The sequence below is a fragment of the Gavia stellata genome, chromosome 7 (genome assembly GCF_030936135.1).
Source record: "Gavia stellata isolate bGavSte3 chromosome 7, bGavSte3.hap2, whole genome shotgun sequence".
In the NCBI taxonomy this organism is placed as follows: Eukaryota; Metazoa; Chordata; class Aves; order Gaviiformes; family Gaviidae; genus Gavia; species Gavia stellata.
The window spans coordinates 7,752,642-8,030,446 of NC_082600.1; the positions used below are offsets into that span (position 1 = coordinate 7,752,642).

A 277,805-nucleotide genomic window follows, 5' to 3' on the forward strand; every position below is an offset into this window, starting at 1 on the left:
CTTACAAGTGCTGATTTTAAGAAATGCATTTGAATGTTATTTTTGGGCGTTTGTTTTTGGGTCGGTGAAATGTTTCCTTAACTTGAGTTATACAGAGATTTTTCAAAAATCAGCTATTACCTTTACTGATTAGGCTGCAATAGTCTAGTAAATTAACCCAGAAGTCTAATTTTAAGTTTATGGAAATTTGAATCCAAAGGCAGCTTTGACAAATAGTCTCCTGAATTTATAGACCGTTTATTTATTTTATTGCTAAAGTGGTACCTTTTTGATACCCTGGTTTATTCTCTTGAAGTGTCTTGTTACCCACAATGTTATCAGACCCAAAGCATGAGGCTGGCCCTAAAATCACGACATCAGCTTTGAGATAAAATGCTTATATACAGTTAGATAGATAAAAGTGATATACCCATATTTATATGTGTTCTGGTTTGGAGACCTTCAGCACCTCCAAATTTATTTATTTTTTTTAAAACCAGGAACTTAAGAATGAAGTTGAGCAGGAAGCTGTGGCCGTAACCCCCCTGCCTACTTCCCCTCTCTTGCCAGCTACTAAATATTGTGAAGCTCGTAAATTGTGAAAGGTGGTAAATCAGAACATTGCTTAAGTTTAAGACTGGGACCCGGGGCCAGCAGATTTCAATCCTGTATTACCTGGAATATATCATTACTGGCAGACTCGCCGGGATTCGATTTCTACCAGCTATAAAGTGGGATTCTCAAATTATGTCATGCCAGCCTAGTTGCCTTTGATGACATGATACGCCGTTTGGAAAGGGAAGAGCCATTAGATGTGACACAACTTGGCATCTGTCAGCCTTTTGATGCTGTTCCATGCCCTGATTAACTGAGGAAACGCGATCTGGGCAAAGCCCATGTAGGATGGGTGGGAAATTGTTCCGAAACAGTGATTATCTTGTGGTTCCAGGTCAAAATACCACGATCTCTTGAGCAAGGGTTTCTACTCAGCACGGTGCTAGTCAGTATTTTCAGGAACATCTTGGATGTTGGAGGAAGATGTGCTTATTAAACACAGAAAATACACCAAGGTGAGAAAAACTGGAAGACAAGCTGGTGATTCTGCACGAGTTACACAGGGTGGAGACCTGGGTCCTGAAATACGGGCTGTGGCGTCTGTAATGGAAGTCAGGCTTGCCAGGCGGGAGGCACTTCTGCCACTGGACTTGGCTCTGGTAAAACCTAAGCAGGAGTATTAGTTTGGCTCTCCTATTGCCTTCCAGTCTTGTAAAGCTATGTTAATAGCAGATGCTTATTTCACAGGGATATTTATTTATTATGGCTTGTAAAAAGATCCTAAGAATTGAGAATAGTTAAGAAAGGAACAGAAATACGCTCTAAACAATACTTTAATCTGAGGGGTTAATCCTCCAGTCCATCGGCAAATGACAACTATTTGTTCGTGTGAGCATCGTTCACCTGAACAAGTCTTGCTTTTGTAACCTAACCTGTAAAAATTCAGATCTTTGGGGGGGACTTTGGAAGGAATTGGAACACTTCTGAGCCATGTATATATTATCAATACTTCCTGCCATTACTGGGTAACAAACATAAACCAATAGCAACTGGTCAAGTAGTCTCATTTGCTGGGACTGACATTTCCAAAGAAACGGGGTGAAGCTCTCCTGGCTTGATACTCAGGTTAGCCCTGCCTTTGGTTTGCACAACCACCCCCCCAGTAGCTATAAGAAGCTATTTCTAGAAGCTAAGGCCAGAGGGGTTTACCAAGACCGCCAGCCCCGATGCCGTGCATGGCAGGAGGTGCCAAATGTCTGCCTAGCACCCCTCTACCAGGTCAGGAAATTGTCGTCATTGTCCCGGCCAAGCCCGGGGAGGGCTGGCTGGCACAGCCCGGTCTCTGTCCTGGGACCAGGCGTCCCGTAGTGCTGCTGGCCGGTGCAAGGCGACTGTGCCCAGTATGTGCAGCATGCCCCACGCTCCTGGGAATGCTTCCAGGCAGGCTGGGCTCTTCTTGGTAAAGTGGTACCTGGAAATAGGCTGCTATCGGCAGCCTGCTTCCAGGTACCCTTGTTTTTGGGAGTCCTGGGTCCCACCTCCCTCCTATCACAGAGGTTTTCAGGGCTGAGGGGCTATGGGGAAGATGGCAAATGAGAGCAGCCCCTAAGCACCCCCCCCGGGAATTTATCTGGGGGGTCCTGAGGGGTCCCAAGCAAAAGAAGCTGTGGAGGCTCAGCTGAAGCACCTCAGTGCTCCGCTGACCTGGAGGCTGGACCCGCTGTGGTCCTTCACCCAACACTGTCCTCAGGTGCCTTACTTCTCTGGCCTGGTGTTGGCTGCCTTCTTGCCAAATCCGGGGGAGACCAAGCCCTGCAGGGGATGTAAGAAGCAGAAATGCCGTGAACAATCCGTTTTGAAGCTCTGGGAAGAACTTGATTACATTTATAGGCAAGAGGAGGAGAAGGGCTATAGTAGCCTTCAGGAAGCTAATGTCATTCCCTACATCGGGGTGTTACGTGCGTAAATCCCTCCACATGCAGATGATATCACGCCCCTAGAGTTGCAGCTCTCTTGCTGATACTGCTCCAGCATGCTTCTCCTCCAAGCAGGCACTAACAGGGCAGTTAATCCCTGCTGCCTCTGCTGCTGTTCTGCCACAAGCTCTGAGCAAGGGGACAACATGCTGGTGTGCTGTTCAGCAGCAGACCAGGAATCTGCACCCGTCTAGGGATCTTAAGCCTCAGCCTGGTTCACTCAGAATCACAGAATCACTAAGGTTGGAAAAGACCTGTAAGATCATCAAGTCCAACCATCAACCCAACCCCACCATGCCCACTAAACCATGTCCCGCAGTGCCACGTCCACACGTTCCTTGAACACCTCCAGGGATGGTGACTCCACCACTTCCCTGGGCAGCCTCTTCCAGTGTTTCACCACTCTCTCAGTAAAGAAATTTTTCCTAATAAAGAAATTTTTCCTAATACTCGTTGAGTTTTGGGACTAAGCTTTATTATATGTTGTCTGCAAGAGGGAGCAGAGGCTGCTTCTTCTACAACTTCGTAGTCAACCTCAAAATAAAGACTTTTTTTTTTTGGAGGGTCTTAATTTCAGTGCTCACTTCCACCTGCATGCACACAAAACAACAGATAATGTTTTTTAACATGGACAACCTATATATTTGTATGTCCATTGCAAATGTGCTTGGGTTGGTATAGAAAGTGTTGCCTTCCAGAACCGCCTTCTGATTCCCCTGCCTGCCCTTGTTTGCTTGGGCAGCAGTAAATAGCAAAATCCCCAGCATCTTCCTAGGACGTGAGTAGGCTCTTAGGTGTCGTTTGTTCTCAATTTGTTATTTTAAGAAACCGTTGGCTTAGGACATGCAAGAGCCCGCACAGCTTAGGCTCTGGACTAACCCATCCTCTCAGCTCCCGTGAGCGTCTCTCTCCCTCAGCTCCTTGGACGTAGGGGGAGATGAGTCAAACCCTTCTCAAATTGCCTTGATCTGGAAGTGGGCAGCTTTGGAGTCCCTCAGGACCTGCGTGTGCATCACCCTGACGGGGTGATTCAGACAGGAGTGGTTTCCTCAGCAAGTTTGCAGATGACACCAAGTTGGGTGGGAGTGTTGATCTGCTCGAGGGTAGGAAGGCTCTGCAGAGGGACCTGGACAGGCTGGATGGATGGGCCAATTGTATGAGGTTCAACAAGGCCAAGTGCCGGGTCCTGCACTTGGGTCACAACAACCCCATGCAACACTACAGGCTTGGGGACGAGTGGCTGGAAAGCTGCCCCGCAGAAAAGGACCTGGGGGTGTTGGTCGACAGCCGGCTGAATATGAGCCAGCAGTGTGCCCAGGTGGCCAAGGTGGCCGAGGGCATCCTGGCCTGTATCAGAAATGGTGTGGCCAGCAGGAGTAGGGAGGTGATCGTGCCCCTGTACTCGGCACTGGTGAGGCCACACCTCGAATCCTGTGTTCAGTTTTGGGCCCCTCACTCCAAGAAGGACATTGAGGTGCTGGAGCGTGTCCAGAGAAGGGCGACGGAGCTGGTGAGGGGTCTGGAGCACAAGTCTGATGAGGAGCGGCTGAGGGAGCTGGGGTTGTTCAGTCTGGAGAAGAGGAGGCTGAGGGGAGACTTTATCGCTCTCTACAACTACCTGAAAGGGGGTTGCAGAGAGGTGGGTGAGGGTCTCTTCTCCCAAGTGACAAGTGACAGAACAAGAGGAAATGGCCTCAAGTTGCACCAGGGGAGGTTCAGATTGGATATTAGGAAAAATTTCTTTCCTGAGAGAGTGGTGAGACACTGGAATAAACTGCCCAGGGAGGTGGTGGAGTCACCATCCCTGGAGTTGTTCAAGGAATGTGTGGACGAGGCATTGTGGGACATGGTTTAATGGGCATAGTGGTGTTGGTTGGTTGATGGTTGGACTTGATGATCTTACAGGTCTTTTCCAACCCTAGTGATTCTGTGATTCTGTGATTCTCTGGAGCCTGAGTGTTTGCAGGGCCAGTGAGCCCAGCCCAGGACCAGTCTGGTTATCGACAGGGCTTTGCTGGAGGCTTATGCTGCTATCGGTCAGCATCAGAAGGGCGGCTGTAAACACAGTAAATAAATGAATGAAGCAAACTCAGCTTTGGCATAAGCAGCCAGTCCTCCCGCTGCTGTCAGGGGGCATTGCCTCGGAGCCGGATCGGGCTCCTGGGGAGGCGGCCGGAGCCCGTGGGCAGAGCAACAGGGGGAGTCCGAGCCCCGGCTTTGCCGCCTGCCTCTGCCACCGCCGCCAGCACCGCCCCGGGCAAACCACCTCCTCCCTGCGCGCCTCTCCCCTCCCGCCTTGGGTTGGTTTTATTTCTGTACACTGTCAGCTCCTCAGGGGAGGGGCTGCATTTTGCAGCTGCAAGCAGTGTAAGGGACACCACTAACGCCGAAATAATTGGCTGTCAGTTTGCAGAGTAGAAAAGAAAATGGTGCGGCGTAACGTTCTGGAGTCCTTTCGGGTAATAGAAAATCTATTGCAAAGCACTTTGGCTGCAACAACAAAGCTTATTGATTAGCCCAAAGCAGCATTCCAAATTGTGTCTTTCTGCCCGAGAAGTAGCAGGATGAAAAATTAAAGTACTTACACAAGAGAATATTGTACATGAGTTATTGAGTAACCATCAGCTCTACTCTCTCTGCTCTGCTCAGTTCCTCTGGACTGCATGCAACTTCTGAACATTTTATCTTTTTCCTTCGGCTTTCGCAGGCGTGTGCCAGCTTCTGCAGCATATAAACTAGGTGCTATTTTTATTGAATCTGGCTTTAATGTAGTAGATTTTTCACACGTGTGTTGGTCTTTTATTGTTGGTCTCATTCCTGAACTTTCTGGCACTTCTAAGTGTAAAGTCAGTTATGTGCACAGTGTTTGGCAGATGAATGCCTATTTCTGGGAATAATTTTCCTTCTAAAATGGATTTTTGTATTAAAAATGTGATTTGTATCCATAACTGAGATATACTGTCCTAACACTCCAGCCCAAAGATTTCTGCAGCCAGAGATCACTACAACGGGTGATGCAGCCCTGTAGGGAGACCTCCGCTTTCCCAGGCGTGAGCATTCCTATTAAGATCTTGTTTTACTGACCCAAACTCTGTCTCTTGGAGCAGGAAAAGTCCCTTCTGATCTGGCACTGGGGAAAATCCAGCCAGAAACAGAGGATAAAAAGCGCTGTCTTCCAATGTTGCCTTCCTTCCCAGTTTGACTCCCTGCTAGATCAAGAGCAACCGTCTGCCTCGCCGAGCCTCCCTACTATCCCAGCTACTGCCTCGGCAGCCCATTGTCCTCCTTCCAGCATTCCCAGGCCCCGTGTGAAAGGTGGGAGCTCAGGGAGCCAGCTGCCCACCCTTCAGAAGGTGCTGTCCCCCTTTTCTCCATCTGCACACAAGCTGCCAGGGAAGAAGTAACCATGGCTGTGTGTGGTTTTCTCGCCCAGGGTGACCTGGAACACATCTGCAAAGCCCTCCAAAGTAGCAGGAATGCGCTCCGTTAGGACATGATTCATCCTGCATACCGCATGGGTGGCTGCTCAGGGAGAATTTTGACATTTGCATACGCTGAGACTTTCCGCTTCTCGGTTGCCCTCAAATCCCTGCACTTTGTCTGGTTGAGCACACGGGGGCTGCACAGCCAGGAACCCCCTTCCCGGAGGGGATCTCCTCCAGCTGGAGCCAACCCAGCAGTGGTGGTTCTCCCCTCCGGCTGCATCACAGGGCAGAAATGAGAGGGGAAGCTGCTCACAGCCAGGTTGAAGGATGGCTTTTAGACCCTCAGCCCCTGCTCCAGGCAAAGCTGGGATGGAGCTGCCATCCAGGGACTGATCAGGAATTTGGCAGCTGCAGGGCAGGAAAATATTATGACAGTCCTACCACTCAGGCAAAACCAAAGCATGGTGAAGGGAAGCACTATGAGCAGGAGGACTGAATCACATGCGCTGCTTCTGGGAAGGAAACTGAGTTGGGCAACAAGGTGATTGTCTCTCTCCACCTTAGGGCTGCTCCTGTGTAAGTGGATTTACTCTGGCAGCTGCAGAGTGCGAGGCGGCTCACCCCCAGGCAGGGAGGCGAAAGATGCTCCCAGGGCTGGGAGGCGACTCCAGGCGCTTTGCCACCGGGGACGTCCGTCGTGGAGCAAGCGGGACGCTGCTGGGATACATGGGAAAGATGGAGGGATGGTGAATAACAGTAAGAAAAGGTAATGTCTTGGTGATTAAAAATCTAAGAGGTATACCATTTAAAAAAATTAAACAGACCTCATCTTGCTTCCTATGGCCTAACTACGACTTAAGGGGTGAAAGGGTGTTTTCCTGCTGGCATGTGCAGGCTGTTAAGTATCTATAATGTATATACACCTTCAGTGAGGGAAACAATTTCACCTGTACAGATCAGTCTGCTTGAACTTACTGTCATTCATTTTGGCATCAAAACCATAACTAGGCAATCCTGGTACTTGGAGCACAGATCTGAAGTAATATGGTAATGTTTAAATCCTTTAATATCAAGGGAACATAAATTTCAGGCTGTTCTCAGAAGTCTGCCAAAACCAGGTCTGATACCAAGTGCAACATTTTAAAGAAGAATTTCAACAAACACAGATTTAGCAAATAGGAATTTACCTACCCCAAAAAGCAACCCTGACGCAGAAAGCATCCCAGTGCCGTGAGAGCCAGGAGTAAACGCTGACTAGTCCTAACTAGCAGGTGGAAATATATTGCAATAGTATCTATCTAATTATAGTATAAATTTGGTTTGAGACACAGATTTAATAGCTAGGTTCGATATGAAATAGCAGATTTACGGTTTTTAATTTAGTATTTTAGAAGCAAAGTTAGGGTCTGACAAAACCCATTCAAGTCAACAGAAAATCTCATTCTAGTTTAAGTAGGCTTTAGATCAACTCCTTGGTGAGCGCAGGCGTTCACAGTTGCCATTACCTTCACGACGAGTCATTAAAAGCCAAGTATCTACTTTAGGTTGCTTTTCTAATGCAAAGTTCAAAGCCCTCGCATTATATCCAAATAGAAATATTTACACAAGATGTGTATAAATATAAAGTTTATTCAGTATAGTGTTTAGAAAAATAAGTTCACATCATCTCAGAATACAAATAAAACACTTAATTGTCCAGGCACAAACCCCTATTACAGTACAACAAACATACATTAGATCTCTTTGGTTGGGTAATTAAGCACAGATATGTTTGATGATACACTCTGGGGTGGCATCATCTAACAGTGCAGTAAAGACTTCTGATTATTCCCTCCTCTAATGCGTACATTCCGCTTAAGTTTCATATTTGTTGTAAGGCACAATAAACCCATATCGCAGAAATAACTGGTTAGTTCTGGACAAACAGTACATGCAGCAAAAGAACAAACATCCTCTGAATGTGAATCCTGAAAGTCAGAAGATTCACCCCCTCCTTGAGTTCAGAAATGTAAGAAGCTAGTTTTAAATTATATGAAACATATAAGTAAGGTATAAAATATCCTTCAAGATAATAACTGCTAGGAGATACAGGAAGACTTCAGGTCTCCTTGCTTGTAAAATGTCATTGTTTCCGGAGTTATAAAATTACTATTCTTTTTATGATTCGAGCCAGTTCTCGACCACAAGCACTAGGCAATTCATGCCCGCGGGAGTCCTGCACATGTATTTCATACAAAACTAAGGGATGCACTCTCTTGGTTGTTCATCTGCCCTTGCTAAGAAAGCGCACAGGCACTAGAAATCTACATATACGGGAAAAGCTCCTGTGCACACGGGGCCAAATTCTGCCCTGTTTAATTTAACTGAAAACAGCTACTGAGGTGATTTTGCAGGATTTGAAGTCAGAATCTGTCCATTATTGTCATTAATCTCAGATTGACAGTAATTAACAATAAAGATGGTTCTAGTCTTACTTCTGGGTGAAGTAGCTTTCTGAGTGTGTCTTCCTGAATCCACAGGCAAAGTAAAGCAATAAATGGGAAGAGGTATATGCTTCAATAGACTGTGACCGTTCAGTTATAACTGTCTGAGTGTCAGCCTTGTGCACTGGTTCATACTGCTACCGCACACTGGGCCAAATCCATCCCTGACCCAACTCCAGTGAAATAAACGGACCATATTCTCGGCTGGTGTGAAAGGACACTGAAGCCAATGGAACTGTGCTAGTTTAGCCCAGCCGAGGACCTGGCCGACAGATGTCCATGATTTATGTGGCTGAAATGTCCTTTTAGGTAAGACCACAGGAATAATGCTGCTAATAATCCAGAAAGAGCATTCAATTGAGTGTATTTCTGGTTCTCTGCAAAACTCTGGGTGAAACAGAGGCAGCTTTAATTAAAAGTAGTAAAGAACAAAGCAGTTTTTAACATCAAGCTTTGTAGGAATTTGCTTAAACTTTAAGCATATTTTTCAAAGCTGAGCCTGGGACCAGAGAAGTAGTAGAATTTGGCAATGTTTCCTGTAAGATTTCCAGTGGACTTACAAGTTACAAACATATGTGAAGTTGAAACGATCCTTTATTCTCATCCATAACAGAGAGGGAGGGAGGAGAAGGAACATGTATGCCAGATAGACATACCTTCCATTTAAACAACAGAATGTGATAATAAGGACTGTCTGTGGGGCTTAGACACTCACTACGATTCACGTGTGTGGGAGATGAGCATCCACATCCCCCAAACACCATGTAAAATCCTCCGCTTGGGAATCAGTGGAGCAATGCCTTATTTACAGCAGCCAAAGATCTGGCCCCAGACACTTTTCGGGGCTTTCTGTACTGTCTATTTAGAGCAGTTAGCCTGCTTGCTTGAGGGCCACATAATAAAAACTGACCCTTATTTTACAGTAGGAGTAAAACTACTATTTAAATATCTATTTTAAAAACACTGTACCGTGCAATGAGTCTTTATATTGTGCATATGTACCTGCAGAAAACATGAGGTTATAACTACGTTATCTGGAGGGAATGACACTTAGTTTCAATGGGAGAAAGAAAGAATAAAACATAGTAATAAAATAAGTTACTTGATATCTGGAAGACTAGAATAGATTAATCTTACTTTGTCCCAAACCACTGCTTTTATGTACATCCTCTGCTCCCACTGAAGAGTGGGAAGTCTCCTATTAGAAGTACCAGACACTCCAAGATACGTGCCACTGTAACAACATACACAGTTTTCACATCAACTGTGCTGCAAAGCCATGGAATTCAGAGCCTCAGTAACACAACAAATGCAAAGGAGGAAAAATTAAAAAAAAGTAACAGATACTGGCATAACACCACAGTCTTTTCAGTTATGAGACCTGATCATGTCGACAATGGAGAGAGTCCTCTGAAATACTCTTTAGCTTGCCTCCAAATACAGTCTGAGCTTCACAGACCAAATGTTAAACCCCAAACAACTCCTTCAGAGCCACGCACACGTTCTCTGTTAATATGACCATGATACAGGGTCCTTCTAATTTTCCAAACAGTTGAACAAATTCATGCAAAGCGGATACAGCTACTGTTATCGTCATCATCATCTTGGTTTTATGGGTGAAGAAGAGGTGGGAAGCAGATTGCTCATGCTGGAGCCCAGCAAACATATAAACAAGCAGAGCGGAGAGGAGAACTCTGGGCTATCCGATTCCCTGCTCACACGGAAATCCCCTGAATGTCAAGGGAAGTTGTGCCAGGGGAACATATAGCTCCATGTTCTGCTTGTGATAATCTCCACTTTAAAGCGCTTGCCTTAAACACCCCTTTTGCTTAGGAGCACGTGGGGACAGCCAACTGCTTATGGGCTGCTTCTGTTTGCAGAGCATCAGTGACTCGGTACAGCTGCAAAGTGCACACCTTGCACACTTACTCTTCCCTTTCCCTGCACTTTTCCCTGCAGTCCTAGAGACTCTGGCTCGCAGCCTGGACTCCAGTGCTTACCGACAGAGCTCAGCTTCAAGGTTCCACAGAATATGTTGCAAAACACGCTGTATTCAATATAGTGCAAAACAATAGCGAGGATGCCTATGCCATGCTCACGGCGCAGAGAAAGAACCTTCATTCCTCAACAGCTTTCCACAGAACAAGTTAACAACCAAGACAGAAACTGACTGGGATGTGCTACCTCTATTCTCTTTCCTTTCCTTTTTTTTTTTTTTTTTTTTTTTTTACAAATGATCTTGTTTTGTCCCGAGCCTGATTCAGAGCCCGCAGAAGCTTATGAAAACATTTCCCATTGCCTTCCAAAGGCTTCAGACCAGGCCCCTGACGAGGATGAATACATGCTTTAGTTACTGTATATATTCACATTAGAATAAAAAAATAACAAAACAAAACCACAAAGATTAACAGCATGTCATTTTTATACATCTGCATTCTTCTTACTATTTTAAAGCTTAAGGATGTGCTTTTTCATGCTACAAAAACTCCTCCGGAGGAAAGGTAAGATCTGTTCCACCTGCCCAGAGCCCGCCTGCTTCTGCTATCCAGGGCGCAGCACAAAGGGGCGAAGGGAGAGGAGACCCAACCGCAGCCAGGCAGAGACCATGGCTGCTCCCACGAGCCCTTCGGGCAGCTGCAGTTCCCACCATCGTCCCCCATGCTGCTTATTCTGGAAGGATATATAAATACACATTTAAGTGCACTCCTGGATCGGGGCCTGCTTGCTTGAAGAGCAGCTGAAGCCCTCCCACATGGGCTGTTTGGCCAGTGGGACTGTGTAAACATGGGGCTCCCTTCCCTGGCCTCCCCATCCAACCTTTCCTGCTCATCTGCCCGAGGCTGGAGCCAAGACCTTTCCCTCAGCACGACGGTTCTGCCCATGGTCCCTCTCTGGACTCGTCCTGCCCTGCTGACGTGGTGCAGAAGGACCTATCTTTGGCTCTCTGCACTGCTAGTAAATGTCACCCACGACAACCGAAAGACTCTTCTTACTCGTGCAAGTAGGGGCATCAAAGTGAACAGGTCTACTTGCAGAAGTAAGGCTTCAGGATTTGGCCCTGAGGACGGATATTTGCAAATCAGTGTTTTTATTCCTCCTGCCACTGTGCTTTAGTAACAAAGATAAGGCCACTAGGAAGAAAGGCACATGGAATTCCGTAAAAAATACACAAAAAGTTCAACTAATTCGCAAATTACTAACAAAACAAAAAAACCCCTGAACACAAAGACAGAGGGGGTAGAGACAGGGACCTCCTGGGTTTGTGAGACTGGGAGTTCATTTTCTAGTTTCAGTGTGATTAACATTTTACTTTTACAGTCTATTGCTTGAAAAACTACAAAAAAGTAAAACCTTGTCAGAAATAACTACGTTTACTTCCTGCTCAAACAATAAAAATAAATTAAACAGCCAGAAAACGTTTTTCTTTTCAATGCATTGTGTCTAAAGTGAAAGGGAACATAAACCATAAATAAAATCCATTGTACTAATTTAAAAAAAGTCTCCTTTATAAGAACTGAAACAATATTTACATTCATACTGGAGAGAAAGCTTCTGAGTTGCATAATTAGAGTTTCAAATTATGCTTTTTCTGATGCACTGACAAAATGCTAGCTGTAGCATTTCGAAACCTGTAAATGTTTGATGTGAGATTTTTGGTTTGAACGCAAGTCTGCTGAAAAAAAGCAAACACACCAGTAACAATATTACTTATGATTTCGTTTCATTTCTTAACCTCAAACAACATAAAAGTAGCCGGTGAGGTATCGTCTAGAGTTCCTTAGAAATTTCTCAATGCCCACGGACTAGAAGTAAACAGTAAAAATGACTGCATTTTTTCTACCTTTTCGGAGCGAGATTTTTGTTTTCTGTCTAAAGTTAGGAGTGTATACTTACTGTTGAGAGTATGTTGTACTATGGAGAGTCTAGTTAAATTATCAGGGTAGTATCTCTTAGCCAAACCTGTACCCATTTGCTCAGTACTTGCCCTGGCGTTTCCTTTCTCATTCAATCTGCTTAAAAGAGAATACTGCATGCAAACCAAGTGTGGCAACCTAATTCCATTGCCGGAGATTCCTCTGCACATCTACTCAGACCATTTAAATGTTCTTCTGTTTTCCTTAAATGAAAAAAAAACCAACCAACCAAACAAAAAAAACCACTTGGTGCTTGTTAGGGCCTCAACAGGAGACTTATCTATTAAAACATAAACCAAGAAAAAAAAAGTTACAAGTCTTGCATATCTTCATCCATCTGAACTGTCTGCAGTTTGGCAAGTTCTTTTTTGTCCGTTTCCAGTTCTTCACAAACCGTGTCAACCATGTTACTCATAACATACTTGGATTTCGAATCCAGCATCATTAAATTGCCAGTTGACTTACTCTCCGAATTAGGTAAGAAATTTTCTTTGACGTCAGGTACGGCTTGCAGAACTAACCTGTGCTCTCTGACAAAATCTTGATGTACTTGTGCAGAGGAGTGGCTGACACGTTCTCCGCTTGTAGAAACTATTTCTCCAAGCGCGGGCTGTGCTGTAGAAATGGATAACAGATCTTGACTGGTAATGAGGGAACAGTTCTGAAGGGTTGCATAGTTAGTGTTGCTGATAGATATCACGGTAGAGGTACTGGTCACAGGCGATGACAGGGACTGGCTCTCCGAGATACCAGAGTTCAGTTCTGCAGCATTTAGAAGAGTTGGTGGTGTGAGGGAAAAATTATGTGAGGGCGTTACATTCACCAACGAGGAGGCCAGGGACTGAAGTCCTCCGCTGGATATATTTTCAGAAGACATGTTTACATTTAGTTGTGTGTTCTGACTGACTGGCATCAACTGAGAAAACACAAGGCTTCTTTCCAGTCCTTCTTGCTTGACAGAGCCTACTGCCTGGCCTGAATTGGGAACCGTATAGACGACTGCACTTGGAGCGAGGGGGCTGAAGAAAACCTTTCCTTGCTGCACTGTTGAAGATTCAGTTGTAAAAGTTCCTCCATCAGATGTGCTGGGATTTACTGAAACGTTACCTAGAGAAAGGGAAGCAAAAGAAAGAAAAACACGGATTATAGTTGGCAGAGACTTGTGCGGGCATTTGGTTAAGACGTTTTGGTCTTTTTTACGTTTGCAGTACACACATAAGCTAATATTTCATGCAACACAGAACAGCGTTGTTTATAACAAGGGAGAGAAAATTTGGAATGAAGAAATAACAGCCATTAATGGAAACTGCTCCTAGAAAGGGGGAAAAAAAAAAAAAAGGTTCTGATATATTAGGTATCTTTCAGACTGTCATTAAGGAGCAAACAGTCCCCAGCCATGTGATTAAAATGAACGTGCTTTGGCCTTCACTAGTTGCCACCACTCAATTTCTATCTAATAATAGAAGCATGAAAAGCTATTAAAGATAGTTCAGTGACAGACTACAGCTTGTGTGTGGAAAACTGGAGACACATCACGTGAAATCCACTACTGCTGGGCAGAACCTACCTGAGTCAACCTGCAGAGAAAACATCAAAAAACAGTAACTTCTGCCAGGTTAACTAGGTAGTCTGTCAACTACTCGGATGTATTGCCTTTCACCTCGCTTTATCACCTATTTCTAAAAGCCTACCCCTACCACATCCACCACGCCATGTGAAGTCACTCAGTGACTGCCTACCCTTGCTGAAAGCCATGGCACTGCCTGCATGACGTTGTAGCTAGCCAGAGCAGGAAGAGGTGGCCAGAGACGACCTGAAGTTGGTAATTCCTAAAATAAGATATACTGGCTCTCCAGAGTGGGTCCCACTTCAAACACCTCTCTTTCTCAAAAGCAGTCTGATTGTAATTTTAAGAGGCTACAGTTGGAGACACCTGAATTTTTCAGAACAGCACTGAAGAATGCATTCCTCACCTGTGGAATATTTTAGCTCCCTATTCATTTCCAGTAATCAATGACGATTTTTTTGGAAGAAGTTACTCATATGTGTAAACTAGAAGAATAAAGCGAAGCAACTCAAAGTTACCTGGCAATATCATTTACTGTAGCTTACTTAAAATAGCCTGCAGCACACTTCACTTGGAATAGGCAGCCAGCTATCCATCCTTCTCATGTTAAGAAAGACAGAAACAAAAAGAAATCAAAGCAGCAAATACGGATCTTGACTTTTCTCTGCACCAGACTAGACATGGGGTGGATCACTCTCCAGTGGGAACTGGTATTTTTAACAATGGGGAAAATGTTCAGAGAGGAACTTCTTACGAATATTAGGACTTTAAAATACAATACTCCCACATGTCTTAAGGGACAGAACTTTCTCACCTTTGCTAGCTGTCAGTTTATGCCTTGGAGCACGTGGATTAAATGGATAATTACAGGCAGTATTCAGACTAAATGCCTTCTCTTTTTCATCTTGGTTAAACTTATGTACCAATAACTTGAGTGACTGCAAGTGCCACATTTTAGGATCTTACAATTTTGCACCCATTTCGAATGTGTTTGTACGGCTTCAGTGTTCCTCCCCATATTTAACAGCAATAATAATTCACTCCCTATACATGTCTAATTCAAATAAGCTAACAGGAGCACAGTTTGATTTTCGTTATAGTACTCATGGCTCCTGAAACTAGAGAGATTCATTCAAGTTTAATCATTTTCATAACCAAAGATACAGTGGCTAATGAGTAACAAAGCTGTTCAGTTGTGCTTTATAACCGACCTGCTTCAAAACAAGGACCCAGAACTAGGCTTGTGCTCCCTGGGATTCTTCCTGGCCGGCTACAAGTTTCAGTCTACGGAATGTTAAGACAAACTCTAAAGCAAACTCGGGGAGGAGCCTGCACACTTGGCATGTGAACCTGCGATGACATATTTCCCTTGGATTGAGGGCAGTTTATCCAAATACCCTCACGTTTTGTATCTACGAGCTACTGCATATTTCTATTGTTTCCCTGCAGTTTAACCTTTCTTAATTATAGAACAGAAAATGTATGAGCTTAACTGCTTGGTCTTGTTGTGTCTATAGCAATTTAAGATTTATTTTTATGAAATGCCTTGTTTAAAAAAACCAAAAAACCAAAACAACCACCACAAGAACAACAACTGTAACAATTTCCAGCTGCTGCAATTTTCATTTTTATGAACCTTCTCATTAAAAGGATTCAATGGCAAATAGGGAATATTTTGCATTACTGAAATGTGTAAAATTTACAGATATTTGTGAAGACTAATCTCACAGACTTCCGAGAACAGCATGAGATGAAAGGGGTGTAAAACACAGACCTCCTCTGCTGCTCTTAGCAGAGGAGCTCAGCCTCATGTAACAGTCTCCCCACGAGCATAACCCATTATAAAGGAAGGCAAAAGGTTATTATTTGATGTACGCCGTGTGGCTGTGGCTGAGATGCAATCCTGGTAACTTGAAGGAAAAGTACCACAGCTTCTAAAATGCTAAGTGTGCCCGATCCCAACTTTTTCTCGTACCTCTTACTGTAAGAGACAAAACTTTTACCTTGTGAAGCTGCTACTGAAACGGGAGGCAGCTGCAAAGAAGAAAAACCGATGCTTCCGTTCAACAGCTGGCCATTTGTTCCTGAATTGGGGATCTGGACAATGCCATACTGGTTTATTTGGACAGGAGCAGTAAATGTAACTACGGAGCCTCCATCTTGGGAAGCAGCAGTTTGTACGCTTTCCCTTTTCACCTCTGAGCTCGGTATCAATCCTGGGAATGAGACTGGGATGTTGGTGGGGCTGAAGGTGGCTGCCGTGGCATTGGGGACCGAAGCCTGAAGAAGTTTGAAGTCCTTAACATCTTCTGACGAAGACGACAATATGTCAGTAATGGACACACCGTTGCTCACAACGCTGGACGTGGTTTTGGGTGAATTTAAGGTAACCGTCTGCGAAGCCCCCACGCTGAGTCCATTGAGAATGACACCGTTGGGTCCCTGAAGAAAAGAGCTACCATTCAGGAAGACGGGAGAGGTATTGGCAGGCACGAGGTTTCCGTTCAACAAGACGCCAGATGAGCTCAAGGCTATTTTAGTGTTTCCGAGCTGCTGCATGTAGACGGGCTCCATGTGGCCAGGAAGGCTGAGGCTGGTAACGCTGTCGGATGAGCTGGAGAGAGGATGGGGAGATAAATCCTCCTGCCCCTTACTGGATTCATCTTCTGTGCTAGGGTTGCCATCTGACTCGCTATGGGAAAAGAGGGAGAGATGACATCGCATTACCACAGCGTGCCAACGAGCAACGCACCACGGGAGACTCCTCGCTTTGATACAGTTTGCGAGAGTTTTCCTGAATGTTTCTTTCTGTGTTTTGCCTTTACAAGGCACTTTAAATGAATTTCAAGTCAAGGGGGAGGTTTCTTAAGAAAAGACACATCGAAACGAACGCTGGCTGAGGAGAAACTTTACAGGCTGGCTTCTGTACGTGTAAATAAATCCCTCCTCCGTGGCCACCCGACCCGGGCGACCGAAGCAGCCTGCCTCGGCCCCCCTCCGCCGGCCCAGGGTGCCCACACGTGTGAGACGGGCCGCAGCCATTTGGCAAATGGCTGGGCGGCAGCTGCGGGAGGTGAGAGCAGGCCGGGAAGCGCCGCCCGACCCTCCCGGCCTCTGCCTGCCGCCCCCGGAGGCCCGGCCCCAGGCCCCCCGCCACCCCCCGGCCCGGGAGAAGGGGGGAGGCCCCGCCGGGGGCCGGGCCCGCGCTGCCCCCAGGTGCCGGCGGAGGCACCTCAGGCTGTGCCCGGCGGGGGGGGGGGGGCGGCCTTTGTGCCGCGCCCCGCGGGGCGGCCCCGGGCCGCCGCCGCCGCCCCGGCCCCGCCGAGCCCCTCCGCCCGGAGCTGCGCCGGGTTTTTTGCTGACTGGTCCGCCCTCGGCTGCATTTTTCGGTCGCTCCCTCCCCCCCTCGGCCGCTCGCCCTTTGATGTGTCCCGCGGAGAGGGGGCCGCGGCGGCACAATCGCGCCCTTGCTTGAGAAATGCCTTGGGGCCCTCCGCCGGCCGCCGCTTTTTTCCCTCGTTTCCTCCCTTCTCCCTTCCTCCCCCTCTCCCCGCTCTGGCTCCCCCCCCCCCTCCCCTCCCTTCCCCGGGAGGAAGGAGGGGGGCGGCAGCGGGGAGGTCACCTCCACCTGCCCGCCTCGCGGCGCCGAGCCCCCGCCGCGGCCCCTCCGCCCGCGGGGAGGGAGACACGACGGGGGCGGGGGGGTGAGGCAGAGCCCCGGGCCGGGCGCGGGCGGAGCGGGGCCGGGCGGGGGAGGCTCTCCCGCCCCGCGGGGAGCAAACGGCCGCGGGGCTGGAGACGGAGGCCTGCGGCGGCCCGAGCCCGGCTGTGCCGCCGCTGAGGCCCGGCGCGGCCGGCCCCGCTCCCCGCTGAAACCCGAGCCCGGCCCGCTGCCGAGTCAGGTTTCAAAACAGAGCGAGCGGCGGGACCCCACACCCCCGCGCGTCCTCCGGCCGCAGTCAATGATTAACTCTGTCAGGCGCGACAATTAAATAAAAACAAGGGGGGGGGGGGCACACAAACAGCCCCCTCTCCTCTCGCCGCCCGTCCCTTCCTCGGAGCCCGCCGCGCCGCCGGTGTCCGCGGGGCGCCCGGCGGCTCCCCCGGCCCGGGGGGAAGGGGTGGCGGCGCGGGCCGGGCGCGGCGGGAGAGGGGGGCGCGGGGAGGTGGCAGGGGGCGGCGGGGGCCGGGGCTGCGGCGGGCGCCGGGAAGTTTCCCTGCGCCGCCTCGCCGCGGCTCGCATGCCTGCGTGCCCGGGCCGGGTGGGTGTGTGCTGGGAGCGAGGGAGCGGGGAGGGGGAAGGAGGGGAGGACGAGGCGCACCGAAGGTAAGCGCCATGTTTGCAAGGGAAGAAAGAGCCGGGAGAGGGAAGGCAGGCAGGCGGGAGAGGGGGCGGGGAGGAAAGTTTGCCCTCACCTTTTGGACTGGGTCTCGGAAGGGTTGCGGTCCCGCTGCCTGCGGTTCTTGAACCAGTTGCTGACCTGGGTGAGGGACAGCCCGGTGATCTTGGCCAGGTTGCGCTTCTCGGCCGGCGAGGGGTACCGGTTCTGCTTGTAGAGCTCCTTCAGCGCGTTGCGGGACTTCTCCTTGAAGCAGTAGACCGTCTCCTCGCCGTCCCAGATCGTCCTGGGCAGAGGGTATTTCCTCCGCAGCCTGTACTTGTCCACCGCCCCCAGGGGTCTGCCCCGGGCTCGCTCCGCCTCGGTGTAGCGAGCCTTGTACCAGAGCTCCTGCAGGAGCGGGTGGTTGGAGGAGTCGAAGTTGTGGCTCTCCAGGATGCTGTAGAGCTCGGCGTAGATGCCCTGGTGGAAAGCCACCAGCGCCCGGGCTTTCATCAGGCTCTCGTTGCCACGTAGCAGATCGCTCGGGGGCAAAGACCACAGGAACCTGGCCAGGCGGTCCAGGTTCCCACCTTGCTGCAGCGCCTCGCAGACGCAGGCGACGTGGTCCGGGGAGAAAGCCAGGGGGGTCTGCGAGGAGGAGGAGGAGGAGGAAGAAGACGACGACGAGGAGGAGGGAGAGGAGGCAGCGTGGTGATTCCTGGCCAGGAGTTCCGTGTGGAGCAGTACCTGGTCCGCGGCTCCCTCCTCCCCGGCGGCGGCGGAGCCTGCGTGCTCCATGGGGAACGGGGCAGCGGCGGGAGGGGGCGGCGGCGCGGGGTTGAGGGCTCCCGCCGCGGCCCCGTCGGGGGGCACCTTGCTGGCTTCAGAGAGGATTTCCATCACATTTTCCTGCTTGATCTCCACCGCGCTCGTGATCTCGTCCGTGGGGGAGGCAGAAGACATGTTTCGGTTTGTTTTCCTTTTTTTTTTCCTTTCTTTTTTTTTTTTTTTCCCCCTTCCCCCCGTCCCCTTCTCCTCTCCCCCCTTCCTATCTCTCTGGAAAGTCCACTCCTCCTCCTCCTGCTGCTCCTGCTCTCGGCCGGCTCTAGCCGATCAGGTTTCCTCCCGGCCACGCAATAACCATTAAAGATAGCTGCTATAGCAAAGTAGTGTAAACGGGCTCCTCTCCGCGGCTCCCCCCAACGTGACTCCCAGCCCCGCTGCAATACTATATGGCACCGCAGCCTGCTGGCCCGGCCGCGCCCGCCCATTGGCTGCGCCGCGCCGGGGGGGCGGGGGCTCCCGCGTCTCCGGGGCAACCGTCAATCAAGCGGCCCCGCTCCTCTCCTCTTCCCCCCCGCCCCTCCCCACCTCCACCTGGAGCGCGGCGCCCGCCGCAGGGACGCCCCCGCGGGAGGCGGGAGGCGGGAGGTCCCCTCACCTGCGCCGCCGCGGAGCGCCTTTCCCCGGGCGGGGAGGGAAGAATAAAGCTCTCAGGGTGTGAGGCGGTGCAGGCGGCGCCGCGGTAGTTACCCGGGGTGAGGTACGGCGCCTCGGCCAGGCCGGCAAGCGGGGCGAGGGGAGCCCCGTGAGGGAGCTACCGTCCCGCAGCGGCCGCCTGTTGATTATTCGTTAGGCGGGAGTGGCCCGCTCCGTTACAGCCGGAGCTCTCGGGCCGGGACAGCCTGCCCTTTCCCCGCCCCAACGCCAGGCAGGTGCTGCCCGGGGCGGCTCGTACCTGCTCGGCTCGGCCGCCCTGGCCCTCCCCGCCGCCGGCCGGCTCTGCCTGGCGGTGGTCGGGGCCGGGAGGGGTGCGGAGCGGAGCGAGCCGGGTCGGGCCGGGCCCCCGCGGCGGGCGGAACGCGCGGGGCAGCGGGCGGCGCCGGAGGGCCCCTTTGGCGGCGGCACCGCGCGGCGGAAGGCGGAAGGCGCGGAGGGAGGGAGGGAAGAAGGGAAGGAGGGGGAGGCGGCGGCGGCCATGGATGACCAGGGCTGCCCGCGGTGCAAGACCACCAAGTACCGCAACCCCTCCCTGAAGCTGATGGTCAACGTCTGCGGGCACACGCTGTGAGTGGGGCCGCCGCCCCGCCCCGAGGGGGGCCGGGGGGGAGACGGACGCGGTGGGGGGAGAGGCGCCCCGGCCCGGAGCCGCTCCTCTGCAGGGGGACCGGGCGGCGGCGCCTGAGGGGAACGGTCGCTCCCCCGGCTGGCCCGGGGCTGGGGGCGACCCTAGCCGCCCGGCCCGGCCCGGCGGGGCTCCGCCAGGCCTGTGCGGGCATTTGCGAGGCGGCCCCGGGTCCCCTCCTCTCCCCCGTCAGCCCCTCCCGGCGGCAGCGCTGCAGCCAGCGGTTCCGTCTCGGGCCAGGGGCTGGATCGCAGTGGGTCTGAAGCTCAGCTTTCGCTGCTGCTCTGCAATTAATTACTCGGAGGGGACACGGGACTTCACGTGTTCGCTGTTCGGCACCGGCTCCTGTCCCGAAGGGGTGTGAGGCTTCGGGATATGAAACGGGGAACATAAAGAAAAATACATTTCTCATCGATTTAAACACTTACTTGTATATAATACTGTGCTTGGGTAATTAAGAAAAAAAAAAGATGTTTTGTTTTATTTTTTGGCGTATTAATTCTTCTTAATGGGGAATGCTTTGTTTGAAGGTTTGATGCTGTTTGAAATGTTGGAAAATCCTCCTCTGAACCTGTGCTGATGGTGTTGTTTACTCATTCGGTGTTCTTTTTGCAACATGAGTCATGGCTTTTCTTTTTCCTCAAAAATGAACACTTAATTCCCACCGATAGCTCTAGCTGATTTAAGTCATACGTAGTCTGAACTTACTCACCTTCAGTTCTGGAGATCATCTTTGTGTGGAAGTTTTAAAGGCTCTACTCTAATTTCTTTCTAGATACACATGATAGAAGCCTCCTACTGCAGTAGCAGCCCTTTCTGGGTTTTTGTGTTTGTTTGTTTGACTTTTGTGTCTTTTAATCTTTCCTGTGATGTAGTTTAAAAATATAAACAGCTCTATTTAGGCATGTGAATTACATTCAAAAGACACAGCCTGAAAGCTTTACTTAACTTGATACAGTGTTGTAAGTGAACAGGATGAAGGAACTGGATTGCAACAAAAGTTTGATGTTACTTTTTTAGAAAAAAGCGTTAGCTTTCCTGCGGTTCCCTGATCCTGTTCTCTACGGCCAAGCAAGCGCTTCTGTTGCCATGAGGGAAGGCGTGTGGGAGAGCAGCACATGATCTCGTGGTAGTGGTGGTGTAGGAGAAAGAGGCAGCAGGATGCCCCTTTGGTGACAGTGATGCTGGCTGTATAAAAGTGCAGCGTTAGCTGGAGTTCAAAAGGCAACAGCCACATTTAGGCAAGGCTGTGCAGCTTTAAAGTGATGTTTCTATCTTCTGTTGCAGTGAAGATCAAAGGACTAGTGGTCTTGATCATCTTCTGCTTTCAAGCTCCTCCAGAGCCACTTCCAGCAGAGGACAGCATGTTTCAGTTTGCTCTCCTGCTTTAGTTCTCGATTTTTTTTTTTTTTTTTGTAGCTGAGCTTTGCTTGAGGAAAATTAGTCATGTTTTGTGCTTTACTGGGTCCAGCTGCTGACACCTTATTTGGGGTTGATGGTCCCTGTCTTGCTTTCCTTGTTTCTTCCCAGCTGCACAAGGACTGCCTCTGCTTCTCTCAGCTCTTGTTGTTCGCACATCTGCATTTGGCAAGTGTTTAATCCGAGACCAGATCAGTAGTCTGCATCCGAGCGGCCCTGGGTTGAGTCAGCCGGGTATCTCTGCAGAGCGCTTGCCAGGAGAGGGGTACGCTGACCCACCCAGACTGACCTTATCTGGACCCAGCAAGGTCTGTTAGTCCCCCCTTTACCTTCCCAGCAAAGGGTGTCTCTGCAGCTGGGCACCACCGCTTTAAAGCGTATGTGTGTGAGGGTAAAGTTGAAGGCACTGTGTAAGTAGCACCTCTAGTTTTCTTTTTGTTTGTTGTAATTAAGGAGTCTCCATCTCGATGTGGTTTAACTGGGTCACTTTTCCTCTGTAATATCCTTCCAATAACCCCTTTAAGGTTGTGTTTTTATTATTATTTCCATATGATGTTACAAAGCCTTCATGCTGGAAGTAATTTCTTAGTAATGGTTAATAAATTCTCGTAATAACTGATCTGGAAGCTCAGATGAGGCACCTGTGAATGAAATATGAGGGGAAAAAGGGGAGGTAATTGACATTTGTTCTTTCATAAATTCACTGTGTTTCAGGCACAAGGAAGTAATGTCTAACTAGTTCTCAAAGCAAATGAGCTAACATAACTTTCTGATGGAGATTTACCCTTATTAGGCAATCTATTCCCATAGTTTGTTGCTCTTACCATTGAAAATACTCCTCCTAATTTCTAATCTAAATTTATTTGCTATAATTTAAGCATATAAGAATTCTAACACGCATTTTATACACCTTGTGAACTCTTAATTACACCTCTTCTGCAGGAATGTGTCACGTGTTTTTGGGGGGCTTTCTCTTTGGTGTTTTCCACACTTAAGAAATCCCATTCCTTCCATCTCATCTCTTCAGTGATATTTTTTTTACAGTTTTTTTTATACATCTGCGGGCTATCCTCACTGCTTTTCTTGAGGCTTTTTTCACTTGGTTTGCATTTTTATGGAACACTGGAACTGGACATGGTGCTCTGTCTGACTTCTTAGTACAACAGGCAGAGTCAAAATTATTTAATGTGCTTTTCATATTATACCTGCGTTTCCTACATCTCAGTAGGATGGTGAGTCTTTATGTATTTTTTATTTTTTGCGCTAATATGTGTGATTTATGTTCAGCATAAACCCTGGATTTTTTAGCACTTTACCACTCAACATATCTCTGGGCAGAACAGTATTTAACCTTGCCTTCCATGTTGTGTCATGCAGCTGATTATTCTTACCTTTTTGCTCTGTCAAACTGCATATTACTTCAGGTGACTTTTGCACTTGCTTCAAGTGACTTTGCATTCCGAGTCCCTCGATCCGAGTGCTTGTAACTGTCCCAGATTATCCTCTGTTAACTTAAGAGAATAACCTTTCTGTCCTGGTATTTTCCAATGTGTAATTTGTGGACAAGATGTTGTCTGGGAGATCTTCGAAGTTGTTACTTGTGACAGTAAGAAATTGAACTGAGGCAGAGCAAAATATGGAGTTGCCTGCAGTAAGTTCCTGGCTAAATAGCCTTCCCCCCACTGCTGGGTTACTTTTTGTAGCAGTGGAGAATGCTAAAAGATTAGAGCCGTGTGAATGGGCTTGCTACCTATTTTCTCTCTGACTGAAGTAGTTATAACTTACCTCTGGGAATGGGTTTCTAGTCATCTCTTGGTACTTCAGTATGAACTGTATTTGTTTAGATAATATGACTGTCAATTTAAGGGTGTCAAAAGTCCACTTAAACCAAAACTATATTGCCTCTAGTTGCTGTTGTGCTACCTACATTGTTACTGTGTCATTGGAGGAAATTGTATTAGTTTGATATGACTTATTCTTAACAAATTGTGTGTTGGATCTTACCTGCTTCGTTATCTGAAATATGCAGGAGAGGGGTTGTTTGTCCGATTACTTTTTTCAGCATCTTCCCGGGGACTGGCAGTAACCCTGACTGATCTGTGCTTCCCTGTGTATTTGGTTTCTTGCTCTTCAGAGGCAGGTGCTTTTGCCCTTCTTCAGACTGCTGGAACTTAATGCAAAGATGATCTTAGATAACTGCTTTGTCAGATTTCAAGGGGTAAATATGTCTACCAGATCTGAAAACCTTGCAGTACTCTTTTAATGCTGTAACCCCTGAATATAGTCCATAGGGTTTATGGACTACAAGTCCATAGGTTTATGGAAGCTTATTAAGTTGTCTGCAGAAGCATATTGCCTTTATCATGCTTTCTGTTTGAAGTTTGCCGATAAATATGCATGGGAAATTGAGTCTCGACTTTGTTGGCTCGGGAGGTTTGGCGCAATTGCTCTAACGCGTTTCCCAGTTCTAGCTTGTGTTCTTGCTCCTTTTACTGTGATATGAGTTGTTATATTAGCTGGTTAATCCGTCTTAGTGAATGAAGATCGATGCAGAAAATGCCCCAAGTGCTTTGGCATCATCTGTTAAGAGATTTTTCCTTCCCACTGAATAATGGGTTAACATGCTCCAACTTTAACTGCTCTTTCTTTCACTGCAGGTGTTGTGAAAGAATATTTTCACGTTACCTTCAGTGTTGACTCCCAGTAGCTTCATAATGCTTTGACCTTTCCTATTCTGTTAACTGTGCTGTTCACTTTAAATGACCTTCAGTGATTTGATTTGCACGTGTGCAAAATCTCTTGAATTTCCAATCAGATGTTTCTTCTGGGTTTCAGATAGCTTGTGGTTTTACCATTAGTTCATTTTCTTTATTTTGTGGCTCTCTGTTTTGCCCTTCTGAAGAATTGCGAGAGTTGCCTTCTTATGCCCTCTGTCAACCAAGTTGTTTCCACTTTCACGTTCTTAGCCAGTTCCTCCCCTTTGGTTAGAATGAAACTAGAAGAGCCTTCCTGTTTTGTTTTGGTTTTTTTCTTTTCTCTTTTCACCTCCTGTATAAACAAAGTTAATCTCAAAGTATTTGAGAACTTGTTGGGCAGCGTGTGTGTCCTGTTTGTTCCTTCTTTTTTGACAGATGCCTGAAGTGAAGGTTCCTCTTGGTATGAAGTCCTTGTGCTTTGGAGGTTTGGCTGTTCATTCTCCTCCTCTTCCCTGCATCATTAATTTAAATCTCTCTCATCTGGGGTAGATACTGTGTGTTAGGGTACCGGTGCTGGCTTCCCATCTCTCTCTTACTGTGACCTTGATCCTGCCAACAAATTCATTCCGGATCTTAGCACCAACATATGCAGATAGCATTTCTCCTCCCTTGTCCTTTGTGTATCTTCCTGTGTCAGTGTGCTTGACCCTACGTTAGAACAGCTCTTAGTGGCTTTCTCCTAACGCTGTATGTTTGCTGTGTTTGGTTTCCCTGTGGTCAGTGGGCCTCTGCAATGTGTTCGTATCCGCTTGTGGCAGAGCAGGGGTCAGTGTGCTGATAAGCACAGGAGCGCTGCGGTGGAGATAAGGGAGAGGCAGATGAGTGCGAGAGGATGAAATCGGACGTTGAATCTCGGCTGTAAACATCCTTCAAGTTGGGCTTCCATTGCAATTTATTCCAATGGAACCATGCCAAGCCTTACAATTATGGGAATGGTTTTGGAGGGGGGTTATTTCTTAGTATTTTGTTTTGGTTATTGGTTCTTGACCAATATCGCCAAAAGTGTAATACCATGTGTTTTTGGCATTAGAGTAACGTTAAATAAGCCTTTTCCACTATAAATCTTCCCTGCCACCGTGAGGGAGGATGATAAATTAGCGGTTGAAAGTTGTTCTAGGATGGGACTTAGTATGAAAATGCTCAATTCAGGAATAATGAATGTCTTTTTAAGTTTATTTTCTTAAGTATAACAGAGGTTCAAGGCATCAGATACTTGGCTTGAAAGATGCTTTTGTGCAGGCGAAAGTGTGTCTAAATATGGAGCAATGCTTGATTAAAGTTCTGCAATGCATTAGTTTATAAGGTGCACTTGATGGCTTTGCCTTCTTGTAAAAGTTCACTCTCAGAATTATATTCAAAAGCCTTTGCGCATGCATGGCAGTTTTTGGTTATTTAGATGATTCCTAAAGTCTTTTCTGAGTGTACAGATGCTGGGTGTGTGCTTGCCAATGGAGTTGTAATCCACCTCGCTCCATTTGAGACCATGAATTATCTTTTACTCTGCCTGCTTGGATTTCATTGCCTGTGTTGAGTTTGAGGAGGCAGGTTAAGCATATCCCACTGATTTACTTACATAAAGAGGAAAGGAAATGCATCCACCGAAAACTGCATTAAAAGAATGTTAAGGTTGTTACTGCAAACAGGACTGGGTAAAGAAATTTACTGTTGGCTGTAAACTTGGACCATATGGTCTCCAACAGTCAGACGCAAAAGTCTTAGGTAGAAAAAGGTAGTTAATTGGGGCTGCTGCTTCACCTTTGTTATCCCACTGCCTGCTATAGGGAGGAGGAGGGAAACTGCTATGTAAAGGTCTTTCCTAGGAATCAGTCCTGCTGCTCCAGCTACCTGTGACCCATCTTGAGTTGTAGAGGGAGGATGACTGCAGACAAACAAAAGCAAAGAAACGCTCTTTCCTCCCCAGTGTCATACCAGCTTGTGCTGTCTCTGCAAAGTGTCTTTCTCATGCTTGACTTCTCCGGGAGACAGGGGCACAGGTACCAGAGCAGCCTCCACAGAAAACAGATAGGCTTGATTTCAGCTGCTACCAGTGTAATGTTTTTGGGTTTGTTCGTGTACCGCTGTGATCTTAAATGGTAGCTAATGAACTTGCTCTATTATAAGTTTTTCTGGTGGCTTTTACCTGTCCGCAAGAGACATGGGAAGGTGTCTAGGGTCTTTATTTTTTTTTTTCTCCTTTTCCCAGAGGAGGATGTGTTTATTTCTCGTTTAATTTGTTAATAAGGCTTCAAAATGAAGACAGCATAACGCTTACTATCTCTAGGCCCAGCTTTGTGTTGCTCAGGGGAGACATCAATTCACCGAGTTGTGTTGTGGGGATTCTGTAATCTGCCCTGCACCCTGTTATGGCTGTTCCAGGGATTCATTAGGGGGTAAGTGCATCCTCTGAGAACTCTAATTGCGATGCTAACGGCTGCTAAAATGAAGAAACAGAGGTTTCATTATTTGGTTATTTATTTTAATGTTAGGAGCATTTTGAGTTTTGCGGCTGTCAAATTCTCCAGGAATTGGAAGTAGGAACATCCCTGGTGAATTTGGGGGAGTGGGGTCTCATGCCAGCATGTGGGGCTGCAGTCATTGGAAAAAAGTTTGGAATCTTCTTGTTTAAACTCCTTCCAAGTGAAAGGATCGCTTGGCTTCCTGCTGCATTCTTCTCTGCGGTGTGGTTGAAGAAAATGCCTTTCTTCTAAGATGGGGGGGAAGCCCTGGAGATTGTGGAAAATAACATAAAACTGTATTTCAGCCAAGTGAGTTTGAGTGAAGAAGTCTAACTAGAGGTAGGCAGTGAGTATCTGTCAGACCCGTAACTTTTAACTTGAGCATGTGGGAATTAGGTGCTCAACTGCATATTTCAATTTTATTCAGCAAGCTTTTTTCCTAAAGAAAGCATCTTAAATGCAAGATGTACAAGGGCAATGTTACTGTGTTCAGGGCTGTCATTTGTAACATAAAGGTTGGCTGTGATGTATGTGATTTTTAGGCCACCAGATTTTTATTAATACAGAAGTTGAGGTGCAGGCTCATGAGCGCAAACAGTATGAGCAATGCCGGTTGAACCATCAAAATGTCCATGTGGATGCAGGACTTGTGAATAGGCAGCAGGCACAAGGAGAAGAGCCACCAGACTCTGGTACTTACTGGACCCTTGTAGGAGTTCATCCCGTTTGCTAACCTGGCAGAGAATGAGAAGCTTTTTTATAGGTTAATGAGGTGGTGTTTGTACGGGATTAATGAGTTGACATGGCTTGTGAATGGTTAGACAGGCATCAGAGGTGGTGCAAGGCCTGTAGGAATGGGTGTCCACAAGCAAGCTAGGAATACGGTTGAAAGGTGGTCCTTTTTGGGGCAACGTTAATTTAGCTTGCGTCATTTTGTGACGCTGCATGCTTAAAAACCTGGCTTATCTGGGAAAGCAAGTGCTCTATTTTGTCTCTTAGGCTTGTTTTCTTGCTACTCTTGCCATATCACACCTCAGATTAGATTCCCGAGTGGTTGATCCTTACTTGCGTGGAAAGTGTAAATTGTCTTGGTGGACTAAAGCAGATCGGGACTATGTATAGCTAAAAGTCTCAGCCAGAACAGGAACTTTGTGTGGTCCTAAAAATGCCTGCTTTGCTTTGGGGAGATAAGTAATGAAAACTAGGTAATGTATTTAATTCCCAACAATTTGGATCTCTGAGAGAATTTTCTTGGTTTTCTTCTGGGTGAGTTGGGAGACACATCGGGGAGGTGTTTACCCACGTTTGTCAGATGCACCACGTGCAGTTAGGTTAACTGGTGCTTGTTTGAGATAGTTGCACAATCATAACCTGTCTGCATCCTCAAAGGAAGAAGCAAAATTTTTTTTAAAAGTGGAATGTATTCCCTCAGAAAGAAAGCTTTTTCCTGACTACTTAGGGAATAAAAATCTAGGTCATCTTTCTTCTTTGTCTTTTTGGAGTTATTCCTGGTTTTATTAATTGGGATTAGATGCTCTCTGGACTCTGTTCCATCCCATTACTCTTCCAGAGTCTCTCCGAGTTAGTCATGGGAGGTGATTAAATCATTGCTGAAATACCCAAGAGGTTATTTCCTTCTGCCATCCAGTTTTGACAATATTTGGCTCTGAATCATGGCCTTAGTGCTTCATTTATATTATTCTTTTGTTTTAAAACTGACATATTTAGAAAAATCTTCTGTTCTCTGTTGAGCTATCAATTGGCACATCTGCTTAGTAATACTTCTTGTCTGCTTAGCAAAGCTTGCAGAGCTCTGCTCTTCATTCCTGGTAAGTACTTTTCGGAAATTTAAGTTGTGGTTCTGCTCTGAGATGTAACCTTAGCAAAAGGAAAGCTATTGTTTATATCCTGGATTTCCAGTCGGTCAATTGAAAAGTAAATTCTTTTTCCTTGGTTCTAGAAATTGTCTGGCTAAATCTGCAGTCTGGGATCCTGAAAATGGCTAATGGGTTTGGGTGCCCAGCTAGAGGAGTCTTCAAATGTGCTTGCCCCTTTTTGTTGGGTAAATGCTTACCATGGTAAGGTTGAATGTGGTAAATGTTCAGTATGGTAATGGTCCAACACAGGTGTGGTAAATCTCTATGGTTGAAGTAAGTGCTTCTCAAAAAGAAGGCAAACACAATAACCTTTTAAACAGTTTGCTATTAGGCATTTTTTTTAATTGTTATGTACTACATTATAATTCAAGCTAATAATTCCGTAGGTTTGTGAGGAAGAAGGACATTTGACTTGCTTCTATGTGGTTGCATTAGCTCCTAAATGCTAATAAGTGATATGCATAGGTTTAATACGTAGGAAATTAAGCAAACATATTTAAAAAGCATGTCTCGGTAATTGTAAGTTCTCCACAGAGCAGATTTGAAAGTGCCCTCTTGTAGTACTCAGAAGTTGAATTCATGTGTGTGCTCTTTGTTTGGGGCTTTGATTGTTTGTTTTTTTTTTTCTAGGACAGCTGAAGGTGAAGTTTGAAGAAAAGCGAGGTCAGCATTTTGGAAATTGAATTGAGTACTCAGGTGTTCAGATCTGGTTAGGAAATTAAGAAATAAAAAAATCTTCCTTGATAGTAACAGGATACGGGACAGGCAGGGTGCTGAGCTTGCCTTGTGGACACTGAAGTTTCATGTTACTAGTTCCCTCTTTGGTTTAACGATATGCAGGAAACAGTGGATGTTTCTTCACAGAAGGGACACTCTGGCTGTAATAAAAGTCATAAGTATTAGTCCTAAGAGTGAACTGAATTTTTTAACAACACCTACTTGGTTTTTCTTTTTTGAAAAATGTTTTGCAAGAATTATATTTGACAAGACCAGATCTGAAAAAAGAACTTAGCAGAAACTGCTGCTATGTATAACAAAATTAGACTTTAATTGTTGTAGCTAAGAACATTTTTGATGCTCTGAAAATGATACTCTTAAGTTGTTCTTCCTTTGAATATAACACATATGGGGGGAGAGAATGTATTAGGGAATTCTTGCAGGTTTTTTGTGTAGAATACAGGTGAGCTCAGAGAAGTGAGAACAGGATGCCTTTGCCACAAACAAACAATGAGCAAGTAATTTGGTCTCATAAATATTTTGGCTCCCAATTGGGAAACGTGTAGATAATGATTTTTGCTGTTCCCATAGTCCTGCCTCAATAATTGGCACTCTGGTTAAAAATATGTCTAAGCATTTAGAAGAATCCTTGGCTTAATGTAAGCGTGACAACTTCTTTAACGTTATAGAGGAAGATAAGTCGTTCTGCTGAGAGTTAGGCAACAGTGGGATGGGGCAGAGTGAGGAACAGGTTTTTTTTTTTTTAAGAAGTGTTAAGGTAAAAGTTCCTAAGCCCTGAGAATGTTCTGCTCCCCAGTTTTTATTAATGCCAAGCAATGTGGCTAGGCTGTCAGTCTTTCTGCCAGAGTGGCAAAGAAGGACTGATGTTCCTAGACAGCAAAAGGCAAGGGAGTGGTTGGGTGAATGTTGACACCTTCAGACTGCTGAGCCAGAATGGGAAGCGTTAGGTCTAATTGAGCAGGAAAGTTTGGCACTGGGGTTAGATGTATTGCAAGAGCTGCTGCCAGAGCTGGGTTGAAGAAGGAAGACCTTTGGTCCCAGACAAGTACAGGCAGACAAATGTTTAATGTCTTTGTCATCCTTACTTGCAATGTGTTGTGTGTTTTCTGGAAAAAAAAAAAGAGGGAAAAATTGATATCTTCATGGGGATTAGGAGCTGAACAATCTGTAGGTGTAACTAATGACTAGATAATCTTTAGTGTGAGTATAAGAATAGCCTTGTGTAAATAGAAGAGTTCAGGTTCTCCTGGGAGTAGCTGTCTGCAGGCTTAAAAAGACCAAAAAATAGTCCTTACACACCCTGAACGGTGTCAGGAAGGACTGTTGGTGGCAGTTGTGTAGTTCGATAAGCCTGTGACTGATGTGCTGTGAACTGGAGGTGGGAGGCTACCTTTAAATCCCCAAGATCCCTTTGTTCCAGGAAAAAAAATGAAAAGTTATCTTTAGTTTTGGGATATGATTGTATTCTGTAAAGGGAGAGAGGGAGGTTAACAGGACTGAGGGCAATGCCAGGGTGATTGATGTTGCTGTGAACATTGTTGGCTGGGCAGGGTGGGAGGAATTTAGGAGCTGGAGAAATACTTGTCTGTTGAGCTTAGTATTACTGTATTTGTTTGAACCTTTTTGTTTCCAGTCTTGCAGCAGAACCCGGCCTAAAATTTTGCTGAACAAATCCTTTATTTCTATTCTATCTGCTTGGTTTTGGGGAAAGGCAATACAGGATGGAACAGCAGATGTAGTCAGAATTAGCTGTCTCCATGTGGGCAGTATCTCAGTGATGTATGAGTGGAACAGTCAGTCCCCTTGGAGATTTGTTCCTTGGGGTGAGGTTAGGGAACTCAAATTGCATGGGGTCTGTGTGGGAACCTTTGCTGCCAGTTGACAGATTTTGGAAAGGAGCCTTCTCTTTTGCAATGAACGCGTGACTGGGAAACATCTTGTGGCTCTAGGGGAAACTCTGAAATGCTGTAGTGGAGTCGAAAGGGAAGGTGGACTCCCAGTCTTACTGTGTGGCAGTAAATGAAGCAGCAAAGATCATGAGGGGGACTTGCTTGGAGAAGGGGGTATGACTGCATGGGGACTTAAGAGAAGGAGTGATGACTGGGCAAGAGAAGGATTTAGGACTGTCTGGGAAGACTGGCGAGAAACTGGAGCTCAAGAACCATAGAGGAGGGTGTGAGGTTCTAGGAGGATGAATGCATGGGGAGCCAGTGGCCAGAGGAAGATCAGAGGTAAGGATAGTAAGCATCTCTGTGTGTGTGCGCATGTGCTTGCATGTGTGGTGAAGGGGTGTAGGTGTCTAAATGGAAATTAGCTGAGCAAGGAGTCTGTGCCTGGATCCAAAAGTCTTGGTCGAGGAAGAAGGAAGGATGCAGAAGGGGTTGGCGTTCTGATATCTTCCCTCATTGGGTGGGAGCAGCACCCAGGTGTTCGAGTTACTTTACACAGTCCTGGGGTGGAGTTGGACGGGTTCCTGGAGCTCAGTGTTTCACAGGGGCTCCCGGCTGCACACATCGGACCCCTGCAGCCTGTGTGCAACTGCTCCCGTGCTCCTCAGGAACTGTGCTTTAAGCAGAGGAAATCCTATATAGCGCTAATACTAATCACTCTCAAATCAGGAATGTGAAATTTGGGCATGCTTCAGGCATTAATTATAGTGGCTTAATTTCCTTATCTGGTAATGTGGGGATAATACTACCTCATGGAGGTTTTGAGAAGGTCAGTTGTTTAATGCTGACTATGCATGCCAAAGAGAACTGGAGGGGGGAAAAAAAAGTAAACGTGTTGAAGCAGGATTTGAACAGGGCAGAATAAACAAGGTCTGAGGATAGATAAACCAGCATTGTCTGCATGCATTGTTAGTTGAGCATTGCCTATCCAGAGGGCCGAAAGAGGTGGCAGTCCTAACAAGCTGGAAAGAGCAACCCTACATCTCTGTTTGTGGCAGGCCATGCACATTAACTGTAAGGAAAACATGTAATGCCCAGGCCATGTATTCTGCAGGCTTGTTAGAGGAGTAACATGACATTGAGGCCTCTATCCCGCTGCCTGACTTGGCTGACATAAGGTAATAGATATGGAGGGGAGTGGATGGGGAGGAGCTGAGTAACAGCCTGATTGCATAAGCCTTTTTTCAAAGGAAACCAGCCTAATGTAATGTGGAGGTATAATAAATTTATATCATAGCGCATGACCACAAGAGGGATCAGACCACTTGAATTCTCACTTTTGCGTTTTTGATTCTGTGTTCTTTCATGTAGCTTGGTTATGGGTGTTTTACATATGGAGATTTTAACTGTCTGACTTGCCGATAATACTACTAGAAATCTAGTTGAATAGTGGGCTTGTGTCTAGTTTGTTTTTCTGTCACAGGTCTCTTTCTTGGTTTCAGTCTCTGCAGTAAAAATAAGGCTGTTTTACTGCATGACTTACCTGCATGACAGATAGTTTTACATTCCTACTTGCACAAGAAGTTACGTCTTACTGTTTGCTAGGTAAGACTTTATTTCCAATACTCTTGTTATGTCTTTTTAAGTGAATATTTTAAAAAATGGCTGTGCCACTAAATAAGTTCAGAACCCATTCAGAGTCTTTATTTTATGAGCTTAATCATTTGAACCTGATTTCTAGCTTTCTACCAATTCCCCTCTTCTTGAACATCAGTTGTGTAATTGGCAAACATATACAAGACAAATGCTGATATGAAAGCAATCATTAATTGAATATAATGGACCCCAGTCACTTTCTCTTACACCTAAGTAGTCTAACATTTTATTTTTAGGGATAGTAGAGAGATGCAAAATTGCCTGAAGGAGAATTGCCCCAACCTACTACTATATACTGTGTCCTTCCTTCACAAATATAGAAGCAGCTATATCATTGAAAATTTAATGAAGCTTTCATCAATATAATGCTGTGCCTCTACATTCTCTGAAACATATTCATATTTAATGAGCTTCTAATTCTAATTTCAGGTAACAGGAACAACTGAATATAACCATAAATCTGATTTGTTTGTGAACAGCGTGTCCCATGTCATTTACAATTCGTAAAGTAGTCATTGATGACCAGCGTGGTAAAGCATGGGAAGAGTTGTAAGTCTGAGTATCAAGCAGCTGCTGTTTAAATTGGCTTTTGACTGCATTTGGTAGTTTGTTAAAAATGTTTTGTCTTGGACCTTTTTTTTTTCCCCATAAAAATCAGCCTCAGGAAACAGAAGCAATGACCTTAAAGCAATGAGGTTGTTGTCTGAGTGTCATATTTGGGTATTTCTATTTTGTGGTTGTTTTTTTTTAATTTTTAGCAAACTGAAGGTTAGGTCCTTAGTTAAAAAGTACAATAGTGGGAAAATACTTTGGATGTGCGGGAGAGCTGGTAATACTGAACAAAATATAGAATTGTCTATAATTAATTACAGAAGATGGAAATAGTCTAGGAATAACTGTGAAAGTATCCTACTGCACTCTGGACAGTCTCAAACTGAAAATTTCTGTGAAGCATCAAATAATGTTGCACTGCTAGGCTTGGCTGGAAGAAGCAACAAAGCTTGTTTTGCTCTTTCTTACTGGGAGTGAATTGTAATGCTGAAAAGATGGTATTGTTCACCAAATTTTATGCAATAACAACACCTATGAGTACATAATTACATTTTCAATTAGAATAAGAAAACATTAACACTGAAACATTGTTTTGATCATGTGAAAATACTTTCTTGTTCTATCTGCATTACTTAATTTATGGTCCTTTTATTGTTTCTCATAATCATAATTGACATTTATCCATTAATATTTAATTTGTGTTTTGGAGGTTAATTGCAGAAAAAGGCCATGTATAATGTGCTGCCATTGAATATAGAAACATAAAATCTAATAACCAGAAACATTCTCTACTACACATAGTAGAGAGTAATAATAATACAAAAGGCAATGTAGAGAATGGTATTCACTCCACCCCCTTTCTTGGCAGTATGCAATTTTCTGTTTCGTCTATTAAGAAGTTTTTAAAAAAGATGTCTTAATATAGTACCAAGAGAAAGCTACACTTGCATGGCACATGTTAGTATCCTAATTGCTTTTGGCCGTTCTTATTTTCTTGTATTAATTTAATTGGAGCATTACACTAGCAGGGCTAATCAGGGTGTTTTCCCACCTATTTTTTTAATCCAACTTTTAATGCACATTTTAGCAGCCTCACAAATGGAAGAGGACACAATCTGCTGAGCGTACTATATGGATATTCTTAGTGTTCCAGGTATGTGTAGCAGCCCCAGAATTTTATTCAATATTTAGCAAGACTTAACACTTGACCTTCATGGTTTCCTCTCAGAGCAGACCAAGAGAAGTTGTCAGACTGGCATCTCTTGGGAGGTGCAGCTCTGGAGCCAGCGTTCTCGGAGCCTCCAGTGTGCAGCCCTCCGAGTGCCACCGGCACAGGCTCACAAGGAGTCTCTGAGAGCGGTTGTAGGCAGCCAGCTAGGATGGGGCAGGAGCGATCTGCTTTTTGTCTCTCCTCAGTCAGCTCTGTCCTGCTGTGATTTGAGCCTTTGCGCAGGGGAAGCTGTAGCAAATGCAGTGCAGCCCGCAGTCCCTGCGGCAGGCTGGGTTGTAATCCCTGGTCCTGGTCCTGATCCCAGTCCCTAGCACATGTCACTGCACAAACACCGCTTTTTTTACCTTCTGAATTGTGCTCTACCTGATTTTTAAGGCTTTCAGAGACTTTTTTCCTTAGTAGAAAAGATCTGGTGTGGGCAAGTAAATCTGGCATTTCCTGAAGTAGGAAAGTGAATTTATTTGCTTTACCAGTCTGTTCTAGGCATTTCATGCTGGGCAATGTCAGATATGTATCAGTGATAGACACTTCCACTGTGTACAGACTTCTATATTTACTGAATTTATGATGCCTAATCAAAAAATACAAATTTCTAATTAAATTCTTGTTTCCTAGCCATTTGGGATGCAGAGCAGTAGAACAGCGGAACAGACGAAAGAACCGTGTTAACAAGACTGTTTCAAAAGACTAGCTCAGTTCATCAGGTGCTTGAATGCCAGCGTAGCCTCACTCATGCAAGTAGCTCATAGAAACAGTAAGACTCCTCATGTGATGATTATTTTTAGGATCAAAACCGTACTATTTATTTTCACTTCTAAAAAATGTACATCATTTTTTCTGACAGTCGTTTTTCTGTCAAATGGTTTACTTAACACAGACAAACAGTTTATTTAAGATAAGTTGATAGCAGTAGATTTGGAGCTTGTCCTCATGCAGTCACTTTTCATATTTGGCTTGGACTATTTACAATAGAAGAGAAGCTGAAGGCGGTTGAGATGAGGGAGAGGTGTGAGGTTTTTTGGTTTTTGTTTTTCTTTAAATATTACCAGTTCAAAGGTCTTAAATGGCTGTCCCTTGTCTTCTCCTGAGTGACATCAGATACTTTACTTGCCAGTCTTAAGCATTGACCTCCTTTGACTAGGTCAGCTTTTGACTAGGGATTGTAATAAATATACCAGTCCAACTTCATTTCATGGTGAGAGAGCTTTTTTTGGTGCAAGTTTGGAGGGACTACTTTGATAAAACTATTTTCTTTTCCTAACTTCTGCAGATTTTTTTTTTTCAGATTCTTTAAAGATAATTTGAGTATTTTTACCTGGAGTCTCTTGAGGTATGTATAAATTGCACATAAAAGCTACATTCCAAGCTTTGTTTTAGAGTTTAGCCCCCAGAAGTTAGAAAATGCCAAAAAAAGGTTTCCTTCTTCAATCTTAGCTTGGTTCCTCTGTATATATGGTAGTGTACTATTATTGATGTAGAATGCTATTTTTCATCTTGCAGGACCTGTTTCGTACCATATTCAGAGAATATTTTCACAGTTATTTTTCTGGACGTTATCAAGCATATGTAATGAGTAAGAAGATCATTGATTTCTTCCTTTCCTGTACTGCTCAGTGTCTCTGGATATAAAATCTTTTGTGCCAGTGTAATTCTCCTGTGATATAAAAGCATTGCTACCTCTCTCTTACTGATGAGAAAAATCATCATGATATTACAGGGATCTCTAAATTTTGAAGTGTGTGACAAGGGGAATTTAGAACTTCTTTCCCATCTACTTTTCCTCTTCAAACACACAACCTGCTTCCACAGCAAACAAAAACCACCTTTTGAGAACCTTGTAATGAAAACTGTTGAACTTGGGCTGTGCCAATTCTATGAATAGCTGTTGGGCATTCCAGAAAAGTGTATTTGTGTTAGTTAAGGTAATGATATTTCAGCTTTGCTCTGCAGTATAGTTTTGGAGTGTTTTAGAGGTTTTATTTTGTGTTAGAACATTGAGCACATAGACGACTGGTGATGTGTGCAACCTAGTGTTTTGGGCGGGCAATCCACTGGATTATCTCAGTGCTACTGAGCAAGATTAAAACTGAAGTTTTGGTCCTGGGGGAAAGGAAACTGGGTATAAAAAGAAACAGAGTTTCAAAAGGAGTGGGTTTATTAGGGGCATGGGGTTTTTTTTTTTTGTTTTTTTTCCCCCACTTGATTCATTTTTCTGTTATGCTTTATTGCCCAGCCTCACACACAGTTATATTGGCACATCTGAGGGGCAGTAAGCTGTGATGCCAGTGCAGGTACGGGGAAGAGATGGGGAGATGCAGCAGTAAGGCCTGTTTTGCCACCAGAGAAAACATATTGTGTAACTGCCCCCTCTGTGTGTCTTTTCTGTGGGTCCTCTGTGTTTTCTGAGACGCTCTGGCAGCTGTGCCCCTTCATGCAGGTTTTATCTATGCATTTTTAAGCTGGATCATGAACAGAACAGTTTCACTTTGCCAAGCACCTGTGATCGTGCCCTTTCAGTGGTGATGTTATTGCTTGTGCTCGAAAATGTTATGACTCTTCCCGCACTCCGCTTCTAGTGCGTATGAGCTTTGTGACTGGCCTTGTTGGCGTAAATATTTTTATGCTTTGTACATGAAGACATCACTGGTCATGCCTTTTATGTATAAAGGTGACAGGAAGAAAAGATGAGGAGTGGTGTAGTAAAATTACCGGCTATATGTGTGTGTTTGACTTCCACTTGAGTCTCCATGATCACTCCAGCTAATTGAAGTCCAGATGTTCCCTGTGTCCCATGCCTGCCCCATCCTTGTGTTTCTACCCTTTCTTTTGGCACTGAATGGTGAGCCAGTTCGGGGAGGTGATCCATTTTAGGGTTTTAGACTAGTTGTCAGCTGAATTAGGTCCTTGTACTGCTCCTGGGCATGCATGCTGTTGTACAGGCACTAGGACTTAAATGTGGGGTGGGAAAATATGGCAGCCCAGATTTAAAAGTAGGATAAGCTACTGCGGGACTAGACTCCACCTTGCACTTGTAGTAGCTGTGTGTGATGCCAGTAAAAATAAGTAAGTAGATCTCTGTATTAGGTGCTTGTATGCTGCTTTGTTGATAGCTTCAGTGCTGTGCCAGGAGAGCATCTGTCTTGGTAGCATTCCTACAGCATAAAGTGGCCGTGTAGGTGTGTGGCAGCCATGCAGAAAAAAACTTTGATCTCAGATGATCCCATGCAATTTCCCCAATACATACTCTGGGAGTTAATATGTTTGTTTTAGTTGACAGCCTGAGCATGCAGAGGCTCCGTTTTTCTTTTGCTCAAACACTGTATAGCTTGGATGTGGATTTAGCTTAAACAAATCGCAAGGAACTGTCTCTTTATGTTATCTGAAGTTTATGTTCCAGTAATCCACAAGTGATCCTTTTATTCTCGGGAAGTGTTGCAGTTTGAAAAGAGCTATGCTGGGGAGGATACAGCTTTCTCCTTGAAGTGGGGAGAGTTTTAAGATCTCTTCTCATTCGGATCTTTTGCTAGTCCTTTCAAAGCTGGGGCAGGGGGATTTGTCTTATAGTGACCTTCTAGCATTGTCACCAATGCGAAAAAGCTGTTACGCAGATAGAGAAAAGAGATATTACGCAGGAGGACGATCACTGCACAATATGGTACTTTGTAAAGGCGATGGTTTTAATTTTGCATATTTTTCTTCTTTAAATAAATGAAAGTGAAGATAATCTAAAGCAAAATCTGTTTGGATGGTAGTGAGAATGACAATGAAGTAAGTTTGATGCATCACAACTGTCATCAAGCTGCTTTTTCTCTTCTCTTCTCTTCCCCTGTTGCCCTCCCCTCCCTCTTTGGTAGTAGCCAGAAGACTTTTCATGAGTCCCAACTCATAGTTCTGTGCAGGAAAAATCCTTGAATTAGCTGTAGTCTAAGAGCAAACAAATTTGAGCAGGGGAGGTGAGGATATAGTGGGAACAAGAAAAGCACAATTTCCTCCTGACTTAGTTGGTACAGAGTGTGTTGTGCTAAAGTGCTTGCTCAGTTTTATGCATTATTTTTCAGCGGAGCTGCAGGATGGGATGGAGAGTAACACTGATGTTAGAGCTTCATGGTACCTAGGTTTAAGCAATTGGTGACTGTATTTGTGGCTCTTAATCTCTGTGCTACCCCCTTGGAGTAGAGTAGGTGGGCTGGTGTCAGGGGGTGTTTGTGCAGTATCAGAAAGTGATAGCATGTATGCAAATCATCTTTGTCCCCTGGCTTGGGAAGCCATCCCACAACTTTTATCTGCGGTGTGTGCAGGTGGAGAGAAGGACAAGGAAAAGTCATGCTCCCGTTAGCCTCCTGAAAGTACTTTGTGTCCCTGGAGTGCTAAACTTGGGGTCTCTTCAAAGGATAATAGATGCTGTACAGGTGAGTCAGCCTTTTGTGCTGAGGGCCAGGTGCTTGACTTATTTTCAAGCTGGCATGCTAGGACACACTCTGGCATTCATCACATTTGTAAACACTCCTCAAAGTTGAGGAAGGCTTTTGTCTTGTAACCGGTTTTCCTTAATGTTCTGGGAGTGACTGGCTTGACACATTTTCCCCAGGTGGCATCAGCAGCCTATGAAATACAGAGGAAGCATTTCTGCTGTGTGACCTTTACAGCAGGGTGATCTTCAGGAAGGACAACCAAGAGTGAGTGTCTTTGGGCAAAGTACCAAAAATACAAACATGTACTCTTTTGACTAGAGAACAGGGAATGAAAGGCTCCATATCTTGAACTAGTCCTTTGGGCAATGCAATTCTTGTCCTCGTTTTTCTGCTATGTGTGAATTTGATGGTTGACAAGTCATTCCTGCAGAACAGGAAAAAGATAACTTTTTTTAGTAGTGGAAAGATCCTTGCTGGCATTGCCAGGTGGAACAGAGCAGAGTTGTGGTCTGTTGTGCTGAGTTTTATGTCAAGTTTAGGCTCTCACTGTTCTGAAAGAGCGTTCAAGTTTTCCTTTAATCTCCTTTATAGTTTTTGTTTTTGAACAAAGACTCAAGAGTATTTGTCTGGAGCAAAGAACAAGTGAAAAGTAGTTCCTGATGAGTTTTCCACAGTATTTGGTGTAAGTATGGCCTCACTGTTAGGGCTGCTTGCAGAGGGGAACTTTGGGCAGTCCTAGGTCCACACTGTGTTGCTAGGGAAAGCAAAAACTCCAGTTATATGGGAATTGTCCAGTGCATGTAATACGTATTTTCCCAGGTGTCTGGATCTCTTTCGACTTTCTTTTCTTTTCTGCGTAGTGTTTTTTTGTTTGTTTCCTTTCAGTAGAGCATTGTCTTGAGGGGCCTGATCGTGCAAACAGTGATGAACAGAGTTTTTGTTTACTGGTGATACCCACGGAACTGTTCAAATAAGTATACGGAGCTGAATCCAAGACCTCCTTAAAGCCCACCAAATAATTGAGGTTTTGTTTCCCCTCTTTCCTTGATACCTCTATTCCCAGAGGGCCACGAAGCCATCTCGCCTCTCCGGTAGTAGCTGCCTGAAGGATTAGGCCAGATTTTTTTTCATAGTAAAAAAGAGCTGAACATATTCACATTTTGACATGTTATGTCTGAGAATGGCTAAGCAACAGTTTACAGCTTGTACACGCATTTTTAACTTACCTATGATGAAGTACTGAGTTTTGACATGCCTCTTAAATGGGTATCTTGGGGATGGAAAAAGTGACTTAATTGTATATTGTCAAAACCAAACTTCTTTTTGGCATGGCCATTTAATGGACCATTTAGCTTCACTTGAATCTGCTTTTACTAAAAGCTGCTGACCAGAAATCATATGGGTTTGTCTTTCACTGTCAACTGCTTGCCATGTAGGTGGGGGTACGATGCAGGTGCTGGTGACAGTTTGAGCTGTTTGACTTGGTGCCCAGAGTGGGAATTGCTGCCTAGCTAGCAGAACCAAAACGTACTATTTTCTTATTAGTGCATTCACATGTTTACGCAATTAAGCCATGTTATATTTAAGCTGCCTCTACTGTGCACGTTCCCACAGTTTTAACACTTTATCATTTAAAGTCTATGAGAATTTGACTGAGATTTAATTCCACTTACACGGTCTGAGTAGCAGTTGAGTGTGATTGTATCTGGGTGGTTGAGGGCGGGCCGCCCTGAGAAGTGAGAGTTTGCGAATCAGCATTGTCAAGGTCTTCAGCAACCAGATCTAAGAGGGAATGACCAGCAGGAAATACCCCTTTGTGGGTGGGAGAGAGTCTTTCTTCCATGGGAGTGCTTTCAGATGAAAGGAAAATTGATCATCTTGGTATTTGGTTGCAGTAAATTTACATAAGGGCCGATCAGCAAGGAGGTTCCCTTGGGGTGTTAAATAATGCTGATTTCTGTAGTTCTTAAATAAAACCCAGTATTTCACAGGTGCCTCAGTTCCATCCTTGAAAGTTTTGCAGCCAAGTGCGTACTTGGCAGTTCTGGAAACTATAATATAAATTGCTATTAGAGGTGATATTTTTGGGGTGGAGTATTTTTTTGAGTAAGCATATACGTCTTTAAGCCATCTGAGACATGTATTCTATTTTTAATACAAAATGGTTTTCAAGACTCAGCATGTCATGGTGGTGGTGATACGGCACAAAGCATAAGGTGACATGTAAAGGCCTCCTAAAAGGAGGGAAAAGAAGGGAGAATCTCATGTACATCCCTAGGATCACTGAATTAATGTACACATTTATTTCTTTCTAATGACCCCGTCAACCCCTGTTGGTAAGCTTAAATAGGGTAGGGTGATGGTTCCAGTTTTGGGGCTGACATCCCCCTGCCCCAGTTAACTAGATTGCTGAGGCAAGACAGTAATGGTAGGGCAGCAGGTAATGGTTATGCTTCACCAGTACAAACAGGTGTGTTTCTTTCTGTGTTGGGTTCAGTCATCTTGGGAACATGGTCTGATCTTTGTGATTTTCATGACCAACCGTAGCATGCATTTTACTGGGGAATTTTGTTAGACTGGTTAACTTTGTACATTGGATTCAGGTCATGCTGCAGTGGGTGTCACCAAACTTGTTTTACAGGGTTTTCCAAGGAAAACACCCAGGGTGGTGTTTTCTGCCCTGGGTAGGCTGATAATGCAAAAGGCTGTAGTTGCTTTTCAAATACTTCTGTTGCGCAATGGCACCATCAGTCATGAACCGCAGCCTGTGCTGGTAACTGGATTCTTTTCAGGGTTTAACTGTTGAGAGCATGATAGCTGCAATAGCTAAACTGCAATTTTCAGTGGCTACAAACAACCCATCTCGTCCTTATCTTTGGATCCCTTTTTTATTTTTGACTAGTAAACTTGGCTTATGTCCTTTGTGGAAGTAGGTAAGATGATCACTCTTCTGTAGCATCGTAATGTTTCTTCGAGAAAACTCTGGTAAACAGTAGAAACCTTATACCTCTATCCAAAATGCTGCATATGGTTTTAGGGAGTGGAAGCAACTTGGATTGCCCTTTGGATAAAAGTTGCGAAGTTGAGGAAGTGGCTTAAGTTTAGAGAGCTTTAGAGGACTTACTGAAATTGTATTATAAATAGCAGTCTACCTTATTTAAATCCACACTCCTGCTAATCATAGGTATTGGAGATGAGTTGAAGGACTTTATCTTGCAAGGACAGACTGTGGTAAAAGGTCTTTCTTGCACCTGTGAGTAACAGCAGTTAAACTGAATCAGAGAAGGACGTTAATTCTTTTAGATGCTAGTTTTATCTATAAAGGGGGGAGCAAACACTTACATGGGAAAAGTTGTCTGTGTAAGCATGTTACAGAACAGTCATGGTTCTCAGCACAGAAATAACCGCCTACCCAAATTGTGCCACAGCGCTGAGCTCGTGCTTTCAAATCTGAAAAATTCAGATTTCGCACAAGTGTTCTGAAAACTGGTCCCTAAGCCCTGGTGGAAGGAGCCTTGTTTGCCCAGGTTATCCCCATTGGACATCAAGGACAGTTTGTGCATTAAGCTTGCAGGATTGAGCCCAATAATTCATAGTAATACATAATTCCATAAAATGGTGCGAATACATAATTCACAGTCTGAGATCTCCTTAGAGATTAATTTTTGAGTAGAGAGAATTTTATCTTTTGCTCATACACAGTTTTATTTAGCCAAGAAGGTTAAGGGTGGTCAGTGTTAAGTGGGCACCTCCAAAATATGGGCAATTAGAGAGGCCTCTGTTTTCTGAAAAACTAATCCTTTGCTTTTCTGGGTTTCTTTAGTGTGTCCCCTAATCTGTTGGTCATCATGGAATTTGCTAGTGGCTATTGCTTTCTTTGGAGGGTCTGCAGAATTAAAAATTCATGGGCAAAATAGATGTGTTAATATTTTTGGGGTGTTTTTTTGGGGGGTGGGTGGTGGTAGATAAATCCTTTCATTATCATGTACAAGCTTATTATTTGAATGAGGCTAGGAGCATATAAAAAGCATAAGATTCTGTGTTCAGAAGCTTTCAGTCTTTCTAGAGTTACGCGCTCAAGGGTATACTCTCCTGATTTGTTTTAATTTGACTGCTTTAGTGGCACTAGATAATATCAAGTGTTTATTGTGTGTGATTTATACGGATACGGAAAATACTATTCACTGTTTCTCAGACCAGGAACAATGTTCTTTACACATGGCTTTAATATAGCTGTTGTGAGCCTAAATAAATGCTGCTTTTGGATACGCGCACAGATCCTGTATAATTATGGAGCAGTGTGGTGTTTATGAGAGAACCTGCAGCATTGTTGAATGCTTCTCAGCTGATGTTTGGATAAAACAGATAAGCTCAAATATTGTCTGGAACTGATCATCTGAATCTTGGGCTAGATTTCCATTTCCTTACCCATTTTCAATGGCTCTTTACTTAACCAGTGGGACTAGTAGGCTATGGTGCCATGCAGCATAAGGCTGTAGCCATGGATAATGGTGGGTTTTGGTTGTCTGCAGGATATTTACAGCTGAAGTAGTGAATGGAAATTTTGAGAAGTTTTTTTTTTCATTTAACATTATGCAGAGATAGGAATGAACAAAAATATTCTGCAAAACAAGTAAGTTAGACTAGTTCTACAGAGAGTGGCAGGTGGAGTTTATGCTAAAACAGAAATTCAAAAATACTTCTTCCAGGCTATTTCCACACACAAATAACGAGACACACATAAATGCCCAACAAATCTGTGCCCCGAGTTTGGCGTTTATGTGTGGGAGGAACTGCACATAATGAAGAACAGATTTGTGGATATTTACCTGGCTTCAAATCATTTGACAACAATTTGGTTGTGATCAGCTTACCAATGTGGGAAGACAGCTGGGTGTTGTCCTCCCGGTATCCTCTGCAGTCTCTTGTCCTAGTGTCTGCATCCACTGCTGAGTAACTAAACTACACTGAGATGTTCTGTGTGGTTTGTGGCATAACAGGTACTAATATAAATATACACTAGAACATAATGCATTTTGCTAAAATATAGGTTTTTTTTTTGCTTTTGTCTTTTTGATCCTCCATTAATACATGTTGTCTTGCTGCTTGGTCCCACATTGTGCAACTGATTCTCCTCAATTGTCTCTCCTACTAACAAGTATTAAAAGAATGAATACGCATCACAGATTTTCATCATGATAAAATTGTTTGAAATATGCTGCAACTTTGGGAGAACAGTTTGTGTTACCTCTTTGGTATGGTGAGTAATGTATTTGTTTACTTAGAGTCCTGTTTGATAACCTGTGAAGCTACCTCCAACTTCACTGAAGTAGGGCTGGCTTTTTATTCCCTACAGTCTGTAGGAAATGGTTGAGATGCCAGCATAGCTAATGAAGGTCTGACACGTCCTCCTTATTTCTAATACCTTCCTCTAAAAGTAGTTGCATTAAACGTGACCTTACAATTTAACTTCAAAAAGTTTGCGTGATGTTCACCAACTGGTTTAATGTACTAAAATAGCAAATTGCCATTAATTTTTAAGCTCGAGGAAAAAGCGGTTTTTTGAACGATTAAATTTACAATGCAAAAAAATTTCCCTACCAGCCTTTAAGTAGGTCGGGATCTCTGCCACCCTTAAAAAGGAAATAGCAATCTGACCTGCTCAATGGCCAGCGTGGGATAGGGGGAGGAGGTTTTGGTGTGTTTTTTCCTTTCTTTTTTTAATGAGTCAAAACATACTTGTTTCTGAGATTGTTCCACTGGCCACGTGTTGTATATTGTAGGGTGTTTCAAGACAACCCTGAAATATTTATCATGCTGTGTCCCACCAAGAATGTAATCTTAAGGTCTCCACTGTTTATGAAGCACAGTCTATATTTTATCTCATGCTGAGAAAAGATGTGATAATGGTTGTTTAGGGATTATGTGAAAATGGAGTGAGGAATGACCCTTAAAAATTTGGTAGGAAGTAGGAGATTCCCAAATGAGACTAGGGAGGCAGGGAAGCTGTTTGAATTGCTACTGTTGGGATTTACTAATGAATATCTCCTTTGCACTTATACTGGTGAAAATGAAGATTGGTGAGAAAAAGCTTTTTCAAGAAAATGCAATAAAATCTGTTAGGTTAACAGAAACTAAAACTAAGCCTGTAACTCTAGTAACTTGTTTTTATTAGTGCTGCAGTTTCAGGGACTGCAGCCACAGAGCATGATAAGGTGCTTGTGATGCTAAAGTTCATTAGTGGATCAAAAGTGTCGGCTCTGGGAAGTGACAGGATGCAAATGAGCTTTAGGCACAAGGCTAGCATGCACTCTCCTAAATAAGTGATCCATTGCAACAAGAGATGCCTTACTTGGTTTTGGGTTCATTCTTTGATCTCCTTTTAACTCTTCTAGATAACAAAGCAAGTAGATTCGTCAAAACCTTAGTGCTGGGTTGCAGAGCTCTGTGTGGCACATTCAGGGGCAAATGTTTGGCAGATTTCTCTGGACAGCCTAATGCATAGCTCTGTAAAAATGCAGGGAATGACCCTGGGAGTCCCTTGCACCCCTGTTTCTGTGTGTGATTACATTGAAGTAAACTTGTTCAGCAAGCTCTGAACAGTTCCTTAGATTTTTTTTTTTAATTATACATATCTTGTGTCTCAAAGATAAATATTTCTTAGTATTTTTTTCTATGCTTTCAAAAATGGAAATACACAAACGTTTCACTCTTTGCAAGTGGATTTTTCTTTATTTGAAATGCCAGTCTGTCTTTTAAAAAGATACTTGTTTAGCCTTATTTCTTTAAGGATTAAGTCTGTATTTGGATGAAAGATGGCAATAAAATGTTATTGAGTTGGGTTTTTTGTTTTTCTTTCTTCTGGTGAGATTTTCTGCAACTTAACATTAAGAATAATTTAGACTCCGCTCTGTAAGGTATTTAAGGACTGCACAGAGATCATTCTTCCTTCTCTGACGTCCAGCTATTCCAATTGTAATAGTAAAGGCAACAGAGATTTAGCAAGTCATTCTAAATGGTGCTTTAGGGCAGGAAATAAATAATGCCCCAATCAATTTAAATTCTAGTAGGGAATTTGGGATATGATGTAAAACTACCTACACTAGTCTGGGGAACCGGAGTGCTCTCAACAACAAAATACTATTGAGTCCTTAGTATTCAAAGGCTACTGGTGCTTTTGGTCTGTCTCACTGAAAAAGCAGCAGTCTTGGGAAGTAGTTTGTTCCCTAAGGCCTTATCGGACTGATGAAGAGGTGGGAATGATGATTTGTTGAGTGATGACCACCACCTTTTTTGCTGCACAGAAGTTGTTCATCTAAACTTGTTTTACTTGTGAGCTAAGGCATGGCGTAATACAAGGTGTACAGCAGTGCGGCTAATATGTACTGGTTACCAGAAGATTTTTTTACGTGCTAGTAGAATACATATCCATATTAAATTACATGTACTGTCTGAAACCAGGCAAGCTGAGAATGCTTTGAGAATTCTTACTCTCTAGTCTTCTTCTGTGCTATTGTATCAGCCATTAAAGACAAACAGAATGGTATGATCTTACCTTCTTTTTCTACAAGTTGGAAAAATTGATCTAAGTGAATCAAGTTTGGATCTTTGAGACATATACATATTATGGTTTATGCCAGATAAGATCAATTAATTGGTTATTGATAAAAGAATATGAATCTAAGTAATTTATGAAAGACTGCTTTAAACTGATGGATAGGAGTTCCTTCTGTGAAGGAGCAGATGCTAGAGCATGTCTGCCATGCATGTTGTCCTTTAAAAATTTCTTTCAGTATTCAAAGATGCATGTAATATTTCAGCATCTTCACCAAAATTAGCTCTTCTCTCTCCTTTTTTATTTTTCTTCCTGAGTTGTTGTTGTTGTTGTTGTTGTCGTCATCTCAGGGTTTCAGAATTTAGAGCATGTAGCTAGGACCATAGATGGGTCTGGAGGCACCTTCTTGGTTATCAATTCTAGTTACCTGTTGAAGACAATCAGGTCATCAAATCCTCCTTGTGAGCTTGTAAAACTGCATTTTGAAACTAATTTTTGCCCTGTTACTTCTATTGGAGATGATTCCAGATGCTTACTGTTGTGGCTGGTAAAAACTACAATTTCCAGTATAAATTTTAACACTACGGTTTGGACCAGTAGTGGTTTAGTTTAAGTAGCTTTTTCTTCTGTTTCCCCTCTGATAATCCCATTTTCCCAATCTTGTGATCATCCTAGTTGCCCTTTTCTGCATTTCTAGGGTGAGCTCATCTGTTCTGAGTGTGAGTGACCAGAACTGCACATGTCATTTCAGGTGAAGTCTCCTTGCATCCTGCTGGTGATTCTGTCTGACAGCAGCAGCTCTTCTGATCCATCCTTGGGTTGCATGTACCTTTTCATGACTGCATCGTATTGCAGAGGGATGATGAGTTCCTATTTAATTGGTATAGGGGTGTCTCTTCCTCTCCTTGGTACTCTTTAAATGATGAGCTCCCAGTAACTTTGTCACTTGTTTCTAATGCATGAGTTTACCTCATTTAGTTGTGTTGCCTTCTGTTTCTATTGTGGAAGGACTTGCCTGTAAAGTAATCTTGTATGCTTTGTTTAAAATGTTCTGAAATAATGTGACATGCTTTTTGGCTCTTTTATTTTTAGCAGTTCTGAAAAATACTTCTTATCCTCTGTCTGCTGCCACACCCGTTCTTGTATTGCTTGTCTTGTAACTGTGCTTCGACTTGCCTTTCTAGAGGTGTGTTGATCAAACAGCTTTTAGGGTACCCTGAAGTAAGGATGGACACTTTTTGGGTCGTGTTTTCTCTCCTCCTACTTCTGGATCAAGCTCATATAGCTGGGTATGCCATAAAAGCTTTGTAAGAGGGAAGGACAAATTTTAAACAGCATTGGGTACTGTTGAATTCAGAGCTTGGGAAGAGAGAAACAGCTTGTTATGCTCTCCCACCCAGTGGCTATCCCTGGTAACTTAGTTCTGGGGTCTTGTTCAGACTGAAGGGACTTTTCTGGGGGTCCCTGGCCATGCTGGACATCTCCACAGGTTTGATTTACTGTGGTTACTTCCATCGACACTGGGTGAGGGTCCCTCTTCCAGGGGAAGTATTTCTCCTAGAGTTCAGTTGTCTTGCCTTAGATGTTATTACACAGTTTGTAACGAGTGTGCTGAATGCTGGGGAGGGTCTTTTATTGCCAGAGTTTTTGAGGATGTGATCCTACATCAGCCTGAGCTGTTCAGAGGTTGCCTGCTGTGGTGCTGTCCTCTTCCCTTCCTTTGCAGCCAGCTGTGCTAGTGCGCATGTCTTGGGCATGTTGGCATTTGGGGTATCTACCTTTGTCAAAGCCCTCATAGTGTCAATACATGGGTGAAAGCTGCCTGAATGGGAGCATTGTTTGTGGGATGCCCTAACCTGTCTGAAGTCTGCAGGAAGTTTGGCTGCTCAGCTTGTTGAGACCTGGAGTTCACTTGAGGGTTCTCCTACTTCCGCTTTGAGAGCAGATCTGCAAAGCTGTGTAGGTATGTAGTAGTGTTTACAAAAGTGCCTACCCATGCTGCTGGGCGCCTAACTGCATTGTCCGGTGCTAAGCACAGTCCCCATTCCCTGATCTCTTCATGCTTCAGCTTCCCTAATGAATGAGTCTTAAACATGTCTGGCTTTCAAGACTTCCATGATAGTGGTGTGATATGCCTGCTTTGCCAGGCGTTTTATATTTGACAACATCCTGCTTCAGCTTTCTCACACTGGTTGCTCATTCCTACCTTCACTTTGCCCATTGCTAAGGTGCTGGTACAAGCATTTGTGAACTATGTGGTTAGCCAAATGGGAGAGTTCATCTGTCTGAAAAATAACCCAGCAAATAACCATGTGGCTGCACAGATGTTTGTGTCTGGCCTGTGGGAGAGGACAGCAGGGGAAGGACAGTGTACATAAGTGTGAAGGTGGATTACAGCAACTTCTTTGGCATTGGTGCTGAATTAACATGTAGAAACACAATTTTCATGTTCCTAGGCTGCATATATAAACTTAAGGTTGTTAGGACTTTTGTTACTCATGAGAATGGGAGTTGGTGTCTTAACCTTTGAGTTTGGTCACTCATTTCTGACAAATTACGTAAAAGGAAACAGTTGCTTTTCTTGTATCACAAAATAAGATTTATGCAGGAGCTCCTATGTGCCATTTTGTCATGGCAGATTGTTCTTTCAGTCTTTTCAAACCAAGCAAGCTTAATGGTAGAGAGGACAGTTCTTCATTACATATTGCTTTTTGAGCACTGACAGTGTTTTCAGAGCTATCCAGGACATGGATGATGCAGTTATTGCTCCAACAGGCTGGGTTTTTTAGTTGTTTTTAAGTGTGTGTACATACACCCACACTGTCTCTCTGTATTTGAATAGCTTAAGGAAACTGGACTGTGTACTTTTTATGCTTCAAGTGAAATGCAAGCCTATGCTCTCGGCAGAAATTTGGCTTGGTGCCTTCCAAAAGCTGAGACAGATGAGCCAACATATGCAGATCATTCAACAGGTATGTTTGCAAGAGATTGGTAAAGGTTTTGATTATTGAATTAAACACTTGCATGTTTCCCATTGAGACCCCAAACCACTGTTGGTTTTCTGGAAAACCTTAGTCATATGCCTGGTTCTTTTACAAATATGTCTTATCAACTTTGTCTTCTTACTTTCTGAGATTAGACATGAAATATGGGAGTGTTTTGTGACAAGCTCTCAGTAATGTGGTCAGGATATCCCATCATGCCACAAATACCTTTTAAATTTTTTTCCCCTTTTACCGTGTAGCTGCATTTCCTTGTCTTGCTTCCACATGCCATTGTTGCACTGTAAAATGCGTTGAAAGTACAGAACAGAAGGTAGAAGCCTTGTTTCAGATCATCGGATCAAGTAAAAGATTTTTCGTGACTATTTTGGGTCCTCAAAGCGTTTATTTTCTGTTGTCTGTGTTTTTAGTTTTTTCCAGTGTGATTTCTGGCATATGCAGGTGTTTCGTAAGGCTGAGTAAGTGAATGCTCAAAATACTTGAGTTACTAAGATCTGTCAGCTCTGGGGTCAAATGGATATGGAAGGAGAAGGAAGCAATGTCTTCTATGGAGTTTGGTGTGAGATCTTAAACTTGTTAACGATAAGTATGTTTGTCTTCTGAGACAATGGGCAATGTTGAGCTGGATCATGTCTAAAGTGCAGTTTCTGCATTTTAGGCAGACATGGGAAATTTCGTAATTGTGTCTTAAGTTCAGGTGTGCTGTGGGCAGCTGCTAATCCTGATAGCTACACAATTTGATGTTTGTTGAGAACCCTGAAAACTTGCAAAGGTTCTTATTCAAGAGAATAAAGCATAATAAAAGGGTTGTTGACATAGTTGAATTATTATTTTAGTGCATGTGTTTGCCCAGTAGACTGTAATGGACTTGAAGTAGTTGTTCTGGTACACTGGGTAAATTCTCGGTTGATTTTAGTATGCCTAGTCATTGTGAAAACACTTATTTCTCAATGCCACACAGCTGCTCTTGAAGTGTTAAGAATTGGCCAGTCAAGTATTGGCCTGTTGTTTGACCAAATCGACGTAATTGTGCTGTAAGACATGTTTTTTTTATGATTGTGTGCTTAATTGACTAGGCAGCAGTATCTCATAAAGAACCACTTAAATACCTATAGAAATATTTTTTCCCTATACTATCCAGAGTTAATACCATAAAAGGTTCTTCTCTAATTTTTTTTCCTAGGGAAAAAGAAAAGGCTCATCTGTACTGCATAAATGTGAGTTAAGTTTCAGCTTGCTGCAAACTCTCTTGTCAGGTCCAAGCCACTTGAAATGGTTTTGTAATGGATGTTGAAACACAATGGGTAGTGGAAATGTTTCTGTTTGTTATTAATTGACTCGGTATGTCTTTTTTTTGCTTAAAATGCCAGTCATTCAAGGCTGTAGTTCAACCACTACCTGGTCTGCTTTCTTTCTGCTGAGTGCAGTTGAGATGAACTGGTCTGTATATCAGAGTATGTATATGGGTGTTTGGAAAATAGGGTTAACTGTGGCTGAGTGTCTCCTAATTTTTTTGAGATGTCTGGGCTCATTTAACCTTCTCTTTTCTGCAATACGGAGCAGGACTCGTCTAACAGAACAAAAATGAAACAAAAGTGTGTGCATGCATCCTTTTCCCAAAAGATACAAATAGTCTGAAAGAAGGATTGTGTGCTCAGCAGCTTGGCAGATGATGCTGCAAACTGACATAATACAGATATAGGCAGAGTACTGGAGTCTTTTTTGTTTTGATTTGTTGTTTGAAGGAGGGGTTAAGATCAGCTCTCTGGAGTCTCTATACTTTTGGAAAAAAAATGAAATGTTAGCAAAGTAATCTTTGAGATTTTTGTCTTGCAGCGCATATTACTGTGGGCTGAACAGAGGGGAGCTACAGACAGCTGAAGATAGTTTATCGAAAGTGTTTAGAAAATAAAAATTCTGATCCGTTGATTGATAGAATTGTGATTTCTGCCTGAAACCCAAGATGTGTCTTATTGCCATAATGAGGTGTAATCTTTACATGGCATGTGGGCTTCTTGTGAGACCTGTTTGTTTACTAGTTGGAGACAGACCCATTGTGGGTTTTTAAGCCAAGTAATGTTTTGAGAGCGTTCTGAAATTGTCTCCTTACAAGGTGAGAACAGCAAAATCCTCATCGGTAGGACTTCACACCATCTGAATGGAGGAAGAGGGAAAGAGTAATTGGTATCTTCTCCTGATTTCCTCTTGTATTTGGCAGACAGGGAAGAGATGGCCTAAAACACATAGGCAGCTGCTTCTGTGAGTATTTGAATAAGGATTTCTGAATTCCTGAAGCTGAGGTGTGAAAAGCAAAAGACTTATTTTTGCCCCCAACTCCCTTCTCATCTGGGAGCTACTGATCTCATAAGCTCCTTTATTCTGATGCTCTCAGAATCGTTTGGTGTCATTGCAGTCATGCTTCTTTCTCTTTCCTCTGCTTTTGATCCCTAACCTGTAAGATGGGGAAAAAAAAATTGCTTTTGCTCAGATCCTTTAGCTTTTTGGATCACAGAGATTATCATTGCTGCAGACTCTAGGAAGAACCTGCCTTCTAGGCTGTGCCTATTAGTCCACCAGCCCAGAAAATAAACCTGCAATAGCCAACTGCAAATAGTAGATGAACTCTTGGCTATGTAGCAGAAACCACTGTGGGTTATGAGGACTTGCTAAATGTACTGAAGGTTGCAAAATAAACAGGTTTGACAGCTGCATGCCCCAAATTGGGCCGTTCTTGTCTCAATTCAAAAATCTCTGTACAAAACCACAAAATTGTCTAACCCAAGCTAAGCAAAAAGCCTGTGAATGTTTCTAGAAGCATCTTTGATTTAAAAATCTTTCTGTAAGCTTTCTCATGTGTGTGTTTTCCGCTGGTTTTTAATGTTCCCTTGCCATAAATCAAGTCATTCCATTTCTGTAAGTAAATTTCCCTCTGACATCAGAATTGAGGAACAAGTGAAAACACATCTTTTTTGCTGATTCTCTCCATTCCATTTGTTTATGGTTCAGGTCTTGGCTATATGTTGAAGGCTGTATTATTATGTTTTAATCTAAACTGTTTTTTCCATAGTAGAGAGGATCATTTGTTTTGCATGTTACTTCAAATAACAGAAACATCTTGGTTATAAAAGCTGAAGAAGAGGGGCTTAGAGATTCTAAATATTTGATACTATTTAATAAGTATGTCTACTAAAAATATCTTTGTAAAGAAGGGTAGTAACTCATTCTGTAATATTCCTAGTCAACAGCAAAAGCCATGAAGATTTTTTTCTCTGAAATGATTAATGGCTGCGTATCTGAAGTCCTGCAAATTTTTGCTATGCTCAGCAGAATCTAAAATTTAAAAATAAAGAATATCTTGTACTTCTGCTTATGAAAATAGCTCTTCCTTTATTCTGTTTTGTTTGCTCTCTTGCCAGCCAAGCTAGAAAAGTAAGCAGCACCATCAAGCTATGCTGATGTTGTGAGCCATTTTCATCCGTGCAGTGTCCAAGAGGCTTGATTCCTTATCTGCCATCATCCCTCCATGAAGTGTGTGTGCGCGCGTGTGTGTGGAATGCAGGACTGGGCACAAATCTTGTACCCTTTGAAGATGCTTTGTCCAAAACAAAGACTCAGTTCCAGTAAGTGTAATTTAGTTGATAAATATCTAACAGTTTTCTGGAGAGGAACCTCTGCTTATTTTCTGCAATGTACCAGAAGCATTTTTAGTACGATCCTGAAGTCCTTCCACATTGATGTGAAGGCATGTAGTGCTGTTTGTGCATTGATGGTGCCAAACCATCTAGATGCTTTATTATTTACTTTCCTCAAAAATGTGGCATCGTTTTAGACTGCATAGAGACTGAGCCATTTGTTTAATATTTCATGGGGATGAAAGGGAAGAACAAGACAGATGAAACCAGATCCATGGAAATGAAAATGAGTGTACTGATGGTTATTAGCTTGGTGTGGAAGACCAGGAGACTATTATTACTGGAGGTGTTGTGATTGCTTTTGGTGACATTACTAATACTCTTCTCCTGTTCTCTGCACATCTGTAGCTCCCTGGGCATTTTCTATTGGTGTCTTTATCCTGAAAATAGGTAATCTGGATTCAAACTTAAATCCAAAAGGTACTGAAAGATTTTAGTGAATATATGAAATAGAGTACAGATCAGAGGCCATACAACCTCAGTGTGAAGAGAGAATCGGCAACATCACACCCTGAGTGTTTGTTTAGACCTATTTTGAAGCTGTCTTCAGACATACTCTTATTGTCACGAAGGATGAGGAAAAGGCTGAGGTACTTAATGCCTTCTTTGCCTCAGTCTTTAACAGCCACACCGGGTATCCTCAGGGTATCCGTCCCCCTGAGCTGGATGACAGGGATGGAGGGCAAAATAGGCTCCCCATGATCCAGGAGGAAGCAGTTAACGACCTGCTATGCCACCTGGACACTCATAAGTCTATGGGGCCTGATGGCATCCACCCAAGGGTGCTGAGGGAGCTGGCGGAGGAGCTTGCCAAGCCGCTCTCCATCATTTATCAACAGTCCTGGTCAACGGGGGAGGTCCCGGATGACTGGAGGCTTGCCAACGTGACGCCCATCTACAAGAAGGGTCGGAAGGAGGATCCGGGGAACTACAGGCCTGTCAGCCTGACCTCGGTGCCGGGGAAGGTTATGGAGAGGCTCATCTTGAGGGCGCTCACGGGACATGTGCAGGTTACCCAAGGGATCAGGCCCAGCCAGCACGGGTTCATGAAAGGCAGGTCCTGCTTGACCAACCTGATCTCCTTCTATGACCAGGTGACCCGCCTAGTGGATGAGGGGAAGGCTGTTGATGTTGTCTACCTGGACTTCAGCAAAGCCTTTGACACTGTTCCCCACAGTATTCTCCTAGAGAAGCTGGCGGCCCGTGGTTTAGACAGGTACACTCTTCGCTGGGTAAAAAACTGGCTGGATGGCCGAGCCCAGAGAGTTGTAGTGAATGGGGTGAAATCCAGCTGGCGGCCGGTCACAAGCGGAGTCCCCCAGGGCTCGGTTTTGGGACCGGTCTTGTTTAATGTCTTCATTGATGATCTGGATGAGGGGATAGAGTGCTCCCTCAGCAAGTTTGCAGACGACACCAAGTTGGGAGGGAGTGTTGATCTGCTTGAGGGTAGGAAGGCTCTGCAGAGGGATCTGGACAGGCTGGATCGATGGGCTGAGGCCAACCGGATGAAGTTCAATAAGGCCAAGTGCCGGGTTCTACACTTCGGCCACAACAACCCCAGGCAACGCTACAGGCTTGGGGATGAGTGGCTGGAAAGTTCCCCCGCAGAAAAGGACCTGGGGGTGTTGATCGACAGCCGGCTGAATATGAGCCAGCAGTGTGCCCAGGTGGCCAAGAAGGCCAACGGCATCCTGGCTTGCATCAGAAATGGTGTGGCCAGCAGGAGCAGGGAGGTGATCATGCCTCTGTACTCGGCTCTGGTGAGGCCGCACCTCGAATACTGTGTTCAGTTTTGGGCCCCTCACTACAAGAAGGACATTGAGGTGCTGGAGCGTGTCCAGAGAAGGGCGACGAAGCTGGTGAGGGGTCTGGAACACAAGTCTTATGAGGAGCGGCTGAGGGAGCTGGGGTTGTTTAGCCTGGAGAAGAGGAGGCTGAGGGGAGACCTTATCGCTCTCTACAACTACCTGAAAGGGGGTTGCAGAGAGGTGGGTGTTGGTCTCTTCTCCCAAGTGACTAGTGACAGGACTAGAGGAAATGGCCTCAAGTTGCGACAGGGGAGGTTCAGGCTAGACATTAGGAAAAAGTTCTTCACTGAGAGAGTGGTGAAACACTGGAATAGGCTGCCCAGGGAGGTGGTAGAGTCACCCTCCCTGGAGGTATTCAAGGAGCGTGTGGATGTGGCATTGTGGGATGTAGCTTGATGGACATGGTGCTGTGTGGTGTTGGGTGGGTTGTGGCTTGTTATTGTTGTTGTGTGGCGTGGGTTTTGTGTGGTTTTTTTTTTTTTTTTTTTTTTTTTTTCCTCCCCAGGTTGGACTCGATGATCTTACAGGTCTTTTCCAACCGTACTGATTCTGTGATTCTGTGATACTCAGTTTTGAACAAATGTATAGGCTTGATTTTTAAGCATGAACATTCATCATCATTACTTTATATATGTAGCATGTATATGTACATAATAACATATATGCATATTAAAAATTACTGATTTAGGGCTCCTAATTTAAGAAAAGATGTGGCCACCTGTTTTGGCCATGATTTGAAGGGGAGTTAAGCAGGTGTTTCAGTGCTTTGCTCATTTGGGGAAAGCCATGTATGATGTGTTGGCCAACAAAAGATGTACTGAATGGTGTCCTGCTTCTGCAATCAGACTGTCCTTACATTAAGGCAAATGGGGAAGAGTTGGAGTTGCAAAGAAATGGAAGGATCACCTGAATTGATGTTGTCTACATGCCACGGGGGAGCTCTGGAATGCCAGCTGTGGTGTTGGATGTCCCCATGTGCTGCCCAGCTGTTGCATGGGTTGGGTACCTTTGAAATCACATAAATTGCTGCATCTCAAAAAAAAAAAAAGAAAAAAGAGTAATGCTGTATTTTTTAAAAAAAATTTTCAAGTCACATTTTGAAATCTTTATTTCAAGATGTAAAATAGTTCATTAAATCCACCGTTATTGAAATCTGCCTTCCTGGTGTTTGCATATGCTCTGACCTTAGTGGTCTGCAGTGAAACCAAAAGGAACTCGTTTGAAAGGTATTTTTCCTTCTTTTTTCCTTCAAGAGTGACATAAAAATGTGTGACCAAGCATGCTTGCCGTCGCTGGGAAAGTAGCTGTGGTTTGTTGGGGCAAGAATGACAGATCTGCTAGGAAATAAACTTGGGATCTAACTGTGTGTATTAAATCCATCCAGAGATGGAGAGGAGGCAGTATTTGGACAGAGTCCAGGTCTGTCCTTGACTTGTCCCATATAACCCCTTCTGAATTCAAAAGGGGTTGTCTATGAATAAATGTAAGGGTGGACAAGAAAGAACTTGATGACCTGATGTGGGATTCCCATAGTGAGGTGTCGACTTATCTTTTTTTGGAAAGCTATTTTCCAGCTTTAGAAAGACTGGTTACAGTTTGGGAAGGCATTGAAGCACTTGTACGAAGTGCTTTTCCAAGGAAGGATTTTTTCCGTAGTCAAGTCCTCTGTAAACTTGAAATATCTTTGATTTAGAGAAGGGGTGGGAGGGGGGGAAGTAAAATAGTTTCAGGTGCTACTGTCTGTGCATAGTATCTTGCACATGGAGACCCTGTTCTGTTGGTCCTTAGGCAATACCATGATAAAAAAAACACAATACAAACACCTGCACTTGGACCCACCTGCCAAGTTCTGTAGCTTTACACTCCCTTTTCTATAACTTAAAAATAGGAAAGAGGAGGCGGGTTTTTTGCTGTGCTTTGGTTGCTGTGTTGAGAGAGACGTACAAACAGCACGAGCTGCCAAAACGAAGGAGACAGTGAAACTGTCCTTATGTACTGGGCTGTTGCATGCACAGACAGGTTGGGGGAGGAAGGAGAAAACCCTTGCCTTGCCTTGCCTTCTCTGGTGCATTTAGTGTTCCTTCTGCCATAGTAGTGAGCTAAAATATTTTCATAAAGAAGCGTACTTCTTGAGTTGATGTCCCAGTAAGTTCTGAATTTCAGGCCTAGTGTGCTAAAAGGTTTGATCTTTCCCTTTCCAGGTAAATTGTGTTTAACTGTGCTTGGTTTTCTAACTAGAGGGATTCTGGAGCAGGAAAATGTCCAAGTAAATTCAAGGTTTGCTCTTTAATGTTGGCAGCTGCTGTGCAAGATGTATTTTGAAACTGTAGTTCTACTTCTGTTAACAAAAAAAGAAATTGCTCTAATTTTTTTTAATTGTAAGATACAATTGCATTTGTTTTGCACTTTCTAATCTTGAAAACAGAAGCTGGGTAAAACTGGTTGGCTCTAGCCAGCTCTGCCTCTGAGTACTGGAACCAGTTTAGTTGGGGTAGGTCAGCAGGGTGAAAGTTTTGAGATCCCTCGCAACCATGTCAGTATTGTTTCGTTTAACTTGTTTCGCTTTTGTGCTGGGTTTGTGAAGGTACAATACAGCTTAGCCCTTAATGTACAAGTGTTTCAGCTTCAATATAGCAAAGCTATAAATAGACAGCCCCTTGACTCCCCAGAAGTAGGAAACGACTGCAGCAGGTGGTGTCCGCTGCTAGAAATTAGCACATTATTAGTACCCAAGTACTTTTTTTAAAATTGTCTTTCTTGTTGTGTGTTCTTCCTTTATTAAATGTCAACTGACTGGTCAGCAAGTGTCTTGTTAAAATATAAAATCTTCATTAAGACAAAGAAATAAAACCAGAAAGTTATTTTGGTTTATTTCTGTGTGGCCTCTGTGTGAAATGTATTTTATGTGCAATTTTAAAAGTAGTAACAGAAGGCACAGGAGAGCTGCGTAATGCTGGTCACTGGTTAAAATGGTGTTTTGATTCTTTCAGCTGTGTTGGGCTGGAGTTTAGCTCAGGTTTGTTATAGCAGTTCCTCCATGGTAGTATTGGTAGATGCTTGGAGGGCTCTGGGCAAGATTTGTATCCCTGCTTGTGCTGAATAGTACTTTGCACTGTGAATGGCATCAAGAAAATAAACAGGGCTTTTTGTGCAGCAAGGTAGTGCTCAGAGTAAATAAGGATATTGCAGTCTGGTCCATGCGAAATGAGTTTGGTGTCAATAAACAAGCTTCCACTTGACACAAAACCGATCATTGTGTTTGGATTAACTTTCAGCCTAAGCAAAGAGGCCGAGTTGTTTGGGCAGGGAGAATAAATGCATTTGCGCTGCTGAGATTGTTTCCTTTCAGCCATGGTGGAGAGCCCTTGCCTCCTTGCCGCTGTTGGGTGCTGAAGAAATAGTGAAATCAAGGGGAGATGCGCTGTGTATTTATAGTGTGTGTGCATAAACAACAAAAAAGGGGCACAATCCTATGTTTCAGTCACTGTTTAACATTTATTTGCCTTTATACCCCTTCCTTTCTCCTGCAGATGCGAGAGCTGTGTGGAACTGCTGTTTGTGAGAGGGGCTGGGAATTGCCAGGAGTGTGATACCCCCCTGCGGAAGAGTAACTTCAGGGTACAGCTCTTTGAGGATCCTGCTGTCGACAAGGAAGTGGAAATTCGGAAGAAAGTGCTGAAAATGTGAGTGTCACAAGTTAAATAACAGAAGGTGGATGTTTTTAATGGATTGCTGTTTTAAAAAATTGACTTATTCCTCCAGAAGTACAGAGGAGTTTTTAAGTGACAACCCATAAAAGTTGACTCCATCTAACATGGAGGGATTTCGGAGAATCTGTTTTTATGCAACAACTGAGGACTGAATTCTCAACTTAGCCTTGAGGGATTCCTGTTTAGCATTAGAAAATGTTGGGTGTTTCTATGTGGCCTCCTTAGGCAAAGACTTGCATCCTAAATGGAGATGATTAGATATTGAGGACTACAGCTGCTTTCTCTTTGAGGGGGTGAACATAGGAGTGGGGCAAGAAACAGGACCTTGATTGTTTTGTTCCCTGGGGACCTGTTCTGAGAGTTGAAGGCCAGTTCCCTTCAAAATGAAAATGGACAAAAGAGAATCTATGTTCACATTGTTTTCTACTTCACGCAGCAATTGTTAGTGGAAATGCTTCCTTTTACAAGCCTTGAGTTACTAGTCTGTCATGCAGACTTGAGAGCTCTTGGAATTGAGATAAATGAGGTCTAAAACTGCATCTCACTCCTTGTGGCCAAGGAACAACATTTTTATAAGGAAAATAAGTGAGCCAGTGTTGGTAGAAGAGGGTCTGATGGAAATGTAACAAACCTGGGGAGAGTTGTGTGTGCAAAAATGAACAGACAGGTAAATTGTAAGCTTGGCGGCCTTTATCTAAGATTTAGTACAATACTAAATGAATCATATGATGTTGCTGAGATGTGGGGAAATTGCATCGTTGAATACCAAGATGCTGATGTGGAAAGTAGTAATAATTTTGATGTTTCATTATAAAGTCTACTGAAGTTAATGAAAGTCAAACTGGAGTGAAGTCGCCTTAGTTAACTAAATACAGAGTGAAGTGTAATTAAAACAGAAGACATTGTAAAATGCTTGGCCCACTTCGAATTGCCAGATTAGTTTTTAGTAGGCATAAAAAATGTCCCCAAATTGGAATTTGGCCCAAGTTCTTGGGATTAGATTCTTATACTCCTGGGTGTCATCTGTCTTGGTCCACAGAGTAGGCAGAATCTCAGCTTTATATTTTCTTGGGAATAAAGCCTGCATGTCTTGACTTTGAGAGGCTGTCCATATTCTAGCCAGTTGATCCTTCATCTTTCTGCTTTTTCCAGCTATGAAGAGTTGGATAAAGGAGTTCTGGAATGGTCTATTGATAAGAAATAAGATAATTGTGTAGCATTTTCAGTTTGCTGACATGCTTCCCTTTGTTGGCACAAAGCCAAGCTCCCCTTTCTGATAACTTCTAGAAAAGCTTTTCTTGTGGTTGTTACTATTGTCTCTGCCTTTGTTAACAGGTTTCTCGTGCTGAAGGGCTGGCTTGGAATTAGTATATCCTAGCCTCTGTGCTCCTGTTTACCTGTAACCCTGGAAAAGGAAGCAGCAAACAGTAGGCAAAGATAGTAGCGATTTATGCTGGGCTGGCTCCTTTCCTTTGAAACGAGTGCTTCTGTCTCCTTCTGAAGATTCTGTGCGTTGGTCAGTTGTGGGAGCCACAAAGCACATAGTTTATAAAACTAGGTCAATACTTCATACGCTTGCAGCAAGCGCCTTGTTGAATTGAAATTGCATCTTTGTGTTTATATAAATACTTGTTTCTCTTCTCTCAAAGATACAATAAAAGAGAGGATGACTTTCCCAGTCTAAGTGAATATAATGATTTCCTGGAAGAAATAGAAGAAATTGGTAAGCCTTAATGCTTGCATTTTTTATGTGCTGTGCTCATGAGACCGTAGGCTTTTATCTTCTGACTCAGCTGCCTATGAGAATGTCTAAGTTGAGTTTCTGTAATAGGATTTACCATAGTATCAGATGTTTATCTAATTACTTTTTTCTGTATGTTTTTAATCATATTTGTTGAACTGTAGGACATCATTAAGTAAAACATTTTATCTGCCAGAGAAAAAACATGATTCAAAGAGGAGGTAGTGCTTTATAGCTGGAAAAGAAAGGCTTGCAGGGGTTTGTTGGTGCTGTACTGGGAAAGATTAAACAAAGAGAGGAGAAATCGAAATTTTCATTATATGCCTCCATTAGCTTTATCTACCATGACAGAAGCCATATGGTGTCTTTCATCATTTTTGCTTCTGCAAGTACAGTAGTTGAAGCTGCTTTGAAGCTGATGACCTTACATACCACTGTGGTAGCATTTTATGTTGCTTTGCAGAAGGAGGTGGTTTAGGAACAGACATTGATTTCTTTCTCTTTGGATTAGTTGAAGCAGAACTTTGCCCTTTGGGAAGGGACTATGTTATCAACAGAGTTTATTTTCTTCTTAGTTAGGGTGACTTGTGATTTATGGTGGAGTGATGGATTTTGCTTAGAAAAACAAGGATGTGTTCAAAGGAGTGACTCCTAAATGGTTTGTTTCTTGGGGTTTATGAGCTTCTGAGGCTTTTCTTTTTTTGTCCTGGAGGAAGAAGAGGTGGCTTAGAACATGAAGGAGAGGCAGTGAATGTGATTTGAAGGAAAACATGGAGGTGCTACTACCCTACAGTTTTTCAAAGGAGCCCTTGCTCCTCTTTGTACTGTGGTGTTTTGTAGAAATGTATCCAGCATGCTTACTGCTGTGAGTAATGTATCATGTTTTTGTTGGCATTAGAAGGCTGAAGCTGAAGAGCTAAATCGCATGGCTGGGAAACACCAGGCACACTCATATGAGTCCAAATATCTGGAGGAGACGATGTGGGTGTAGTTCTGTTTGTGTATTTTTTTGGATGGTGTGGGGGAAGGAGGGAATGAGTAGAAAGAACGGTTGCATCTTAGCCAGAGGATCCTGGAAGAATCTGTGTGCTTATGGAAAAGAAAACTGCTTTTTATTTATGTAGTGTTAAATACAGGTTTCCTACTTACTGCTGTTATGGGGGTTTTTGGCATCTGCAACAAGGGAGTCAAAGTTTTGCCTGAAGTTGCCTGAATCCCATCAATTTCTGCAGAATGTTATGATTCTCCAGCTCTTGGGATTAGGTTGTTAAATTTCAGATGGTTCCAGAGCCTGCACTGGTAACTTGGTTTAGAAGCAGCAGAGTTCACGGCTGGTCTTCATAACCTTGTGAAGAAGAGTGAATTTGTCTGTAATTGTGCTGGTCGTGCAAACGTATAATGTAGAAGCTCAATAGATAGAGTTGTTAGGAATTGGAGTTAGTTGCCCAAAAGGGACACCTAAAATACTAAAAGGAATAGAAAGTTCGACTACCTCCTAACTTCATGTAGCAGCCAGGGTGATGAGAGGAAAGAAGGGGTGCAGTCAGAAGGCTCTTAAATGACCCCTTCGATGGTGAAAATGATGCTATACTAACTTTAGGCAGATCCAGAAGCTGCAGGGCTGGTGAGATTCAAGAACAACACCTTGGGTAACAATTCAAGCCCTGTTCTCCTTTCCCTGGTGGCAAAGCTCCTTCCACAAATCTTTCTTTCAGACTTAGTAGATTGTTCCTGTCTCCCCAAGCCCTTCCCTGCCCGCGCTCCTGGGCAGAGTTCTCCACCTGACAGTTGTCTGGTACGTAATGGTGTATGTGCACAGTGTTTTTGCTGTGCATGTTGTGTGTGGCATGGTTGAACAATGCATTAAAGGTGTTTTCAACTCTGGCTACTTCACATTTTACTGCTGAGAGTAGTTATTTCATTTTTTTTGTGTGTATGTGAATTCCCTGTTCACTTGTGCATGTGGAAAAACTAGGCTGCAAGAAGGGAAAGAAAGGGTGTAGTCATGCAGAGCAAAGTTTTGCCTTGTGGGGCCAATGTACAGCAGGCTGGTAGTAGCTGGTGGTGGTTGTTCAAGCTGCCAGGTTAGGAAGCTAGGGAGCCAGAGAACTGGATTTCTTCTCTCTCCCCCTGCCCCAAATTTCCAGTTTTAATGTGGGAGTGTCAAAGTGCAGCTTTACCCTGTTTTCTTTTTGCTGCTGAGTTTTGTTTTCTAAGTTATTGTGGGGGTTTAAATGAAGTAGTTGCTTGGCAGAGACAAAATGTAAACATCCTGTATAAGTATACTTAAAGTGACCCTGGCACAATTCAACTCTTACAGTTTTTCCAAATGTTTCAGGTAGGTCAGCTCCAACGTTTGCAGCAATTGCACTGTCTTATTCTATTGATATGATATATAACCTCACTTGAAACACATTTTCCCCCTTCATATCAGGATTGTTATACCTACAGACTTTTTCTATTTGAAGAAAAGAGTTGGGCGGTACAGCAAAAGTGTGAGAGGGGAAGGTCAAACAAACATTAGGGTAGTCACCTCTTAAGATTTCTTTTATAAAAAACACATTTTTGAAGTGGTTTAGAATGTAGCCACTAAAAAATGCTTTGGGCTAAAATGTGTTATACAAGGCTTTAAATAGAAACCACATTTAAAGCAAGTTTTCCCCAGAAGAAAAATCAGTTGAACAATTTGAGAACATTGTAAACGCAGTTTGTTGTCATTAACACTAGGAAGAAAAATAAAGTGAAAGGGTTAAAACCTGCCTTTGGGAAAAGTGTGGACAACATCTACTGGAATAAGTCAGGTCTATGCCCATAAGATGAAAGGAGCAAGGTTGAAGTTTAGAGTTGCTGCAAGTCACAATCTCTGGACATCATGCAAATCTTGCTCACTCTTTCTACAAGATTTTCTTCTTCCCCCTAGATTTTCTTCTTCCCCAGAGTATCTCCGTAGCTAGTTTTTCAAAACCCGGTGTGTAAGCTGTCTAGAGCAGGGCCCGCCTCCTGGCATGTGTATACACACTGCCTGGCACCATTCTCCCGATACCTGAATGAGGCCTCTAGGCATTACCGCAACGCAATTGTTAATAGTAATTATTGCTTTTTAAAAACATCCAGTACATTCAACTTGGAAGGAGACTACTGTATTTCTGCCCTTCGGATTCCTGTATCTCATTATTCCTCTAAGACTTTATGCAATACCAGCTGCCTAGTGACTTGTCTTGCTCAGGATGTTTGTCTCACAAGTGATCTTTGGATAGAAGGGATTTTGTTATCTATGATCACTTGTGGGTTGTGTTGTTTATTGTTTTGTGGGTTTTTTTTCCCCTCTGTGTGTGTGTGCACGAGGGTGGTATTGCTGGTCCTGACAATGGAAATAACTCAACTGGAAATTGGGCGGCTTTATCAAAGATCCATTTCAGTCATCTTATCTGAACAAAGATTTCAGTACCGCACTGTTCCAGCCAAAATTATCTTTCATAGATCAATGGGGCTGAGTGATTTCAATCATTTATTACTATACTAAGGTATTTTTCTGGAAAACTATTGTCCCAATAAAAGACAACTGAGGATAAACAGAAATAATTATTAATACCAAACTAGATTTTTCTGGCTTAGCTGTGGGTTTTCTTTTGTTTCTGATAACTATTTTGTTACAATAACAGAAATATTGGTTGGAAGGGACCTGTTAAGATCTATTTCATCTTTTCTCCCCCTCACCCGCCTCCTACCCCTCTTAAAAGTACAGGGGCAGAGGTCGGCCCAGGCATCGACAGCACCAACAGAAGGTGCCGCAATAGCTTCGGACTCCCTGGCCAGACTGAGGCTGTGGTTGTGTCTCCTTTCATAGCGCTCTGCCCAAAGCAGTTGCTTTTCTGCCATTCCTGGTCTCTAGCTGGGGATTTATGAAGATGATGATCAAGAGGTTGTTTGTAGCAGGGTGGGAGGAATATTGTTTATAACAAACTAATAACTTACTAATTTAAAAACATTTAGTGGGCTCATACCAGCAATGCAGATCAAATGCTGTCATCAGAGTAATCATCTGCTGTCTTGCCGGAGGGGGAATGTTCCTAGTAGTTGAATAGCAAATATTTTAACATGGTAACATTACTGTCTCTTAAGGAAGTAGGAGGAGAAGTCTCAGAAAATTTGCAGTATCTCAGACTCAGACAGGGAGATTTTGATGGACTTAAAGTCCTGCAGTAGAGTGACATTCATTCATATTGCTGTGTCTCTAGACAAATTATTGTGCCATATAATTAAAATTTTTGTCTTATTTTCTTTCTTCTTTTAGAACTAGGAAAATATTTTTCCATTTGTTGTAGAATTGCATAATGAATGTTGTTTTGAAAAGCAGCGAAAATCTCCCTGTAGAGGCTGACTTTCAGAAGTAGGGAGTTTTACCTAAATAGAATGAAATGTTTCAGAAAAACACAATAGCCTTCCTGTTATACTTCAACAGATGTCTCAAGGCAAGTCATTTTATAAACCAACCAATGTGAGATGGATAAGTAGATAAATAATTGTTGCATACAAAACAGCTTCTGTTTCTTTTCCCTGAAGGGTTTCAGGCCTCTTATATCGGCTTATGCTATATTTCAACATGGACAAAAATAAGTCTGGCTTCTCTTTGAAAGTTTTTCAAACTGGCCATCTGCTTTGCCAGTCATATTCAGATCTATACCAATATTTTTTCAGGGTAGGTGCAGCATATGAGTTAGGTTTTTTAACTCTTTCTGTTTTTTCTAGTTTTATAACTTGTTTTGTTGTATTTTTTAAAAAGGGAACATTTGGAAGAATTATATTTAAAATAAATTTCTGGCAAAACTCAAACCAGACCAAATAAAAGAAACTACTGCGTAGTCCTAGCTATGTAAAAGGTAAGATGTTGAGTATTAGTGACTGTATTCTTTGATTTGATACTTGTAGGTTTTTAAATGCCAAGTAACTTGTGGAGGGGACAAAGGAGAAGAGAAAGTAATAATCTCTTCATTATTTTTTGTGGTCTAGTGCCCCTTACAAAATGGAATTGTCAACTGTAATTGCGAGAATACAATGGCAAGAACTTGTATTCTCTGTATATTGATGAAAAGATGTTTGAAGCTCATGAAAAATATATTAGAAAATATGTTGGAGGATATTTCGGCTGGCAATGTCAAAGAGCATAGCTTGTTTTGCTGCCAGGGTGTTTATTGTAGGAGGGAAGATACTATTTTCATTTATTGAAGGACAACTATTGGCACTGATGTTGGTACAGAGAGATCCAGGTCTTAACACTATTGCAACAAAATGTAGCTCTTCAGTATTTTAAGTCTTGAAATGTGGACAACTTAGTGTTGAGCAGCAGATGGTTAGTACCAAGGTAATGTTCCTCTTCAAAGACTATGAATCAATATTCAGTGGGAGAAATCTGCTTTGGCCTTTGAGGGTGCTGAAAATAAGAATCTTTCTGATCGCTGGTGTCCTACCGTATCATCAAGTGGCAGAGTAGAGCAAGACTGACAGAGCAGAATCAGCATAGTATAAGCAGATCTGACCCTTGAGAGGGTTTTACCTGTGGTTTGGTTCCAGCCACATCAGGAAGACAAAAGGGGAAATAAACCATCTTTCACCTTGCTGCGAGCAGAGCAGCGGGTGTTTAAGGTGGCTATGCAGGTGGATATTGAAGATTTTTTAAACACTGATGCAGAAACATATCTCTCACATGGAACTATTACTTCATATCAAGTAGCAAAATAAACCTGCTTTTGTAAGTAGTTCTAAATGAAGGCAGGCATTTGCATATGCCTAAAATTTGCCTGCTTGCCCCAGTATGAGTTTTAAATCTTACGGTTTTTGTTCTACAAACCTAGGTTGTGACTAGTTGAGCCTATGAAAGATAACCGAGGAAGGAGGAAGAAAAAAAATAACGCTGAATGTTTCAAGCAGCAATAGTTGCAAAACCTAGATCATCAGCTTATTGCTGGATTATTTTTAGAGCAATAACAAAGATGTTCAGGAGCCTAAAGGCATTTGGCATCTCATCTTGCTCCTCCTTTTGCACCTGAAGGTGACATCTGGGCATCCTGCTAGCACAGCATGTCTCATATGCTATTTCTTTCTTGTGTTGTCATTGAAGAGTTTAGAGAGCTGGTGTGTGGATTTAAGTTGTAGGAAGTGCTGACATTCCCATGCAGCTGCTGTCATTGCAGAGCCCTGGTCTGATTGTATGCCAGCATTTTCACATGACAATTCTCCTCTACCGTAATACTCAAATATTAAGCTGCTTGTCAGCCGGGAACTGTAGGCTGGAAATTTGGAGGTCAAATCTCCATTAAAATACTAAAAATCTAGACTAAACTGATGTGTTTTACTAAGGAAATGGTGCTACAACCAGAAAGTGTATGTTTGTCACAATATGAAATAGGAAAATGTTGTTACGCAGAGAGGGAAAACCCCAGAACATTTGAAATTGGGTAACTTGCTTCCAAGAACCAAGGAGCTGAACTCGGAACGGCTTGATTAGGTTATAGCAGTGCCCAGAGGTTCCATCTGAGATGAGATCAAGACTACAGAGATAGATGCTGCATATAGCTATAGTACAGAGATACAGCAGATGATCTATAGGAGAAAGGAAGCTTTATTCCCCTACTTCTGCTTTTTACTGGTGGGAGACCTCCAGTATAGAGGCCCAGTGATCTGCCCAGGAACAGTAGCAAAGTTGGAAATTGAACTTGGGTATTGATTCCCAATCAAATGCTTAAACCACAAAACCAGCCTCCATCTCAATCACTTCTGAAGTGAGGATGATGGGGTGGGGGTGGAAGAGTTCAGCTGATTTAGGAGCCAGGCTGAATTAAAATGTCAGTCCTCTTGATATTGCTCATTATTTGGAAAAGAAGGGAAAAAAATAAAAACAGCATTTAGTTTGTTTGCTTAAAGTTAGGAATTTCTTCAGCTGTATCTTGCCTAGCCCTTTTTTTGTTGCAGTTCAAGGAAGGACCGAATGCTTCTGATTGATAGGAGTAAGATGATGTGGTGGTTCAGTAATCCTGGAAGGAGAGTATTCCTATTACCATCTGTACACTTTTATTACTTCCCTTGTACCATCTCTGGCACTTGTCCGGCCCCTTTGTTGAGCCAGTTCAGGTTACTGGAGGGTTTCTGTTGGCACTGCAAAGCATCCAGGGAGTCCTGGAGTCAGAGCAGGGGTAAGGGCTAGACCTGTGCCTGGGAGAGGGACATAAGTGCAGGACTGCCCCTTTTTGGCAGTAGTGAGCTGCTGTACAGCTGGGTTTGTAGAACTGAGCTGTATCCCACAACTCCAGCATTTTGGACCTTCCCCCTGCCCCCATTTGCTTCCTGCTTTGATTTTTTTTTTTCTGTTTCCTTTGCTGCTCTCAACTGGTTTGCCAGTCTAGGCTGTTTATGGTTTGGTTTACCCAGAATCCTCCTAAAAGCTCGTTTCTGCCATGTTACCTGTGGAGAGGATGAAAGAAAAGATATAATCTACCAAATTGAGATGTGTTCTATCCTGATGAGTAACAGCAGACTTCATGCTTCTTCCTTCTGTTTCTCTCTAGCAGCCTTACTTATATAAATGACTTGGCAGTGGTGCATGTGCTCAGGGTTCATCTGGCCCTAGTTGCTTAAGAACCTAGGAAGAGAGAACCACACCAAAATCTTCAAGTCCCATGCTGGCGTTTCCACTAGAACCTCCTTCCCTTCCTCAGGGTTTGACTTACCACAATCATTATGCTGTTTTCTTGCGAAGGATTTAGCAATGGCAGTGCAAATTTCTCTGCTGCTCTTGTAAATTTACTGTAGCCACGTGACAAAGCTCTTCCAGGCTTTGAGTGCTGTACATTATCAGTCTTCAATAGCTTTAAGGCCATGGGCATGAGCCCAGTGTCCACTCTGGATGGTGATCACCAAGCAACTTCCCAGTGATAATGGCTTTCAGTTGGAATTCACTTGACCCTCAATTGAACTAGTGACCTAGAGGTGAAAGGCTCAGGCATTGTATCGAATTACTAATCATCCAAACCATCTACATCTTTCAAGCTGTTGATTATAGAAACTTCAATTTCTTGAGGTATCTTCCATGCCATGTGTAGATAATTGGGAATGTTGTGCTAAACTATGGAGCTTGCTGGCCGATCCTGCTTGCTCATAATTATGTGAGATAGTCTTCTACTATTGAGAGACATCAAAAGAATGTCATTTAACCTATTAATCTGGATGCATCTGCAGATTCCTCAAAATAAAGGTAATTGTACATTGGTGACTTAAGTTATCAAATGATGTGAATTTTTTGTGTACCTGAGAATTCAATAGTCTCCGTAGTCTTTGTGCATTAGATAATCTTATGAAATTGAATGTCTTCATTTCTAACCTTATCTTAATATGTACGTGTTTAGTCTAATTTTATAGGAATCACTGTTCTTAACTGTAACTGCTACTTGAAAAGGTCAGTGTTTTATGAATAATATTATGATTATTCATGTGTTTCATTATCAGTATCACAAAGTAGCATGCAAAATTCAAATTTTCGTCTCCTACAGATGTGTAAACCTAAAGGAACTCTGCTGGCTTCTGTTGAAGTTTGCAGTGATTTAGCAGACTGTCTTGCTTTACAGGGCATATTTAAATAAATTCTGTTATTGTGATGTTTATATCTGATGCTAGAAGGGATAGAGAACATAAGAGTAGTATTTCTTTATCATAGTAACACATGCCAACCTAATACTTTTACTTTCTGTCTTTCTAATATTTATGCAGTATTTAACTTGACCAACAATGTGGATTTGGAGAACACCAAAAGGAAAATGGAGCTGTACCAGAAGGATAACAAAGAAGTCATTCAGAAAAATAAGATAAAACTGGTTAGTTAACTTCTCCTCTCCCTACAATTTTTATCCATTAGTTAAAGAACTAAAGTATTTTTGAAGTGGAGTACTTTGTGTAATATCTCAAAAACAACTCAAAGTTGAAGGCACTAAGCAGATTTCACTTTTATTCAAAAATGTAGTATGCTAATATTCTGCAGTACTGATATTTAGTGCTGCTTAAAGAGATTAAATTGATAGTTGAAATGCTTTATTTTGAGAAGGGCTTAAAAAGAGCAGTAAAGTCTGCATCTAATACATCACCACCGCATGTGTGCTGGCAGTGTCATTGGACAATATCCAGGAGAGACCAAGTTCATTCCTATACCAGGACAATCATTCCTTTCTCATCCAAATGAAAAAAGGAATCCAGACACAGACATTATGAAGCTCCCAGGAGAGACTTGTAAAATTGAGGGAAAGCACAGGTCTGGTTTATGCAAAATTTAAAATGAAAGACGTTGAAACAAACATTAAAACTTTTGTTCAAGAGCTGATAACAATAACATCAGGAGTATTGTATACATGATGTATATGCAAAATGTATGGTACTTTGAAGATCTATTAATTTAAAGTATGGCTCAGATATAATTTTGTTCTTTAAAAATAAACTTGCAAGCATTTCTTTCTGTAAGAGAAGGTTAATCTGGTAAATATTTTTTCAGTATAAAAATACACATTGTTATCGGTTCTTGAAGGAAAATGTCTGCCCAGAGTGTGACATAACAAGGTTTTGTGTTTGTATTCCAGTTGCACTAGGGATGTGCTTTCAAATCAGTAGGGGTGAAATCCTCACTCCCCTGAAGTCTGTGGCAAAACTCCCAGTGATTTCTTTAGCTCTAGGATTTCACAGGAGGAGATTGGAATCTGAAAAATGTTTGTTTGAACCTCTTCCTTTTAAAGGCAAGGAAATTTCCCTAGGGGTCCTTCTCTGATCTGTTATCCTGTCTCTGACACTGTGCAATATACTATGCTTCAGAGCTTGAAGAGACCTGCCAAATCTTTGGCTACATGTCTTATTTTACAATGTAGGTGCAACCTCTAGGGTCACCATAAGAATAGTGTACTTTGCCTGCAGCCCACCTTTGTTCATGTACGTGACTCGCAGACAGCCTGTGCGCTAGCTGTGTGATCATATCAAGCAGCACAGTAATACTCTGTACCCACCCAAGCCCCCCGGGCCTTCTCTTTTCTGTACTGTATGGTCTTGCTGTGCTAGAGGCTGTCTGGTGGAAGCTGGACAAGCCTGCGTGAATCCAGACTTACTGTAGATCTGGAGACATTTCTCTTTCATTTCTTTTTCAACATTTCAAACATTCAGCATTTCTTTGTCAACAATTGAAACATAATAATAGATTTGACGCAGTTGCCATTACAAAAACTGCATGATCTTGCCCATAAATTTACCCCTCTCCAGAAAGTTGAAAGGGTGCTTTCTCTCTCTAGCTTTTTTTGGCAGGTTTTGGAATGTCTTTACTCCTTAAATGGTAAAAAGTGTCCTAATTTCTCGCCTAAACTTCTTATGGCCAATCACTGTCCCTTCATTCATGGACTGACATAAATTTTTCTGACCACTGTAATAGTTTACTTCTGAGGAATATAGATATTCTCTGTCCCTCTTGGTGTTTTTGTTACTCTTTGCCTGTTCCAGTTTGAATTTGTGTTTGGCAGGCAGAAGGGACCAGAATTGAATGCAGTATTGTAGCTGAGATCTTAACAGCTCTTACAAAAGAACAGTGTTCCCATCTCTACTGGAAATATGTTGAGATGCGTGATCCTAAGATGGTGGTTCTCTTGTAGCACTGTCATACAGGATGTTCAGAATCAGTAGTGGTCAAGTAGGGGATCATGTTTTCTCCTCGTTTGTTTCTAACTGATAAATTAATGTCTCCAAATGTATGGCCTTGTAAGTTATTTTCATCTCACTTCTGCTACTTCTGTCCTCATGAGTGTGTCATTCTTTCTTACAAATCAAAATACTAAGTTACTGAACCAGTCACCTCCAGGATTTGAGTAACTGCTTGTTTTCCTGTCAATACAAGGCATATTTTTTTTATCTTTCTAGCCAGTTCCTAATGAACTTGCTACTCGTGTACTAACCCATCTGTTAGATCTCTGGGTTTGGTGTAGGATGCATGGAAAAAGTTTAAGTACACAGGCTTGGATAAAAAGATGAAGAACTCTGGCAGAGGGGGTTTATTTTTATCGTAGTTAGTTCAGTCAACACACAGCGTTGCATTCTAAGTCGACTATGGTTTTTGCAAATATGCCTTTTTCTTTAAATGTCTGCTATTCTCCAGTCATAGTGTGACTTGTTACTTCCTGCTTTGTTAGTAGATGTTTAATTTCACTTGGTGCTTTGTTCAGTCTTGAAATAGTTTTGTCTGAACTCCGTGATGTAAATGTGTTTAAGTTTTCTTGAATGTCCTTTCTTGAATATAGCAAAACATTGTTAGACTTTCTATTTACTTTCACTTGTCTCGAGTTTAGTCCAGGCTTCACAGTGATCATCTTTATTTCTTTAGATGTTGGGACTGTGTCTAGATTATCTTTAAGCTTGACCAATCCCTTGCTGCCTATTGAAAAAGAAATTTGAAAGGAATTAGAAAGAATTTGATCTGACTTGTGATAATTCTTCCTTTTTACTGTAGTCTGAGCTCTTCAGTTCTGTTGACTGAACTAACTAGATCCCTTAATTCTCAGAAATAATGTCAGTTAGCAACTTGGGGATTTGCTTGTTTGTTTGTTTGTTTCCTTTCATTAAATGCAAAGAGAATCCAGTTCCAGATGGTCACTAGTTGGTGACCAGCTCTTTACCAGTGTCACTGCTAGTTTCAAAATGAAAGCAGCTTCTGTTGGCTTGGTGGCAGGTGATGAGATCTGCCAGCTCTTGCATCCAGGAGTAACTGGGCCTCACTGGGACCCATTGGCTTAATCTGGTAAAGGGATGTTTCTCAGCATATTCTGGCATATATCAGATCGCTATGCCTTACGATATAACTTCAGGTCTTTTTGTTACAAGAGCAGATTTTACTAAGCTCTTGGCCACAATAATGTTTTGCTGAAACTGCTCTCATGGATTACTCATCCATTTAAGTTTTATAAAAATTTTAATTGTCTCCGCATTTTTACCGAATCTCCCTTTGCTTTAGTATTTTTGGTGCGGAAGGTTTGGAAAATGTTTTCTGTATGTTATTGTCCTATACCTTCTTACCACCAAACTAACGCTATTTTGATTCCTTCTTCTGTATAAAGTTGTTTAGCTGTAATCCTTCTCCCCCCCCATCTTTGAACCCTCCTCTTTTTTTCTTCCACTATGATTTTTCAAATACAGATGACTTAATAGTTTACAGGTTAAAAAAGACTTCTCAAGAAGTAAATCCTGAAACAAAAGCTACTCACTATATGTTAGTTATTTCTTTCTTTTCTTCTCTCGTGGCATATGACTTCAATCCAAGTTACAGGAAAAATTCTCCATTTTCTGAGAATGTGAAGTTTTTTACAGGTCATGCTTAAATGTGTTTTATAAGCTCCTCTGTTAATATTCACAGATTTGTAATTTCTTATTTTTCCTCTACACCACTGTTAAGAAGCACACAGTATACTTTGCACACAGGATGCAGCTGCTCAGGGGGGCGATCAGGAACAGTATTGTGGGATTATATTTTTGGTCACCCACTTACATGACTTTAGAAGTAGGATGTGTGGGAGCAGAGAGGGCTGCCTTCATTTTAGAATGAAGGTGTAAGGAAAACCCATTGTCATTCTCTAACATTTAAAGAGCCGAGATCCAAATGGTTACTTCCTATTGCGGAGAGCAGCAAGGAAAAAATCAAACTTTGCACTGGACAATAGAGGAGGTAGAATCAGCATAATCACCTCAAAATTCTACCTAAAATTCTACCTTAAAAGAATTAAAATTCTACCTTAAAAGGTAGAATTTGGCTGCGTTCCCATTGCTTGGTCTGTCCTAGGTCCTTTGGTAGGCAGTAGAGCTGTGGGCAAGCTCTGTCCACCCAAGGAAGATGATTGCTGATTTAGTATCCAATTTCCATTTCAGACGCGGGAGCAGGAAGAGCTGGAGGAAGCTTTAGAGGTAGAGCGACATGAAAACGAACAAAGGCGACTGCTTATACAGAAAGAAGAACAACTGCAACAGATGATAAAAAGGAAAAATAAGCAGGCACTCTTGGATGATCTGGTGAGTAACAAAACCAGAGGCTTTGAATGCTCAGTAGCAGAGCAGCAGCAAGTACATTGACATTCATCTCTACCATGGTTAACTGTGTGGAATTAACACATCTGCCCCTTTCTGTTTCCCTATCTTGCATGTTTTGTGTTACTGTTCTCTTGCCTATCATTCATTTCAGTGTTACAAAGAACTCTAGTTTTGGTAAGCCAAGGACTGGAGGAAGAGTGCTTATGAGATTCATAGGCTTAATTGGACTTGTCCAGAATGTCCGGTGCTAGTTAGAAATTAATTCTAGGAAAGCATTCTTTTCTGTTTTAACAGAAAATTAATCGTGGATAAGATTCTAGCAAAGAAAAATGCAGAAGGTTTTTTGGGTATTTGAAGAAGGCGGTTATTTTCCTGGTTCTGCTTGTTTTTGATTTTTTTTTTTAATTTCTTTTCCTAGTGAGCTTCCATTGAAAAGCTCTTTTCTTGTTGCTAATTGACATATAGAGATATATTTCAGAAATTGCTTTAGTGAGTCCAGCTGCTCTACCAGTTTACTCATTAGTTGACATTTGACTGCATATTTGAGGAAGAGCTAGTATAAAAGTCGAGATTTCTATTTATTTCATTGACAGTATGAAAGCCACAGGCTTTGACTGTGATCAATGATGGCTTGCATTAGCATAGCTGATATGGTGACTACTCCACCTTGAACCTGATGTGTGATAGGTGAGGGACTGTCGTGTCTGAGGCTATGTAACTGCCTGCTTGTATTGTCTTCAGCTGATGACAATTGCATCTGCTTTGGTGTGTGTCTGATCATGCAATTTGTGAGGGGGGTAGAGAGGAGCTACTAAGTTGGTTCAGTCATAATGTGAACCCTTATGGCTTGTTAAGCAGTCCTAAATAGGGGTTGATAATCCGGTGTGTTTGAAGCAAAGTGGTAATCAGGAGCTACTTCATGAGCTCAGCCACCTCTGCCACAGGGTGATGGTGGAGAACAGGGGACAGTAACCTCATGAGTTATTTGAGCATTAGTGAACCCTTTTTGAGTCACCTAAATGATAGGTGGTCCCTTTGTATTCAAAAACTACTAAAAGAAAAAGACTTCTTGCCCTGAGTGTGTCATATTCTCTTACAGCAAGCTTTTTGTGTATGAGTTGCTCCTTCTGAAGTGAACAAAGCTTGGATTCATTTGAGGGGTGTATAGACAACTGAAGAAAAACTCAGGCTACTTCTGCAAATTGTGTTAATCTTGCCTTTTGCTGAATTTACTACTGATTCTGCATCTGAAATGCAATGATGATGTGTGGGCATAGAGAAGCTCAATAAATGTGTTGTTTAAACAAGATTCACATCTCAGGTTTTTAATGTGTGAGTACAGACATGCATGCACACACATTCACATGCTCTAACACCCATAAGAACAGTCTGTGTGTAACCTTGAAGGAAACCAGAAAAAAGGAGAAGTATGTATGCATGCATACGTGTGTGCAGCTGTCAGTGTGGTTTAAAGATGCTTGGCAGATTTAAATCAGAATCTCTCTCTTATTTCAGTTTATCTCACATTAATACAGCATTAATTACGGCTTTGTATTCTCAGTTCTTAATCAAGATACAGATGGTTTTCTACCTTTCCTGGAAAAATAGAAATCCTCTATGAACCAGTGCAGAAGGCACTGACATGAAGAGAGAGCATTGATGTGCAGTTTAGGAGCTTCAGGGGCTCCCCTGAAGAGCTGCCTTTTCCTGAGCAAGGAGTCCTGGCAACCTGTCATTGGTTTTGCTGAAAGGAGCTGGTGTTTCATATTTTTGTAGACAAAAGCACAGATGAGTAGAAAGGTTCTTTGAAAATCCCTCAAGTCTATAACTTTGCATCCAGCAGTCTCTTTTCACTTTAAAGGTAAAAATGCTTAGAGTCCACACAATTAGTAACAGTTTGAGTAGTGGATCATTTAATAAAAGCTCTGCTATGAACTTGAGTTAATGGCTCAGAATAGGGATTTTTAACTGGTTTCCAACTTATTTCAATTCTGTTCTAAAATACACTCTTAATTTACTAGAGATTGGTGTGTTTTTTTGGTTTGTGTTTTTTTTTCTTTTTTACAAAGCAGTTGGTTTTACTGGAAACCTACCTCACCAGATGGCTTGAGGAAAGAATGGTTAAAAATAATCCTTAAAACATGACCAAAATAGGCAGTTTTAGCTGTGATTGCATATGTATTGCTATTAAAACATATCTTAATATTCTAAAAACAACAGAAAGGTGATTTTTAAAGGCTAAGGAAGGAAACAGGGCAATTTTAAGTTGTGTCTGTGTTTATGAAGGGGCACTGTCAACTTAATTTGAGCTAAAACTTGTTTTGTAATACTAAAGGTTTATAAAACCAGCACTGAAGTGTTTGTATAATGACTTACAAAGTCTCTGGAAAACCAGCAGTTGTTAAACAAATAAACATTTCCTATGGTCTCTGAAATCCCTCTAATGCTGTGCTGCAAATCTGAAAATGAAGCTGATCGTAAGTAAAACTTAATTAAGAAATGCAGCAAAAGCAAGAATAAGCCGTAGCAGTGTAAAGAATTACATTAAAAAAATAATCTTGTATCTCTGGTTGCTGGTACTGTGCTAAAACAACATGGATTAAGTTCTGGCTACAGTGATACCAGTGGCAAAACTACTGATTCGGAGGGATTGTGAGTGTAGAGGAAGGTGGGGAGTCAACATTTCACCCATTGGTTTTGAATAGTCTCTTGGATGCATCACCTGGCATTGGGAACCTAAAACCTGCTTGACCTGGGTCTTGGTCATTTTTTTTGCGATTCCCGCCCCCCATGCTGGGTAACAAGAGAAAATTTAAGACAGATTTATTTGTGTGGTGCAGGTAGAGATGTCAGGTGTTTCCTCTTCCAAGAAGAGAATTTTCTCTTTGGTGCTTAAATCCTAATGACTGAGGAGATTCATGTTTCTTCTGTGTATTATTTATGGTATTATCATTTTGAGTAAAGGTCTCAGTTGTTTACAAAAGTGTATGAGAATACTGTCCCATCTTCAAAGAGCATATAATTTAGATACTCCAAGAGGCAGGGGAAAAGGCACAGAAATGTTTGGTATTTAAAATGTTGTGCAGCCGGCTCTGGTTCCTGGTCAGCCTGGGGAGTGCAGTGGCTCATGCAGAAAGGACTGGCCCTGGGGCCAAGGCTCCATGACCCTGTCCTCAGTTGGGAGCAGGCAGGGGAACGCCAGTGTCACTTGTTGGAGAGGTGAGCAAGGCATCGCAGGCAGCTGAGGCTCTGTAGGCTACTTGAACAGCAATCAGGTGCTTGGCCTAGGCTGCTACCTGTTACCTGTTTTGCTTCCCAGTACTAAATTAGGCAGATTTTACATTACTTTCAGCATGAGTGAGCTTTTTTATTGTAAAACCTCTCACTATACAACAAGGTGTTGTACTTTTAATTTAGGCTTGTAGTCTCAAATGCATTTTACATATTATTGGAAGAGTTATGTGTGTGTTTTGGTGTTTTTTTTAACCTTCTAGACTTGGATAATTGAAGCTGAGTAAAATATTAAAGCACTTCCTTTATTTTACTGTATAAATTCTCTCACCTGTATACCGAGGATTATAGATCTGCTCTTAGATGTCTTCTGTGTTGTGGAACTTGCACTCTCCTCTTCAGGAGCCCATACTTCCCAGGCATGAGCAAAATGGCATTGCAGCACATGGCAAAGACGCCTGGGCCGTGGCATAGCTTGGAGTCAAGCAAAGGGCAAGGTGCTTAAAGACACCAAGTGTCCCCACTTCTACCAGAACCTCAGGGTTTTTGAGACAAATCTTTCAGAAATTTTTGCATGTAACTAGCTTTGTTCATGCTGTTAGACAGTTTGTTTTCCCATGCAGAAGATTGCTCGTATGGATAAATGCTTACAGGCTTGGACCTTTCATGTGTGTTAATAGTTAACAGAAGGGCTATGTGCATATTAGAAAGGACAAACAATCACGGATGTGGTGGCTTGCTGGCACGGTGTGGGTTTCCCACAGTTGTGTAATCTGGTTACCGGTCATTGTGCGAGTTCTTGAGAAGTTGGTACAAGAATTGGCTTCCTTTAGTTATCGTATTAGAAATGCAGTGAACGTTTAAGGAATATAAGAGGGTAAAATGAACCAGAGAACACTTTGCACTCTTCCCTTCTCCCCCAGCATATTAAAAGAATCCAGCGTCCTTAAACTGTGCTGACAGCTAGCAGCACATGCTGCTGCATGGTGGTTACAGACACATACGACACTTTTTGAAGATGCAGACTATAAACTAGTGCATTTGTGGTCCAAATTTTCTCCCAGTTATACAGAAATGAGACGTCTCTTGTTACAATTTAGTTTTTTAACCTCTTTCCTCCCTTCCTCCCAGTTAATCACAGAAACATGAGTAGGATCCTGTGCCTTAGTTGTTGTTATTTGTGACTCTGGACCAGAACTCATCATGTGAGATATTTCTGCTTTTAGCACTTGCAATCTAGTCGTAAGACAAAGTGAGCATAATAAAAATAGAGAGGAAAGAGGACTGAAGAGTGATATGAAAAATCGGTGTACAACGTAACTGTTCTTCATGATCACTTCAGAAGATTTGTCTAGAATACCGTGAACAGCAAGGCATCTCGTGGCATTAAAAACTTCAACTTCTTACCCTGAACTGTTATAAGTAAAAAAAAATCACAGTCCCATTTATTAAAGTTTGTTTGGTTTTGTGAGTAACAAATATGGTTTGTAGTTCAGTATTTGCTTGGTTCTGTGAAACAGAAGTCAATGTGATGTTTGAGGGCCTTAGGAATAAAATACTGCGCTAGAGCCATCCGGGAAGAATCTGTCTGAACTTCTGCCTTGCTCTCAACTTTACAGTCGTTCTAGCTAGGAAGTCTTGAGGATTTTGGTGTGCGTAGTCACATTAGTTTCTTAGAAAATTACTTGGCCGATTAACTTTCTGACTCTCTCAGAAATGTAGTACATATATGTATGTTAATAATCATTCTGTTCTGTTCAGAGAGTTTAAGTAGTTCATTTGCTTAACTATTCATTTTATTAGTTTTTATATATTTTTTTTTTTAAATTGGCTGGCTTCCCTAAAAATACATTGGTGAAGGAGAAAATAAATATGCTATTGGTTGCACTTACAATAGTGCCATTGTGCAAAGCAGAGCAAGGATCATTTCCAAACGGCCTCAGGTGAAATCTAATGGGAAACAATTTCAAACTGGTCTGAGTTCATTGGTAGAAAGAATGCGTCTTAGATAAACATCTGATCCAAGTTATACTACTTGGTATTATTCCTTCTCTGATTACGTTCTAATTTTTTTTATTTTAATAAATACAGTTGCATTGGCCAGTTGGAATAAGGAGCCTGTTATATTGTCTTTAATGTGGATTCTATAAAAATGGTTGTTTGCAGGTTACTCTGATTTATGGGGTTGCTGCAGCTTTTTCTTATTACTGAAAATGATCGTTTTCTGTAAACTGTTCCTCATAGAGAGGATACTTAGCATTATGCTGCTCTGCTAGTGATGGCCTTTCAAACACAGCTTGCAGTTTTGAAAAATATGCAGTATTAATTAATACTTGTTTTGGTTTAGCATTCAAATTTTTTCTGCATATGTTTACAGGAGAGCTCCAGTCTTCCTGCTTCACTGCTTTTAGCTCAGCATAAGGACAGATCTACTCAGCTAGAAATGGAACTGGAAAAACCCAAACCTGTCAAACCAGTTACGTTTTCCACTGGCATCAAAATGGTAAGACTTGCTTATTTCTTTTTTAATGCCTTTCAAAAGACTGAGGATTTCCTCATATGAAATTTAGAGGTTATTTATACCTGAGTTGCATATTATATGAAATAGACTCTTCTCTTCCAATTAAGTAAGTAATTAGGAATTAATCTAAATTTCATCATTCTGCTAGTTGGAATATATGAAATATTTTTATTGCATAGTTGTCATAAAACAAGCTATAGCCCTTTACTGGCAAAGTTGTGGTGTCCTTAATTATTTTTGTCTTATTTGTGTACCAATTCTGGAAGTTGAAATTTTGGAAGTTCAAGAATAGGCTCCACTTTCTTCAGATTTACTTTAAGCACTGGAATAATCCATAAGTATGAGGCGGACAATTTAGAAAATGATGCTGAGTGGTTAAGGATGCTATTTTCATTGTTATTGGACTCAAGGAAGCAAAAAGTATTTTTGCAAATGTGTTACTGCTACAGTGACAGCTAAAGATCAGGTCAGCATTCCTGTTCTTTATCACAACATGGTACGAGCAGGCATCAGCCTGTGTGTGGAAATGTAAAGTTTTTTGGGGGGAGGTGTAGGGGTGGGAGCATGAGTTACTAATCTTTTTTGCACCTTACTGGTTTCCTGTTTTGTTTTAAATCTATGCACTTTTTTTTTAGACTTTGTATTTTAGAATTGATAATGGTAAACAATGTCTTGAAAATAACTAACACCACCTACCCTCCTCAACAAACCAAGAAGTCAGTAAGGCAAAAACCTCTGCATTAAACTAGTCTCCCATCAATTAATCAATTTATTTGGTCAGGGATATCTGTGTTGTGTTCATTATGCCCCAAAGAGTTCACAATGTAGAAGCATTTGCAGCTTATTTTTCCAAAAGTAGTGTCAGCTTTTGAAAAGTTGTGCAGATTGTTTTCTGGTTTTCCTGTAGCATAAACTGTATCTTCTTCCTTTTTCTTTTGAAATCTAAAAGTATGGGGGAGACTAATATGCTTTGTGAAGCATTTTCTGTTTGTGTAGAAAAGCTAGTGGACAGAAAATGTTTTGCTGTTTAAAAAATTTTCTAACTGAATGCCTACTTTTTCTTGCTGTTAAAATATATTGTCAGAATTTCTTAAAGCTGTTGGCCTTTCTTCTGGGGAAAGGAAGAAGATGAAGACAATGGAAGTACTTTCCTATGCGTTTGTAAATGTGTAATAAATGCAGTATGCAGTAGTGGGCATTTCAAATCTGTAGCCCTAAGTAAACTTCATCCAGGAACAGAGAAAGACTTGGAAGAGGAGATTTCTAGCATCATGACATTTAAATCTTAACGTTTGGAGTAATAGGGGATACTCCAGATAACTGATTGTTACTTTATCAGTGTGAGTAGATGACTAATTTAATTTGTTCAGTCCCAGACAAACAAACAAAAAACCTCGCCCTGACTGACCTTAGTCCTAGATTAAAGAAAGAACTTAAAAAAATTAAGCATAAGTACAGTTATCAATAAAGTTAAGGATAAGAATATTTTAAGTTGGTGACTACTATTTGTGGAAAATGGATTACATCAAGCAAAACAGATTTTACACTGATAAAATTACAGGTTTTGCTGAGAAAGATGAATGTTTCCATATTTTCTTTATAGGGTGCTTGATTTAGTTATTACATGACATTGATTTTTAGACTTACATAGAAATTACATTACACAATAATAACAATATTGAGATTCTGCACAATAAATGAATTAACTGGCTAACTTGTAATTTCTAAAGTAGTTGTTGGTTACCACAGCATGGGAATATTTCTGTGGGTGTTCCGCGAGGACACAGTTCAGTGTTTGGAAGCAGATGTTGAATTTCTATGGATGACATGCAAGTTGGCAGTTTACAGGGCTGCTTTGACAAGCTGGCCTCATTTGAACGAAATGTGTTTTAATATGGTTAAATGCAAAATTATAAACAGAAGAGTAAATAACAGGCTCTGTGAAGAGGATTTGGAAGTTTAGCTAAAGCAAGTAAACCAATTTGACTCTTGGCCACAGCGTGTGTGTGTGTGTGTGGGCCTTGGGTATATGAATAGTACAGCAATAAATAGGAAAGGACTTTTCCTTCTGAATGCAGTACGGGGAAGACTCATGGACTGAAGAGTTCTGCTGACTGCATTTTGAAGGCAAAAATTGGAGAGAACGCAAAGAGGAGCCACAAAGGTCCATTCAAAGGCATAAACATATGCTTCGTAGTACGTTCTGCCTCTAGTTTGAGAAGGTTAAGATATGACTCAATTTACAGTAAGTACCTCCTTAACACAGAACATGCCAAATCTGAACAGTGCAACAGTAAAGCAAGAACCAGTAACCTTAGTTAAACAAATAGGATCTAAATAGGAACTGAAGGAACAAATAAGACCTAAAGTTCACAATGTTCCACTGGTTAATTGGCCTCACTGTTAAAATTGACTCTGGAATGCAATGAAATCTCTAGAATTTTTGATGTTTACAGATTAAGACTTGGATGCATTGTGGAAAGTTACTGTAGTTAAATGCAAATTGTTTGGCTCAGAACAGAGTTAGTTTTGTAAAAACCAATACTGCTCATTGAACGTGATTTGGTGTGGTTGATGATCTGTGACAGCGTATTCTAGTGACAGTGTAAGGTGAATCCCCACCTGGGCACTCACCTTATGACATGCTTATTTTCCATGTTGAGTGTTCCTCTAAAAACCTGAGGTGCTCAGTCCATTTGTTTTGCATAGCTGTACACTTGAAATAGGTAGAGCTTTTGTTGTGCTGCCCTTCAAGGGCAGCACTGTTTATAGTTGCTTTAGCTTTGTTCCTCTCTAAGCCATGGGGTTAACACTGCTTATATTGGTGCGGGCAGTTCTAGGGGGGAGTACTGAGAATTTCTGAAAAAATACAGTTCTAATTAATGCTCTGTTTGGCTTAACAGTTCTGCAAATTAAGTATAGTTTCTGTGAAAAGTCTGTTTCGTGCTCACTGTTTGAATTTCAGCAGCATGCATTTAATGAATCAATGTGTACGTTCTTCCCCTGTGTTTTTATTTTTTTCTAATAGTTTGGTCACTGACCTTTTCTGGTGGGTGTTTTCCTTAATTTTGTTTCAAAAGAAGGGAATCCAGATAGAGCTAGCCGAGATGCTGGCTAATCCGGAGTTTGTGTTTACACAAAGGCTATAAAAATATGCCAGTTATGGCAATCCACGTTTTTTTCTTTCAGCTTGAACACGAGTGTTTTTCCTGGGATGGTCTTGGTCAGAGATGTTCTTCAGCCTGACTGATAATCGGACATGTTTCTCGGTTTCTGAATTAAGAGGCATGCCCATTCTAGTCTCCTGGGCAATGCTCAAGGAAGTTGGCTCATTTAAGGTGTCATATTAGTGTTGTGGAGTTCCTATACTTGCAGGGGGAGGAGGGACTGTCTTTCACTTGTAAGCTAAGCAAGAGCATCCCCTATAGCACAAGACAGACAATTAGCTCATGGGGATAGGGTCTCCTTCACTTTTCCTTTTATTAAATTGGGTTTTTTCCTCCGTTCAAGTGGAAGCCGTTTTTTCTTTGCAGTCTGCTCATTAACTTTAAAATTTTATTTCAGCAAATTATATCTTCTGTGCACAAAGCATACCTTCCTAATCAATCAGTTTGATTTACTTCTGTAAGTGGGGGGAGAAAGTGCTTCAGAGTTTTCTGCTTATCATGCTCATCATATTAAGAAATAGGCTTTCAGCATATGTGGTTACTTGAAACAGTTACTAAATCTAATCTCAAATCAGTGTAAAGCTAGAAAAGAAACTGTAGCAATCTTAATTGTTGCAGTAGGGCTAAAAACACTATTTTCTGTCGATGCTTGTACTTCAGATTTTAGTAGCTGTCAAAAAGAGCAAAGGTTGTCAGAAAGGAATGATGTTTCTAGCATTTCTAGGGCTTATCAGGGTGTGTAAAGCAAATCTAAGGCCTGGCAATAGCCGTTCTTCTGTTTCTTTGTGAATATAGTGACCATTTCTGGTTGGGAGGTGCCTTTAATGTGAAGCTAACTTTTAACGTGTAAAAGAGGTGCTCATACGCGTTGTGCACGAATGGCAGTTTGCAAATGCAGCAGGAATTAATTTCATCACAGTAATTTAGTTTTCTTTTTATGTCTCTGGTGTTTACAGGACTGTAGGAGCCTTTTGACGCTTGTAGATCTGTGCTTTACATTACCATTGCAGTTAAAAACGCATGGAAGTGTGGATGTATTTAACTCCTCTTTAATTTGTTGCAAACTGGGAACAGGCAAACCTCTGAGTCTGTGGCCCAGCTATTTGCATGTTTGTAAAACATATGAATGCCTTAGGCTGGCTCAGCTGCGTGCTCTCTTCAGCATGTTTCAGGCTGCATGCCCTGTCCCTTTTCTGCTCATTCCAGTTTTATAATGTTTCTTTGTGTCCTTCCCGCAGGCTCCCAGGAGACTTAGCCTCTAGTGATGGTATTCTTGAAGTAATTTCATGTAGTTAAAAACTCAATTACCTCTAATTGGATTGCCCAAATACACAGGAAAAGAACATAGGTGTCCTCTGGCCTGCTACCGCTTGGGAGAGTTTGCCTTTTTACATTTTATACCCAAATACCTCAAAACTAATATAATGCATCGACTGTTCAATTTCTGTCAAGGTTTTTGTTGTATCGCTTAATAGCAGTGGGCATATTTATTAATAGAAATACTAGTGCAGAGTGTTGTACTTGCTTCGTCATTACCAAGATGGTCACTACCCCTCTGAATTTGCAGTTTAAATAGATGTGTGTGTCAGGGAGGGAGGGGAACCAGATGCCCGGAGGGGATGTACTCGCCCAGGATTAGACAGCAGAACAGGGGCGGAAGGAGGAATAGGATCCAGCCCTCCTAAATTCCTAACCTCATGTCTCTTCCGCTGAGCCGGGCTCCATCTCCTGTCAACAGCACCCCTGAATGGCAGCAAATTAAGAGTGAAATATCTGCTTCAGCTTCTGCTTCGCTGTCCAGATCACAGCAGCGATGTTACGTTTAACTTCCTGTGTGTCTAAATATTATTGGGATTTTATTCTAGTTCTTGTAGTTTCAGGCCATCAGTAGCTGAATGCAGGGGAGAGCAATGTGCAGTCTGAAGCAGCCGGAGCTTGCAGGAGGGAGCAGTCGAATCAGTATTTCAGAGGAATGGATCTGTGTCAGACACAGGATGTCTAGGACACCTCAGGAACGCACATTACTACTAAGCTGAGCGTAACAAGTGTTAGGGAATAGATTTTGTGCAGCGTTACACTTGCAGCATTATTCTAATGGGAAATAATGTTCTTATTTTACGTTATGTGGTGCTGTTTCTTTTAAAACGTTGACCTCATCAGCTCAGGTCAAATTAACTGTTCTTCATTATTGCCTTTTCCTACAATATTGCTTCCTGTGCAAACAACTGCTCAGCGGTTGCTCCTGTTTTTCAGTTTGTTTCTTTTATAGCTTGTGGAGCAATTATCCAAAATCCCGTTCCAAACGCAAAAAAAAGTCTGTCAAAATACCTTTTTCATCAGTTGTGCTCCTTCAAACTTGCTTAGGTATGTGCCAGGTACTCTGAGGTAAATGAAGCGCATGTTGCACTATGGTTTAGACTACAACTATTCTGCAGCTCCCGAGAGCGCTTTGCCACCCTGTCTATGTGACCGGGAACTGTTTCAGCCTTCCAGCCTTGCTTTGCCAATTCTTACTGCTCTGGTTCCATTGGTTTGTTTGTTGGTTTTGGTGTGATGTTGTGTGTGTTGTGCTTTTCTTTTTTTAAAGTGCTTTTAGTGTTTGCCTAAAGTTTAAAAATAAATAAATAAAATAATCAAGCCTATTTCCTTCCTTCACTGTTAGCTCAGCTGGTCTATCTTCAGGCTGAAACACTTCAGATGTAATTGGTTTCTTTGAGATGTATGCCAGTCTGCATTTAACTGGTGTTTTGTTTTTAATCTTCATTTGGCTCATACTATGCACATTTCTTTTTTTGCAGTTGGGTGGAATATTTCCCTTTTCACAACACTTTGTAGTTTAGAATCGCAACAAAATCACAGCACTTACTTTCAAGAGGAAGTAGTGTGTTTAGGTGTATAGATTCTCTTGGAATAGGTGTACTTGTTTTGGCGAGTGTGCATGTAAAGGTAAAATTTTCAGGGGCTCTGAGCATTATCTAGGCTTCCAGCAAGAGTGTGGGTGAATCTGTACCACGAGGCTGCTGCATTGTCCTTGCAGCCTTGGTGTCTGCGTGCATGGTGGCTGTATCCCAGCTCAGTGCTCAGACACACTGGGCTGGGCATCAGTCCCATGAAGCAGAGTCCCGTTGCAGAGGAAACCCAAATGTGCCGGTGAGAGGGGAGTTGCAGCACTTTCCAGCAGGTCTCTGGGTGAAGATGCTCAGAGAACCAGCATTCTGGCCAAGGAGCTTCCCTGGAGTAGAGATTCACAGGGGTTGCACATTTGTAGAGCAGGTGCATGTAGCCCTGCGACACCAACTCTGCTAGTGGGATTCTGCAGTTGCTAGCACCTTCTCATGATTCCTAGTAACACTGTATATTGCATGTTGCTTTAGCTTTGAATTTTTGTCATCAATAACAATATCTTGTTTTTCACAACGAGCACTGCGTTGACCTGCTGAGAAGGATACCTACTTCTGAAAAGCAAAAAGGGAAAAGAAATTGCGGCTGCTGGATCTCTACCATCTCTGATAATACCTGTATATGGAATTCAAATATATGAACTAAGGGACACCAAAAATGTGGAATAATACAACTCAAGTTAGGGCTAATGTGCTGGATTTTAACAGTGATCTAGAGTCCTGTGATCCATGTAATGCTCACTTAAATCTCATAGGATTATGTACACAATACGCCTGCATGATCAGGAATGATTAGCAGCAGTAAATATATTTGTTGTACTAAATCTCTAGCCCTCTATTTAAATAAAGGTATTTTGTTAAGAGTCAAGCACGTACATGCATAACTGTGCTTAAAGTTTTTGAACTCTGGTTTTGAAGTGTATGCCAGATAAACTTTATTTAAGTGATCTATCATCAGAACGCTTCCTGTGCACTCCAGCCCACAGAGTGAAGTCTAAAACATTTAATTGGGTTCTGGCTTTACTAAGTAATTGCTATTATCTCAAAGTGCATAAACATTAAGCATGTTACGTTGACTTAATGAATTTTTTTCCTAATGTAGGTAAGAAACGTATTTTTTGGGGAAAAAAGCAAAGTAAATTATAGTATTTTTCATTTCCCCTCCCCTCATTTAAGCAGTGCTGGCCTTGGGAAAGGAGACTGGATTTTGAAAATGCAGTTCCATGTCTCCCTGTATCTCTCTGCAGGATTTCTGTTTGCAGTGCCTTAGGAAAGATGCTATAGTCGAAATTAAGCTGTTTGGTGGACAGACATAATCAGAACTGCTTGACCTGAATCTGTTTTACGGTTGGGTTCTCCTATACTGCTCTGTTAGAATAAATATTTGTTCATTTGCTTTAAGGCTCCTTTACATGGCTAAAGCAGCGCATGTTTATATACACATATTAGTATAAATACAAATTAGGCCCATAAGTTTGCACAGCTGTAATGACTGGAATTTAGTAAATGAAATAGTGCCAACACTGTTAATTATACAGGAGTGAACAACAAGACAAATGGACTTGTTAGTAAAGTGGCTGTAGCCAGCAGTGGAGCACATCTACCCTTCAGCTGTTACTTCTTGGAATGGAACTGTTCTTAGGGTTTGGGTTTTTTAAGGCTTTCTTTTTTTAAATTTTTAAATTCTTTTTGTTTGGGTTTTTTAATCTTCTGTTTGATTTATGGAGTTGCCCAAGAGCTTGCTTGCCTTACTCTTTACCATCATATTTCAGAAGTACATCTGTGTGTCATGCAGCGTGTTTTTTGGTCCCATGAAAAGATGCTGCATAGGATGAGGCTCGTCAGGAGAAGGCTGCCAGAAGGGTTCAGCCAGGCTGTCGTCTGCTCCCCTGCCCATATGGCAGCAGGCAGTGGGAGAGAGCAGCAGGAACTGGGTTTTAGGACCTCATGTAGGATGCCCAAATTCCGTCCTAAGCAACAGCCAGACCTGCCACTAGCTATGATAGCACAAAGACACGTTATAAAGTGATCTAAGGAAAAGGCTGTTTAAATCAGCCGGAGATCTTCCTATTTCTGAGTCTTATAGGTCTGAATATGCTATTGCTTGAGTAGGTGTTACTGTGAGCAATAAGGAGAGATCTGACTGAAAAAAAGAAGGTGGCTGAGAGGAGAGTCCAAAAAAACAGCTGGCAGGGAAATAAAGAATAATAAAAAAATTCTCAATCATTGTTTGTTTTGGAAAGATCATGCTTTAAGCACATGGAAATACTTTACACATTTGAGAAGTGCTGACTTCCTACATGCCTTGTGAAGGAACAGCAAATCATTCATATAATGTAAACACATTTATAGATTGTTCCAATATAACTTTTTTCAGTGCTGCCGTTCTTTTTAACAAGATAAAATTTAGTGCATATATGCTCTTTTGATGCTATGCTTTGGCCAAGAGTTGCAAACATCATAAATGTTAAATATTAGAGTTTGTGCTAAGTGAGCAGTGCAAAGTTACTGAACCACATTTTTAATGCAAAAAGTTTTTAAATAGTGCTGCTTGATGCGCTGTTTAAAAGTAAACATACCAGAAAGTAGTGCTGGGGTGAAACAGAAATAAATAGCTTGTCTAAAAGTGTGTGAGTATAAGTGGTCTCATTATGTCTTGATAGAGATGATATAAAAAAAAATGAGAGCAGACAAAGTTCCTCTGTAAGGGTGGAATTTTAAGTCGAGGAAGAAAAATGAAATGAGATGCTTTAGTGCCAAAATTGCAGTAGGTATTTGTGGAATTGTATAATCGTAGTGCTGGGCGGGGGTCTTGAGAGGTCATGGGGTCCTTCCCCGCACTGTGAGGCAGAGTTGGGGGCACTTCATGACAGGTACCTGTCTAACCCGTTCTTAAAGAACTCTGGAGATGGAGACTCTGCAGTCTCCTGGGCAGCCCCTGGTAGCACATACTGCCCTTGCTTTTACATTTTAGGGGAAACTTAGTAACTGTGTGCTTCCTTGACCCAATGCAAGTTCATTTCCTGTCTAGGTAGATGCCAAAAGCAGGTTGTTGCTTGCCTCTTTGTAGGAACTTTTTATGTACTTCAAGATGACTGTGTAAAGAGGACTTCACAGAACTAAATATTTTAGAATTTAGATCTTAAAAAAATAGTTCAGATGCCTTAATTGTTACTGAACAATAAAAGCATTGATTTCTTCTGCAAATGGTTGATAGACTGTCTCCACTCTACAGACTAGATGTGAAATGACATTTGTCAGCTGAGAAGAGGACTCTTTAGAGAGGAAAATTCTTTTAAAGAGAGCAGTAAGAACATTTAAAGAATTGCAGTAAGAGCAACAAAGGATTTGAAGCCATTTAGGCAAGCTAAAGTAGTAAATTTGTATATGCGCATAGAAGAATGTGCGATCTTTCTGCCATGAGCCCTTTTTCTTAGCACTTGTCTGCATTTGTGAGAACGCTACTGTTCTCTTCTAATCCTTTCTTCTGTTGCTGCTGATCAAAGTAGTTTTGTGTCATTCCTTCATCTTCTCTATTGTTTACCTGGAGGAAGGCTTGTGAGCTGGAATGGCAGAGCTGGGCTAATGGCTTCACAGATTCCTCCGAGTTAGCGATCAATTAGGTTGTGTCTGTTTGGTTTTGAGAGACTTGCCTATTAGGCATGTGTATGCAGACTTATCTCACAGACTAGTTTTATTCTTGGCTATTCCGTTCGTCAATGAACTAGAGTCTATTTGCCAATGTTGTAGAGCATATTGACCTTGCAGTGCAGTTAAAAGATCTCCTATATGCCTATATTTTCTTCCTTGCCTGTACTCAGGGCCTTCTTCAGCCAAGTTTTGGGTAAGCACAGCCTACATGTGGCTTTTCTGAAATTCTTGCCAGACTCAAGTCATGCAAGGGGAGCCAAGAGGAGGACAAGAGGGATGGCTGTAGTGAGAGGTAGTCGCTGGAAGAAACATAGCAGGGAAGTTGGTATTGAGTGCTGGCAGCAGCTACAGTGTCAGGTGGAGCATGGGGTCAGGGCTTGTGGGGATGGGGAAGCGTAGGGCAGCAGGTGAGATGAATGGAGGAGGAGGTGGGGGCTTGGACGTGAGGTGCTTTGGAGAGAACACGGGGGGACATAGGGCTGTTGCTCTGAGAGGGGAGATTTGGGGCAGAGTTTGGTAGAAAGGTGGGAATGAGTGGGATAGGGGAGTTTCTGGGAAGAGGGGTTGAGGGGCTCCTGCATGGGATTGGGAATTGCAGGAGGGCTCTGGGACAGAAGGATTTGGAGAATTGGGTGTTCTGGTACTCGTCTGTCTGAATCAGTTCTTGTGTAAGAAGTTTGGTCTCCGAGGGCAGCAGGGGATGGTGTGTGCACAGTTGGGTGGCTTCAAACACGACCCCCCCCCACTTGTTAACAGGGGTTCTGGCTGTAGGCAGGGGTGTACATGCAGGACTTAAGTTTCCTACAGCATCTTCTGGTTTGTGTTAATCTCTGTTACAAGGTACACCAGCCTTACTAATATATTAATTCCCTACAAGGAAAAAATCTTCAGCATGTTGATTGAGGCTGTGCTGTGTGTGTGCCACCTTTCTGCACCTTAACTCCTGCCTAAGTGAATGCAGATAAATGAATATTTGCTACAGGGTCTCAGAGGAGTCAACTTTTGAGCTTTAAAATAGCACACTTGTAAATTGACAATAAATTTAAAAATAAAGATGTATTTCGAAGGAGCTGTTGGGGGCCCTAGTTTTCAATAGTCAGTACTTATCCAAGATGCACTCATATTGTGCTAGGGTACTTGCAGCAAAAGCTATTTTGGATCAAAGAGACAATGTTCTGTACCAAGGAGACTTCAAAAGTAATTTTCCTCAAGAATGTTTGTTCAGGTGCAGAGGGTGGCAGAAAGGAATATTGTTTTAGGCAATCGACATTGGACATCAAAAGGTGAATTTCCCCATATATACCTAGTTTGGACTCTGTGTGTCAGTCAAGGTGTCGCTGGAAAGGAGCATTGACAGCGTTGGCTGCTAATGAAAGAGAAGTGAAGTGCCTTAGTCTCTGGAAGTTTGGCTTATCTTTATTCCTCTTAAATGTTTTCTTTTTTTTAAGAAGAAAAGCCTGGATAATGGAGTATATCAAAGTGGAGAATTGACTATTTTATTGTTCTGCTTTGCCTGAACGTAGTTGCTACACAGGTAACTCTCTTGTATTTTGGGGAAATGCAAGGCTCGGGTGTAGTTACAGTTCATCAGAATGTGTGGCAAAGCAGTAAAATCCTCTGCCTCTTGCAAAGAGGATAATAGCATGGTAATAGGTTGTATTTTATGCAGGCTCTTTTTTAAAAAAAAAAAAAACCACAAAATACATAAGAATATTGTGACTACAAAGAAACCTGCTTTGACTCACTTAGACAAATGTGTGTAGTGGTATGGGCAGGAAATGGAGGGACAGAGAGCACATGTGGAACCATCTATCTAAATTAGCTGGATGGGGGCCAGGAAACTGGAACTTGCAACATTTGCAGTGATTAGTAGAAAATGAAATGATGGTTTTGTGTAGGAATAGTGATTCTTTTATTATTCTGGGACAGTGAGGTAGATCCTGCAGGAGACAGTTGGTATGTTTAAAGGTGGTGCATGTGGAATGGGAAGACAGGGGAGATAAGTAGGTTGGAGGGAGGAACAATTTAAAACTGAGGGCTATGCACAGGAGGAAAGCAGCATATATTTTTAGATCTGAGGTCCATTCTCCTGTTTCATCTCTTGAAAGAGAGGCATAAATAAATACAGCACTGCTGTCTTCTCCAAAGCATAGAAAGAGAATCACAGAAATGTGATCCTCTGCAAGGCTGTTAGAGGCAGTGCTCAAGTAAACAAGAGCTGCTGGTCTGTGCTGTGTAGACATGCTGACAGATCTAAAAGGGATCAATGTAGGCATCTGGTCCTTGCCATCGTTAGGCAGTCTTTGGCACCAGGGCTTAGGGCTGCCTATGTTTGTGTACCTGTGGGCATGTGTACATGGCTAGCATAAAAAAGCAAGCCTTGTACATCTAAGACTATATATAAAGATGTCCAGCTTGTAATGGTTCCCTGCGGTAGGCTGTTTGAGTTCAGAAAAGCAAAGTTTGAATAATCAATTAGCAAATACCTGAAGAATTTTCTGCCTTTCCAGAAAGGTGGCAGTTTCTGTAAGAGTGTGATGGTAATGACACTTGGAGTGGCAGCGTTTTTCTCCACTTCGATTTGGAGTGGGATTTGAGGCAGATCATGACTACAAGTTCAGAAAGAGAATAACCTGGCGAGTTTTATTGTTGGATTTTCCACCAGCCACACAAAAATGGATAGAGTTGGAGGGCTTCAGTGTTCTGTGCTTGAGAGAGGAGATCTTGGCATAGATCTTCAGCATCTCGATCCTGATGCTCAAGGTCTGTTGACACTATCTTGGCTGTGTCTGCACACCAAGGATTCCCCTTTGTAGTTGTTCCAGTAAAACATGATTAGGGGTTTTATTCGGGGGGGGTGGGGAGTGTGGTGGTGGTGGTGGAGGGAAGAGGAAGAGGGCTTGGCTTGAGAGCTGATAGGAGGATGTAGAGGGGATTGCGGTGGAAACTTCATGCTTCCTTCACCTTCACCTATTCAGTTTTCACTTGCCTTAGTCTGCCTTTTCATGGGATGATGCCTTGAGATTGAATTCCCATTTTAACTTAAATAGGATCTGAAGCCTAGACAGAATTAGGCCAAAAATTCATATTGAATCAAGCAATTCTAAAATCTATCTGGAACAGGGAGGGTGGGGAAACCCTTAATGTTGTAGTTTATACTACATCTTAATGTTGTAGTTTATACTACATCTTAATGTTGTAGTTTATACTACATCTTAATGTTGTAGTTTATACTACATCTTAATGTTGTAGTTTATACTACATCTTAATGTTGTAGTTTATACTACATCTTAATGTTGTAGTTTATACTACATCTTAATGTTGTAGTTTATACTACATCTTAATGTTGTAGTTTATACTACATCTTAATGTTGTAGTTTATACTACATCTTAATGTTGTAGTTTATACTACATCTTAATGTTGTAGTTTATACTACATCTTAATGTTGTAGTTTATACTACATCTTAATGTTGTAGTTTATACTACATCTTAATGTTGTAGTTTATACTACATCTTAATGTTGTAGTTTATACTACATCTTAATGTTGTAGTTTATACTACATCTTAATGTTGTAGTTTATACTACATCTTAATGTTGTAGTTTATACTACATCTTAATGTTGTAGTTTATACTACATCTTAATGTTGTAGTTTATACTACATCTTAATGTCGTAGTAGTTTAGTTTCACCAACAGTGTTGTGTACAGCATCTGCTTTATGCTGATTTTAACCTGGCTTGTGCCTGGTTAGTTAAATGAATTTAAGATACAAAATTAAATGAATGTCACTTTTAAAGTAACAAAAATATTCTTGAAGAGTGTTGTATCTATTTAACCGTTGATTGCTTTTAAACTCCCTGCAAGTAACTTCAGCCGTAGCTGGTGTACCAGGTACAACTTTGGCATTAATAAGTCTGTTTATCACCTAATTGAAAACATTTTGATTTTTTTTTAAAAGGGTCCCAAATAAAATATTGGTGGTATCTGGCTATTTTGTTTGTCATGAAGAACAATGTGTAAACATGGCTGCACTTTTTATTTAGTTTGTTTTTATTTATGAAGAGGCAAAGTATATGGCAACTGCAGCTTTGCAAAATGTGAAATTTCTTCAGCAGGAAGAAACCCCTCTTTAGAACTCAGGATACTTTATCTTTTTTGTTAAATACATTGCTACATGACTATGCTGGTTTATCTTCTATTATCTTCAGCCCATCTCTGCTCCATCTCATTGGTAGCATCGGGCTTAGAAAGGAAGGAGCGGGGTGTGCTGGAGGTAGCAGAGGAGGACCTACAGGTGGGAAGTGAATTTATATGGTAAAAATCACTGCTCCATATTCTGTTAGGAAACCTCTGTCTGCAGGTCTGGAGCTGTGAAAGTGCAGTATGGACCTGGGAAAGGTTGAGGGAAAGTGTATTTTCTTATATTTTTGTATGGGGAAATTTTTGCTATTGTGCATTCTGTTGCCTTTGATTTTGCTGGCAGAAAAGGAGGAGCAGAAAAGCTAAGGAATGGCCAGCTGAGACTTTTAGTAAGGGGAGAGAGAACCCATACCTGACATTGCCTGTGGGTGACGAGGAGAGACACACACAGGAGTTCTTTATTTTTGCAGTTGGAGGTATGTGTGTGTGCATTGTCAATTGTCTGTGACAGCTGATGTTGGGGGAGGGAGCTTTTTAGGGGAATTCAGAGATTTAGATCAGGAAATAATCTGCTTCAATCAAAATGCTTCATTTCCGGTTGATACCAAATAACTATCAGAAGGCCAGTTTGAACATGATTTTGGGGCTGGAGTATCAATGTGACTTCGGGTGGTTTTTGTTTTGGTTTCTCCACCTTCTCTAGCAGGGCACGTTTTGCTGAAGGATCAATTAGAAAACCTGAAGGAATGTGGATAATGTGAATGATAAGGTTACTACTCTGACCACTTTGGCAGAGTCACTGAATTTATAAAATGTGCCCTTTCACAATTCTTTTATGCTTTTATATTTTTTATTCAATTAATGTTGAATTTTTAAAATTATTTGTATAAGGGCACACAAAGTATTAAGCTAAGGCCATGGAAAATAACTTTCTTACTGTTCTGAAATCTAATTAAAAAGCTGCAAACTTTGTCATTCATCATTTTACCATAGGAGTGTATTTCTTATGGAGACAGTCTAATATCCTGCAGCAACTTCATGGCATTACAAAAATAATTAATGGACCCTTTTAGGGCAGTGTGTGTTGCTACAATGTGGAATAATACTTCAGTGTTGTAAGTGAATGGTGTGCTAGGAAACACTAATCCCTCGTGTATAGTAACAGGAAGTATGAATATTACTTATTAATAATAACATAAAGCACCTTAGCACACATGCTTTTTTCTGGGCATGTCTACCTTTTCGTAAATAACAGTGAATTTGAATTACAGAAAATTGGTGAGAAGCAAGAACAATTTGTGTAATTAAGAAGATCTGTTTATTTAAAAGTCTTCAGAAGTTGTGAAAGATGGAACTTAGCCGTATGCGAGGGATGAATGTTGTGCAATAATGCCCCTTCATTCCCCTTTCATAATAAATCTCTGCAGAGTATTCATCTAAAGGGCTGGATGCCAAAAAGAACAGGTTCGACTTGTCTGTGAGGATTTACACCACAGTAAAATGCACAACTGCTTTTGTAGAGGTCATTGTGAAGGTCACGGAGCCAGTATGCACCGCTGAATGAGAGCAGCCTGTAACAATGGTGTGAGAGGTTGGACTGGGTGAAATCAATATTTAAAACCTCATATGAAATGTAGCAATAAGCTGGAATCGTTAAAACACATGACTTCAAAGCGCGTATGCTGTTTTGCAAGAAATGAATGGCCTCTTTTCCAGAAGTTTGCATCTCATACCCTTTGCTGAATGTAGCTGCTAGGTCACAATGCAAGAGTTTGCTCGATTCCTGACAATTAATATTGAATTAACGTATGTCTAATATATACACTCTCAAACCATTAACGATTGCCTCTCTGTCCACTTTAAAAAAAACCCTCATTGATATAGGAGTAGATTTAATTACCTGAAAGTTGGAACACCTTTTTTTTTTTTTACAAATAAGATCTGAGTTTTGACCATAGGGTCACTATGTCTTTAAATAAAAGATGATGATCATTTCAAATGGCAACCAGCCATCGGTGGGGTTTAGTGCAGAGATTAATTAGTAAACTTTGGAATGTGCTACAGCAAATGCAGCTGATTGGCAATAGCATGTGGAGCAGCAACTGGTGGAAAGCCAGTGCTGCTGAGCAGCAGAGGTATTTCCAGAAAGACTTAAGAGTGCTGTGATGTGCTGCACTTTAAATGGGACTGTGCTGATTGCATCAAACCACCAGTTTTCTATTCATGCAGTTTAGTAAATGCACAGATTAAAGAAATCTGATGTGCATTTGGAAAGAAAGCAAGTTTTCTTTTATTGTTTTGATGTGATTAGGTGCACCCCATCAACACACAGTGACGCCCCTGAACATCAGTTTACAGAGGACTGTGGTTTGTCTGCGTTGCATTTTTTATTTTTTTAACTAGGAAGACAAATGTCAAGTGTACTGTCCAATGCTGAGATATGAATTATTTGAAAAAGACACTGAAGTAAATATGATTAATTCAATGGGTATTGCAGTAAGCCATTTCTTAGAATTCTAGTCTACTTTTTAAAATGATATGGATTACTGAGTATGTGTGTTTGCATGATTTAGAATTGCTTACTGTCTTCCTTTTAAGGTTTTAAATAGATGATTAGAGAAATTTGGAAACTTTTCTGTAAATGAGCTTTCTAAGGATGCCTGATCTATTTGGTATGAGTAATGGAGCCCATTACATGTTGTAGTCCCTAGTGGGACTATTTTCTCAACTTGTGTAGGCCATGCAATTGGGGCCCAGATAATAAAATTAAGATGATTTATGTAGTAACTACTCTTGAGAGAGTACTTGGAAGCCCTATACACTTCTCAAAATCTCTCTTAGTATTACTCTATTAATCTCTTGATGTCCACCTTCAATTAGAGAGGCATGGTCAAGCATCCATTTAAATCAGTAAGAAAACTCACACCAATACCAGTGGGTCTTTGCTTCAAAAATGGCCCATGCAATTTGACTAGCCTGGTAAAATTCATCTTACTATACATATCCTGAGTATCACTGAAACAGTCATATACAATTTTTGATCTAAGACTAGCAGAGGTGCTTCATATCATAAGATACGGATCATCCTGGCTTTGACCCAGAAAACCCTTAAGCGTGTGCTTTAAAATTAAGCAAGCATGTACTCCTCTTGGCTTAACTCTCAGCTCTGTTACTTTGTCCTCGTTGCATTTCAGTCCTAGGGCCCATCAATGTATCGTGGCGGATCTGTGGACCAGGCAATAGCAGACACTGGTGTCTAATACCTGGTTGTGAGCTGCTCGACTTCTGAGCTGTTGGAATGGTTTACGGAAGGCCGAGGAGCCGAGAACCGGAGTCATCAGGGTGCTGGTTGTTTCTCTGGAGGCCTGTTTCTGCAAGCCTCTGCTTCCTAGACTGTTGTGTTTATTGCTATAGGTAATTGCAGGGAAGCGGATGGGCTCAGTTTACTCAATCAGGTTTAGGCTTGCTTGGCTTTGTTGGACTGGACTTGTAGGCCACAATCCAGACAATGCAATCGGTATGCGACTGCTGCTTTGACTTTGCAAGGCTCTTTGTGTGCCTAAAGCTGAATCACTTGTAGTTTTCTAAGCTAAATCAGTATTGCTGAATCTGGATCTAAGCCCCAAATAAGTATACGGTAAAACTTCCTGATAGCAAATCGATTTGTTAGCTTGACGTGCCTTTAAATGAATCCTGTGTGTAAATCTGCACAGGATTGGGGCATTACAGGGTCTTGCAAAATGTTCAGTGATAGCATTTGTTAAAAACTGTTTAACTCATGCCCTTGATTATTTGTGTGTGTGTGTCTCTGTGTATATATACATAACAAACAGCCATGCACACAAAAAGCATCTAATTTAAAAACACAGTATTTGAGCACAGCAATCAGCTGTCTAATTACTGAGACTTGGTTATTTTTTAAAAACTAAATCTGCTGTTTGTATGTACAATATATGCATCCAAGTACATTACAAAGCATTATGAATAATTAAAAGCAAACTGTAGCCCTTGACAGAAACAAATGTAGGTACATTCAGCGATGCATTATCCTGGCAGGGCTGCTGCTTTGCTGTGACTCAACTGCTTGTATGAATTACAGAGTGCTCTTTGTAGCACGTGAGGGTTGCCTTTTAGTATTGGTCTAAATCTAAGATATGGAAGATCAAACAAAGTCTGAATTTCCTTGACTTGATAGCAGCAAACAGTCACTGCAACTCCCTACTTTTGCTAATGCCCTGGAGCGGACCAGCAGAGCTGCTGGGGTAGCTGAGACTGGGGCTTAGGTGATTCTGTAAGGCTCTGGCAGGCTTTTTTCCTTGTAGGTCTCTTGCACACGCTGGCTATCAGTGCTCAGTCCTAGCAATGAATGTTTCAGACAACACAGCAACGGCTGTGAGAAGGAGACAGGGGAGAGAAAAGTTGATGCAGTGTCATGTTTTAACTGTGATCCAAGATTAATGTGAAACCAAAGGAGAAAACATTGTTTTCTCACTATATTACCAGTTGATAAAAGTTTTTGTCCAGAGCTAGGGCAAAGTTATTTAGGCTGATGGTGATTTAAAGGGTTTGGTTGTTTGTTAAAGCTTTTAGATATGGCCTTGCCATCTTTTGCTGAAAAGACAGTTTTCCTGAGAGTTATGCATCTTACCTTCACTTTCTTTTTCTTGTCAAATCTCGGACAGTTCAAAACAGAACCCCAAAACCCCACTGTGGATTATTAAGCCGAACATGCTGTGAAGGCTTCTTGAACAGCTTGCCTTGGCACGATGAAGTTAATGTAATTATAATCCAGCAATGGGGGGGACGGGAAGGGGGGGAATATCCCTCCAAACTGTCAGCACTTGGGCAAGGAAACACAAAAACCTATTATTATTCATATGTACTCTAGAGTTTCTCATTTGCTCCCATTGACTTCAGTGATATGGTATCAGTTACCCCGATGCCTGTAGCGAAGGGTTTGTGTTTCACGTAATGAAGTGGAACGGCGATGCAGATGCACAGTAGCCCAGTGTTGCTGGATGGATGGCTTCCAGGTAGATGGAGACTTGGGCTGACCGGCTTAGGAGGCAATTCAACGTGGTCAGCCGAAAATCAGCTCTTGCTGGTGAGTCTAGAAGTGCGTGTGTGCACTTAGTCAGTCTCTTGTATACCTGTATGATTGTACCACTGATTAGACACAAAAGGCTTGGCAAATCCTATTTGTGTGGGAAGCCTGAGTGCAAAAACTTGCCTAATTTACTTTATTTAAATCAATATAATCCTGCTTAAGGCCTTTTGGAAAGCACATCTAAGTGAACGGTGTTTTAAGGTAACACAGTGTCTTTCGTGTTCACAATAAAAGCTGGTTTCATTTGAAAAGGGTGTGCTTATGGTTACCTTGCACAAACTTTTTGCCAATTTAAACGTGGAAGGACTCAATTCTCCTGCATGTACACATCGTCTTTTGTGAAATTTGTACTTGGAAGATTTAATATCTTCAAGTTTCCTTTATGATCAGCAGTTCTTTGAACTCGCAAACAAGAAAGTGTGGATAACTTCAAATATTTATTTGAAGTCTGATTCTAAGGAATGCTCATGTTGTTTTTGACCTTACAATGTGAAGTTTGATCTCTGTCTCAAAACTGCAGTATTCTAGCGGAAATGTAAATACAGTCTGAACTTTTTTTAGATGTCTTTAAAATATGCTCTGTCTCCTAAAGACAGGGACTTTATTCCAGAGATCCTGGATGTTCAAACTGTGGAAGTGTATTTCTGTTCACAAGGGCCCTGATTGAGCAGCTGGTCTCTAATCAGCTAAGCTTACTTGCATGTGCTTTCGTTTGGAAGACACTGATCTGTGGTGGTTTAGACTCGAGTATAACATTTTTGGTAATAGTGAAACTTCATAGAATAGAGAAGGGCTAAGTGTGGAAGCTGACTCAGATGATTTAGACTTTTATATAAGCACATAAAGCTGCAAGTTGTCTTCTTGTGCTTGGTTTTGAAAAGCTCTTATTATCTACTTTGACATCTCACTTTTATTCTCGAACATCTGCTTTAGATTGTTTGCCATAAAAGTGTAAGGATTAATCTTGCCCTCGTTTTTGTTATTGCTACCAGAAACCAAACTATTTTTATTACTTCTTGTATAGGGATTTGGACCCTAAACTGTTTTTAGAGTTGAGGAGAAAACGGGTTTGTACTTTATTATATTTTTTCTCCCTCACACTCCCCCCATGCTTACAGGTAAAGTTAATTAAATTATAGTTTTTAAGTGCACAAAGATGTTAGGCATGGCTTGTTAAACCGTATAGTAAGCGCTACTTCACTTTATTTGGCCCAATATTACGATTTTTTTAAGGGATTTCAAATGATCAGCTCATTTTGGTTTGGTTCTCAGAACAGCAGCTGCCCTGAGCCGGGACATTTGCATCATCTATAGAGAGCTTAGTCCATGTTTTACTGTATGGAAATAATATCTGAAAGTCAAAGAAATGAAAACCTGCTCCGTGTTTAGTCCTTTGATTAACAAATGTTCTTGTTCTTGGAGCTTCCTTTTTCTTGGGTTACAGCTTGTTTGTGTTGTTTCCCAAGAAGCAGTAAGTAGCTCTGGCATGCGATGTCAGTGTACGCCCTGATCTTCAGCACACTGCATTTGAGTGATTTCTTTCCCTGTGTTGTGTATTATTAAATTTCAGGGCATTCTGCTGATGTGGGTTCATCCAGTATTTATGTCAGAGCATATAGTAATCTTCCTTTCTACAATGGAAGTGGTGTTTTTAAGGCAAAACTGTCTTGTTACAAGCCTATAGCAGGAAATACTCAGGCAGCCTCTCTAACTTGCTCGAAATCTGATGTTTGTGTTGCAGTTGCTTTCACGGCAGTCTCCTCTTTCAGAATCTGTGGCGACACTTGCTTTTCTTTATTTGAATACAAGTGTTTTAGCAAAAGGGTTCTCAAAGGAGCCAGTGAACAAGATAAAACGGATGAGGCATCTTTTTATAAATAGATAAATAGGATTTTTCTGGGAGTAAGTGAAATTACCATGTGATTGTACCACTGTTCTGCTGCCAGCTTCTATTTTCTCTAAGTGAGATTGTACATTTTTTTTCATGGCAGGAACCATTCCTTTGTCCTTGTACTAAGGATGCCTTAGATGTTTCTGGTTATTGTGCTTCAAGGAGCTACAAAGTTGTAGCCACTGAAACCAGAGTAATGCAGTAGGCCATGGTAGTTCTTGGGTATGTGGAGGGAGACTCCTGCAACGCTATCGGGATCAGACAGTGCTTACAAATAGTGTTTCTGATCCTGTGGAGTTCTGTGAATCCTGCCCAAAGTGCCGCTAAAATTCAGGTACCATTGGAATTATACACTGCTTTGAAAGCTGTCGTGTCTATGGTTCAGATTTAAGCATCATTGTGATATAGCCACTTAAAACATAGGTGGGAACTTGCATGGAAAAAACCTAAACCTCTCTGGAAGGACAAAAGAGTATGTTTTGTGCAGATTAAAAATACAGTTGCTTCTGCCCCAGGGAGTGTTTTTGTTTAGTTTGACAACATTAATGGACATTTTCAAAGCAGTGCTGTGAACTCTGTGTTACGTTTGCAGTGTGTCTCTTCCTGTCCCCAGAATAATTGGCTGATATCTGCTTGCGTGCCGTGCGTGAAAATTAGGAAAAAAGCCTAGAAATAAACTACTTTCCACTTTGTTAAAAGCAGTAATTTCTAAATATATTGTTAACGGGTTTCAGTTTTCATTTAAAATTTGTCTACAAATATTGTGAAGGCATTTCAGCTACTGCTAATGCTTGATGACACTTGCTTCATTTTTCTGTTTTAAACTTCAGTTTTTCTAAATGCCTCCTTATCTTTTTGCCTGTTTTTAATAATTCACTCTGTTCTTTCTTCCTGTTTTGCCTATTCTGTTCATACTCTTCCTTTCATCTGCCTTTGTCCTTTTTTTATATTTTATTCCTCTTTTGTCCCTGTAGCTATAAAAACTTTCCTGCTTTCTTTTGCCAGACAGTTATCAACCTTTAGGAGTCCCTCCTTAAAATCTAGCTATTCAAGGAATCTCACTTTATTTCTTCTCTTTATCAGGCAGACATAAGCCATGCTGAATGTGGTGTTCTGCATCTTTATCAACACACACACACACAGTTTCTCATCCTCTACAGACTGAGGTCAGCTTTCTGTTCAGTTTTGTTATTTTAAGCAGTCTTTCTTTTTAAATCATCCATCAGACTCTACATTCCTTAAAAACAGTATTATATATCTGTGGCTATTTGAGTGGGGGGGGAGCTGCTTTAGAGGATCCCAGGGAAGAGCAGATAGTGAGTGGAATAGAGCGATGTATGTTTCTTTATGAGCTTCTATTCTATTAATAAAGCAGCTAATTTTTCCAGGTTCCACTTTTCCCCAGGAAATCCTAAATAATTTTCTTGCATAATGGAAGGATCATGTCAGCGTAACATTCAGCTTTACTGCAACAAAATAGGAACACCAGTAGATTCAGCTGTACCAAGACTCAAACAATTGTCTCTGGTCGGTGAACGATGCACAGCTATTGCTGTGCTCTGACCTCCGCTGGTGTGTCTGTCCCTCTCTTAATGTTATCCGTCACGATACACGAAGTGGTATTTGTCAAATCGATTTCTACTTCACATCACTTGAAAAATTAGGCTCTTAATGTGGGTATTTAAAGCAATATTATATTAAAGCCTTTAATCCTGTAATTAGACTGGCTGCTGCAGAGCTTGTGCTTTCTTGATAGCCAAATCAAAATGATCAAGGCTCCAGAAGTCTGATAGTATTGATGAAACAAAAGTTTGCTTAATTCTGCTTAATGCTGTGTTACTAGCATAGCACATTGGGAATTTGCATAACAACTGAACAGAACACTTACTTTGAGCCACCTGTAGTGAAACATTGTCTCTGAAAAATGGGAAGAACCTGCGGTTGTACCCTGGGAAGAAGGGCCATGTTGAACCCTGTGAAAGCCACAGTAGGAAAAAAACCACCTGAACTGAGTGAGGTTTGCAAATGCAGTTGGCACTCCCAGGGTGATTGAAAACCACACAACAGCCAGTTCATGGCATGGGTCTTCAGTCTGGCTGAAAGTGTCCAAATAGGTATTGTGTGCAGGGTAGAGGTCCTGGGAACCAGAGCAAAAGGTGCAGAAGCAGTTGAACTTCTGCATACAGCATGGTGGATTGCACAAAAGCAAGTAGGCGCTTAGGAGCTGAGACCGAATTGGGAGCAAGATTGAGAAATGAGTGCTGAAAACCAGGAGGGTGACCTATGGGCTTATTAATCACATGAAAATGCTGTTATGTTTTAATTCTTTGTTTCCAAAAAACGATGCTGTCTTGTGTATCGGGCTGTCCTTTGAACAGTGCTGGAGACTTTGAGGAAAGCTTGGCAGTTCCTGCCAGAACTCTGGAGTCTCCGCTGAAAACAAGCGAGTGACTCGGTGCAGCAAACATCCAGACTATCCCCTGAATCCTAACTGGGCTCCAGCAGCCAGCGCTGGAGAGGACAGTACCAAACAGGCGCTGCGATCCATTGATGTGAAGAAAGGGCACGAGGCTTTTCTGTGAAGAGAGTAGTCACTAAATCCTGGTACTGGCGCTGACCCAGAAGAATTGTATTTCGGCATATTAGATGGACGTGGGCTTTCTTCTGAGAGATTAGAGAAATGGGGCTTTTTGGCAGGAGCTTAAAGGTGATAATTACTTATGTCAGAAAGTTGTAAACGAAAATTTTGGAGGCAAGTAGAACTGATGGTGTGATTTAGCCCATGTTGCTCTGTGATTAATTTCCCAGGAACCTGTTTGTGTGTAACAAAACACATATATGTAACTGTCCTTGCTAATAGCTGCTTTGGTGCTCTTGAGCTCTTGCTGTATTTCTGCCATTCCTAAAGAAAGCACATCTTTTAAATCTGTTTTGGTATTCAAAAATCAAATTAAGTTACTTTGGAGGGAAAAAAAAGTCTAAATTTAGCCAGATTGTTACTGGGCATCTGAAATCATCTACCCCAGAGACAAGGGGGTGTGTGGCAGTCTTACATCTCTTGTCCTGCCTCTTGTGGTCAGAGTCTGGTTTTGAGATCAACAGGAAAACTTACGTTGATTTTGTTGGTTTCTGTCAGATCATTTGTTCTTTTTCTGTTTTGCTACTGGGATATCCCCATACCACTTTTCATAATTGAGTGAAGAAATTAGATTTATTGTTGGTTTTCAAGAGCAGAAGAAAGAGCAGTTGGTTTCAGATATTTCAGTCTTTGGAAAAGCCTCACTGGCATAGGAATTTTAGGCTAAGGAACGGAATTATGCATTTTAGTTTGACATTTTTTGTGTTTATTTAAAAAAGCTGTGGAAGACAGGGAGAGTAAAGGTTAAAATAATATTAACTGAGCCCTCTAAATCTATCAGTTTCATTCTCCTTTTCCTGAGTATTACTGTAGTCAAAGTAAGTAGTTAATCAGAATCAGAAAGCCATTTTAGCATTGCTGACATGGATTTGTCAATAGTGAATTGGGAGGGTGGAAACTGGAAAAAAAACCAAACTAAAACAACCCAGCTTTTGGCTCAGACCACGTTACCTAAGATATGTGCATTAATATTGTTCTATAAGAAATTCTGTTAATGTGAAATCTTTCCAAAACCTGAATTCTGTTCTGAGCTTAACAGTGAAATAGTTTCCTAAGGCTGCTTATACTGAAAAATTCAAGGAATTTATAGTTTTGTTTTAACATTCACTTGAAAGTATTTGGATAATTAAACAGTCAGATGATCGTGTATCAAAAAGGGTCTTTGTTAACCTTTCCATCGTGCCACACACAATTGAAGCGATGCTCAGGATGTGTTTTAGCAGTGTCATGCCCTGGCATCCCACAGGGCTCGGTTTCTTTTCAACTATCCATATGCTTCTTACGCCAGGCTGGGGAGGGTGACCCGATGGCGAAAAAAGTTAAATAAAAATAACATTGCTGCAAATTGACTTAATGAGATGTAGCACATAAATATTACTATTTCTGTTATCTGACCTGTGCTGTGTTCTGGTAGTCTGGTGATAGCAGACCTGAGTACGTTCCTAAGCAGAGAGAAATTAAAAAAGCCAAAAGATTGTCTACATCGTCTAGTCCAGCTGCTTCTAGTATAGAAACATACTTTGTCTGGGCAAGTTTTACTGACCCCAGTCTCTGGCTTCTGTCTCTTGCCTGGGGATGTTTTTGTGGCATAGCTGTTCCTCCTCTTTCCCCTACTAGTGCATTTTTGGTGTCAGTCTCCTTTCTCCTCCTCCTTGGCACTTGAGAGATTTCTGAGAAGACTGTCAGTTGTTATTTCTTTTTGCTGCCGAGGGAAGGAGATGAAGGAAAGCAATGTCGTTTTGGAGACAGGGAAAGGGAGAGACGACAGGATGGGAAGAAGCGTGAATGCTGCACCTTGAGCTGATATTTCTGGACTCTGTGTGCTAAAATAACCTCTTTCTGCTGGCAGGCAAATACTGACACACCTGGCATTTGCCAAAAGTCCCTCCCCAAACCCTTGTGTGAAAGGTGCACTGATATGCTATAATTTTGATGGTCTAATAGCTGTGACTTTTCCTGAAAGGACATTGTTTTTGTTTAAAATAAGCTCCTTGTAACTGCAAGGGCAGCTCTTCTCTGTATATAATCCATGGCTTTTTTTTTCTTAATGCCGTGTTGTATCACAGTCTGAAACAAAAATTGGCTACTGCTTACTGTTTCTTACTATTTAAACTGAGAGATGTCTCAAACAGTATATCTAGTCAGTAGTATTTGTAATGCAAAGACATGGTTTAAACTCCCCTTCCAATTTAATCTTGTGTTTCTCTCATCTAAAACCATACAGTACATGAATGGAAAGTCAGTTGCTCACAAATCCATTGCTGTGCAGTCTTTTACATAAACAAAGTCATAAGGATAAGCAAATGCCTGCCTTCTAATTAGCAGTGTGTTTTGTGGTTCCATACATTCCAAAATGTAATAGACAGCTACGGTGCCTAAAATAATCCTAGAGAAAAAACTTGTATGCCACGAAGATAGAGGTTGGAGGGAGAGGAGGCAGGAAAATCTGTTGTCTGTGTTCTTGGAAGCCTTTTCTATCTCCGTTCGGATACTGTCAGCTTCTTTTACACAAACATTACAACATCCAAGGGGAATTAGAAATACTTACCCATGACCACAATGTCAGATCTTAGGTTTGTCAGAAGAAAGCAATGCAAAAGCAGGATCTTGGACCCGCTGCTTTCATTTTGGTTTCAGCATGCTGATAAATGCCTCCTAATGCTGGAAAGAGGTAAGGCTGGCTGTCTAGGTGGAATAGAGGAAATTTAAAAATCTTACCTCATAGACGTGAAATGGTTTTTGGATCTGTAAAAGTGCGGTGTAAGTCCCAAGTAACAGCTATTGTCTCTTGTCATCTCTCTGAAGTTACACAACAGCTTTCCTTTTATACCAGTCTTTTATGAAGTAGCTAGGGACCACTCAGGACAGAGAGACATAACTGAGATGCTACTGGTCAAATGGCTTTTAACTGAGATAACACTTGTCAAACTGAGCCTTTTAAAAAATCTTGTTGAAGTTGTAAATGCACCTTATCCCAACATCAGTGGAAATAGGAAAGGCAACGCTTTTCACTGCTAAGTTTTCACAGGTTTCCATCCCCACCTTTTTGCAACGATCTGTGCCATACCCAGTGTTGTGACCGCAGTGTAATCTGCGCAGAGCTAAACAAGTTGGAAGCCTGTGAGCTCAGGAGCCTGTGTGACTACGCCGCTGTACTTGCATTGCAAGGAGTTGGCAGTGTAGATGCAGCCTGTTCCTATCCAAAACATCCACAGAGCTGATGTGGTTGCAGGCCTTGACCAGGCTTCAGCCCCTTTCAGGTCGATATGTATATTCTATCTAACCCTTTCCCAAATCAAGGCAGACAAAAATCCAGTTAATAGGAAAAAGCCTTTACCTAAAGGCCAGACAGCTATAGGGCAGGAACAACAGCCAGTCTTGGGTTTTTTTTTTCCCCCTCGTTGCTAAGTGGAATGCAATCCATGTGGCCAAAGCCCATCAGCTAAAGTTGTGATTTTGGGAAATGAAAACAAATGAGCTGTGTCATACAGCTGCACAATCTCCTTGAGGTGCAGATCTGCTGGCTGGGCACAAACCAGTGCAGTTGTTTTGCCATGCAAAAGTACATACTGGGTTCCTAACACTGGCACCAGGGCCCAGTACATAGGTGAGAAAGACGTAGGAGAGAGCCAGTGCTTTGAAACTGATCTTGGCAAACCAGAAATGAGCTGCCAATATTTAATGGTGATGATAATTAACTATTGGAAAAACTTACCTAGGGGATGTGCCTGGACCTTTGTGATCTGAAATCTTTATGTCTAGATTGGATGCCTTTCAAAAGAAGGTGCTTTGGCTGTACTGTCAGTCCTTGGGCTTTGTACAGGAACACAAAATGTCCTGGCCTGCGCTGGACATGAGGTCACACCAGCTCAAGGATGGACAGTTTCTATATGCTGCTCCTCTTCCGATGTTCTACGTCTGCTCTCTGGGCTACCACAGTGCATTGGTTTTGCAATACTGCACTTCACAGAAAGGTCTTGGCATGGCTTGGTGGCTTCCCCATGACACATAGACCAGTGCCCACCATGGAGCTGGTGTGCTGACCAGTCAGCCTCCCCACTGTTCATAGGCGGATCCCTTGCAGCTATCAGTTGACCATCTGAGAGTAAATGACCATCACCATCCCTTCTGACCCCCGGCACCTTGGGAACCCCACAGAGAAAGGATGACAAATGAAACATTTTCATCCTATCCTCCCAGGAGTCCCCAGACAGAGATGAGCATCTGTAGCAGCATAAATGGTGGTGGGGAAAGAGGCTTGTGATGAGCCTGATCCATTTGTCAGGAGCCTTCCTATGTCTCTTGGCCAACGTCGGCAGAAGTCACTCTCATTAAAAGTTAAAGTGTTAGGAATGTACCAGTGGCAACTCTACTAACAGTGAGCAGCTGTTCTGGTGATGTCCTCCAGAGATGTGGCTCCTGCAATCTGAGCTGCTCCTTTTTTCCACACACAAGTAATTTCCCAAAATATTTATCATGGTTTTGATCTTTGCCTGAAACTGAATTTTCTTTTCTATGGCTGGAGTAAAATTGCTCTAGATTTGGAAAGACTGACACTTTTGACTCACCAGATGAGGGTGTACACATGTAAAATGTTGACATGTCTTTCCCTTTGGTTTGGTTAGAGACGAAGATATTGTTAAAAATTTAAATCTAAAAGTCTCATTTAAACATTCATCTCTTATAATGGATGTAACACGCCCACGTGAATGTAGTTACAAAGTGTAATATTTTCATGAACTTGGATGGATTGTAAATTGACAACTTCTAGCAATATAAAAAGACCCTGCATTTGTATCTTAAAATATCGTGAAGTGGGATTAAAGCTGAATTTTTAACCTTTCTTTTCCTACTTTTTTTTTTAATGTGTGATTGCCTGGCTTTAATGTTGCCGCAATAGTTTGGGGCACAGAAATAACAGTATGCTAACTATGAAAGTTGGAGTGACTCATGGCTGATTTGAGAACTTTCTTCACCACATTTCACCTTCAGGACACTGTCACTGTAACAGTCTCAGCAGCAGTCCTGCCAGGCTCCGGGGTAGTGCAGAAAAAGGCCAGAACTATCTGTTCTCATCGCACACAGAGAGCCGTTTCAATGGAAAACTTGAGCTGCTGATATTTCCGGAGATATCGGCCTAGATCCATGATAATACTTGTCAAGGACTTGCATCTTCAATTTTCTTAGCCATTTTCTGCAACTCTCTAAACAAAACTATCCATTCTCCAAATTCAGAAAGGTCACTGTCTTCAACTGCAAATTTAATTAACAGCTTTCCCCTTCTACTGACTTTTTTTTGTGTCTCTTTAGTTAATTTTAACCCAATGTCCCACATCAGGAGCCTTTAGTTTTCACTTGAGGGTGTAGATGCTTACATGAGTGGCCCCAGGGAAGTGAAGCTCAGTGACTGATCACCAGTGGGAGCCAGGGTTATACACAGAATTACACCGTGGAAAGCTTCCGATCTCCTGTTGCAGACAAAATGTCTACAAAAAACAATACTACCACTTTCCTAAATTCCTGTGTTTTGCAGATGTGAAGCTCAGTTTCTACAGGGGAAGCCAGCCTGTTTTAGGGGAGCTCAGAGTGCTCTGTCTTTTTGCTGCTGCTGCTAATTTTTGTGAGCACCATAGAATACAGTAGAAAATTGAAACTGTGTGAAAGATCAACAAATCAGTGTAGAATGTCACGCAGCAACATCTGTTAACTTTGGCTCTATCTCATATCCTCCTGACCCTCCTTTCCAGCCACAAGTCTCCTGTTTTGTGAGAGCTCAGAGTGATAGGGACTTGGTGGGGGGGAATGTCTAGTTGTTTCTCAGTGGTCTGAAGGGCTTGCAAAAGTACCATCTGGAATGAAAATTTTAGTTTGTATGTTTCTGTAGTTTTAGTTATGAAACAAATGGGAATTTGCTGAATGAATTAATTGTATTGCACTGTAAAAGTCTATCTTGAGAGCTGTTATATATGGGAGCTCAGAAAGCCTGTAGAGAGAAATGAAAGCAGCTTCCCTTTCTAATTAGGGCTTTCAGGAAATCGTTGATTACAGAATCAAATAGCGTTGCTCAGAGACATTTGTTTGATATTACTTTTGATAAACGAAATTTTTACCTAATAATAATTTTACTAGTGACACTGGAAGCAGTTGCACTCTCTGACAGTAAGCCTGCCTTCAATAAAACTTTCCCCTTACCTTCCTACCTTGTCCAAATGGTTATAGTTAATGAAACATTACTTCCAAACTGTAGATCCCAGTAAAAAAATTAAATAATAAAGAAATGAGTGATATAGTAGATAGTATGTTCATAATGGGATGGTCTTTGTCCAGACCAGGTTAATGGTACCAGCTTGTTCTTGCATTACGTTTGAAAAAAGTCAAAACAAAACCTTGACCTGATATGTAGAAATGTTTTACCTTTTTTTTTTTTTTAAAAAAAACCAACAGGGTCAGCATATTTCACTAGCTCCCATTCAAAAGGTGGAGGAAGCTTTGTATGAGTATCAGCCTCTGCAAGTAGAGACATATGGACCACAAGTTCCAGAGCTTGAAATGCTGGGAAGGCTGGGGTAAGTAACACAGCAAACTTTAATTCCCATTTCATGGCATTATAGCTGGGACTGTTACCATCTTCAGTTTGCCAGCATGTAGGGTTTTTTTCCTTTCTTTTTTTTTTAAAGGATTTTAACGAAATATTAGACTTCCTGCCCAACCAACATTTTGTTTGGGTGGATAAGCTGAAATTTTTGGTCCTCTAGCCTTTATAGATCTATTGAGAGCTGGACTGGATTGCATTAGTGTTTTTAAGGTTGTCCTTGGCAGTCGTAGTGAAGTAGCTGTTCATTTTCAGTTGCACGGTATTAAAAAATAAATAAATAAAAATCTGGGGCTTAATTTACCCAGCTGTAAGCCAGTAAAAATATTAAAGTTGGGCTGTTTGCCATGGAAAAGGGTAGATTTACTTGTCGACTGCTGTCTACAGTCAAACTGCGTTTGTGAGAAATGAAGCACAGAGCTTAACTTTGTCAAAAAAATATAATACAGGGCTGATCCAGCAGCTTGACGGCATCGTGGTCTGCAGCCATGTTTGGAAGGGAGTTTGGGAGCCCGCTGTGCCCGGGTAATGGAGGCTGGGAAGTCCAAAAGTGACGTGCCTGCTCTCTAGAGACGTGTTCGTAGCTGAAACGCCACCTGAAAACGTGTAGCTACTGGGATAGCAAGTGTCACCCATCTCGTCGTGGTCCAACTTTCAAGGTCACCAGCACTTAGAGTGGCTGGAAAATTACGTGGCGGAATGAACGTGCAGACTGGCAAGGCAAGGAAGAGTTTAAAAAAATAACAGTTTACGTTTGACTGTGCCATATGGGAAAACTGAATCCACAAAGTACTGAACAAAGTTGAGACACTTTAGTATGCAGTTTCAGAGACCACTGAAATCCAAACAGGAATCCTATCTAGTTCACTGGCATAGGAAAAACTGTATCTTATCCAGAAAATTATAGAGGTAGAGAAACTTTTTAAAGTAAATAAGCAACCTAATGGTGCTTCAGAAAATTCAAGGCTGTCTGGAGTTTTGGAGGCTGTCTCCATTTTTATTGTTTATGTGTCCTCCTGATGCCTGTGATTTTTATTATCTGATATCAAGCTTCTGAGACCAAATATTAATTAGCAGTTTAAACTTGGGCAGAGCCAGACTCAGCCTTCACCACCTGTTTGGACGGAGCGTAGCTGTGAGGGACCTCCAACACGAGGGGAGCTTTGAAGCCCTCTCAGCCTCTCATCACAAGTGAAAAATGCTTGGGGGGAAAAAAAAAAGATCACTTGTTGCAGGGAGGACTTCCAGTCCCTGTCCCTTCCCTTGTGTCCCCGTAAGGTGAGTGCTGGTGTCCAGATCCAGCAGGAACCTTGTGCTATCCGTGTCCATCGCATCTGATTGCCTGTGATGCCAGTTCAAAGGCAACCCTACACCTTGCAAAACAAAATCCTTTAAATACTGCAGTTGCGTTGCAACGTCTGTGTGTGAGCATATTTGGGGCAGGGTTTGCAAACAACACTCACAATCTTTTCTTGAAGACACTTTGACACATGTGTCATTTTACTCCTCCGAGTGAATAGCCAGGGTTGTTCGGCTTGGCTCTGGAGGCGCTGAAAGAGTTAAGAGCGGCAGGGGTGCTGGGTGTCTGTGGTGGTAAGGGGAGGTGTGTGGGTGGGTCGGTGGTGCCCACCAGAAGAATTCTTCTGAGTCCTGAGGCTGTTTGCAATTCCAGAACAAATATAAATCGATGCTGTGGGTTCACAGCCAGCACAACTCTAACTCTATTCTGTGGGGTGTCTGAAATACCTTAAACTATGCAATGCTATTCGTTTAGATATTTGTGTTTCTGTGTTTATATGAACTCATGTGCATTTCCTGTTGGTGATGAATGCTTAACTAATGTGCCTCAGTCCCTGCTTTGGGTTTTTTCAGGCAGCTGCATACAGCTGCCTGGGTGAGGCAGAATAGCTGGGCACAATGTTATCTACTTGTGCTAAAGATTTTTAGTTTGCTCCTCATTTTGACTCAATAAGGACAGGTTACATCTAAATTTTTTTCCTTGTTTGTTTCTCCCTCTTTTCATGTTCTTGTTAATAATTTTGCTGTCTGGCTATTTATTGCTGCTAAATAGCTCCCTCAAATGTGCAGGCTGTTATCATCCGAGTTTCTGGAGCCAGAATTATTGCAAAGACACTGCCAACCTGGAGACTTTGAATTCACTTCTGGTAGCGTAATTTATTGACTTTTTTTTTAAAATGATACAATTTATTGTCTTCAAAATATTCAGTAGAACGGGCTTTTTGAATATTCATATCTTAACCTCTTACCCTCTGCAAGACTCACTTTAGGTTTCAGCATCAGTGTTGCTTTTCTTTCTTAGTAAACCGCTGTAATGAAGGTGACAGCTGACAAGAAGGTTTGCAGTAAAGAGCAAGAAAAAGGGTGAATCCTAAGGGATCATTTAGAACACTTATTAGGGATCTTCCATAATTAAAAAAAAAATTGCTTTTTAAGATTACTTGTATTATTTACTCATTAGGCTTTACAAAATGCTTTGCTTGCAGTCCAACAAACTTGATTCTGCATCCTCCCACTGCTCTTGTGTATGGATTTTGCATGTCTTGCAAAAAAGGGAATTTATGTTCAAACTGTTTTTAGAAATTTGTTTTCAGTTTCTCTTGGGGCTGTAAATTTTCTTTTTGTTCTATGTACTGCAGAAAAGCATTAATATCCTTATGGTGCATTTTTTGCTGTTGTTTTGGAAGTCTGAGAATAATGAAGAAATTTGATTTTTTTTTTTTTTTTTTTTTCAACACAAATGATTGGTGTAATGTGTAGAGGTTTGTGTCCTTCAGGGCCGGTCCCCAATTTTTTTTAATGGAGGAAAATTTTCTGGAAGTAATGAAATATAGGCAATAGTAATGAATTACATGGCTTTCTGAGAGCAATATGTATTATGCTAAGTTGTATTACAGTATTTAACCTTCTGGCAGGGGAGTGAAGCTTTCTCAGAGCCAGCCCCTAATAGAGGTTCCCTTGACTACACATCTGTGGGGTTCCTGCAAGGAAGTCTCAGTGGCTGGTAGTCCCATGAATACGCATTGAACGTGCCAGGTTGGTGATGGTTTGATCTGGGTGGCAAAGGTCACTTTGGGTGTTCAGCCTGTGAGGCCAGCTCATGTCTGTCTCAGCTGTCAGATGGAAATGTGACTTGGAAGTGAGAAGGGAAGAAGACATGCATGAGAGCATCTCCCAAACCTGTGGTGCTGTCCTTGGAGAAAAGTGGGGTCTTGGATCACTGTAACATACCCGTCCTGGAGGCAAGCTCTATAGCTGCCTGCCCCTCCATGATGACTGATAATCCTGGGACTGTGTGACTTCGTCACTACTCTAAATTACTGAACATTCAGTGACGTGCATTGGGAAATAGCTGGTTTCTGGGTGGAGTTGAAGGCAACCTGCTGAGGGGGGTCACATTTGGAGAGCCCTGTCTTATAAAAGGCCCTATTAGCACTTCTGTGGTCACCAGAAACAGTTAGGTTGGTGTAGTCTGAGTAAAGTGAGGAGTCATCTTTTGGTTCAAATCAGTCCAAATCTGTTGAACTGCCAAAGTCATTGCATGGCTGTGTGACCTTCCATGGCTTTTGAGGAGAGGAGGTGTGTGGTTGAGAGAGAAAGCATGAGCGCCTGGGTGCTCAGGCACTCACTGCCATTACTTTACTTTGAGGTTTTCTTAGAGGGGTAAAAAAGGCCTGTCTTTTTTTTTTTTTCTTTTTTTCCTTTTTTCTTCTAATGTTTTAGCTGAGCACACTAAATTTGTGTGGTTGGAGGTCTGGATTTTTCTTACTGCAAAACAAAAGAAATTAAAAATATAACAAACTCTGACATTCCAAGTAGTGAAAGACCAAAACAGGATGGGGACGGAAATGAGTTTGTTGTTTTAAAAATGTATGTTTGTGATGTAGTTTTGATTAAAAAAAAAAAAAAAACCAAAAACAAAAACCAAAACCAAAAAACCCCCAAGGATCAAAATGATGTTTGTTTGAGGTTCTGAAAAATGTAAAGACATTCTTGGCATTAATTGTAAGTACGTATGGCTAGCAGAAGTGGCCACACAGCAGTCTCACACCAAGTATTTACAGCTGTGGAAGAGCCATACACAAGCTACTTAAAAACTGACTATAAATCGAAAATCTGCTTATGTGATTAACATTTTGGGTAAAGATGTGTGAACATCATGTCTCAAAGTTTAGAAATGGTCTCTTGTAATCCAGAGTGGATCGTATTCTTAACACAGTGCCAGTCCTATTCTCGCCATTCTCACAAAATAGAGGTAATTTACAGGTAAGATTAAAAACTTCTGTTTGCACTCCACTTAAAAATTATCTGCCTTAACAGAGAACTTTTGTGCAGACCTTGTAATCAAGTCAAGCCTGGGCTGCTTACAATAAAATCGTGTTTGCCTACTTAACTTTGTCTGGAGAGATACATCCTGAATATATACATATGTATAGAAACAATCCAGTTTGCACCAAAAATCTTTTTTTTTCTTTAGGGAAAAACATGACTTCCCTTTGATCTATCAACTTGTTTTCATGTATAACCACACTGTTAAGAGCACTCCAGTTAATTAGTGTTTTGTTTAAATATGATGCAAAAATAAAGTTCAATGGTAAGCGCTAATCTAATGAGGATAGGTAATATACTTTGATAATTTAAATGTTAAATCTAAGCAAAATGTCATTTTGAGAGTTGAGGTTAAGTACTAAAGCAAAATCAGAGTGCTGTAGAAGTCAGTACATACAGCGAATGAACGTATTTTAGCCCACTATGCTTTTTATAATGAATGACTGGATTGATTCGTTCCCTTTTTTGCTAGTGTAGGACAGCTCTGTCATTTTAAATTTCAAATCAAGATGAGGAGGTTGGATTTCATATCTGTTAGAGCTTTGTTAGCGTTTAATTTTTAACCTTCATTTCAAGTGGAAAATTTCTGCATATTTCTTTGTTGTACAGTGTTGTAGTGTAATTTGAAACACATGTAGAGTTCTGGCACTTAATCTAGAAATGACTCGTGTAACTTCTTTGCTGTCAGTCATAGTGATTTTTTTTTTTTTAAGTGAGGCAATAGTAAGGATGCTCTCCAAATTATTCTTAAACCGTAGTTGATCTGGCCTTTGGCCGCATTAGTTTTTGCTAAAACGCTGTCAGTGTCTGTGTTGGGTTCAAGACAGTGAAATAACTGAGAATTGATTTTGAATGGGTGACGGGACCACTGGGCTTTAAAAGTTGTAGCAGGTGATTTTTCACATCTGCTCTCTTTGTCATTGGCCTATGCAGATATTTCTTGAATCTTGGAAGAGGAGAAAAGCCGCAAATAAAGGGCTTATTTGATCTGCTTTGGCCCATTGATTTTTGAACACTGAATTCATTCTGCTCCTTTATTGAGAAACTATATTCTATTCAAGCTCAGTAGTCAGAGTCCAAAGATTGAGTAAGAGTAAGGAAAGCTTGTCTTGCTTTGGAGTGCATGTAGAGGGTTGCACTGCTTCTTGCAGGAATTCTCTTGGCTACCAAGGCATATGGTCGGAATTTCCCAGTGTCTCCTGTTGCAGGGCCTGATCCTCAGTAGAAAGATTTCTGTCAGCTGCAATGCGTTTTGAATCAGGCACCTAATGAATGAGAATTGGCAGGTAAGAAGTGATTATTTGTTTAAAGACATGGTTACATTTGCATACAGCCTTTTAAAGTGAAGTATTTTTTCTTCATTTTATCACGAATAATTGAATAAAAACCTATGAATGACAATAGAAGTACTAGGTGGGTACACTTTTTTGGAATAGTGAATATGGCCAAGTGTGCAGTCTTTTTCAAGAGAGGATGTAACAAGGAAACAGAACCGTGTGTAAACCATCTTAATTTGGTTTCATGTAGAAACTGTCTTTTATTGCTTTAGCGTACTACAGAAATCCTACAGGTTTTGTCGTAGGATTTTGGAAGGATGCAAATTTAATATAGAGGAGGTAGATTAGCACCAATTTTTCCAGCTGAATGAAAATCGAGGAAAGGAGCGCAGTCTTTAGTAAATCTGAGATCTCACTGTTTAAGAAATCAGCTTTTTGGCAAAAATGTCTATGAATATTTCAAACGACACCCTGTAGTATATAGTGTTTTGCATGGAGCTCTTCTGTCAAGGTCATTAGCAATTGAATATATTAAAAGTGGACTGCTTATGAAATGGGGAGTTTTGCTTCCTGCCCGCCCACCTGGGGGTATAGTGTGGGTTCTGTAACTGTAAAAGGTCTCGGGAGGGTTATAAAAGCAGAGAATATGGAAAATATATAAAGAAACAAAGAAGGAAGCCTGCATACACCATGTAGTTTCTTATACGTAAAGTTGGCTGTAGTTGTATATGTACCACTAAATTAACCTCAAAAGCTGGCCATGACAGCAGAATGTCCATAGTAATTGTTTTTGTTGGCGTTTGGCTTCAAAATTAACTCATCGATCTAACATGAGTCTCTGTACTCAGAATACTGGTCTGGTAATGTTTTTTTACTTTTTCATGCAATCATGGAAAAAATATGTTTCTGCTCGAAGCAGTTGTCAAACAAGCTTCTTTCATCGACAATCAGACACAGGGCAGCTGAGTAAGGCTGTTTAGTCTAGAATAAATACTCGAGAGATTACAAGGTCGCTGTAGGAAATGTAATTATACCATTTATTCCAGAATAGTCTTTTTGTAGTGTGGGCTTGCAAAATACCAAATCATGCATTTATTAAAATACATATAATATGAAGAAAAAAAAAATCAGTGTCTTAACATAAGGAATGGAGAATTGTCTGGTTAACTGTACATGATTAACCAGTAAATATTTAAAATTGCTTCCAAAAAATCAGGATGGTAATATTGGCTTTATTATTGAAAATTGGTAGGAGGCAAACCCTGAACTGTCCCTGCAGGTGTAGAGGCAATGCTGCTAAGCAGGCAGCTGAAACAGTGTCAGGCAAAGCTGTCTGCTGATGGATTGTAATGTGGCAGGAGGCATCCAGTAATTGCGTGGGCCAAATGCCCTTATTTTCTTCACTCTTTTGTGTCTCACCAAATCAAAGCCTTGTTACTACCAGCCACTTAAAAATATCTGATTGTCTGTGATAGTTCTTATCCGTTACGGAAAGCCTTTCTCGGCTTTCATCCTTCCCTTCATCCCCTGCATAGATATAACTATTGATGTATGGTTCTCCTGTGACTTTATATGTCCACAGACTTTACTCCATAGTTGTCCTCCGTCAGCTTAGAAAAATATATTTTTGTAGAAGTTAAGTTTTAAATCTTCTGTTCCTTCTCTGAAATTATGTGGTAAGTTTGAGGTCAGTAGTTCTTGTGCTCAATGTTTTCTTTTCCTTTCCTTTTTTTCCCCCCCTTCTTTGCTTCTCCTGCACTCCATTGTATTGCCCTTTTTGAGTCTTTCTCTGACTCCTCAGCCAGATGTGTAATTGCTTTGGGAATTGTGTAGTTGCCACAAGAAAAACGATACGTTTTGCACGTGCAGGAGCGATCTTTCCTGCTTATCTCTCACTTCAGCAACAGGAGGGCCTCAGTGTCCTCAGCTTTTGTAGTTCTTCCCGGGACAAGAGCTCCAAAATGCTTTCTTTAAGACCGGTGTTAGACTAGAGGCAGGAACACCTTAGCAATGAGCAAAGTCTGTCTGATGATGGTCATGGAGAATATGGGAGCTCATTGAGGACCACTGCGGAGAGGAAGAGCTCCTCCTCTTGATGAACATCTGCGTGTCATTCATGCTTTGTACTTGGCTGTAAGGAACAGCAGAGAGGTGTGTGACGAGGAGTTGCTCGGGGCAGTCTAGGCAAACACTATCATGGTTTTTGGAAGGGTCTGTTTGGATGGGCTAATCTTTTAAATTATTTATTTAGTCTCAGATGTAGTTGAAGTAGAAAGTTGAGGAGTGTTCTGCTTTGAATTTACCCTCTAAGGCATTTCTAAAATTGTAAAAATGCAAGAAGGAAGTCTGAAAAGAAGAGAGTGGCTTCCTAGACCCTTCAACACTATTATTTCAAGAAGGGGGAGTTATGTATAATGAAAATATTTAGACTGAGTGGGATAGCCAGCAAAATAGACCCCCTAAAGAGGAAAATAAAGCCAGAAATGATGCATCTTCTTGACTCTGACACTGACAAATATAGTCATAAAGCAGTCTTCCAAATGAAAATTGTTTGTTCAGGTATAAAATAGCTGAAAAGGTGAATTACAAGTTTCCTGAAATGGCAGAGGGAAGCATGGGGGAGTCTTGCTTGAAGCTTTATGAAGCTTATCAAGCTGTTGCTCGTGATTCTTTAATCCCCTTCAGATAGGTTTTTGCAGCTTTATTCTTGATGAGTAGTATTTCTCATAGTGAGCAGGAGTCAACAACGTTTAAAGCTTCTCTGAAGAGTGCTAAGTGGGAGGAGTGAGGGATCTCTTCCCGGAGGAGCATGCCATTTGCCAAAGTCAGTAATTCCATTCATAAATTTGATCCTACATATGTGACTGATCTCAAACCTGGTATGACGGATGGCAAGATTTTTAAGGGTTGGGCTGGTAGGCTCTGTTTTCTTATTTTGATAATGACCCTGATGTCCCCCGGATTAGATCACACTGGTGGAACTTTTTGGAACAGTGGAACTGGAGAACTTTCCTTAGAGTTAATGGTGTCTGATCACATGTGTTCACTTTAGTTTTTCTAGTTTCCTTTAAAAAAAAAAATAGTCGAAGTCTTACACACCCACAAGAATTGGAGTTTATAGCTCCTTTCATTGCAGCATTTTGTGCATCTGTTCACTGATTGCAGTCATACTTCGTGGAGTGGCAGAGATTTTAGGTGTAACTAAGACCCTAGCTGCTGCAAGAAGAGTACTTGGACATGGAGGGGGACCCTAAAAGTACCTTCACTGACAAAAAAGGCTGCCTGGTAAGCTTATAACTTATTAGCCACCAGAGAAGCTGCATGGGAGTGAGACACCTCATACATGTCCTAACTGCCTGAGAAAAGCTTCAGTCAGAGCTTGCAAGCACCCGCAAGACCAAGCCGTGGGAAGCCAGGCTGCATTATAGTTCTGGTGCTTATGGCACTACTTAAAAAGAAAGGAGAGGAAAACTGAAGCTCTTTTGATGTTGGAATTGGAAGATGTCCAAGGACAGGTAAAAGGTTATTAGCTCAGGCGTGTTTTGTAGTTGGAGACTCGTGTGTGTTGGGTCAAGGGGGCAAAACAGGAACCCAAGCCTTTTAAAAACAAACAAAACCCAAAAAAGCACAGCTGCTCTTCAGTTTGTGTGTCCCAGGCACCTTTTATTCATCATGAACACTAACAACATGAGGTACTTTTCACAGAATCACTAAGGTTGGAAAAGACTTGTCAGATCATCAAGTCCAACCATCAACCAACCCCACCATGCCCACTAAACCATGTCCCACAGTGCCATGTCCACACATTCCTTGAATGCTTCCAGTGATGGTGACTCCACCACCTCCCTGGGCAGCCTCTTCCAGTGTTTCACCACTCTCTCAGTAAAGAAATTTTTCCTAATATCCAGCCTGAACCTCCCCTGGTACAACTTGAGGCCATTTCCTCTTGTCTTGTCACTTGGGAGAAGAGGCCAACACCCACCTCTCTGCAACCTCCTTTCAGGTAGTTGTAGAGAGCGATGAGGTCTCCCCTCAGCCTCCTCTTCTCCACACTGAACACCCCCAGCTCCCTCAGCTGCTCTGAAATGCCAGGATGGGAGTATAATCAATTAGTTCTGTACATACTAGTCATTTATAAGCATCTAATGTTTTCATTTCACATCAGCCTCTGTATCAAATGAGTGAGATGTTACCTGGTGGCTTGACACCCACAATAAGGTCGCTGGCAGTGCTGAAGCTGGCTTGCGGTGCCATCTGCGCAGTGCTTTGCCTCAGCCAGTACGCCCCACAGCGAGGCCAGTAAACCTGCCCATTTACAGACGCAGAGCACACAGCAGCACCTGCTTGAGCTGAGAAAGGGAGGACTGGCCGCTGAACGGACGGTGGTCCTGTGAAGATTGGTGGCACTAAAGGTACAGTTACAGAGGCAATTATTAGTTCAGCATTTTTTTAAAACACTCCCTTTTTTCCTTCCCTTGATTTAGGGACATAGTATGTGTTTTGTATCATGCTCTATGGCTTTCAGTTTGTTGTGGTTTTTTTTTTTTTTTTTGAGTGGGACTGCTTACAGGGGGTTGAGAAAAGTACCTGCAATTAAGTTGGTGGTCTGGAGATTATATTTACACATTTAGGAACTAATACTCATGGCTTTGGTTTTAAAGCCTTGCTAATAGTCAGTTGCAAACTGTTCTAGGTAAACAACTGTGTAGTGCCAGGCTTCCAGAAAGAATTGAGTTGTTCACTTTTCTCTTTTCCAAATCGGGGCATTTGAGTTAGGCCACATTTCTAATAACAAAATAGGGGTTTGAACATAATCGGACTTCACAGATGAGCTATTGCGCAGGCTTGAAGGTAACGCCACCGTATTTTTGTTTCTTTACCTAACTGGTATTAAATGTAAAAACATAAATCCTTTTCAGTGGGAGAGGAGAAGGGGAGATGGTTTTCATTTGGCATAATTTCCTGTGAGACGTAGTTCTAAACAAGGCCCATATTTACACAAGACAACACAGTTTTACATGTACTAGTATATCCAGCACATTTTAAAATTGTTTAGCCAGCCCCGGGTATTAAATACCTTCACAATAAATGTGTTTAATAAAAGTAGATGAAGTTTGAAATAATTTTTGAATAATTTTACAGTAGAAACACCAGTTAAATCAACCCCGTTGCAGTAATAAATGTCACAAAAACAATTAATTATACTTGCTTGCCACTGCAAAATCAATTGTGTAACTGTTCTTCTAAAACTGACTTTTACATTACTAGAACCTAAACACTACACTTCTGTAACTTGTCAGAATCAGGTTTTGGTTAATAGATATTTTCAGTGATGTAATGGGAACTTCTGGCATGGAGTCAGAATATAATGGACTGTGATTAATGTTTTAATAAGCACTTTTCTTCTACTTATGATGCAGCAGTGAAATGGTTTCCTGCTTAGATTGATAGAACAGCAGGTGTGCGTACATACTTTTTTCTTTAAGAGTAAGTTTTTCAGTTCTTCTGCTTGAAAATATTTAATGTTTTTCCTTGAGTCAAATGCTGCTGATTTGGGGTTTTCAGTTTGTTTGTTTTAAATCCAGCTATTGCTGATATTTGTCATTTGGAAGTGGAGGGTTCCATGGAAACCTTTTCAGTACTTAAAATAATTGCTTTGCAAAAGAGGAAACTCATTAGTTTAAAAAATAGTTTTGATACATTGATGTTTTCTTCAGTGAAAGGATTTGTTTAAAAATAGTGTTAGAGTAATTCAAAAGTGTGTGAGAACAAAGTATGGTGTTGAAAATATTAGCTGGTTAGATTTATTATTTAAGTTGATGTAATACACTTGCTACATGCTTGGTTACTTTTGTACTGGAAGTGGTTGTGTTTTTCTATATTTTAAATATTTCTACCAAAAAAAAAAAGGTCTATTTTAGTCACTCTTTTTAATGACCCATCAATCCAGATTTGTTGCAGGGATAGGTTTTTTGCTTAGGGATCCAGTCAGCTGCTGTCCTGATGGAGAGGTGGGGTTTCTTCTAAGATGCTGCTTAAGGTGAGCACATTCTCTATGCTCTTAACACCCTACTAATATCAGGTGGTGGTTGCTCACTTTCTCTCAGCTGTTCCTCTGTGCAGCTATAGAGCACGAGGACTACCTTCTGGTGAAAACAAAGTAGTGTCTTTTCTTTCCTTCTCCTCTGTCTTTGTAGGCTGGGTAGTAGCAATGCCTATATCTATGAAGAGGAGAGAAGAGAAGAGGTCAAACCCTGCAGAAAGAGGAGGTCCCATGTCTTGGCTGTTGCTGACATTAGTCCACTAGGCATATGTCCAGGCATCTCTGCTCTGTCATTACAAAAAGTTGGGTGACCCTTTCTGGAAGGGTAGAAAAGGTGCTGTGGTCCTGGCTCCAATGCAGTTACTCTTCTCTAGAGTCTGTGGACATTAATAGAGATTCAAGATAACAGGTAGTTTCTCTATCTCTCTGTTCTTTCCCCGAAACTTGGGAATCTTACTGACTCCTCTGTTCTCAGGAACATCAACCCCTGCTTTAATTTTTCCATCAACTTTGGAAAAAATGTAGATATCGGCATACTCATGTTTTCAATATTTATTGAGAATTTCCCGAACAACCTCTCTACCATGGTTTTATGCCAACTCTGTGTACCAGGGTAGCATCTGCCTTGCATAGAGAACGTTACTTGTGTATTTCCTTTATTTGCTACTGCTGCATTTGTCTAGTTCTCCCTTAAAAAGATGCGGAAGGTGAGTTCTGGCTGCTATCTTTATTTCCTGACTCTCTTCCAGAATTCATGAGGAAATACTCATGAATAAAGCCAAAAAAAATCTACACCTCTTCTCCCCTTCCTGTCGTTAGAAGGTTCCCTCTCTCCTTCTCTTTTCACGTTTAGGCCCTGATGGATTGGGCAGACTTCTTGCTCTGTGGTCATTGATTCTGTTAATCATCAAAAAGTATTCCAGAAATGAGAGAGAAGAGGAGGTTTGCACTCTGAGGCCATCTCAAAACTTGGAAGCATAAAGGCTCTGCTGTTCCAAATTCTCTTCAACACACAGTTAATTTTGGAATGAAAAGTCCCACAGATACAGAGTCTGCAAACAATCTGAAATATGGAAAGAAAATCTTGCCTCTTTTTTCTTATTCCATGATGTAGGTGCATGCTGCCTTTTTTTTCTCACCAGAAGAGAAGCAAGTATTGTTGGGAAGGTGTGAGTACAGTAGGGGAGTTCGCTTTCCAGAGCCTGCTGTGAATGAGTGATACTCTGCCTCGAGGAGTCCAGGCCATAGGATCTTCTTCCTTGATCTTCGGCTTTTGTCTAAGAGCAGTCACTGAAGTAACTATTTTTGTGAGACTGCTCTCTCATTCTTGCTCACCCAGAAGTGATTGGTAGACTAGTTAGGTCTACTGAATTAATGGAATTTATCCACCCCTTAAATCTGCTTGGAAAAGCATGGACCCACAGAAGAACATATAAAATTGGTGTCCAGTTCTACAAGCATCTGACTAATCAATAGTGTTGCAACAGCTGGTACTGACCCTGGAGATGACAGCGATGATAATTCAGTGCAACCGCCCTCCTCGCCATTTTCATGAGGTCTCGCAGCCAGTGCTCGCAGTTAACTCCACCAGACTCTTTCCCTGCCTTCTCCTAAGACCTGTAGGAAGTTCACATATTCCCTGACTTGTTTTTGGCTCTAGTGTCAAAACATTATTCTGAAAAATTCCCGTTTGAATTTGCTTGGGTGCTGAGGGCAGCAAGTTTAAATAAAATCTCAACATAGGTCCAGTTCTGCTCCTGGCCCTGGCAGAGGGGATTTGTAGTGGCTTCAGTGGGAACAGAATTAGGCCTACAGAGGTGTCTTTAATGTTCCTACCCTTGGGCAGCATGTGTGGATACTACTTTCTTTTGCAACACAGTGGATGAACTGTGTGTGCTCACAGGCACTTTCATATAATTGAGGAGTGTGTGCGACATGGCTCAGGGATGTTTGCAAATGGAGCGAAGAAATGCATCTACCTGCATGACAGAGAGCTGTGGCAGTGAAGCAGCGTGCTAGTGCTGCAGGCTGTTCGTCGGAGTAATAGCTTGGCTGAGTTAATAGGTATTTGGCTTTACTGGGAGCTACTGGCTGCTAGCTGACTTTCCTGTATTTCAAAACAGAAATGCTGAAAAACCATCTGGAGCTATCTGCTCAGATCAACTGCCCATATGTACTACAGTAGCAGGTTTTACAGGCCGTCTGCCCTGAGAATTTAAGATCAGAAAAGAAAATCAATGTCTCTTCTTTTAATGCTGCTTTTATCTTAGAAAAATACTTTGTGAATGGGGATAGCAACTACATGAGATTTCGGTACTCGTATATTGCATGCCTTCCTCATGCATGTGCGTACTGCTTGTTTCCATGGGAGTAGTGGAGTAGTAATGGAGTTTAATGTAAGTGTCAGCATCTGCCCAACAGCCCCGCTGAGGGATGACAGGTAAGTACAGAAAGGCTCTAGTCTAGACCTCTGGAGAGGGAGCTGGTTCCCCCACTACGTTGCTGTCTTTGGGTGAGCTTGGGAAGACTAGTAAGGCCAGATTTCTGAAATCTCTGGTAGTTATACTTCTAAGCTCCTCATGGGCCTGTCCTTTGATTTTGTTTGGTTTTTGTTCCTTTTTCCTTCTTCCCCCCGCCCCCCACCCCCACCCCGGTGCGTTGGTTCATTATCTGCAAAATAGCATTATCTGTTTTGAAATAGCAGTGCTAGGCACTGAGAAGTACTTGCTACTTAGAGTAGAGAGGACCACATAAGCTGGAATGGCTGGGTGGAGGTGATAATACAGGCTGCTGGTGTTTTCAGAGAGTAGTGCATCCTCTATTTTGGGCTGCTTTGAAGGATGGTTATTTGCAACAAACACCAGCGTTTCTGTTGACTCATGACTTATATTTTGGTTTTATTCAGCATTTTTTGCCCTTTCTGAGGGCTCCAACAGCTGAAACAGCATTGTCTTGCCACATGGCAGTTTCAGCTGAGTCTGGTGTTTGAAATGGCAACACTGCTAAATGTTTGTGTCTTGTTTTTAGAACAGCATTTCAGCTGCCAGTTTCCTTAAGAAAGCAAAAACAATATGAAAAGCAAGAAATACAAATAAAGGAGAGGCTTTAAAATACTTCTGATGTAAAAAAAAAAATAACAAAAAAGGTTTAGAAGACATGCTAAATTTAGCAAAATTTCTAGGAAAAAGACATCAAAATAAGTATGTGTGCTCCTTGAGCCCCTTCACCTTCTTTCCTCTCCGCTTTTCTCCAACCCACACATAAACTCATTCATTAAACTTTTTCTTAATGAGCTGTTTCCAAAAATTTTGCTTTTCCTCTGGTAAAAGGTTTGGATGCTCCCAGAAGAATAGCTGCCACATGGTAGGGGCAAATACAGCGAGGAATGAGAGCTCCCAAAAACTCTCTACCTCCTTGCAAAGTGGTGAAGACACTGCAGTGGTATCATTAATTCTTCCAAGAAGAGGGTATGACTTAGGGCATCAAGAATAACTGCTTTAAGGGCATGCTCTGTGCACCCAGAAAAGCTGTGATTTCTACTGGAATGATTTCATCGATATGTATGTTTACATATCATTTTACATTTACAATGTAATAACTCCTTTTTGTTATTGCTGTTGTATTATTAGGTGTTTCTGCAGACATGTCAATGCATTGATTGTTTTAGCAACTACAGCTGAAGATAGGTGTTTTGCCCCAGAAGAGAGAAGCTAATGCTCAGAGAACTTACTGCAGAAAACCAGGTTGAATACTGAATAGACAAAGGTAGCATTTTCTAGAGCAACTAATTGAATGAAGAGTCTGTCTTGCTAGTTTGAATGAACTGTAGGCTCTGAATTGATTAAAAACACATACTAGCTTAGGATAACCAGAATAGAGAAGGAAAGGTGTTGGAAACACCGTGTTAGTGTAAAAGGATGTATTGGCGCATGGGGCAGTGTGTGCTGTTTGGAAAGGTGCTTGCAGAGACGCAGAAGAAGAGACTTGCAGAGAGATGGATCACATCTGATCCTATCACAGATTCCTTGACAGCCTTTATTAAATCAGGTAGACTAAAATCCTCAAAGGCAGTTAAGCACCAAAATACCTTTGGAGTTTGGCTTCAGTCCATATGTAAATCCTTCTTTTTTTTTTTTTTCCTCTCCCCATTCCCCTGCTTGATACTACTTTGTGTATGTGTCCACCTCCTTAGCTACAGAATTAACCAGAGCTCAGGTTTTGTAAGTTGGTTACCATTATCTCTATGTTCTTTCCAGTATGAATTAATTTATGTAGTGCTGTGTCTTGTATGACCTGTGTTCTTTGCTCCTAGCTGCATGACCTTTGCTATTAACCTGTCTCTAGTTGGAAGAAGTCCGTATAAGTTAAGTGCTACAGATTAACCTAAATAATTTATCTATTTTCCCAGCCCCCTCAGAGTTTTTTTGACAGCTGTGCATTTTACAAGCAGTGACTTTTATATTTTCTTTTAAATCATAGATGAAAGTTGTTGAGTATCACTGGGATAAAACGAGATCCCTGCAGGGAAAATACCTCATTGGATGATGAATCCCCACTTACACTTATTTCTTGAGATCTATCAGTGTAAATCGTGCCTAAATATTTTTTGGTGTAGCTCCTATGAAACTAATTTGAATGTGGTACTTTAAGAAAAAAAAGTTACTGCCTGTTTTTGTTATAAGCCTAAAGGGAGCTAGATCTTTCCTTTTCATTGAGGTGAGTCACTGAGGGATGTGTTAGTTCTTGGGGTGAAGAAATTTGAGACCAGTATTTGTTAAACAAATCCATAGGTCAGTGTGGAATATAATTCAGCAGCAGTGCATTAAATGGACCGAGCTTATAGTGGGAGCTTTTGCACTCTAGTTAGATTAAAGGACAATAACTGATGCAAAAAGATAACTAACTCGGGAAGAAGACCCATAGCATTCCTGTGGAAATCCTACCAAATCTTTTTTCCCTTGAAAAAATGGAATGTACTTTTTGTACAAAAAGTGAGGAATTTGCATTGATACAGCTTTAACCTCCGTAAAGAGTTATAGGGAAATTGAGTAAAGCTGCACTCGTGGTAAAGTGTGTGTAGGGGCTACGTTTGAGACTGCTTCTAGGGTAGCTTGGACTTGCGTGTGCTCCAGCGTGTGTTGGACTAGCACAGAGGTGGTCTGGGAAGAGCTGGCTCTGCTTCTCCTGTGGTATTTGCTCTTCCGTGGGTCCAGCTGGTAGAACCTTTGTCGTACAAGTTCTCAGTCCTGAAGGGCATCTCATTAGCCAATAATAGATTTATATGCCAAAATATTATTTAAGTCTTTGAAAACCTCCTTAGCACTTGTGTGGCAGGTAATGCAATGCTTCTATGTAGCTACTTTAAAGTCAACTTATTAGAGTACTTGTCCCACTTATGGGAGAAATCAATACGGTCCTTTGCTCTCTTCCCTTAAATCACATCAGCAGCCTGTCAGTTGTGATGCACTGTGCTTGACCAACTCACTAGAAATTATTAGCTTTATTTTAGCTAGTAAAGAAATTTTATTTGACCAAACCCTTTTTCTCCCCAGACTGTCAGTGTGCCTTTGGTGAGTAGAATACAGCCTTTTACTTCAGAATAGTTCCATACCCGAATAAAAGTGACTGTTTTTCTTCTGTGATAGGCTCTTCCGTGCTGCTCGGGGACTTAAAAAGTGAGAAGTATAGGTCCACAGAGACCCTGACGTTGTTTCCCAATTATGCATCCAGTGAGTGCACCCAGTTCCTTGCTGCCGTCTGGGAGAGCTGGAGTACTGGTCCAGTTGCTTTTAACGGTCAATCACGAGGAAATGCATTACAATAGAGAAGTTTTTTCAACACCTGCATTACCCACCATGCTTCTATGTATTCATTCACATTTTAACTGAAGAACTGCATTAAGCACATTGTATGCGTTATCTTTCTCAGCTCTGCTGCCTTTAATTAAGAGGTTTATACATTGATGTACAATAAACACAAACATTAAATTGGGGCTAATGGGAAATGAGTTTGGACTTGAGTTATAGTGACCATAAAATGTGATGAAATCTGGCACTTGGTTTAATGATGCCAAAGAGTGGCATGACATGTAATCTAATGACATCACATTGTATGGTGTTGCATAATGCACTAATATTTTATGTAGTCTTAAAAGAAGAAAAAAGCTTGGTTATAACATTCAGTGCATGTTTGTGCACAAACATGCATATACCTGTTTATGGCTGCATGTTAAAGCAGTGGCCCACACTTTCTTCAATTTCTTGTTACAGCAAGGAGTTTTTATATCTTAATATGAGAAATTAAGCAGTTTGAGAGCACAAAGCAGGAAAATTACCTTCTTTAATTTTCTACAGATGGTTATGATGATTGAAGACTAAAGGAGTTTCATAATGAAATAGCAAATTGCATGAAAGAAGTTAAACTTCAGTACAAAGATACACTGTATTTTAATATTCTAGGGGAGTGTATCATGTACTAATATAATAATCACTCACCTCTTGTCTTGAAGCTTTTTGACTTGACATAGCCATGGAACTTCCCTTTAAAGCACAGTAATTTCTTTAAAACCCGTTTGATCTGTCAAGTAGGTGTAGAAGCTTGTGTCAGACACGAAGAAGATAGCAGATTCGGCTCTGACAGATGATACAAATACAGTGAAGTTAATTGACTTTGCCAGGGGAGAAAATTCTTCCTTCCAATTATGTCAAATGCCAGACAACTTTTCAGAGGTGGGGAGGGAAACATGCCTAAATGACAATACTGGCCGTGCTGTTCTAGTAGGTAACTTTCTGTGCTTTATTTTTATTTTTACTTTTTTAAATTTATGTAAGTTTTCAGGGATGAAATAATAAAATCAGATAGCTCAATTGCATCTTTGTTTTGGGATTCTCAGACGTCATAAATCCATTGCCCTTCTGTGGTCCTCTAGGATTTTCTGCCTATTTTTGTGAAGATAGAAACTTGCAGGAGGCTCTGTGAGACAATGAAGTCATAGACTTCTTATTTTTCTGCCAGTTTTAGCTGTTCTGCTTCTGACTTCATATTGCTATAACTTAAACCCTGTCAAAGTCAGTAGGTTTCTGTCACATTCTAAGTTTTTAGTATTTGGAAGGCAAAGGAGAGAGGACTGGGCTTTTCACTTTCTTTGTTAATCCCTGGTCAGGACTATAGCCTGTCTTATGAAGCTCTGCAGTTTTGTGTTCCAGCACCACATGATTCTTTTACAGAAATTTCCTGTCAGTGGCGGAGGAGCCAGCAAGGCTGTCATGGTAGGGGTTATTCTTTTGAGGAATAAAACTCTTATTTTCTCCATTCTGACACCTTTTCCTCCCTCAGCTCAATTTTTTAGTTCATCGGTTTTTCCACTGTAACTCATGGTAAGTATTATTGCCAAGAAATGATAAAGACAATAAAAAGGGATTGTGGTAGGCAACTTTTTATTCTATATCACCTGCTTCTGAGATTGGGATGCATGACAGAGCACAGTGATGGGCAGTGCATGCACATGCAGGTTTGGGTATGCATCCATTTATGCAATCACTTAGTGTGCCCAACAGGGTATCTGTACTACAAGTAAAAGGGTCTATGTCTCTATGATATATTAAAGTTCATCTGGAGTGAGACTGGGTAACCAGACAGCATTCCCTCTCTCCGCTAAGTACTACAGGTCACATGTTGCAGGAGAACAAAGATAAAACTGTTCCAGGAGTTAGTTTTTACAGGCTAGGAAGAACTGCCTGTCTCGCAAATGTTAAGTTTCTGTCCAGTGGATGGGTTTCTTTCTCACTGGATGAGCCCTTTAAGTCATCAAGGCTGAGGATGGTTGCTGTTAATTAAGGCTGCAAGGTGATCAGCATTTTTTAGGGAAAAAAGAACAAAAGAAACCGCAACCCTGTCTTCAGTTTTTTTTTCCCCAGGGAAGGTAGACTCTGTTTCCAGTGTCTTTTTCTTTTGTAGCACAACTCTACTATATATAGCCAGCCTTTTTGGGTCTCACTGTTCAGTAACTCTTACGGTTTTTTCAAGAGTATGTTGGTAAATCTGTCAGTGTTTATATTTTATGTGGCTGAGGGTTTTGTTATTTGTTGTTGTTTGCTTTACAAAAGTGCCAAGGAACATATAATGTAGGTCCATCATACTAGACACTGTACAGGGATTTAGAGGTGTGTGGGGTAACAGCCCATGCCCCAAACTGCCTAGAAGTAGAGGATGCCACCTTTAAAAGAAAAAAATCAAATAACACGCAACAGTAACAAACTAGCTCCCTTTTATTTCTCTTGCACTTGACTCTCTTCTTGCTAAATGTGGCAATACTATCAAAACTTTTCATTCTTTTGGCTTCTCCCTGTCAGTATGACTGTTCCAGACCTTTCAGTGGCAAAGAACTCCATTCAGTTTGCGGATTCCAACTTTTTACTCATCCTTGCATCTGGTTTTTTTGCCTTAAAACCCGGATATTTTCAGATTGACACAATAATGATCACAGTCGCATTTGGTTAAATTTGAGGTTAGTTTACATGAGTCGATGAAATTTCATGTGACACTTTTTTTGGACATCAGGCATTCATTATCTTTAAAATAATTTTTGAGAAACTTTATTCAGCTGCTAAATGTACTCTTATTAAAACAAGTCCTTAGTATGCATAATTTAGATTTGGAATCATGGTGAGTTTGTTTTTTCACATTTCTTGGAATGTGCTTTCAGTTTAGCTAAACAGCGTTCTATTTAGGGCATAATTTTAAGAATAATTTTTGTAATTCTGGCAGCAGATGCTGCAACATAATTATGCCATAAGCATTCCATGTTTTTCCATCATAAACTGGCTATAATCCCAGTTCTGGAATACAGCTTTCTTGTTGCTCTTGTCCCTTCAAGGGAAGGTGCAATTTTGTCCACAGAAATGATTTCTTAATAAAGTCCACCATTTGGGTTAGCTACATACTAAAGCAGTTCAAAAAGAAAAGTCTGTCCTTCCCTCTGAAGTCATAAACAATTTTTGAACTTTTCTTAAAGGAAATTCACTTTTAAGAATGAGTTAAGCCAGCAGATACCGGTCAGAAACAGACTCCATTCTTGCATTGTATTGCTCTCATTGCTCTCATTGTATTGCTCTCATTTAACCATAATAATTTAAAAATGGGAACTAGTTAAACCAGTACAATCTAGTGACGTTAACATACCTGTTACATGTTGTGGATTTTAAAGCAAAACAGGACCTAGTGGTATACCCCGGGGGTCAATATTGGGACCAGTACTGCTTAGTCTCTTCATTACTGTCTGGCTGATGGGGAAGAGTGCACCCTCAGCGAGTCTGCAAGCGATATAAAGTTCAGAGGAGCAGCTTGTGCACCAGATGGTTGTGCTGCCCTTCAAAAGGACCTCGACAGGCTGGAGAAATGGTCTGACAGCAATCTTGTGAAGTTCAACAAAGAGAAGTGCGAAGTCCTGCACCTGGGGAGGAATAACCCCATGCACCAGTGCAGGCTGGGGACCGACCGGCTGGAAAGCAGCTTTGCACAGAAGGCCTTGGAGCACACCAAGCTGACCATGAGCCAGCAGTGTGTCCTTGTGGGAAGGAAGGCCAACAGCCTCCTGGGCTGCATTAGGCAGAGCGTTACCAGCAGGTCGAGGGAGGTGATCCTTCCCCTCTGCTCAGTGCACTGGTGGGACTGGAGTGCAGGGTCCAGTCCTGGACTCCCCAGTGCAAGAGACATGGACACACTCGAGTGAGTAAGGACTTGGGGTGTCTGTTGTGTGAGGTGAGATTGAGGGAGCTGGAACTGTTTAATCTGGAGAAGGGAAGGCTCAGAAGGATCTTGTCATGGTGTGTAAATACCTGATGGAGGGCAAGGGGTAAAGGGGACAGAGCCAGACTCTTCTCAGTGCTGCCCGGTGAGAGGTCAAGAGGCAATGGGCACAAATTGAAATACAGGGAATGCCATTAAAATATGTTTACTGCGAGGGGGGTCAAACACTGGAACAGGTTGTCTAGAGAGTTTGTGTAGTCTTCCTCCTTGGAGATATTCAAAACTTGACTGGACACGGCCCTGAGCAACCTGCTTGAGCTGACCCTGCTTTGAGTAGGGGGGCTGGACTGAATGCTCTCCAGATGTGCCTTCCAGCCTCAACACTTCTCTGCTTTATGGCCTTTGTGTCTGTCTGCTCTGACTCGGCATGACAAGATGATAAAATTTCATGAAATAATCTCAGCATCAAGATACATAAAATAACTCTCTATATAAAAAAGAGATAATTTCTTTCAAATTGAGGACTTCTAAACCACAATCCACTAGAAAGTGTCTGTTTGTCAGGAGGCTACCTTTGTCTTAGTTTTTGCAGAGGTCTCAGAGGTGGTCCATGAGGGTAATCCACCAGTTTCTAAAGCAGTGTGTTAGATGCTGAGGCTTGAGTTGCCATCGGGTGTGGGCTTGCTGACATGAAATCAGTGGAGTTGCATTGGTGTAAGGCATGATGAGTAGTACAGCTATGAGTCAACCTGAGGTTTCAAAGAGATGATCTAGTTTTAAATTGGCTTTCTGTTCATATATCGCCCTGTCAATGATACACTTTCACTACGGAGCTTAAACTTTCCAGGAAGAAACAAGTACTGAAATAAAAAGCTACATCTGCTCATAAAATAGGAGCAAATTGTCATATTGTCCTGCTGGTCCCACTGGAGCGGTCAGGCTCCTGTGCGCTCCCTTTTCTGCTCCTGGAGAGGGACAGCTGGGGTGGAAGGAGCATTGGTCTGACTCAGTACAGCTTTCCTTATATTAAACGCCTTTCTCTAGTTCTTGTTCAGGATACGATACTGAACTTGGATAATGCCAACCAGATAATAATCCAATTGTCTGTAGTAAAGCGAATGGTATTCGCTTCTTTGTAGCAAAAAGCAATAGTGTTTGTTGTGCCTTTGATCTCTATAAAGTGCTCCAATATGGTGAGATCATCTTGAGGAAGCACTAACGGGTCTTTCCTTGAATTTTGTATTCAACTCAATGTAAAAGGAAGAAGGAAAAAATGGAATTGAATGTGTACTTACTGTGATAATTCATTTCAGTCAACAATTAGCTTGTTTTTCAAAGTTGCTGTACAAGACTTGGTATTGGAATGGGATATTGGCAAATGACTTTATTAGTTTTCACTGAAAATTAATATCATAGAATGGTTTGGGTTGGAAGGGACCTTAAAGAATGTCTGTCAGCTTTTCACTATGGGGCTAGTTTTGCTTTCCAGAGCAGTAAGACCACTGGCTTCCCTTTCAAAACTAATTTTCTTTATCGTGTATTTGCTTATGTGTCTTGATAATCCTTCCAGTTACTGCTTTAGAAGATGTGGGAAGGGGAAGAACACTTGTTTCCCTGAAGGTTGCTGTAAACCAGTCATTGCTTGTATGATGCTCGATGAATGAAATATTTCCATACACCATAAAACTTTGTCTCAAAGAAAGTCTTGAGAAGTTAAAATAATAGTAAATATTCAGTAGACTAACTCTTGCAAGGGCTAAATAGCCTGGCCTTGATCCAGGAAGGCACTTAACAATGTGCTTAACTTTAAGCGCATTGAATATTCTTACTGGCATGAGTGAAAAATCAATGAGACTACTCACATGCTTAAAATAAGACATGTGCTTAAGTGTCTTTCTGGACCTCAGCCAGAGCGTTCAGCCTGTGAGATGGGCTGAATTCTAATTGTGGGCGAAAGCCAGTAGTGTTTCATTTTGCTTGTCTTCTGTGTTTCTGAAGAATTCATTTATATTGTCTGTGTTTATTTTAATTGGCCTCCATTTCCCATCTAAGCCCTACCAACTCCAAAGCTCTGGGAGTAAAATAGATGTGCAACTTAGGGTTGTCAAACAGCTTGTCAGGGATAGTACTTAGACTGTATATATTGCTATAGAGCAGGAACTGAACTTCAGAAAAGCTGGGAAAAGATGAGGTGAAACATGATTGTTTTCTTTGGTAGCCAAGGTTTTAATATAGAGAGAAAATGAAGAGGAGAGAAGAGAAGGGCTGGTGACATATCGCACCTTTTCAGTTAACATAGTTGCTTCTTAGGAAACATTAAAGAATGCAGACAGATGCATTCATAATCTGTTGGCAGTGGCTGTAGCCTTGGCAAGTAGGCTTTTCTACCTACTATTGATTTTTCTGACTCTCAGGCAGCAATTTGCAATGGGTGGCTTGATCCCTTACGCTTAAAATGGGGAATGAGATGAGTTGTCACGGCCAAAATAATTTTTACTTTCTAACCTGTCCCTCCTGTTTCTTCAAGAGCATCTTTTACTGCTTAGATGACAATTTCCACTGCTGACAACTGTGAATGATAAAATATACTATATTTAAACACAAAGAGCCTCCATGTCTAGAGGTGCAAAATAACCCACCACAAGGCCACTGAGCTCTTCGTTGGCGTGAGCTACACTTGTAGAACCCAACCCTCAAGCACTGTAAATCTGGGACGTTACTGGTTGGCAAGTGTAACAGCAGTGGAGCCACAGTGATCTAGAAGAAATCTTTGTTGTCAACTCTAACTTATTTGTCTAAGGAAACAGCGTGTCGTTCTTCCCACCACCACCTTTTGTTTTTCAACATCTAGACATTGGTTGTCTTCCACTTTTCCCCTTTGTGTTTACAGCGTCCTCCTTACATTTGACGTTGCTGTTTGCGTTCTTTTCTATCCAGGTTGTGAGAGCCCACACAGCAAATTCTTTCTTCATATACTCTCTTTGAGTTGTGAGTGCTGATATTTCTTCACATGTCTTTTTTACTGGGAATTAAAATTTTTGTTTCCTTATATATATATGTGTATATATATTGGATTTAGACTAGATGAGAGAGAACTTAGAGTAGTTGAAAAGAGAGTGGCCAGAATAAAGGAAAATCAAGCACAAAGGGTTAAATATGTAAAACTAGAAGAAACTAGTTGACACCTTTGAATTTATGTGATTACAAAAGTACCTACTGAAAATGCATCTCCATGAGGGAGCAGCTGCCATTTTTAGGAGACCTCTTCCACAGTGAGTCTTGAGCAGTTTTGAATTAGTTTGCTTGTAGGTTGTTGGTTTTCTTTCAGCTGCGGAAGCGTGCTTGCTATAGCACTCCAAGCTTGGTTTCAAGTATCTTTCAAGGTAACTAGCAGTGTATGTTTTTATTGTGTACTTGCCCTAATGGCCATTTGTTTCTTTTACACTGTGAATTCCTTTTTACTTAAATAAAAGCTTAATAGAATCACCTGTCACATACAGAATTTCACCTGAAAGAGGTGTAAGAGGTGATTTAAGGTTCAAGTTTAGAAGATGTATTCAGATTCAGGGGTAACCAAAGATCTTTTAAACAGTGAAATGATGTGTGATAAAGATATCAGAGCCAGAATTAGAACTGGAAGAGTGGATGGAAAATGGTATTTTATAGCTATTTTGCTTTCAACTGTTTTCCCCTTAGCTTTTCTAAAATCAGCTATCAAGCTTAAGTCTAGGTCTATGAGTGTATCTGTTCGCAGGTGTCTTCAATGTGACAGAGCCTTCTGCCACCTAGTGTTAACGTGAGTTCTCTCCTCAGCAGGGTATCACCAGATAATTTATTAAATGTCATTATTAACAATAATCTCCCCCCCAATTGCTAGGCACTCTCTGTGAACATTTAAAAATGCAGTTTCTGCACCAGAGGGTTTCAGAGTGAATTCAATCAGTATGCACAACTTCTTTGGATATGTTTCTTGAGGATGCAGTTTGCAAGGTGGGTCAAGTTGTTATACAAATAAGCCATGGAGAGTTTCAGTAATTGTGCATGTCAGTCCTCTGCAACAACTCTGTTAGTATTTTTCTCCTCCAGGTGAAACTAAGGGATTCTGCCTAACTCGGCATACTTCTGCTTTGATATCTGTGCTCCTGCTGGTTCAGGAAATTGTATTAGACTGAAAGCAGCAGAGAATAAAAATTAATTCAACAGAAATTATATAAAATAAAGAGCGATTCCATTTAGACACTTAATTCATTGTCTTTTTAGAAGAGTAAAATGAAAATCTCCCATCATCGCTGCTTTTTTCCCTCTAGAAATTCCACCAGGGCACAATAGAGAAGGACAATAAAATCCAGAGAATTAGACCCAGATTTCACAATAGAAATATCAAACTGTTAAAATAGAAAAATAGGCTTAAAATGATACTTTATATTTAAGCCAAATAATAATAGCTCCTACCATATGTTGACAGATGGGAGGAAACTGCTTAGGATTGAAGGAGTGGGTTTTTTCCTTCATTCCCCTGTAAAAATATTTTCAAGAGAACAGAGCAACTCTTTCCCCTCCTCCCCTCCACCTCTGTGAACTGTCTCTGACTGCTCTGTGATACAGAGTGGGGCTAAACGGTTCCTGTGCAGGGTGGTGTTTGAGAGCTCAGCCAAAAGGCTGCACTTGACTTGGGCAGATGCTTCTAATTCTTAGTCCAGCCATGGTTTTGAGGAGAAGACCTCACTCCTAGCTCCTGCCCTCCTCTCTTTTCTCCCTCCTGCCTCTTCCAGGCCTTCCTGAGGAGCAAATGCCAGCATGGCTGAGAGCTGTAAACTTGATCCTCAACATCAGACTGAAATGCTGACCCGATCAGCAGCAACCAGAACCTGAAGAAGCGGAGGGTCTAATGCATTAGAGCATTAGTCAGCTGCGATACCAGGCAGGCTGGTTTTTTCACCTTGTTTTGACCTGAACAGTCTCATCTTCTTTAAATAGTGTCGTTCAAACTGCAATCTTCTTGCTTTCGACAATTATGCTTTTCAAATACTGCCTAAAGAAAATAACTTTGGGTTCTTATTATCTCAAATGAATAACCACGAGCACAGAGCAAGTTTTTAACTTGCTCTGTGCTCGTGGTTATTCATTTGAGATAATTATTAGGTTTGGCGGCTTACTTATCTGATCAGTATCAGAGGTTAAAAACCCTCTAGAAATTCTTGTGCATGTTGTGCTATTTTGTTTTTGAGTCATATTAAAATGGAATTACCATTCAACATGAATTCATTGCTACTCTGTCAGAACAGAGGGTGCTGTGTCACAGCGAAAACGGAATAGACCGGCTGACCTGGGGAGACACTATTTTCAAAGCTGAGGTTACGTACAGCTTTTTCTTTGTTCAGATGATGGTTTTTTCCATCAGAAGTGATTTGCAGGCAAAGCCTGTGGCTGTGGTAAATGCATTTCTGGTGTTATTTTCCTGCTTTCAGTCCTTTATGCTGGCAGGGGGAAGAAGGTGATTTTTCTTCCCTCTTAGGTCCAGCCTCATCGTTCTCACCGATGGTGCCCTGCAGTGGAATTTCAGAGCTGTGCAACAGGGCAGGCAGATGGAGGAGGCAAACTGGGGGAGGGTGTAGGGGAGAAGACGACTGTTGACCTCTGTTAGTCTGCAGCCTGGCTGAGACCATGCCTGACACCCGGGTTCCCCAGGGGCTCTGTCCTCCCCTGCTGGGACTAAAACACAGTCCTTCAATGCGAGAGAAAAACCAACCAAACCTCTAAAAGTGTGCTGGCCAGACCGTTTGCCAGCCTTAGGCCCAAAGTCATGGTCCTTACCAGAGCTTCTAGGGCGAAAATATCTCCTCTCTGCTTGTGGCAGGTCATCCTGTACTCTGCAGTCGTGGTACGGCCATGACCGTCCTTGTGGTCTGTTGCTACAGAACTGTGCATCAAGCAAAATGTACTGAAAAAGGGGGGAAAAAAGTCTCTGTGCATCTCCATCCTCTTTCTGTAGGTGTTCCTGACTGAGTGCTCTGTTTGGAAAGGGCTCCGTTTGCTTCACAGCTGCGTAATTTACATGGAAGCTGGTCCAGGAGGAATCTCTTTCATGTAGTAGCTCACTCAAAGCCCCAGTTCATCAATATGGATTGCTTGCCGTGCACTGGGGGATTTATGGTACGCAGTTTGGGGTGTGGAAGTCAGAGAAAAAGGCAGAGAGTGAGGAACTGTAGGGAATTTTTATCCTAAGAGAAGAATTTGTGTGTCCAAAAGAACTGTCTTTCACAATAAAAGTTGTGTTCGCTCTTTTTGCCTGCGGAAGAGATGCTGTATTCCCAGAGTTGAACCCAGGGAAACGTTCCACTAGCCGTGGAGAAAGACACAGTGATGTCTTTAAGACTGAACTTGCCTTATCCTTAAAAAAAGATAAGCCTGTGAAAACAATCCTGACTCAGGTAGTATGTTACAAAACAATGGTTAACTACTTCTTCATAATAATAATACTAATACTACTACTACTACTACTAATAATAATTTAAACATATCCACGTTCTTCTGGTGACCTTTGTCCTAAACGTAGCATGTGGGAGGAGGAGTGGGGTTGGAGGGCAGGGGGAAAGATGAAGAATTTGAAGATCAAGCCATGCCAAAACATTTCCACAACATGTTAAAAAGAAAGCTGCTTTGCAATTACATGGCTTAATGGTCTTTTTAGCCTTTGAAAAGAAAAAAAAAAGGCAAGATCATAGCTGAGAAAAGGCCCTTGCGTTCAATGACATTCTTCTCAGGGTCACGTACGACTGGAGCCCGATTTAGTCATAGACTAAATGTAGCTGCAGTTCTGCAGTCTTCCAAAGTGTAATCTATACTAGTCATGCCAAGCGAGTGCTTTGCTGGATTCCAGCTAGGACTGCAGTGTCCTTGTTACGCGGCGAGGCTGCTCAAGGGTGCGAAAATGCTTACTTGCAGTTGTTTGAGCAGTTTCTGCGATGGCTGATTGATTTACTGTAACTGGAAGTTCAGACCTGGAAACCTGAGCGAGGGAGAATGCCTTCGCCGTGGTGGCGAGGCTGGGTGTTGAGAGGACAGACAGCTGGCGGGTGACCTCAGGAAGATGACAAATGGGGGACCAGGTGCCCCCGCTCATCCAAGAGCGCTCCCAACCCCTCTGCTCGCAGAGGCGCGAGTTACGGAAGTCACTTGCACTGAAGGAAGGCTTCCTGTGAGCAAGGTTTCTAGAAATAAACATTAACCTTTTGTTACCAGCTACATACGCAGGGATAATGAATTCAAGCAGCTATCTGGGAAAGAGTTTAAGCAGAAATCCTTTCAGTTTGAGAGAAAAAAAAAATAATCATCCAAACGGTAGTGGTTGTGCGTATTTTGGAGACGGCGTCTGGAATGCTGTCAGGAATGTGTGGTGCCAAGATGTGTGGTGAACAACAAGAAGCAAACTGTTTGCACAGCATAATCGGTGATGGTTCTTGACTGACAGGTATGGAGCCGTTAAAACGACTAAATGTATTACTGGGAGGGAAGTGGGATGTGAGGAAGCCCCCCAACAATTGAAGAAAGAAAAGTCAGCACAGAGTTGAAACATGGCAGCAAAGAAACTGGGTAGCCTTTAGTTTTCCTTTGCTTGCAAAGGATTAATGTGTTTGCAGGTTCTGCTTTCCATTTCCCATTTTTATTTTAAAACAGGCAGTCACTTGCTAAAATGAGGAGAACTTTCAGATAATCATTGTCTTGAATGTGCCCTGTAACAGCACAGAAATCTATAAACCATGTTGACTTAGACCAGCTGAGAATATGCCTCTTTTCTCTGAAGTTTGATTATTGGGGGTTATGGCGTATTCTAGCAGCTTCAGGGTTTTCTTTTTTTTTTAACTAAAAAAACCCCTGACAAAACAATATGACCTCTGTCATTGCTTTAACTTTTGAAAGTACATTCAAGATTTCCTGCATTAGCTCAAATCACTGAATCTACTGCAAAGACAGGAGTGGCTGCTGTCTTGCACTGGTTTTCTAAGGTTGAGACTGTTACACCTCATCTGAAGAGATGCTGCCTGGTCAAATGTTAAGAGAACCTGATTAAATGTAGCATTTGATTATTATCAAAGGAAATGTGCAGACACCCATGGTGAATTCTGGGCTCATATGAAGTGCAAAATGTGTTTATCAAACATACACTGGATTTACACATGTGAATTCTTGTTGAAGGTAAATCTCTAGCTTGTGTAACTCAGTTTAAAGAGGAGGTTTATTTAACTTGTTAACTTTTTTAGCATATTGTCTACAGGTGTACTTGGATTTGCAGTTCCTTTGAAGGTGGGTTTAGGTCAGCTAGCACCATTTAAGCGGTTTATGTCCCATTTCAGAGTGCTTTAAGTCTGTAGTCTTTATGTCCCTAGTCTACAGTGCTTTAAGTCAATAGTCTTTAAGTCTATAGTCCATAGTACTTTGAGTCTATAGTCTCTCTCCACATGAAATAATTGTATCAAGGCTGATGCCTTCTTGGGTAGGACCCTGCAGTGGGACTGGAGTTGTCCAAGAATCGTCATTATGGCAGTACCTGCAGGAACCTGTATGCACAGCCTGCAAGTGGTATCCCAGGACTGTCATTCAGCCTGCGGCGTAGAAAATGCATAACTAGGTCAGAGTAATACAAAGCTTCCTTTATTCTATAAAACCTTTTTCATCATTAGTTTCCTGTCTTTACACTTTAAAACATTCACTTTTAAAATTATGTCAAGAGAGTTTCAGTGGGGCAGAAGGCATTTCTCCTTGTTCTTTGATCTTCATTTCTCTATGCTTTTTCATCTTATCTTTAGGCAGTAACATTGACTTCTCAGTTACTCCAAAGGCCAATGTTTATCTATGTGTTAAATAAATGTGGGTACCTGATTCTGGTCTCACATCTATTTAAAAACTAGAGCAGCAGTAGAATTGCAGTGGTAGGAAAATGCTGGAGAACCAGGTGATCTCTAAAACTTTTCTTCCTTTAAACTTTGTTTACCAGAGTTGTTTTTTTAATGATGCATTCACTTAGAAGCACTGAAGATATATTTTGAGATAGCTGTCATGAGAAAATTTCCCTCCATTCCATCCCCCAGTGTGCTATGGATTCAAACATTCAGTGGAAATGTTTGGTCTCTGGAATCTGGATTTCATCACAAAAAGAGGAAGTTTTCAGGGAAAGTAGTATGGGAAAATTTGATTCTGTTCTCTCCCCCCCCCCCCCCATCAAGGATGGCTTCTTTGCCTTTGTGTCTTTGCATTTAAACATTTTTCTACTGTAAGGTTCACAACTGTACTCAGCAATGTCATGGGTAATTTGTAATGAAATCTCTGATACAGATAATTAGATATATCGTACAGTTTATGTATGTGCTTCACTATTAAAAGAGGAAACAGTTTATGTGAAACATCAAATAAAAGTGCCTTAGTTTTTATCTTAAACACTCCAGAGATTCTTTTATTGGTCACTGCAGTAGCTGAATGGTAAGGAACGAACCTGCCGCTTTTGGAGCGGGAGCGTTGAGCCCCGAGATGCTGCTGCGTTGCTGTTGCAGCCGGGCACATGTGGCTTTGGGCTGCCAGGAGCTGGAATGTTTGCCCTTTGATATAAGGGAGAAGAAGAATTGGGGAAAAGAGGGAGGAATAACTCATCACTGATTTCTACCTTTGGAGTCAGAACTGGCTTTATCAGAGACAGCTGTTTCATGGCTAACACTACATTTCTAGGCTGCTTCCCCCCCCGCCCCCTCCTTCAGTGTCCGGTAGCAGACTTCTGTGCCGTTCTGTTTTAGCTGAGGTGTGCTGTGGGCAGACCTGTTTTATTTTAATTTTACAGAACTTCGTTTCATCACACGCAGTTGACATGTACTCCTGCCCAGAGACACACTGACAGCGTTTGAAACAAATTGCTGTTTAGAAAAAGCAGATAGAAGCGGCTGAAAAGAATTGCTATAGAGATCCTAGATTTCTTTTATTGATTCGGTGGGTTGAGGTTTTCTTGGCTTTTCTACTGGGAAAAGTTCATTTCTGGTAGAACAGAGTTCTTCAATTAGACCTAAAACTGAGAAATAAAAGTTCTAGGCACCATGAACTCAAACTTCCAGTTAAGAAGTTTTTTCTTAAAACTTCATTGTAATAAATAGAGACCCTTTAGAGTCAGTAGGCATCTGATTTTGAAGAATTTATTGCAAGAGGAAGACTTTAACTTTTCCTTATTGGAAAGTTGGTTGAAGTTTCCCTCTGAAGTAAAGGGGGGAAAAATACTCAAACATCATCTAAGTATAGATATGTCTATTTCCAAGCAATTCAAGCGAGCCCCTGGAAATGTCATCAAAGGTAAAGTCAGTTGGAGCCAGAGGGTTTGGTCGTAATACCAACTGAGCATTCAGCGGTCAATTCTGGCAGCTTCAGCTGCTAAATAAGAGAATCGCTACTGTGTCCCCTGCATTGGAGGCATAGGTGGTGGTTTTACAAGCACACCATAAGCTGCTATGGCTGATCACATGCTGGTTTGAATCAGAGGAACTCCGGGCACAGCTTTATGAATTGTGACGAGTAAGTGACAGTTCTGTGGCAGCGTCTTGGGGCATGGGTACGTGAAATGGGCTGAGCAAGTTTGTGGCAAGGAAAAGGCAATGTCTGTAGTCTTTTCTTTGTGCTGGGGTCTGGCACTCACCTGACACCTTGGTGAGCCATTTCTGTTCACTAAACCCTCAGAAAACTAGCATAGCTAAACAGTATTATTAATAATAAAATAGACTGGCTTGCTAAGCTGAATCTGAACTGGAGGAAATGCTGTCTGCAATTGGGATTGCAGGGGTTTCAAGGGTGGTGTTTATGGTAGGCTCTCTTGTCGTCTTTGGCAGGAGTCTTCTGTAGCCAAAACTGTATTGTGGTATTTCAATTGACTTTTCCTTGTACCCCTGCACTATGGGCTGTATTTGGTCTTGTCCTGCTGTAAGACTAACAGGTGACATCATCAGGTTAAAAATATATTCTTTTGCTGTCTGCCTTGGGATCTGTCATACTGAGACCTCATCATGTTTTTTGATATTCACACCAATAGCTGCAACTGTGTACATGGAGGCTTTAAACAAAAAAAAAAAAATCAACCAACCCCCCTCAGGTGTCGCAGTGGGTAGCTGCCTGCCCGTTTGCTGGTGCTTGCAGCAAACCCCACTCTGTGATAATTTGATGTCCATTTTATTGACTTCCTGGTCACATTCAAATTAAACTAATTAAAACTGTTCTGCTGTATTTATCAACCAAGTGATGTCTTGGTTCCTTGAGGCAGCCATGGACCTATTCCTTGCCAGGGAACAATTTCCCCCATTCAGCTCTTAAATAGATTTCTCCCATTTAGTCCTTGTTGTCCTGGAGGGCGGAGGAGAAGAGCGGCTGATGGTAGGTGTCTCGCTGCCATCAGGGCCGGATGCGTGACCTCGGGCATGCTGCAAGGCCTCCAGGAGGTATTGAGTTGGACTTAGGAGGAGCCCTTGCTGAGTTCATGGTTCTGTTATAGTTGTATTATATGTTGGAACAGGCTGTGCTGGCTGGTGTTCAGCAGGAATATCTGACACCAATAATAGCTGGTTGGTTTGTTAAGATCTGAATATGATGACAGTGCCCAAAGAGTGTCTGTTAAAATAGATGGAAGACTGCTTTTTGACTTTCGAGGACCTGGGATCAGGCTTGTAGCTAGTCTATGGAGGGATGAATTGCTATTCTGGACAACTTTGATCACCAGCTTTCTGTGTGTTGTCTTTTTCTCCTAACTTAGACGTTACAGCCTCTGAGAAGGGGAGAGCCCCACCGTATCTGAATAACACCTAGCGAAGACCTGTTCCCAAATGAATTTCCCAGGGCTATTTAAAAAAGAACAGCAATGAACTCATCTCATTTTATAAGCAAATTCTGCTTTGGCTGCATGGACCGACTGTGTGGTAGAACCGGTTCAAACAAAACCACAGTTGCTTGGAGGAGCTGTTTTTACCTGCTCAGGGGCTATAGAGTAACCCAGGCCACACATTCCTCAACGAAAAACAGGCCAGAGAAAATCCAGTTTCTTATGTGCCTCTCTCATCTGATAAGACGCAGTCTCTGCAAGGATACTCTGAATAATGCATTGATAACTCATCTTAGAGACTTGGTAAATCTAATGAAAATACTGTCTCCAGAAGGGTTCAGGAATGCAGCGTGTGCTACTGCGTTACTAACGCTTTACACAATTTTCCAGACTGGAGTATTTTGCTTGCTTTCATGCAACCACTATTTATTATTTAAATGATGGATCTGGAAAATTTCCCAGATCTAATGTCTGCCCCATTATTTTCTGTCTTGGATACTGCAGATAATCAGATGAGCAGTAAATCTGTTCTGTGGAATAGAATTACATTATCTTTTTTTTCTGTCAAACAACTTGTGAATGATTTTTCTTTTCTTCACCCCCATAAAATACCTAATAGATCAAAAAAAGTAAAATCTGTATGCCAAATACACAGTACTCCGCATATAACTCCAATGATGCATCTGCAGAAACACCAGTGGGAGTGTATTTATCTTGGGTAGATGTGGAAGATTGCATGAAAAATCCCAAGAACTGATACTTTCAGTTGGGTGGGTGGAGGGAAGTACTGTGGGGTTTTTTTGGCTTGTTGGTTGGATGTTTTGGGGTGGTTTTTTTATTAGCCTGGTTTGATTGTGCTGTTTCTCCATCCTCTGTGTTTCTGAAGTCTTTCCTGAATTTCTCTGAAATGAGACCGCCCTGTCGAGCAGTGAGGGGGCATTTGCCAGTGGTCTCGGGTGTTACCGTCTGACGAGCTGCTCTTGGGTTCCCTGGCTCTCGGAAATGTCAATGCCAAGTGGTGCTGAGGCTGCCTGGGCAGCGGGTGGAAAGGCACGGGGGATTGCGCCCGCTGCCGCGCTGAGCGCCGCTGCGTGGCTCTCCAGCGGTCCCAGTCATCCCTGATGAAGTGATGGTGACACGGCCTTTGGAAAAGAGAAAACATGAAGGAAACCCACCCCCGGGAATGACCAGCTTGATTCTGAGCCTCTGCACCAAGTGTGAATTACACCTCTTTCCTTGGAAACAGGAGGCTTTTTTTTTTTCCCACATGGTGATGAGAAACTAAAGGTCAGGAATGAGCCCCCTGAAGGCTCATGAAGAACAAAATACGATGTGTTTTAACTGACGTGAAAGGTTAATGGGGAAGATCAACATCCAATGGCTGCAGCAAAGGAAAGGGGGCCTGTTTGGGCAGAGCCTGAAGTGGGGTGTAGGCATTACAGTGAATGGGAAGTGTGAAACTGTGGGGCAGAGAACACACAGCCCTTTAGCCCTGCTCAAAAATAATAGTGCAGGCTTTTTTTAACTTCAGAGTTTAGTCTGCCCTCAGTAAAAACAAGTTACATTAAAAAACTCTGCACCAGAAAAAGCAAACCTCTTTTTCCTGGTTTCTGCTTATAAGATTTACAGGTACTTAAAATAAACCTATGAAAAACAGACCTAGTGTGCTGGAATTTGCTAACTAGTGAGAGCAATTACCTCCAGGTCCCAAGACCTAACGGAGCTTGACTTTTTGGAAATAAAACTTGGCAAGCGCTTCTTCCTGCTGCTGTTGTAAAGGTGTACATGAAAAGATGTGCTGACCTCTGCCAGAAACCCCAGGAATCCAGTTCAGAGAGATTCTCCTGTGAAGGGCAAGGCAGGATCCAGGCAGCACAGATGGGGATCGGTGTGGAAAAGCCGGCGAAACATTCGCTTCTCATTGTGTGGCTTCAGCGTGGCAGATTCTTTGCAATTGCCTGGTGTACCACAGTAATTAAATGGGTCAAGAGCAGTAAGTTTAGATACTTAACAAGAAAATAAAGACCTCACTTGACAGCCAGCAGCATGTCGTGCTTGTTTCACAGGAGCAAGGAGAATTAATGCAGGTTGCCGTAGTAAAAGTTGATCTGAGCCTTTTTTTGGCAGTGATTTTGTACTGCTTCAGAGATCACATACCAATTAACTGTAAATGCTGTAATAGCTGTAAATCAGGTTGTCTTATGAAACTGATGTCCCAATTTCAGATGACCTAAAAAAAGAGAAACAATAGACTCTGCCTCTCTAGTCTCCTTTTAGTGATATTTGAAAAGTAACAGAAGGTAAGAAAAGTAATGAAAAACGCACAACCAACCTTTGTTAATAAAGAAACATAAAATAATCCTCTGTTTTCTCCAGACTGTTCCATGCATGAGTGGAAAATGAAGTTTGTGCAATGAGATAAACGTGATAGAAGTAAAATCTGAGATGGGAATTGATTTTTATAAGACTCTCTGGTTTGGAGGCTGGAGGTAGTTTCACACCAGCGTTTTGAAGGAAATTATTTGTCGTTGTCAGTGTCCCTTCATCATTCCTGGCTGGGGGAAGGAGCTCTTGTCTCCCACAGCAGTTGTAAAAGCCCTTTGGGAGGGATGAGATTTTTTTCCTCCTAAAATATTAAGGGACAAGTAACAAAAATGTTTAAAAAAAAAAAAAAAATCTATTAAAGACATTCTCCCACAAAACAGGAGCTCTTTGCAGATCATTTTCCCTTGCAAATTAAGAGACGGGACCAGCTTTGCTGCGGTGTTTGTGGATTCTTTTTGGACTGAACACTATTAAAAGGGTTTGCGCCCGAATGTCTGTGCCTGTGCTGAGGAGAACCAGTGTCCAGCAGTGAGGACCGGACTGCATCAGGAGTTGGTACGGAGCGGCAGAGCTCACCTCAACTCGGCCACAGGAGGCAAATTCAGTCTCTTAAATTTAGCATCTCACCAACTATCACTCCGAAATGTTGCTCATGTCTGTGCATTGTGGTTATTAGGTGCAAGAAATACAGTTTTGAAACTGTAATTAATCATTTCTAAGTAACCTCTTTTTCTACACATTTATGGCATCAATAGGTATGACTGTTTATTATGTCTTACCTATAAAATCTGACCTGTTTTATATACTCTTTATGGAAACAGTGTACAGTCATAAATTAAAAGATGCAACTGTTTTGGATATTTTACTGGTGGTCCTGTAGTTTCCTGCCAAAAGTGCAGCTGTTTTAGGTTTCTCAGGATAACATTATAAAAGGCTGTATGCGTTTTGCAAGGTTATGCTTGAATTGCCAAGCCAGAGGTGGAATGACTCAACCTTCCCAGGAGCAACATGTACCAAGTGATGAATCAAAACAGCTAGCTGAAGCTCAGTGGCTTCCAGGGCAACCGTGAAAAGCAGCTCTCATTTATGGTATTTGATCTGGTGTTCAGAATTTGAGATGGTCATTGTGCAGATTGTGCTAGGCTACAGCCCGTGTCTGTCTTTGTATTTGATGGGGTTTGGGTGCAAAACTAGCTGAGAATCTGTCTTGTATCTGTCTTACGTGGGGTGCAAGAACGATAGGGTTACAGCATTGGACAAAACCGTTCAAGCCCCACTGAGCAGACACCTTTAGTGGGAGCTCTTGGCATGCACGGCTGGGTTTGAGCCCTCGGAAGGAGCTAAGGGGAGCCAAGAGCTTGTGGCAGTGCCAGCGTAGGTACCGTGTTTCAGTGTCGACTCATCGGTCTGGCTGGTTTGGCGTAAAATTAGATGGCTCTGCAAATGGGTGATGATGCCTAATTAATGGTGAAGTTTAGAGGCTTCTTTAGTCAAGATGTTGATGACAGCCTCCTACAGATCCAATTCCCTGGTGTCAGTGGACTTACTCCAGCTACAGATAGGCCCGAGAACAGAAAGTTTAGCCCTGTTGTCATCGGAGCAACTGGCACAGTTGGCTCTTGGGACCACCCAGCATTAAATGGGCAGAGCTGAAACCTCCGATTCCAGCAGGAGCATAGGAAAGCTTGTGTTGTCCTTGTCATCGTCAAAGAAGGAACTACCGAAGGGGGGGAAATGCAACCCTCCTCCCAGAGTGAGCACAGCAAATACAAACCAGTGAGTGTACTTAACCCTGTGCAACGTACTGCAAAGAGCCAAGGTTTTCCGGTGCGTTGGTTGGGCAGCTTGTCTGAAGGTGCATCAGTGTCGTTGTAACTAATGGAAGTTTTATACTGATACCGTTCATAGGTGGCTAGCAGTAGGCAGCTTGCGCCTCCTTGCTTTCTCCCAAAAAAGCAGCCTCGATCTCACTGTACTGTGAACTACGCAGGTGTTTTTGACGTGTTTATTTCTGTCCTAAAATAATGATTCTCTTTGTTTTAGGTATCTCAACCATGTACGAGCCGCCTCTCCACAGGATCTTGCTGGGGGCTACACTTCTTCTCTTGCTTGTCACCGAGCCTTACAAGATGCTTTCAGCGGTCTTTTCTGGCATCCCAGTTAGCCAGTGTGCATCAGCCTGTGACCAAGGGACAGGGAGCGGAGCAAGAAGCAAATCAAGACAGCAAAGGTTGGGTAAAATTGCTGCCATCTGCACAACGGCTAAGCTGCAGTCACTTTTCTGTGTGAAACCAGCTGTGTTTAAGTGTTAAAGGAAAAAAAAAAAACCGTCTGCATGAGAGCTTTGTAAAATGGTAGATGCATTTTTGTGGAGGGGGAAACTCGTTAGTCATGTGGCACTTTGCTGAGGGAGGCTGAAGCAATAAGCCACATCTAATGGAAGATGTGAATAACTCAGTTGTGTATGTTTGAGGTTTAAAGAAATACACTTGTAAATTTTTTTTAAATAAAGCCAGACTTTTTTATTAAAGTTTGTGGTTTTACTCTTATTGCAGGGTTTTATTTGCACAAGCATTTAAATGCCATTTTGATTATAACATTTAGTGTCAATATTCAAGCCCACATTTTCTTCCCATAAAACTAGCTTCCCCAGTTCAGACAAGTGGGTTTTTCCTCCTGCCAGCTGGATGAGATGAGAAACCCTGGAACTATGCTGACACAACTCTTATGCAGGATCCTTCCTGATGTCACTTGGTTCTTACCTTTGTCTGGAAAACAAATCTTAAGCTGAAAATCTTTCAACCAAGTTCCTCTAGAAGCAATCTAAGAAGCCTTGATACAAGGCTAGGTCGTTAAGTAATCAAAATGGATTTCATTTTTTCCTGTTTAGCTCTGTTTGCAACTTTTCTGTCACATGTTCAGGAGCTTCTTTTGGCAGGAACATCCCTTTGTCTGGCTTTTGGGATGACCCTTGCCACTTGATCTGCTGCTTTTACGTATTCCTTCCCCTCTCCTTGTAGTGGAACGTAGACTAATTGCAGCAGAGATGGGCTTCCTGCGGCAGGATTGGTCTTTGCCATGAGCGTGCATAAACTGCAGGAGACTGGAAACTGCTCAGGACAGTGAGCGCCTCTAGAGTAAAGCCTGGACCACGTTTTATGGGTCATCCGTCAATAGTTGTTGAATACTGCTCTGAGGAGTGTACTAAATGAACATATTTTTTCGATGCTGTAATAAAGAGAAGAATAAGCTCAATTCCAGACTCGGTGCTTCCTTTATTAAGGGAAGTGGAGGGAGGTGCCAAAATTTCCATTGCCCTTTCTCTGAAATCCCATTGTATGTGCCCAGAATCACTGCTGACAGGTAGTGTTACACACGAGGCAGCGGTGTAGAAAAGGTCGTAGCCTGTGGAGTACTGCTCCCTGCCAGGGGCAGGTGGCTTGGCCTTAGACAGCACGCCTGTGGCTGGGTGTTGTAGGACTCAGCCGTGCAGCGCAGGTGAAAGACCGCTTGTACGCTTGCGCTTGTGTTCCAGTCTAGCTCTGAGACGAGTGCTGCTTTCCGCCTGGGGTCCTTCCTCCTTTCCTCTCAGCTGTAAGGCCTGAAAGTTGACATGTCCTTTATTTATCCATTCCCTCGCTCATGGAAGATGGCTGCCACCACTGCTGGGCCTAGCTGGTTGTTTTCCTTGCAGCCAGAAGCTGTGGGGGTTCCTTCCCTCTGTCACAGATGCCTGATAGCCTGTCTCCTGTTCCCAGGACAAATAAGATAGCACCACTCCTCCTGGGATTCAGCATGGGACCCCGGGAGGGAGTAGCAGCAATCAGGGGGGAGTCTGTACTATTCTAGGCTCACACAGGCTGGTAAAGATAGACCTCACCGATGATCTGCTTTATATTCAGTTTGTAAAGCCTCAGGTCATTGCCCTAATGAATGCAGAACTGCATATGCATATTCATATGTATCCTTTAAATACACTCGGGCAACTTGTGTGTACATTGGCTGTCGTTTGCTATTTCATGTGGAAGGGTTATACGCAAAAGTGGCAACCGCACAGAAACATGGAAAAACCCCTGGTTATGAGTATAGCTACATATAACCCATTGACTTGCATCTAAACTAAAGTTACGCTGCTAAAATAACAATGGCATTGAATCCTTAAGTGAACAAAACTTTTAAGAACTAAAATTCTTCCCTGCCCCTGGGATACTTTAGTCCCATGCTGAGAATCAGAGTTACATAGTTGACTTGCTTAGCACAAAACTGGTGATCAAAGCCAGGTTTCTGTTAGCACAGCACTGCCAAGAAGCCCTGAATTTGGACTGCGAGGCAATGCGCACAAAGGGACCTGCAGTCTCTGGCGGTACAGACAGGCGCGTTACCGCAGATGATAGGGCGACTGCATCATTCCAGAATGGTTGAAGGCCTTATCGCTACAGTGGTGTTCATGGAGGGCTCTGAAGAACAACAGCAGCTTTCAAATATTTATGGGAAACCCACAGGGCAGCAGCGGTAGGAAAGCGTGCGGTGGTGCTAGAAAATGTAACAGACAGCGGAGATAGCATTGCAGGCTGGAGGCGAGTCCAGCACTTGCTCTTAGGGGAGCAGCGACTGGTAGGGAGAGGATACGATGTGCCCATCACTGACAGCAAGGACAAATAGGTTAAAGCTGTTGCGATACCGTTTTAAAGGCCAGTGGAGGAATGCTCGGGCTGGAGTGGCAGGCCAAGGAAGTAATCTGTACAGCAGCTTTCAAGATAGTACGAGTGAGTCATGGTTTTTTTTTTTTTCCCCCGGTTTGATAAATGCAATCTAGCGGTAACCAAGCTGTGAAGGCTTGCTCAAAAGCACTGGCTGTGTAGCCAAGGGAAAGGCTGTAACAGAGCCACGAGCAAAACAAATCCACAGGCCTTAGTGGTTGTTTGGGTGAGAACCAGGACATCAGGTTGCAGGCCCCAGCGATGGAGCCGCAGCAGCAGAGCCAGGGAGGGCGATGGACATCTGGGAACTGCACTGCTAGGCGTGAGTGCGGAGCTTGGACTGAAGGAAAGTATCTGAAACCGAGAGGGTGATCCGAGTTCTCTGTCCAAAGAAACTGTTTGTGGTTGACATTGCCCAACAATAGTTTGGATGGGTAAGAAAAGGAAATCAAAGGCAGAGGCTTTTTGAATCTCTGCAGAATACAGGCAGCTGGTCAGAGATCATGCAGGGACTGCAGCAGAGGGGCAGTCAGGGATGTAGGGGGGAGCCGGCAGAGGCACAGAAGCCACAGGAGGACACAGTTGCAAGACGGGAGGACTGTTCAGCCTGGTACTGGGTTTCAGTCTAGTGCTTTAATGCAAGCGTGTACTTAATCTGCAACTCTGCAAACGGCATTAGAGTCTTTCCTGCTTTAATGGTGGGTAAACACCAAGTTAGGAATCAACTAATCCCTAACTAAATCTCAGTGTTAAAAAGCATTTATTAGTCAAAAGCCTAGGAAGAAGTATATATGGCTGTTTGGGACTTTTTGTATCTTGGGATAAGTTTTTGAAAGGTTATCTTGCTTACACAAGAGCTGTTTGTGCATCTGCTAACAGTAATCCAATATTCTTAAAACACCAAAACCATTTGTCAAAGAGAATCCAATGCAAGGGTTATACAAGTCATCCTGCTAGACCCCACAAAATACAAAAATCTGGTTTCGCCACAAACCGCACATTATCAAAATAACACGGAAGAAAGCTATCCCAGTCTGTGTCACTGAATTATCACGGGGTGTGAAACAATAGAGAGCAGAAAAGTACCAAAACACATTTATTACAAAAAACCAAGGTTTTATTTTTTTGTAGTAACAACTTCAATCTGCTTATTGATCCTGCAATTAAAAAAAGGTAAATGCAGAAAGCAAGGCTCACAAAGGAAAGCTGCAACATGCATTATGCATCTCGGCACCTGAGATGGATAACACAGATACGCGTCAAATAATTCAAGGGGTAAACCAGAGGTAACCTATGTATACCTTATGCAAACTGCTAAGGTAGTTACCGTAACTCTAGTCTTCAGTTCTTCAACTCCAACTTTTCTTCAGAAAAATCTTTGCTGGTACACAGACGTTTAGAGGCTGGTTTTGCTGGAAGAAAAAGTAAGTTATTTAATGTACAGTAAACAGACTGAACTAAACCACAAGCCATGTCACGCGTACAGGATTTAACAGGAAGAGATGAGAGTTAAAAATCAGTATTAACATTCACAAATGAAAACTGTTACAGCAATAACGGGGGGCTCTTTACTAAATGCCAACAAGGACTTTCAAAAAGCCTGTATTGAGCTACATTTTGACCTACAACTCAGTGCTACCCAACAATAGTGTAAAAATAAGTTTCATGGCATTAAAGCTTTATCAAAACCTCCTTTCCTCCAGTTCATGGAACTACAGACTGAAAGCCTCCCCGCCTCATCACAGCAAAGCCCAAGATCACTGAAACCATCTAGCTTCTACAAGTACTTCAAGAAAATGACCAATTATAAAAAAAAATACAATCCAATTCAACATCAAAGATCTCTAAGGATATCTATTTCTCAATTAAATTGTACAGAACTGTATTCTGCTGGTGTAGTGACTCCAGACCTAAACTGAGTCCGTGCAAGCATAAGGGAGGAGGTCAGAACTGGGACCAGTCACTTGGACATACGCCATTCTACCCCGGGTGAAAATGCAGCTCCAGTTCGTAAGCATTTAGCTAAAATAAATGTGAGCTTGACGTTAGATACCCCATCCTCCCCCAGTATGCAATCTAAGGCATAAAGGTCTGGTTTATGGCCTGTGGGATGATCCTATCCAGTCCACCATTTTTTCTGTGGAGGCTCATGCTGGGATCAGAGGAGCGGACTGCTGTTACCGAGGTCGCATGAAGCCCTGCAGCTGCTGCACACATGTAGGCACTCAGTCCTGCCGGCTACCTCCGCGCTCATGCTGGAGCACGGTATCGCTGTCACGCGGCTAAAGCAGCCCACAGGGCTGACAAGGTGGCACCAGCCTGAGACAGCAAGAGGTGTAGCCTGAAATCCAAGTGCCACGTAGGAGGCTTGTTCCTTACCTTCATCAGGGCAGGGCCTCTTGTACAGCACGTCCGCTGGGATCTGGAAACTAATGCACAGCATCTCCTTGTTCGGTGCAACATTTCGAACCAGGTAAGTAGAACAGCGTCCACCTAAGGAGGTTCCCAGCGAAGCTTCAGCTCGTTCTTGAATATCTTTGGCGGGGTCGTCATGTTTGGAGAAACCGTAGCAGTGTACCGTGGGAAGGCCAGCAGTGCTGCACGGCTCCCCGACTAAAAGATGCCGGAAAACACCTAGAAATTCAACAGCCAAAGCCGGCAAATTCATGACTATATGAAAAGAGGTTTTCTGTTCTTCTTTCAGAAGTGGGAGCTCTTTACTTAGTTCTTCTCTTACTGGCCCCAGGAGGAAGTCCCTGCCATCCATGTTGAACGCTTTTATTTTGTTGTCTACTTTGTTTAGTTTGCAGTTGTGCAGGAGCCAGTTGTAGGATTCAGGATTGAGATCGTTTGCAAATACGTGGCACTTTCGCTTTGCTGCTGGAATAGCAAAAGGTCCAATCCCAGCAAAGACATCGAAAAGGACATCACCGGGCTTTAAAAGCTCAATGATACGGCCGTGTTCTGTGGAAAGACGTGGGTTCCAGTAGACTTTAGAAAAGTCCAATTCATACACAATATTATTTTCTTTGACCTGAAAGTCCAACAAAACATTTGCTTAAGCCTCTGTGTTCAAATTCCAGGCATGTTTAAGCATTATCAGTAATTAAGACAGCTAAAACCCAAGGTGCTTTATCAAAAGGTAACGCGTACATTGACATTTGTCCCATTAGTACTACACACAAATCTTGTATAGACAGATCTACTCATCAGAAATAGCCATAAGGAATGTTCCAACTGTCAATCCAGATGGCTGGCTTATGCACCTCTCAATCACCAGGTGGAAATAAAGCAGCAACTTAAAATGACCATTAAAAAAAAAAAAAACTGAGGCTTTTCAAGAGCTTTGTGGCTGGCTGACAACTCCTTTATTGAAAGCAGACCTTGGGAAGATAGAGTCCACATAGTAAATAAGTGTCTGAGAATGATACAGCACAAGAAAGGCAGCAGTCAGCCAAATTCAAAGCCATTGGGAGCCAATTCTGCAGTTTGAAAAAAAATACTGTATTTTATCTTTCAAGGTGACAGAGTTTGGAAACTGATCCAAACCCAAACTTTGGGATGACCATTATCTTAAGAACAGACCTAAAAAGGAACAGTATTTATTCAGATGACCGTGGGATGCAAGGTACTACTCACTTTGCACCACTACACTTGGATTGTGTGACTCCAAGGTAAAGCAACTTTGAATCCAAATCTCTTCATCACTTGCTTTGCCAGCAAGAAGCACTCTGAAGTGTATCTGCGCTCAGCGTGCAGCTCAGGGGTATGCTAGATGTATGCTTAATGAGCTAATACCATCTGCATAGTATTTGATTATCGCTTCTGCCTTGATGATTCAAATGCCTTCTCTGTGCACGTACAGGATGTTCTACCAAGCTATTTAACTTTTTTGTTTGGTAATCTAATGTTTTCTCTTCTAAAAGTATAAAACTGCTAACAGTTAGGAAAAATATTTTTTGGTCAAACCAGTGGCCAAGTTTCCAGCTAAAGACAAGAAACCCTACGTGAAGAATACTTGGCAGTTACATACTGCTTTGCACCTGAAAAATGTCAAAACAGAGGAGAGATGAGGTTTGTCTTGCTGCTGACAGAAGAGGAAAAAGGCATAGGAAAAATCTTGCCTAAGTTGCAAAGCCAGTGAGATTTAAAAACACAGTCTTACGTTCTGTACCAGCCACTAGACAAGGCTTGGTGAAATTAAATGGTATTTTCTTAGATCAAATCCACTAAATATTTTGGCTTTAGAGTGAGAAACACCCTTTGCTACAAGTCTGTCACTAGTATCTCTGTAAGAAACCTTTACTTCAGCTGCTTTTACATATCATTAAAGTCTAGGCTGTGAACTTCAAAGAATACTTGCCTTCATGATCCCTATGGCTGTGAGTTTGCTCTTGGCAGACCAGGACAAATGAACATAGAAGAAACTGCCAACTCCTACACTCTAAAAGGAGTGTCAGGAAAGGGCACTGTGCAAAGGAATGGTCTTAATAGCATCTCTTCATCACATCTTTCCAGTAGATGTCTTTGGGTTTTAGCACATTGAATTTAAAATAACAGGGGAAAAAACCCTATACCTTGGTTACCAGGTTGCTCTCTCCAGCGAGCACTTCCATTTGAAAATTTCTGTATGTGCTGTCAATAATATTGGTTTTATTCACTACACAGGTGATTCCCGGATTCTTGTCAATTATAACCTGGCCTGAAAGAGAGGGCAAAAGATATTCTGGTTAAGGGACTACAACCTCTTAATGTTCTACAAGAGATACAAACACTGCTGTTTATAGTTAAATTAACAAAAGTAAGCATCTATTAGAACAACCTTCCTCTAATGATTCAGGGTTGCAGATGTGACACCTTTCCAAGGCACGTACTTTACCCTGGCCCAGTGCTCAGTGAAGCAAGACCACAATTACTCTGTGGGAGCAACTGTGGAGAGGAGAACTGTGCCTTCTGTGCACAGCTACAGCATCAGCACAAGGCTATTTAAAGTCAAAATATAGAGCAATGAAAAGCGCTCGAAAGTTCTCCTTGTACAAGTAATAATTTATTGGTAGAATAATTGTTAAAAATATCTTTTTAGCAACATAGAAAATATACTAATTACTTTTTTGAGAAGAGTTGTTTTACCTACCAATCAAATGTTTGTATGGTAGCTGATGATCTCTAAGATTCAAATGAGCTATGTGACCAACACGGCTAAATCCAGAGGTGACTTCTTGACCTTCGGGAAGGACTGCTCGTAGGATCTCCTCTGACTTGAAATTCTCGTAAGTCAGCTCTAAGTTATACTTGGACACCTCAGGACGAACATTAAGCTGTTTTAACACCTCTTGCTCCGATTCTCCCAATGAGAATTCTAGTATTTTATGAGGATCCAAAATAACAAGTCTACTGTCCTCATCTTCCGGATCCTCAACCACTCGCTTTAGACCAGGACGCTGTAGTACCGTATGTTTTAGGGACTTCAGCAAAGTATTTACAATTTCTTTCTTGACTTTAAGAACTGGAACAACAACTGTCCTTTTAAAAGCTTCTCTGTTGAGTAGTGTCATCCCACGCACTTCAGGATGCGGCAAATACAGTTCTAGATTAGCTTTATCCTCCACAGTTTCAGGCATTGTAAAAAAACTATTTTTTCTAACTACTACGAAGAGCCCAGGTATTCTGCCAGAATATTGCGCCAATAGCATCCAAACTGCTGGAAATGATGTATTTGATGCAGCTGTCCTAAAATGATTAGTTTTCAGTAGTCTGGCAGAGTATCCAAATCTCCATAAAGTCCTAGAAGAGAAATTATTCATTTTATAGACATTATGTAATCATTCCACAAAAAAGGCTGCAAATCACATGGATTTGCTGTTCTCTTAAAACTAGAATTTCCGTCTGTACCAAACAATCCACAATAGTTTAGTAAAGCTCTTTATTATGAACTATATACTACAAGTTTATGTCCTTTTGCAAATGTATTTTTAGACTTAAACATTAACTAAATTTAAGCAGTGAGATAATCCCCCCCTGCCAAAATACAATGACCTGTCTTTGTTCTAATAAACTTGATATTAATCCCAGTAAGCAAAATGGAAACATTTCTACTGTCTTGATCCTACTGTTGGATCCCTTCTGTCTCTGATAAAATTCATTACCGAGCAGTGGTTGCTAGAAAACAGTTATTAGCAACAGTGGTCATAATCACTCTTCAACAATTTCTGCCTCCTACACCCCAGTGGTAAGGGGTTACACACACCGTAGTGTCTTTGCTCCATGTGCTGCATGCCAGGAAGACCATGAATTAAATGCAGAATTCCCCTAAAGGTATGGGGAAGCATTAGTAATGATTGTTCAAGCAACTGAACCCCCCTCCACAGTTCATTCATAGGATGGGGACTTCAAAAGTAGCTTTATGCTTCTTTAAATGATTTCCTCCACTAAAGACAGTCCAAAGGGGCCCAACTCTGCATCGGCTGCTCCTAGGCAGGAACCAATGATTTACGTAGTGTGCGAGGCTGACATTTCTCCTGCCTTCTTGGGAAGTTTGTTTTAAGATTGGGGGTTGATAGGAGAGATGCAAACTAGGTCTGAAAGGAAACCGGTTCTCTTGCCTGCCTCAGACATCTACACCCCAACATACAGGGCTGCTGCCCTCCTTCAGGGTAACAAGCCATGCGGTCTCTTCTTCAAAAAAGGAGCTGTGCCCAAGCCCTAGCACAGCTGGCCCCGCTCCCACCCTCCCTCCCCCACAAATCCCAGCTCCTCACTGGTTCTCCCTACATCTCCAAGCCAGCTCATTTTCCTAAGCCAAGTTTTTGGCAAAGCGCACCTCCTTTCCCTGTTGACTCAAAAATAAACATTACATTCTTCACGTCTGCTACAGAGAAGAAAGACTTCATCCAGAGACCAGAACATCCCAGTGTTTTTCTTAGGCATTCCCTTTCTCCCCAGCTGGAAACCGCTGGCCTAGTTTGCATGGGCTTCTCGGTATTAGATAAGCCCGCAAGATAACAGCCCCCACCCCGGGCCTGGCTGGAGGTCACTGCAGCCACGCTGTCGCAAGAGGACTAACACCCTCCCGACGTTGTCTCTGGGAAGACCCGCCTTTCCCCCGTAACCGAGGTCTCGCCAAGATCCCCCTTTGCCCCGTTCTTCCCTCAGAGTAACCTGAGGGGGTGGGGGGTGCTGCCGGAGGGCTGCTGCCCGCTCCGCCCGGCCCGAGCTCCGCGAGCAACACCGGCCCCCAAGCACAGAGACCCCCGGGCGGGCCGGAGAGGCGCCGGCCAGGCCTCACCCGGGGAAGGGATCCTCGCCGGGGCGGGGGCCTCTCCGGGGTCACCGCCCCTCCCTGAGCGGGGCTCCGCTGGCAGCCACCGCCTCAGGCCCACCGCGGCCTGGGCCGCCCGCCGCCGGCCACGGCGCGGAGGGGTGTAGCCCCGGCCGGGGGCTGCGGGGCCGGGGCCGCCGCGGGGACCCCCCGCCCGTAGGCCGCAGCCGGAGCCGCGCCGTTGCCACGGCTACCGCTCCCCCGCCCTCACCTCATGCCGAGCCCCGCCGCGCGCGCCGGCGCCCTCCCACGTCATCGTCATCGCCGCCGCCGTGACGCCACGCGGCCGCGCCGCTCCGTGAGGCCGCTCCGAAGGGGAGGGCGGGGCTGGAGCGGCGGCCCCGCCCCGAGCGGCCCCGCCCCCCGGCGGCGCTCCCCTCAGAGGCGAGGCGGTGGGGCGCGGGGTGGCATGGCGCCGCCGCTGCGGGGGGCCGGGCGGCTCCTGGCCGAGCGGGGCTGGTACCTGTCCGCCCGCGAGCAGCAAGAGGAGGAGGAGGAGGAGGCGGCGGACGAGGACGGGGAGTCCGCCCCGCTGCTGCCGCCGCCGTCGGGCAGCGTGCGTGTGAGGGGGCGGCTCGGCGGTGGGGAGGGGCGCCTCTGAGGGGAGCGCCCTGAGGGGGCTGCGGCCCCGGGGCTGCCCGGGCCCGCTCCGTCGGGGGGCGGCGGGCGCCGGCTTGACTGGACTTTCCGTGCTTTCCCCGGGTGCGGTGTCTGTCAGGACGGGCCCCGTCCCCGCGGCTTGGGGGCTCCCGCGGCGGGAGGCTGCGAAGGCGGCCGCCCCCGGCCGTGCTTGGTTTTGAGGAGAAGTTCGGGGAGCGCGGCCCGGGCGGGGGAGGGAGGGAGGGGGACCTCGGGCTCAAAGGTTGGGCCGATCGGTGCAGCTCGGCGGAGGGGGGAGGCGGAGGGCGGGCCGGGCTGTGCGGGGGGCTCCCGGGGGGTGACACCTGGAGAGGGCAGCGGGAAGGGCCGGGCCGGTGAAGCTGAACGTCTGGTCCTGGCGCGTCTTCTCACCGGTTTGAGGCTTTGCCCCGCTCTGGGAAGTGCTGCCCTCTGCTCTGCCCCTCGCTCCTGGTGCGGGCACGCAGGGATAGCCTGCTTTTAAACGTACGTCTTGCTGCGCTCTCCCTGCGCTCTAGAATCACTGTACTCAAAAGTTGTAGTCGTCTTGAGATCCTTACGGGACAGCATCGTGTTGTTTTATACGCAACGAGGGTTTGCATGGTCTTAGAGTGAGAAGAGAGATTTTCTGATTTAGACCAGGGAAGGAAAAGTTGACTGGCTCTCCCCCTCCCTTAAATTTCCTCCTATTGAAGGCCAAAACACCCCTTGCACTAATCGTACTTTGTTTTGCCCTTTTCACAGAATCCTCCAAATCGTGGCTCTTCCTTTGGTTTCTCAGTATTTAATCTAATGAATGCAATCATGGGAAGTGGCATACTTGGCTTATCCTATGCTATGGCCAACACAGGGATCATGGGGTTTAGGTAAGTTTTTGGGTTTTATGTACACTTATTTTTAAACTTGGCTTGTAGTTTTAAATGGAACAAAACTTGATTGCTAAGACTCCTGTGCAACAACTGAGGAAGAAATAAATAGCTTGTGCTTTTCAGCATTGTTGAGTAAGATCTTCCTTCTTTGGTTTAGTCATTCAGATCTGGCCTAGCATAAGTACTGCCCAGAAGTTGCATTAAATTGCCACATGGTGGCAATTTCTTGGCCATTACTCCTAATAGATGGATGTTTACGTTTTAAAGCTGCTGTCTCCTTTGGTTCCAGAACTGGGTCTTCTGGAGTAGGATGGCTACGTAGCTGAAAAACGTGAATCAGCTTGTGCTTTTGTTTGCCCTTCTGCTTGTTGTACATGCTAACCTATCGATAACGGGGCCAAAGTCACCAGAATTGTCACTTTTACCATTTTCTAAGCATTAGATTCACTTCATTAGAAGACACATACTTGTCTGTGTACAGACACTCTGAATTTATGTCCTCTTTGTAATTCATACATCGGGTCTTTACCCTGTATAGTATGTGATATGCTTTGGTGGACAATATAAGAAGCAGTGGGACTTCGCAAGTATTGGGAAGGTCAGAGACCATATGAACCATAGTCAGCAGATACAAGCCATAAAATGAGGAAGTCTTGTCTTGTGGTAGCTTACTTCTTGCAGAAGTAGCATTCTTAAAGATAGAAAGTGCATTGTACTTTAAAAGTGCTTTAATCATAAATGTTTTGTGTTTTTTAGTATCTTGTTGCTGATTGTTGCCAGCCTTGCTTCTTACTCTGTATTTCTTCTGCTCAGTATGTGCACTCAGACTGGTAAGTGAAAAGGATTTATCTAACAGTGATTCCGAAATACTTCCTCACCTATATCGCAAAGACATGACCCAGGATAATTATTATAAATAACAGCATGTTAACAGAAAGCTGTGTCTGATTCAGTGATGTTAAAATACTTAACATTTTTAATGATTACTATTTGCCATTTAAAAACACAATTTTGGAACTTCTTATGTAAAGTAAATGCCGAACTGACTGGTTTCTGGATTTTCAGTTTTATTTTTTTCAAAATGCCTCTCTTCTCTTTCCAAAAAGGTAGATCCTGTATTTCTGTAGCAAAATTATTTTGGTGCTGGCTGAACCGCACTGTTTCAGTGTGTACTGGTGCTTTCAGTGAAGGCTTAAGAGCAATAAAATAGCAGACTTTCATCCTTCTACTTGTAATATATATTTTGTTTACCGTTTGAAATGGATACCTTTCAGGTTTTGTAATCATACTGGATTGCCATAATTCTCATGGCACTTTATAGATGCAGGTATTTACAGCATTTTTGATACTGAATGAGAAGTCGCATTGCAGTCCTTAGAAATTACACTGCTTTGCGAATGTTCAAACAGTAGATTCTAATATTTGCAATCTATTCTGCTAATGTTTTAATTCTTGCTGCTTTTAATTGTTACTAAGACAACTGACTAGTTCCTTGAGTTCTTGTACACAAAGATCATGTTATAGCAGGACGTCTCCATCTCTTTCAGTCACCTGTTTCCCTCTCATCTGTTTTCCTCTCTTTTCAAAGGTGGTGGGAGAAAGCTTCCATTTCTTTCCTTATTGGCTTTGTTTCCTGTAGCTAGCTTTGGTCTCTCAGATGATTGCTTCCTGATTCTTCTTAGATCTGCTGCTCCTGTCTTCATCTGTTGAGTGATCTTCTTCATACATTCTTAAAAAATATTCTTCAGAGGTAGGGTTGCTTTTATGGTTGATGTTGTTGGCTGCTTGATGATTTGGGACTAAGTTTTTGGTAATTTTTTTTCTCTTCTTGGAGCTCTGCTTATTAGAAAGGAATCAGAATCTGAAATAAGTGGCTAGAAAGGTACATAAGAAGCAAAAAAGGGGGAACTTGAGATAATTTTTTATGATCTTTATTTATCTCTTATTTGAGGCTGAAAATTTCTGTATTATATAGGCAATAGGTGGTATTATGTTGTCGTCTGGTAAAATAATAATTAAAGAGATCCTTGCAAAAAGAAATACTGGGCAGAGAGGAAAACTAAGGATTTAAGCTTTTTGAAGTAAGAAAAGTTTCCATGTTATGAACTTAGAGACCTAACATACAAGAATGGTTTAACTCCTCAGTTACTGTCCAAAGGCAACATTCCACCTCAAGAAAGCATTTTTTAAATACGTACAACTGAAAGCAAGGAATACCACTGAAATGACAGGATGAAGTATTTCTCTTGTCTGAAACTAGCACTTTGCAGTTAATAATTAGTTATCACGTAATGTTGCAGACAATACTAGCACCAGAACTGTGCCTAGATAAGTTTGCTGGATTTATGGCCTTCTGTGCTTTGATTTTTTTAATTATTTTTTTTAAATAAGATTTCTCTCAGATTATATTTACTATAATTCCTGTAAACTATTGAAGTAATTTCATGTTAGATAGCATTCTGAGTTTTTCCTTGGAATGTTCTCTTTAAAAAGTGAGAAATATGACCTGTTGTGCCTTGGCAAAGTAAAAACTGTGTACATGTTTGCTTCCAAAGTAGGTAATTGAACATTTTTCTTTATAAAACCTACATGCATTTGTGAACAAAGTTATAGTATTAAGCTTAATCCATGGCAAGGAATTGGAAAGAAATTTTAGTAGTTTTATATTAAAAAATGAGCTAGAAAAATTTAAAGGGTGGAGAAGAGAAACCTTTGAAAGTGTTTGAATACCTGAATGAATAGTTTACAAACCATAAAAGTAATCTAGGAAAGAACTAACCTGTAAATACCTTCTGAAAAGGAAGCTCTAATATTAATGCCATTTTAAACAGAGACCAGGATTTATTAAGCATAGGCTTTTTAGTTGTATTTTAAAAGTAAAGTGTCTTCGATTTTTTTTTTAAATTACATTGGTCTAGGCTTTGACAAAATCAAATGATTTGTGTAGTTCAAAAGGCTTAGCAAAAAAATATTGCTAAGTGTCAAGTGTTAGATTTGGATTAGGTTAGTCAGTGTTTTCTCCCAGTGTTAATTCAGTACGACCTACGTTGTTTTGGGGTTTGGCCTGACAAAGGCTAAGCTTACTCTGTAAAGCAGAGGAATTGGGAATTTAAGTGGGATGCACTTTGAAGTTTTGTGGCTTTTTTTCTTTCCATTTTATGAGTTAGTACGAGCAATACTCATGACTATACTTGCCAATTTCGCTTTGCATTTAAATGGAGAATGTCCATTTAGTGTTAATAACATAATAGAAATCAAGCCAATCAGGCAGAACTTCTTTATATCAATTGTGCTTAATATTTTGCTCCATGTATTCTTGAAATTACAAAAGTAATGTCATTAAGTGTTAGGGCTTCCCAGTGTTCACAGGACTAAATTGATTACAGACACAGACTTACTATAGAAAATATCCTAAGGTTTCCTATTGCTGTTTTGGAACTCTGTGGAATATTTAGTTCTCTTTGTTGGTAACTCCTCATGCGTGTGTGCTGTATGTTTGTTCCCACGTGGTAAAAACAACTCTCTTCTAAATATGTTTAACATTTTACTGATTTTTTTTTGATGCCGTTGGAGATGGCCTTCTAAAGTGCTATTTTTTTTCTTGTGATCAGCGACTTTAAAAATAGAAATCTAAGAAGAATACAGGGTAAAATCTAGTAAGACAGACTTCTTGTTTAATTATATCTGCATATAACTTTTATCAGTGTAACAGCAGATGTAAGCGATTAGTCCAGGTTTATGCTGAGAGCTGACTCTGGCTCATTTAATTTTGTATTTTCATTTATTTTGTCATAGCATATCGGTGTCAGTAGTAGGGCAGAATGTGAAACATCACCCTTGAGAAAATTGTATGAGAAAATTAATGAGGTGTTGTTTTTTTTTTTTTTCTTTTCCCCCTGGAGCATTGATCTGACTGTGTAGAACTTCAGTGAAATAAAGACGCCTAGGGTTGGGCAGTTGGCAGTCTGAGGCTCCAGTCCCGTCATCTGATCCCTGTGAACCGCCTGTGTCTCCCACGTCTTGTTTCATTTACTTCGGTGGGACTTCACTCAGGTGTGAAGGTCTGCCCCCAGCAGCTCAAATTGCAGGGTTGGGCCCTAAATTAAGATGTGACAGGAGTAGAAGCAGTAGTGTGCCAAGCAGAACCAAGGAAGAGAAAGCAAGTGTTGTAACAATAAAATTACGTGGTTTTGAGAGTAATTTTACCCTTTGAGGCATTTACAACTGTGGACCATTTTATTATATACCGAGAAAGTGAGTGGTATTTCTCAGAAAACTTTCATCTTTTTGATATCGCTTGAGTTTCTAATAACAAAATACAGAGCAACAATGAAAGACTTTAATATGACTTCCCCCTTTCTGAGAAGGGATTGGTTTGAGTTACCAGCAATATTAGAAGTGAGCTTCAGCTTAAACTCAACAAAAGCATACAGGAAACCACAGGCAATTCTAATGTGATTATGTAAGTCAGGTGCAGCTAAGGGCAGGATTTTTGGTTTGTTTTTGTTTTTGCTTCGGTATGTTTCGTTTTGGTTTTTTAATAATAGATTTCAACCAAGGAAGGTGTTACCTTCAGCTGTCTTGAAACTAAATAGAGCCCAGTTTTTAAAAGCTGGCAAGATGGTGATTGATGTTTATATTTGTAGAAAGATGAAAACGAATCCTCTGTTGTTGTTGTAATTTAAAAAAAAAAGTGTACCCTTTTAACAAACAAAATATGGGAATATCTTATATCTAATTGTTGAGGCTAATTTCAGAATTCTTCACCTATGGTATCACTTGCAAAAATCTTTGGGAGAAGGCAATTTGCCATTAATGTATTATTACTATTTTAAAAATAATAATAATAATATTTTTAATATTAAATTGAGTCTCTGGAGAGTCTCTAAATGGTTGAGCGTATAGCTGTATTTTGTAGCATTTAAATACACCTGTACTGCTGCTGTTTTTTTAAATTAAAAATACTATAAAATACTCTTTTAATTCTGTCCTGAATTATGTTCATTTAAAAAGAGGAAAAAAGGCAAAGCTAGAGTTTTCAAGTGATTTTGAAGTTAGAAGTATTTTAACTTTTTTTTCCTTACTAACAGCTGTCACTTCTTACGAAGACCTTGGCCTGTTTGCCTTTGGATCAACTGGAAAGGTGAGTATTTATTTTTACCTGTGTATTTTTCTTCTTGGTCTCATGCTTCTGATATACAACTGCTCTTTGCATAGTAAAGAGCTATAAATGAAATAAGTAGTATAGTTACTGATGTCCTAGAATACTGAGAAATCCTGAAGTTTTTTGCTACATTTCAGTTAGTGTGTCTGGTTTGTGGAAGCCCAAACTTCAGTTAACTGTAAAATAGACATTCCTTAAATGCAAGATTTTGCGCTACTTTCCTGTCAGTATGTTCATTTTTTATTTGTGTGTACAAATATATGCTCACTGGCATTGTTGTCAAGTTGGATCAGCAGTCCGTGTCAGGTTTGCTACAGTCCCATCGTACCTCTGCTGTTAACTGTTAAGAGACAGGTAAGTGATTTACTGTTGGTGTTCTAGCATTTAATAGAGATGTAAGGTGTTTGCCCTTCATGTAGTTTCCACAACAGGAACAAATAAGAGTACATTTAATGAATTTTTTTTTCTTTTGTTTAATAAACACTTCAGATGAATGTTTCTGACTTGTTTTATCTCATTATTTAAAAAAAAAAAAGCAAAGAAATCACCAGCAAACTAACCACTTCTGGTATAAGAGTAACCAACATGTAAGCCACGCCTTTTTAGTAGTGTGTACTGAATCTGGTTTTTCTAACAGACAATGTTGTCCCGTAATACAGGGTGCCCAGGAAATACTGCTTGTGAATACTGCACATTGAATATTATGACTTCTGTGCTCTGTGTTTCAGTTACACAATACTAAAAGCAGATTTCACCACACAGAAGTGTGATTTTAATGGTTTACTGAAACAATGTAATTTTTTTTTTAAAATTAGGTCTGCTTAACAGACTAGAGTCTAGTTCCTTCTGTTTTAATGTAACTGAGAATTAAATCTGAGCTGTTAGGTGTTTGTAAGACTTCCATTAGCATTAATAAGCAGATATGAGTGTAGTCTGTGAGGATCAATATTTATTGATCAAAGTTAAGATGTGATCAACCTCAAGAGATAATAAACCTTGATATTAGCGAGGTATAAAATAAAATTATTTTGTATAGGAGCTGTTCTGTGCACATTAACCACAAGCCATTAGATGCAGAAGTCATAGAAATGTAGAGCTTCAGGAGATATTAAAATGTGACTTAGTCTGCCTTTGCTCTGAGGCAGGGCTAAACATACATAAACCGTTCTTGGTGGATGTTTGTCTAATCTGTTATTTGAAAGCTTAAATGAAGGAGATTTCAGAGCTTCACTATGTAGTCAACATAGATTTTTTTTTTTTCTCTCTAATATACTTTTTCATAATTTTCAGTTTAAATAATTTGTGCTAAATATCATGTAGTCTTTTATTTTCAGTATACATGGAGAGCACTGGAATATTTCTAGGTTGGGAAGCTGTTGTTTTGATTAAATAATTAACCAAAGTTCACCAAGCTTTCCTGATGAACTGGCATTGTCTGGAACGCTTATCTTTTTCTCTTGAAGTATTTTTGATACTTATACACCTTTCTTAAAACTTGCCTGCAAAATGGAACACAGTAAGCTGGCTGAGAACTGGACAGTGACAAGAAATATAATTATCACCTGTATTTTAGGTAGAACATGGCCAATACTACATCCCAAAACAAAATTTGCTGTTGCTATGGGTGGTTCATGCTACTGATTGTGTTATTTCAGACTATTTTCTCTTATTTGCAGTCTAATAACTCTAAGTCATATATTTGAGGTCTGCTTCCCGAATGCATTGCTTTTCACTGATCTTGTTGGTTTTTAGACTTTTCTAGCTTACCACAACCATTCTGAATTTTTTTCCTGAACTCTCCTCACCTTAGTCAGGCACAGGTGGCTTTGGCTTTTTTTTTTTTTTTTTTTTTTTTGCTTTCTTCTTTAATGTAGTACTTACTCTTCCCTCACCCGAGTCATTTGTTAATGATACAGACAGGCTGCTGTAGGACCTTGCTTGAACTGGCATATTAGCTTGACAGTGAACTACTTGTAACTGCTCTTGAAGTAGAGCAGTTATTCAACATCATGGTGATTTCCTGTCAAAAATATTTTTCTGAGATTTGTGAGAATGGAGATTTCCTGCTATTGGAAAATTGCTGATTCTCCCTTTCCAAAGGCATGAAGTATTTGTTTCCATCTATGGCAAATTCCAAGATACCATACATTTTTTTTTCTTTTTCTTTTCTTCCACTGGTGACTTCTGAACTGACTTTGAATTTGTTTAAAATTTGACATGATTTTCTAGCTGATAATTGAAAAAATGGCAACTCTGCTTTCAGATTTTATTCAAAAGTACAAATTTGTTTTTCTTCTCATAACTGTGCCTCAATTTTTTCCAAGTTTAATGGCAGCACTTGTATAGGAAGGTCCTGCTACATCAAGAAGAGCAGTGGGTAAATAGAAAAACTGTAGTACTCTAGATAACAGTACTATTTTAGAACTGAACTGCAAAGAAAGCACTGGGAAAACTTTAGACACTTTTAGGGTTTTTTTTTTCAGTTGGAAGTTAATTCTTTTGGATTCAGACAAATATTTAATGGCCTGTGATCATTTCTACTTCCATATCAGTCCCGTATGAATAATCACAAATGCTTAAAAAAAAAAAGTCTATTTAGTTTACAAGTTTAAAAGAATAATGACATTCATGACAGTTAAAGATATTCAGGTATTTGGAGTGAGGAAGTAGCTTGTACAAATCTCTGCTCTCTGATTGTCTTTTCAGAGGTGAGTGATCATTTTCATTTGTACTCACCTGATGTCAATTAGAATGCACTTCCATGTTTTCAGTGATTTAAAAACCTCATCTTCTGCAGAACAGGCTTCACACTATAACTTCTCTTGTTTTGTTATCTCAGAATGAAAATGTGGTATTTTCAGGGAGATTTTTTGCTTTCATGTTCACTTTAGATTGCGTTGGTTTCCATGTGTTAAACTCTTCACTAAATAGAAGATGCCCTTCCTTTCAGTACTCTTTTATCACTTCTACATCTGGTCTGTTTAAGATAATACATATGTGTGTTATGGCTGCTATAGACATACGATTTTAGTTATCTTTATGCCTTCTAAAAAAATAAATGTTTTTTTATAGGTCCTTGTTGCAACTACAATAATTATCCAGAATATTGGAGGTAAGAAACTTCATATGCGCAGTATTAACCAAGTCGAGTGTAACCTCTACAGTTCACAAAGTTCCACAAACACCAAAGGCAATGATGAAATGAAAGTGGTCTTAAGAGACTGATTAAAATTACAGAAAACTTAAAGAAAAGGCTTATGTGATCATGCTAAGCGGAAGTGCCGTAGTCATGGGGTAGATGGGGGGGACTTATGGGGTTTGGATTGTATGGCTGGTACTGCATCACAGGGTGTGGAGCACATCTATTATAGCTGGCTTTGCTAATTGGAAGGGGCTGAGGAAGCATAATCTCCTTTCCACTGTTCCATACATTTGCATCTGGTAGCTACATTTTATCATATCATGTGTTTTGGGTTTTGCTGTTGGAACTTGCTTCTGCATTTTAGTGATTTGTGTAACAACTGAATGTTTACTTAGCCATGAAGTTCATATGTTCTTTATTAATGGTAGCTTTTTTTTGTTAGTTCAATACCTTGTTTTTTGGGGGGGTAGTTTAGTTTGGCTGATGATCTGTTGTCGTATGCTGGGCTGTCCAGTTACATTATTCTTATTTTGTCTTCCTTGGTGCATGATATGATAAACTAACGCTAGCTGTCTTTGTATTAAAATAATCGCCTAAGCATTTAAACTCTTCCTCAGGTATGTTCACATACTTGACAGTTACTAAGTAGTAGTGCCCTTAGAAATTAATTTTCTGAAAGTAGACAGTGTTTAACAGAACAATTTTAAATTTTTTGGCCGTAAATGTTTTGGATACTTGAGGGAATTATGTGAAAGCTCCCTCCTGTCTGTCCCCTACCTCCAAGAAGATCCACATGTTCACATACATTGACAGAAGGAAACAGCACTCCAGCACTGTTCTTCTTCCCTTTAGGATTACCTGTCGAGTCCAGACAATTCAGTGATAGCTGGTTTTTGTCACTATGTAGAGACCTAGAACTAGACCAAGTAACTGCTTTTATGATAAAATAGGAATATTTTCTTACACTAAAAGCTCCAATAATAAAAACTGCCTAATTGGAATGGCTATAAAAACCCAAGCATTGATTTCAGGCAGGAGTGAACAACTTAATTCCAAGGTTAAGGATTATTTATTCATACAGGTTTTAGAGGATGTTCTGTAGCAATGAACAATTTTTAAAATTTCCTTTCCCATTTGAGTGGACCTCTAAATAAACAGTAGCAGAGAAGGAGGGATACACAATACAGGTTCTGGAGACTCTGGGATGCTGTACAAGACTCTGTGGTCAAAGGAAATATGACTCTCATTTTTCCCTCATAGCAGTTCATAACCTCCTCTGTGTCATTTTTAATAAAATTTGTCTCAGTAACTCTAGAGCCCCAAACTGTTGCATGCTGGATATTATCATACTACTTATTCTGTCTTCTGCAGTGGCCTTCTCTGCCAACAAGCTGGGCCTGGTTTGCCAACCAGTGGTTTTCCATTTAACTAGTTAAAAAGTAGGTTTCTGCAAGTTGAAATTCTTCTTTCAGATATTTTTAGTGACCTCATCTTGATGGAAGCTTTCAAAACTCTGTTTTGGTTCTTCTGGTTCCAAGGACAATATCTTTCATGTAAGAGAATGGTAGTAGTTCATGCATCCAGTATGTTCATTTGCAAAGATCAGTTCATTCCAAATGCGCTGAAAAGAGGAAGCTGACTTTTCTTCTCTGAATCAGTTCATGTATAGTAGTGCCCAAGCGTGCCCCGGTCTGTGAGGAAGGGTGATCTGTGGAAACGTGGGTTGCAAGTTGGGCCTCCATTGCACCTTCTTCCTTACAGAAGATGTATTGTGCTGTCTTTGCAAGGAGCTATCACAGCTTCTGTTTAGTATTTAGATTTCTGTTTGGGAACAGAGCTCCCAGCTGTCATATTTCTCTCTTTAACAACTGCCTTTGGCAGAGTCCTGTGATGCTGCAGTCCAAGCCGGCAGAGCAGCACTGCATCAGGAATCATCTTTGAAGATGACTATACTGCAGGCTAACAGGCTCTTAAAAAAAAAAAAAAAAAGGAGGGATGAAGAGTTCTCTTCACCTCTCACTGAGCGTTGACTCTTGAAGAAATGGGTAGAAAGAAAGGAAATCTTACTGTCTTTCTGGTCCATCTACAGATTTTAAATGGGAGTGGTGAAACTGTGTGGAGCACAGTTTGTCCTGAATGGGAGCCATGCTGGAATTAGGTGTAAAACTTACCCTTTCCCCTTAGTGCACTTTGGTAGGTGTTCCCCTCTTCCTGTTTTTCTGTCCGTTTGAAGGCACCAGCAGCACTGTGCCTGTTGGGCAGGCATCCAGGCTCTGTCAACATCTTTAATTTCAGAGTAAGGCTAAAAATAAAATTGTTTTCTGTTACCTCCTCCATCATCAGACCTGGGTACATTGCATCATACGGTATCTTATTTCAAAAGTGATTGGAGAGCATGAGATAATGAATGATGGTTTGTGATTAAAATAAGCAACTTTACTAGAGTTATTGTCACTGTCAGCATCTAGTCTGGGCTTTTTAAAAGTTTGGTCTGATCACTTCTAAAAATAATTTAACTGCGGAAGTGATTTACATTCATTTGTGGTGGAGAGAGCGTTTTAGTAATCATTTTAATATAGTTATTCTTTCCAATTTGTCATCTTTGCTTTTTTAAAAAGAAAACTTAAAGTGCAAATTTGAATTAGACATCCTAATTGCATACACTTACGGGTTTCTGTAGATAGCGGAGTTGATTCTTCTATTAGCAGAATACCCAAAGGAAAAAAAAAAGATTTTTGTACAGCTACAGGAAGGCACTAGTTGGTCAAATTTGGAAGTTAAAAGGTTAAAAAAAAAAAATTGATTTCAAGTACATTGCTTGGAATTTTAACATGTATCTCTAACATGAGTACTGAACTTCCCTGCAGATTTTTAATCGTCTCTTGGAACACTTTGTGTTATGATAATCCAAGTAACACAGATCAAATACCAAAATCCATTTAAGTACCAAGGATTAACTAAAGGATGCATCGGGATAATGCATTAACTTTGCAATACCCAAATGTAAATGAAGGTCATCTTAAAAACGGTGACTTAAAGACTTTATAGAACATATACAAATTCTTAGCATAGAGTGATTAAACCTTGAGAATATTTGCCTAGCTTTCCTTATATCAATATGTACTTGTTCTTGCAGTGTAGGTATTTGTTAATAAAGTGAAACCAAAAGGTTGAATGGGATGGCCTGACTTACTCATTTTTATATTGTTCTATTTGTCAGTATTTTGGCTCAATCCAGCAGCCCTTTAATCTAAGTAACTAGTGATAAGTTACACGTGAACTGCCTTGTTCTTGAAAGAGCCAGTTAGTGTGTCTGTGGAGTTGCAAAGTGGACACTAGAAAGGAAACTATGGAATTGCATGCTACCAGGCTGTTACTTTGTTCGTCCAGTCCTCCCGTCCCTTTCCTTTCACCCCAGGTCTGTAAGTGGGGTGATCTTCCAAATGTCCCTTTCTTGCCTGCCATGCAGAAGATCTCAAAGGATTTCAGACCTCATTGTCAAGTGCCCTCTAAGATGAGAGAGAGCCCTTGGGGCAGTTGTACGCCTGGAGGTGTAAAGGAGCGAGGGAGGCTGCTATGGAAAACGCTACGTTACATGACTCTGCTGGCTCTTTATGTAATCCTTCCCAGGAGCGACTGGAGTTGGACGGAGTCCCCGCTATTGTTTTAATAGTGTTGTGCTTCTAGGAAGTGATAGATGAGGCACAGTGGGCTGAAGCTGTGGCTTGGCGTCACGCAGCCCTTCCCCCTCTCCTGCCAGGGAACTTTTGTGCGCTTCCTAGATGCTTTCCGAAGGGGGGAAGGAAGATGGGAATTTCTCCTCCTGGAATTGTCCTCTCTGCGGATGTGACTGACAAGGAGGACAGTCCACAGCCATGTGTCCGAGAGAAAATCAGTAGGAATCTTAAAGCATACGTACTGAAGTTAGAGAAAGAATTATTTTAGCAAGGCTGGTGGAAAAATGGAGACAAACACAATAAAGTATTGCACAAGAGCAATGTGTTGTCTGTTGCCAACACTAACAAATCTTCAGCACTGAGGTCTAGCAGGAAGTATGCGGAGGGTTTTACAGCATACTTCTCTGGGCTGCGGGCTGGTATCAGCTGAAGGTCACGGCTGTAGGGAGATACGACCGGTCCCAGAGGGCCTGGTAGCTGTGATACACAGAAACATAAATTGAAACTGCTGAGAACATGAGTTTAATTATTTAAAATTTATTAGCAGTGGGATTAAGTGCAGCGGTAGAACCTGCAGTACAGCCGTGTAGCATAGGTGGTCTGTATGAAGATTTTTTGCAGCAGACTTTTCTTATTTTTTCAATTTCTTTCGACAGGCTGAGATACACAGGGGAATTCTCGTGCTGCGGATCAGTATGAGTAACTAGCCTGTCTTGGCTTGTACCCAAGCGATCATTGTAGTCATTCTTTGGAACTAAGCTTTCCAGACAGCTATCTTAATTTTACAAATAATTATTTGCTTTCTAATGTAAATACAGTTTAATTTCTGTAACTGGGTCTTGCGGACTTTGAGAACATGTGAATGGCAGAATATTGAAACAAAGGTATGTGTTTTTCTTCTTTGCAAGAATAATGAGGAAAAAAGATTGTTCTGTATCCCTGGAGCCCTGTTTTATCCTCGGGTCTGCCTGAATGCCATAGGGAGTAAATAGAAGTTACAGGATTAGTTCTGATGGGGGATTCAGTTCTTTAGCTGGATTTTACGGCCCGTTAACGCGGGCAACGTGACGGACAATGCACGAACCCCTGCTATGGGTGTAATACATGCTAAATATCTATTTGACATTTGGAGAGTTCGCCTTTTTCAGACTTCCCGAAGTAAATCAAGAGGCGCAACCCCAGGAAAGGGCACGTACTCCAATAACGGTGGTAGTGGCGGTGGCCAGCGGCGCGGGGCGGCGGGCGAGCGGGGCGGCGGCGCTCCCGCACCACCACCTGCTGGCCTCGCCCGGCCTCGCAGCCCCGGGCCGCCGTCCCGGGAGAGCCGCGGGGCGCCTCGGCAGCCTCCAGCCTTCTCCTGCTTTATTCCTTCCCCCCGCCCCCTTTTCTTTTTTGTGGGGTAAACAGTGAAATAGTTAACTTGGGGGGAGGTATATGTGTGCTCTCTGGGTGTCAGTACCTGTCAATGCTGTGCGTGGATTAAAGAAACCCGAAAACAAAGCTACCTTGTCTTACCAAGTTAATTGGGCATTTTTGTTTTGCAAATTATTTTTTTTTTCCCAGAGTTTATCCATTCTGACATTTCGCTTTAAAAGCATTTACAAAATTTTTCTCAAATTTAAATGGAGCAAAGATTTTTTGAGAATGGGGGGTGGGTGGGTATATCCTCCTTTTTGTAATCAGGGTACAATACTCTACAAACTTTGAAAATAAATGTATGGTGCCAATCATGGAAGAATAAAATACACCTTGTTACATGCTGAGACCTGCATCGTTAATACCTTAAGAAATTACTGAGCTTTTTTTAAGTATGGGAAATCTAATTCTGTTTTCAAACAAACTTGAATGTTTGTTTTCAGTGCAGTTTGCTTTTGACCTGAAAGCCTAATTATCCTTACTGATTCAAAGTGAGGATTTCCAGTGCAGAGCTGCCTTAATTAAGGGCAGGTTTGTCAGCTCCTGTACTAATTTAACAACTGATGACCCACGCTCTTGTGTTTTCGTATTGAAGTGAACGATTGTTGGAAGGTTTGATACTGTAAAGAATATTAAGCTTGCTTTAAATAAAAAAAACAACAAAAATCCCAACCTGCAGCTATACTTCAGGACGGAGTATATGATGAGCTATGTAGAAAACACTTCAGTTTTATTAGCATAACTGTTTAATAGCATCACTATTAGCATAATACAATTAACCTAATGAAGTTTTACCAAAATAAATCTGTTGCCTGTGTGTTCCCTGTGGAATAAGAAAGATTTTTATTTATTTAATTTTTTAATCTTGCCATAGGTAAGTTCCAGAGTAATTCAGGTAAAAGCTGAAGTTAGAAGGAGAGGGAGGCAGGGGTGCAGAAATTCACCAGGATGAGTGTCCATAATGTGAAGACTAGCAAAGAAGTTGACAACCTATTTCTGTTGTCAGAACTTTTCCATATCAACAAGCATTACATCTCCTTTCACACACTTTATTCTACCTCTGTATTTAAAAACAAACAAATGATCCCAACAAATTTACTTGGTTTTTAAGCTTCCACTAAGAGGAAATATTGAAGACAGTACATCAGCTAATTGGGAGACTTCTTAAAATCGAATATGTGGGGGATTCATTGCAAAATGAAAAGAAAAGGACATGTTCTTAAGGCCATATGATATGAGGGCTGAAACAGTTGATGGTTTTCAGTGGCATCCGTGCATCATTCCTGACGTTTCCATGACTTGAATTACTTGTAAGGAGCTCAATGCAATACTGAAGTACTTCCTATCTTGCTATTCCATTCTAATTATTTGACAGGAAAAACAGGAGCTTGCCCAAAATCCTCTCTAGTTTCACTTTCTTTCTTGAAATCCTTCCCTGCTTTCCTTTTTAACTTTGTCACATTGTTTGGATTAGGACAAATTGAATTTTAAACAGCCTCCATACCAGCAAAGGGGGACGCAAGCCCAGGGGTTTTGTCACATGCAGCTGCTATGAAAGATCCAGCTTGGTTGGGCTGGAGTGTGCAGTGACCGATAGTCTTTATTCTGCTATTTCTGTCTTTCAGCCTCTGATTTTTTCAGTATTTTGGGGAAAAACGGATCTTACTGACTGAACTCTTTAGAGGATGAGACTTGCAAGCCTTTTCATTTATCACACAGGCATGTGTGAGGAATATCTGTCTTATCTGGTATTCCCCCAGATGAGGATCAAGATTGCTCTGTCTACTTGTCCTGACTCCCAGATCGGCATCCCTCTTTTTTTAAGTAGGAGCTGAAGAGCTGGTGTGGCTGTATTGTTGCAGTCTACTTTTTCCCAGCCCCCTACCTTCTCCTCCTATGTGAAGTTTGGAGGGCAGCTTGGTTCCATTTTTGCACAGCGCTTAATAATGTAAGACATCTTTATAGCACTCTAATATGATCAGCTACAGTGGTAGATTAGGAAAAACCAACCAGAAGAGTTAGATTCAGTCCCTCCAATTAAATGATTTGAAGGGATTTATCACCAGGCATTTTCTAAGGAAGGTATAAATTATATGTTTACACATAAGTTTAATATACATATTCTCTTGCATCATTGCTGTGGACTTCAGCAATTGATCTTATTTTGGGTAGGATAATAAGGAAAAGTTACACTTCTTTTTTTGGTAACCAAAAAGCCACTCACATACTTGATTTTAAGTACCTCAGAAGAGGTGTTTTGGGGGCTATTTTAAAAACGTAACCTTGGCTTCTCTCAGGTAGGAGCACATATGCTCAGTGTTAAACAACACTGTAGCACAGTAAGGACATTCTGAATAATGTATGCATGGTATGTATATTTATAGAGAGCGATATCTCACGGTGGCACTCCAGGTTATAATAATGAAAGTGTAAAGCAATTACCCCATTTTATATTTTACAAACACCTTTTTTCTGTCAAAGAGCTAATACCAAGTTTTCAGAAGATGGTAAAGTGATATATGTATTTACAAATGTAATTTCTTGCTGCTTTCAAGACAGTGGTAAGCCTATTGAATAATAAAGTAGTAATACAATTTTGATTTCTGCTGAATACTGTTTTATAGCATTTCTGTGTCAAGGCCTATTGAGGAGTTCAAACCTGCTTAGTTAGTCAAGTAGGTCTTGGTACACACTGAAAATTATTTAAAAATAATGTAATATATGCAAATTCAGGACCTGAAAATTAGGAAACGACTACATGAAGGTTGCTCACATAGCCGTAGTTCAGCATTTGTTGCATCTGCATATTGCTAAAGCCTCAAACTACGTCGTCGTACACCAGTCGTTCTGCAGAAAAGCTGTCTCATTCAGTGCTAAAGATAGATGTCTCATGTTGCAAAGAGAAGGTGACGCAAAGAAAACATAACATTCTTTTTTAATTTAGAGGATGAGACTGGGTTGCAAGAGCCATGAGTTCTGCTCTCAGACACTGTGTGTGTGCAAGGGGGGTGAACTCTGAAGGGGATGTTGCTTCTGACATTTGCTAATTCCGTTTTGAATGCTTGACTTCTAAAGATGAATGTATGTTTATTGTAATTTTTGTATGTGATAAAAGGTGCCTTAAAAGTTACCCATTAAAACATTAAAATTGTTTTCAAAATGACAGAGGAAGCCAGTATTTCAAAGTGGAATAAATCAAAGCACAAGGTACGCTTTTTGTTGTGTTCACTTGTGTCACAGTTTAGCCTTGTGACTGTGTAATCTCTTCCTTCCGTTATACATTAAGACTGCCAAGGATAGCTGACGTTTGATTTTTACAATATAACTTGACACGGCTTCGGTTGTGGTGGGCGTCAGAGAAGTTAAGTAAAATTTCTTATTTGGAGCAAAGGATACATGACTTCTTGTCTGTCATACTGTATGCATTTTATTCCTACTTGAGATAATTTTTTCAAGTTGCTATGCCCTTTTTCAAGATGCTTCGCTGTTTGGCGTCAGCTTTAAAAAACAAACAAACAACGTTCCTTGCTCACTCTGTAGTGTGTTTCAGAGAGTTAAACAGGGGCTAGCGTCTCTTACTTCTTTCACACTGAGTAAAGCTACAAGGAGCTGTTGCTCTTGAGGAGAATTACAACTGTGTTTGTAAGTGAAGAAAAAGCAGGATTTGACTTTTAAAACTGTATTTAGCATGGGCGTCCTGCTCAGGTTTACAGATGAGATTCATGTCTTATCTCAGCATCAGGATATAAATAAAATTATTTATTATTTATTTTCTTCATCTTCTAGAACAAACAAGAGACTATAAACTGGGGAAAAAAAATCCTACTATGTGAGATTGTTTCCCATATGCCCGGAGAAAGGAAGAAAGATGCATACAAATGTTTAGCATGTGCAAGTTTCTTGGTGCATGATTGGTTCCCTACTTAGGAGTGGAATTCAGTGAAACAGGACTCCTCTTTTAAAAACAAAGAGTAAGCGCCCAACAAAGGATAAGTGGTCAAATGATTAGCCAGAGGCTAATAGGAATGCAAGGGAAGAGTGACAGATTGCATATTATGAGGAAATCTGATCTGGAAATTAATTGGAAGCTTTCTGCAGCTGAGGCTGCAAAAGAACTAATTTTGAAATCTTCCTGAAGGGTATAAATATATGTAAATTCTGACTTGCTTGTGTATAAAGTATTGTATAATACAAGAAGGAAGGCTAATGGATAAATAAAGTTGAGTTATAATTTAGAGGAATTTTCCTCCCCCCCCCTCAATTTTTTAAAAATTTGTCTTTGCTTAGGGTGAAATATGCATCTGCCTGTAGCTTAGGGTGAGAAATTGTGTTAATTTACTTATAAATTCTGGTGATTTAGAAATATGTGTGCTCTAAGTTTGTCTGGTTGAATCTACATTCTGTTGCATGCAAATAGGAAAGTAAAGTCAGGACAGCAGGTAAACACCTCACCAGACACAATCAACAGCTACATGTCAAGAGGGAAATACACTCGAATATTGGAAAAAACAGAGCTTTTAATTATGAAGAAGTGAATATTTCCTTATTTAGTGACCTACCAAATGGTTTTAATTTAACCTTGCGGTAGGTAGATGTCACTTTGTATTAACAGAATTCACTTTCTTTATAGAGACTACGTTACCTTTCTTCAAAATTTAACATTAACTGCTGTAGTACAGCAGTGTCTGAGTCCCCATGTTTTTTTAATGTTCAAAACATTCCTTTAAAAAAACCCCCACAAACTTACTCAAAAATCAGCTTATGGAAGTTTGTTGGTTTACCTTTTTAAAATTTATGTTTTAATTTTAAAGTGTTAATGAATACACCACGGTAAAATTCAAAATAATTAATAAATACAGAATAGTAAAACTTGGATACAACAGATAATTTTTTGTCCAGCTTTAAATGTAACTAAACTTTTGTTGGCATGTTATTAAAATTACTTGCTGCTGAAGGATGGAAATTAGTTTCATGTAGGCTTTGATATTCATTGAAGCTGTTTGTAAAGCTTCATTTTTTCTGAGTAATTCTCTGCTGTTTTTTCATTCATATAAATACTTGCTGTTTATGTAAAAGAAAAAATGACATGAACAGTATGTGAAGGTATCGGGTTAGTATAAGTTGTAATTTAAAAAACCTCTGCTTTATGCCTTTGATCATTTTATATAGTAAAGGAGAAAAGTGATACAGTGAAGTAGCTTTTGGATTTATGTGTATGCATCATTGCTTTCTTCTGAATAGAATTATAAACACTTAATTTCAAGTCAACACTCCTGTAAGAGTAACTAACAGTTTCTCTTCTGATTCACAGTTCTGTATGGTTTTGTACTTTATGTTGTTGTTGGAATCTTCTTAGTGGTGGGTTTAGCATGAGAAGCAGAGATCTATCACTGATAACCCTCTTACCTCCAAGGGCCAAACCATCCAGTATGTAACGAACCTTTAAAGTCCTATTCTTGTCTTCAAATTTCTGTCATAGATTTATTTAGTGCAACAGCAACTGAGCAGCAATAAAAACTGAGTCTTTAAAAAAAACTGTTGTATTGATAGAAACAGATCTTAATATTTACTCTCGTCATTAACAATGCCTTACAAAGAGTAAAGAGGAAGGTGAAGTGCTGGAGCTTTGTAGTCTGTCTCTAGCCTGTAGGTCTGTGTTCCCAGGTAAAAGGTCAGGCCTGTATTTTATATTGTTTTGCCTTTTAGTCCTTTGGATTATGTTTTCCTTGTTTCAAGACTCACATCGTAACAGTCTCTTTGGAGGCATTAGCTAATATCAGTACAATACTCTGGGATTTGCAGCTATTTTTAAAGGAAGCATATGAGAAAATAAATTCTGATTCTGGTGCCATGGTGTCTCATATATAGCTGAGATGTTCCAGTTGTAACCACTTTGGTTAAGCCATGCTAATTGTTACAACCAGAGATACTGGTATTCCTCTACTAAATCTGTTCTACTTCTGTTTGCAGCTATGTCATCTTATCTTTTAATTGTTAAGTCTGAACTTCCTGGTGCTGTTGCGGGGTTCTTAAGCGGAGATGAGAGTGGGTAAGGAAAAATGCTTCATACGTTCTGTATTTGTCTTGAAGAAGAAAGTGGTTCAGGACTGCTAAAGGAGATGGGTACTGACCCTTCCTTCTGATTTCACATGCTAAAAGAATTAGTTATGTACAGGAGTTCTTAGAACATGAAATGTATTTGGCATGTGAAGCCTTCTGCAGCACACACACACAGAGCGTGATTCTTTCCTCATAGCAATTTCCCATCAGACGACCTTAAAGTCAGTGGCAAAACTCCATCTACAGAAATCTCCATTCTGTAAAAATTTAAAAGGGGAAGCAGGAAGGGGACAGGAGGGAGAGGAGGAGAAACATTTAAACTGCTGTCATGTTATCACTTCACATATTTCAAAACCACAGTACAAAAACCGGCAGACATTTAAATTTAAATATTTTGTTGTCTTGCTCCAGTAATTGGACTTGTCTTGGGAAAAATGCCAGGTTTCCAGACTTGGTTTATAATTCCGTAACTTGGCTCCCAGTAAAGAAATTATTCTTCGCAACTGAGCTATAAAGCTATATGTAAGGAGTGTGTCCCTCAGATTTCTATCAGAACTCTCACAAGAAATCTGTGTCTGTGCTAAGACAAACATTGCAGCTTCAGCACTGAAATATCTTGTTTGAGTTGTTCCAGTGCTGCTGTCATTCATAACAGTGTATCTTAGATTGTATTACAGCTGTTTTTCCAAACTGCTATTTTCAGATGTATTGAGCTCAAAACTTTCTCTGAGATGTGGTGAAATTGTCTCAATGCTGTGTGATGCTTGTATTATTCCTGAATGTTGTGGGTGAATTTTAAGTGTGAAATTAGTTTTTTTAAAAGGTACTTTAGTTCATTTTATATTTTGTCATTTATAACTTTCCCATTTTATAACGAACATTTTGAGAAATGAAGTGTGGTGGTAATCTTGCTTTATGTCTTTCTGCCCTCCTGGCCCTTGCAATAATATGTTTTTAGTAAGGAGCTTTTGTTTTTTTTTAAAACTATTATGTTTTATAAGTATATGTCATATTTAGTCTGCTAATGTATCTCTTCCAGCTGTGGTAGTCATCAGCTTTTCATTTGGGTGTTACCACCTTCTTCTTCAAGATCATACGTTTAACTCCACTCTTCATACACAGTGGCGTTGAGCCTGCTACTGTATCTGCTGCATGTGCATTGCAGTCTGTCCCCAAATTTAGCATATAACATCACTTACTGCTGTTTTTAGTTTTATATCAGCTTTGTTTATAGAAGTGACTTTTCCCAACAAAGATAACAAACAAACAGCTTATGAGCGCTCATAATAGGTAGAATCTGGAGGTCCCGCATGCACGCATACTGCTCAAAGGATTGTTCTGTCTAAAAAAGGCAGTATAAACAACTTATTAAGCTGCCTATTTGATAACACTCCCACCAGCTTTTTTTATCAAGGTCCTAGCGCAGATCTGCATGCAAACACTGGTCAGCATGCAGACAGGTTACAGTGGTTGAACTGGTTATTACAAATCATCTGAGCTATGGTAGTTCTCAGTGTGCTGTGAGCACTGCCACCACCCGTACTTCTTCCTTAACTGAAATTACAGTTTGAGATGGGAATGAAGTTAAATTTTGCATTTAGAAAGAGCTGAAATTGTCCATAGGAATACTAACCACAGCTCAAGTGGTAAGCTGATTGTCAGCCCGAGTCTTGTCCTGTTTCTGCCCCTGTTACTGGGATTTCTTCCATTGATACATGTTTATTTGACACAATTTGACTCCTCTATTCTTTGCCTAGGCAAATGTTTCAAATGCAGTGGTCAAGCAGTATTCCAGGTGCATGCACACGGCTGACCTTCTGTGTATGCCCACATCTATATTTCATTTATTTTTGCATATTAATGGTAGATCATAATCTTTTGTTTCTGTGTATTTCTTAGCAGATGTTAAGAGTAGTTTTTTACTAGCAGAGTTTTTAAATTGTAGGAAATTGTTCAACAGAACTAGGTAATCAAATATCAAGCCTAAGTAGCAACTTATTTATGCATAGGGCATAAATATTGACTAGTTTGATTAAACTGTTTTAACTGGACCACTTGTTTCCAGACGTGGTTGCACAACTGTTCTGTTTCTGGTAAGTCATTATAGCATCTGATGCCCTTTCATTTGGATGCAGAATTTATCTTTAACTGTAGTTAGAATGTATCAAAAGTGTCAGTTAAACTATGTGTGAAAAAATATTTTATATGCATCTACCATCCCAAAGCATACTTTTGGGAAAGCCATTTAAAGAATGTTTTGTGCATTGAATTATTTTTAGGGATAAAGGTTAGCAGGTGTGCATGTGTTTGAAAGGCTCAGAGCCAGTGTGTAATACATCTTCATGTCTTTATTAAAACCCAAAAACATACAGTATGAACACTTGTTAATTGCTAGTTGAGATGTTTCAGTCTGTCTGCATAACAAGAATTCCACATAGTTTCAATGACATGAACATACTTTCAAATGAGGATTGTGTTAAAAAGTTGTAATTTGTGAGCCCTCTGTTAACATTTAATGACCCTGTCAGGAGGATATGATTGATGCAATTAAGTTGTCTTGCTTGTGTGTTATATAATTGATATGGACTGAGAGTAAGATCCTAATTTAGAACATATGAATCTCTTGTCCTGTTGCATTCAGGAATGAAATTAAAGCGATTTATAAATGTCTGCTTTTAGTTAAAATATGGGGGAGGGAGGAGGAACATCTGCATGCCAAAGCATTTGCAGTGGAGTCAAGGATTTATATTCCATATTTCATATTTGGAACGCTTTTATCATATAGGATTAAATTTGCAGATCAAACTGATTTTAAAGGCAATATCAAAACATCTATTCTGCCTTTGGAAAGTAAGTGTATTTCTACAACGGTATTTTGAGGAAAAAATGGACACATTTTTTGATAACCAGTAAGTGGTCCACTACTCATTTTTTTGAGATCTTTTTAAATAAAAGAATTGGTATTCCAAGATTAAGCAGTTTACAAAATTATTTTTTCTCCTTCCCATCACCTCACTGCAGTTTTCTTCTCTCTTTCCCTGTTCCCCCACAAATGTTTTTTCATTTACCATAAAGTAACCAAAACTTTTTCTCTGGCCTGCTGAGCTTGTGAGCTACAACGGCAACTGTGGATTTGCTGCACGCTTAGAATTGGGAGACTTAAAACAGAGGTGCCGTGTATACACATAGTGCAACATTTGTTATACTTTTGCCTACTGCTATGATACTGTTCCTCCTAATATAAACATCCACCACATTAGAAAGAAAGAAAAAGTTTAAAAATGTGTGAATGCCAAATGATAATGACATGAAGAATACTACAGCAGGGAGCTGAAGTTGGCAAAGTTGCTATTTCACTATAGCAGTAGCAGACCTAGGCTAGTAATATATTTTTTGAAGAATGATGCGTTTTGCGTAATTTTTAATATAGACATTGTTACTTAAGGGTTACTTTGATTTTGGTATGGTGAAGATGCCCTCGACCTTGAAATTTCTCTGTTCATTTATATTGTAATTTTTTTCAAAGGAGTGACGCAAGTGGTTGTCCATGATGTATGACAGTAGTTAATATATGTATATGGCAATTTTTCTTTAACACAGGTGTTATGCTACTTTCCTTATGATAACTTGAGGTGCTGCCTGTTTATTAGGTGCTAACCATATCCTGGACTAAATAAACTTGAAGGTCAAAGGCCAAGGTGTTTATAGGTAGTAAAGTCGGAGGCTGATGTGCAAGATGTTTATCAGTACAGGATATGGTTCTTACCAAGTTAGGGGGAGCCACCCTCAAGATGTTTCTGTTTCTTAACAACTTATACATCTGTGCTTTCCTCAGTTTGGAGATGAGATTTTGATACTTTGAATGGATTTTAAATGGATTAAAACTTCATATGCCTCTACAATGCTTTTTTTATATGTAGAGTTTTATGTATAAACAATTATAACAGATTTCATTATCATAATTTCCATTCCTTTTGTCATTCAGTTTTTGTGCGAATGTATGCAAAGAACGAGTGATCACTTTGTGCAGAGTTAAAGAAAAGGAAGTTCTCTTTATTGCTGTTCTTTCTTATATCACCTCTGGACAGCAAACATAATTTCAAATTAACTGAAAGTTGAGTTACCTGTTGTTTTCTTCTGTTATTTGGACGCTGTAACGATAGGTGTAATGAAACTTGGGCAGAAGAGAAAGTTGGTATGTTTAGAAAACATAACTGAATTTCCAAACAAATAGATTGGGTAGCTTAGCTTTCTGTTTCACACCTCTTGGAAATGGTAAGGAGCTAAGGTCATGTAGCAGTAATAAACTGGAAGGGAAGTTCAGCAGTAAATGGGAATTAATGTTGCTGTTTCTTGCAGTTGTGTAAATATGCAACTCAGTGTAATCCCAATTCAAGATGCATGTAGCATACTATGTAAGTATTTCTACTGGAAATCTGTAGAGTATAAAATACCCTTGCCCTCTGATCATTGCTTTGAATAAAGGCAGGGATTTGCATATTGTGCTGCTGAGAAATAACTTTACATGCATCAGACCCCTGATATATGCAGATGCTTGCCTAAGGAACATTGCCAGCAATGCTGGTTCATTACGGGATGGTGCCCTGCTTCCTCCTTATCTGGGAGCTCTATTTTATATCACAGTATAGAAACTAGGAATACAAATTCATGTAAATAGCATGTGGGACTGGAAATTATTTATTTTTCTTGTCCTGGTGGTTTTTTTGTCTACGATCACAGTTTTAAAGTAGAACATATTTTTTTGGACTCTTGAGCTTTGTATCAATCATAAATAGATTTTCCAACAGGTCTTGGTACCTTGATGGGAGACTGCTGCTACTGATTACTTCAGTCTGCGTTGTTTTTCCTCTTGCGCTTCTTCCTAAAATTGGTGAGTAATTAAAGGAGAGAAGCGAGTATTATTCTACTTTAGTAGCAATTACAATTGAAGACTTTAAAAACTTAATGGGTTATTTATTTATTTTAACTGGCAGGGGGCTGGTGATGGTGGGGATTACTGAAGTCGTTGTAGTGTGTTCTGCCTTCCAGCCCTGCCTAGTTAACCTATTACTTGGGTTGCAGTAGTATTTTGTCTGCAATACTAAAATAAAATCTTTACAGCAGAACATTAAAGAGCTGCATTTACTTACAGCATGCCATTAGTGGTAAGCCAGTTCTAATTCTGCCCTACAAAACTACATAAATGATCTGTGACAGGCAGTTGGAATGTTGTTATTCTGAGTCCTAAGCCCCAGATACCAAGCACTGTAATAGAAAACATGCCTAAAATGTAAAGCTTTAGCTGTACATTAGGATCACTTTCCTTATAAATTCTCTTTTATTTTTACTGTTATTTTACAGGCTTTCTTGGCTACACAAGTAGTTTATCATTTTTCTTTATGGTGTACTTTGCTCTTGTGGTAAGTTAAAAATCTGTGCACAGCTTATCTATTTTTTTTCTTATTGTTTGAATGTTTTCATAAGTCTGTTTTGAAATGAATTGTGTTCCCCTCCCCCCTTAACTTTTTATGTGAAATTTGGAGTTTTCCTTAAGTTCAGTATGTGCTTGCTTGGACAGATTACATTTGTTTTGCTGAGGCATGGAAATGTATATGGACTTCCAAGCATGTGAAAAGATTTAAAATAATTATATTTTGGACTGGTAAATGTAACAATATTTTTGTTTTGCTGACGGTGCAGTGAAGGGAGCTGGCACATATACTTTTGTTTCCCTACTAGTAATGGAATGGAATTCTGTTTTCTTAGCTTCTAACTATTACTTACTGCAACTAGTGCAGAAGAAAATTTAATATACTCCAAATAAATTAAATTTACATGTATAATGGAGTGACAGAGTTCAAAAAAAGGCAAAGAAAACTAGAACTTCATTAAGGCATTTTACAAGATTCATTAATATGTCAATTGCCTTATTCTTCTTTCCCGCTGAAAGGAAAAGTTCTTTTCTCTGAGCCATATGGGGGTTTTTGACCCTGATGTTCACCCTCTCAAGGCCCCTGTGAGGTAGATGTTTCCAGATATCAAAAGTGAGACCTGCTAGGCAGATCTAAGAGGGAAAATGTGCCTTTAAGTTGCACTATTTTTCTTTTTACAGGGAAAAAGTGTGTTAATGCACATGTGTAATATGTAGTACAACCAAGCAACTCACACTCTGTCATCTAGGTATAGAAACAAGAATCTTATTTGAGAGCCTGGAAAAACGTTCCCCCCTCTCCCCTGTCATTCTGGCTTGCACCGACTTGCCTTTAATACCTGTTTTACAAAGGGATAAACAGTTGAAGGCAAGTTGAACAAACATGCCATCCAGGAGACCAAGGCAATCCATTAGGAACTAAACCATGTGATAAAACCAAACTTCAAAGCTGTCAAAACATCTCCCTAGGGTATCCCTGGAGAATTGCAGTGTTTGTAGGACCTTGGGAAGTATTCTTCCTAAGCTGAGCATTGAGGAGCAGCCACAGCCTCTCCAGAGCTAATGGAAATTCATTTGTAATATTTATAAATTACCTTAACTTTTGACCTCTCTCCTAAAATTTATCTTAAAAAAAAAAAAAAAAAAAGAGAAAGCACTAACGATAATGGTGAAATAGGCCTTTGGCTGAAGCTATTTGCAAGTGTTTTAAAACAAGTTCCTCTCCTGGATTTCAAAGGGAATGTGTGTGCATCTCTGAAGAAAGCTGTTGTAATGGGTGGATGCATTTGAAAACAATTTTGAGCTCAGAAAAGGCAAGTGTGTAAGCAATACTTGAGTGCAGACATGTCAAGCTGGGATGATTTAGGCTAGGGTGTAGTTTTGATTCTCTAACAAAAATGTAGGTAGAAAGTACAAATGAAGGAGTACACAGACTACTGGATTTCTTATGAAATGGTTAAATTTGTATGCTTACTCTTTGTTGTTAAGTGATGAAGCAGCAGCCACAGTAAATCTAATTGAGGTCAAAATTTTTAAAAGACGTTACGGATATTGAAAGAAAACTAACACGCTTCACAGAATATTTTCTCTGACTTCTTTAGGCAGTGGAACTCAAAGGCATTAACTGCAGTTTAGTTTTCATATCTAATAGCTTTGAAGTGGAGGATATGTGCTGTTGAAATGGTGTTTTAGTTTGCACAATGTTCATTTCTGTATCGCAGATATGTTTTAATTTGTTCCAGAAGAAAACTCTGTTAGCCATATGGAAGTAATACAATTATATTTTGCATATACAATAATTCTGTGCATTTTCAAGTGCATACCATCTGTTCAGCTTTTTGCCAGCAAGCTACAGTTTTAATACAGCCTGCAGAAAAGATAGGTACGACAGACAGCGTATGTCTTGGTCAGTATGGTCTGGTGAGTGCACTGAGCAAACGGTCCAGAGACTACTCTTTGTTCCCTGTGCTCTGCTGTGGGGCTTTGGCAGGTCACGTATCTCCTCTCTGTGCTTCAGTATCTTTTCCTTTAAAGTTAATGTACTGGTTGTAGTCCTCATTTGGAAAAAAGTGAAAACACTGAGATGAGCTGATCTGGGAGAAGAACAAATATATGTAACTATTAATTCAAAGCCAGATTCCATGAGGTCCTGAGCACTTTTGTTTCTGATTGTTGAATACTTTCCTGACTTGAGTCCTAAGTGAAAAGAAATTAAATGTGATTGTTAAACTTTTTTTTTATTGCCTCCCCTCTTGCTATATTGAATGTTGGTGAAGAGTAAAGACAGATTTTTCTTTTTTTGTGGAGACAGCCCTATTGGTAGCTTGTTCAACAAAGGTGTTAATGATTCCTGATGGTATTTTTCTAAATCTCTTGTTTACGTCCCCAGAACAAAATGTGATGCAGATTGGGAACCTGCCATATGTAATGAATGATGCTACGCACAGAGAGTCCCTCTTTGCTGAGTGCCGTCAGTACTGCTGCAATAAAGGGATTCCTGTTTTCCCTCTGCAGGATACGAAAAAGCAACATCACCGAGACTATTAGAAAATTTTGAGCCTCTAACTTTATTTTTCAGAAATGTTTTTGGTGTGGGTTTAAAATACCCTATTTCTACTAGAACCTCTCTTCAGGTTTTAGGTTTTTTTTCACTTAAAACCGAATGTTTGTTATGCTCAAAAGACAGTGTTTATATGAAACAGGCTTAAAGTTCCAGAGGAAGGTTGTGCCGCCTGCATGACTGCTCAGCTAACTAGGCTGTGCTGCCAACTTAAAAATCTCTTCCTGTTGGGGGGACCTCATCAGAAATACTTAGACTCCAATTGGAAACTCAAACAGATTTGAATAATTAAGCAGGTGGGCAAATGTAATTACAGATTTTAAATGCACCTAGTCTGTTTTAGTTTATCTCCTTTTATTTCCATTTCAATCTGCTCTTAATCTGTATTAATTTTATTCTAGAAAAATGTTCTTCAGCTTTTTAGGTTTGGCTTGTCTTGTCCTCCCTCTGCAATGTTTATATATATATATATATATCTTTGCTCTTTAGCTTGGAGGAAACCCTGCCCCCACCAGTGCCAAGCACACTTTACTTTCCCCAGAGCTTGCCCTTTAGCTTCATGCCCCTTTTCATTACTCAGGAAGCCTATTCCAACCTTAGCCAGAGTTCCCACAAAGCCTTCTACTTTGGAGCCGTCAGAGTGTCTCCTTTATTTCCCCTATCTGGGTGTCATTAAATATGCAGCGATCTCCTTGAAAAAATATTTGCCTTCTTGCTCAGCCTTATAAATGTCTTCAGCTAGCCAACAAGCCTGGGCTTCCTGGGGAGATAGCACAGCCATGCATTCATGGTTGTGGTACTACAGCAGCAGCAGTCTGCATCTGTGTCTCAGCTCGTAGCTTCTCGCTGCTTAGTGTGCAAGAAAGAGATGAAGCAGGGGTGACCCATGTGGCAGAGTCATGCATATGTACGATACAGGCCCAAGTTACATTTTAGTGTTCAGTCCTTTCCTCCTTCTCCCTTGCTTACTCTTTGGTTGAACTACTTGATGTACTACCAGCACGTTCTTGTGCCTTCTTACGCCCTTCCTCAGATGAGGTTGCCGTTCACATTGCACAGAGGGAGGCAGTTTAGCCAATCAGTAAGCAGGTAAGAACAGATCTCCTGGTATAAAGCAGTGCCAGTTTAGTGTCAGAAACATGGTTGGAGGATTTCCATTGAGAATCCTTTTTTACAAAGTTTGTAGACTGCTGTTGAGCAAGCTACTACTTAATTCCGTACCTTGAGTTGTCAGTTGTTCTTAGTCGTGCAATTTAAGACATGTGTTATTGCCACAATGGACTCAGCGTGCCATGTACCTGCAGTTTTCTTTCCCCACATTTTGTCCAGAGGTAGCATTTGTTTGCTTCTCCTGGTGCTGGTGACAAGAGGGAGCATCTAATCCTCATCCTCTGGGAAACACCACTTGGCTGCAAGCAAAAAGTAGTTCCCTGAGCCAGGAGAAGCGCTCTCTTCCATGTTATTCTTCTCGTGAATCTGAGTCTTTAATTAAGTTTTTAGTTATTTGCTCTAGGCTTCAAAAGAACTATAACCTCTAAAGCCAGGCAACTACAATAGGAAATTAATTAGGGTGAGGAGAGCAATGCAACTATCATTTTAAACTAGGCTCCTGAAAAAGGAGGTAACATTTCTTATTTTGATTTCCCTTTGATTTTCAGCCCTGTTACTTGGCAGTCCCTAAACCAGCAGGGTGTAGCTAAAGCCCCAATGACATTCTGGGACAATAATTGCATTTATTGTTTTTCCTTTGCTTTCTAGTCCAAACCATATGTTTCTGCCTTTTAAGATTAGCCCTAGGCTCTGCTCTATCTCTGTTAAGGGCTTGTCTACTTAAGGAAAGAGCCTGGGATAGCTAACACAGCAGCTATTCTGTACGGGAGGCAGTTAGTGTGGAGCATGGAAAGAGTGAATGGGGACTGCTGGTTGTATTTCAGTTAATGTCAGAGCTCATTTCAGTCCATCACGTCCAGATAGGCACACCATAAGGCTGCCAGCTGTGCGTGGTGAGCAGCTGTATGGAATGGCACTGACAAGTTTTTCTGTCAAGTCTCCTTCTTGTGGCCTAACTATCTACCAGTCAAGCCTGTTAATTTACTATGGGCGTAGCTCCCTGCTTTGTATACCAACAGTCTGATATTTTAGCTACGTATATCTAAACTTAAACTTATTTTTAGGGTATCACTCATATATTAAATATGCTGTCTTTGCAGATTATGATAAAAAAATGGTCGATCCCTTGTCCTCTACCTCTAAATAGTGCCATAGAGACTTTTCAGGTAAAGTGCATGCTGTTTTGAAGGTCTTCTAATTTTGTTTGTAGCTGTAATGCTTTTTTTACATTAACACTTTCAGAATTACTTGTAATTTAAATTCTTTCTTTTCTTAATCATCACTAAAAAGTTTCAGGTCTGTGGTTTGGGCTTATTCTTTCATTATGCCATTTTTTTGCACGTATGTCTTACAGGTTTCAAATTCTACTGGGGATTGTAAAGCAAAGCTCTTTCATCTTTCAAAAGAGGTAATCTCTATTAACAATACGCAAACTTAAAGGGAGTGATGGTTTGTAAAGAATTGGGGTTTAAACTCTATCCAGGGTAAGCTATTCTTCTGTAAAACTAGTTATAGGCTGCTGAAATATTTCCTATACCTGCTGCCAACTGTTATCCAGTCTCACTTTTTCTTTTTTTATACAAAGGCTGGCTGTCCAAGTTAGCATTTATGAAAACATTTTGCAAATATGACCGAAGTATAAAGTATAACAGATGCAGTGGCGGTCAGCCTCATGATGCAGCCGGATCAAGCCAACTTAATATACCCTCAGGTGGAAGTCAGTGCTACTTGGCTGTATGCACCCTTTTAGTTCTTTGCAAGGTAGAACAGGTTTCCTGGGATTGCCTGGACCTAACCTTAGTTTTTTCTTACCTGAAGCTAATTCTTCAGGCCTAATGCAATCTTGTGCATTTCACTGGATGCCAGCTCTGGTATTTGTTGATTAATGTGGCGTTTAAATCATGTCACCACCCATCAGGGCTTGCCGGAGAGGAAGCATCATGTAGAACTCTAGTCTCTGTGGGGTGAAGAGGAAGGGAAAAAGGGAAGAATAAATCTGGGATAGGCCTGTAGCGTAGTGGAATTTGAGAGGGACACAGTTGGTTGCATTTGTCTGAAAGAACAAAATGCACCCCCACCCTCCTAAGAAAAAAGGGGCGGGGGGTGGGGGGGAACCTTGGGCAATGCAAACATGAGACAAATGTTATCTGTAGATCAAAGACGTTGTTTTGCTTTGACCAGAAACATCTACCGTGAGATTCTGGCCTTTTGTCTGGCCTTTTGTGCTTTGAAGAATCTTGGGACTCATCTCTACTTCTTTTTCCATTTTAATTTTATCAGTAGAAAGTGGCGTATTTTTACCAGTATGGGCCTGATTATGTCAGCATAGAAGTGTTTGTTACAGTTCAGCTTATTCCACTTGGCAATTGAAGTAGGCTATACTAGATGATTCATCTCTTCTATTACAAGTTTTTGGAATAATATAGCTCTAATTGTTTGGTTGCAACTTTAATTCTATAACTGTCTTAAAACTTTAGATGCCAAAGCATGTTATATTTTCTGGGTGCTGTATCCAAATTTTTGTGATGAAGTAATAAGACAATAGTGAAATCAGGGTGAAGGAATCAGTAATTTGACAGGTAGCTATGGACATTAGAATTTAGAAAACTTCTTAGAAAATTTCATGAACGATACACTAACTGGGGCAAATCATGCTTTTTTTTATGTAAGTACTTGGCCTCAATAGAGCTAAAAAAGACTCTTTCAGTCATTGGCTTATAGACCATATGACCTCTGCTGATCACGAAATAGTAAGCTATGACCACCATTTGAAAAGATACTAGTTGAAAAGGTCCATTTTTTGTGAGATGATTCAGAGACACCATTCTGTGTTGTGGAGATTCATCTCGAAGCGTTAATGTGGAAAGATTTCCACTGACTTCCAATGCTTGAACTGAATTCTGAATTCTTCCAGATATTTTTCCAACTATCTGTAATAACAAACAACCTACAAGATGTTTTTCTTCTCTTTTTAGAGTGCTTATGCAATACCAACTATGGCCTTTTCTTTTCTCTGCCATACCTCAGTCTTACCCATCTATTGTGAGCTCCAAAGGTAATGTATGAAAACACATGCAATATTAAAATATAATTATAATATTTCTGTAATATATTCCCTAAATTAATCTTGAATAATTTTTATTTTCAAGTCAGTGCCATCAAACAATGCGCGCTAAGTATCTTTCATGTTTTTGGGTAATGTACAGTTTTAGCCTGTACTGGCTTTTCCTCTCTTACAGGAGAGAAAAGTAGCAAATATGGTTCCATCATCAATGTCAGTACATTGTCCTGGCCTGGACAATCTGGAGAAAAAAGGTCATTTGCTAAGGTACTTACTAGTTAATTTTTATTGCTGTAACTGAATCTGCATTTGGCCACGACTGATTCAGTGGGGTTTTTTGACCCAGATTCTGTTCCTGGCTCTGGATATATATCATGCTGTATAAATCAAAATTTTGATTTAAAAATTACTCTGGTATGTCTAAATTACCTACAAGATGGGGACAATGTTATTTGTCTGCATGAAAAGTGCCCTTTAATTACCAGATTTAAAATACTTTTTAAAACCCTAAATGTTAACTGACAGCACAGACCTCAGCAAATACTCTGTGGCCATAAATTAAAAGGATGCTTTGTTATGAAAGGCAAGCGGCTATTTTATTTTTTTAAAATGTAGATTGCATTGTGTTTAATAGTCTACAATACAGATTAAGCAACACTAATTTTCTGGGTTTTTTGTGTTTTAGTCCATCCAAAAGCAGAATGCAGAATGTAACTGTCACAGGAATTGGTCTGAGTTTCCTAATTTACTTTGTGTCTGCTCTGTTTGGGTACCTGACATTTTATGGTAAGTATATTCTTCAAGTGTTCTTTAGAATGAAGGCTAATAATAAATGATAAATTCATTCTGTCTGGAGTACTTCAGGCTTGCTTGTGCATTGATACACTTGAATCCTCAGAAATCTTGTTCCTGTGAAGACTTAAGACTATGCCTAACACTGCAAAATATTACAGTCTCACGGACTTCTCAATGTGTGATGTAGCTAAACTTTGCAGGGTTTATGCCCTAAAATGCTATACAGACAAGATACTGGTCTCTAAACTGTAGCTGATGGTTTGTTGATGTTCTCTAATGCTATGTAATTAATGATTGCCACTATGTGTTGGACTGTATAATATGACAGGACCAGAGGTAACTTGATCATAGGAAATTCCACCTAAACATGAGGAGGAACATCTTTACTTTGAGGGTGGCAGAGCACTGGAACAAGCTTCCCAGAGAGGCTGTGGAGTCTCCTTCTCTGGACATACTCAAAACTCGCCTGGACGCATTCCTGTGCAGTCTGCTGTAGGTGAACCTGCTGTGGCAGGGGGATTGGACTAGAAGATCTCCAGAGGTCCCTTCCAACCCCTATCATTCTGTGATTCTGCAATATTTTCACTTAAAAGCTGGGAATGGGTTTATCATGGTCTATGAGAAGTCTTGAGATCTGATAATAGTCTGCTTGTCCAACAAGTTTGAAAGGTCTGTTCTAAGGCTGTATCTTCTAGCAACGTTTATCACTTAACCCTGTGATATCCCAGCACATTTGTAGTCTCTAAGTGGCACCGAGGCTGTTGCCTTTTATCAGGGGAATTTGACCCACAGCAAGCTAGCTCTAATGTTAGGGAAGCATGAGGGTTTGCAGCATGTTTTCCCTGTCCGATACAGCTTGGGTTCAAAGCATCTATGGCTTCTTTGTTTTGTTTTTGTATTTTTACAAATTAATTGGAACTAACACTAGCTATTTAACTAGAGATCTGCTGGAAGTGGAAAAAAATTTTTCCATGAATCATCCAATTTAGGAAAGATTTATTTTAAAGGATTGCACAAAGTGTCTTCTTCATGATGTTTTTGTTTATGTGTAGCGTAAAGACAAACTAGAGGACTTCAGAAAAAAATTGACAAGGAACATAAGAAAATTAGAAGGTCTGAATCAAAGAAAGCACCCATCTAGTTTTGTGTCTTCACTTGAGTGGAGGACAATGCAAAAGACTAGGGAGGGATTTAAAAATTTAAAAGGATAAGCTTTGAGTTGGGCTTCCTAGCACATGCTTCCGATCTTCAGTAATTTGTGTTGCATGCAGTTCCTGAGGCAGAGGTGGTATCTGTTTGATACATGAACTGAACCAAGAAATGCACATTTCTTAGAGATGTTGTCGACATAGTGCTTGATGAAGTAAATATACCTTTTTATTTACCAAACAGAAAAGTGGGGTATGACACTTGCCCTACTAAATTCTACAGACATCTTTCATTTTCATTTGCTGTAGAGTTTACATGGCTGTGTGCTTCCGTACTAATTTAATAACTCTGCATTTGGATCTGGGTACAGTTTTTTAGTTGACTTTGTCTGATATTCTTGCATTTCTCAAATGCACAGAAAGATTTCAGAACCCTTATCTACATAGTAGCTTTTTTTAAAAGTCCATTGTAACCTTGGCAGAAGTAGGTGAGTGTCTATTTCATACAGCAGTTTTAGTATCCTGTCATACAACGTCACCGTGTGATGCCTTTTCTAAGAAGTGTCATTTGGCTCTCTGTATCCTGCTGTAAATTTGTGTTATGGTGTGTTTCGCTCATGTAGCGCGCACTGTCAAATTGAGTCACCTTTACTTGGTGATCTAACTGTCTTCTGGAGTAGTTTCATACAAATGCCGTCGCATAAATGCATCACAGTCATCTATGAGGATTCTTCTAATGTATTCTGAAAACTCACCCTTTTTATGAGATGATCAGATGCTAACCTGTGTTGATGGGAATGAATAAAAATTCTTACAAGAGACAGTAAGACAAAAGATTAGGATTTCCTCTCCTTTCAGAGTGTTTTATCTTCCTTGATCGTGGGGTTGAGATAGTGTCTGACAAAGCACCAAGAACACTGGCTTTCAGCAGCTAATGATTCCAGATTTCTAGGGAATTTTGCACCTTTTTTCCCCAAGTATAAGCGTATGTCTGACCATACCTGTCTGAAAACATTCCCTTGACACTCAGAATCCTTTGAAAAATTATACGGGGGATCATGAAACCCCTAACAGCATATAGGCCATTATTACTATTTCCTAACTATCTCCATGTGGTTTATAGGAAAATATAATTTTGAGTGCCACTCTGAGAGTCTGAGAGATTCAGCAGGCAGTGTGGGATAACCATCTGTCTCCAGATGAGATCTCGACAAGAAGTAAAAAGAAAAAAAAAAAGGGGGAAAAAGAAAAACAGTAGTAGTCCTAGAAACCATCCCAGTTCCTGTTACCTTCACTGTCATGATTTCTTTGGGACAAGACCTTGTCTTGACCGTAGTCTTCTAGTCTCTTTCACTGGGAACATTTCTGGTTTTCTGCAAGCCTGACTTCTTTTAGTAACTCTTAGACTCAAGAGCCTAAAACACTGGCACCAACAGTGGATGTCTGTAAGAGATTATTTTTTTTCCCCCCTTGCAAGCTTCTCCTTTTTTTACTTTCTGGTTGCCTTGTTTAATTAACTTAATTCTTTAAATAGAGAGAATCTGTTCCCTGTTCCTAAAACACCAGTCTGAGAAAATGTAAAACATTTTATTTTAAATTGAAAACAAAAAAAGCGTTCCCTCTTTGAAATGAGACATGCTTCATCTTTCTGTGGTTCAGATGGTTTATTCTGTTTTCTGTGAATTTGAAACTTGATATGGCAACTGGACTTTGGTGGAAATTTTGGTCCATTCTGAAGTCCAAAAAAGCATAGAGTCAGGGTATGCCAAAAAAAAGAGTCAGGGTAGCAGACCACTTTCAGGGCTCTCACTTTTGCTGTTAACTTAGTGAAACTTTTCACCTTAAAAGGACAAAAGTCAAAGGTGAAGGATTCCTCACTGATGCATCACTTTTTGCCCCACTTCTGCCTTGAGTAGTACAAAAGTAACCCTTATGATGGTGTATCCATGGTGTACGGTACTAGAGTAATTCCACAATAGAGTCAGTTTTGCAAAGCTAGATATGCATGTGGTGGAGAGCACACGAGATTCTTACTGCTGAAGAAAACAGAGCTGTCGTTTGGAAGTGTTTGGCCTGGTTGGCTGCGTTGCCAGTGCAGTTCTCTGTTATCCCCTGGGTACTGTAAGAATCCAAACGGAGAGCCTTCAGGTGTCCTTGTGTTGCACTTGGCTACTCATTTGGCATAGGGAAAAATAAGTCTCAATTGTCAATAGTTTGTTGGGTTTTTTTTTAATAAGAAATATCTTTTAGAAGTATAACTGATGCTAGTTATCCTTCTTCATGTCATCCAGCAATATATTGCGAACTATAGCCAGTAAAAGCACATACACTAGCATAGTTTTGAACATTTCTTTCTTCCTTTAAATTAGAATTGCAGCTTTTCTTTCAAATCATATTTTGCCTTGCATATCACTTAATGTTTCTGGGAAAAAAAAAGGAAATGCAATTCAGCCAGTTTATCAAAATTAATTTGTTTCTGGCTTCTAGTTGAACCAAAAGAATCTAGTGTTGACTGTTTCAGCCTCATAGAACAAGTTTTACAGTACTGTATCCTTGGCTTCATGTCACATCATCTTTCTTTTTAATGCTTTCTCCTTCATGTTTGTATCTTCTCTTTAGGTAGTTTTGGCTTCAGCAGAGGCTCTACAGAGACTTGCCTCCTGAGGTTTTTTCAGTTTTCTCGAGATTATGTATCCTAGTGTATCAGTAATGCCAAAGTGATGCCTATCTGCATCCCCCCTCCACTCCGCATTAGTCACAAGCAAATTGATCAATTTGAACGTAAGCTTAATACGCGTTGCTAATTATCTTAGTTCTCAAATGATTAACACAGCAATTAATATTTCTGGTTTTCAGACAAAGTGGACTCCGAATTGTTACAAGGTTACAGCAGGTACCTGCCACATGATACTGTCATCATGACTGTTAAAGTAGCCATACTGTTTGCTGTGCTTTTGACAGTCCCTCTAATCCATTTCCCAGTAAGTACTCCTAAACGTTTTGAAGTTGGCATAAGCAATGGTAACATTAATGCTTTGCAGACTGCAATATTTGAGACACATCTAGTCTTGTGTATCTTATTCACTTGTCAAGTGATTGATCAAAGACCACATATTTGCATATGTTCCATGAGAGCTCCAAAATAACAACTAACCACTAAGCTAATTTGTGCTCGAGACACATTTCAGATTAAAACTAGCCCACAGCATTGTTTTTGATTTAGAGAATTCAGAACTTCTAAAGTTTATTTAGTTTGATTCCCCCCCCTCCTCTTAAATTGAGTTTTGCTGACTTCGTTTTTCCTTTCCACATGCACGCACCCACACACAAACACACTTATACTTGAAAACTCAATTTGGTAGTAGATTAAAAACACATATTGACCTGTTTCACCAAAATACCATGGTAGAACTGAAAATTCATTCAGTTAGGACCAAAAAAAATTCTGCATGCAAAACTATGTAAATAGGAGTAGTGTATAGATTACGTATCAGTTGGCAACATGCCGACGTTTGCTACCAAGCATGCTCGAAGAGAGAATTATCTCCCAGACCACCTTTTGTCCCTGCAAAAAAGGAGTACTTCCTTAAGACTAATGGCCACGTGATAAATACTGCTTTAATACAAAAATAAACCCTCTGCTACAGAAAGACAAAACATTTAAATATTACTAAATTTTTTGCATTTTGATTTCTAATATGTTCTTTCATGTCTGGAATGATGTCATTCTTAAGTTTATGAAATCGAGATAAGATTAAAATATATGTATATGTGTGTATTTACCCATGCAATATTTCTCTTCATATTACGTAGGCAAGGAAAGCTGTATTGATGGTATTTTTCTCGCATCTTCCTGTGTCGTGGATTTGCCATATCCTTGTCACTTTAACACTGAATACAATTGTTGTTTTGTTTGCAATGTACGTGCCAGACATTAAAAATGTATTCGGAGTAGTTGGTAAGTTGTTGTGGTTGTTGGTTTTGTTTGTTTGGGTTTTTTTTAACTTTTCTTCAAAAAATTCAGTATTATGATAAGCTAATATACTTCAATCTTTCTCTAAGTAAAATCTTACTTTCTGTTTTTTAAAGGTTCAACCACATCAACGTGTTTGCTTTTTGTATATCCTGGACTATTTTATCTTAAACTTAGCAGAGAAGACTTTTTATCACCACAGAAACTTGGGGTATGCTTTTTTTTCATATGTGCTAGTTATATTTAAACAGGCTCATTTTAGATGCATCTTAATACACTGTAGAGCATGTAATCCAAGGGGCAAAGTTCTTGTTTTTATTGCAGTTCACAAAATCTGTGAGCATTTTCTTTTATCCTTCATGATAGCTCTTTCTGAAACAACTTCTTCAAAAGAGATTTTTGACTAGCAGTATGTCCATATGCCCGACTGTCGATATGAATACATGCTTTTCCCTATAGTTTTCAGATGCTGACTTTTAATCCAATTTTTCCTCAGTTTTTACGCATTACTCTGATGTTGTCTGGGCAGCTGGGACAAAGCCAAACTGCATTTAAGTGAAAGAGTGTTTATGCTTGTTTTCTGTGTAAAAACATCTTTTTTTTTTTTCCCCTCTTCCTTTTTTTTCTCCTTTCATTATTTCTCTTTTGGTGTAGTAGGTTAAGTTCTAGTTGGAATTTGTACAGCAGCCTGCGTTTTGCACTGTAACTGTTTGTCTTCATTTTAACCAACGCTCAGCAAAGCAACTTCATGACAGTGGCTAAAATGCTGACAGACTGTTTATACATAGTCCTCCTGCCATTCTTATGATTCATAGGGCTGTTCTTATATTGACAGAATAGGGAATCTGAAACAAAATCTGATAATGATGCGTTCTGACCATTTAAAGTCTTGACTAGTTCCAAAAGATGGAAATTATAGCCTTGTTATAAATCAGCAAGCTACTGTCACTTGAACTGTAGTTTTATTATCATCTGGTTATTAAAAAATGTAAAGAATCCATTGTAACTTTAATTATATTTTGAGTAAAATACAAATTCAGTTTGTTAATTCGTTCAGAGTTGTAAAGGGCAAATGATTTTTTTTTTTTTTTTTGCAGACAGACAGTGTGAGCAAGCAAACCAGACTGCTCTGAGAGTTCTCGATGCAACTATCCCAGAGCAGGCTTAGTTTAGTTTCCCCCTAAGCAGATACCTTGTGTTTGAAGACTGAGTAATTTGAAACATTAAAGATTATTTTAGAAGACACTATTTAAACCTGTTCTTACATGTTTTTTTCATCATTAGTTATAAGCCTTAGAAATGTAAAATGCTTCCTTCAGTAAAACATTAATTTTTGCTTTTCTTTCTTCACAGGCATGTGCATTGGTTATTTTTGGCATTTGTGTTGGCCTTCTCAGTTTAGTTCTAATAATTTTCAATTGGATTGATCAATAACAGCCTATTGTCACTGCCTGAACTGAGCTTCAGAAGGACAGCAAGAACCAGAGATGTGTCATAACTACTGAAATGAATGCTGGACATCCTAAAGAAAACACTGACCAAAGCTGTCTATGGAAGAAATAATGCTCTATTTCACTGCATTTGTGATGCTCCTTCTTTGCTCTGGAGTCACTCTCTTCACTTATTGGACAATTAAGTCATTGCCATTCTAAAATATTAGTTTTTAATGATGTAATCATGACAGGTAAAAAGGTCTCTTGGAATTTCTGCAATGCAAAAATGGTTTAGTGCACATGGTGAACAAAAGCAGAACCTTGAAATAACTTCTCTTTTAAAGTCAATGGGATGGTTAGATATTACATCAATCATGATGCGCATATCGTGGTATGTGCATTTAGGATAATGCACACATTATCCTAAACCGTGAAAGACTTCTGTTGCTTGAGTAATTTCCAAAATTTCAACCAGTTCATACCAAGAACTTCCTGATTCCTAATGTTGACCCTAATTTATCCTAACATGGATCCAGAAACCAGCTGCCTCAGCCCAGTTTAATGGGCACATCATGATAATATTTGTTAATGTTTTTTTAAACACAGTTTTTATACCTCAGTATACTTGAATCATACTGAAGTAATTTTTAAACTAGAAGGCTTTGCCCATCTAGCATAATAGCTTTTAGTAGCATTAGGAAGTATTTCCATTTTGCAGTTAATAATAGACATTTTTCAATTGATATCTGCCTTTGAATATTATTCAGTGTACCTCAGTATTCCTCCCAGTGAAAGACTTTTTTCTTTTTCTCTCTTATTCCCATTTTTACAAGTGTTTCATATTTGAAATAAGAGTGTTTCTGTATTTTATGTACTGTTGTGTGTCAGAGAAGGTTTGGGCTTGAAAGGTGGAATTCTGCCTCTGTTGAAGACAAAGGATATTTTACGTTACCTAATTTTACCTTAGATCTCTAAACTTCCATGTACCCTTTTATAATTCCTTCCTTTTTTCCTAAATGAAATGTGAATGCAGTTTTCAACACCAGCTGGGCTCTGTTAAATATGACATTGAGTGCCCACCACAAAAGTTCCTCATATTAGTAGAATGAAAGCAGTGGCTGATATCCTGGTAAGGTTTTTAGAATTTGTTTCTATCAGATGAGATCTGATGTCTTTAAAATAGCCTAATCTCTTCAGAGACTTTATGCCCTAAGGAATCTAAGCCTCCACAGAAATGGCTTGTGTAAAGTTAAGAAATTAGACCTCAGCCTCAAATGGCAAGAGTTAGAGAGTGGGAAAGTTCTTCATTATTTCCAGATGCAATATTTCTTTTAATTTAGCTTAGCACTTTTACATCTGAGAAGTGGAATAAGACACAAGTGAAACGTAGCAAAGTAATACCTTTATGTGGTATGAAAGCAGCTAGCAAGTGACATTTAAATAAATTTTTCTATGCATAAAGTGCACAGTCAGCAAGTTAGTTGACTATTGCTAGAAAGTCCTGCTGAGACAGTTCTGTTAATAGGTTGACTTATATTTTATCAGTTGAGAGGGGAGAGGCCCAGAGCCTGGCATTTCTAACTTCTTAGCAGTGGGTCTGTGCTATTAACCTGTTTAATTATGTCACACTGGATTTGGAAAATGCTGATTGATGTGTCAACTTTAACATAACTCTGATTGAATGTGCTTGATCCTCACCTGTCTAATAGGGAGGAACAGCAAATAGCAGAGTTGGAATCACCACCTCTATTCCTGAGCTGGCAAACTAGGATTTCTCTGACTTCAGTGCCAACAGATGACTCTGCTCTCTCAGGATCCATAAGATACTTTTCACTTTTGATAGATGGCCTGAAGGCACCCAGGTGGTGCAGCTTGGTACTGCTTCAGGAATGCTTTTTGCCTGGGGAATATTCTTCTACCTAGGAGTTTAATACAGAAATAGACATGTGTGGTGATGCCTGGGAACTAACTCAGAAGTTTTGGTAGGATCCCCACTCTGCAGGAACTGGTACGCTATCTTCTGGAAAAGACTGCCATTATTTTTATCATGAAGTTTCCAGCAGAGGTTTCATGGCACAAAGTGGGCCATCTAATAGTTTGTCAGTACCAGAAACAGCATGTCCACTCTTGGCCAGAAGTTCACAACTACTTCTGTGGCACTGGCAGTGGCTCCTGGTCAGCATGTTTAAGTAGCAGAAAACCACCGTGATCGGGAGATGTGACACATTATCTGGCAAAAAAATTAACTAAGTGAACTCACTTAGGGGACAAGAAAAGTGTGTGTGTGGGGGGGGTGGTAGAAGTGGGACCGCCTTATTGAGCAGCAGCAGCCGTTAGATAGCACATTTTTCTCATAAAACCTCAGGCTTTGCCTAGCAGTTTTGCCTCAGCAGGTTGAAGTGTGGGTGTGCACGTATGGGATGCCTCTAACTTGAGAGGTCTCTGGCCTCCTTTGATCAAGGGGTCGATCAGACTTTCTCAGCATTGTGGGAGTGTTAATGGTGGAGGCTCTCCATCTTGCCTTTATTCTTGCAGTTCTCCCAGGTTTTTTAGCTCTTGATGTAGCCACCTTCCTGCCTGTGACTACCCTCTAATAGCTGTGTTTCATAGGCTTCGTTATACTGTAGGGGTTCAGCCACTCAGGGTATCATCTCTGGCAGTAGTGTAAAAAACCAAATACATACCTTATGAAAGTGTACCTTGAGAAAGCAGTGACAGCTGTACATCAGGAAGTGATTTTCTATCTGACTGAACCAAAACTTTTTAGGAAAACAGACCTTCCATTCATGTTAATGAACTGTAGGGTTTTTTCAGACACTAGAATTTAGGAGGAATATTAATTAGAAATTTTATGGAAATTGTTTCTCATTGTCATATGCTCTTGTAGCATACTATTGAGTAATACTCGTAATCACTGCAATCACTTTATTTTAAACTCTAATCAAGATTTAATACTGAAGACTTAGATTATCTGTGAAGGCGCAGAAAGTTGGCAAAGTTTTGCTAAGCTTTTGCTCTTTCCTCCTCCCCGTGAGAAAGCTGAGTCTTGCCCTCCACTGTAATGCTCTGTTTGTACGCATCATCTTAAAAAATGTGACTGAGAAAATACCTGAAATACAGTGTTAATTTTACAGTTGATTCCTGTAATGCTATGGAAATCACTACATTATTGTTCTTAATCCCTGAGTATTTTCCTACCTAGCCTGGCTATTCGCTAACTATCCTAATAGGTAAACTTTGAAATAATGAATACCAGCGTACGAAGTTAATACTTGGTGAGGATGAATGGGAGCAATTCACACCTCTGCTGGAGATCTATTATTACATTTTGGCTGCAGTGTGGAAAGGATAGCAGCACAGGGGGCTACAGAATGTGTGTTACCTTTCATCTGAAAAAGAAATACTGCTACTGCATAACTTAAAATATGGGGGGGGGGGGGCAGAAAGAGGAAGAACTTCTATTTCCAAATTTAGAAAAAGGTGTGAGCATTTTCCACAATGAAAAAGCAGAGTAAGGACGCTATTTTTATTCTTTGTGTCTCCCACAGACTGTTCCGTTTGTTGTGTATCTGTAAAGGTTTCACTACAACTGTGCACTAGCATGAATTTTTTGAGTGAAACAGGCTTCCAATCGCGAACTCTCTGCTCACTCACATGTTGCTAAATATATTTTTTCTTTTTTCTTGTGTACAGATTTTTTTTCCCTGAATTTCCAGATTTATAGATTTCAGTGGTTCTGCTTTATTACCTGTTGTTAGCATTTTCTTTTCTGAGGACTTGACAGGAATGGATGAAGGGACCCGCAGCATTTCTGAACTCACTTGGCAAGGTTGCCTTTCCCCAGCTGAACGAGAACAATGTAAGAAATTAAAATTAATTGGTAGCCTTTGATTTGTTTTCTCTCATTCTCGTATTTCCATTTCTTGTCCATTTGAAGGCTGCTCAAATTTCAGGTGGACTGTGGTAAGCTGGGTGTGGAGAGTGTCTCTTGGAAACAGCATTGCAGGAACGAGTGCTGCAAAACAAAAGCGCTCTAAACCTGCCTTTGTATTGTGGCAAATGCTCCTGTTTTATTCCAGTGTTTCTAAGCAATTTGTATCTTAACATACTGATTTTAATGGCAGTAAGTTTGTTTAAAATTCTCTCTTGTGTCCCTGATAGTGAAAATTGAGACACTGTGAAACTGTCCTATACTCTCTCTGTCCCTCCTTTCACCTTCCACTTCAGTCTTGCTTTAACATCGGTTACATGGCACTGAGCAGGAATGTGCCGTTAGCTGAACAGTCTGAGTGATCCTTAGGGAGAGCGCAGCCTGGGTGGGAGGGTATGGATGGGGAAAGCACCGCTTTATCCATGCCCTGCAGGCTTCATTTTCACTAGGTGTCCACCACTGCTCATCGCTCAAGGTCAATGCTAGACATGGACAGACCTTTTTGGTGTGCCCATCTTGCCTGTTCTTGTAAGAATTTGTCTTTTTGAAGCATGGAGACATCTTAACTTTGTAACATGGAAAGACTGTGCTGATTTGGAGTTCTTAAATCATTTGTATCACGTGTAATATACTCAAGGTGCCATATTCCCTACCCTTGCAATCCTCCTAAAGAGGGTGAAAACATGATGGTGCAATGGGATATGCCTGATTGAGCTGCTAGGGGAAATGTTAAATCCTTGAGCAGCTCACAAGCGCATTGTTTGCATGAGAGGGAATATGGGCTTGTGCGTTATTGCTATATTTCTCATGCTGCACAAAGTATGGTGTGGATCTGGAAGCTGGTGCTCCAGCAGCTGTAGTCCATGGAGGCTGCAAGGACACGGGGAGGTGTCAGTCCATGCTTGCCTGTTTTGAGGCTCCATAGGCATCTCCTTGGGACAGCAGTAGAGCAGGGTTATGGACCTATGTGGGTAACTTCCCTGACCCAATACAGCCAGTCGCATTCAAATAAATTCCTAAAATAAATTCTGAGCATTATTTGTGAAGAATATGAAATGCTTTCATTAGCATCAGCTAATGCGTATTCAGCATTACATGTGGTACATGAGGACCTGTTCTGGATAGAAATACCGATGATGTCCCTGTTACCTCTCTGGCACGCCTGCTCCTGAGCCCTTACTGAGCCTAAGGGAGGTTTGGAATTTGGAGTCCTGCCAGTTCAGCAGCCTGGGGTCTTCATGTGGCTTGCACTGATACTTCTACACAAGGTAGAAGGAGATGGACATGTTTACCAATGCGTCACTACAAATACTTGAAGATTATTCAAGTTGTTTCCAAATGTCCCTACTTCAGGGCATCCTAATGTGCTCTCTAATTAAAGATTGAAATTCAAATCAGTCCAGGAGCTAAAGTAACATTGATTGTTGTAGAACTCCTTTCCCAATTAGATTTAATTCAATGCTTGACCTGAAACTGTTGTTTTACAGTTGACTTTCATGTTGAAAGCATGTTGTTGCTCTGCATACTGAAAAACCTTTGGACACGTTTACTGGTACTTCCTAATGACTGCCGGTGGCAGAGAATTTTCAGTATTACAAAAGTGCTGCTTAATTTGTAGTTTGTGGTGGTGTTTTTGGTATTTGTGTTTCAGTAGAGATCACCCAAGCATGCTTCATGTGGAATTGGAATTCTTAAATTAATAATTATCTGTATGTAAAAATTGCCTAGCTCATATCAAACCTGTATGTTGTACAACAGATTCCCTATTTTGAGTTCTCCCTCCCTCAGATTCCCTGTGGAACAGCCAGAGCATGTTCCAAAAAACCCAGAAAATAAAGAATAGTACTTGTGTAACTCATGCGACTATCATCTTTGCTTTGTGCGTAACGTGCCTGCTTAGTGAACTAACCAAGCGTTGTCATCTCTGCAGTTAGCTCCTGACGTGCGGTGGTGGTGCTGCTAGCCCCAGCTCAGGCTGTAGCATCACTTTCGCCAGGGAAGGGTGTCATTCTTAAAAATCATTCCTGGTTTGGTGGTGGTAGCGTATTTGTGCACTTACATGTGTTCTCCTTCATCTGCGTAGCTGTGTGTGAGCCCCACTCTGTTTTGCAGGCGACGTCTTGCAGCGACCAGCTTGAAGTGAATGTGAGACATGGTCTGGGAAGCTGTTAGGAATTGCTCCTCCTGGACCTGTCTGCTCTCAGTGCTTGATTTTACTCTTTGAACTATCCTCTCCAAAACAGAAACGATGCAGAAAATAACTTGTCCAGCGAGAACTGCAGTTGATGTCCCCTCAGGTTTTGGTTTCATTGACAGTAAACCTGCCTCTTCTGTGCTGTTCTGCTCCCCTTTATAAAACAAGAGGCAGCAGAATTGATCCCAGAGGCTGTAGCCATGCAGCGTGCCCCCCTGTGCCAGCGCTGCCTCCAGGCCACGGACAGCGGGCGCCCGGCTGGCCTGGCAGTGCAAAACAGGGCGAAAAACTGCTCATGGAAACCCCTTTGGGGAGGGCCTTCTTGTGCAGCAAGGTGAGGGGCAGCCGGGGAAGGCAGACCATTTCGTTAGGGGGTAGTAGCGAGAGGGCTGATGGCTGCCCCGAAAGGGCTCTGGAGCAGGGACGTGCCTTCTGGCTGTGAATCATGGTGCTAATAGCTGTGACTGACAACCTGTGAGCACAGCTCGAAGCGCTTTGCAAGGTCTAAGGGAGTCCTGAATAGGAGCAAAAAATGTAAAAACCCCTCATTTTTGTGCTGCTGGCTCCATTCCAGAGCTGTACGAATGTTCACACACATGGAAATGAATATCAGCAAATTTGTGTTTACTTAATAACATTTGCCCCAACTAGAACTGGTACCAAATAGCACAAATGGCGTCTTTTTCAAGTGCGATGCAGAATTTGGTCTTGCACCACACCAGCTGCTTGTACCTGTGTTGCAGAGTGGGTCCTGTCCGTGTTTGGCATTTCTCTTGCCTCCAGCATCGCCGCTCGCATGTTAGTGGTTTGTACAGCAGCCGCACGACGCCAGGCAGCTCTCTGCACCTGGTTTAAATTTAAAGCTCGTTTGCACATGATGTCACACTTTTATTGTCAGCCCGGCGAAGGTCAAGACAGTTCGTTTTGGGAAGGTTTGCATTGTTGAGCCTTTACAGTGCTGCCATTAATGCCTTCGCCATCTGATTTACATTTCAGTTTTCTGGCATGATGTAATCGGAGGCACTAGATTTATACAATGAATGGGGAGGCTGGTGCGGTGGCTAATCAGCCCAGGTTCCAGAACTACTTTTCTGGAGACCAGGGTGGAAATTATTGCTCCACGCGTCATGTAGCAAATCCTCTGGCCAGAGGAGAGTTAACAAGCCCTGGAAGCTCGGGGTGGTTGTTACAGGCTGTTGCCTTTCAGGAGCCCAGTCTCACCGCTCCATCAGCCGGAATGGGACAGTGTTCCCGGGAGCCCAGTCTCTCCACCCTCCCAGGTAGCTCCGCTTGATAATGGGATTTACACGCAGGGATGGAGAAAAGATTTGGGATGTGGTTATGACGGCGCAGAACCCGTAGAGCTGGAGTCGAGGGCTGTGAAAATCTCAGGCCCTGTTCTCGCCTCCTCCAGTCACGCTCTGCTCTTTCACTTTGTATGTCGGTCCGGAAGCGGGGCTCTAACCTAGCATTTCCACAGCTGGGTTTGTGCAGCTCGTGGCTGTGAATCTCCCGTAGGAAGGGTTTAAGCAGCCTGTGTGTTTTATAGCTTCTTACAGGGCTGGCACTGGGGATAGCTCGTGGGACACGCGTTTAGATTTTTGCTTGGGGATTTTGATGAACAACTTCCATCCTGTTAAAGGGAGAAGTGGCTGAATTCATGCCTTTTATTGTCTACAGTTCACTTCTCTTTCTCCAAATATACAAATCAGTATTTGATCCTTCAGGCCTAAGCTTTGAAGAGCCTGAGTGGTGAGACAGAATCAGGTTCATGTTGGTGGGTACCAGATGTGGACGCAGAGACAGTCTGGGCAGAAGCTGTGCCAAGGGGGTACCTGTTAACCCGTGTGTGTATGGCATTGGGCTAAACTTCTGAAATAACACCGATCTTCTCCTCCTTTTGCTCTCCTCATTTTAACTGCCGGTCATTGTGCGGTCATAGGAGGGCTCCTCACCCCTGCGCTTTGGGTAGGGGTGCAGGGGAATTTCCACTATTGCTCACTGACCGGGTGCTGACCAAGTTCTTCAGGGCTTGGAATTCAGAGGCGAAAATCACATGTGGTGGATAAGGGATATGGATGGAAGGTCTGTCTGGAGGTGACTTTGCTCAAATGGGGAGAGTTGAGGTCACTAGAAAGAATCTGAGACTCAACACTTCCATAGTCCGTTCCTCTGCCTGGGCTCCTGAGGGGGGTTATAGCCTTCACTGGCCTTTTGATGTTGTCTACACGTTTGAGTACAGGGTCACCATGCACATTTCTCTCAGCAATGATATGTGGAATTTATGCCCCAAACATTGCTGCATCTTCAGGACATAGGTCCTTTTACCCCCCCTGGACATGTGCTCTTCTCAGGGGCGATGCAGCACAGCAAGGTCCTGCTTGCAGGCTGCGATTTGCCAGGCACTAGTAAGGAAAGGTGGAGTGAAGAGCTAAAAGCCCTTTCATTACATCAGTTGATATTTATCCATAAACTCTGTCACATGGAAGTGGGCTGCTTTGGATTTGGTGGGCACTGAGACCAGTGAAATGCTAATGGAGTCATTGCTGTGGCACTTAGGGGTTGCCGGCTGTTACTGCAGCACGTCCCTTCCCAAGGGTGAGAGAGGGTTTGAGGTGGGGATGAGTAAGAAGAGCCTCAGCTGTTATGCAAGCAATGATACCGTCAAGGGCAACCAGGCCTCTTGCACAACATGATCACCAGACATGGGATGGGGGAGAAAGGTCCACGCCTCAGGGGATGGCATTGCACAACGAGGTGCACCCTGCGATGTCCATGGTGCTCCCTGGCAGCCGCAGAGGGGCCGGGAGCTGCACGGATATGGTCATTTTTAATACTTATCAGAGCATTGCTGCTGGAGCCAGCTCCAAAATTGTTGTTGAAATGGTACGGTTTTCCTTTTGGTATTTGCTGGCATGGTTTCCGCTGCTGTTTACAAGTTGTTTCTTCTGGAACCCTCTGAGCAACGGGAACATTCATCTGGTCCTTTTCCAAGGGGAGATTACTCGAATGATGGTGGAGAGACATTGTGTTGGCCTCGCTGCCAAATGTTAGTCGAAGACGTCTGTCTTGCCATTCCTTAATCTGACAGTTCAATTTGGTGGGTCAGAAGCCAAAGAATGACATTTCCCCAGGGGATGCAAAGCCTCAGGCTGGAGATACATGGAAACCAGGGACAGATTTTTCACCCCCCCCCCCCCCCCCCCCCCCCCAAATTTCAATGTTCTCAAAGTCGATATTCAACCTTCTTCCAGCCACCGAAGCCGTTCCACCAGGGCAGAGGCCTCGTGTTTGCCACGTCTTGTCTAAACAAGGCCTTTCCCTTTGTGCAGAAGTGTCACTGCACATTCCCCAGTGCGCTGCGAAGGGGGAAATATTTGGCTTCAGCACTTCCCCACCACCCCTCGCTCCCTTTGTGGGGGTGGAATACAAACACGAGGGCTTTAGGGGTCCTGGGAGAGACCAAGTGAAATTCCTTGCTTTGAAATGAACCTTAATGCCAAGAAATTGAGCCTTTTAAAAATGTAATGCTCAGCACAGCGTTTTGCTAGGCGTAAAGAAACTCCATGTACATTAGTGTTTTGATAGCTCAGCGTTATCCATTAGGCTCCAGCATCTGGGATTCAGGGGGTGGCTGAAGCGATCTATCGCATGGAGATTTGGAGGGGTTTGGGGTTTGTGTGCACATTTTAGCCCCAGCCTTGACTTGCAGGGTTTGCCTCTCCTGACTTCAAGGAGAGTTGGATCAGCCCTTTGAAGGTGTTTGCTTTAGGGATCTTTCCTCTGTGAAAGGGTAGCTGAGCAGCCTTCGCCATATAAATCAATTTGGAAGTGAGTTATAAAGTGCTTAATTTGCCTTCTATTAAAATTCCTTGTCATCCCTCCAGTCCCTACAGCTTGCTGTTAAATGAGCTCTTGGAAAGCTGGGGATTGAAGTCCCTTTCTGCGCTGCGGAGTGAACGTGCTTGACTGGGAAGATCTAAAAAGCGGAGTCTGATGGACGTTGCCTGTGAAAACAGGTGACGTTTCATTGGTAATTTGGTGAACTTAAAAGCTCTTTCTTGTCCCGTGCCAGCCTGGGGGGCTTTGAGTGATGATAAAGGCCACGAGCGGGCGACATGGGCGCCTGAGTGTCAGTCCCCTTTTCTGGTCTGGTCCTGCTGCTGGGGAAGTGTTTAGGAGCCTAAATGCCAGAGACTTTCAATGAAGCCTGGATTTTCAGGATCCAGCCCCTGAAGAGGGGCTCCCTTTGCCCAGGATGGGCTCTGGCACAACCGGACTGGTCCTGGAGCAGCCGCAGGACTGCTGGAGGATGCTCCAGCTGCAGAGAGGCCAAGGCTAAAGATCACCAAGGCTAAATATCACCAAGGCACAGGGCTTCCCCGTCCCTGCCGTCCCCCGGGCAGGAGGAAGGTGGTCGAGAGTGGAGGGGAGGAGGGAGCAAGGGGGGAGGAAGGATTTGCTGGGCTGCCTCTTCAACTGTGGTGTTCTGCCAACCCAGAGCACAGTGTGTGATCAAAAGCATGCGGTATCAGCCCTGCTGTGCAGGGGTCTGCGGGGCTGGGATGGGGACATCCGCCCCACTGCTTCTGTCACCCTCCGTGCCTCAGCTGCCTGTGCCTCCCTGCCGTGGATGTCTGGCCTGCCCTCACCCCCCGCCATGGTCCTGTTGTGGTGACCCATCTTGTAGCCTCATCCTCCACTTTCAAGGAAATCAGAGGAGAGCCTGAGGTCAAAGCCTGTCACTCTGCCTCTTCTGAGCTGGCCATAAACACGCTCGCCCGTCCCTGAGGGTCTAAAAAAGCCGCAGGAGGTGGCTCAGCGGGTGGGAGACGCTCCCAGTGCCAGTGTGGCACCTCCCAGGCTGCTTCACCAAAATGACTCCACCAGCGTTAGCGCTGGGATTGTTTAACCACTGCCATTTCTCTGGGGACCAGGCAGAGTTGGCCATCACAGCCCTCCGCGATGGGCGCATCACACGGGCACAGGAGCCGCAGGGTTTGTTGCTGCCTCCCAGCAGCTCCATCCAGTTTGCTCTCAGCCGAGCTTCACTGAGCCAAAACTTCAGTGAGCGGCTGTGGGAGCTGCCTCCGGCCTGGCCTCAGCCTTGGGACACGTGCGGGGCTCAGGAACGGTGTGGCGAGAGCATGAGGGACAGGGGCCGGTGCCCAGGATGGCTCTGCAGGCGACTCAACCCCGGGCAAGAGGTCTTGGAGCAAAGTAAAACTAATTTCTAACTTTCTTTACCATGTTGTTAATGTTAGTTGCTGCCAATAGTGATAAGCAAAACTTAGCTTCAGCTGGGGCCATTGCAGCATTTGCAGTTTTGACACTTCCCACCCAGGCTGATCTTTTTAAAGACCCATCTTTTCTGGTTTAAACAGAACCGCAGAAATGCCCAGGTTGCTGGAAGCATTTTTAAAACGAGGCCAGAAAGCGGTGAGTGTCGTTATCAGGAGCTGCTGAGCAAACACACGGGGTTTAACAGGGTAGCACAACTATTTTTGCTTCTATTCTCTGCAAAAAAAGGTTGAAACACAAGGAGTGGAGAGAACCATTTGCTGAACCTGCATATCTATTTTTACTCCCCTACTCTGTAATGTTCCTAGAATAAATTTTTTAGTGCGCAGCAGGGTAGGAAAAAAATAGTGCTGATGGCATCTCTGCTATCCCCATTGTGCTGCGAGGAAAGAGGGCGGCTGCTTTGCTGACCTGTCACTTGCATAAACCCGCATTCCAGGTACAGAGGCCATTTGCGCATCGGGGTTCGTTTGACGAAATGTCCACGGGGGTTTATATATAGACCCTGCCTGTCCTGCCAAGTTGTCTTAAATTCTTGTAAGTTGAATGAAGTTTGAAGGGGGTGAGAGAGGGGCAGCTTGAAAAATAGAGCCACTAATCTGCCGGTGTCTCTGGAGAGCCTGCCGGGATGTCCCGTCCCCCCTGGGGCTTCGAACATCCGCGGGCATCCCGCTGGGAGGGGGAAGCAGGTGGTGGCCCCGCGTCGGCCCGGGGCTGCGGGTCACTCCATGGGCTGCTGCGGCCACCGCCGGGGTGCCAGGGACTTGAGTGATGTGGGAAGGTTGGGTGGAACATTTATAGCTTGTCTCAGCGCTGGGCCTGGGGGGTGATCGCCAACCCGGGGATGTGAAGGGCACAAATGTTCAGGGTAGCTCCCTGAGGACAGCAGGATGCAGTGACCGGGAGCACAAATGCCCTTATGGTAAGGGCAAGGGGTCTGCAGCACGGTCCCCACGCGCCTTGCTGCGGCAAGCCCCCAGCCCGTCCATCGATGTGTTTTGAGCAGAGCAGGAGGAAACACTTGGGCTGAGCTGGGGGGAGAGCTCATGCCCAGTGATGCCCTAGTGGGCAACCCCAGCCCACCCCGAAGCCATCCCCTGGCTCAGGCTGGGCTTGCCGTGCCCTGGGCACCCATGGAGCTCTGCTCCCAGCTGGGAGCACAGTTATATGCTGAGCACCCACCCTCTTGTTTGTCTAACCTGTTTTTGAGGATTGCACCGTTTGCCTCGGATCGTGCTCCTTTGATTATGCAAAAAAACCTCACTGAAACAAAGGGTTTTCTGAGGTAGGAAAACGTTGCCCTTGCCCCCAGCATTCTCGCGGTGGAGAAGGCCCAAAGCAGCCCCAGCCCCACAGCCAGGCCCACGTCTGCCCTTGGTCACCCGCTGTCTTCCCCTGGAGATTTTGGGAAGTGGCCAACAGGGGCTGGACTTGATGTTAGTTCTTGTGTCTGCCTCATCTAAATAATTGGTTTTTCTTTCTGAAAATGCTATGAACATTGAGGGTATTTTTCACCTTTCCTTGAACAGATTATGTTTACCTTCATCAGCATTCAAGTATCTGCTTGATACTTCATTAATGGCACTGATGTGGATTTTTTATTTTTATTTTTAAGTGATCCCATGTCTGCTCCGAAATCTGACTCCGGAGTCCTGGGGTGAGCAGCAGAACTGGGCCATGTTGCCAGTTTTCACTGCTTTGGTATTAATTAGCAATACCTGATACTTGTACAGAGGCTTTAGGCTCAGAGATCGTGCCAGTCGACAGAATTTCATCTTTGAAAAGAAAAATCCTATTACTTCTTGTGACTGTAGAGCCAGATCTGGGACATAGAAAGCACCGCGAAGGCATACTCGATGCATCCTTGTCACAAACCTCATGGTGTTCAATGCCAGTTCATGAGCAGGGTGTGGGGCTGACTCAGGGGCTTGAATGCTTGGATTTGGTGATGCCCTTAGTGAGTCTTTCAGGTTCCTTTACAGATGAGCTTTTGGATGATGAGCCAGTGAGGGCAAGAGGGGCGGATGGCCTCAGCCCGTGGTGCAGGGCAAGGAACCACAGCAGGTCCTTCAGCAAAGAAGGGAGTGAGCTCCTGGGCAGAGCTAAGTGCATCCCTTCAGCTGCTTGCACTGGTGTGTGGTGTGTGTGTGGCTCCTCTGACAGAGGAAAGATACTGAGGCTGCTTCTCCACAGTGATGCCAGGGGATTTGGAGTGGTTATTTTTGGGTTTAGGGAAGATGAACACCAGATGACTTTCCAGAGGCTGGTTCCACAGCACACGCTCTCGGCAGCCACTGCCTGCAAGCAGTGAGGTTTCATTCCTTGAACTTGACTTTGTTCGCTGCATGGGGATGATTTGACTCTCCAGTGACACATGACTTGTTTGCTTTGGTTTTTGGCCAGCCCTGCTGGCAACTTTTCATTCCGCCCAAGGGTATTGGTGCTGGAGACATTTAACTGACAAAACTCCTGGTCTGTCCCCACGCGTGGATATGGGCCAGGCACCTGTCTGCCCTGAGATTCCCCTGGCATAAGCGTGTCCGGGAGCCGTGGCTTTGTTCCTCGGGGAAGTCTGACTTTGGTTTCAGCTCGGACAAATTCCTCCCTTCCTCCTCCTCGGGCTGCCAGGCCCAGTGCCGAGATTGGCCGGGTCTGGAAGGCCTGGGCAGAGCATGCTTGAGCTGTCAAAATCCACACCAAACTATGAATCCTGTTGCCTTTGCTGCCTTCTGCAGTGAAATCTATTGATATCTATATGCACCAACGGGCCACTTCAGTGTTCTCCTGCAGCAGAGACTTAGTACCTGCTGAAGTGGGCACAGAGTTCCCTTGAGTTTGGCCATGGTCAATCTTCAACCTGGAAGAGGTAGGTTGCCAAACTGTGGATGTATCTTGCTTTTCTCCAATCCACCCAGCCTTTTAATAAACTCTGATATTGTTAAAAATGTGGCTAAAACGTTCATGTTCCATTTTTTTTAAGCCTCATAACTTGCTCAGCTTCCTGCAGTGTATTCAGAGTTACTTCTCTGGACACTTTTTATGTTGATCCAAGCTGATCATAACAGACCTCTGTAAGATCTTGTTGGTGGGGAGAGTCCTCTGCCATTCTGCTTGCACCCCAGAATTCAAAGAAATGTTACCCAGATCTTTCTGAAAGGTTTGGCTTTTTGTAAAGACTTACATCAAAAAATTTCAAACCCAGAAGCAAAATTTCCCAAATAGTCCAGGTAACTGAAATCCATGGGAGATGATGGAAGTTTATTTTGAACCAGTACACTATCAGTCAGATATTGCTGTTTCTGTAATGCCAAAAGTAGCTGGTACCATTGCTGGGACAGTAAGACCAGGGTATCCTTGATACATCTGCTTTGCTCAAAATCCCTTAGATGTCTGCGCTGGTGTCTACGTCATAAATTATTTTGAGGGATTCCCAGTAAATTTCATAAAAGTTGTCATTTTAATAGTTAAAATACAACTAAGGACTAAGCTTTCATGAGGTGGCTTCAGGTAAAACCACTGCTGTAGTTTGCCTGGCTAAGCTCATACACCTGCAAGAAACACCCAGGTTTGCATTACACTTCTAGTAGATTTTCTATCTACCAATATGAAGCCAGAAGCACCAATTGCACAAGCCTCTGCTCACAGCACGAGTGAGTCTTGGTGGGAAACAGGATTTCAAGGATGGCTTTGAGGCATGTTTCAGCCCTCAGTGACTATGGCTGAAGTTGTTCTCTGACCACTCCATCCTGCTGTGGCTTATGCAGAGCACAGCACGTATCATCTCAGCCTGGCCAATTCTGCCTCTTAGCCTGGCATGGGGGGTTAGGCGCCAAAACCCTTGGAAACCCCCACACCTACATCCCTTTGCACATCCAGGATGGAGTATGGCTGTACCTGCATATTCCCATCGATAACATGGGAATGAGAGCAGGCCTTCCTCTCACAGGATCCCTTTGCTTGAAGGAGGTTGTGCTCTTGGGCTGCAGCAGCCTTCGGAGCCCTGGGAAGGGACCCCCCTCTTCAGGGTCCTCCTGCGTCAAGGATGGGGAACATACAGCACTAAGAACTATTGCAAATGTGACCTAATATTGCCAGTGATGTCTGTGCTGTTTGGTGGGGTTCTGCTGCTGCAACTTCAATGTGAACTATTAGCTTTGTCTTAAAAAGTGTATATATACCTCTATATCTTCTAGTTCAAACATCACTTTCTGAACTGTCCACCTAGAAAAAAATCTGGTTTGTTCTTCGGTGCTCCTGCTTTGTCCAGCTGTGAGCAGCAGCGCATCCCATGTATGCTGCTGGGGCAAGAAGGCTGAGATTTGCTTTTATTCCAGGTCAGGCGCATTTACCATGCAACCTTGATGGGGGAATAGCTCCCCTGAAATCGCAGAGTTTGCTAATAGATGAACACTTTGTACAGGGTAGTGTGGTGAAGTCGGTGCCCTGCAACTGGCTTGTTTAGCGCAATAAAAATATATTGGGTTCCTAAGATGTTGACCAATGGGTTTGGGAAACAGATGATTGATTCACACAGCTGAGAAACAGGGACTGTAATATGTTTTGCCAGAGGAGACCAGTTTGATGGATGAGTTCATTTAAGGATTATGCTATAGATAGAGCTGTTGACAGAATGAATTTGTTTTTATTTTTCATCAGTAGGTATAACACAAAGCAGAACTAATTGAAAGTAGTTTCCTTGTGGCATCTGGTTGTGTTTCTTGCTTTAAGTCTTTCACACGCTGTAAAATTACACTAAGGGCTTTTCTTCACTTCCATTTGCTTTCCAAGTTTTCCATCACTGCTTTTCGAATGGGTTCCCAGTGTGTCGGACACGTTAAGAAATTGCAGACTACACAAGAAATGGATCCGGGCCGTCATTTCTGCTTATTGCACAAATGTTCTGGTGCACATCACAAATCCATGCCTTGAGCAGATGCACTGAGGTGTCCTCACCTTAGGGCTGATGGCAAAGCTGAAACATGAACGCCTTTCCAGATACTTTTGATGGCATTTTAAACTGTGACTTGTGCTAAATATCATTCCTGTGTGGACTGATCTCTTTCTGTGCAAGGCCCAAACCTGGAAGGTGGTTATGTTTACCTAAGGAGGTGTTCTGAGGTTGAAGGAAGGTGTTGAGTTAAGTTCTGGAAATAGCTTTTCCAAGCAGCCAGAAAGAACAAATCCCAGTGTTTCTTCAGGGATTTGGCTTGCTACGTTCATCGCTCTGGCTCGGGTTGGGTGATTGCAGCGGGGTCTCAGCTCCACGAACGCTTCCATCGGCTGTTTGTGGCTGTTGTGGGGACTGCACTGGGATCTCGGAGCTGAGATCATGCAGGCTGTCAGAATAGAAAACTGGACTTCGTGTTTCAAACCTGTCTCACATATTTGATCTGTGGGTTTTGGCTCAGGTTTTTTTCTCTCTTTCTTTTCCAGTTGTGGTCAAATAAGAGTTTTCCAGAACTGACTCACATAGGGCCAAAGAACAGGAATGCAGCAAGCACAGCAGTGCCTGCCAAACTGACAGACTGACAGTCGCAAGGGAGAAAATACCCCAGGTTTCTGCCACCAAGTCCAATACCTGAGGAGAAGAGTCCATGTGAGTTCAGGATTGCATTGCAGGCTAAATTCTAGCCTTCACTTGGCCTCAGACCTGAACTTTAAGCACCAGCCAAAACATAATCCAAATTTGAGCACTGGCTATTGGTCTATCTCATCTTCTGCTCATCATATGTGCAGTCATTCAACAGAAGCTGAAATGTATTTTCTCTGCCAAGAGCCGTTGGTTTCCAAACAACTACATCAGCGCGGTGAGTGATGGAGTTTCCATCAACTGCTGTAGGCCAAATGCGGTCATCTGAATTCAGGTCTTGGCAGGTATAGAAACTTGGAGTTGTCAATGATTTTTATATAAAATTGTACTTAATTACAATGTATCATTCTGTGCTTTAGTTCTGTTAAAGATCTTGGAATTGCAGGTGAATGGGAGCTTTTTATCTCTTAGCCAGTGAGATTTTCTGTTCTTTAATTGACCTTTAAAATAATTTAGTCTGGGCTTGGATCTGGGTTAAATATAGCTGGTTATTTTCACTCCGAGTATGTAATACATGAAAGAACCTAGGTATCCTTTGAATGTGTTTTGACAAGCACCGTGTCTGTGTGCAGGTATGTATTTATAAACATTTGCGCTTGTGTATTAAAATGACACTTCCAAAATCAAGTACTTTCTCTCCTGTAGCAAAATATTTGTGCAAAATATGGTGTTACGTTTCCAAAAAATGGGCTGTTCAAAGAGAGTAAGACACTTCTTGGGACAAAGCTAGCAAGGAGGGGACATGGTTTGAGCCCTCGACAGTTACGAAGTGAACATGGAGCTGTTATTCACTTTATCCCATAAAACCAGGACTAGATGGTGCCTAAAGAAATTGCCCAACAGCAAGGCTAAAGGAAGCAAAGGGAACTACTTTTCTAACTGCAGAACGCCTCGCTAGTGATGTTGTGGTGGCTAAAACTTTCAAAGGATAGGATTAAACAAACTCATTGAAAACAGCACAAACAGTGCCTGTTCACTGCAGAAGCCGTATGGATACAACATCTGTCTCCAGAAACCCTAAACTACTGTGGGTTAGAAGCTGGCTGGGTATGAGACAACTGCTCTTCCCTTTCTGATACTTGTTTCCAAAGCATTTATTACTGACTACTGTCAGAGATGAGATACTGAGCTCCTGTTCTTCCTAAATATGATCATTCTTATCTCCCTAATTTATATGAAAAGCCCATGAATTCAAAGGAACTACTGCCTGCAAAATAGAAGCAAGATCCCAACAGCTTCTTGCCTCCAATCCCTTGCCTAAGGCTGATTTCAGTTCAAAAAAAGAACAACAACAAAAAAGGGAGAATAAATTCAAAGTATTTGGCAGCAGTTTCCTCTGTGTTTTCCAGACACAAAGTCCCTATCCCTCGATCTTCTCTTCCCTTTTCTTCCCGATAGCAGAGACACCCCATCCAACCTGGGAACCCCTCATATTTCCATATTCCAGAGATGGGAAATATTTAGCTGATTTCTTTTTTTTCTGTGCCTGTTACTTCAGCTTCCAGTTTTAGAGACCACAGGCCAAACCAGTGTGAAGAGGAGTCATGAATACCAGTCTCCGGCAATGCCAACACTCAATGTTTTGAATGTGTTGACTAAAGCAATGCCACAAGTTCTGGGGACAGTGCTTTGAGCATGGATGAGGTCTTCACTCCAGTGATGCTTGTTGTCCTGCAGATTGCTCTGCTGGGAGGTTTGTTCAAAGCAGATGCTTCTTCTGACAGCACTGCATACAAGTATGTATCTTTGTGGCATTAAAATGGGAGGACTAGAGCTGGGTGGGAAGTTTGAGATATTTTTGCCTCTTTGAAAGACGTTGCTGGGATAGCAGGGTACTATAATAAAACCTGAGATTAGCTAGTGAGACTTCAGGCAGAGTCACACTTGTACAGTCTTGCAGTTCATAGGAATAGGGCCAGATTCCTGTAAGCAGATGAATCCTCTGCTGGTGCTCACCATTTCTGATGTTTTAGGAGCCATCAGGAAAACACCTGGGCAGCAGCATGCCAATACTCGGCCAATGCATATTTGCATACTGTGTAAATGCAATTATTTAGAACCAATTCTTCCCTTGTGGGCCTTCACTACCTGGAGAGAAAAAAAAAAAAAAAAAGAAAAAGCGGTTGAATCTAATCCATAAAATGAAAAACTCTCTGGGGGAACCAAGTCCTACATAGTGGAGGAATCCTCTGGTTCTGAAAGAGCCAGTGGGTTTGAGTGGTGGCAATGCCAGGACTGAGGACTTTCTCACTCTTCTAAAAACCAGTGCAAGAGGCAATCTGGCTAACAGAGGAGGAGATACCCACCAAGGGAGCTGGTCCTTATGAGCTGGCCCGCTACCTCCTTGAGCAGGAACAGCTTGCAAAGAACTTGAGACTCTGAGCAGGATCAGATTGAAGGTAATTTCACATACCCACGTTCTTCCTACCTGCCTTTTATCTCCCAGCCATCACTTCTCATCTCATGTTTGATACTGGAACAAGGCCTCGTCTTTGCTTGTTCAAGGCTAATGCCCGAAGCCGCAGCCTCCCTGAGGAGCTGGCTCTGGTTCATCATTACACTGCTGTTTTTGTAGCCATTTACACCCAGATTCCTACTCAATTGCACAGTGCATGTGTCTCAGATTGGTATAAATGAGTGTCTGGAGTAGACCAGCATCATGTCTGCTCTTCTTCCTACTGCCTGCTCTTGTCCAGAATGAAAGACTTCATAGGCAGAGCTCCAGGGGACTCCCACTGCTCTTATCTTTTCCCTTGCCATCAGGGTGGGACAGTGCAAAAAGATCAACCCAAGTCCAGAAAGTGTGGCTGCAGCAGTGAGAGTGAAGATGGGTGCATTGCACGCATTCTTTGGGAGGGAAAAGGGGTGGAGGAAAAAAGGTAAAAATGACCCATTCTCAGATAGCAAAACATAACCTCTGGTCCTCTCACCTGACAGCCTGTGATGTGAGTCATCAAATTCCCTTCTCCTGTAACTGCTGCTGCCACTTTTCAGGGGGTGGAAAGCCCCGTTAGCTCAGACCTAGCAGTGCCACTTGGCAGCTGTAGTGATTTACAGCAGAAAAGACTCATCGTCTGCAACTGTCAAGGCAGGATCTCCAACTTCATTTGAACTACTTTTATTCCTCCAAATGATTTACTCCTCAAGCACAAGGTGGTCATTTTATCTCTCTTTTCTTTCCCCTTTGCCCACAACAGACTGGATCCCATGCACAAGCCTCTTCCAGATCTGTGGTGTCAAACGAGTGAGATGAAAGCCGCTCCATTTTTCATGAGCCCTCCTGAATGGTCTGCTGGAAGACAACTGCATAGCCATGTCCATTTTGCTGGCACCTCCAGCATTTTATGCGGTGTCTGAATCTCAGCAGGCAGCTCACGCCTGCTAATGGCTTTGCGAGTCAGCCAATCAATTGGTTATTTACGGCAGGCATGTCTCAAAACTGTCGGGTCAAGTTTTCCTACCCTGACGTATTTTGTTCAGAGGAACACATAAATCCTCTCCTGCCATTTGCAGCTTAAACCTTTGGAGTGTGAAGCCAGTGGGTTAAAGTTTCCAGCGATAGTAGCAAACTGTATTTTAAAGGGTTGTTCTCTTGACTCTTAGGGGCTTGGGCACTTTGTCTGAGTCATGAATCAGTTCACACTGCATGATTTATAGGCATTAAGCTCTCTTTTTGGTGTCCTTTAGCTCCAGAGTTTGAAGTCATAACCAAGGAAATTGAGACTTCTCCACTGTTCCAGTGGTTTTCTATTTAAGGTGCTCTTCTGAAAAGTCACAATGACATCTTAATTAGGTGCTCCGAAGTGAGATACGAGAAGGGGTGCATAATTCCGGCACTTGCAGAGTTTGAGCCTGCAGCTCCAAAATTCATAAGCTCATGAATGGGAGGATGAAGCACTTGTATAAAGTGAACTCTGGATTTCGTTATCAAGCCTCTAAAGACTGTAATGCTCCAGTTATTTGGAGCTGTGTATATCTAGATGCTACAACAATACGATTCAAAGTTAACCAGAAGACTTCCCAATCTTGAAGACTTAAACACTAACCACCAAGAAAGAACTATTCATAGCAGCACGTACTATGCATGAAGGGCATCTCAGTCAGTCAGAAAGCATGGGGTAATTCCTGGGCACACTGTTTGTAAGTGGATGAAGCAGGATCACAGTCATCTTTCTGTTCAGCCTAAACTGATATATTTTCAACATATGTGCATGTTTAGAAGTGAAAAAATGTCTATTGTAAAATCAAATGAAGGAAATTAAAACAAACCCAGTTTCTAAAGCCATAAACACTGTGCTACGTTTCAGTGATTTGAACAATAAATTGCTTAGAAAAGGAAACTAACTGTTAATGACACAAAGTGGAGATTTTATTTGGTCTTATGTCAGAAAATAAGCCTTTTCCCCATCAGGGTGTAAGCAATCTTGTATCTGATAACATAGCAACTGCAATTGCAGTAACTGCAAACACACTTTCAGCTTTCAACATTTCTAGAATTTGGAAAAGATAATCTTACAAATCAAAGCTCTTCAAGTGGCTTTGCCCTCAACACTTAAAATTAAATCTAATTCCACTGATGATAAAATATATCTACCCATCAAAATTTGGACTGATCCACAAAATTCCATGTAGATAAAACCAGGGGTATCTCCCTCTGTCTGTGGCTGTGAGCCTGTGCAGAACAGTATGGGATTCATCATCTTCCTTTTCCCAGAGCTCTCAGAAGAAGTGACTGGACCTGCTGAACAGTGATGAGCCAGTTGTAAAGGTAAGGACAAACATGACAACATGAGTCCAGCCCTAGAGTTAATGTTTCTTCTTTCAGCTTTTCATAGAAACAAACTCAGTACGTGGCAGAGCACCTTGAACTTTCCCAGTGCTACAGCCCATGCAAGGTGGCCTCACTTGTTCTCAGACTTCATTGACTTTTCCAGCCCTTCCTGACCCTCCAAGGCAGTGATTTTTGGACCTTGTCCCCCAAGGAATAAGTTCAAATCTTGACATTGAGTCTTCCAGCCCACATGGGACTATTTGGGTGACAAAAGCACACGAAAACAGGTCTAAGGCCCCCAGCTTTGCCCCAGGGAGAGTCACCCCCACCCTCTGCATGCAGCCTGCTCTGAAGGGGCCATCAGCTCTGGGTTTTCTCTGGAGGAGAGGAGGAGGACTGACTTTTTGGAGCTAGCTTAAAATGTACTGAAACTGGGGGACTACCAGTTGCCCCGTGGGGGACTTACATGTGTTCATTTAGGTCCATGCTCTGGAAATGATGGAAGTCCCATGTCCTTCATGGCATTGACGATGACTTCTGCTGACAAGAGGAACAATTACCACCTAACATGACTCAGTATTTGCAAGGTATTGTGGCATTTGTCTGTTTACAAATGGAGACCACTTAAGCTCTGCAAATTTTTAAGGCATGGACATTTGAAAGCACAAACAGAAACTAATGAGATGATATAAACACTGAAGTGTTAACCCTTGAGTGACCTCTGAAACAGCTGCACGGGGATTGTGGAGCTTAAAAAACCCTTCCTTTTGTGGGACTTCTGTAGGTAATTTGATGAGTATTTTCAAAGATGAACGGATCCTTGTTAGAGGGCAGCAACGCACAAATGCGTGCCCATGTTTATAACCCCTTGATGAAAGTCAAGGCAGGCACCTGGAGACGCTCTGGAAAACGGAGGTTCCTTGGCTGTGATGTTGTGTTATCAGCTCCACGGCTGCGCAGGGAACAGCACTGTGTGTGGTGGAAGTTTTTAAAATGATTTTCATCAGCATGATTAAATACTTATTACATGAGTCAGCCATACGGGCTTCATTAAACCAGTGAACTCAGAGGAGCCTCCTCATCTGTTTATGAAAGCCATCTGGAATTACGGATGGCTCAAGAGAAGGAGGATGAATGCAGCTCAGTGTGACAGAAGCCCAATTCCCCTCTCAGGAGCCTGCCTGCACCAACCCGCGTTGCACTCCTCGTCCCGCACTCAGGGAAAGGAGCTTTTATTTTTCTTTCTGCACATTTCTGGGCAAAGAACCAAGGGCTGACATGACTTTGACAGTGAGACTTTAAATATACCCTGTCGGGATGTGACACAGGCACCTTTTTCTGGTGGCAGGATATAACACAGCTTAAAAAAAAAAAAATAGACGCAAGCTTTTGCACTGGAGGGAAGTGTACCTTGAAAGGAAAGGCTTAATGAACTTTAACCAGCCTTCCAAGATCTTTATTAGTTGCCCCTTTATCAAATTAAATTCACACTGTGCTAGGCAGCTTAAGTACTGCAAGTTGATGTCATGTGCTAAGTGCCAAAGTAGGCTTTAATTGGCTGTTTAAATGAGAAAAGGGGTCCTGCTGCGCAGCACATGCACGTACACACACATATAGCGAGGGGGGGCAGGCGGGAAGGAGCCTGGCTTGTGCTCTACCTCTGCTAAAATAGCAAAACAAGGTACCAGATTTTTCTTGCCCTAGCTGGAAAAGTTTTCCTCTGTGTCGTCTTGAGCCTTTTCTCTACCAGGCCAAATAACTGAAGGAAAATTTGCAATAAGGTCCATAAGCTCTGTCCCCAGGGTTATAGGTGAAGCAAGATGGCTTGTCCACGGCTGCGAGCTGATGTGCTTCAAGGTAAACTGGGATGAGATGTACCTTCCAGAAATGTCGTCCTGTGGAGTTCCTCACAGCCGACTATTCTTGAGCAGCTTTTCCGGGAAATGCCTGCCGATCAACCTGGCAGGGTTTTAATAAAGATTTTTTGTATTGGTCACAGCTCGGTGTCATAGATCATGAATTAGTCACACATGTCAACAAGAGTAGCCGGAGCAGTAAATGCCAGACGAAGATGAACAGGTCACTTGTCCTGCAGAAGAATTTTGATCTTAAAAGTACATTACAGGGGCAGCAGCAGTGACTGCAGAGTTAAGATTACAGACAGCTTTGCTGCTAAAATGGGGAGTCCTTTGCCTTCCCGATGGGAAGCTCCAGCCTCCCGGGAGGAGCAATTAGTCACACACGGGGAAATCCTGCTGGGATTGCTTGCGTGGGATCGTCCAAGCTGACCACTCGTATGACTAACTGCTCTAACCCTTTCCGAGAGGAATGAAAAATTAAGTGGCAGTGGTGTTTCTAACTCCTGTGGACCAGACGTACCAAGGGTGAAAGTGGTGCTGGAACTTGCTAAAATTTGAACAGTTGTTTTCTGTTAACACATGGCCTTAAAAAATGTGATTTGAGAAGCTTGTTAGGGAACTAGTGTTAACATCTACTCCCAGCGCAACTGGGCCCATCTGGGTGGCAAGCCTCCCAAGCGTCCTGCTTTCCCCATGCAGCGGCATCCTCCCGTCCTGCTCGTCTTCCTCACTCCTGAGCACCGATGCTCAGCCTTTGGCTTGAGCTGCCATGGTAGCAAGCTTCGGTGCTGCCTGAAAACACCCTTCCTGCTCATCCTGACCCATGGGGCTGAGCAGCAATGGCAGTGAGCCCTCAGCTTGCTTTCCACAAGACCCGGGATTGGGAAGCAATGGCTTTTGAGCACCCTCGGCTGCAGCCCTGCTGCTCTCGGGGGCAGCGATGCTGGTGGTGCCTGGGGGACTTTGCAGCAGGGAACAACAGCATCACAGCAGCAACAGCAACGTGGACCACAAATCTCTTTCTTTTCCTCCTTCGTTATGCATGCAAAAAAGCATTTCTCCACTGCTAAGAAGCCTTGAGGCAGATCTGTCGTGCTCCCTTCCTCTCCCTCTCTCTGCTCCTTCCCCTGCCATCACTTGCAGCCCTTCTCTGGTTTCCTCCCAGCCCCTCATGTCCCCCTCCCTAAGTCTACCTTCTCCTTCTCTCTTTCCTACAGACGGGTGAGCCACCCACTTCCACCATTAAGCCAGACACTTTGGGGGACTCCTGTCTCCTCTCTGCAACTTGCAGCTGATTTTATCTGCCTCCAGGGGATGGTTTTCATAAGGCAGCAGTCAACACGGAGGTGCGGAGGCTTCCGGCCCTCGCACTAACTTGCATTCCAGCATTAAAGATAATGGATACAATGGAAAATCAATGGAGAATATGTAACTTTATCCCATTCATCGGTTCATACTGCATTACACCATGGCCTTCAGATATATAAAAGTGATATATGGCTGAACTTGGCAGGAAAAAAGAACACAGGAAATCTTTGGTAAGAATCACAGTTTAGGTATGACCTATATAGCAAATAGGCCTGAATATCTTCTGTTTTTCATGAAACTTCACTGCATAATTGTTTTCCAGTAATTTGTGAGAGTGTAAAAAATAAATCAAGGCTTTGCAAATATTACAGATTTCCCTTGAGTGAGATAAGAGAGAGAAAGAAAATGAATACTTGAGTTTCTAGCCTCAGCCAGATGCCAAATCTGCCAGAAGTACTGCTTTTTTACATTATATCACTGGAAGGAAATTATTGCTGCTGTTATCTGCCCTTTGGTCAGAAGCATATTCTGCACCTTGGCTAATGTGCTTTTGTGGTGCAGCCACCTGCACTTTTTTGAGGAGTTCATCTAATTACAGGGTAGATGAGTCAGGCTGCATTTCCTATGGGCTGTCTTCAAACATAGGAAGTTATTAATACCGATTAGCTGAAAAAGTCCAGGTCTTCACCGTGACGTTTCCTGGCTAATATTAGACACACCTTCTATACTTTAAGGTGTGATGGCTGATAAGAACCAGTAGTACAGCAGCCGAGGTTTTACGGCGGTGGGTGCAGCATGGGACAGACTGTCCCAAGAGGTTTTTTTTCTTACACCTTTGAATGAATTCAAGCAGACAGGCTGGAATGAGAACGGGAAACTAAAGGTAGAGGGCACAGCCTGGTATGTGTGAGTCCCATAGGAAATGATGAGGGAATGGCATGACGCTGCCTCTGGTCTCGGTGCCTGGCAGCAGAAGAGAGTTATTGGGAAACATTTGCTTCAACAGAAAGAAATCTCTCCCCAAAGGAGAGCTGAAAGTTCCTAGGAGATGTTGTTGTAAGGCTTAAGCTCCTTGTTTTGGAAGAAGATTAAAAGAAACTTGGCTATTTAATGAGAATTAAGCAACTACAGCTAAGATCTAACAACAGGCATGACAGAGACCTACTGGGGGCAGGGGTCCCTCCACGACCCCTGGGATAACTAGAATTTGGAAACAGAGAGGAGTCCATGTGGGACTGAATAAGGCAAGGCAGCAAGGTCTATTTTCAGGTCTTCCACCAATTTGCAAATACATGCTGGGCTGTTTGCCGACCCCTCTTTTACCCTTTGCTTGTCTCCTCTGTGCAGACTGCCAGGGCCAGGGGCTGTTGGTAAAGTCTCAGCTTCATGCTGGGGTTGTGGTGGCTCCCCAGGTCTCCTGTGCTAACCTAAGCTACACTATTTGTCATCACTCTGGGTGAAAAGATGGAAAAGGGGATGTGCTATGGCACAGTGGATGGATGGACAGGACCGTGGTGGCAACGGTGAGCTCACCTTGTGCCTGCCCCTTGGATGGGGAGATATGGGGATGCCTGTCTGCCTGAGCAGAGTGACTGGGGCTCAGATAGAAACACTTAGCCTAGCTCTGACGAGGCAGCAAAGGGGTGGAAATAACAAGGCAGCACGGCTGGCCCCACTGGTGACAACAGGGACTCCACTGGTGTCATGTGGAAAATTTTCAGATGATAAATCAGAAGGCAGAAAAGAGGGACAGATGGACAGCGTTACGGAGATTTATCCAAGTCATGCAAAGGGGAATATGGAACACGCCAGAAAATTCCTGAGATATAAGTGATTATACCTTACAAACCAGGCAAAATAATAAAGTCCCAGCAACCAGAATTGGAAGCCAGAGGAACAGAGATTAAATGCTTTAAACATTCACGAACCAAATCTTGTATCACAGATGCCTTGCTGTTTTATCTCTTGATTTATTTCACTTTTGCAAGCCACAGAAAAATTGTACGTGATGGTTTTTCCTTTTCAGTTCCCACTACTGAGTTTACAAAGCTTGCCAAACGTGGAGAACTACACAGAAATCAAGAAGAAAAAGCTTCCTGGCTGGATGGATTTTCCATTGCTTTCTCAGCTGTACCGTGGTGGCTCCTCTAATCTATTCTGCAACCAGAGGGGACAACTGTGCACAGCACAGGCATGTGAGATAGGAGAGACTCGCTGGCAGATAGCACCATAGCCGCTCTGGAATCTAAGGAAAATTGATTTTAGGTGAAAGGACTGGGTTCTCCTCGCACACTGGGTAAATGAGGAATGCCTTTACTGAGGACCATGGCATTACATGAGCACAACCTGGTGAAAAGGGGGAAAGCAGGCTGAAAAAACCTTTTCTCGCAAGGTCCCTCAGATTTATGTTCTTAGTCGCACTTGCAGAGTACATCATACCGACAGGAAATTATGTTTCCTTTCTCCCTCACTTTCCTGGTTTAGATTCAGCTCCTCCTGTGTAATACCAGCTAGTACAGATAAAGTTATTTTACAGTATGAAGTCAGTGCTTCTCGAAATAATTTCACTAATGTTTATAACACTATCCCCTGTAAAAGGGATAAGTATTATCCCCATTTTACAGGTGTGAAAATCAAGGTAATTTGGTCATGGTGTTGAAAGGAAATTATGTTGAACTGGCAGCACTGAATTCATGTAACTTAGCCCACTTCTCGACTGTAGATCAGAGTTCATACAGTCATGCTCTATAAATATCTGCCAGCAAGTATATGTGGGCTTCATATGAATGTAAAAACCCTACCATTCCCTCAAACTTTGATTCAGTCTCTGAATGTATCCTCCTCGCACCTAGTTGTACTGTATTTGGTCTAAAAGCCCCTAACTTGAGTGACACACAAACTTTGGAAAGAATATTGCCAGAAATAGGGCTTGTGCTGTTGGAGGCTGCTGCCCAGTTCTAACCTGCGCTTTTCATGTCTCAGTTACAGATGAGATGGAAAATCTGAGCTGCTTTGGACAGAAGCCTATCCTGGATTTGGATTCTCCTTTTTTTTTCTCAAACAGTATGTGCAATTACTGTTCTACTTTGCCATACAGAAAAGCAAGATACTCCCATTTCTGATCGCTGGAACTGGGATAGATCTGATTTATACAGTAAAATGGCATGCACAGAAATAGGCAAGAAAAGGGGGAAAAAAAATCAGTAAGAAGCTACTTCTAGGGAATCAGGAAAAAAACAGAGGATAGGATTTCTTCCTTAGTGAATTGTTTTTGCCCAGGAACATTTTGGTCCTAAAGCAAATCCAGAAACTGTTGTGAGTTTATGACATATGACTAGTATCTTGAAAGTTTACAGCAGATTGCAACAGACTTAGATGACATTTAGGCAGCTGAAGCCACATTTGCTAAGTTATGTTTCACAGGGAAAAATATACTGCCTAATGGAAATGTTATGCTGTTGTTGGGTGGCAGCTTGCATTATTATTAGAGATGGCAAGGATCGATGTGGCATTTGTGCTTGAAATAAGAAATTTTAAGCAACTTGGAGCTTACGGGCTGGGCACTTCTTTGTTTTGCTTGCTTTTGTATCACTTGGGTTTCTGTGTGTGCATATTTTAGCTAATGCAAAAATAGAGCCTCTTTTATTGCAACATTTCACAGAATTTTCCAGCTTAAATGAGCCAGTTTCCAAATCAAAAGGATAAACCCTGATGAAAAGTTGGCTTCTAAATGTGTTCATTGTCCACATTCCACTGGCTTTTGAAGGGAAAAAAAAAGTATTTCTATAATGAAGGAAACTCACATTTTAAGGGGGTTGTAGCCATTCTCTAGCAAATGATAAAAAATTTGTGTCAAATTGAGGAAGGTGTTTTTTCCACCATTTTTCCACACTTCTGGTTGCCTTATTCTCCTTGCAGAACACAATCAAAGACACCCCGTGGGTATGATGGAAATGCTTGGGAATGAAAAATATCTTTGATTTCCAAACCTCTGCTCATCTTTGAGGAGCTGCCAGGTCTTGTGTTACCGGTGACTATGTAACTGTAAGTGATATGTTGCTGGTCTTCTGGATGCAGAACACACACACCGCCGCTCTTGTGAGCACAGCCAGCGCCCACCTCCCAGCCCTGGCTGCCCAGGGTGGTTTTCCTGCTGTCACAGCACAGTGCCACAGGGTCTATTCTGCCCCACGACCCCAGCACCATAATCCTGCTGGCACCTCATGCTGCTGAGGGACCACTGGTGTTTGGGGTGCCCAGCAAAGAGCAGGGTGGTGGCACTGTGCTGCTAGGGAGGATGAGGTCGTGCCACCAGCAAAACCGCTATGGTCAAAGATGTCCCAGGAGAAGGCACACTCCTCCACTCCAGCCCTGTCCCTGCTAGAAGAACCAAAGTGTCCTTTAGCCCCACACATGACCTGCCAGTCCAGCTCTCATCCTGCCCGGTTCTGTGTGCTGGAGACATCGGAGAATGCTGGCTATAGGGTAGTGATACCCTGCGGCTGGTGAGGGGAATATCTGTGTTCCCCATCTCCCTCCCACAGTCTGAACCCAGCACTGTGGCCCTGGTCCTGGAGGTGGGGCATGGGAGAAAGGCTGTGCATCCATGCATATATCACTAATGTGGGACCATGTGTTACATGGTCTTGTATTAATGGGGGAAAGAGGGCTTTAGCCCTTGGGGAGGTCACCTGGGACATTGTGGGGTGCTCTGGAAACAAGTATGAGATGTCTGAGGTGCCAGCAGCCCCACAGGGTGCCACACAGACAGAGCAGGAGTTAATCTGGAGGGCGAAGGTGTTTAGGACCTCCCTCTCCTCCGAGAAAATCAAGGCCTTGGTTATCATGGCAGATTTCACTTTTCCAGATAAGGCTGAGAGTTTTCCCAAGTATTTCAAAGGCAGATAATATCTCTGCAGGTTTGAACACTGATTCTTCCCAACTTGAGCCAGGGTGACTCATATTTTGTAAAATGGAGCCAGGAAAACTATTTAAGGGGTCTTAATTATAAAGTGCTTGTCTTCCTTTGCACTGATTTTTTTTTTTTTTGTGGTATGTAATAGGCTAACTGTGACAGGAATGGGAAGACCCCCAACAACCTGCAATGCTTTTACAGGGTCATATGTTCCCTGATAGGTTCTCAAAAAGAAAAGAGCAAAGTGGACAAGTTCAGATAAGCAGTGTTTGGGTTGTGTCCCAAAGGAGTAAAAGACCCAAAAGATTTTCAAGCAAGGTGCTCCACTGGAAAAACTGGCTCTAACCCAGAAAATCCTTGACTATATACGAACAGAGAGGCTGAAGTCAAGAGGGACTTTAACATCTACTCTAATGTCTTGGATATTAAATTTCATCCACTTTTACCTCCTTTCTGAGTTAAATAGCTTACATTTGACTAAAGCTTATGTTGTATTTGCCTAACACATAACTGTCTCCTACCCCCACCCCAAGCTCCATCCCTTCATCTGAAGAGATGACAAGATAGATACAAACCAATCCACTTCTGCCCTCCGGGGATTGCTCCAATGATTAAGGGCCCACTTAAACATGTGTGCAGAGCTGCTCATGTGGATTTGCCTGGCTTTCATGTCTAGTCCCTGCTTCTCTATGGCTTTTTCTATGTTAAACTACCATTTAATATGCCATCACTTCTTCTGCTCAGACATTTTACACCACATAACAAAGCTGCATCACTGACTTCTTTAAAGTGTGGTGTTTTTTTCTTTCCAAAAACCAAACTCAAACTTTGAACCAAAACTCAACCTCATCTCAGATCATGCTGCATTACGGGAGCTACCATTTCTTATGAAGCCCTGTGGACCTTCTTGACAAATGAATGGCATCACACATTTAAACCCACCTATTTGTTACGTTTTTTACTTTACGTGGAAGGAAATGTGGTGGTTGCTGGTCCTCTCCTCCCTTTGCTACAGCCAGATGCTTTTTCCATTATGCCCTTTCCCCAAGCACAACTTTGGCAGCTGGAATGAAAGACAAGAGTCTGCCCTGTACTAGACTACATACATCTCTTTCAACAATCCTCCTGCTGTCAGGACTAACCAGCAGAAGGTGAGTGAAGAGGTTAGTTATTTAGTCTAAAAATAGATTAAGGCAATCTGAAAAAGCCTAAAAATATAGCCTGGAAAAAGACTGATGTGTTTTCTTATATTCCTCCAGTTATATAGTGCTTGATGATGCAGAAGATGATGATGATGCAGCAAATTAGTTCCCGATTCTGCAATTGCTTTTTGGGAGCTGAAAAATTGCCTGACTAAGGTGACAGAAGGGTCACAGAGGACAGTGAAAGTCAGCCTTCTTGATGTGGGAGCTGGGCCAGCTAGAGAATTTGGCTAAACCAAGACATTGGTAGCACTTTTCTGTACTCATCAGTAACTCTGAGAAGTGTGAATAAGGGAAGTTTTATTTTCTCAAATAATGCAAAATTGCACTGGGAGGGGAAGACTCCTCAAAGGTTTTTCAGCTTAGCTCAACATTATGGTCTAAAAGGCTGACTGAGAAGGATGAACACAGATGGGTTTGTAAGTGTGAACCTGAGTAGCTCAGCTTTGATGCTGCTGCAAGATTTACTACCAGATTGAAAAAAAGGAAAAAAAAAAGCTGAATTATCTAGACTTTGTACAGGTCCTTGGTATATAGTTCGGCACCAGCCACTAACCTAAGCTGTCCTGGGAAGAGTCAAAACCTTGAAGTGAAGGGAAGGGAGATGCCCTACTTGAAAGGGTAAAGAAGCAGAGGAAATGTGTGTTTCTGGCACAGTGAGGTCTTCCAGGATGAATTGGCAATGGATCTACTTATAAATTCACAAGTGGGCTTTGACATTCAGTATCAGCAAAAGAAAAAAAGCCACTCCAAGAGGCTGTGGAAATGGTTTACAGAACATGACTTCATTTTTGCAGCTATTGACTAGAAGCAGCAGCAGCTTTTACAGAGGAATATGCAAGTAGATCATTCTGAATGTAGTACTGCTGAGAGGGGATACTTGGTGGCTTGTGAGTTGAAATATTGTTCAATCCCCGTAAAACAAGAAAAATTACACTGGCACAAAAAAGAGGAAAAATAGTTCTCTTACAGTCTTTCACTTTGCAATTAAAGAAAAAAAAGTCCTGGCTGCCGAAAAAGCCTTTAACCATACAAAATAATCCAGAACAGAATTTCAGAATTGCCCAATACAAGCTTCTCCCCCAACATGGGCTAGAGAAGGAGGTGACACAAAGCTGCAGAGTCAGCTCGTGGGGGTTGAGGTCATGGGAGTCAAACAGCAGGAGAGGAGGTACTCTGGCAACTGAACGTAACCATTGGGAGCACGCACAGGCAGTGGACGTAGGCATGTGAAAACAGGTAGAGAACAAGGGAGCCAAAACCGAGTTTGTGACTGGTGTCAGTGATGGGGGAATCTGTCTAAAAAGGGCTTAAACAAGGATTAAAAACTGAATCTCTGGGATTTGAGCCCAAAGACTGATTAGCCAAAGTAGCAAAGGAATTACTGACCACTCTGAATTTCATTAGGTCAGAGTGAGGAAAGGTGTTCACAACAATTTTGTGGAAATTCCCTTTTTAACATGTGGTTCAGGGTTGGGAGGGCACGTACATGCACCTCATTTGCTGTGCATGACTCCTTTTGCCTCCAGGGACAGAAACAATCATAACAATTTCCTCCTGTGATAGGCTTCCAAGAGAGGAAAACTGCAGCACAGTTGAGACCTGCACAGAGGTTCAGGGAATCTGGGCTTTTGTGGACCAAGTATGGATCCCTGCTCACCTACTGAGCATTTCTGATAAACAGCAGAATATTATAAAATGAGGAATGACTTCAAAACATGGCTATCATAGATGTGTGTGTGGAGGGGCAAAGGGCTGAAGACAAAGGTGGAGTGCAAGTAAGTTCTCAGAATTGTCCTTGGACTAGTGCCAGCACAGGGCAGTACCTATAAATGGGGGAAAACAACAGTTTAAGACACTTTCTGAAAAGGAATTAGGATTTATTTTCCAGTTCTCACAGAGGTATAGGTGTTAAAACTGGTCCAGGTACTGGCAGAAACAGGCTCATTAAGCCATCACTCTACCACTTACTAGTAACAAAAGGAGAAGAGGCTTTATGCAGTACTGAGAAAATGGATTAACCAAGCATAATTAAACCTGCAGTCAAGCCCTGACCTTCATCCAGTTCTTACTATGAAATAAGATGACAGCACCAGTTTCTGAGTGAATGCTGGAAAGTTAAATTCAATCATTTTAAAAGAGAGCTATTTCTTGCATGAAGAGATGGCATTCAGTATGCTGTAGCGAATTCAGTTGGGCTTTCCTTATTAGATCTGGAAAAATAGTGGTGGATACAAAACACAGGAAGAGAAAAGTCCTGTCCTTCGTGCAAGACAAGGCTTGTACTCATTTAAAGAGATGGCTTTCAGCTTGGCAAAGCATCATCCACTAATAAAGAGGCTGCTGTGTGGTACATGTCTTTTGTCCAGTGTGTTGTATCTAGCTGATATCCTGATGCATGCCGAAATCTTTGAAGGGGAACTCATAAACTGTTTATAAGTGGTCTGTGATAAGCTCAAGGCAGCCCATCTGAAACAAAAAGAAATGTGAGGAGCCCTGAAAAGAAATAATTTACCTTTCACACATTGTGGGGGAGAACACCAGGGATGGAAAAGAGCTACTCAAGTTAAGGCACAACCACAGCATGGAAACAACTGGGTATAAACTGCCTAGGAATAAAATTAAATTGGAAACTGGAAGGAGTTCTGCCCTGGATATGTTTTTATAGGAGAAGTGAAAAAGAGTTTATGAAAGAGACAGCAGATTCCACAGAAAGAATAAATATTCCTCAGGGACTCTCTGAAAAGACAGATGGAACAAAAACAAGCAGGAAGATTAAAAATCCCCCAGGAGGTTTGTATAGGAGAGAGCTCAGGCTGAGCTCGTGGTATGAAAACATCATGACAAAAAATAGTGGCTGTCTGATTATATTTGCACCATTTGTAATCTACTCACGGTCCTTTTCTTTGCTTGGTGTGGACCCAGCAAGAGGCAGGAGAGGATGGGCAGAGCATGCTCTTCCCCTGGAAAACAGGCTCCTGAAGAGTGTGTTTGGACTCAGGTTAGTGGTGGTGGCGTAACTGCTGTCATCCCTTCTTCTGTGAAACAGCTCCTTTATTTAGTGGCAGCTGAAAAAATCAGAGAAGAACATAGGGCAAATGGTTAAAAACCAAGCTGTGAGGCTAGAGGGATATCCAGACATTCCCAGGACATTTCTATTTCCTATAATAAAGGGCCTGATGCTATTTGATAGAGCAGAGTGAGCAAGAACAGCAAAGGTTAAAGCAAAAATAAGGCACATCCTGAAAAAGAACAAAGAACAAAAGGTTTGGGGCAGCGTGTAGTGAGCACAAGGCCTAAAGGGTGAGCAAAGAAACAGCCTCCTCCTGTTCGATCCCACTGTGTCCTGGCACATGGGGATCAGTTTGCATTTCCTAAAAATACACAGAACGGCAGTGAAGTGGCATCTGACTACAACTCAGCATATGTATTCTCCTTGTGGAAACACACTGAAACCACCCGGGTCGAGGGAGGTGACAAGACGCTCACGTGTACCTACACTAGCAGTTACAGGTCTCCAGATATTTTTATTAAAAAAATTATATGCTACAGAATTCCCCTGTAACTGCACCAAAAGCAAAACCCATTTGTTTTCAGCTCCTCTCCCAGGAACTTAAAAGTCCACCTCCTCTTGGGTCTGATCTAGCCCGCTGTGTGCACAAGGTGCCCCTTATATCATAAAGAGGGTGCTAAAATAATGGTTTCTTTTATGGTAAGGCAGGTTCCCAGCTGTAAAGGAGGAACATGAATTTCAGATATGCCGAACAGCCTGGAATTCCTTCAGTTTCAATACTCCTGCTCTTTCCTTCTTTGAACAGTCATTTCTTTTGATCCTTTTCTCTACCTCCTTGTTGCATTTCAGCTTTTGATACCAGAGGATAACTTTTGTGAAAAAAGTGACCCCAAGCATTGCACATGCAACATTAAAAAATGTGTGATGTATCTGATTTTAGAAACCAGTAGAGCATGTAGCATAAACTAATAACTTTATTTCATAACATATTCCTGTAAGTCAAAGCACAGAATACTGGTGTAGCTTTTTTATCTTTCCAGAAATGAGATTCTTCTGATAATCTAAAAGTCTAGCTCTCACTGCTCTAAATTACTACCTCACCTTAGAAATCACTGTGACTCTCAAGGTTCATATGTCCTGAGAAATTGGCTTAAAATAAAGAGCTGTTAAATAGCTGTAAAACTTAATGCAGTCACAGTAGCCTTCAAGTCAGCGGTCTGGAGAAGAATTCGAGCACATTTCACGAGGAAGTGGAGTGTTTGTCACTAACTAACTAAAACCCAGAGTATCTTAAAACATCGGAGGGCAGTGGTTCAAGAGGGTGTGACTCCCACTAGCTGCCTTGCCAGCCTCAGGAAAGAATGTGTGTTTTGGTTTGTTTTTTAAACGCCTACTGGGTTTAGCTGCTGAATGCTCTTCTAATCTGCAAGCAAGCTCTCCACTTTGGGGTTATTTTAAAGCTGACATGTAGCAAGCTACAAAAGTGAATGGAGTTAAACTTTTCCATTGGATCAAATTTTTTCTCCTCCTTCAAAACATTTAGGGCAACAACCCTAAACTGTTAACTGTGGATTAAAATGTGGAATCTGGATTTTTTCAGCATCCCAGGCCTGCAGCTCAGATGGGAGTGGTGGCGGATGCAGGATTCCCATAGCTTTTCCTAGGTCAATGCCTAAGGGCTCAGACCACCTGCACAGCACCTGCAGGCAAATTATTCAAGGTAATTAGCCTGAACATCTCCACCTGCTGTCAGCTCCCCCCCTCATTCATATCAAATGCTGAGCTGTCACAGAGAGACTGAGACAAGCGTTCTCCTTGAATGTGAGGGCCTCTTGTTTCCTCTGGAGATACACAGGGGGATTTACTCACGCTTCAGCTGTTGCTGTTTGCAAGATGGACAGAAGGCTTAGGAATACCACCAGCAACTACAAATGATGTATCTCAGGTAACATCAAAGTGCAGATATTCTGAATAGGTGCTTGATTTCTACTGAGTTACCTTTGCTGTGTTCCATAGGACAACCCCTAATTTTGGTCTGTTCACATCTGTGACAGTGTTCACACTCACAGAACATGAATGCATTAAAATGGTGACAGAGGGAGCAAAGTACTAGGTTGTATGGGGTCAGCAAAGACTGGACACTGCTGGTCCTGAAACCCCAGTGAAGTGCAGGGAAGTGCGGCAGGAACATGTTATGAGGGACAGCCCCTGCCCTCAGGTGTGTTCAAGATAAAAGCAAGCTGGGCTAAGAGCCAGCTGAGGCTGCTTCTTGGAGAGACGGTGCTATCCATGGATTGATGGACTCCTGCTCTGCAATGCATGGCACAAGCAGCAGAGTGAGATGGCAGCAGGGTGCCCTGTTTCACTAGTCAGGCAAAGGGACTCATCTGATCCCACTCTGGTAGGGGACTGGTGACAAACTATGACTCAGGCCTCCAATCTTGCTGTGCCAGAAAACTGTACTGACCCCCTGTGCAGAGCTGAGCTGCTGCTTCTGCCCAGGAATTGTGTGGGAGCATGGGGAAAAAAAGGGGCAGCCATGGAGGAGGCTCCTGCAGAACATGTCCTGCCAGTAGCTCCAGAGGCTGGACAAGCCCATGGGCAGGGGTAGCAGCATGTCTGGAGACTAAATGATGCAAGAGGCTGTGTTCAGCGTTGGGAGAGGCAGAGGAGGCACTAAGTCTTGCTGTGTCCCGCTTGCTCAGATGCGCCCTCTGTCCCATAGGTTTAATTCATTTCTCTGCTGCAGGAGTAACACAGTGGCTCAGAGGGTTGCATATAGCAAGGAATGCCTGGAAGGGCTGCTAACCTTCCATAAAATATGGGCTTTCTCATATTGCAGGTTGAAATCCCTGTGCCATGTTTTTCTCTATTGACCCGTCTCTCAAGCTCTGGCCTGGGGAGTTCTCACAATCCCCTGGCTGCGTCAGGGGACAAATTTTAATCCTGACATGTGCACTGTGTGATAAAAACTGAAATAAGGGGCATCCCCATGGCCACCTGATCCAACCAAGGGGACATGGCCCTCTCATGAGACCTAGGCTGGCTCAGGTGATGCTTGTCCTGTGTCAGCCCACATGATGGGGATTGCATCTTGTCACGAGACCTGCTAGGGACTGGGCAAGGGTATTGTGTGCTGGGCCTTATTATTTTGGAGGTGGTGACCACAACAGGCCAACAGTCCTCACGGTGCAGGTTGGTAGCTGCTGGGGAAGAACTGCTTCCCTGAGCTGCGAGGGAAGAGGCTGCACCCAGACGGCATCCTCTGACATGGTCTGTGCGGAGGTGCTTGCCCAGGATGTCAGGGGTCTTCACACAGAGGAGTCAGGAACTGCTCCGGTGTGTCATTTAGAAGTGGTTTGTGCATCAGTGTTTGGGAACATTGGATTTCCCAATTTTTCTGACTTTCAGTCTTGTATCTAGCAACCACACCACACCTTTTGGAAGGGAAGGCATGCCGACACAGTTCCCTGTAAGCAAGCAGAGCTCCAGTGTTTTTCTACAGTGGCTTAGCATATGATGCCTTTTCTTTTTTGCAAGAAAAAGAAATGTTTAGAAACAAGCCCAAGCCACAGATTTCAGATCAGGATCCAGATTTTTTTAAAATACCCTAAAGTTGGGAAGTGCTTGCCCTAGAACAACAGTTGGACTGTGTTCAGCTTTCTAAAATAACCCTGCCCAAAATCCAGACTCCGGACCCCACCCTCCAGGCTCATGCCTCTTTCTTTAGCAAAAGTGGAAATAGAAGCTGAATATCATTTTGTCTGAAATTTTCACTTCACAACACATTCAATTTTTTAGTTTTGCTTTCTTAATAATTCCTGGCTGCTGCAAAACTGGTCTTTTGACCTCTCTTGCCCTCTCAACCAGCAGTTTTCCAAGCCTTGTCCTTCAGGGGTTAAGCAAAGCAGGCCTGAGAGAAACTGCCACTAATTAACTGTGACAGCTGAGACCCTTGAAATTGCTATTGAACTTGGAACCTTGTGTGCTATTGTTCTTAACTCCTCTGCTGGAGTCTTGCGTGATGGTGGTTTGGATGGAAACATTTTTGGGCAGGTCCTTGGAAAAACAATGGGAAAAAGCCCTTTTAAACAACCCTGTGAAAGCCAGCAATGGCAATACTGACCAGAACTTACACATTTAATTTCATGCATCTGGAATTGAAGGGGAGCTTCCCTCTAGGGTGATGGCAAAAGTCCACCTGTCTGTTAGGGCTTAGGGAAGGAGGGGCCCAAACTCTTTCCAGGCATAAGGACTAACTGATGGTGCGGTATATGTATCCAGGTGACAACTATGGGTCAAAAACACAGTTTGGGTAAAACAGGTTGTTGTTTTCCGCCTACCAGTCAACTGCTGCTTATAAGCATGAAAGCATCACTTACTACAAGGTATCTTGAGACACCTTCCAAAGTATCAAAAGCATCTTGAGAAATGAGCACAACTGATCTGCAAAAAGGCTGCAGAACTCAGTCTGAGCACTGAAATCTTCTGCTGGATGGCTATCTGTAACTGCTCTGAAGATGGCACAGAGAGAGAAAGAGAAGAAAAAAGGAGTCAAAATTGTATCTTCTCTTGTTCTCAGCTACTGGCAAGCAATATTGGTTTTCATTGTGTACATTTATTCCCTAACTGCATACAGTGGCGCAGCCTATAAAACTACTTTGCCGTATTATTTTAGCTTTGCTAAGGGATATGGCTTGTGATCCCTTGATGGACACTTTGTCTTTGTGGAATAGTTTTGAGCAAAGAGGACTTTTGGATTTGGCCCAATATTTTTCTTCTTGGGAGTTACGGTTTTCTGGCCTTTCTAAATGAGAATACTATATCCATGTGTGTACGTGTGTCACCCAGTCCTTCTTTTTTTCAATTATCACCAGATTCATATGAACTCAAGCAGAAATGTGGGACAATGTCCACAAGCTGTCCTCTAGCTTACATAGGATTATTTTCTGTTACCACAGAGCAGTACCTCAGGAACCAAGCAAGATGTACCTGCTAAGGGTGTTTTATGCTGCTGAAAACAGTTCTGTTTTGGCAATCTCAGTGCTCCTGTTGGGACCCACAAAGTTCGTTATGCTCTAGAGAAGTTGTCCCTAGACCTGCCTGCCTGCAGCACAGTGCTATATCCTCTTCTCTACCAAGCAGCACCCCACTTCCCAGCGTAAATGTATGTCCAGGTATGGGACGGATAGAAATGACTTCCCTTCCTCAGTATTAGGTCTTGTATTAGCCACTGCAACAGGCACAGCTCAGCTTCAGAGAGCTCTGGAGCCTCAGTCGACCCTGGATGAACCATGTAATAAAATAATAATAAAAATAATACAGGGATATGAATCCTGTAAATCACTGACTATTTTTGAAGAAAAATTGGATCTCTTCTAAAGTTTTTAAGATTCATTTAATGCTGTCTTTATGGCCAGCTTGTATGCTATAATGGTACGGCCCGGTCTTCAGCTGATACAAATCCCAGAGGCTCCACTAAAACTGTTGTTTCGTTTTTGATTTACAGTCACCTTAGTGAGACAGTCCCTGTGCTATTTCTGTTCAGATAAGGAACTCATGAAAGTTGTTATCCGAGCATATTATGCCCAATTTTTTCTGACTTTGGAGGCAGATAAGAAATCAGGTCTTTGGAAGCCTCTTGAATTAGACTGGTGCACTTTGATTTTTAAATAACTTCTGATTTGCAACTGTGATTGCTCTTGCAAATTTATCAGGCCCTTAAAGTTATTTCAGCATGTCTAAATGGCTGATTTTATTTGCTTGCTTTGTGATTAAAACTAATAGGAGCAGACCACAAATTCATGCTGTGTTTCTATATAGCAGAGTAATTACAGAACAGGCTTTGAAAATATATTTGCAATGCAGTTTCTCAATCAGATTTTTTACTAGGGGATATGACCACTTTTTTTTGCATGTATACTTGCTTTCCATGTGTTTAGAGCATTGATGGGGTTTGTTCATCCTTTAAATCCTGGCAAGAACACTTGTCAAACTATCACTTCTGCTCTTAGAGACTAAGAAATAATTTATTGTCTTGCCATTTGTTAACTTATTCTTAGCTTGATATGGACATATTTGTAACTGGAAAATTCAAATTTCCATGAAAAACTTAACAAAAGCATTTCTGACAATACAAGCAGGGCAGCATACAGCTCTGATCGTGATGGTGTGTCTGTACACGAGAGGAGCAGCAGAGTGAGCAAGGGAGCAATCAGAAAAGGTAGCAAGGGACCTGAGCTGCAGCCAGAAGTGTGCTTAGAGCCCAAACTTGAGAAAATAACACAGAGAGGGAGAAAGAATATGAGTGAGCAGTTGTTTGCAATAGGACCAGGTGTTGCCCCACATGTTATTTGATTCCTGCTCTGCTCAGAGAAACTAGATTTGGTTAATAAAGAGGATTTGAGTTCATAAAGAGGTTTTCATTATGGAGTTAAAAAAAAAAAAGTTAATTTCTTCTCTTAATGGAAACAACTAGTGAGATCCTAAATACTATTGAACTGCTAGAAGATAACACTGCAAGGACCAGCTATAGGACTTAAGCAGCACAGAACAACAGCATAATTTCTACAGCATGCAGTGACTTTACCCTATTCTCTTGGATCTCTTCTGTAAGAGCAGAATGGCCGAGGCTGAGGAAAAACAGCCACTTCCCTCTCCATACAGCTCCTGCTTGGTGCATCAGAAAGCACAAAACCGAATCAAGAGGCCATCTGCCTGGAGTCACCAGCACTGCTGAGCCAGTGTGCAGCTAAGCCAGTGTGCTGCTCAGCCTGCTGAGGTTTTACATACCACCTCATGCAAGATGTGGCTGGCCAGGATCACCCAGGGCACATGTCCTACTACCAAACTGGTCAGGTTATAAATCCTTGCACGGACTGGACAGCAAGCTGTCCAAACCCATGGAAAAGGAGCATCAGCCTTTGGTCCGTGGTTGTTGATAATGGCTAGAAATGTTCATTTCAGAAAATGAGGTAAGTGTAATGTTACTATAAGGTGGAAAGCTTCCAAGCCTGATCCTGCCTCATGCCCCTGCTGCTCTTAGGCCTGAGACCAGAGCTTGGTGGCAAGCTTTACCCTGCAGCAAATATTTACTGTGACGTTGCAGTCCCTCAAGGGAAAAAAGGGTTTATGATGGAAATGATGATGGAGTATTAAGTGCAGTGGTGCTCATGAGCTGCACAGCTATAACAACAACCCCAAACCAGTAAATAGGAAAAAGGTCTTCTCTGTCCAGATGGTGAGACAGGCAATATAGCCTTACTGTACGCAACACCAGAGACTTTCCAAATCCTACTCCAAATCTTTTAATCCCTTCAGTCCTTAACAGTTCAGAATTACATCATCATTTCCTCCATTTCAGACAGAGCTTTACCCCTTCTGCTTCCTAGCTGCAATGCAGTCTAATAGGGCTCATACTTCTTAATCTTCAATGGAAAAATGTATGTCAAGTCAAAACAAAGCACAGTTTCTAGATCTCCACAGGGGGTATGGGTGGTGTCTCATAAATCTGTATATGATTAAAGTCAGCTGTGGATTGACATGGACATTTTGAGCTTGTCAGTCCTTTGTGTGATGTATAGCTATAGGAGCAAGCCGGCAATGGCAAGCTGAAGACAATGAATTTCCTGCACTTCCCGGCCTTATTGCTGAGGACTAGGAAATAGATGCCTAATCAACCTTGAATTTGTAAAGGCCCTAACCCAAACCCCAGTGCAAGCACTGCTAGTTTTTGTCCTGGCCATTTATTCTAAAATTTTTCAATCTCTTGTTTCACTAGCAGTGAATGTGGAGAAGTACAATGAATTCCTTTCTGGTAACCTGAGAATATCAGCTAATGGAAAAAACAAAAAGTGCTCTGCAACTATATTAAATTTTCAGGGTTTTTTCACTCCTGCCCCCAACTGGCTGATGTTAACATTTTTCTAATGTCCTTGAGATTACAGCAAACAGCTTGCACGGAAAAAAACCCAAACTCCCCAAACAGCTTGAACATCTTCAGCTGGCATAAACTGATGCAGCTCTCCTTTTTATACCAGCTGAGAAGCCAGGGTGCCGCTGCTTTTAATTTCAGCTTTGCAACACAGTTACCATAATAAAAGTAAGATATTGAGATGAGTTTTGCTCCAAGTGACATCATAAGTTAATGGGGAGGAAGAAATGTGTTGGCAGACCTCAGTGGGGTGCTGTGCACAGAGTCCATTTGGCACCAGCAGCCAGACTCCAGGATCCACGGAGATGCATCCAACGACACAGTCTTGCATTTTGTCTCCTGTTTTTATAAACATCAAACTGATTGGTATATTTAGAAACAGAGGAAGGAAAAATACTGATTAAAATATACATCTGTAGCATGGTGGCATTTCTGATTATTTAGTATGTTCCACTATAAAAGTTGAGTGATTTAAGAATGATCTCACTGTCCTACCCATGCTGGTAGGAACTGCAAGCAGTTCCCAACCGATGTTAGAGACGAGTACCAGGTACAGAAGGAAAGGAAAAAGATGTAGCTGATGGAAATGATCATGTTAGATGTCCAGGGTTAGACCTCCAGGGTCAGTCCCACTCTTGCATTCAGATCTTAAAGTTTTGGCTTAGACATGAGCAGTTCAGATGTTTTCAGTCCCCCATGGACATTCGAGCAGCTGAAAATTAGGATGAAACACAAGTTGTCCTTAATGAACAGTGAATGTCATGGCTGAAAGCTGTCTCAGGACATGATCTTTCACCCCTGATGGAGAAATCTTCCAGCTGGGCAGGTTTGATCAACTCTTGGCAACTTGGAGCCTTCACTGCAGCATAAAGAAGAGAATATCTGGCTTATGCCCATCTTTAGTTTTCCATGCTTTTGGGAAAGTCACAGCACTAGCTCACCCTCATCTATACCCTCTGCAGGATAATTCCATATCAAAAGTATCTAATAGAGGAATTATTGGCTTTGGCCTTTATCAACATGGTATTAATATTTGAAAGACGGCTCAACATTAGTCAGTTTTTCTCCTCCATTTCAGGGAGGGAGTAAAGCTTAGGTTGACGTTACAATACTTTAAAGTACATGGAAAAAATCACAAAGCAAAGTTAGTTACTAACTTTTTTTTTCCTTGACAACTCATGAGGAAGCATATGCACCCACAAATGGGATGTACAAAGCACCAAAGTTTATTAAGCTGGACGTTGCATAGACTGGTCAATAGGAGAACCTGAGATGAGGTTGCAGCAGTAGTCTCTCCTCTGATTTGATAGTTAGGCCCCTAAATCTGGTTTCAGAGAAGCACTTTCCTCTGTTTACCATTCCTAGTTCAGATCGTCTTCCTTTGGTGATGGCAGTCATGTCTAACACCGTCTGGAAGGAGGAGGTGGCACCTAACCTGAGGCATGAATTTAGGTGTCCAGGTAACTTTGCTGGTGGGCACTAGGGATCCTAGGCACTTGCAGGGTGTAAAATTTATGAACAGAAGTTTGGGGATCTCAAGTTTGGATTTAGATGCAACTGCCAAATCTCTCGCAGGTCTTGGTAAGTATTCCTATTTTATCTGGGAAAAGAGATATTTGGAGAACTGCAAGTCCAGGACTTACAAGGTGAAGAGATCCCAAGTTACTAGGGACATACTGATGTCAATAAAGGCTAAAACTAAAGGTTCTATTAAAGTCAGAAGGACTCTAATATGCTCCAGAAGACCTTTTGGAAAAACTGACTCCAGATTTCAGTATTTGCTAACTGGAAGACCTCACAGTTTGTGTTTTTAGGGCTGAAAATTACTGCATGGCATTTGGAAGCAATCTTTCCAGAGGTGAATTTTTCAAAGACAAAACAAAGGTAAAGAACCTGAAGCCCACTGTTGTCTTATATAAACTGGGTAGTAATTGCTTTTTAGGCAGTCTCCCTGTATTTTAACAAAACTGCAATACGTATTGCAAATGGCTGTAGTATAAAAAAACTTCGCCTGGCCCCAGATACCAGGCTTGGCAGCAACATGTTTCATAACTCTGAAAGTGAGATTAATGAGGAAGAAGGTGTTGAAAAAGGGAGCCAGAGAATATGGGGACTGATGGTTTTGTAGCATGGACATCCTTGTAGCACTTATCAGGATTTCCTGCTTTTAATTTATTCTTGCATTATTCACCTGGAAAGAAAAAAAATCCTTAAGTTCATGCACTTCATTGGAACACGCCGGTCTCCAAGAGATATGTTAGCTATTTTCACATGGGAATGGTTACTACTTGGCATCTATTCTAAATTCAAAGTTCATTGAGTCAAATTCATCTGTGTTGTAGCCTTCTGAAATCACAGGATTTCCAGTCAGGATGAATTTGGCCCAGTGTGCTCTGCCTGTTTTGGCTCCAATACATTACGAGGTTGTTAGTTCCATATCCCCTGAAGGATAGTATTCTTCCCTGGGCACAAAGCCCGCTCAGGTCGCTGTGTAGCACTAAACTAGACTATAAAGAATAGGTGCAAACACTGCACAGGAACTTCACTGATCATGTCAATGCCTTTTTGAGTTGCCCTTTGAAAGAACATATTTAGTGATGGGCTTGGTGTGACCTGCCCAGTCACAAAAGCTCTGAGGATTGAGTCCTTCTACACAGCTATCCGTAATTTTGGGAAAAGAATTTTTCAAAAACAATGAAATCCTGCCAATCACTTCACCACATTGCCCATGATAAAAGTGCCCATTCAGCTGGTGTAGTTACAACACCTGCACTGTTCTGCTCTCTGGGAAATGTCCTGTATATCTGCACCTCCAGCTTGCCCAGTGTTCAGCTCCTGTTGGGAATTCTCCAAAGTAAACAACTCCTCCCTTCCCTTTCCCAGGTGCTGCATATTCCTTGTTCCTGAGCCGCACAGAGCTCAGACAGTGCCCTCCCCATAGCAGCTGACAGTGCCACTTACAGACAAATGGACAGAGGTAAGGAACTCAATGGGAACTCTGGCTAATGTGATGTGGATCTCATGTAGCAGATTCAAACATGAGTCTGAACGTCACCATCTTGATGCAGCACAACACTACAGATGCCTGCAATATAGTCCTTGCCAAGGAAGAGAAGAGGAGCATGAGATAGAGCCAGGGGTGTTTTTACACTTAGGACACAAGACTTGACTGGGCTCAATCTGTAGGTTACAGAAATCACCCTCAGCCCAGAAAGTCTGAAATGATCCTCTACACTGAACTCCACAAAAATCTCTCAGTCATGCAAGTCTGAAATGACTCTGTGCATTAAACAGGTGGGAAGGGAGAGGTAACAGATGAGAGCTTTGCTGTCGTGTTTTGCTGCTGTTTGATGACAAGTCTTCAAGAGGAACAGAAACTGAACCTGCTGTGACTGGGGCTTGAGGATGGGATGTAAGAAGCATGTATGAAGTCTCCAGGCATAGTTTTCCTACAGTCTTGAGTAAATCACTCATTTCTTAATTGCAAAAAGGGATTGTAGGCTTGTCTTTATCTGTCTTACACTGGTAGACTTGAAGGTGGTTTGTCAAGGTCATGGCTTGGAAAGTGCTAAGCAAGTTTGGCCAAGGCCCATAGGTGCTCCTGTAATACAAGCCAGGAACAGCAGCAAAATTTAATGAGATTCTCCCTCAAGAGGGAGGGAGAGCCTTTCTAGAGCTGAATACTGCCATAGTCTACATTACCTGCAAAACTAGACTGAAGTTCAGGGTAAATACAATTTCTTTTGCTGTTGTCTTTACTAAAGGCAAAATTCCAATAACTTCTGATAAATATAAAATGTAAATCTATATGACCTAAGATTCATAAGAAAACTGGCCTCCCATCGGAGTAGCCTGTGCAGTTTTCAGTGTAAGAAACAGGCCATAACCCCTCCATAGGCAATACAATTAATCAAATAATAAAATTATGCTAAGCCAGTGCTGATGATAATTTCAAGGGATAAGTATAGTTATTCTGGCTCCCAAATAAAAAACAAAAGTAGTTGAAAGTTAGAACACTGAGCAAATGGACAATTCTGAATCCTCCCTCTATTGTTAAACTGTACAAATCCATTGCTTTTCTAATAAATAATCCCAGTGCAGAGCATTTTCTTGCCAATATTTTCAGCAGTGGAAGCCAAGCCAGAAGGTTCTGAAACCAACATATTGGCACGGGTGTTTTTTTTCTCCTTCTCCTAATATACCATGGAATCTAGTTAAATATTTTTCCACTCCTTACTTCTCTCTGCGTCTTCTGGAGAAAATGTGAGTCCTATTTCCTCATAAAAATATCTTAGCATTTGACAGGTTGGGTGTCTTTGATCCTGAAATGTTTTTGGATGATTTTTCTCCCCCACTTTGACTTTGTAATATAACGCTCCATAAAAAGTATATGCATATATGCAACTTTAAAAGGGGATCCTTATTTGAAATTAAACTTTTACACCAATTAACCTCCTCCCAGTGCGCTATAAAGTGCAGTAAAAACAGTGCTCTTACAGAGACCCTTGCAATTCTCAGATTGATGCCTCCCTGGCTGTGGAACCCAGAACATCTGCTTTAAATTAGCTCTGATGGAAGGTCTACTTGTAAATGCATGACTTAATCAGCCTTACTCAAGTAAATGGCACATACTGTAGCAGAGGGTGCTTCAGAGTCAGACTCAAACCTGTCTTTCTTTTGAAGCAGAGAGGGGAAAAAAAAGGGGGGCGCAGAGGGGGCAAACTTTAAACCAAAGGCGATTTCTTTTTTTTCTTTTATGAGCTGACATTAGCAGACGTGTGGCTGTACCATAGCCAGTCTAACTCCCAAGCAACATGTGCAGCTGTACAGGGTAGGCATGCCTTGCTCCTCCCCGTGCTCATAATACCCATGCTTTCAGGCCCTGTTTAGGCGAAGACTGCAGCGCATTCGTGGAGGTGTGCTAGGTAGTCTTCTTGTTTGCCTGCCGGCTCTTGCCCAGCCTCCCGGAAAGTGCCCAGTTTGTCCTGAGAAAAGTGTAACAGCAGCTCATCCAGACGGCTTTGCACAAAGATGAGTCTCTCTGCATTGCTCAGACCCTGCTAACCTATCGTGAGAAAAAGGAGCCACAGGCTTCCTGTAGGTTTTTAACAGTGGGATTGTGAAGGGTGAAGAATTGCAGAAGGTCCTTATGAGGCTGAGTGACTGGGCAATAAAATGACAGATGAAATTCAGTGTATATAAACATAAAGTGATGCATGTGGGGAAAAAACAATCCTAGATTCGTTATAAGATGATGGGCTCTGAGCTGACTATTACCACTAAGAAGTGAACCTTGAATGAAAACATCAGCTCAGGGCTCAGAAGCCACCAGAAAAAAAAGCAAATCGAATATTAGGAATGATTAGGAAAGGGATAGAAAGCAAAACAAAAGTCACATCACTCTCTACAGCCATGGTTCATCCACACCTCAAATAATGTGTGTTGCTCTGTCCCCTCATCTGAAAAAAAGGATATAGTAAACTGGAAAAGGTGCAAAAAAGGGCAAAAAAGGATGATCAAAGGTTTGGAATGACTTCCATATGAGAAATGATTGAATCTGGAAAAGAGACAGATTGGGGTTGGGGGTATGACAGAGGTCTACAGCACCACAAATGGTAAAGAGAAGTTGAGCAGGTATCAACTGTTCACTGTCTTTTCCAATACATGAACTAGTGAGCATGACATGGAGCTAGTAAGAGCAGGCTAAAAACAACAGGAAGTGTTTCTTCACATGGTGGTAACAGAGCTGTGGAAATCCCTACCAGAGGATGTTCTGGATGCAAGAAGCTTAGTGGTTTCAAGGCGAGAATGGATGAGAACTTAGAAGAGATTAATAGATTAGGGAATCAGGAGATAGGAACTACAGAAAATACTGACAGAGAAAAGAAAAACTAGAAAAATTAGAAAAAAGATCTAGAGAGGAAGAGAATAGCAAAGGAAAAGAGCAAGTGACATGAGAGAAGACACTGGGGAGACAGAAGAACTGATTTGGAAAGGGACTACTGGCAATTGCAAGCTGTGTAAGAAGGGTTGCAAAATACACATGGAAGGAAAGAAGATGTGAAGAAAAAGGGGAGAAAGCCACAAAGCTACATACAGGTGGGAATGAGGACTATCAGAATGGGAAACTGCTGGAGAGAAAAAAAAAAGTAACATAAAATTTTTTTTCCCTGAGAAATACTCAGGGAAGTAAGGTCTGCTGTTTGTCTGCCAAGGAGAGAGAGCTATATGCAGGGGATAGCAGAATGATACCACTTCAGGACAGTTCATTATTGCATACTGGTTGTGCTGAGGCATTACACATCTCATATAAAAATAAAGTGGAGGAACAACATCATAGATGCAAAACGGGGTCCACAAAACTCAGAAACTACCCAAACCAGGGCTGCCTGTGCAATCTTAATTCGGCCCTATTGTTCTTTACAGTCTAATTACTCAAGCATATCCTTTTCACAAAATTAACCCACACATCTTGTTTCCTCTGCCCTTGCCCAGAGCAGCTTTTGTCCCCTCTACATTTGAATAAGGCTGCTCTCTACTTTGTGCTTGTTGAACACCAGGGGAAAAGCCGCAGAAGAGACAAGGACCTGTTCTCAGTGCCTATGTCCTCATACCCAAATGACAGAGCAATAATTACAGAGACAGTCCTTTTGAGTCCCTACAGGCATCCATAAGTGCCCTGTGGGGAGGTCCCAGTACAGTCTGAGCAGCACTAGGACCTGTTAGGTAGTTGAACATGCTCAGTAAAAGTGTTTTTTGATTTTTTTTTTTTTTAGCAGATGTATAAAAAATATTTTCTGAGCATGTGGGAACTGTAAGTTTTTCAGAAGTTTCTTGCTTGTGCTGCATGGGGAGATTTTCATAAGCACAGCAAAAATCACCTTCCAACAACTTACCAGCTCTCGAGTTCTTCACTCAGAAGGTAAGAAGCACAACAGCTATTAATAGAAAAGGCACTAGAATTGTTTTAACATAGATGAAACAATACGTTTCTCCCAACCCTATTTTTTTGAAAGAGACAGCTCCTTTGTTTTGAGTAAATGCATCTTTTTAAAAGTCCCAAACATTCAACCTGAGGCTTCTGAAATGTATGAGAAATCTCAGTGCATGCAATTGCATTTTCATAAATTATAAGCAATCAGAATCAGGACATTACAATGGCAAATGCTGAGCAATTGTAATAAAAGGCAGTGCAATTGGTCCCACATGTACCGCAAGGAACATCAACATCATTATGCGATTTTTTTTTTTTTATTTTGGAACTACCTGTACTTGGGAAGAGAGAAATTTAAAAATAACAAGTGTATACACTAAGAAGATTGGAAAAGTGGAAAACATGGATATTATGTTACCAAGTGGTATGTATTTCACTTTACATCGATATTTTTATTTTCTACAGTGTGCTTCAGGACTGCACATTAGGGCATGAGATTGGGTCCTAGTGGATTCAACGGAACTTTAATATATGCTTAAGTGCTCCCTTAAACCCGATTGAGGCCTTTGTAACCCAGAAATCATATGCTAATACAAATCTCAATAGGCATGTTAATTTAACATTACCATTTGTATCCACACTCATTGCAGTGGGTAGATAAAGACTTAAAGATTGAGATAATTTAGGGTCAGAGTGGACCATTAGATTATCTAGCCTAGTTTAGCAAAGCGTAATCCACTTACTAAGGGTAACTGTCTTTTGAGACTGGTAATTTGAGTTTGGCACAAGACTAAACTGGGTTTGGCTGAAACATTTTTTCCAGAAAGGCATCGAGTCCTGATCTGAACACATAAAGAGACAGAAAGCCTCTTAGTTTCCTTGTTGATGAGTGCCTGCAACTAACTATCTGTTCAATATTTCCCTCCAAGAGTTAAAACTCTTTCTTCCACCCATGGTTTTTTGTGACGCCATTCCTTTTTGGGTTAGAGAGCCTTCAGTACTTGGCATTTTGATGGAGAGACTTATAAACTGTCATTAAGTCACTTCTCAGTCTTCTGTTTGTATGTTTTTGATGAGCGAAACTGTCCAAGCTGTTTGTCTATCTGTCATTTCCTTCAGCCTTTGATCAGCACTTTTGGTGCACAGAAACTCAACATTCAAAACATTGACTGACTACTCCCACTCATGTGGCTTACTGTATTATAGACCACACTTTCCACCCCGCATATGGATGCTTGTTCAGAAATCCTTCTGATAAGCCATACTACCAAAAGGCTTAGATTTTATTTTTCTGAAAGGAAAGCTCTGCAAACATAGCTAGTGCATGTTTGGCAAGCAGCTTTGTCTTCCACTTCCTTTGTTGAGATGCTTGGGACTCTTTGTCTGAATTGCTCTACATTTTACAATATAAAAATACGGTTTCTGGGAAAAGCCTCCTCTCCCTCTGCCGGTTCCACCCAATACAGAATTAAACCAGAGTGAAACGGGAGCTTTCAAACCCCAGCATTTCCTGGGGGCCTGCTCTTTGCTATCAATTCATCATTTCTTTACAGCTCATTTTTAGATGCATTTGTTGGAAGTTATTCTCTGGCTACACCCCTCTTTATGTCATAAATCAGTCACTTCTGGCCTGCCCGGACACTTCTCAGTACTCCCAGTGCCATTCCTGCCAGCCCTCACAAAAAGCAGCAGGCTGAGTCATACCTCAGCAAAAGGTCTGCAGTTGCCCCATTTCATGTTATTTATTTTCCATTAGAGAGCCAAACTAGGGGCAACCATTTACATTTTGGGGGTAATACATATTCTAAATAATGCCTTGTTGCTGTTTTCTTTTTGTCCTCTTCTGCTTTCTTTCTGTTTTATTCATTATATGTGATTCTAAAAAGCATTTATTTAGCATTGGTCTTTTAGTGTTAGAAAACGGGAGACATATTGATTGGTAGTTGCTCATGTGAAGTTGTTTAAATAGTACTTTAAAAGACATTAAGCAACATTTCACATCAAAAACCACTCAGACACATATATTTGGAAAGATACTGACTAGACTCATATTTCCTGTATTAAAATACTTGTATAAAAATGTATTCTTTTCTGATTTATCAAACAAGCAAATGACACCCTGGAGAGTTTCTGGTTCAGACATGAATACCAAAACAAAATCTTAGTGAATCATTTGAACTTGCTAGAATTTTCCATATGAAGACTATTATAAATGTATCAATATTATGGTGTGTGCATATTATACATGCCTGAAATCTGTATCACTACAATGTTAGCTCCTGAGATGTACAAGTAAAAATGCATACAAGAACACCAAGAAGATGTGCAGAGATTATCAATTCCTTATTCACATTTGGTTTGCTACATGCTGACAAAATGCTTAGCTCAACTTATCTCCTCAGCTCAGCACCATAAATTTAAGTTTTAATTATAGTTTAGTTATAATTTAAGCTTTTTTCCTTTTCGCATATTTGTTTTGCACATTTAGGGACAAGAAAACACTAGAGTGAGACCCACTGAGCAGATCTTAGCAGATAATTTGACCCATCTGTAGGATTTAGGAGTAGGTTGGAAGATGTCAAAATATTTTAAGCAATTTAAAAGTCATGTGTCTAATTCAGCCCTCAGATATAGATGCATAAAAAACTCCACCAGATGTTGTAAGAAAGACAGGGAATTGTGGCAAACATGGGAAAATCAGAGTGTAAAGAGAGAGGACAATATACAGATTTTGGCTTAGACCAGGAATTCAGATCCTGATCTGAAACCCAAGGGGGCTGACGGAAAGATTCCTATTGTTCTCAAAGGCTTTTGGCTAATATTTCCTAATATTAGCTAAAAAACATCAGAGGCAGTGTGGCACTGAAATATCACAGGGGTGACAGCCACAGTGCCTGATACAGATTAGAAAGATTTTTGCTTAGGCCTGAATGAAGCTGAGAGACAGATGTATAGGCGATAAATGTGCGTGTGTGCATGTAAGTGCGTGCATATCTCTCTATATATAATGTTTAGCATAGGTTTTACAGACTTACTCTCTGACTTTTCCAGTTTGGATGAAGTTCATTTTCTGTCAATCACCTCACCATGCCTTCCAATGAAGTGCCATTGCTTGATTTTTTAGCTCTAATTTTATGTTACCAGAGACTCTAGTTCAGAAATGAAGCCTGGGAGAAGTATGCTCCAGCCCCACAAGCGGCCAGCCCCAAGTAAGAGTGATGGGCTTGGTGTACTTCTGGTCCCTAGGCTGCTGAGAAGGAGCTAAATGCCCATCTAGGCAGAGAGGAGGAAAGCTGCCTGAACTGGTGCTACTACAATGAAGAGCTGTGGCTTGTTTGGCTTCTCAGATGTGGGTCCTCCTAAACTGTAAAAGAAAAAAAAAGTCCCTATATAGGGTATAAAACCCCCGAGAAATGGTTCATGAGAATGGGGAAGGAGCTGGATTTCCCTTTCTACCACAGGAAAAGCCTGGCGCAAACTGTGGCCAAGGAAGAATAGAAACTAAAGATTTATTTGCTCATATTGTCAAAGATTAGAAGCTAAAGATAAAGTTTAGTCATTAGGACAGTGAGATTTGAGCAGCTGTGGAAAAGAAAGATTGATTAGGCACTAATGAAGGAGATAAAGCTATGGCTGACTGGCAGACTGAGGGCTCGGCTGATATCTGTAGGAATCTCAGTGTTAGTCCTGCTAACAGAAGCCTCCTGTGAGTAAACTGAAATGCTTTTGGAGCCGGGGAAGAACCTGGACAGAGAGTACAGCTGGGTCTGGTTACCCTTCAGCTACACACCGCCCAGTAATGCTGAGCTGAGGTCACCAGCATAGGTGCCTGAGAAATCCTGGAGATCGCTTGGGTGAGGAATTCACCACGAGGTCCAAATGGGTCCAATACCAACCTTATAATGATTATAAGACTGAGAGAGGGAGGAAAAATCTAGTATATGTTCCCTGTGGTTTAAATTTTTATACTGTTAAAATTTTTCCATAATCCAAGTGTTTGAACACCAGTTGATTTTGGACATTTTAATGAAATATCTCTTTTAATAGTGATTTATTTTAGGATGGTGAACCAGACAGCACAGGAAACAGCTAAAGAGCAGTTGAAGGAGCAAAATTAGATGCAGTTATAGCACTACCTCCACAGCAAGACTCAGTGCAGAAGGAATTTCTGAATTCAGGATGCCCCCGTCCTGGCGTGGATGGAGCTCCCCCTCTGCTTTCAGCCCCTCTCAGTTCTCAAATGGAGCAAAAACTGAGGAGAGTCATGGCGATTTGTTCTTTCTCTGTTTGTGTGGCTCTTCCAATGGCAGCTTTGCAGCCATTGCATGGATTTAATGGGATGTGCAAAGCCATGTCCTCCCGCTGCCATCTTGTCCCCTCAGGTGCTGGGGGAGCTTCGTGCCTCACAGCAGCCAGACCCCCTGCCCAGCGATGCCCGCCATGAGGAGAGTCCGCCTGTGCTGAAGGGGGAGGAAAAGCAAGGAACAGCATCCCTGATTGGCTGCCCAACACACAGGCCCACCTCCAGCGGGTCGGAGCAGCCAATCCAAGCTGTTGAGAGGGAGAACGGGGTTCCCAGCTGCCTCTACCACAGCTCTAGGCCTGTGGCGTTGTCCGCTGCCCTCTGTGCTGCCAAGGAGGCCTCAGGGGCAAAGCTCAGAGGTGTGAGCTGGGGCTGCTCTGGGGATGGGCAAAACTGACAGGGACTGGGGTGTGTACGGTGCAAAGGATGGATTGGGAGGGTGGGGTAGGAGGCAGGGCAGTGCCAGGCTCCAAAGGGCTGAAATCTCCTCACAGTAAACTGGATGGAGAGCTTATTGCCTTGTGCACACCTGCTGGGAGGATTCAGAAATGAGATGAGACGGCACACCACACTTCTGTCTTGCTTAAATTCTCTCAGGCTCAGAAATTTGCCTCATGATTTGTGCAGCTTTCTTAAGTCAGTGTTGCAAGTTCAGCTGTGTGGTAATGTGGGGCTTCCCACATTCTGGTTGTCACTATTTCATTCAATCAGTTAGTTTTTGCTCTCCAAATAAAGGTGGCCACGTTTTGTAGCTTATGTTAAAACTGGCTTTTAACAGGCACAGCTGAATCAAAGCTAACCCGTGCACAGGTCAGATGGCATCGTTGTTTCTCTTCCTTCAGGTTGTAGAGGCAGGGAGGCCCTCCCTTGTAGCATAAGAGCTGCAATAAACTCAGGGCAATTTGTGACAGTTAACAGCGGTAGAAACCCACACCTCCCCCCGCACCAACATGGGTCTCACCATCGTCACATCTCAAGCTTGTTTGGTAAGAGCCTGTCCCATCACAACAGGCCTAAATATACGATTGTACTGGGGCGGATTCCTGTGTTTGTGTAGGGACACTCTTAACGCTTTTGCAGATCTCTGGTTCATACAAATGTCCACCTTGACTTAGCTAGGAAAATAGTGCCAGGAATAACGTACATTTTTCTAGTCAGTAGTGAAAAATATTCCCTTATGGACCTTTGGATTTCTAGACCACTGCGAAGGCAAGGCTGATCAGCCACTTCTGGAACGACCGTTAACCACAGGATTTTGCTCAGACTATTTGTAATGGAGAGGCATTGTAGGCCAAATATCATATTAAGTGCCTCCATGCAAAAGAGCGTCTTTAGTAATTGTTAGTGCTAGCATGTAAAAAGCTTAGATGAAATATTCTATGGTTCTGCATCAGACATGGATGTTGCTAGATCTCCTCCATAAACTGATACCTGATTATAATAATCAGTACAGTGATGTCCAGTGTGGCTGTTTTGCAATATTACTGAAATACAAGCACATTTAAGTTCACGTGCGTGTGTGTCTATCTCTATCAATGCACTTCTGCAAGTGCAGGAATTAATTAACTCCATTTCTGTTTTTCATTTTATAGGAAGGGCCAATTTCTTTCATTTAATGCCCATCAAGAGTTTCTTTGACTCTGCAGCATGAAAACTCCAGAATTATGCCTTGTAATTCAGGAACTTCAAGGTTTGTAAACCCTCAGATGTTTCATTGTTGCCTTTGTTGTTCCATATTTGTCTTCCCCTATATATCTCACTGCTTTGTTTTACTTAAAGTGCATGCTATGATGGCCTGGGATAAAGTGTGCAGACTGTACCTGCGTATGGGGTAAGCTAGTAGAAGCTACTCCAGAGTTTCCCTTTCAGTAAGAGGGCTTGGCAACATGAACATAAATCTTTGAAGTATGTGTTGAGCCAGCTGCTACATCATTTAAAAATAGTCAGGTTGGTGCCAACAAGACAGATCGCTCAACTTGGGGGCCGTAAACAGAAATCAAAGGCATGCATTTGCAATGCCCCAGTGTTTGTATGGTTCCACGACGAACCCTCTGCCCCTTCTAGCACATATGTGATGGTGTTACAGAATAGTCTGCTGTCACTTCTATAATGCATCAATGTCACCCAGCATGGGAAGGTGCTGTATGAAGGTGGAGGACATTTTCTAACTTTTTATGTTAGATTGCAGTCAGTTTTCTCACCTTCACAATAAAGGAGAGTTCTTGTTCTTGTATCCCCAGCAGCTTGGGTGACATGCCATTTGGGTATTAAATACTTGAAAAGGGTCAAAACCTATGAAGTGGTCAAAGGGAAAAGAAACAAGGTCAAAAGTTTAAGCCATGATACATGGTAGGCAAGGAGAACTCATATTTTAAGCAGTCTAGACAGCATATTAGCAGAGAAAGCTTACTGTGTTGTAGTCTGTTTATGGGAGTTTGCCATAAACTGCAAAAAATATTAGGAATGCAGCATAACCAAAGCTTTGCCTTTTCCTGTTGAGAATAAACTGTTGTGCAGTTTATGTTCAAAGAGCATGGCACCCATACACACTTAATTCAAGTAAAAGGGCCACAGGGCCTTAGGGGAAAAGATGCAAACAAAAAGCTTATTTAAGATGATTTTTCCCTCTCAAAAAGAAAAAAGTAATTTACGTATCTGTCTGGAGACAGATATAACAGCCTTTGGTGCTTTATAGCAGATTTAGGAGGCAACTGCAGTATTTGGGCACCTGTGTTTTTTATGTTCACATGCATATATTTTCTTGTTTGCGGAATGAAAAATATGCAGTCCTGATTCATTTACTTTGCTCAGCTTGTTTCAAGCTTTATTTCTCACTGAATAAAAAGCAAAGTATGTGGCATTTTCAGTCCATAAATCTTGCTTGCTGTGGGCTAAGTTCTGCTCACAGCTCTTATTTAGAGTAAGTTAATGAGGCCAACACGTACCCCAGGGCAGAATTTGGACCTCTGAGGCTACCTGGGTAAAGCCGCCTAAGTGGAAGGATGGTTAAAGCACTGGCTTGGGACTTGACAGACTTGGGTTCAGTTCAGTTCAGCTCAGCTCTGTGATGTGACCCGTGAGCTCTTGGGAGAAGTTGCTTACACTCTCTCAGGCTCCATGGCTGTGCTCCACAATGGTCCTGGATTGCAACACTTACACTGTTTCTTTCCTCCAGTTTTGTGCTAAAAAGTCACACCCTCATCTGCCCCTTTGCATCACTACAGAAGTGGAAATGATTGTTATTTTGGTCTGACATGAATGCCAGTTCTTTGGGGCAGGGACCACATCTTCGTTTGACTCCTTTCTACAAGAAAGTAAAATTGTCTGAAGTGTTCTGTCAACAGCACTGCCATCAAAAAATCTGATTATTGATGTACCATACAGTTAACATCTCTTAGCTCTAATCAAGGAATTCTTGCCAAAACTCACTTGACAAATACTGCTCTTACCCTCTAAGCTTACCTGCAAATACCTAACTAAAAGGGGGGCACCGAAATAGCTGGGCGCATATCTAAAGTACGACTGTCAAGACAGTTTTATGCAAAACACCTCTGCTATTCTAGTTCTGTCTTTCACTCAGACAGACTGACCGTCTAAATTGTGAACATGTTCATAGTCCTCATGAAGAAGAACCCCCTGTCTGGACTCTGGCCTATAAACCACTACCATCAGTTATGTTTTTCAAGGAACACAGTATTCAGGAGTTGTTTCTGAACTTTAGATCGGGAGTTTAAAATATTGCAGTGGGATTTTCAAAAGCCCTCTTTAAAAGCTGTGTTGGGCCAACGCAGAGCAGTTTTGTAAAGCCTGCCATAAATACTTTGAGTCATGCTGCCCACTTACCTGCAGGTGTTTACATATACTGAGCATTTTGCTTAATCTTATATGTATGCAAACACTGTAAGGTTATCAGGTTCAGTTTGATTGTGTCTGGATTTGTATTTTGTAAAGGTGAAGCCATGAGAAGAAAGGACAGGGGGAAAAATCAAGTGGGATTGAGAAAGAGGAAGGCAGGAAGATTAGGAAAAAACATAGATGTGGGAGCTATGTGAAAGAGCAAAATGGGGATAGAGAAAAACTGTTAATTAACAAATATTATCTATATGAAGTATATAACAGTCCAGCCAGCTCCAGCCTTATGAGGTGTACCTGATCTCATACAAATGTTATGATACTGCAAAAGAGTTTCAAATTTGAATTATATATTATTATTGGTTGTATGCGTGTGTGGTCTTAAAGCATCACTGAACAAGGACCGAGAGATAGCAGAGCGAGCAGCTGTTCTTTGCCAAGAAGATAGCTGGGATTTGAATGCCAAATGGGATTACAGTTTACAGTGGCCCTTGCAACAAAGTCAAGGTGCTGCTGAGTGCCTGCCATCTCAGAAAGAAAAGTGAACTTTTCTTCCCAAGAGAGTAAGGATGCGGGAACTTATAGCAAGGTAAGCTGAAGAAATTCACGTGGAACAGAAATCTCACTGTGAAGATGGGATGAGGGAGGATTTTTAGCAATATGCAGTGATGAGTCATTGCAACTTCTATTAATATAACTGGCACGTATGTAAATAAATTCACATGTGCTCCTCTGAAAAGTTAGCTCATGAGGTCAGTCAGCAATAATAAACCAAGAAGAAACGCAGTTTCATAAAAACATTGAGCCATGGCATTATTTTCCAGGCATTTTAGAAAGAAAAGGAACAACTTGGTCATTTGCAGTGGAACAAATGACTGTGTGTATCTCAGCAATTGTCTTTTAGCTCTGCACAGGTATGTTCCATGCACTTCAGAAACCACATTCATTTGCATGTGGTTTCATAGAAAAGTTTGCTGAAGAAATCTGTGCATTCTCTCATTGCTTAAGGACAACATGTGGTGTGTAGATACATGGCCAGATCTGGGAATGTAAATCAGCACAGCTCCCCAGAGATCAATGGAGCTTCATTATGTTATACCCGTTGAGGATCTGACCATGTATAACAGGAGCTGGATGAAGTCCTTTCATGTTTCAGGTAGTGTTATACATTAGCACCATAATGCAGGGCTGCTTTTCTCCCCCCCCCCCCAATAAAAGTCTGAAACCTGTTGCCTATTATGCCCTTAGCCACCCATTCATAGTTCAGACACCCTTGAGTCCAACATTGTATGAGAAAAAAACTTGTGTTCTCTGAACAAAAGCTGCTGCTGCTCTTAGGGTGGGACTTTCCAGACTTATGGGTTATCCTAATAAAACCCAGGAATGTTTTAAAGGCAGTAGCATTAGAGACCACCAACTATTTTATTGTTGAAGCCTAAAAGAAAAATCTATTATACCTGAGGTTGACCCTGTAGCTGTTTCTTTTAGCAGGCTCCTTAGAAAAGTAGAAGGGCTGAATTTTTACAAGGGCATGAATGCATTATTTTAGATTGCATGAGTCTGGATATTTACACACAACTAGGTAATAAGCGTGTGAGAAAATAAACTGGATTTGGCCTCTTCACATCTTTCTAACACAGAACGCAGCAGGAACAGTAAAAACAAAGAGGACCGAAATCTTGCCCATTCAGTATGGCTATTGTTACTTTTCTAGATGTTTGTCTGTCCTGGCCTCATCAGTGTAACATATGAGAAAAACATATGTACATGAAATATGTCAAAGCATACATTCATCCTCACAACTTTCCCATAAAAATAGATCACAGTTTTACAAACAAATAGGAAATTTTATAGGTTGAAAACTGAATCACCAAAACCTGAAAACCTGAATCACCTCAAAATGGTTCAGTGCACGATTTCCATTGACATAGATGGACTAACTAACTGTATCTGGTGGATCTGGGCTTCCCATGCCCAAGTCTGTGTGAGAAGGTATCAGGTGACTTGAAGGTGAACTGAGCTCTCTTGAAAGCCAAACCAATAGTGTGCACATCATTTCTTTTAACACTTGTCCTGCTGAAGGTAATAAAGCAGATGATGTGAAAGCAAGCCATGCTCCATAGCTAATGAAAGTGGCTAGAGGCTGTTGTCCTGGGTATGTGGCTTTTAATTTTTGGAAACATTGATGACAGGTTTGCTTATGGTACCCCACATTAGATTCAGTGATCCAAATGCCTCATCCAGGTTCCTAGATGGTTATGCAGAACCTCCTTCACTAGCCATAACTTTTGCCATTAATTAGAGCTTTGTTGGTCGCTATGTTAATATTTCTGTCATGAAGTACTGTCTATGGTGGATGTGAATATATAATGCAGATTTTCAGAGGTGAGGATTTAATTACACAAGTGTTGCTTGCCTTCTCAAAAGAGCAATGTCCAACTGTCTCTCTCAATACAGGATGATATATGTAATTGAAAAGATCTGAGCGTAGCCGTAAAACTCGCTGTAGCCCTGACACTTGAGACATAGGGCCAGGTTGTCAAACTCTCAGACAAAGAACAGTTGTTAAAAATACACTGAGGGAACCTGCATCTCCGCATGTGAATGTCCGCCACAGTGTACGTGGTAGCCTAATTTACACTTACAAATCCCAGTAAGTATTTGTACTGCCTGCTAATAGTGAAGGTTACAGGAACTGATCTGAAAGGCCTACAGAGCTGGCTCCTTGCCTTACTAGTTTAAAGGAAAATTCCTGCCAATCTGGCTGGTTTTAAGTTATACTTCAAATGACAGAAAAACAGAAGTAAAAAGTGTTGGATACATTTTGGCCTTATCTTAAGGTAGTTTGATTTAAATTAAAATGTGATACTCGACATGGGATTACCTCTTAAAATGTCCTTGTTTGATTCCCCCTCTAAATAAGAGGGGAGAAAAACAGACACAAAGAAACAGCGATCAAGAGCTAGAGATTTAAAAATCAGCTGCTGTGCTTAGTCCAATGTATTCCCTCATCTATCCACACATTTATTCTCTTGCTCACACACAGACAGAATTAATTCATCCCAAGATGCAATTGTGCATCTGTTTTATATATTTGGCTAGTCACTTCAGAAATATTTTTAACTTGTGGGGAGCATTTACAAGTGTAAGAGCAGGAAAGGTGACAAATAAAGGTGAGACTATACATTTGCCAGACAAGAATAATGAGACATAGTAACTATGGACAAAAATCTACTTCTCTGTAATCCATCCTATATGTAATCCCCTGTAGGGGTTCAGTGATTTCACCTGGAAAGTATTGAGAGGTTATAAGGAAATCCTGCCTGTTAATAGAAGGCATAGGTAGGAGTCAGGTTGTCTACATCCACAAATACAGTAGCACAAATTTCTACTGCTTGGTTTGAAGGTACTCTCAAGATGTTGATTAAATCAGGCCAGCTGCTATTAGCTGCTCATCCAAACCAGCACATGACAATATGAAGCAATAGATAGGAATGTACAAGGCAGGATAAAGTCTAAATAAAGGATCCTGTCGCCTTCCAGACAAACCCCTTGTTTCCTCAGGTGAACTTTTGCCTTCATTCCTACTCATGAATTCTTAATCTTCCTACTAAAAAGCAAAGACATTTTCCTCTCTCTGACAGCAATTGGGTCTTAAACAAGTTTCCTGACTTAATTGGCCCTCACACAAAGGCAAGCTGAAGATCTGTCTCTGTTCTGAGCCCCTGCTTCTTTCCAGGTTACTTAAACTGACAGGGATTTCTCTTTCCTTCTAATCTGCAGATCCCTACTGACCGGGCTGCAGATGAGGAAAGAAGGCTGACCACAAAATTCTGAAAAGTGAACTACCTCCGGCTTCCTTCAAATCCTTTTCCTAGTCCCAAAGGAATGCATTCAGGAAGCCAAACGTCTCAGGAAGCAGCTGCCACACTAAATACTTCTAGCTGGGGATCGGTCCTGAGATGGTGGGAAAGTTGAATTGGTTTGAAAAATGTTAGTGAAATTGCCTTCGAAACCAGCTTAGCAGAGAGCTGCCACTCAGCTCATGTTTCAGTGGCATAGAGGAGATAAGAAACCCCCCTCACAGTGCAGGGCAAGGAGCTTTTAGCGCTTGATATGTCAAATCTTGTGTAGGGTAAATAAGCAAAACTGCAGTGCTTCACTGCTTTGGAACTGAGATGGTTTTTTTCTCCTCCTGAAGGATGATAGTCCGTTTTGTGTGGTATACCCAAGGGGTGCAATGTCAGGAGAAGATGTCTACAGTCATACATTTGAGAATTGCGGAGCTAGAGCAGGTTTTAAAGCATGCTGTAGTCTCTGAGATTGTGTTCTGGTACAGCTTCGGGAGCAAGACTGCATCCCAATGCGACGAATGTGTGTGTCCATAGCAAGGGAAGAAAAGCTGACTGCATTAGGGCCTTGCTCTACTTCATATCTTATGTCCAGATACCTTGGTTAGTGCAAGTGCAAATGTTGGGCTGAAAAAGGGAATAAAAAGCCTTGATTCAGCATATTTATATCAAAACTCTTCAACTGTGACTAGTTCATTCTCCAGTTACCAGCGTTTTCGGGGAAATAAGATTTATCCTTTGCTCTTTGCTTTTCTTGGGATAGATGATATAATTTAGGAGGATCATAATAAATTTTTTTTTTGGAACATAAATTCTTGTAAAAACAATGCATCTCTGTTCTACAAACTCCAACAAAGCTTTTTTTGGGCATGAAACCTTCCCAAATTTTTATTCTCCTCATCCTTGAAGTGTTCCAGGAGAGTGGAATAGACCTGCTGTTTGCAGAGCAAGTGGCATTGCTACTTTGCAGAGTGTTGCAGGCAAGACCGACCTCTGCAGGGGAAAGTGAAACAAGCCTAAGTGAATGAAACTGTGGCTTGCAGTAGTAGCAATAAAAAGTAAGTGTTCTCCCATATTTTGGAGGAATTCTTTCCTCTTTCCCTATTTTCTTGAGTCAAACTCGTAGTGTATGTTTACAGAAGGGGGCAGGTGAAATTTTTGTGTTGAGCTCTGGCCCTCCTCAAAGAGGGTTTCCTTTGCTCCCACTGGTGCACAGAATGGTCATGAAGGGTAATAAATTCTTGCCACTAGTTTCGTTCACGGTGAAAAGCTCCTTGCAAAGTGGCTGTCGGGCCCTAAGACAGGACACGCTTTGCTATGAATTTGAAAGGTCACATGATGGTGAAACTCAGCCCAACACTGAAAAGGGTATTAATGTTTTTCCAAGCCTCCTAGGACCAAACCTGAGATGGAGGACAGGGTGTGTGTGTGTGTCAGATTGGGAAGTGTTTCTCCTCCTACATGCTGATTCTTAGTTTAAGTCTTTTTTCTTCTCTCTCTTCTTTTTTTTTTTTTTTTAAGGGTCCTGGATCAAAAAGTTGCCTTGACTGTTTTAATGGCTGTTCTGGTTCTTTTCCCTCTAATTACTTGCCAGTGCCAGAGTGAGTTGTTCTTGTACGGTCAGCCCTGCAGATTCTTTGGAGACCCCAAAACAGTTGAATAAAAGCTAGTAAATCTAACAAGTTGCTCAGTGAGCAGTGGAAGTTGTGAAGCCAGGCTTCCTGTTGCCTCTCCGGTGTGGATGCTCTGGTGTCTAATAACACCAGTGTCTCTGAAGTGGTTGCACATGTGGATTCTCTGATGGCCGATAAGAGGTGAGCTCACACTGCGGCTTTTCTCCTCAGAGAATTTTTTGACTCCTACCTCTCCCCTTTTCCGATGTCTATGAAAGAAGTAGGAACCTGATGTATTTGAGTCCTCAGCCCTGCTGTAAGATTTGGTTGAAATTACCAGACAGATTTAAGAGCTGTACAGGGAGAGAAAGTGAATAGCAAAGACTGTTGAACACATGTGTACACAAACATACGCACCCACGGAGTAGTTTGGTGACCCTTTAAGCTGGCCACTGAAAAATGCAGCACCGCTCTCTCTCCACGCTCACTGCAGTCTGCCCATTGCTGCTCTCCGAGTGTTCTCGGCACAGCTGTTTACACAGCTGGGTGGTGAACTGATCACACTTAAAATGTGTGAATGATAGGGTTTGGATATTAGATTTGGGTTAATAAGACTGCATGGCTTATCTTTTTTTTCAGCCAGCACCATTCCCTCATCTGATTTGCTGCAAGGCTGCACAAACACTTCCTGCAGAGGCAGAAGTGGGTGGCCAAGAGGGGTGGGGTGAGGCGTGCAAGTATTTTTTTCTTTACGCTGGCAGCACCTGCTTTAAATGCATACTGAACTATGGACACCATGAGAGCACAACCCTTCTTTCTTCAGGAAATAAAGCTAAAAATATCTATAAAAAGAGTGGTGGGTTTGATACCTAGCAAAGGAAGAATAAAAATAAAACCAACGGCCAAAACATAAAGATTTGTTTTTCCAGCAACCCTAACTTACACAAAGAGATATTTCTTTTTGCAAGAATAATGAAGGGGGCAGACAGAGCAAAGAGGTTTTGCAACTACATCAAGCTGTCAAATGTAGAGCCAGGCATGAGAATTTTAACAAAAAGTTCAAATTACCATTTAAAACTAGCAGCAGGGAAGTCATGGCAAAGAATGCAATAGTCCTGAGGAGATAATCACACCAAAAGCATTGCCTAAGGATGCTTAAACCTCCATCACTCGGACTCTTAAAGTTGATACCGGATACTGTTCCATGGAAGCGGTAGTGTTTCTATGAACACTTAACAACGTTACTACATGTCTAGCTTGCTTTTCGTTAGATTTGTGTGCCCTTCTCACTTTTTAAAATTGCGAAATAGCATTACTGAAATGACATCTGAGAGATAGGTGAATTGCATGTCGTTCTGGATATGGGAGTGTCAGGGAAAAGTTCTGTGCTTGTGTTATGCAGGAGATCTAATTTGGTTATCACAATGATTCCTTATGGCCTAAAAATCTGTTAATGCATCACTGCCTGGGCTTTGGCTACTGAAAAAACAAGTTATTGTTGAAATGGAGCTTCTGAGACCTGGTTTCTAAGTGCCAGAAAGTTCTTGGGTTTCAGATGTGTTTTGTATGTGGTTCTTTCTCTTTGGCATTGAGAAACATAGCCTTGGTTCCTGCTTCTGTTGCGATGGACTGGTAATCTTCAATTCTGTTCCCATTGATTGTTTTTCAGAGCCATCTGAAACAAGGACACTCTAATTCTGGTTTGGATGTCATGTTTCTGGACCTCTGCAGAGTTTCAGGGCTTGCGTCTTGAATGGCCAGGAAGATTGTAAGTCCCTGCTGTTATTTCTTATTCACTATCCGTGTTACTGTCTGTTATTGTCCTTATTCTTACCATTGTTGAAGCTGCACAAACCCAGAAGAGGAAGACACGCTCTGTCCCCCAAAGTACTGGTTGTTTCCGCTTTAAGTTATATTCATGTTATGGCCATCAGCATACTGCTTTCATTCTCCTAACTCTGCACTATGCTATGGGATGTAGCTAAGGAAGAACTTATGCTCAAAATACTACTTTGGGAAGAAGTGTTACTTCAGGTAGAAAAACATGATGAACTATGAGCACATGGATTTCCCCTTCCATAGACAGTATAACTGTGATTACTGTTGGGCAAGCTGTTCTGGAGTTAGAAATCAGGAAACCTGACAATGTCATGGTTGGTAATCATCTGACAACTGACCACTGTTCTGCCTAGTGCCAGCTGGCAAACACCTACCAAAACCAATGCAATGGGAAAACACAGCAATGCAATATCCACCAATACCTACATTATTCCACATATTTCCACTTCAACCTTTTACTGAAAATTTAACTATGGTCTTAATTACTATTCTGTAGTCTATGTGCCACAGAAATACACTGGAATTGATTAAAATGCCTATATTTTTTGCCCAAGGCAAAGTACTTAGGTAGTGCAATTTTGATTATACCACAGTCACTGGACTCTTGAGCTGCTTCAGTTCCCTGTGTGCTTCCAGGAGGCTTTCTTTTTGAATAAGCTCAGTCTCTGCTCCTCAGCCATCTGGCTTCCAGCTCTTCAGCATTTTCATCTCAATCCCCTTCATATGCAAGCCCAGATTACAGGAGCTTGTTCCAGCTCCAGATAAGTAGTAGCCGAATTTTTCTCTCCCAGTTGCCAAAACTGCCACAGTCCATCACAGGAAATATAGTCCAGCTACGCATCGCAACCTACAGGGCCTGGAGGTACTTGGCCTGCAGCCCCTATTTTGGTAAGTCATGTGTGCAGAAATGAATATTGACCAAAGGTAAACATCCCAGGCTCCCAACAGGAAAATAAAAATGTGTCTGCAAAGTTGATTACAGAAATGGATGTTTTCTTTGCTGAAGATATTGCATTTTTGCTATTCCACCAGAAAGTTTGGACCAGGGGGTGGTTTTCATTTGTCAAAACGGAAGTGCCTACAGTGTAGTCCTCTGCGCTGTGCTGATATTCTGCATTTTTTATAGCCCATGGAGCGAGAGGGACAGGGAGTGTGTGATTTACCTTATTGAAGACGTCTGAAGCAACTCAGATGAACTAGACGTGGAAGTGGTCTAGATCATTATCATTCTCTCCAGTGATTAAAGGGACCGTGAAGTGGTTAAAAAACAGACCTTTAAGTGCAAAATCCACTCTAACTCCTTAGAGAAATAAGGTGTCAGAATGTCTGCAAATTTGTTGATTATTGCATTTTTTTCATCCTGTAGGCTGAGCACCTACTGGTCATGAATATCTTAGGGTGACTCTAACAAACAGGCATTGCAGCCGTGACATTATTACCATAAGCCATAGCTCAGAAATGCCTCCAGATTAGCCGAAATGTGCTTTCCGTCAGCATCAGGTAGGGACATGTCTCTTTCCCTTTCTTTTTGTTTGCAGGGAGGGGGAAGGGGAGCAAACCATGTCTTTTGCAATTCAAAACTTAACCGTCTCCACTTGTGTCGGAGTTCCCGTATGACTTTCTTATAGTACAGTGGGATCTTATGGAACAGAGGATCTTGTTTCACATACATCTGTCTTTTTCGAACCCACATCATCACAACAGCAAACACTTGGTTTTAGTGACCTCCTGTGCCAATATTTGTGTCTCATTGGGAAGGGAAAGGATTTTCTTCACTTGCCAGGTGAACATCTAGATTGTGTCTCATATTCCATTGTCTCAGAGCCAAGGTCTGCAGAACATGCATTATGAAGGCAGCAGTCTTAAGGCCTCAGGAGAATGAGCCAATGTTATTAAACCGGTGCTTTTTTTCCTTTACAATAGTATTTTTCAGCCTGTGGTCTGTGTACCTCTGGGAGTCTGTAGGATACTTCCAAGAGGTCCATGAAAAACAACAAACAGAAGCAAGCCAATTGTCAGTTGGTTTAAATTCTCTATACAAGGATCCATACCTCTTTTGGAAAAAAAATTAGGGGGCTTGTAAATGGAAAACTGTTGAAAACTGCAGCTATGTAATGTTACATGGAGTAATTTTTCTAAAAGCTCAGATGTGTGAAGAGTCAGAAGGTGAATTGTTCTAGCATGGTGGTTAGCACAATCACGCAGGCAACAGCAGTTGCTCCAATAAGCATTTAATTATTGTGTACAAACAAGAGAGATTGAAAAAGACCTACCTCAGAATATCCTATAGTGCAGTAATTAGGAAAATCTCTAGGAAGGTGAGAGGCTTGAACTGGGCAGGAAAAAATGTGAAGCTTAGCACATCTGTGGGGGAAGTTCCCACCTTCTCTATACTGGATATATAAAAGCAACACCTTTCCACACATCTATCTTCTTGATGTTTTGTGCTTTGTGGGATCTGGTAAATGTTTCCTTGTGGCTGAACAGTTGCAGTTGTTGCACACGTGCCCAGCAACAAAAGACTTTGAGGGTGGTAATCTAGATGTATAGGCTCAAGTAGCACTGCATTGAGGGTGCTGAATATCTGTGTTTGTGAGCTGTGCACCAAAAGATGCTTTATGATTAAGCCTTTCGTGATTCATGCAAGGCCACACAGGAAGTCTTTGGTAGAGAAAGGACGTGAGCCCGAGTTCGCCAAACATGAGCCCAGTACCTTAACCACAGAGCTGTGATGTCTCTGTTAACACAAGAGAGGCAGTGATCAGATTAAGGGTAAGCAAGAGAAGCTTTTTTCCCCACAGAGAGTTTTAAAAAGGAACCAGTAACATGGGAATGCTACCAACAAGCAAGCTGTGCCAAGGGGGAAGAGAGAGAGGACAAAGCCTTGCATTGGATGTGCAAAGTACAGAGGTGGTGCAGAAAGAAATGTAAGGTTAGATTTACAAATCCATGGGGGGTTTACAAACAAAGAGGGTTAATCCTGTTCCATGATGTGCTTCCTGTTGGATTTCCACATAGAGTTCATAGCATCCTAATAAAAGGCAAAGATGGGTTCATGGTTCTAGTAGAAACAGTATTTGGTTTAAAAAAATGGACCAACTTCAAGGATGAACAGCTTCTCATGCCTCGAAAGAGCTGTAACTGAAACCAAGACAATCTACTACTTCCCAAGGGCTTTGTCATACTGTTCAGACATCCTGAGGAACTGTAATTGGATTTTTACCATAAACAAGTGTTGAGAAACATGATTCTTAGTTAGGTTGGTTCATGTGTTCATGTCCTTTTTTTCTTCCCTGTTGGTCAACAGAATTTCTGTTGACACAAGTGGGAACAGGAAGTAAATATTTCAAGTGGGGAAGAGAAAACCTCCTGAAGTTCACAGAACTCAAAACTATTAACCTATTTTGGGGATTTAGAAAACAAAATGTTTATCTTCACAAACTTGTTTCACCTGTAATTTAAACTCATTTTCTCTCCCATGCCATTTAAGGAGATTACATTTAAAAAACAAACAGATTTTCTAGGGAGCCAATTTATGTATTAAAGAAGGCTGACAAAAGCAAAGCAGCCACAGATCAGCCCTCTGTAAAGGATTAATGTATGGCCTTTCATCAGACCCTAATGTTTTCTCTGTTGGAAATTATTTTATATTTTGACGTTAGATTAAATATTAAATTATAGGTTATATAAATTTAATAGTAAACATTAATTCTATTTTTGTATTTATTACATTTATTGTTTGTATTTATTTGTAAAATTTTTTTGCATTTATTATATCTACTGAAGCCTCTGTTTCTTTCCCTTTTCATTTGTTGTGTCTCTGTCAACTTCTCGTGCCCACAGGGGTGTGTGTGTGCTTTGCATTTTCTAGTGGGAGGGTATACCCTGTTTAGAAAACATGAATCCAATAATGTGGAAAATAACTTTCAAACCTAATTTATTGGCAGTATCAAGAACTTGGAAAATTTCAAACTTTAAGGAAAAGACAGCTGAGAAAGCAAACGTTTAAATATGCTAAAGCTTGGATGATCGTGAGTTATTCTTCAAACTCCCCTTTCTTGTTAATCTCATTTTGATGCTTAAAACTGAGTCAGTTTTGCAGGCAGCGTACTGTGAATGTGAGTGAATAAGATTCTTGTTTGTATTACAGTAACAACCAAACAACTGATAATGATATGGAGGTTTTCTTTTTTGAGTCATGAGTTTCTGAAGGGAAGAGCAAAAGTTGAGCTTTCAGTTTTGACTTTCCATGTTCTGACAGTTGTGTATTTGATTTCTCAACATTATGGTTATCTGCTAACCCAGAAAGACTATAATGAGGGTTTAGAAGCACAGTGAGAAGATTGGTTTGTACTGTGGTCCCTGAAAGTAAATAGTGTGAAAACAATTTGGCTGCAATATTTTAAACAGTGGCTTGAACTGAAATACTTTTTTATTTATTAAAGAACAGGAATATTTCTAAATCTTCTATTTTTTTAACCTACATGCAGTATTTTTATGTTTCCTGTGGCTTCTAAGGAGTTACATTTTATTCTTTTATCTATTCAGAAAGTTTTTCAACTTATCAGTAGCAAAAAAAGAAGGGTGGGTAGTTTCTGAATGCAACGCTGAAGAGCCAGACCCGAGTCCCGTGGAAATCTGTGGATATATTCTCACCCCATCTACACAAAAAGTAGGTCTGGATTCACAGTGGGTCTGAGTCAAAACCTTGTGAAATCATTCTGAGCTTTCCCTTTGACTACAGTTGTCTTTGGCTCATGTTCAGTGAATGGGGAGCCAGTTGACTTGTATTTCTGACCCCAACTTATTTTTATTTATTATGAGTGGACACCAGCTGCTTCTTTGTTGTCTAAAATATACTGTCTGCCCTTGAACTTCGACATTTTCCTTCCAAGAGGATGATTTAGACTTTGTCCATGGTTTGCCAAACCAGCAGGCTACATCATACTTTTGGACTTCCGACAGACCATGAGTGGCTAATCCCCCACCTACCTTTGGAGAGGTACATAAAGTAAAATATGAAAAACATATACAAGGCCTTATAAAATGGAAATATTGATCGACAGGGCCACAGTTTGTGTGATTACCTTTGCTGATATGTTCAATTAACAGTCTTGTCAAGGAGAACCTGGTTTTGGTCACTCAACCTTACTTCATTTAAGTTGATAGTCCTCAGTATCCAACAGTGGGATAAACCAGATTCCTTAGCTTTGTTTGTTTTGGCCTACCGTGTCTCTTTATGAGGAAAATGGTCAAAGTAAAGTGCTTCCTCTGTGTATTTTGACAGGAAACAGTACTAATATGCTTTCCTTTTGTCGTATGCCTTGCTCTTTTCTCCCGGTGTTGTTTAAATATTTTCAGTCCAATGACATATTTATTAACCCACCACTCTCTGCATGGGGTAAGACTTTGATTGGCCCATCTGTAAAGACTCTCGGTTAAGGTGGTTTTTTCAGCGAGAGTTAATAATATTACTACTATTCACGTAAAACTCTGAGACAATCTCTTTAAAAATGGAGCACATTTATCTAAAACAGCTGGTTAAGAGAGCATGAGGGCCCAGCTAGAGTCAGCAAGGTCGGGGGTCAGGGTTAACACCAATCTCTGTGGAACTTTGAAGCTGACATTTTACAGATTATATGTGTCTCAGTGCACAGTGGGCATGGCATATAAATTGGTCTTAGAGGCCCCTATTTGTTCTCTGCATTTTTATGAGCCCACAGAGTTGTTCTTTGAAGCAGCACACACAGAAAATAAAAACTCATTTTAATGTTGTGGAACTATTTGCAGTAAATCATGTTAACATCCTGGCTTTTCTTTAGAGAGATGCAGTGTGTTTTTCCATGTTCTTGGGTGCTGTGATTGCCTCTGATTTAATCCTGCATTTTTCCTTTTAATCTCACTTCATACACCTTGTCTTCTTTCCTGTTCCTCACTTTGATATTTGCACAGTTTTCCTATATGCCTGGCCAATTTTAAGAGCTAGCAAGGACACCTTCATTTTGCTTCATGCAGTGACTTAGCTATTGTAAGTTCTTACTCTCTTCTCTATTGAAAATCCCCTGGCACTATAAACCCCTTGCTATTGTATGGCACTGTAGCCTTAGAAGAAAGCATCTGATTTCAAAGAGACTAAGTTCCATTCTGGAACTAATTATATCATTTACTTTATGGATTTTTTTTAATTGCTAGGTGTTTTAACTGGAAAATGCTGAATTCTGGAGAGCCACAAGGAACAGACACTGTTAACAGAATTTGCTGGAGGTATTTTAGCCACCTAATTAATTTTCAATAAATGCTTCCAATAGGTAATTTGCTTCTGGCCAAATGTAAATCAACTGGAGACAAATAGAGTTAAAATTAGAAATGTGTGATGGGGACAATGTTTATGGACAAAATAACCTGGCACTCCTAGAAATAACTTGCTGACAGTAATAGAAAATTAGACCACACAGATGTTAACAAAAACTGAACATTGCATGTCACATGGCCCCAGAAGAGTTTCTCCAGCTGGCAACACAACTGGCTCCTATGTGTGGGTCTCACCACACAAGGCCTGCTTATTCTTAATCTTCCCTTGGTATGGATTGGGCACAACATGACCTCAGTCCTCCTCTATCTGGCATGATTCCTAAGGTGCCTTTTCTCTATTCTCTTTTGCAAAAATGGACCTTATTGTCCACTTGAAACCTCCACAAAGCCTCAGAGACACTCCAGCTAGTATGAATATCCTTTGCAGAGCTCTGAGCTTTTATGTTCTCTAGTCTTAGAGGTCTTATTTTCAGAGGCACATAATAGCTGAGACATAGACAATTGATGAATAAAATTTTCAAATGTTGTTAATTAATAATGGTACTAATCTACATCAGCTTCTGAGAGAAATATACAGATTTTAAAAAAATAAAACCCACACTTCTTGCATATTTGCTTTTTGATGTTTCCTCACCCCTCTCACATGGTCTTCGCTCAGAGCCTTTTAATTCCAGGATAAATCCCCTTGTCTTCTCCTCCGGAAAATTAAGTCAGTACCTGTCTCTCCCTAAAAGGTCTGGTAAGAGATGCATTTTATAACTTCCAGTGTCTAATGCCAGGTGGCCCTTGGATAGGTCTGTCAAATGGCCAAGGTCCCTCATGAAGCAACATGCTGCATAAGTCCCCTCCTGCTCTTAAATTCAAACTATAAAAAGTTAGTCTGACCTGGGCAGAAGCAGACTCTTTATTCACGGAAACTTTCATATGAAAAGAGGATCGTTAAGGTTTGATGCCTGTTTGTTATGGGTCTTAAGTCACTTACCTTTATAATTTAGAATAAATTAGACAATTTGGTTCAGAGGACATGACAGGATTGGTGTTACTTGCTACTGAGTGTGCCTGTGAGTGGTGGACACTAGAAGAGCCTTCAGAACAGATACCAGCTGCTGTATAAATAGGGCAATCTCTCAAAGCTGGCATACATGGGCAGACCAGCAGCGGTACATAAGACATGGTGGAGTTGCAGTGATATTGCTGGCCTGAAAAACATGCCACAGATAACTATGTGGTACAGGACATGAAAAACATAGGCCACTATTAAATAAACGTAAGGACAAGTGACTTTTGGACGCATGTGATTACCCTTCTAGAAGGAAGCTTGCTTAAATCTTTAGCATTATCTGAAAGCAAAAGTCAATGACACAGGCTTGCAACTTGTATAAACTTCTCTAAACATAAAGGTGACAAAACAAACTATGACAATTCTCCCGGCATTTTCCTAGTCTCTGTTACTGAAAAGATCCTCACATGGTCTCAACATTTCCCTAAGTTTTAGTGGATTTAGGTCTGGTCATGCTCTATAGGTAGGATCTCTGTCAACTTCAGGAAAAGAGCTTGGGAGAAAATTTGTTGGTTGATCTAGCAATAGCTTTTAACACTGTAAAATCATGAGGAGGTCTGGAAAATTTTGTTCATCTTTTTGAAGTCCCACAAAGTTTATTTCTGTCACTTTATTTTTCCGTGATGGCCAGTGTATGGAAAATGGCAACATATCAGACTCCATTCCTGTTTCAAGCAGCCCCAAACAAAGTTGTGTGCTGGCTCCCACGCTGGTTTCCTTCTTTTTCTTGGCTGTGCTGGCGGAGGCATTTTGCTGACATTGAGAGAGGAATATTTATTTAGTTCTACACCAATAGAAAGTTTCTCCATCTGCAGTGCTGCTCATCAGAGATCTTCTTTTTTCAAATGACTTAATGCTGGTAGCCTCTTCAGTTGAAGACACTTGCTTAAGCAGTGACCATTTTGCTGAGCAGCCAGTCAAGTGGGTTTCATGACTGAACAACAGGATGTGCATGTCCATCCTGTTCCTGCTTCTCTCCAGTCTGGGAGAACGGTGCTGGTTAGTAAGAATGCTGTTACAGAAGCTGCTGATGAGATTAGCCATTGCATGGCTTTGCATTTTGGCTGTGGTCTCACCTCTGTAGAACAACGTTGTGAAACTAAGTAGTAATAAAAATGTCTGTCAAAATGTCCAACTTACTCTACTCCTTCCTGGTAATAAGACATGGGTAACATGCTATTGCTCCATCAAAATACCTAACCTATATAGCCTATATGCTTTGGTTTGGCCTATTTGTGAGATTAGATAGTGGGTGAAGTACCTAATATCCTTGTATAATGACAAATTTTTCTCACTGAGAGCTGAAAATGCCTGGACACCTTACTGTATGGCTTGAAAATTCTTGAGGAAATACTTTATGATTAACAAAACCAAACCAGCTGTTCCCATTTTGCTGGGATAATGCAAATCCAGCTGGAAAGTGAACTGGATTGACCCCCCTGCTGAGAGGGCAGCAGCCCACAACAGAGCAGGGTGGTGGCAACAGTGCTGTAAGCATCTTTGAAAGAAATTGTGAATTTTACAAAAAAAGAGCACCGGGCCTTGATGTCCTTGATAATTCCACTTATTCCACATCCAGCTATTTTTAAGACTTTTGTCTAGCTCTGGTTTCCAACATACCCGCCCAAGTTGCATGTTTTCTGGATTCATGTATGCTGAAATCAGCATGAGTCTTCATCATTTTTGATGAGATAACAAGAAAGGCAGGTAAGAGCTGAATTCAACAGGCTTGTGCAGCTTGACAGAGAATCCCATTATGAACAGGTATTTTAGACAGGTTCCCCAGAGCGATGTTATAAAGTAGTTTAAAAATGGATAAAGGAAATAACTGGCTAAAAAAGATTTGGTAGAGATGAGGACAGATCCTCAGCTGCCATAAATTTCTGCAGCTCTGCTGAAGCCAGTGGAGCCAGGCCTTTTTATACTAGCTGGTGATTCAGCCCATAAAGTTGTCCTTTTAATTCCATTATTAATTACAAGCCGTATTTTTGAAATTCATAGTCAGACAAATAATTCTGTACTTAACTTTGTGACTAATCATGCATTTAAGGGTTGCAGGTAGAGGGACCAGTAAATCTAAAGACCAATATGAGAGCAATACCTCTCAGGCAAGAGAATCTGATTCTCTAAGGCATTTTAAACATGTTTTTCTGCTGAATCATGGAGCAGATTGATCAATTAACTATGAATCACATTTAATCATCAAGACTCAAACAATCAATGATGTGGTCCAGGAATTCTGATTTTATGACCCATCTACCTACAACAGCAAATTACGTTCACTAACTGTGTTATAGATGAAATTATTATGAGCTCTTTTCATTGCTAAAAGAACTGATGGTCAGTTCTCTAACATCAGAGAGGTGAATCAGTTTTGGATAATAGAGTCCTGACTTTTGGAGGACAGTTTTTCTCTTCCTAGGATTCTATCAAGATAAATGATAGCAAGTTTTCCTTAAGCTCAGTACTACCCAGTAGTACAAGCTAGTTAATAAAGGACTTACTTAGAAATTGCTGGAAATACTTTATTTTTTAATTTATGGACATTCGATACAGTGCTGAATCCATATATTGCCTTTAAATCTAAAAAGCATAACAAAACTCTCTACATTTTCTGCATTAACCTAGATGTATTTAATTAGCAGTAAAGCATAAGGCTGGGAGCCAGGAGGTCTGGGTTGTAACTGCTGTAGGGATCCTTTGCAAGCTTTGCCTTGCCTGTCACCTGGGAATAAAAGTCTCTCCAGGGAAGGTTAGCCACAATGGAACTTAATTTACTGATGTTTTTAAAGCACTTTAAAGGACTGAAATGGGAGGCACAGGAGAAATGAGAATTGTGTGGAACTATTGTACATCCTAGTACCCTAGTAACTGTTAATAATGGGGACATTTCAGAAAGTTTACAGAATAGCTCAGATATAGCCATGCATTTGGGTACATAGCAAACTTAAAGCCTGTTTCTTCTGAAATCAATAGAAGTCCTATGCAAAACCTAATCAAAGCAAGACCAGTCCTTGTTCTGGGTCTGTGTCAAAAAATGGTGCCAGGACATGTTATCATAAAAAATTCTCATCAGGACTGCCTGTATCACATTGAACTAGAAAGTGCAAAAGAAGAGGGAAGTGAGAAATACATATTTTTAAATTAAACGGAATTTTATTTTTAATCTCAGGACAGGCTTTTCTTGAACGCTGTTCATTTGTTTTCCTTTGCTATTGCCAAATTTCTTGAGCTACTGCCAGTCATAATTAATTTGAGCTCTCATGTCGTGATTAAACACGTTGAGTGAATGAATGAAGATGGGAAATGCCAGTGTATATAAATCACAGCAGACGGCCAGTTGTTCTCCATTTGCTTCCTCCTCCTCCTCCTCTCCCCACACCCATGATCAATGCTATTTCCTGTTTGCTTCAATTAAATGGAGATGTGGCCGGATCCTGCCTTTCTTACCACTTTTAGTCTGTAAAAGCCTCTCTCTTGTTCTGCTCAGTAGCCCTTGTTTGTGGGGAAAGCCTGAGTGAGCCCTGCTGTAACACTCAGGTGAGTCAAATCCAGTGGCCTCCATTAAAATTGCAGGGGTATGTCCACATCAGTGTGAAAAACCACCTGAAAAAAAAATGTAACTTGACATTTTAGCCTTCAGTCACATAAGAAATGCCATTAACTTGCATGTATCTGTTCTCATGCGTCTATCCCAGCAATGGCTTCTACCCCGGGCCAAGGAGTCTTTAACCTCATAGCTAGTGCAGAAAAATGGACAGAAAGCTGGTGCTACCTTTCAGCCCTGGCTGATGAAGATAAAGAAACATGCTCTGGGCTGCTGGCAGCTGTTTCTTTGGAAGAAGGTCACAAAAATGATAAGCGAAACACCGAAAAAATGGTAAATCACTCAAGGAAAACGAGATCTATTTTGTTTTGTCCCAAAGTGTTTCATTATAATCATAAACTATAAGGTGTTAAAGGGGTTAACAGGCTCTCAACTCATTGTCAACTAATTATCTTTAAGGTGTTGTCATCACATACTAATCGCTGGGTTAATGCCAGTTCCACCACTGGGAGGTGCCCAACCCCAGGCTGACCTTCTCTCACCTAACAGATGCTTACTTCATTAACTTCAACCATCACTTGCACAAAAAAAGCTTTTAGGAACTTTCATCTTTTTAAAAGGGCAGGGAAAAAAACCCTAATAAACTGGTAGCCTGGTTAGCAGTAGGGGATAGCTTTAGCTTAAGGCACCATGGGTGGCTAAGATGTATGAGAAACAGATGTAAGGCCTTTGGTGATAGGTCTGCACTTTCTATTTATTGACAAATGAAATAGGCAATAGAAGGCAATTAAAAGCCAATGATTGCACACAAACAGTGCAAACCATAACAGCAGAGAGGAAAGAAAAGCAACAACACTGTGCAGCTCAGCTCGTTCAGGGCCAAGTGACATTGATTTGCGAAGCAAAACTGTGATGTCTTTGTAAAGAAAATGTTTTGAGTTTAAAGCTGAAAAGGCTTGATAGTTGTTCTTGCTTTTGTATTCTGTTTTTCCCCAAGTGCTGCCTGGTTACAAGGCACTTCCCATCTGTTGACTCTGGTTTTCTTTCTGGGGTTCAAAGAGGAGGTTTAGTATTGGTTTTAATTGATGGAGTGAATAAGAAAGATAATAGATGTGAATAGGCAGCAAAGGGACGGTCCTTTCTTGCTGTGACTGAATGTGTCAGTGATTTGACATGAAACTGCAAGTTTGATAACATCTTTACATTTTAACATTTTCCTAACAGGCAGTTGAGACCTGGACATGAAAAGATAAATTCAAATGCCTGTACTCAGCTTCTCTAAAGAGAGAGATTTATCTCTCTTCTTACTAATCTTCTGTCCTCAGGAAATAAGCTTGCAAGATAATTTATCTCCTAAAGAACTCGAGGAGTGTGTGTTCTGCCTGTGGGCTGACCTCTCGATCCCAGAATGTACAGATAGGTAATGTGGGGAAGAGGAGATCTTTTTTGTAGGCATTTTAACAACCATTTTATACTCAGACCTGGGATAACACCTACTTTTCACTTAATATGATGAAGGTGCAAATCCATAGGCCTAATTTAAATGCTTCTTTATTCTGCAAACTATAATTTTGCACCAGAGGCAAGGGGAAAGCCAGCTCACCCTCCCAGGATGATGTTACGGCCGAGCAGAATCTCATTAAAAATCAATTCCTCATGTCCATAAAACAAGTTTATTTTATCTTGTGGGAGCCTGCTGTTAGCACTCACACAGTCCCATTGTGTGGAATTCTTGCCTGTAGTTGTATGCCAAACTGCACAGTGTACCATTAACGAGTTTCAATTTTATGCTAAGCTTTTCAATATTTTTGGTGTCATTTACTGCAGGTTATTTTGCCAGCATGTGGTGTCTTATAACATATGTTATTAATAGTGATGACATGTTTAGGTTCTGAAGGTTTAAACAAGACCTCCAATATTTACATTTATAAAACTGGGAAATGATGAGAGCGGGACTGTGATTGGCCACCGAAGGCTCCAGCTGTGCAGGTATTTGTCCTAACCCTTGCAGGTCAAGGCTTGCTAGCCAACTGTTACAAAAACATAATGCAAAACACATTTTATAAGCACCACAAGACAAGTCAATACATGTTAATTATCTATTAATCTGCCTTTTTTGCAGAGGGTAGTAGGAAGCATATGTGTTGGGCCTTGTGCTTTGCAGTACCCCATATACCCACTGTCTGCAGGGATGATTGCACGCTTGCCTGGGTGATGCAGGGAGTGCCAAGGGGCTCAGGTGCCCTAATGAGTTACCCCGGCTTAACACCACAGCTAAGCAGTACTTTTTCACTGGAGCCATGCTTTTAACCTACAACAAAAGCAAGGTAAAACATGTTCACTTACATCTCAATGAAAGAGGTTTGAGTTAATGCATTTTATGTCTTAGCTGCAACAGATTAAGAATAGGCACATGCTCAGTAATTATGTTTTTGTTGACCTGTGGTAATTCAAACTGCTGTAACTTGATTGCATCTCTGGGCCTTTCATCTACAGGGCTTGTACATCTCTTTCTCTGTGTTCTGTTTGAAAAATAGTATTTGGAATTTTTAGCCACTATTATAATTAATAAATAATGATCTCAGTAATTTAGAAAAGCCACTTTTGAAAGCTGGGAAGAAAACATGATATGTTCAAAGTATTGCTAATCTTGTGTGTGTGTGTATTTGGGGGGGAGGAGGGTGTGCTGCAGTCCTAAGTACCAGACATAATTAGGATGATTAGTCAAGGTTGACTACACTGTAAATTATAGGGAGCAAAGAATGGTGCTTGAGTGATGCTTTGTGTTGCTAGGAAATGACTCATGTCTAGAAGGATAAATACAGAATCTTAAATGAATTATCATATATTGTGTTTAGTAATAGTGGCAGAAAAAGTCTCATTTTATATTTCTGGTGCACCTAAAATTCCAGGGCTAGAATTTTCAAAAGGACACTTCCAGTTTTATTTAGGCAACCAACAGCTATTAACTTTGCTTGCTTGACTAAGCTTCTCTTAGAAATTCTGGTGACACCAGTGGAGGTTTTCAGTTCTTCAGAAAGTGTAGGCATGGAAAACTGAGGCTTAAAGTGATGTCTCCTGTGAACAACACAGAGTTGTTGTGTTTATAACAGGTAGGCACAGGCAGCAGGGAACTGATGGTCACAAATGTGCCTACGGGCCCAGATGCCAAATTTCCCATATGTTTAACAGAACTAGGCATGGGCATGAGACCTCTTGGGAGAAGACGACCATTCTTCATTCTTTACTTGTATGTTGCTTGGCACAATAGCATCCTTGAGGGCATCATCTGTTTATTCAAATCATTGAATAAATACAATGTATTGAGTAAGTAATAAGCTGGTGTTTTCTTCTGATCAGACAATTATGTTAGGTTTTAAAATGCCTTGTTTTGTAAATGTCCTCTTTACCAGAATGAAACAAAATGTATTACACTCAGAAGTCAAGTGCAAGACCTTCCTGCACTAAAAGCACAGTCCTATTCGCTGCGTAAGCCCTAGCAACATAGGAATATCACTAGGTATCTTCTATCCAGTTGAGGGCAATGGCACATGTATATAAAGTGGCCTTGAAAAGTGATAATCTTTATACTACATTGTTTTGTGAGGTTTCACTACCTAGGGAATATCTATGAACCTTTTTATATCCCACTGTTGTCGGGTGGCTGAGGGTGGCAAGTAAAGGACTGAGCAATTATTATGCTTTATATAGCAGTGATGTTATTTGCTGTAATCTCAGATGCTTGAATTAAAATACAGATAATAAAAAATACAGCATGACCTCATACTGGTATCTCTGAAATGGATGGTCACAGAGCACAGCCAGGAGCTTTGTGACACGTCACTTGTTTGTATCACCAGAGAGCCCAAGGTCTCTGTTCCTTACACTTCTCTGGTCATAGGAGATGTTATGGTTAGTCATTTATTTTATTTTCCCATTGTTTCAAATTGAAATTTCACAATAAATAAACTCAGTGATAAAATATAGCTGAAAATATCCTTGTGGTTAAGGATAAGGAAACAAACAAAATTACCTAATACATCACATTTTTCCCCATGCCTGTATTTTTGGTTTCCATTTACCCAAGAAAAGTTTTGAAATTTTTAGGGAATTTCAACCAAATCAGACAAGCAGGAAGAAGATCTAAAGTAAGGATTCAGAGAGGATTCCTACAGGTTTTATGGAAACAGGTGTCTGTGTAAAAGAGACAGATGCAAATGAATGCCCCGCTGAGAGAAAAGCTGCAGCACAGTCTCTGCTGTATTAACAGAAATAAGAAATACATGAGAAACAGTCATACTGAAGACCCCAAGAAAAGGAGAAGCCTCTGCCGGAGTTCATGCTGTATTAGACACAGGATGATCCAAGCATGAGACACAGCCACAGGAAACCAGGTTTCACAAGTTATGCAGTTCACAGAAGCCCTTCGTTTTAGACCCTCATCCCCAGAAATTACAATTCAATTTGAATTCAGCATCATGAGAAAATGCTTATGAATTGGAATAGTTGCACTACGGTCAGAATACTTAAGAGTGCTTTTATGTTGTTTTAAAGACTTCTTTATAAGAATTCCACAAAATTCCCTCAAAGGTTACACACAGAAGAAATAATTTGTTCTTAAATTTCTTAAAGCCAAGAAAAATCACCCAAATTTTATTT

General features: G+C 41.7%; 4 protein-coding genes across 5 annotated transcripts; 2 read left to right on the forward strand and 2 right to left on the reverse strand.

The window, feature by feature from the left end:
• Positions 1–12,371: 12,371 nt before the first annotated feature.
• LOC104250710 (homeobox protein SIX4) lies at positions 12,372–19,184 on the reverse strand. The gene is made up of 3 exons (XM_059819413.1): positions 18,316–19,184; positions 15,903–16,591; positions 12,372–13,439 (listed from the first exon to the last, which is right to left on the reverse strand). Exons 1-3 carry the CDS (start codon positions 19,182–19,184, stop codon positions 12,643–12,645), a joined length of 2,355 nt encoding a protein of 784 aa, XP_059675396.1. The 3' UTR covers positions 12,372–12,642.
• Positions 19,185–20,199: 1,015 nt separating this feature from the next.
• MNAT1 (MNAT1 component of CDK activating kinase) lies at positions 20,200–148,598 on the forward strand. 2 transcript variants are annotated; one of them, XM_059819637.1, is made up of 8 exons: positions 20,200–20,288; positions 58,920–59,072; positions 60,749–60,822; positions 69,601–69,704; positions 73,768–73,908; positions 79,535–79,660; positions 109,618–109,739; positions 147,387–148,598. In XM_059819637.1, the coding sequence occupies exons 1-8, from the start codon at positions 20,200–20,202 to the stop codon at positions 147,505–147,507; spliced, it is 930 nt and encodes a 309-aa protein (XP_059675620.1). In that variant the 3' UTR covers positions 147,508–148,598. The 2 variants fall into 2 exon arrangements, with proteins under 2 accessions (XP_059675620.1, XP_059675621.1); XM_059819638.1 differs by lacking the exon at positions 79,535–79,660.
• Positions 148,599–151,153: 2,555 nt separating this feature from the next.
• On the reverse strand, positions 151,154–157,594 carry TRMT5 (tRNA methyltransferase 5). Its single transcript, XM_059819752.1, has 5 exons — positions 157,573–157,594; positions 155,178–155,827; positions 154,621–154,745; positions 152,423–153,077; positions 151,154–151,455 (listed from the first exon to the last, which is right to left on the reverse strand). Exons 1-5 carry the CDS (start codon positions 157,575–157,577, stop codon positions 151,385–151,387), a joined length of 1,506 nt encoding a protein of 501 aa, XP_059675735.1. The 5' UTR covers positions 157,578–157,594; the 3' UTR covers positions 151,154–151,384.
• Positions 157,595–157,860: 266 nt separating this feature from the next.
• On the forward strand, positions 157,861–201,250 carry SLC38A6 (solute carrier family 38 member 6). Its single transcript, XM_059819391.1, has 16 exons — positions 157,861–157,917; positions 158,724–158,845; positions 159,605–159,678; positions 163,939–163,991; positions 167,085–167,124; positions 178,218–178,296; positions 183,116–183,198; positions 183,669–183,727; positions 188,509–188,574; positions 188,763–188,816; positions 190,384–190,463; positions 191,155–191,255; positions 195,269–195,393; positions 196,226–196,370; positions 196,502–196,596; positions 197,739–201,250. Exons 2-16 carry the CDS (start codon positions 158,772–158,774, stop codon positions 197,817–197,819), a joined length of 1,209 nt encoding a protein of 402 aa, XP_059675374.1. The 5' UTR covers positions 157,861–157,917; positions 158,724–158,771; the 3' UTR covers positions 197,820–201,250.
• Positions 201,251–277,805: the final 76,555 nt, after the last annotated feature.

Bases quoted from the DNA above. Each gene is read 5' to 3' on its own strand.
- LOC104250710 (XM_059819413.1), bottom strand. From the start codon at position 19,184: ATGTCTTCTGCCTCCCCCACGGACGAGATCACGAGCGCGGTGGAGATC. The intron at 16,592-18,315 runs GTGAGGGCAAAC...CTTTTCCCATAG, and splicing joins TCCGAGACCCAGTCCAAAAG to CGAGTCAGATGGCAACCCTA. The intron at 13,440-15,902 runs GTAAAAGTTTTG...CCCTTTCTCTAG, and splicing joins TTCAGTAGCAGCTTCACAAG to GTAACGTTTCAGTAAATCCC.
- MNAT1 (XM_059819637.1), top strand. From the start codon at position 20,200: ATGGATGACCAGGGCTGCCCGCGGTGCAAGACCACCAAGTACCGCAAC. The intron at 59,073-60,748 runs GTGAGTGTCACA...CTTCTCTCAAAG, and splicing joins CGGAAGAAAGTGCTGAAAAT to ATACAATAAAAGAGAGGATG. The intron at 109,740-147,386 runs GTAAGTAACACA...TCTTTGTTTTAG, and splicing joins GAAATGCTGGGAAGGCTGGG to GTATCTCAACCATGTACGAG.
- TRMT5 (XM_059819752.1), bottom strand. The intron at 154,746-155,177 runs GTAGGTAAAACA...CCTCTCTTTCAG, and splicing joins ACCATACAAACATTTGATTG to GCCAGGTTATAATTGACAAG. The intron at 151,456-152,422 runs GTAAGGAACAAG...TTTTTCTTCCAG, and splicing joins GAGGCCCTGCCCTGATGAAG to CAAAACCAGCCTCTAAACGT.
- SLC38A6 (XM_059819391.1), top strand. From the start codon at position 158,772: ATGAATGCAATCATGGGAAGTGGCATACTTGGCTTATCCTATGCTATG. The intron at 183,199-183,668 runs GTGAGTAATTAA...GTTATTTTACAG, and splicing joins TGCGCTTCTTCCTAAAATTG to GCTTTCTTGGCTACACAAGT. The intron at 196,371-196,501 runs GTAAGTTGTTGT...TGTTTTTTAAAG, and splicing joins AAATGTATTCGGAGTAGTTG to GTTCAACCACATCAACGTGT.